Source organism: Microtus pennsylvanicus, chromosome 10 (assembly GCF_037038515.1).
Source record: "Microtus pennsylvanicus isolate mMicPen1 chromosome 10, mMicPen1.hap1, whole genome shotgun sequence".
In the NCBI taxonomy this organism is placed as follows: domain Eukaryota; kingdom Metazoa; phylum Chordata; class Mammalia; order Rodentia; family Cricetidae; genus Microtus; species Microtus pennsylvanicus.
Window position 1 is genome coordinate 108,921,423 of NC_134588.1, and position 278,342 is coordinate 109,199,764.

The 278,342-nt window shown below is 47.6% G+C and overlaps 3 protein-coding genes and 1 non-coding gene across 17 annotated transcripts; 1 reads left to right on the plus strand and 3 right to left on the minus strand.

Annotated features, from left to right (window-relative positions):
• Nucleotides 1–34,943: 34,943 nt before the first annotated feature.
• On the minus strand, nt 34,944–190,822 carry Rps6kc1 (ribosomal protein S6 kinase C1). 7 transcript variants are annotated; one of them, XM_075989456.1, is made up of 15 exons: nt 190,215–190,822; nt 172,001–172,036; nt 166,753–166,873; nt 151,532–151,647; nt 149,928–150,021; nt 141,606–141,965; nt 112,454–112,569; nt 100,644–100,736; nt 76,956–77,003; nt 75,598–75,730; nt 62,499–64,031; nt 62,138–62,227; nt 47,250–47,332; nt 46,225–46,320; nt 34,944–35,716 (listed from the first exon to the last, which is right to left on the minus strand). In XM_075989456.1, the coding sequence occupies exons 1-15, from the start codon at nt 190,317–190,319 to the stop codon at nt 35,606–35,608; spliced, it is 3,135 nt and encodes a 1,044-aa protein (XP_075845571.1). In that variant the 5' UTR covers nt 190,320–190,822; the 3' UTR covers nt 34,944–35,605. The 7 variants fall into 7 exon arrangements, with proteins under 7 accessions (XP_075845571.1, XP_075845572.1, XP_075845576.1 ...); XM_075989457.1 differs by having other exon boundaries at nt 141,606–141,908; nt 190,215–190,417; XM_075989461.1 differs by lacking the exon at nt 190,215–190,822 and adding an exon at nt 189,823–190,194 and having other exon boundaries at nt 141,606–141,908.
• On the minus strand, nt 182,876–183,009 carry LOC142859229 (small nucleolar RNA SNORA70). Its single transcript, XR_012912144.1, has one exon. It is a non-coding gene; the product is annotated as a small nucleolar RNA SNORA70 (small nucleolar RNA).
• An 11,239-nt stretch (nt 190,823–202,061) lies between the features above and the next one.
• Nucleotides 202,062–223,532, plus strand: Angel2 (angel homolog 2). Of its 6 annotated transcripts, none has more exons than XM_075989468.1 (10): nt 202,063–202,299; nt 204,927–205,252; nt 206,730–206,976; nt 209,509–209,765; nt 212,550–212,619; nt 214,861–215,282; nt 216,124–216,250; nt 216,650–216,707; nt 220,083–220,246; nt 221,421–222,396. In XM_075989468.1, exons 3-10 carry the CDS (start codon nt 206,970–206,972, stop codon nt 221,570–221,572), a joined length of 1,257 nt encoding a protein of 418 aa, XP_075845583.1. In that variant the 5' UTR covers nt 202,063–202,299; nt 204,927–205,252; nt 206,730–206,969; the 3' UTR covers nt 221,573–222,396. The 6 variants fall into 6 exon arrangements, with proteins under 6 accessions (XP_075845578.1, XP_075845579.1, XP_075845583.1 ...); XM_075989469.1 differs by lacking the exon at nt 202,063–202,299 and adding an exon at nt 202,363–202,421; XM_075989463.1 differs by lacking the exon at nt 206,730–206,976 and having other exon boundaries at nt 202,062–202,299; nt 221,421–223,532.
• Nucleotides 223,533–224,436: 904 nt separating this feature from the next.
• On the minus strand, nt 224,437–258,791 carry Vash2 (vasohibin 2). 3 transcript variants are annotated; one of them, XM_075989470.1, is made up of 8 exons: nt 258,661–258,791; nt 257,708–258,110; nt 249,169–249,257; nt 244,529–244,585; nt 243,791–243,865; nt 236,729–237,110; nt 235,055–235,170; nt 224,437–226,909 (listed from the first exon to the last, which is right to left on the minus strand). In XM_075989470.1, exons 2-8 carry the CDS (start codon nt 257,981–257,983, stop codon nt 226,837–226,839), a joined length of 1,068 nt encoding a protein of 355 aa, XP_075845585.1. In that variant the 5' UTR covers nt 257,984–258,110; nt 258,661–258,791; the 3' UTR covers nt 224,437–226,836. The 3 variants fall into 3 exon arrangements, with proteins under 3 accessions (XP_075845585.1, XP_075845586.1, XP_075845587.1); XM_075989471.1 differs by lacking the exon at nt 258,661–258,791 and adding an exon at nt 258,229–258,578; XM_075989472.1 differs by lacking the exon at nt 258,661–258,791 and adding an exon at nt 258,372–258,500.
• Between the last annotated feature and the right edge of the window lie 19,551 nt (nt 258,792–278,342).

Below are 278,342 nucleotides of genomic sequence, written 5' to 3' on the forward strand. Positions count from 1 at the left end.
AATTGTGGTGACCAAAGTTCAAAAACCCAGAACCCACATAAATGCCAAGTGGGGGTGGCAGCCCTCTTGTAAGACCACTATTGAGGTGGGGATAAGGATGCCCCAGAGTAAGCTGGCTATCCCCAAATGGTCATACTAGTGATCTCTGTGTTCAACTGAGAGACCCTGCTTCAATGAATAAGGTAGAAAAAAAGCAAGGAAGCCTCCTTATGTCAGCCTTGGGACCTCCATATCCACACACACACACACACACACACACACACACACACGTTCTATTGCACCTGCACATACACATATGCCCATGTACACAACACACCCATGCATATATATATATGCACACCACATACATATTTATGGAGGAGAGGAGAAAAACACATCAGACAGCATCTTAAGTTCCAGGACAGGAATTCCTGGAACAGGACACAGGATGCTGTTATAAAAGAAAACCCTAAGAACTCTTCAAAGTCAAGAGTTCCCCAAATGCTCCCCAAGCCTCAGAAAACTTCAGTTTACTGGGTAGGGGTTGGATTAACCACCCCAAAATATACTGATATTTTCACTTCTGCTGTGAGTGAACACAACCTGATTTGGACACCAGGTCTTCACTGATGTGATCAAGTGTTGGTGTCTTAGGAACTGCCCATAATCTGTGTCTAGGGTTACTTACAAAGAGAAGCCTTGTGAAAACAGAGACACCCAGAGCAGCCCACAGGACCACAGAGGCAGAACATGGCTTGAAGAGGCAGCGCTACCACCAGACACTGGGACAGAGAAGACAGGCAACTCACCAGAGTGTTGGAAAGAGGGCAGAAAGAGCTGACAGCTTGATTTGAACTTCCAGAGTCCAGGGCTGAGCAGAAGAGTGAGTGTCATTGTCCAATGGTGTGGGACAATTCTGTATTTTGTCAATTATATTTTAAATAAACACTGATTGGCCAGTAGCCAGGCAGGAAGTATAGGCAGGACAACCAGACAGGAAGTAGGGCAGGGCAATGAGAATAGGAGAATTCTGGAAAGAAGAAAGCCCATTCCTCTGCAGTCCTGCCCAGACATAGAAGAAGGAAGATGTGACTGCCTCACTGAAAAAGGTACCAAGCCATGTGGCTAACATAGATAAGAATAATGGGTTAATGTAAGTTATAAGAGTTAATAAGAAGCCTGAACTAATGAGCCAATCAGCTTATGATTAATGTAGACCTCTGTGTGATTTCTTTGGGACTTAACAACTGCGGGAACCGAGCAGGACAGAAACCTCAGACAACACCTTTTGGTCAGCACTCTGGCAGGCCAACAGGAGTGAATTCAAATGGGGTACATGATACATCAGTGTGTAGCTACAGAACAGATACCATGCAACACACATACACACACCATACACACATACACTGTACACATACACACCACACACACATACCACACATACACACACCACACACACATACCACACATACACACACCACACACACATACACACACTGCACACATACACTGTACACACACACTGCACACATACACACCACCACATATACCACACACACACTGCACACATACACACCACACACACACCACACATACACACACCACACACACATACACACACTGCACACATACACTGTACACACACACTGCACACATACACACCACCACATATACCACACACACACTGCACACATACACACCACACACACACCACACATACACACACCACACACACATACACACACTGCACACATACACTGTACACACACACTGCACACATACACTGTACACACACACTGCACACATACACACCACCACATATACCACACACACACTGCACACATACACACCACACACACACCACACATACACACACCACACACACATACACACACTGCACACATACACTGTACACACACACTGCACACATACACACCACCACATATACCACACACACACTGCACACCACACACACTGCATACTGTACATCACACACTCACTGCACACACCACACACACAGACACACTGCATGCACACACTACACATATACTGCACACACACACACACACTGCACACTGAACAACACAAACAGGTGGAGGTGGGAGGAAATGAAGAGAAGGAAATGTCTAAAGAGAGGTAGAAGCTTCTCTGGCCTGTGAGGTGACCAGAGGTGACCACTTCAGAAAGGCAGTGGGTTCTAGGGACAAATGAAAGCACTTTGCTCCTGCTGTGATGAGACACTGTGACCAAAAGCAACTCACAGAAGGAAGGGTTTACCTGGGCTTGCAGTTCCGGAGTGTTAGAAGTATTGTGGCTGGGAAGCATGGAGTAAGCAGCAGGCACGGCAGCTGGAAAGCTGAACAGAAAGTTGAGCGCTCACTCCTCAGCTGGAGCACCAGAAGACAGGCTTTTCACCCTCAAAGCCCACCGCAGGGACACATTTCCTCCAGCAAGGCCGCACCACCTAAACCTTATAGACAGCACCACCAAGTGGGGCCGATATCAGATGCCTGAGACTATGTGGGTCATTTCTCACTCGAACTACAACAAACACCATTCTAGAGTGTTAGTCTGCAGCACACGCACTGCGAGAGGAGATCCATGTGTCTCAGAAAGTGTTCTTCTGGGAAGTCCAAAACTACCTGCCTTGAAGGAACCAGCACAGTCCATGGATCTCTGGCCTAAATGAGCTTTGCAAATACATCTATCTTCCATCTACATGACTGTTGGGTTCTGGAGCTGGCTTGCCCATCAAGAAAATAACATTTAAAAGAGAACAGCTAAACAATTAATAATTTGAAGTCAAGCCGCTTACATCTTCCTCCTACTGGGGAAAGGAAAGATCTCTCTGAAACTTCGGAATAGAAATCTCCCCTGGAAGGAAGGATGGTGAAGGGTTTCTGTGGGGGGAAGGGAGGGGAATCGGAACACCTTAACTTTTAGTGTGCAGTGCGCCTGTTAAATAGACCCACTAATGGTGTTATTGCGGCTAAAACCAGTGACTTGAAAATGTTGTGTACATTATTACTGTCATTATCCCCCAACTGTAAGAATGCTATGTTAAAACTAACTCAAAACACCTCGGGAAAGGTAATTGCTACTAATGGATCTGAAGTGTGCAAAATTGGACGTCATTACCCCCCCTCCCTAGAGGGCCGGGGGTGCTGCTGGAGATGATAGGCGGGAGGCTCGCTCATCTTTCAATCAGGCTGCGGTTTGAGCAGAGGGCCGGGTGGCTTCCACACTGCAGCAGGGATACTTTGGGGTCTCAGCACCCCGTGCTCACTCTTCCTTCTCCCTCAAGTTCAGGCTACTATGAAGGAAGTGCCTGGGGCAGAGGGCTCCCTCCAGCTGCCTTTCCCACATCAGTTCCTACCAAACGAGTTAAGGCTGGCTGTCCCTGAAATTCAAGAAAGTGACCCAGAATCAGAGGCTTATGAAAGACAAGTGGGTCACCTCACGCAGTCCTGTGAGCAGACACCTAAGCCCCCTGAGAAGGGGGACTTGGCCTGTTCCCCGGGGAGTTGGACTCCTCCCAGCCTGTCTTGGTGCAGGGTCTGCACTCGTGACGCCGGCTCTCTTTGGCTGGCTACACTGCTCCTGGCTATGTTGAACCCCGTCTCCTCACCTGACACAACCCAAAGATCCTTTCCCTAATTCCAGCCAATAGGATTTTTTAAGTCCTTGGTCCTTGATTGTTTTCCAAAATTTCAAAATGAATTCCCCACACACAGAGAGAGCAAAAATACCTTAACATGAGAGCATCTCTCCCCTGTCCACATCGCCATTATATGGTACAACATACATGTACTGCTCAGCACATACATACTACACAACACACATATACTGAACATCACACGCACTGCACACCACACATGCACCCGAACATCTCACACAGATTGCACACTGCAGATACACCTACACATCACGCATACCTTTGTACATCACACACATACTGCACAACACAAACACACACACACACTGCACACCACACACACTGCACATCATGAAAGATAATGCTGACTAGGAATTTCATTTCCTTTTGCACTGCAAGTCCAACACTTAGGCAACTTTCCCTGCTCCTCCTAGACACAAAATAGGAGAGGAAGGAGGAGGAGGAGGAGGAGGAGGAGGAGGAGGAGGAGGAGGAGGAGGAGGAGGAGGAGGAGGAGAAGGAGAAGGAGAAGGAGAAGAAGAAGAAGAAGAAGAAGAAGAAGAAGAAGAAGAAGAAGAAGAAGAAGACCATGACCTAACCTAAGCCAGTTCTGAGGGAAAGAATACAGACTACATTCCAAACTGTGACTTTAGAAAAGTCTAAGCCATGGGTGGTAGCACCCACCTGGAACCCAGCAGCAGTGCCTGAGTGAGCAAGGGCAGAGTTCCGGGTCAGCCCAACCTACAGAGGTCTTGTCTTGAGGAGAAATCGTCCTCCCCATGTGCACAATGTGAGAAGGGGCATACTGCTTCTGCGGAGACATCGTCCGAGGCTCTGAATGCAGAACAAGCAAGGGATGGAGAAGGAGGCACCTGAGTGGTCAGTGACCCCCTAGATGAGGCTGCAGCCTGGCAGAGGGCAATAGAGAGGAAAGCAGCCCTGGCCCAGACCTGGCAGGGGACACCCTGTCCAGGAAGGCCAGGACTCTTGAGATGGACCATCTGCACATGCTGTTTGTGTTTGCAAGACAGGGCTTTACCGTGGAGACCAGACTGGTCTAGATCTCCCTACCTAGCACGGCCAGAATGGAATCTGACCCCCCTGCTGCCTCCACACCTTGTGAGCGCTAGGCTGGAAGGCATGCAATGCCCAACCACTCAGATTTTTGAAACACACTCTTACAGGAAACCTCAGTGTAGAGCCTGCAATTTAATCTTTTCTTTATCAATATCTTTATTTCTTTGCTTATTCAAGCCTTACTTATTTAGTTTCAGTTACTGTGAAAAGTGTTAATGTTAGAACATGGTTTGCCAACAAACAAACAAAAAAAGATATAACTGCTAGCAAACAGGCAAACAAACCATCAGGATCACAGAAAGCCAGTTGAACACAGAGGTCTGTCTAAGGTCAAGTCTGGACCAATTTTCATAGGAAGAAAGAATAAGTACAGTATGATAGGGTGCCATTTCCAGTAGGTGCCTGGGGATGTGTGAGGATAGTTGGAAGTACACGAGGCATCTGGGGATGGGGGAATGAAAATGTGTGAAGATAGTTGGAAGTACGCGAGGCATCTGGGGATGGGGGAATGAAATGTGATGGGCATGAGCAGAGAGCACACTTAGGCTTGAAGTAGGTCAGCAGTGTAGGGGCAGTGGGCAACCCCCGGGCTGAATTAGGAGGAGATCAGCAGCGTAGGGGTGGCGGGCAGCCCAAGCTGAAGTAGAAGCATGACTCGGTTGGACCTCAAAAAAGCATTGAGATCCGGTATGCTTTTTGCTTGTTCAGTGTTTTTAGACATTTTACTAAGCATATATTAATGTTAAGATAATGGGGTTCATTATGACATTTTCACACCTGTGCATAAAGTACTTTGGTCATGGCCATCATTACTCTCGGGCCGACATTCTGGGGTGCTCCCCTTTCTCTTCCCAAATAGTGCTCCTTTTACTTTTACAACTCAAAAAACAAAAATCTGGATTTCACAGATGAGTGACAATGGGTGGCATTGTGTGTCTGGCTTGTTTTGCTTACCGTGACGTCTCCAGTTTCGCCCATTTTCCTGTGATCAGGATCATTTTATTCTTCACAACTGAACAGAATGCTATTTTGTATATGTATCCCATTCCGTTTACCCACCCGTCTGCCAATGGCAACCTGGCTGATTCCAGAGCATGACTGGAACAGATATAAGTGAGCATTGGAATCTTATTCCCAGGGAAATTCAAGCAGAGATGGAAGACAGTTCGGATCTGTTTATAAAGGGAATCAGGAACAGCCACAAGGAGGGGACTCCGTGGAAACTGGCTAGACCACCACTGTGTCAGCCCACTGTGCCGATGCAGGAGGATGGGTGAGTGAGACTCGATCAGGTTCATAAGGGTTCTGAGAGAAGCCTGAGGGATGCTCTGCCAGGCGTGGTTTGAGAAGGGGGCCTAGCATGGCTCCGAGTGGAAGGCAGAGACGGGCAGGCTCTGGTCTGAACTGTCTTCTGTCTCTGCTTCATCGCAGCCATGGGATCTTGTGCGATGCTTTTGCCTCTTCTCATCCTTCTTCATCACCAAGATGACGGGGATAGAAGACATGTGACGCTCCTATGAGCTCTCCCATCTTTCCCGCTGTTGTTGACATGGGGAAAATTCTACAGCAGGTAACTAACTATCCAGCTACCAACTCAAGCGTTCTGATAACTCAGATATGACCTGTGACTGTTCGTTATATCAGCTTGGTGGGATTTAAAATCATCAAGTCACAAACCCCTGGACATGCCTGTGAGCTGCTGAGATAGCAAGACCCACCCTAAGCCTGGACTACACCACACCATGTGCTAGGGCCCCCTGGACTGAGTTAAAGAGAGGAGGCAAGGCGAAAATCAGCATTCCCAGGTCTGCGTCCTGACTGTGGGTGCCATGTGAGCAGCTGCCTCAAGCTCCTGCCACCCAGACCCCACCGTGAGCTACTGCAGCCTTGAATTGTGAGCCAAAATGAACAGAAGGATCCTGTGCCAATGAGCAGCCAGCTTCAAGTCTCTGGTGATGGGCCTGAAACGTCATGTAGCTGGGAAACGTGATGTCCCAGCATCCAACAGGGCCTCTAATTGTACTTCAATGTAATGATAATACCTGAGGCTCAGTGGCTTCCCAGACATAAAATGGTTTTTGGTTTTGTTTGTTTTTGGTTCCTTTGGGGCGGAGGGGGGTTCAGAACAGAGTTTCTCTATAGTTGGAGCCTGTCCTGGAACTTGCTCTCGTAGACCAGACTGGCCTCAAAGTCTCAGAGATCCTCCTGCCTCTGCCTCCCAAGTGCTGGGATTAAAGACGTGTACCACCATCAGTCCAGCTATAAAATGTTTATATAACCTGTCACTGCTTATTTACTAGACAGGTATAGAAAAAATAAGATGGAAACAGTTTTTATTCTTTTGAAGGAAATTCATGTTTTTCTTCATGCTTTTAAACTCAACAACATCCTCCAAATCTGGTGTGACCCTTGGTTTGCTACCCACTGCAGACGCTGTAACACTGTAAGGTTCTCAACCTGTGGGTCATGACCCCTTTGGCAAACCTCTGTCTTCAAAAATATTTACATTATGAATCACAAAAGTAGCAAAATTCCAATTACGAAGTAGTAATGAAAATAACTTTATGCTGTACACACAGGAATGAGAACATCAGGGAGCCAGGAAAGGCATGAAAACTGGGGAAGACAGAGGCAGCAGTGGGTAGTGCGCACCCCGCAAAGCACCAGTTCTCAATGGCCACTGTATGTGCCTGACATGTTTTCCACAGAGAAGCCAGCCTTGGGCTTGGGCTGAGAGTGGCTAAGTGTGAAGATTCTTTTGGTCTTTCTGAAATTTCTCAAAAAAAAAAAAAACTGAAGAAGAAAGTTGATGTAAGGTGGGTTCAAAAAGAAAAAAATGTTTTGAGCTGGAAAGATTGCTCAGTAGTTTAAAATGTATTCTTTTCCCAGTGCCTACTGTAACTTCAGCCACAGGGGATCTAACCCTTCTTTTGACCTGTATGAGAACCTGCACACATGTGCACACATACACACACATATACATATACATACACACACAAACACATACAATCAAAAGTAACCTTTAAATTCTGTTTTAATCGTACATAGAGGAACAGAAGAGCGCTGCTGCCACCCCTATATGGGACATGCCAAAGGAGCCAGAACTCATCACTTCCAGCTTCCTAAGCACCTACTGGTATTTGGTGACTTCTGAAGGATCCACCGCCATGAAGAAAGCATTTCAAACCCGAGTCCTTCCCACGGGAGAGACAGCCTGTAGTGATACTCAGAGCCCAGGCTAACTGGTCACCGCATGGTCTCAGAGGCTCAGGGATAGAAAATGGAAGTCAGGGTCCCCGTGCTCCTCACAAATGCAGGTACACACCCTACACTGGACGTCGCTGGAGGACACTGCTACCACCATTTCCAAACACGGGAAGCACCAGCATTTAATGCAGTGCCCACTGCTTTGTTCAATGAAGGAATTCCTGAGCTCCCCATTAGCCTAAATGCTGCCTTGGAATCTTTGACCAGTGGCGGAATTCCTGGCCATCCACTGCTGACCTAGTAGAGGGGCACAAAAATGTTGAAAGCTTCTTGCTACCCCCTTTCACAATCAGCTAAAACCCTCACACTCTCCCTTTAAGGGAAGCACTTCACACCTGACAATAAAGGCAGACAATAAATTCTGCCTGAAACATAAAGCCTTATAATGGATGCTCTTGACTCACTATTTGCCAATACTGTTGGCACATCGTTCATAATGGGGCTTTGCTCTAATTACTGTGTTTGTTTGGAGTATGTTTTAAGATTTTTTTTAAATTCAGGAAGGCACATTGTCATCAGTGTGTCCAGGTCTCCTTCTGGAGCACACAAAGCATCTACTTCCTGAGCACTGGTGCTGTGAGGGGGGGCAGAGACCTCATCATGGCGAGGCTCTAACTGCATGTCACGTACAAAAGAACACTCACTTTTTATGCGTTCGTCACTCACCATGGTTCTACAGCTTGGATCTGGAGCCCAGCCGTGTGCTAAAGGCTAGGTCCTCAGTATGGCACCATTGGCTGGTGAGCAAACCTTCAGGAATAGGGGCTTTATAGAAAGAAATTAAAGTCATTAGAAAGAGATATTGGGACCCTGGTCACTCCCTTCTCTCTCTAAAATCACTATGAAGTGAAGGGTCTTCCTCCACCATGCCTTAATGTCCTGTGTGGTGACAGCCCAAAGCAAAGGGGCCAAGAAACCCTGGACAGTGCAGTGCAGCTGTCACTGTGAGCCAAATGAGCTCTTTCTCCTCTGGCACTGAGTCACAGCCATACAAAGTCAAGACTCGGCAATCCCAAAATCATGTCTTCAGATCAGGCTGCCACCACATCCACACAGACTGGATGGCTGAGGTCACATCCACGGGGCAACAGCTGCCCATGTAGGAAGAAACTTGTTTATATAAAGACACTGACACCTCGGGACCACTTGTTGCACGGCATGCCTTAGCTTATCCTGACTAACAAATAATGAGCGAGCCCGTCTGTTCTGAAAGAATACCTGTTCCAAAGGCAAAGGCTGCAAAGGGTCTGTGTGGTCAGCAAAACATGAACTGCTCCAAAATACACACCTTCCATATCACAGAACATTCTATGCTGAGCAAGGGGGTATTGTCAAAGAACACTTGGTAGCTGATGGAAATGCCGACATATTTGGTGAACAATGAGATGCAAAACTCGCCACACATAAGATCTCAACTTCCACAAACTCCATAGTATTAAAAGAGACTAGGAGAAAACAACGTCAGAACATTACCAGTGGGTACCTCTAAATGGTCATTTTTATTTTTTCTTTGAAGATTTCTATATTTTTTTTCAAATTCTTGTTTTTCTGTTGGCTTAGTGGCTGCAACTGAATCTAATGATATATTAACACGGTCTGCTCCCCCACAGTCCTGAAGTCGCACCCTCGCTCAGACAGGGGCCTGAAGGGATTTCTGGCCCTGCTAGCACTGGCTCAGAGGCAGCCACCAAATGTAGGTTTTAACTAAGTCTCTATCATGCTATTTACCAATAAAATCTCAGGAGGTCAAGGGTCATTAGTGTTCAGTGTGTAGTGTTTCTATGGAGGGGATTTACTATTAATTAATAAGATTATTATAATATCATTTATAACCTAGATGTTAAATCATTTCTACAACCTTTTGGTAACACCAAGTTGTGCTCCAGTTATCTCCTTTAAAGTCCCGAGGAGAAGAAGATCCTATGTTCAAGGTCTGCTTGAACAAGCTACTTGAGCAATGGGGATGTGACTCCATTTTCCAGCACTTTTTGAGCACGTGTGAAGCCTGAGTCACACCCCCAGTGCGGAAAACAGTGGGGAGAAAGTCTTTGTGTTAGAAAAGCCAATGTAGAACTCTTATCCGCCGTTTCCAGCAGCTCACCATGGGCTGGTCCCAACTCACCCTCCACCTCCACCTCTTCTCCTGCTGCCGCTGCTCCTCATCTTGCACCTTCTCCAGACCCTCCCCCTCCCCCTCACTGGGCAGTGCACCCTCACACTGTTTTTAAATAGATGCGGACTGAAGATCACTCCTAAGATTGGTAGATGTGTTTTACTTTAATACTTGGTCAAAACCTGGTTGGCATCACTGAGCGAAGAACCTTCTAATCTCCAGGAAAAAAAAGACAAATATTAACTAAGAATCAAGGATCATGGTTAGAAAACATTCTCTGGGTGCTTTAGTGTGTTACTTTCTTTTCCTGTTTCTGTGATAAAAATCCTCTGACACAACAACTCAAGAGAGACAAGAAGCATGTAATGACAGCAAGGAAGACATGGCACTGGGCAGCGAAGGCATGAAGTCAGGGGTAGGGAAGGCATGGCACTGGGCAGGGAAGACATGGCACTGGGCAGGGAAGACACGGCACTGGGCAGGGAAGACACGGAGGTAGAGGCAGGAGGCTGTCTGGTCGCATAGCCTGCATCCTCAGGGAGCAGAGAGTCAACAGGAAGTGGGACTTCGCTCTAAAGCCTCAAGACACACCCCCAGGAACCCACTTCCTACAGTAAGGCTCCATCTCCTTAAGATTCTACAATCATCCCAAATAGCATTACCAACTGGAGACCCAGTGTTTAAACATGTGCGACTGTGGGGGACATACCACATTCAAACCACAGTATTCCATCTTTATCAATTAGTTTGATAATCAAAAGTGTCAAATATATGGGTTAAAATTTGATTGTGTGAAGATGCAAAATGTACAAACATAAGGAAGAACATCTTTCTCTTCTCAGACAGGGTCTCCCTATGTAGCCCAGGTGCCTCACACCTGATGACCCCTCTCAGTCCAAGAGAGTCAGGACAACATTAGTGCATTCATCTCCATGCTAGGATAAGGGTCTCTTAACAGCCGTCCCTAGACTCTCACATGGCAACACCAACGGAACTTTTTTTATGTCAAAAATCTAGTTCTCTCAGCACCCCAATCTCGCAGAAATATTCTAGGGCTACCCCAGTCTCCTCCTGATGCCTCAAGGCTGCTGTGTCTACAGGTGTTGGTCCTCAGGCAGCGGAAGACATCTCGGAAGGACATTATCAGGTCCCACCAAATAAAAACACTCTCATGAATACAAAGACTACATGCCTTCATGCCACACTTCCATTCTGGCAAAGATCTGTAACTCTGGTTCCCTGGCACTCTTCAGAAGCAAATGCTAAGAACTGAAAGGGCTCTCTGAGAATGTCAGCTCACACCACAGACAAAGACCTGGGCAGCTTTTGGCCCGGACCTCCAGCTTATGGCCTAGATCCCAGGGACTCGTTGACCGCTGTGCTCGTGACCTCGCTGTCTCCTCATCCTACACTTCACATTAGCCTTTCCCTTTCAGAATCTTTGTTAAGATAAGATACTAAAAAATCAAAACAGAAAAGAAATGTTAAAAAAGATACTTAAAAATCCCTTCCTCTGATAGCATTTGTCAATAAGCCCGAGACTAAACCTCATTTAACTGAGGGATTGGAAATGCTTCAGGCAAGCTGACTGCTATCACATGCCCCTCTTGGGGTTGAGACTGAAACATTCTGACTGATCACAATAAGTACCTAGGGGCTTCTGATATCCATGTCACAATCACTCATCACGATTTCTCAGGTCACAAATGCTTCTGGAGCCACTCACTCAAGAATGATTGAAGTTCCACTACAAAGCAAAAGTCACAGGAAACGGGTAGCCAGTGAGTCTGAGACCGAAGCTAAATCACAGGGAGAATCATGTCATTTGGAGGAGTAAACAAATCTAAAAATGATTGATTGGTGACTAAGTGGTGAGAGACCCCAGGAGACTGGAAATGTTCTGTTGTGGTCTTTGTGTTTTGGCTTCTGCACCTGTTTCTCTCATGCTTATGACAAAACCCAGATTTCCTAACCAATGATGGTCATGTATCACTTTTCCTAGGGAGACATAGAGATCTCTTCACCCCATAGGGGGCACAGATAGATCAAAGAAAGAATTTTGTCCAAACCCAGCTTGGTGAACCAATGAGTTTCCTGGAGTTGTTCACAGGAGCATGGCTGACTCAGAAGCTGCCCCATCACCAGGACACCTCACCACCACCGTGTCTGACGCACTGCAGCTACCCCACTCCAGAATCTCATCCTCAGTAGTTTACCTCATACATGGTCTTGGAAAAGATCCTGTGAAGACCTGGTGAGTCCCATGAGCCTCGTGGCCTCCCCGCTTCCCTCACAGCAGTGTTACTAGACCCCTGATTCACAGGGAGTCTCCTAAGGGTTGCTCTGCTTCAAGACACTGCTGGTCACACTGGTCCCGGGGGAAACAGCTGCACTTCCTGTCATAAGCCAATGACCATGGCCTTGCCTCTTCCAAGAGCCATCTTGGGTCCCCATAACCAAACCAGCAGAGACTCTCTGACTTTTTTTTTTTTTTTGGTTTTGTATTTATTTATTTATTTATTTATTTATTGCTAAGTCTTTCCTGGATCCTCAGCGCAGATCTCTCTCAGGCCTTTCCTGTGTCTTCTCACCACTGTGAATGAAGTGTGGAATGGTAATCCTGGTTGGTTTCCTTCCAACCCTGCTATGGTTCACTGCTTGGCAACCGTGTCCCCCTTACAGACAAACAGCAAAAGGGAACTGTGAAAGATCAATTCCAACATGGCATGATGTCACGCCTTCCCACTTTCCACAGTTTCTCTGAGATGTTTCTATGATCTTGAGGAATCACATCTCCTAGTGAAAAGCCAATCATGCCCTTCTTGGTCCCACTGGATTATAACCAATTTCCCCCGAAAGAGATTTCTAAGGATGTCTTCAAAATGTGCCGTTTGCTAAGAAAATACTCAAGTCTTGGGTCTTCTGAGTTGAGGGATACTTTAAACTTTTTCTTCTTCAAACAAAACAGTTTTTCCTGGCAGACATGCACGTGGCTCAGACATGATCAAGGACTGAAAAGCTCTGGTTTTCTCCTCCAAAATGACTCCATGAACGGCATCTGCTCCTCGCAAAGAGAAGCTCCCACGTCGCCGTCTTTATAATGGGGTAGGGAGAGAGGGGGAAGGCAGGGGTAATTTTTTCCCAATATGTTTGTCGTTATTATAGGTTATATATACAGAAGGAAAGTTAATTAAGCTTTTTTTAAAAATCCATCACACATCAATGGCTGCATTTTAATGAGCACAAAAAGTTGAGGTGTTTACTACCAATTAAAGTGGTTTTTAAATAAGCATTAATTAACACAGAAATTCAGAAGAAAGTTATACCTTGTCAAAGAAAGGCCAGTGCAGGCTCTGCCCGCTTCTGCTCCCATTCGCATTCAGATGGTAATTACCACCAACCCTATATTTTCCATAATAATGAGGAGATGCTGTCCTGTCTATCAAACAACAACACACATACAAAAGTGGTGGAATCAGAGATGCTCAAGCTGAAGTAAACTTTTCAAAGGCTCTCCTTCTGGGTCTCCCCTCATCCGTGTCAGAGGTACTCAAAGAAGAGCTTGCTGAGTTGAAGGGGTGAGTCTCTTTCTTTTATTCTCTGTTTTCAGGAAGCGTGGCAGCGGAGTCCTCATTGGTCAGGAATGAGCTGCTTAAGTCTACATCAGCAAATCAGAACAAGACCCCAGTGCCCTTCCAGAGGCTGCAGGCCTCCTTTTGTTTCTTTCTAATTGTGAGCTTGGAAAGAGCTGTCTCTCCTGGATGACGAGGAAGAGGCATTAGTTCTTTTTCTCTTTGCAGTCAAAACAAGTTCAGGGAGCATTTGTTTGGGCTCACAGTTCAGGGGGACAGTCCATCATAGTGGGAAGCACATGGCACTGGAGCATGAACCAGCGGTCACATGGCCTCCACAGTCAGGAAGCAGAGGGAGACGAACGCTGGTCCTCAGCTCACTTTTTCTTTATTCAGGCTGAGGCTCCCACCCACGGAATGCCAACACCCGCATGCCTGGTGTACCTTCCCATCTCAAGCAAACCAACCTAGACAAGCCTGCACAGGCACCTTCAGAGGTTTGTTCTCTAGGGGGATTTAAGAGCCTGTCAGGTTGACAGGCGACACTAACCTAGAATGAAAAGATGGCCGTCAACTAGCAGCCTGAAGGATGGTCTCGCCCTGGGAGGGGACTGTGAAGATGCTCTAAGTGGCAGGGTAGAAGGAAGCCCTGCAGCACTTTAGAACAAACTCCAGACTGACCTCCACCTCCTAAGTTGGAAGCTGGCATCTTAAATGATGACCTTTTCTAACCAGGTTCACAAGGATGACACATCAGCATCATGGTTCCCGAGTAAACACTGAAAGAGCCACACCCCCTGGCCAAATCGCTCTGACCCACAGGGCACAAAATTTTAGTGAGGTCGGACAAAGGAGGTCAAGAGATCAGCATATACTATGTTCCAATCTGACATGTTATCACTATTCTAATATAAATATGCCAAGAGAATAAAGGGTTCTCACCACTAAAATGTCCATGTGACCTAACATGTATGTTGATTAGCTAGATTTTGGTTGCTCTGCGGTGGACACTTCAGAACATCTTGTGGCACGCAGTGAATGCACTCAACTTTATCCGTCAATCAAGAGCTTTAAAAGTGAGTCACTAAAAACCTTGACACAGAAGAACCAGGCACACACCTACAACCCCAGCACTTAGGAGTTAGAGGCAGGAGGAGCATTGCTTGTTTGAGGCCAGCACCCACTGAATTCTAGGCCAGCCAGGGCTATATAACAAGTCAGCCCTCCACCCTCCCTAAACAAATAACTCACTCTTGACCCAAAAGGAAGGAAAGTTTTTACATCTGCCAAACAAAGCTGGCAGGTATTTGGGTATTATCAATAGCCTCCTTTGTCTCTTTGGGCCCCATTTCAGTGTAGATTCCTCTTGAACATTGTTGGCTTACATGGAGGGATCTTTCCTGTACAGTAAAGCACCTCCTGCTATGGCCATTTTAGTTGTTCAAGTTCTTACCAAGCAACAAACTCTTAAGAGCCAAAGTTTTTAATCATGATCAACCATTAAATAAGAAAAGACCAACTGCAGGGATCCACACAAAAAATATTTAAATGATCAGGTTGGCTGCATTGATGTAGGGTTAATTGCTTGGGGTGGGGTGTTGAAGAGAACACCAGCATTTTCCAAAGAGGGTTGGTTTCTCCCTAGGGTATAAAGCAAAAATATACAGGATGCTTCCAGAACGCATATGTATAGAGGGGGAGGAGAGTCTACTCTTTGGTTCAGCCTAAGTGCTAAACCTGCAATAGGCATAAATAAAGAGTTGGTTGAGAGGTCAGATGTAGTGGTCCATACCTGTAATTCCAGCACTTAAGAGGCTGAGGTGGGAAAACTGAGAGTTCCAAGCCAGCGATGGATGAAGATGTGCTTTAGTTGCTAGATTACACTTAGGATCCTGGCACCCATGTGGTAGCTTTCAAAGTTCTACACGGCAGCTGTCGGGGCAGTCTATTCAGAAGGGTCTTTCTTCCTTCCTTCCTTTCTTTCTTTCTTTCTTTCTTTCTTTCTTTCTTTCTTTCTTTCTTTCTTTCTTTCTTTCTGAGACAGGGTTTCTCTTTATGTAACCCCAGCTGTCCTAGAACTTGCATTTATAGGCCAGGCTGGCCACAAACTCACAGAGATCTGCCTACCTCTGCCTCCCGAGTGCTGGGATTAAAGGCATATGCTACCACCTGACTTGGAAGGGTTTAAAGAGTTTGTTTAGGGCCCGTGAGATGGCTCGGTGGGTAAAGGCATCTATTACCAAGACTGGAGACTTGAGTATGACCCCAGGACTGACATGGTGAAGCACAGAACAGATGCCTGCCAGTTGTCCTGACTCCCACATGTGGGCTATGGGGTAAACACACAATCACATATACTCAATAAATCTGTCACGGGAATAAATGCTTTAAGTAAAAAAAAAATCAAATAAATATGTTTAAACAGTCTTGCTCTGGCCAAGGGTAGTGGCACTGACAAGGGTAGTGACTCCAGCACTCTGGACAGAGCAGGAGGGTTGTGAGTTCAAGGTTAGCCTGGGCTACGTGGCAAGACCTGGTCTTTAAGAAATAGACAATGAGGCCACAATTGTAAGTAAATCATCCCATTTTCCTTGGGTTAAATGTTTCTAGGAGTATCCTGGGGTTGCTGCTGTAGGCGTGGAAAAGGTAGAATTTGGCCATCTGTTGTGGATCAGTGGGAGGTGGGTTGCCTGGGACTCATCTGTCACAGTGTCTAGTAGAGGAGTGGGACACAAGCCACAGTTGGGTGTTTAGGGTGTGAATGACCACCAGGCTTGCTCCCCTGACAAGCCCACAGGCTCATTCTCCCTTGCGTCTACTGACGGCCCCTAACTTGGGCCAACCGATTTGACATTTACCCTTGTCAGAAGGAGACCTAGCAGGAAACTGAGACTGGGCCAGCCCGAACCTCTCAAAATCAAACAAAACCCAAGAATACAACCCTATCTGGGAAGCCACAGGCTAGACTGACGGCAGTACGAAAGATCTCTGCACCTACGTCAGAGGCACACAGTGTAGAGCACAGATACCCCACCTCCCAGGCTGCCTCATGTCACCCCACTTTACACGGCCACCTCCCCCACACTCACTTGAGCCCAATCTGAGTATACAGTTAGTTCTGGTTCTTTTTGGAAAAGGGTGTTTCCTCCACGGAGTAGGCATGCCTCCTTGGTCATGTCTGGCAAAGTGAAAATTCCCTTTCTTAATCTCTCAGTTATGTTACACCCATTGTCTTGCTTTTTAAAATGGAAAGAACTCTCCCTTACGCGTGTCCCATCCTGCCAGTTGTGGGAACAGGAGAGATTGTGCCTTTCCACTCAATCTGGACAATGGAATGAGTTTCATTTTTATTTATGGGCTTCATAAATCCGTTTCACTTGCTGCTTTTCACGCCCCACTTCCACGCTGTTGTGTTGGGATTTCCCTCCCTGCCAGGCAATTAAACCAGAAACTCATGGAAGATTTTTTTTCTTTACAAAATTCTTTTAAATTCAAAATATACATAAATCATCTCCATTTCGGGTCCAATCTATTTAAGGGATGGAGCTTTGAACCCTTTGGACATCTAACCTGTCATGTTAATTCTGCCATCAGCAAGCTTGCATTCGAGAGCCACAGGTTTGTTCAGAATTCCAGGGCGGAAAGAACTTTTCAATTTTAGATGTTTCCAGACCCGGGGCCGGGGATGTGAGAAGACGGTTGGGTGGCCTTGCGGCTGAGGGGCTCAGAGGGCCATGAGGAGCTCACAGAGCATTGTGGTCTGAGCTCAGAGCTGGGCCAAGAAACCCCAGAACAGGAGCAGTATTGGCACCATGCTGCCCCCCAGAGATAAAGCTAGACAGACGAATAATCCAACCGCCAGACAGACCACACCAGGCAGCCCTCACCAGTGAGACTCAGCCTCTCTCAGGACTTTGTGGCTCCACCAGAAGTTTCTGTTTCTCCAAAAAGAAGACTCTTCCACCTGACAAGCTGCACCCAGTAGGATTCCATAGTGCTGGGCACTCGCAGTAAAACTCAGTGACTGGGTTCACACACGGCTCTGTCTTATACAACCATCAAGGGAAGAGAGTCAACTTTAGGAAATGTGGTGGTTTGAGAGAGGTACGTCCCCCATAGTCTCTGGCATTTGAATCCTTGGTCCCCAGTTGGTGGCTTTGTTTGGGATGGTTTAGGACTGCGGTTCTCAACCTGGAGGTTGTGACCCCCTTGAGAGTTGACCACTGCTTTCACGGGGTCACCTAAGACTGTTTAAAACACGCAGATATTGACATTACAATTGATAACAGTACCAAAACTATCATGATGAAGTAGCAACAAAAATAATGTTATGGTTGGGGTCAGCACAGCATGAGGAACTGTATTAAAGGGTCACAGCATTGGGAAGATGGGAACGGGTGTGGCCTAGGGTGGGAACTGGTGTGGTCTTGCCAGCGAAGAGAGCAAGAGCCTCTCACCATTTCCATTCTCTCTGCCTCATGCCTTTCTCCCTTCATGCCCGAGAGCCTCATCAAATGAGCTCTCACTTCCTGCTCACGCCATCAAGTCTTATCCGTCTGGGACGCTAAGCCAAACAAACCCCTCTGTAAGTAGCCTCGGTTGTAGTATTTATCACGACCACAGAAAAGTAGCGAACACAGACAGGAACATAGTCAACTGAAATTTGATATCTGTGATGGCCCAGATACAATTTGAATTTTATTTTTGGCATGGTCTCATGCCATCCATTCTCACACTTGCTATGAAGCCAAGGATGACTTTGAACTTTTGGTTCACCTACCTTGGGTCTCATGTGTCCTGGGATTGCAGGCATGAGCCACTATGCCTGGCCTGAAATTTATTTTTGTTTGATGCTTTCTTTGATTGGATCACTTCATCCATCCGTCTTTCCTTGCCCCACCCCACTTTACTTGGGCTTGGACCTTGGTACCTTATGCATGCTAGGTAGGTATTCTTATGGTCAGATTTTAAAACTCCTCCCCCCCTCCCCCCTCCCCCCTCCTCTTCTCCCTCTTTCTCCCTCTTCTCCTCTTCCTCTTTATCTCCCTCCTCTCCTTCGTTGTGCTGGGATTTAAAGCTAGAGGACCACACACCCTAGCAAGTACTCCACCAACAGTGGAATGTCCAGCCTGCTCTCCCTTGATGGGCCAAGTGACTACTGACTCATGGGCGTATACACGGCATGTTCCAATGTACCAGTTAGTCTGCTCAGCCCCTTCAGCTCTGCCTCCACGGGATCCTCTGGTACCTAGTGCGCAGCAGAAGGCTCCTCATGTTTGTTAGACTTTTTCCCCTAGGATTCTCCAAACGGGAGACAAGCCGGCTGCTTTCTCTGTCAAGCCACAAATTAGAGGGCTGACCTCGGCACTCGGGTTTACTAGTGGAAGTTCGGGTCCTCCCTCTTTGCGGCCTGCGGAGATGAGCGAGTGAGCGAGTGAGCATCTGTAGGTGTGTGTGGAGCGCTGCTGACACGGCTGACACAAGTGTTTTGGTCCAGCTGGCAGGAATCTCCCTGGAGTGGAGATGGGTGGACCAGCGTGTGATGAGGATGTCACAGATGGTTAGGATCAGCCACCTCCCTCCGCTTCACAGTCACTTACCCAGTAGGGAGGGCACGGAGCTAGCAGGACTACCCCTCCGGGGCATTGCCACTTATGATTCTACCAAAACCAGGAAACTTGTATTTTGATTTGAACTTTTACTACCATGGATGTATCCACCCTCCCCACGCCCCCCCAAAACTGAGTGATAGTGATTCAAATTCCGGAGGCCAAGATGAAATCCAGAGCCCCAAATGTGCCAGCCGCAGCAGGATATGATGCCATAGAACTTTTTGCCTCAGCTGCCAGCCAGTCCCTCCATTTGCAATGCTGTGGAACATCTCAGGAAGCGCTTAATTCCACCTCAGGGACACTATGTGCGCAGCAAACAAGAGAAATAGTAGGTAGCATAGCACTGCCTAGCTCCCACTAGATCCCACAATGCACTGAGGTAAAATTCCTCAAAGAACAAAATCATGTTGGAAAGCACATCCCTGTCCTGAATAACACTGAATGGAGATGGGCTTGGACCCACGTGGAGACCCGCGGCCATTTCATAAAATTGTGTGGGTTGCACACTGGACAGGAGCCTCGCTGAAGAGGCGCCTTTCACATCACAGACACTACAGATGTTTCTGTTTACTGGGCAGTAGCGGCAAAGGTCTTGAGGAAAGGCTGGCTGCCTTTTTCTAAATTGCACAAATACTCCAATAAAAGAGACAGTCCTCTAGAAATGGGAAAGGGACAAGGTAGCCAGTACCTACTTTATATATACATATACACATGTACACACACATGCATGCACATACATCATACGCACATGCACCCACACATTCACACATGAACACACATGCATACTCACAAATACTCACATACATGTGTAAGTATACAAACATATATCATATATACATGCACACCCACACATACACCTATGTGTAAGTAACCCAGAAGTTCTTATAAATGTTCCTCAATGTGACAATTACCCCGTGAAAGTGCCTTCCTGGACACTAGTATCTTTCCATCCCATGGGTCTAAGCCACGGGCTTCTCTTCACCAACAACATGCTGAAGAACCCAGGCTCCTTTTCCTGGACTTCCCTATGTTGATGCTATGGACTGCACGCACGCACGCACGCACACACACACACACACACACACACACACACACACACACACACACACAGTCGTATTCTTTGCCGCCGGAAGAGAGGCCGGAAGAATGCACGCTTTACGTTGGCATATATAGTGGGTGGGTAACAGCACTTGATTCTGTGTTGTCTGCTGTGATGTCCCCACTCAGTCTGGTCAACTAGACAGGCTATTCCGGAAGACAGAACATTGCATGTTGCAGCTGCTCTGCTGAGTTGCCGTCACCTTGAGGGCTTTGCCCAGGGACAAACTAGGCAACTCTGATGATTGGAAGACTTGGAATTTTCATCTGTATGTTTAAGTATGAAACATAAATCTAAACTGAAAAAAATAGAGAAGCAATACATGGGAGGCTGGCAAGATGGCTCCATGTACCCACTTGTTATCAAGCCAAACAACCTGAATTAGATCCCTGGGACTCACATGATCTCCACACATATGCCATGGCATACACACACATACACACATATGATAGACAGATGATAGATACATAGATAGACAGATAAACAGACAGATAGATGATACATAGAGAGTAAGGTAGATAGGTAGGTAGATAAATGACAGACAGGTAAAATGTTTTGGGGAGCTAGAGTCAGGAGGATGAGAAGTTCAAGGTTACCCTCAGCTATACAGCAAGTTTGAGGCCAGCCTGAGCTATATGAGACCCTATCTTTAAAAAATACACAAACAGATAAATAGCAAAGATTAAAAACACATCACAAATTTATTTAGACATGTCCCATTCAAATTAAGTGCTGCTTAAGTCTTAACCAACTCTACAACTTCAGACTCCCTTTCTCCTGGTCCCTGAAGTTGAGAGCATGGGTAATCCGAACTTCCTGCATTAACATCACCATTTTCTCTCACACACCACCATCTGTTCCTCCTGGTCTATCCTGAGTCATTTACACACAGCAAACACTGCTTTTAGTTCAGTGGCCGGGATCCATGTCTGAAGGCTTGCTCTCTTTCTCATGGGTGGAAAAGTCATGCCTCTTTTATAAAGACAGAATCCCTCGAGGCTTGCTCATATCCCAAAGGTCTTTTAACGCTTTCTCGATGGGCATGAAGTGCCAGGTTCGAGTGATGGTGTACCCACACCTCCCATGCCTCCTGTGGTCACAGATCTAGACAGCAACTGAATTTGTTCATGTCCAGCTGATATCTTTCTCTGCTCCCCAGTTGTCTACAGTACATTTTCCACTTGGTTCCTTAGGACGAGACCATGGGAACTATAGTGTACTGTTTGGGTCCTCCCAGAACTTATGTGAACCCTAGCCCAGTGTGTGATGGTACCTTTGGAGGTAACTAGGAATGGATGAGCCCTAAACAAGAGGACTAGGGACTCGCAGGGATCACAGGAGAACATGCTTCCACTTTCTGGCTCCCAAGTCAGGACAGAGGACAGCCCTTGGCTGACCCAACCATCCTCCCCCTGATCTCAGACTTCCAACCTCTAAAACGAGAAAATCAATGTCTAGTCTTCATAAGTAATCAACTTGTGGCTCCCCGTTCCAAAAGCACAACAAAGAGAATGAAGGATCCCTGAAGTCCCTCCCAATCACTGTGCCTTTTCTACTTAGCTAGAAATCAGGTTCACTTGACATACAACCTTTCTTTCCTTCTGTTTTTCAAATATTTCCGCTCACATTTTCCCCTCTCCACCAAATGATGGTAATGAGAAACTCATCCCAGTAAAACATCTGCTCTTTCCCTTCTCCTCAAAGCATTCTTCATCCTTTCCTTACTGTCTCCTGGTCAGAATTCCCAGGGTGCAATGTGCCCTGACCATGGTCAACATTCCCAGGGTGCAATGTGCCCCATCCACGGGGAATCTCACAGTTTACTTTCAGGAGTGTTTTCTTGGGTTCGACTGGGTCACACTCCCTGTCTCCCCTCCCCGTTCTCTTTTTGATCTAAAAACAGTAGAGGCCATCTTTGCTCAGCTCAGTATCAGGTGTTTTCTTTCCATTATTATCACCATCAATTGCTATTTCTATAAAGATATGTCTTGCTTTTGTTCACTCTTTGGTCATTCTAGTGCAATTTTCATTTCTGGAGTTTTTATTTATAATTCTTTCCTGAATTGGCCTCTTATTTCCAAGTATTTTAATTATGGTCTTATGACTGGGACGATGGTGTAGCAATTAAGAGCACTGGCTGCTCCTCCAAAGAGCCAGGATTCAACTCCCAGCACCCGCATGTCAACTCACAACCAGCTATAACTCAGTTCCTGGGCACTATACACTCAAACACACACACACACACACACACACACACACAGAGAGAGCCATAATACATAACTATTTAATCATGGTTTCGTGTCTTGTGTAATTTTCTCAGTGTCAGTTAGTTTTAATTTGGGACACATCTTTCTAGAATATGTTCATTGTGTATTCGACCGTTATTCTACTTCCAATTATTTTTTCTTTTCTTTTTTCTCTTTGTGTGTGTGTATGTGTCTGTGAGAGAGAGAGACAGAGAGAGAGAGACAGAGAGAGAGACAGAGACAGAGAGAAAGACAGAGAGAGAGACAGAGAGAGAGAGCCTAAGCTGGCCTCATGCTCTTCCTGCCTCAGCTTGCTGAGAGTGAGGAGTATAGCTCACCATCCTCTTCCTTCTGAATCCCTTCCTGTGAGCTTGCCCTCCTCCTGATCTGTGGGGATAAATCAGGCTTTCTGGCTCCCTCTTCTGTTGTCTGAGTGAAGCGTGGAAACATGTCTGACATCTGCTTCCTGAGACTGCCCTGAGCCTGCTCCTTGTCTCTAGCTCACTTCCGTTTTCTCCTCAGCAGTTTTCCCTTGGCATGGGGCCTTGAACTAGACAGCAGCTCGAAGGCCAGCTGCTGCCGTCCCTATCCTAAACTCTGTGCACTTACAAGTGGTAGAACGGATGCCTTCCTCCACAAGCAGCTGCTGGCCCCAAGTGACCTGTGAAGACCCCTGCTCCATGGGCTGCAGGCAGAAGCTATGTCACATTGCCTTTCTCTCCCTTACACCATAATCTCTTGGCTCTGGGTTTCATTTTCAGCTGCTGGCGTCTGGGGTTCTGTGTGGTCACTGATGTGGAGAACATTGTCTGTGAGTTCCTCTACATGATGGTGGAGCTCGGAGCTCAAGCTAGTCTCTGCTGCCTCTTGGCTTCTGCCTCAGCTGGCCTTAGGCCACAGCTTTGTAAATAGCCCTTTTACAGCAGTGTGTTGGGAGGGAGGTCTGTGGAGGGGTCATGTGTGAAGCTCTGCTATCAGATGTCATCTGAAGAGTACCTGAGAGAAACTTCAAAAGAGACTTTACCTTTGCCCACAGTTTCAGAGGCTTTGGTCCGATAATGCTTTTGTACCCTGTAAAGATTTGTCACTCACATTGGTTTAATAAAATGCTGATTGACCAGTAGCCAGGCAGGAAATACAGGTGGGATGAACAGACTAGGAGAATTCTGGGAAGAGGAAGGCTCAGTCTGCAGTCACCAGCCAGATGCAGAGGAAGCAAGATGAAAATGCCACATGTCTAAACATAGACAAGAATTATAGGTTAACTTAAGTTGTAAAAGCTACTTAATAATAAGCCTGAGCTAATAGGCCAAACCATTTAAAATTAATATAAGCCTCTGTATGTTTCTTTAGAACCAAACGGTTGTGAGACTAGGCAGGACGGAAACATCCACTGTGGTTGGTTGGTTTCTCAGCTCATGGTGAGGGAAGAACATCACGACGGAAAGCTGCTCATAGCTTCACAGCCAGGAAGCAGAGAGAGGCAAGGGACAGGGCAAGTCTGAGCTGCCCTTCAAAGGTATACATGACCATATCGGTGCACTCCATCCCACCAGCCTCCTACTCTCCATCACGCTCAGTCATACCACCAAATTATAAATCCATCCATCATGTCAGAGCTCCAATGACCCAATCACCTCCTAGTAGCTGGATCCATCAGCAGGGAACCAAGCCTTCAACACTTGCAACTCAGAGGTACTTCAGACGACGTGTTACTGAATGAGGTAGAGTTGCAACACTGCAGTCTCTGCCCAACATACCTGTGCTCGGGACTCCACCGACCTCGTTCTCAGAGCCAGCTCCCGTGTGCTTTTGCCACACAAATGAGAATGGACCCTCTTCTCAGGACTTTCATGTCTCCATCTGCTAAACAGAGCACTTCCCTGGCTATAAAAATGTGTGAATGGTACGCAGGCTGTGGGGGTGAGGTCGCAGAGACATGTGTCACCTGTCCACCATGGTCTGCATCCTTGAAGGCAGAGCTATGCACCTCCCCCCATGCTGTCCCTCCCTTCACACCCTGGACAGCAAGTGTCTTGACACATTCTGAGCCCTGGAGGGTCACACCTTGAAAGGAGCACTGAAAACCCTATGATGTGATCATTAATTAAAAAGGCCCCTGAGCCTCATCAACGGTGACAAGGGTTAATGTGCCCATGGTTGAGGGCTACCCTCAAAAAAGACCCTTCACGTAGAAGAAATGGCCTTCACTTCAAACGTCAACCAGTGGAAGACATGGAAGGGCTGCGTGTTTAAAATGCATTTTTTATTATTCAGCCTTCAGCAGAAATGTCACCTTTCTAAGGCAAGCTGTTACCATGCGCTCCCCGTGCCAAACGGGCGCCTCTGAGGAGCAGGATTTGATCTCAGCATTTCTAGTGATTTGTGTTTCTCTTTCAAGGAGCTCCATGCCTCAAGGCACCTGCGAGACTCACAGCGCAAGAAGGTAAGTTTGCAGGAGAAGCCAGCTCTGAAACATAAAACAGGGGCTGTGCTGAACAGGCCAGGAGCTCCATCAAAGCCAGAGCCCACAGTCCCCTGCCCAGTAATCCGGGACCCCTCGGCGCAGCGCATTGTTTTCTGGTGAGCACCATAGTTGAAACCATATTCTCAAAGAAACTGCGCTTTGTCACAAGGCCCCATCCGCAGGCGCGGCCACATGACAGGCCCAGAAGCAGCCAGCACAACTGCCGGTGACGCTTGCCAACAAGCCAGATGCTGCCACACATTGGCATCTGGGTCCTGGAACAGCAAGCATGTTCTCAGCCTGGCTAGGGATTCTGACCCCAGCCTCGGAAGGAGACAAAAACCGGGAAGAAAGAGCGGGAAGGAGGAGGGAGGTCGGCCAACACATGGTCTCTGGGTCATTTCCCTAGCTTGGCCTTAGAGCCTCACCTGACAAAAGGCTCCTTGGAAAAGGACCGCAGGAGATGCTGTGGGAGGGGGAGGTAGAGATGGGAGCTGCTCTGGCACCTGGGAAGTGGGGATGGCTGACGCTACAGGAGACAGCTGCAGCGGGCAGCCTTCTCTCCCTCAGCCACGATAGCCCGCGGTGGGGCTAAGCTTTGGGACATGGCTCCAGTCTGCAGCAGAGGGATGGAGTAGCCATATCCACGGCTGTGGATCCTGCTCTCTGGGTGCCAAGGCTCCCCAGTGCCAGCAAGGCCGGCGAAATGATGGGAGCAGGAGCCAGACCCCACACCGTCCAGAGCCTTGCAACTAGCGAAGGTGCATTTCCTCGTGGTGGCTCCTGATTGCACGAAGGCCTCCACCCTGGGTGGTCACATAGATGGAGGCTGGGCTCATGGGAGGGTGGGAAGTAAACAAAATAAAAACAAAGTTGCATTTCTTTCCCCAAAATAACAAATTCTACCCAGCATATCCCCCCACCCCCCATTCCATTTCTGTGCCTGAGCCCTAGCAGCAAGCCTGTGTTCGGAAGAGCTCTGCCGGTAGCTGCAGAGCCAAATACGGTCCCAGGAGCACCTCTCTGGGGCTGGGCACCACAGCCTCTACCCAGACCTACCTGGTACTCCTCTGGCCATCAGGTGTGGGGCACTTCGAGGACCTCTGGTCATCGCTGGTAAAACTGCAAAGCACGTCCTCCCTGTGGTGTCCTAGGCAACCATGTCGTTTAGAAAGGCCAGTGCTACTATATCACAGCTGAGTCGGCACAACACAGACATGCGAAGTGACTGCTCACACTGACAGCCCTCCTGACTGCTGTTTGTAGTTTTGTTTTTACAGCGCAAAGTCTCATGTAATAGAGACTGACCTGGAGCTTCTGCTCCTCCCTGCACAGCCTTCCCCAAATCTCTCCTTTTGTAAACAAAATTATCTGAATATTTTACAGATGTTTGTCGAAAGTCAAATATATATAGTAAGTAATCTCAGATAATATATTCTTAATACCTTATAAAATATCCTTTTGCTAAACTTTTGAAATTGGATCTTCTATATTCCCCCCACTTTTATAGTTAAATCCACAACCTTGGGACTGGAGAAACAACTTATTCCTAAAGTGCTCATTGTTCAAGCACGAGGACTTGAGTTTGTATCCTCAGACCCATGCTAGCTCAGTGTGGTGGCACAGGCCTGCCGTCCCAGCTCTGGAGGCAGGTAAGGAGGTCCCTGGGGCTTACCGACCTAACTGATAAGTGAGAGACTGTCACACAGCCTAAGGTAGATAAGTCCATGAGACAGCTCCGTGGGGAAAGCGCTTTCTGAGCAACTCCTGCACCTGAGTTCCAGCCCAGAACCAAAGTAAAAGTAGAGAGCAAAAACCAATTCCAGAGATGTCCTCTGACCTCCACACGTGAACATGCACATCCTCCTCTGACCTCCACACGTGAACATGCACATCCTCCTCTGACCTCCACACATGAACATGCACATCCTCCTCTGACCTCCACACGTGAACATGCACATCCTCCTCTGACCTCCACACGTGAACATGCACATCCTCCTCTGACCTCCACACGTGAACATGCACATCCTCCTCTGACCTCCACACGTGAACATGCACATCCTCCTCTGACCTCCACACGTGAACATCCTCCTCTGACCTCCACACGTGAACATGCACAAGACTCCTCTGACCTCCTCACATGCACATCCTCCTCTGACCTCACATGCACATCCTCCTCTGACCTCCACACGTGAACATGCACATCCTCCTCTGACCTCCACACGTGAACATGCACATCCTCCTCTGACCTCCACACGTGAACATGCACATCCTCCTCTGACCTCCACACGTGAACATGCACATCCTCCTCTGACCTCCACACGTGAACATGCACATCCTCCTCTGACCTCCACACGTGAACATGCACATCCTCCTCTGACCTCCACACGTGAACATGCACATCCTCCTCTGACCTCCACACGTGAACATGCACATCCTCCTCTGACCTCCACACGTGAACATGCACATCCTCCTCTGACCTCCACACGTGAACATGCACATCCTCCTCTGACCTCCACACGTGAACATGCACATCCTCCTCTGACCTCCACACGTGAACATCCTCCTCTGACCTCCACACGTGAACATGCACAAGACTCCTCTGACCTCCTCACATGCACATCCTCCTCTGACCTCACATGCACATCCTCCTCTGACCTCCACACGTGAACATGCACATCCTCCTCTGACCTCCACACGTGAACATGCACATCCTCCTCTGACCTCCTCACATGCACATCCTCCTCTGACCTCCTCACATGCACAGCCTCCTCTGATCTCCTCACATGCACATCCTCCTCTGACCTCCACACGTGAACATGCACATCCTCCTCTGACCTCCACACGTGAACATGCACATCCTCCTCTGACCTCCACACGTGAACATGCACATCCTCCTCTGACCTCCACACGTGAACATGCACATCCTCCTCTGACCTCCACACGTGAACATGCACATCCTCCTCTGACCTCCACACGTGAACATGCACATCCTCCTCTGACCTCCACACGTGAACATGCACATCCTCCTCTGACCTCCACACGTGAACATGCACATCCTCCTCTGACCTCCACACGTGAACATCCTCCTCTGACCTCCACACGTGAACATGCACAAGACTCCTCTGACCTCCTCACATGCACATCCTCCTCTGACCTCACATGCACATCCTCCTCTGACCTCCACACGTGAACATGCACATCCTCCTCTGACCTCCACACGTGAACATGCACATCCTCCTCTGACCTCCACACGTGAACATGCACATCCTCCTCTGACCTCCACACGTGAACATGCACACGCCTCTTCTGACCTCCTCACATGCACACGCCTCCTCTGACCTCCTCACATGCACATCCTCCCCTGACCTCCACATGTGAACATGCACATCCTCCTCTGACCTCCACACGTGAACATGCACATCCTCTCCTGACCTCCACATGTGAACATGCACATCCTCCTCTGACCTCCACACGTGAACATGCACATCCTCCTCTGACCTCCTCACATGCACATCCTCCCCTGACCTCCACATGTGAACATGCACACGCCTCCTCTGACCTCCACACGTGAACATGCACACGCCTCCTCTGACCTCCTCACATGCACATCCTCCCCTGACCTCCACATGTGAACATGCACATCCTCCTCTGACCTCCACACGTGAACATGCACATCCTCCTCTGACCTCCACACGTGAACATGCACATCCTCCTCTGACCTCCTCACATGCACATCTTCCTCTGACCTGCACACATGGTACATACACACACCCACACACATGATAATAAATAAAACAAAATAAACAGATAGAGGGAGACTGAGGTCACCCAACATCAACCTATGGCCTCTACATGTATGTGCACACACATGATGTATACCTGCACACACCTCTGTGCACACATACACACACACAAATAAAAAAGCACACACCTCACAGTCGTGCTGGGAGATTCAATGCCCCCTTGCAAAATGTGAAATGAGCCAACCCAGGAAGTGTCCCCAGCTGAGGCCTACAGAGATGGACAGCAGCCATGGGACGCTCAGAAGCCAGTGAGACTTTGGAGCCTTTGTGCTGTCTTGAGCTGAACTTCAGCTGCAGCACCCCAAGAAGGAAGAGGAAATCCAATCATCCTAGAGATCAGAACTCAAGACCTCTGACAGCTGTGCCATCAACTACAATGACCTGTGGAAGCAGGAACTGTGTGTCAAAGCAACTGCGGTGAAGTGGCCGATCTCTCTGGGGATACAGACCACGTGCGTGCCCCTACACGTGTTCCCTACCACGTGCTCCTCCGTGAAGTGGCCGATCTCTCTGGGGGATACAGACCACGTGCGTGCCCCTACACGTGTTCCCTACCACGTGCTCCTCCGTGAAGTGGCTGATCTCTCTGGGGATACAGACCACGTGCGTGCCCCTACACGTGTTCCCTACCACGTGCTTCTCGGTGAAGTGGCCGATCTCTCTGGTGATACAGACCACGTGCGTGCCCCTACACGTGTTCCCTACCACGTGCTCCTCCATGAAGTAGTTGATCTCTCTGGGGACGCAGACCATGTGCTCCTACCACATGCTTTCCACCACGTGCTCCTCGTAGAGACATATGCCACCAGGGCCCAGCTTGGCTTCCTCTTTATCCAGCTGCCTACTTATCTCCTATCAATCACCCTTTTCCTTTGATATGAGCACTGTCTGGACCAACTCCATGGAAATGTCACAATGCCTTCAAAATTAGGTGTACCCAGGGTAAGGAACTCACACCCATTCGAGGCCAAGGCAAGAGACTTTCCTGGAAGGGCACTGCCATAGGTCAGCAGGATGGGGATGGAGACTGGAACCTGCTTTTGTAACTATGCCCCAGACTGTCTCCCTAAAGCTTTGTATGTAGAAGCAATTTCAAATTCAGAGAAGTGTTGCAAGAAGAAAATTCACTATCAACCCAGAATGGAGGGCATTTTGAGAACCAGTGAGTTATGTCAAAGGTCTGAGACAAACAGAAAGGAAATCAAGAACAAAGGTCAGGATATTATTGAACAAAAAGCAAACTGACAACCTAAGAACAAAATGCTGAGGCCAGGCTGGACCCATGGATTGGGTCCAGGGCTCTGAATGATGGAGCATCGTTATCAACCACAAATACGCTTGCTTGGTTTTCTTAAAGCCCCCCAGAGTGATAGATACTACAGAGACACTAGGCCCAGGTTTAAAAAAAAAAAGCAATTACTTGGGAAGGAAGTTCTAGATTTGAGAGGATTACAGCTCCCTCTGCATTCTTCCCTGGCTCAGGATTCTGCCTCCAGCCAAATTTCTGCAGTGGACCCTACCTACACCCTGCCTCTTGTCTCCTTCCCTTCAACTACCCTCTGTTCTAACCCTAAAGTCATCTCTCCACACCAGCTGTTACCCACACCAGCTACTGATTGCCCTGCAACCTAGTGTGTGACATCCCATGTCCCAGCATGGCCTTTAACCCAGCTCCATTCACCTTGCCTTCTGTAGTACACAACAGATTCTCTCTCTCTCTCTCTCTCTCTCTCTCTCTCTCTCTCTCTCTGTGTGTGTGTGTGTGTGTGTGTGTGTGTGTGTGTCTGCATGTGTGTGTGTGCATGTGTGTGTGTGTACAAGTAAATGTATGTCACATTAGTACAGTTCCCACAGAGTCCAAAAGAGAATTCCAGGTCCGCTAGAGCTGGGGTTACAGATGGATGGCTGTGAGCCACGGATGTAGAAGGAATCAAACTCGGGAGCTCTCAAGAGCAGAAGCCAAGCACTTTCAGCCACGAGCCACCTCTGCAGCCCATCTGGTCACAGTCTTTACAGTTGTGTTGCCACCAAGAGACGTGCTACTGAGTAGGGTATGGCAGCCACCCAAGCCTCTAGGAATAAAAGAAAAATAACTACAAGAAAACAGTTAAGCACCAATTCAGGGTTTTTATTAACCTTGCCTTTAAAATGTGGGATAATCTTCCTAGTTCATGGAGGGACACAAAAACCCGCCATGCTCATACACAGGGCAGAGCTTGCTCCCTTCTCCCTCAGCAGCAAGGACCCACAGCAGTGCTATCTGATTGAGGCTGAAGGCCAATGAGAGAGAGACACAGCCAGGACACCACGCTAAGATACTCTACTGGATACCACAGTCCTTGAGGAAATAGCTTGAGATGCCAGGCTCGATCACTTACAGCATTTACAAAACAGAAACCAAGTCCTTGAAAGATGTGTGTGAGTCCCGGCAGAATGGCAAGAGGGGCATCTCAGCACCACAGCATGGGCAACTTGCAGGGCCAGGCATGCGGTGTGGGGGCTCTCCTGTAGTGCTACTGGACACCTACCTGGAACACACACAAGGCATGAGAGATTACCCATGCTTGGTTCCCACTGGCCCTGAAGTAAGTGCAGATGGGAAAAGGCTGAGGGAAAACCCAACCAAGTTGGAGCGATTTTAAACATGTTTGAATAAATCTGGGGAGAAGGCTCAGGGGGCAGAGGGCTTATCACTCAAGAGTAAGGACCTGCATCCAGGCCCCCAGAACGCATGGGAAGCCAGGCACAGTGGCGTGCAGTTGTATCCCAGGGACCCTGTGGGAGGAGGAAGACAGACTCCCGGAAGCTTGCAAGCCAGCTAGCCCAGTGTACATAGTGAATAACAGACCTGTCTCGGACAAGGTAGGAGGCGAGGAACATCCTTAACTTCCACACACCACACACATACACATGCACATACATGTGCACATACAATATATAAACTAAACAAGGCAGCCTGAACGGATTACCAAAATCCCGGAAAACCCCTACGAAGAGCAGGGGCCACCGGAGGGAAGTGCCAGTCAAAGGAACAGGATCACCACCAAGAACGGTTCATATCCCAGGCTGCCGAAAAGATGGAATGTACTCATGCTTAGACACAGTTAGTACTCGTGTAAATGCAGGTTCATAAGTTCCACAATGGACACACATCCAAACATCACATCGTAGTCAATAAACACATGATTACCTTTCAATTCAAATAAAACTAAAGGAGTTTCATTATTATTAAGAAGTAAGTTAGAAAAAAATCTGTCTTAAGTAATACAAGCTCATGCCACAGTGTCAGCAAACTTTGACCATGGCCAACACTCAGATGGCATTCTCTTTGCTTTTTGGGAAGCATCAGTCACCTACCTGTGGGGTGAAGTCGGGGATCTTCATATCATAGTGTGAGCCACTGACAACCTGTCTGACGAAGTCCTCTACAAGAGCAAAGTCAACCCTGGGGATTCCAAGTCAAAACACAAAGTCACGGGGAGAGGGATACTTGGGAATCCACACATCCAAGCTCAGAACACCACTCACAAGAGCCCAAAGGTAAAACAGTGTCAGGTGAACAGACAGACAGTTAAAGTCAAACGTGGTAAGCCCATGATGGAGCGCTATAAACAGACGGACAGTCGGCCAGGCTAGGGAGGACAGGCCGCCGATCACAGCCAGGTCAAGAAGACGGCTCCCCTTAGGGCTGAGTTTCACTCACCAGGTGAGTCACTTCACCAAAAGTGATATATTCGCGATGGGGCATGAGATGGCCTTTAAATGGAGACAGACGCGATCCACAGCATGGATGGGCCTTGGAAATGACACACTAAGTCAACAGACACACAAAAACACACAGCCTATGATTCCACTTACATGAAATACCTACCAGAGCCCAAGCCACGAAGACCAGCAGCTGGGGAGACAAACAGGAAGTTGTGGAACAGACATGTTCTGGCTCAGTTCTGGAGAGAGAGTGGTGACAGCTGCAGGAGGATTTGCGTGTACTAAATGTCACTTCTGCATCGATGCCCAAAGTGGCTGAAGTAGGGGTAGGGAGACGGCTCAGTGGGCAAGGTGCCTGCTACACAAACATGAGGTTCCCGGATTCCACATGAAAACACAGGCAACATGGACCTGAATTCCCAGCACTGGGAAGGAGGAGTTAGGATCCCTGAGGCTCACTCACCTCACTCACAGACAGTCCAGATAAAACTCAGTGAGAGATACTGCCTCAAAAAATACAGCAGGGAGAAATGGAAGAAGGCACCATGCTGGATAGTTCTATGTCAACTTGACACAAGATAAAGTCATCTGAGAAAATGCCTCCATAAGCTCAGGCTGTGGCCAAGCCTGTAGGGCATTTTCTTAATTAGTGCCCATCCCACTGTGTGGTGCCACCCCTGGGCTGGTGGTCCTGGGTTCTATAAGAAAGCAAACTGAGCAAGCCATGATGAGCAAGCCAGTAAGCAGCTCCCCTCCATGGCCTCTGCATCAGCTCCTGCCTCCAGGTTCCTACCCTGTTTGAGTTCCTGTCCTGACTCCTTCAGTGATGAACAGTGATGGGGAAATATAAGTCAAATAAACTTTCCTCCCCAATTTACCTTTTGGTCATGGTGCCTCATCGCAGAAATAGAAATCCTAACCAAGACAGACACCAAGTGTCGACTTCTGACCTTCATACACGTGCACACATACATATGAACACACACACACCCATGCACACATTCAAAATGATTGAAATGGCAAATCTTACTTTTACTCTAGTTTTTAAAAAATGGATTTGAAAAAAAAATTGGTAATTTCTCGAACGGTTTTGACCCATATTCCAAGCCTCTTTGAGCCAACAAGGCATGAGCTGCAACCGAAGTCTGTCTCATGCAGCTGGATTTCAGGCATGTACACGGCATGGCATGAAGGATGGGCTTCACACACAGACATTGAGTCCATTTTATCTCTAAAATAATTTGTGTCCAACATGAATGGTGTGTTTACACTGAGTGCAAGCCCCAACCAAGCATGCAGAAAGAGAAGCCACAGCTGTGGACGTGTGTCCACCAACCGACCTGGCACCCATCCGTTTGGGTTACTGTCCTCCGAGCCCAGGGGTCCAGGTCACATGGAAGGTTGTGAAGTCCTGATTTTATGTCATAGGGCACTTCTGGAAGGAAGTTCTGCCCTGGCTGGCTCTGAGTGCTTACAGACTTCCTACCAACCCACACAGGAAGTCCTTCTGTGTCTCACCTGCGTGAGTTCCTGTCATGAGGCCAGGGGGTGGCGAGCCAAACCCAGCTCCAGGGACTGATGTCATCTTGACTGAGGTCTGATCTTGGTGACCTGCTATATCCCAACCTGGTATTGTGACAGCCCTTCAGCTGGGTTTCAGATTATAAAGGGACCGAAAAGGGGAAAGGGGAGTCAAATAATAGAAAAAGGGAAAATGCTTGCACATTTCCTGTGTTCAACAAACATTTCTGCTTCTGTTTATCTTGATGGGAGACCTGGAAGTCAGCAGATGGATGCTGAGATGCTCCTGGGGCCGGGGTGGCCTCTCACACAGACTCTAAAAGCACATGCTTTAGAACGGAAGGAAAAATTCAGGGGCTGGAGCTCGGGACACTGCTTGCCTAACATGCAGGCACAAGGTTCTGATACAACAAACAAACAAAACACAATGACAACAGAAAATTCCAGTCATTTCTGGTGGCCTCTCACTTGGAAGCAGTGCCTTGTCCCACAAGAAGTTTGACAGGCACTAGCACTTAAGGCATCTCTAAGTTTTGGCAAACAGCATGGTGGCAGCGGCGCTACCTCAGCAAGATGACGTGGCATCACTAGACATGAGACAGGTGAGCGTCAGGAGCTCAGCTCAGCATCACCTCGCTGGGCTGTGACACAAGATGTGTATACACGACAGACTATGGGTCCAGGTACGCCAGCCCAGAGGAAAACAAACACCCTCGGCCACAGCAGCAGCAACTGTCCACCTTCCACAAGAGCAGGAACAGAAAAGAAGGACTCTTCAAAATGAACCTTTAAATCTTAAGCTATTAATAAAGACGCCATCCGAGTTTTAACCACATTTATTGGACATCATGATTTCTTGTTACACTGGCAGCTTGGGGGATGAACACCCCTCCCTTTTGTGTTAACAGAAGTGGGAAAACAGAGCCCAAGAGAATGAGCAGAGGATGCAGGACATGGAGCCAGGGGAGACGGACAGGAGTCAGGCGTGTTCCCAGGAGCCCTCAGAGTTAGCAGCATCAACCAGCAGGTTCAAAGCTGGCAAGAGTGTTTTTCCTCAGTTCCCCTGGCCCTGTCAGCACTGGGCATTCCTCCTCACGTTGTCAGCACCCTGGTGACACTGTCCACAGAGCAGATTAGTGTGTTACTCAGCAAATCCTGACTCAGTCGTGTAAACCAGTCCTGTTCAGCAGAAGCACCATCAGCTGTCACCACAAGGCCCCCCAGTCACGTAAATGCCCCTTCTACACTTACAACTTCCCAGCAGAGGTGTTTTGCACAGGTGTCTGCCACACACCTGAAACCCTGAAGTCACATTACGTCACATCTGGGGGAAGGTGAGAGCAGAGCCGCTGCTGGCAAGGTTCACTGGTCTCATGTCAGACAGGGGTAAGGGGGTCTGTCAGCCCACTGCCCAAGGCTCTGGCACAGCAGCTGAAGTCCTATCACGAGGGGTCTGTCCTGTGATGAGCACTCCACATGACATTCATCTTGTCAGTTCTGCCCAGTCTACTGGAGTGAAGAATGGGTGAGATTTGATGTCTTCAACACCGGCCACTCCAGCACCCAGACGCTCCAGAGGGTTGAACTGCAAGAGCTGAAACAGAAGCCTCTGTGAGTGACAGGAACACAGAAGCAATGAGAGAAAAGGGGGCTGTGAAGGGAAGGACTTCAGGACCGGCTATCTGGCTGTGGTCTGGCGGAGCATCCCACCTGAGTGACAAGCTGGTCATCAGCTTTCCCTTATCCTCAAAGAGGGTAACAGGATCAAGAGATGTAGCTGCTTTCTCCAGGACTCAGGAGTCTGGGAGCCCCACTGTCTTCCAGTTCCTTAACGCTACACCACCAGGACATACGCTCAAATCTGAACAAGCAAAGCTATGTCCCCAAACCACTTCCTCTGAACTGGCTGGTACATTTGATGAAGTAATTTGATCCAGTGAATGAAATAGGTTATGACTTATTCAGAATTAGGAATTATGTATAAAATAAGAAAATAATGTCATAGGCAGTCAGATTTTTAAGAGTAAAAACAAAAAGCAATGAAGGCCCTGGGCATGCTGGGAGCGTGTACCTGAGACATGCCTGCATCCTCACATTCTGTGTCAACAGCTTCGCTAAGGGACAATTTATAAACCATACAGACATCTACTGCAAGTCCACGTCAACAGACTTGGGCATGGTCCAGTCCAGTTCCACGCCCCCCTGAAAAGGGGTGCTCCGTGACATCTGTTCCCCACAACCTCAGCCCACAGCAGCCTCTGCTCTGAGCCTGCCCTTCCCAGGCAGCTATGGGGTGCAATACTAAGTGAGCCTTTGCGCTCTCCTTCCCCAGCACAGCGCCTGTGGGACTGAACCATCCGTGGGTAAGCACTGGTTTTTCTCCTGATTGATAGTCCACAATGCCTCTACCACTGTTAATCTACTCGTTGGCTAGTGGGCTCCAAGTTCCCAGTTCCGGCTGTACTGAACGACACTGTTGTTAAGAGTCATGTGTGTTGCTCAGGAAGTCAAGCGTTTCCAGCTGAGTTTATTCCTTGGGTCAGAACTGCTCAGTCACACAGCAGGCTTGTATATAACTTATTAAGAAACTGCCAAACTGTCCCAATGTGGCCATACCTGTCTACAGTCCCATCAGCAAGGAGCGAGAACCCTGGGTTTTCTGCCTCCGTACCCTCTGGCCTTGAGTGAAAGCAGCTCTAGAGGGCCCATGCCTCTCGTGGTGGCTTTAATTGTACTCCCTGGGACTAATGACACCGATCACGGCTGTATGCCCTGATAACCATCCAGATAGCCTCTCGGCTGAAACAGCTCACCTTCCACCCATTTCCACACCAAGCTGTCTGTCTTGCTTGGGTGACAAGAGTCCTGTCTGTATTCATCCTGAACACAAGCACAGACAGCGGTTTGCAAACATCTTCCCCAGCCTGTGGCTTTCCACTTTCTCCACACATCTCTGAAGTGCTCACATTTTTAATGTTAATGAAGTCGACTTTATCAGTGTTTCTTTTATGGCTCATGCTTTGGTGTTCTAAGAGCTCTGCCGTAGCCCAAGGCCATGTGCGGTTTCTCGTGTTTCCTCTGCAGGTTCGACAGTTCTAGCTCGTCCACAGAGTCCTGGGAGTTACTGTGAGTTAGTCTCTATGCGGGACGCAGTAAGGGTGGGGCTCAGCTGAGCACTGAGTCCCACGCATGTGTACAAAGCCCACGGCTGTCCTGATGACTGCAGTACAGGGTGAGCTAGTTCACAGCAGCGTTCTTTAAGAGTGCTCCAAACGCCAGGCATCTCCGCCTCTGTACGCTGCAGCTGGACAGTCTCCCGACCCCACTCACCTTTTCAAGCTGTGATTCCCCTTCTTCCTCTCTCACTGGTTCCTGTTGCTTCTGTTTATTTGTATAGTTCTGTATTCATTCATTTTTTTAAGTAGGGACCCATTCTAGAGCCCTGACTGGCCTTGAACTCATGGCAATCCTCCTGCCTTAGCTTGCCAATTGTTGGGATCATAAGCATGATCTTTCCAGTTCTTTTCAGTGTCTGACTCCAATGTCAGGGCTCCTCCTTGTGTAAATGCAGGTGTAATAACGGTACTGGTCCTCCACAAGCCCTGGGATGGGTTTCTACTTCCATATACAACAATACTGTGTTGTGATTCTTCTTAGGACTTCTTTGACCTGTAAGTTACTCAGAAGTAAGTATGGGGTTTAATCCCCAAGTATTTGTAGATTTAGCTAACTCTTTTGGGGTTCGGAGTGCTTTTTGTTTTGAGCTGTTTTTTGTTTTGGAAGCAGAATCTCCCGAAGTCCAGGCTGGCCTATAACTTGCTGTAAAGCCAAGGATGACCTTGAAACTTTGGCCTGCCTGTTGTCTGTTATTGATTGATAATTCCTCTGCTGTCGTCAGAGTATGCTGTTAGATTCAGCCTTTCTAACGGTGGAGGTATGGGTGCAAAGCACACAGTCACCCGAGGCTGCTTTCAATGGGCCTGGTGAGCATCTGCAGACACTGCGTGTGGTAAGCGTGTTCCCTCTGCCATCACTGCAGAGCCTCCATCTGTATCCTGTACATGTACATACATGTCCATGTACAGAGGACGTCCATGCATCCCCTACAGCCTGCTGGTGTCCAGAACTACCTAGATCAAATATGGAGGACTCCATTTGTTTTGCTGAACTATTTTTCCCTTCAATTCAGCCTTTTTTGGGCTATTACCAGGTGCACTTCCTGTGCTGACCTGTCCTCCCGAGATGCTGTCTGTCGTGCGCAGGCCCCTGCTCTAATGTCCATTTGCTAACCTTTCGTACCCTCCAGCTCCCAGGGTGACTGTGCAGTTGGCCTGTCCTTAACCTTTTCCTTTAGCCCATTTGTATTTGAACTCAAAGTTGTCCTGTCTACTTTTCCAGGTACTTCAGTGACTTGTACAGTGTGTACAGACACTCACTTAGGAAGTTCCCAGGGTTCCTTTAGCAGTTGCTGTAGAGATCACACAACTTAATTTATTATAATCTACTTCAGAATAGCACTAACTCAGTAACAGGCAGAATTTTCTCCCTCCATGGCCCAATCCTGCCCACCTACTATTGCTAGGTACAGTCACCATTTGGTGTCCATGGGGTCCTGGTTCCAGAGTCTGCATGAATACCAAGATACATGGTTCTCAAGTCTGCGACAGTGCTCGAACAAGTCTATAAGTGGTGTAGGACAATTGTCTATATTCTGTCAATTATGTTTTGAATAAACGCTGATTGGCCAGTAGCCAGGCAGGAAGTATGGAGGGGGGAACAACCAGACAGGAAGTAGAGGCGGGTCAGTGAGAACAGAATTCTGGGAAGGAGAAAGCCCATTCCTCCCCAGTCCTGCCCAGACACAGAAGAAGGAAGATGTGACCTACCCCACTGAAAAAGGTACGAGCCATGTGGCTAACATATACTAGAATAATGGGCTAATATAAGTTGTAAGAGTTAATAAGAAGCCTGAGCTAATGGGCCAATCAGTTTATGATTAATGTAGACTTCTGTGTGATTTCTTTGGGGCTAAATGGCTGTGGGACCTGGTGGGAGGACAGAAACTCAGACAACATATAAGCATGTCTCCCACACTCCAAATCATCTCAGATGACTTTAACACACAACACAAAGTGACAATGTACAAATAGCTTCTGCACTGTGTAGAGAGAGGTGACGGGAAAAACACGTACACACAACACACAATCCTTTCTAGCTTTTCTTTTTTTTCTAAAGCAGGGTCTCATACTGTGACTCAGATTGGCCTGGAATGCCTCAGTATGTAGCCCAAACTAGCCCTGAACTAATGGTAGTTCTCCTGTCTCAGTCTTCCACATGTTGAGATTACAGGTATGAGATGCCAAGCCCTGACAGCCTACACACACACACACACACACACATACACGATCTGTTGTTTGAATTTGGGATTGAAAAATAGACTTACACCAAGAGCTACATTTATATCGTATCTATACATGTCATAAACTCAATACCACCATCTCATAATTATCACTACATGTGTATTTTTTAAAACAGGTGGGAGATCTAAATGAAAAAATATACTTAAGAGACTTTTTATGAACTTCTCTCAACAACTGCACTGTTCACAGCGTGCTCAGACCTGAGCACCCAACCGGCCACCATGCCCTCCACCCCGAAAGAGTCCCTAGCTCTTGCACATGTGCATCCATGGCTGGGAGCTACTCAGTCATTCTTTATCTGGGAGTGTCTTTATTTTACCATTTATGAAAAGTAACTTTTCTGAATTATAGGCTGACTGATTCTTCCCTTCAATACTATGAATGCTATCCTAGTATCTCTGGTTCCCGTTGTTTTCAACAAGAAGCAAAGCATCAGATGGGCCTTTCTCTTGCTGGCTTTACATTTTTCCTGTTTTTGCTTTTCAACAATCTGGCATCAGTGTGCCTGCATGTGGCTCTCATTTTTCTACGCAGTGTCCACTAAGTTTCTTCTGTGTCACTCCTGAAACAAGGGCTATTTTCACCCATTATTCTTCAAGTATTTCTGCTTCTTTTCCCAACTTCCTCTTCTTCTGGAACTCTCATTGTATGTACATTGGTGCATTTGAAAGAAAAATATTGCCTCATAGACCTCTCTGGACCTGTTCATTATTCTTCATACATTGGAGCATGTTTTCAGAGTAGGCCATTTCTTCCGACCCATCCTCCTGCTTATATTTTAGACATGTCAGCGTGGTCTTCCGGGGATTCCTCAGACATGTCAGCGTGGTCTTCCGGGGATTCCTCAGACATGCCAGCGTAGTCTTCCGGGGATTCCTCAGACATGTCAGCGTGGTCTTCCGGGGATTCCTCAGACATGTCAGCGTAGTCTTCCGGGGATTCCTCAGACATGTCAGTGTGTTCTTCCGGGGCTTTCTTAGATGTGTCAGCATGGTCTTCCGGGGATTCCTCAGACATGTCAGCGTGGTCTTCCGGGGATTCCTCAGACATGCCAGCGTAGTCTTCCGGGGATTCCTCAGACATGTCAGCGTGGTCTTCCGGGGATTTCTCAGACATGTCAGCGTGGTCTTCCGGGGATTCCTCAGACATGTCAGCGTGGTCTTCCGGGGATTCCTCAGACATGTCAGCGTAGTCTTCCGGGGATTCCTCAGACATGTCAGTGTGTTCTTCCGGGGCTTTCTTAGATGTGTCAGCATGGTCTTCTGGGGATTCCTAAGACATATCAACGTGGTCTTCCGGGGCTTTCTCAGACATGTCAGCGTGTTCTTCCGGGGCTTTCTTAGACGTGTCAGCGTGGTCTTCCTGGGATTCCTTAGACGTGTCAGTGTGGTCTTCCGGAGATTTCTCAGACGTGTCAGCGTGGTCTTCCGGGGCTTTCTTAGACGTGTCAGTGTGGTCTTCCTGGGATTCCTTAGACGTGTCAGCGTGGTCTTCCTGGGATTTCTTAGACGTGTCAGCATGGTCTTCCTGGGATTTCTTAGACGTGTCAGCATGGTCTTCCAGGGATTTCTTAGACATGTCAGCGTGGTCTTCCTGGGATTTCTTAGACGTGTCAGCATGGTCTTCCTGGGATTCCTTAGACGTGTCAGCGTGGTCTTCCTGGGATTTCTTAGACGTGTCAGCATGGTCTTCCAGGGATTTCTTAGACGTGTCAGCATGGTCTTCCGGGGCTTTCTCAGACGTGTCAGCGTAGTCTTCTGGGGATTCCTTGGACGTGTCAGCGTGGTCTTCTGGGGCTTTTTTGGATCTGTCAGTGTGGTCTTCTGGGAATTTCTCGGACATGTCAGCGTGGTTTTCTGGGGATTCCTAAGACATATCAACGTGGTCTTCCGGGGCTTTCTCAGACATGTCAGCGTGTTCTTCTGGGGCTTTCTCAGACGCGTCAGCATGGTCTTCCTGGAATTTCTCAGACGTGTCAGTGTGGTCTTCCAAGGATTCCTTGGATGTGTTAGCGTGGTCTTCTGGGGCTTTTTTGGATCTGTCAGTGTGGTTTTCTGGGGATTCCTCAGACATCTCAGCGTGGTCTTCCGGGGATTTCTCAGATATGTCAGCGTGGTCTTCCAGGGATTTCTCAGATATGTCAGTGTGGTCTTCCAGGGATTTCTCACTTCATTCAGTGAACTTAGTGTAATATTTCAACCTGGTTTTCCTCAACTTTTAATTTTGTAACTTATTTTATTGTTATGACACCTTCCCTTAATTCTTTAAACACAGCCTATTTTGATTCTCTGAAAATATTATAGTAACTGGTGGGTATTTTGTTAAGCCCAGATCTGGGGTCACCCTGAGACAATTTCCATAAAATGGTACTCTCTGCACAAGTCCCACCACCTATGCCTCCACTACAGTCATGTGACATTTCCCTGAAAACAGAATGTTTCTACATGGTGTGTCTCCATAAACATTACATGGCTGTGGTCTGTGTCCCCATGAACATTATCACAGCTGTGGTCTGTGTCCCCATAAACATTATCATGGCTGTGGTCTGTGTCCCCATGAACATTATCACAGCTATGGTCTGTGTCCCCATGAACATTATCACAGCTGTGGTCTGTGTCCCCATGAACATTATCATGGCTGTGGTCTGTGTCCCCATGAACATTATCACAGCTGTGGTCTGTGTCCCATGAACATTATCGTGGCTGTGGTCTATGTTCTATGAACATTACATGGCTGTGGTCTGTATTACCATGAACATTACATGGCTGTGGTCTGTGTCCCTATGAATATTATACGGCTGTGGTCTGTAACCCATGAACATTATCATGGCTGTGATCTGTGTCCCATGAACATTACACGGCTGTGGTCTGTGTCCCATGAACATTACATGGCTGTGATCTGTGTCCCATGAACATTACACGGCTGTGGTCTGTGTCCCATGAACATTACATGGTTGTGATCTGTGTCCCATGAACATTACACGGCTGTGGTCTGTGTCCTTGTCTGGTACCCACTTCACTCAGTTCTGAAGTCCACAGCCTTCCCTCTCCCCTGCACTGTGAAGCGCTGCTGATGTCTCTGGTTGGTTGGCTTTGCTCTTTCAGCTGGGCTTCCCATGTCTCTATAGCTTAGCTGTCCACCAGGGACTCAGTAAAGGCTGTGTCCAAACACTCAGCCAGTCAAGCCTCCATCTCTTTCCACAGGCAGGAGAAGCCATTCACAGTTCAGGCCCAAACAGTCTATGCTGGCCTACGGAAAGTTCCTATCCATTCCTGATGCTCAGAGCTTGTCCCTATAGCCTGGTCCCATGAGGAAAGGAAGGAGAAACAGGTGGATACTGTAAAGACGATGAGGCAAGACACCTTTGCCCTATGTTCAGCTGATTTCCCGGTCACTGTACCCTTTAGTCCGTTTCAGGGGCACTAAAATGACTTCCCCACTCCTGTCTGGTGCTGGAGCACTGGGGAGGGGGACTTGCCAGCATCATTGCCTACCAAAGGCCACTATCCAACTTTAGCCAAGAGTCCACTTTCTTCTTTATTTTTAATTTTTGCTCATTATTTATTAATTTAACTATCTATAAAATAAACAGCACCTGGTGTGCTGTTCATAAATAAGCAACAACTGTGTGTGCTAGTCCCCGGCTTTAGAACCCTTTATGAATGTGTACAGCAACTGTGTGTGCTAGTCCCTGGCTTTAGAACCCTTTATGAATGTGTACAGCAACTGTGTGCTAGTCCCTGGCTTTAGAACCCTTTCTGAATGTGTGCAGCAACTGTGTGTGCTAGTCCCTGGCTTTAGAACCCTTTATGAATGTGTACAGCAACTGTGTGTGCTAGTCCCTGGCTTTAGAACCCTTTCTGAATGTGTGCAGCAACTGTGTGTGCTAGTCCCTGGCTTTAGAACTCTTTATGACAGTTTCGTGCATTTGTGTGACTAATTTTGGTTCATTTCTAGTCCACAACTTCTAAGCCTTTCCCCTGCAAAACCAGCAGTTGCCAGATTCCTGCATCAGCAGCCCCATAATGCAAGCATGTGCCCCATCAAATTACAGAAGTCATGAGCCTCAACCCTGCCCTTCTACAATAATTAAGACTTGAGATTGCACTTGTCGCAGGCCAGCCATTAGCCTAACTGGGTAACATGGGTGGACTTAGGCACTCAGCCCACTGTAACTCTGCCGGCAACGGCCCTTTGTTCCTTTTGTATGGAAACTACTAACCTGCTTAATAAGATCACACAGGTATTAGGTTGCCAAGCAGGGTTTGAATTCAAGCACATTGACTCCAGAACCTATAGCACAACATGGCATCACAGTCCCTGATGTGTGATTAGAGTCTGAGAAGCCATTCCTTCACTTGGATGTGACCAGCCACATACTTCTACACTAGTACCTGGGATGTGGATACACCTCTAACCCCAGCACTGAGGAGGCAGAGACAGTAGGATTATTTAAGTTCAAAGTCAGCCTGCTCTTAAAGTTTTGGGCCAGCCAGAGCTACATGATAAGACCCATTTCAAAAGTAAAAAAATAAAAAAAATACTAATATTTTTACCTGAAGTTATTTTGTCTAGCATTCTAAATCATCCTAGTACTGTGTGTGTGTGTGTGTGTGTGTGTGTGTGTGTGTGTGTGTGAGTGCGTGTGTTTCGGGGCAGAGGGAGGGTTCAAGACAGGGTTTCTCCATGTAACCCTGGCTGTCCTGGAACTCCCTCTGTAAACCAGACTGGCCTCAAACTCACAGAGATCCACCTGCCTCTGTCTCCCAAATGCTGGGATTAAAGGTGTGTGCCACCACCACCCAGCTCTAGTACTGTTTATTAAAGCTAATTGTTCACAAAACTTTCATATTAGAAGTTCCTGAAATGTGAGTTTTTAGATTGATTTATTTTACGAGTGTTTTGCCTACATGTATGTATGTATACCACATGCATGCCAGTTGTCCACAGAGGTCAGAAAAGGGTGTTGGATCCCATGGAACTGCAATTATGGGTGGCCATGTGGGTGCTGGGAACTTAACTCAGGTTCTCTGAAAGAGCAGCCAGTGCTCGAAGTCCTCAGTCAACTCTCCAGCTTGCCAAGATGTGTTTTAAAGGCTATTATTATGAACATAATGGGAATACAGACCCATTTCAAAGACAGCTCACACCTGCCGACTGAAATACACCAGTAGTTTAATGAGTGAGCGTCAACTCTTCCTGTTCCTGGAGCACACGCACTACCTCAGGGGGAGCTAAACAGGCAAGCCTTTCTCTGTAACTGGATTTCCACCTACTCACTCTAAAACACGGCTTCAAATGTGAAATTCCTGAAGCTCGTATTCTAGCGTTTGCTAGCATCCGTTCACAGCTCGGTCCCCTGGCTACTTCCCCATGTGGAGCCTCGCCCATCAAACTGTGCTCAAGGTCCAGCAAAAGTCACACACAGTCCGGGACAGCGTCTCCAATACTTCCCCAGCACCTACTAGAACCTCTTTATCTTGATTTCAGAACTCTGAGGTAGTTTCTGCCTGTCTGAGCCCCTCCTCGCCCTGCCTGTGGACAGTTATTTGGTCTTCCCCACAGCTTCAGCACTATGCCTCGCCTACAGTACTGCCAAATGGGATCAAAATCACTCCTTCGGGGAGCACGAGGGGTTTTTCTCTTCATATGCCTTTTCTCTTTTTTTATTTCCACTGATTTCAAAACATCCATATTCATTGAATAACTTTAGTTCACTTAATTTGCCATTTCAAATCACTTGCTGTAAGACTCTCATGGGAGCGTAAGCACCTCAGAGCTGAGAGCCTCACAACAGAACACAACACAGTGCCTCCCCATCAGACTCTCGGCCTCAGGACAGAGGCCAAAGTGAGGAATCTTCTCCTGAACACGCGCTCTCAGACACCCTGAAATCCTAAACCTCCTGAGCACACACGGGCCCTCGAAGTGTTTCAGACTTCAGAACATTTGGGATGCTGAGTTTTTTTCATCAGGACTGCCTAGCCATAACACTGTAGACACTACAGAACCCCACAGCCTGGAAAGCTCTGGTCACTATGGCTTGTGTTGTTCAACACAGTTATTAAATGCAGGAGAATTAGCAGGAACAGCTCACTGGAGCCCAGATCTCTGAAATACTGCACCTAAATTCTCAACAGTCTCTCTTCACCACCACCAGAAGTAAGTATGTATATATCACACATTCTAAGTGACACAGGGCTCCAGGCCCGTCTGGGGAGGAAGGCCTTAGCGCTGACTTGACAACACTTCCCCTCCCTCTCCCTGTGCGAATGAGAATTAGAGAGTGGACCAACACTCAAACAGCTACACAGCACAATGGGGAACGGCAGCCCAGACAAGCCCAAAGTAATCTACTCTCACAATGGGGAACGGCAGCCCAGACAAGCCCAAAGTAATCTACTCTCACAATGGGGAACGGCAGCCCATACAAGCCCAAAGTAATCTACTCTCACATCCCATAAATAGACGGAACAGACTCAATATAAGCCCCAACTTAATACAAAAATCAGTTCCAACAGTTTCAGCCCTTCCTCTGGTCCTACGAATGTACCATGTTCACTCTGAATGTAACAGTACGTGAGTCTCTCCCACCCCCAAATAACTCCCTCATGGCTTTACTGCAGTGGGCTCCGCTGATCTGCAAGCCCGAGGTACTGACCCCGGGGGTCGATTCAATTACCTGTTGAATGAGTGAGCGAGCCTCCTCAGAAACGCAGTCTGGCATGTTCAAAGTGGTGTGGGTATTTATTCCTGCGGGATGGCACTCCACCAGCGTCTGAAACAGCCAATCAGTTACATTTCTTATCCCAAGTCACATCACACCCTGCTATACCACGGGGCACTCAGACAGCAGCTACAGAGAGCTGACACCATCTAACGTGGAGGCACAGCCGTCAACACGGCGTCACCGAGACAGATTAGGAAGGAGCTGACAGTCGCCATGCCCCCGTCACAGGCTGTGCCACCGTCCCTTCTCCTCCCCAACCAGAAAGCTGAAACAACACACAGGCTCCACAGGGGGACTTGACAGCTTTGAAGGAACTAATGTTCTGGGAAATCTTTCCAGGGTGGAGTTTGTCCACCACCACCTTAACGCGTGGACAGTTACATTTTACAGTTTGCCTACGAATGCCAGCTCCTGTGTACTCCACGGTGATCAACAAAGTGGGACCACGCAACTACTCCTGGTTCCTCCGAGGAGGCAACAGGCACAAGACTCAGCTAAGGTCTATTAACCTCAAGCGTCAAGCTTAAAAGTTCCTAATAGGAGCGAGTGCACGCTGTCCCCATCTTAGAATAGAGAGAGGAATGTGCGGTGTAGGAGGAAAGACACTACCTTTAATGTCAACATTAGCTTTTTAAGACTGAATGTCCCCTGGATTCAGACAAGAACCTGAAAGAATCTAGAGGATTCTAACACATGCCGGTGACGACCCCACAGATGTGGTTCTGCTAATGCTGTCTCGCTAGGCGGGCGGGGGAGGAGCCGAGCCTCTCGCTGGGTAGCTATGGTATGGCAGAGGATTGCCATCAACTGTTCAATGTTACAGGGCTTTTTTAAAAATCAGTATCTTGATACATTCCTCTGCCTGCTTCTGACATTGAAGTTTTCCTCAGCCCTGGCTACAGGAAAGGCTAATGCGCTTGACTTGGAGTCAGGGCGGCAGCTGGATGCATGCACTAGGTGTCTAGGTCACTGCATACCTTGCCAGTGAGAAGTTCGAAGAGGACAGCGCCCAGGCTCCACCAATCACAAGCTTCCGTTTCTTCTGTGACTGCTCCAACCTCTAAACACACCAAAAAAGGTTGATATTAAAATTCCAGAGGTCAATTAAACTTTCAAAATTAACATGTATTAGCAAGGTGACCTTGTTAATGCTGAGAGAGCAAATACTAAACACTCATGGGCTTTCAAATCCCTGAAAGTCCCTTCTCTCTTTGCTCACCTACTGGGGTTGCATTTTTTTCCCGACATAGTCATACATTAAACGGAGACATTTGTTCTCTGGTTGACGGAGGGACACCTTCAAGACACTGTGCTTAAGGTTTCCTGAACCAACCAGATCAGCACTTGTTCCCTCTTTCAGATTCGAGGGAGCACAGCTGATTTCCCCGGTCAAACCATCTTTTGTTTTAGAAATAAAGACTCCCTGTGACCAGACGGCACTTTAAAAATTACCTAGGCCAGCATAAAAACCCCGTTAGAAACCAGGGGCACACGTCACCCAATGTCACGTAAGAGCGGATGACCCGCCTCTCCCTTCATCTCTCAGCTTCTTTCACTGAAGAAGGAGCCTGTGAAATGCGAGCCCACTCATTCTGAAGTACAAAAGAAATACTGCTTAAAGCCATAAGCGAAAATGCTAGGGGCTTAGAATGGCCAGAAACCACAGTTCTACCTGTTCGCTCCTGGAGGAACTCTGAAGTATCATCTTTCAGGTCGCTACACAATGAGCACCGATTCTGAGGCTACAGCCACTAAATCCTGCCCGAGACCTTGTTCATTCTTCCATAATGATAGCTCATCAGTCCCAAGGCCTTGCTAGGATCTGCCCTCTGACACCATCCCAACAAAAGCAGCTTGACTACAGGGAGCCTACGACTCAAGACAAAATATGCAGAAGTTTCTAGAGGGTCGGTGAGAACTTGAAAAGTAAGTGAAGCAAGCATAGGAACCCTGGTTTTAACCAACACTCTGCAGAGCCCTTGAGGGAGCCCTACACGACTCTCAGGACATCGAGCAAGGGCTGCGTGACACTATCCCTCAGGCAAAGTACCAGATTTGGGCCATTTCAGCAGTCTCTTGTTGCTTCTTTGGGGCTGCAAACAGTCTAAGCATAACTAGGCCCGTGCCACAGACCTTCCCAGCCTGTCTCTGCCTACAGGGCTTCACACCAACCACAACCTCTATTCTCTGATGAGCTGACCTCAGCTATGCAGCAGAAAAGAAACACACTAGTTCTTGCCAACTGTTTTCCAAGTAACTGAAAGACCACAATCCATCTAGCAGTGTGTGTAAACTGTAAAGAGCGTGTGCATTGCAGGACCGTGTTGAGTGACATCTTTACATAGGACCGAAGTACAGAATTCTGATTAAAGAGTGATAGAATTGACAAATATTTTAGTGACCTGCCTCTGGGGTGGCGAGATTTCCAGTACTCATCAATGACATAAACATCTCATTGGCCCGATCTCAAGAGCGGAGTGAGATGGTGAGAAGCAGGCAGGTGTGCAGGACAGTGCTTGGCGTAGGGAGGGCCTGGGTGCTCCCTCCCAGTTTCTACAAACTTGACATTCCCTGTTAGAAGGCTGGACTAGATACTGGAGGCCTGGCGTGAGTCTCAGATCTCTTCTGGAATGGGTGAGTTTGATCTGACTCAGCCTACCCACTTCCCTTCCTGCCCCCAACTGTTTACCTCTCAGACACAACAAGCTCCACCCTCTAAAGGCTCCCAGGCCTTACACTAGTTTTCAGTACTGTGACAGTACTATATCTGATATCACTCAAGGGAGGAACAACTTGCTTTGGCTCGTGGTTTGTAGTCTCAGTCTAGGCTGGCCAGCTTCCTTGATTATGGCTCCAAAATGAAGCAAGCTGGGGGGGAGGGGGCATGGCAAAGCAAAGCTCTCACCTCATGGAGACCACCTCGCCATCACAGGCCTTCAGCAACTCACTTTCTCTCCAAACAATATCATCAACTCAGCACCCATCGGCGGGTCACTCACTGGCAAGACCATCCAACCCAGCCGCTTCCCCACAGCCCAGCAGCTAGCAACCACACCTTAGCACAGCCTCAGAGAACATTCCAGATTCAGATCGTAAGGGGCCTAAAGGGACTGCCGGCCCCCTGAGAACCTGTGGGCAAGAATATAAAGGCCACTGCATTGTTTGGGCTTCTGACCAGAGGGACTGGTGCACGAGGACCACTGTGTGCAGCTTGCAACACTCGGAAATGACTTTGCATCAAGCAGGGGCTGATTGATGTGGCATTGGCATCGTGAGCCACTGTGCCTGGTTTCCTAGGTGACTCTAATCTACAACAAAGAGTTCTGCACATAGGTAAGATACAAAGAAGGACTTTCTAGCAGCTGGAGGCTCAAATGTTAGAACAAGTGAACTAAGTTCTCACTGAACTCCTGTTTCACGGGCTTTAAACAAAGTATCTCTCCTAATTATCAGAATGAATGACGTTGGTGGCCTTTTTAATACCCTTGAAAAACAATTATTCCCAGATTAAGGTTTTAAGATATAAGATGGAATTATACTGCTAAAAAGAAACTGAGGTTTTTGTGGTTGTCAAACCCACCGCTCTAAAACTGCTTTTCTTGCAAAATCTTAAAAATATTAAAACTCTAATACAAAGCAAGGGCAGTGACTTCACAGACAGCTACAAGACAGTTCATACATTCACTGCAAGAACAGAACGGTCCCCCCCCACCCCCCCACCCCCACCCCCCCGCTCAGATGGCTCAGCAGGTAAGAGGAAAGCCGGATGTGGTGGCTGATGCTCACAACCCCAGCACTCCCGGATGAGATGGAAGACTGGCCTATCAGCCAGGGGCTCCCGTGAGAGCAGCACTGGATCCAAGGCCTCCACACTGCAGTACTCTCCCAGACCCCAAAACAAGACTAACCAAGGTTCTAATGTAGAGAATTAAGGAAATGCCACAGAAAGCTGGAGCAAATTTTAAGTGCAGGTGACAGGGAAGCCAGGACACCTTTTAGACCTAAGTCCATTTGAAAATCCTCTGAAGCATGTTGAAGGCCATCCTACCGACTTCAAAATGGCTTTATTAGACACCCCAAAGGGTTGACTTCCCATTTGCCCCCGCACCACCACTCCATCCTGTCTCTGCAACTTCTAGGCTGGGTGATGTCCTTGTTTGCCACAAGTACAGTGGTCTCCCAGCACTGAGCAAAATGGCCAGCAAAAACTAACTTCCCATAAAAACATGACAGGACAGGGGCCCCTAAGAATCAGAGGTTTTGTCTGTGCGTCACGGAGACAAAGGACGGGGCTCTGGCTCTGAGACCGAGCGCTGCTCTAAGATGAGGAACCCGGTTTCTTCCACCCCTTCCAGCTCTAGTGACATTAATTCCATCTTCCAGAAACGAGCTTTCTACAGTGCTCATGAGCTGTTCTCATAGTTCCTCCCCCTCCATTAGCTTAGATGCCACCGTTGACAAGCGTGCTCCAGTCTCTGTCTCTGCCCACGTAATGCCCTCCCACCTCCCCTCAGAACTCACTGGTGGCCTGGGCAATGAAGGTGCACATCTCACAGTGTGAAGACAGAGTGGCTGGGATTATATTTCAGCTCTTCAGGAAAAAAAAATTATGACAGCATCTAGCATGTCCAAACAGTTAATAAACTCTAGAATTTCATTTAGTACAACCCATTCTAGTTCATACCTTCAGTATAGAATCTTAATTCCTACTAAAGATTCAAGCATCACATTCCCTGGGGTACAAACATGGATAGAACAGCAAAGACTACAGGACCAGAAGCCAGATGCCCCCTTGTCTTACTAGTGCTGACTGTATCCACAACTCTCAACAAGTCAGGATAGTTTTCAGAAAAATAATATGGTCTGTAGTGGTTTTAAAAAAAAATGCCCCCCAAAGGGAGTGGCACTATTAGGAGGTGTGGCCTTGTTGGAGGAAATGTGTCACCGTGGGGGCGGACTTTGAGATCTTTTTTGTTCAAAGTTCAATCAGTGTAACTGTCAGCCAACTTCCTGTTGCCTGCAAGATGTAGTAGCACCCCCAGCTCCAGCACCATGTCTGCCTGCACTCCACCATGTTCCTCATCATGACGATAACGGACTGGCCCTCTGAAACTGTAAGCAAGCCACCCCAATTAAACGTTCTCTGTATGAGAGTTGCCATGGTCATGGAGTCTCTTCACAGCAAAAGAAACCCTGACTAAGATATGGTCTCAGCAATGCGACCACCCAAGGCTGAAACACAGAACGAGAGCTGCTTAGCTGTGGTGGCATTTCATTTGCATTTTAATAAATAAAACTTGCCTGAGGTCAGAAAAACAAATTAGCCTTCTCCCAGCCCAAAATGACTGTTTGACCTGAGTCCAGAGGTGTATACAGTGAGCAGCTCCTGAGACATAAAGCAACAGAAGCGGAAAGTGTGGACATACTTCTGAGCCCCTGCTAGTGGCAGGCCTATGATCCCAGAACTCAGAGGCCAGAGCCGAGGAGCACCAGTCTGTTTACAAAGAGAGACCCTAGGGCTGGAGCGACGGTTCAGTGGTTAAGAGCATTGGCTGCTCTTCCCAAGGTCTGGGAGACTCTGCCCCCACCCACCCCTAAAAAGAACTGGTCTCCAGCCACAGCACAGCGGCACAGAGGCCAAGCCCAGCGCACATTCGCAGGCCTGAGGAAATGTGCAGACACTGGGGACAGAGCTGCCGGCCCAACATGCAGAGTCAGTACCACCTACACACCTACAGGACCAGGCCTGTGACTCCAGGCTACGCAGTCTGAACTCAATTTAGCAAAAGCTCAAGTCAAAAATAAAACCAAAGACAGAGCTAAAACTCTGCTGGGAGCCATACTTGAAAACTGAGAAAACAAGAAAATCAGGTTACCCTCACTCAGGCTTTGAATGAAAGCCACCTTCCGACAACGCTTCACACAGATGCGGCCACTGTTAATTTCTTAAATATGCCTCCTAGATCGAGGCATGACAGCTCAACCTGTAATTCCAACCCTTGTAGTTCGAAGCAGGATGATTCGCAGGTTTGAAGCAAGTCTAGGCTACACAGTGAGTCCCAAGTCGTCTTGGCCTACAGTATGAGACTGTCTCAAAAACCAAACACTCACACAGCACCACAACAACCAAGGGCATGGAGAAGGGTCACATATCTATAGATATATGAATATGCTAGATTGTTCTTAGCCACACTCTTAAAAATATGTAAAATTCTTAGAGACTTTACTTCTTTTCTTTCCCGGGGTAAAAACAAAACTTGATATATATAATAAAAAAAACTTTTTAAATGATATTTCCATTAAACCAACATTCACACATCAAACAACGTCTCACAGGTAATGTCACAAACATCTATCAGACAGATGGATCAATTTTAAAGCCACAGGCTCACACACTGCACTCAACGACAGCGTACTCTCTGGGAAAGGGAGAATATAGCTGTCTGATGCTACAGGATACTCTCTGGGAAAGGGAGAATATAGCTGTCTGATACTACAAGATACTCTCTGGGAAAGGGAGAATACAGCTGTCTGATACTACAGGATGCTCTCTGGGAAAGGGAGAATACAGCTGCCTGATACTACAGGATACTCTCTGGGAAAGGGAGAATACAGCTGCCTGATACTACAGGATACTCTCTGGGAAAGGGAGAATACAGCTGCCTGATACTACAGGATACTCTCTGGGAAAGGGAGAATACAGCTGCCTGATACTACAGGATACTCTCTGGGAAAGGGAGAATACAGCTGTCTGATACTACAGGATGCTCTCTGGGAAAGGGAGAATACAGCTGTCTGATGCTACAGGATGCTCTCTGGGAAAGGGAGAATATAGCTGTCTGATGCTACAGGATGCTCTCTGGGAAAGGGAGAATATAGCTGTCTGATACTACAGGATGCTCTCTGGGAAAGGGAGAATATAGCTGTCTGATGCTACAGGATACTCTCTGGGAAAGGGAGAATATAGCTGTCTGATGCTACAGGATACTCTCTGGGAAAGGGAGAATATAGCTGTCTGATGCTACAGGATGCTCTCTGGGAAAGGGAGAATATAGCTGTCTGATACTACAGATTACTCTCTGGGAAAGGGAGAATATAGCTGTCTGATGCTACAGGATGCTCTCTGGGAAAGGGAGAATACAGCTGTCTGATGCTACAGGATGCTCTCTGGGAAAGGGAGAATACAGCTGTCTGATGCTACAGGATGCTCTCTGGGAAAGGGAGAATATAGCTGTCTGATGCTACAGGATGCTCTCTGGGAAAGGGAGAATACAGCTGTCTGATGCTACAGGATGCTCTTTTTTGCAAATTGTCAAAAACTATCTAAGTGTCTGACTTGGTGTGTGTGCTGAGTGTGTGCATACCAGTGCTGACTACACAATCTGAGTGTCTGACTTTTCATGTGTGCATGTGTGTACATGCCAAAATTGACCACACTGCATGCCTGCCCTTGTCTATAAACCTGCATACATGGCTACATGCATGGTGGCTACAGTGTGTGTGTGTGTGTGTGTGTGTGTGTGTGTGTGTCACATGTATATGTCTGCATGTGTGCAGGTACAGGTTGGACATCAGTCTTCCTTGTGGGCTCTCCACTTACTTTCTGAGACAGATCCTCAACGTACCCAAGATGGATAGTTGGGTCAGCTTGGCCAGCCGGGTGGCCAGTGCTCTCCAGGAACCCGTCTCTTCCCACACCCAGTGGTAGGGTGAAAGAAATGTTCCACTGCACCCAGCTTTTTATGTGGGTGCTGGCAGTCCAAACTCAAGCCTTGTCTGTACAGCAGGAACATTCCCAACTGAACCATCATCTCCACAGCACCAAACAACTGGGTAGTCTTTGGGGTCCTAAAACTCCCTCTTGGAAAAACAACCAAGAAAAACACATTATTTTTTAGGATCCGCGAGAAACAATATAAAAATAAAGGCAAAATTTCATTAACTTAATATTAAGTACCGTGCACACACTTATAACAGTGGGGCAGAGGGAAGCTCGCATATCTAAATTCTTCTAAGATTTTTAAGTATGTTGTAAAATTTAAAATAGTCAGGATTTCGTTAAGTTCTAACAAGAGAGCCGGGCATAAGCAGTGCACTTGGATAGTAAAGAAAGGTGGTTAATCAAGCCATCTGTCACTAGTGACATGTGAACCAAGGGAGCGAGCATCCTCTCCTGCTGCAGCATCCCTCAGCTAGCACTGGGAAGCATTAGTCCCACGCTCCCACACAGACAAGCTCTCCCCGCAGCATCTGCTGCTAATTGAAAGGGACTAGAATTACAAAATCCTAGTCAATTTCTCTCACAGCTCTGGCTGTGTGTAAAGATTTTCTATGCAGGGGCGAAGCATTAGTCTTCCACTACAGCTGACGACCAAAGAGCAGAGGGAAAGACGCAAGGAAACATTTTTGTGTGCATCCTTGTAAGGACTCGGCCGTAGGAAGAGGTTAGCGAAGCGTGTCTTGAGTTAGCTCAGTGCATTTTCATTCTATAAATACGACCAGTTGCCTATGAAGATCTATTAACAGCCTAGTTAGTCAATTGTCTATGTCCTCTGTTGGAGCAGTTTCCTTTGATATAACTTCAAAAGTAACTGTCAATATTATACCAATTATGTCTTTATTTCTGGCTCCCAGGCATAGTTCCTGGGACACAGGAGGCATTTAATAAATGTTTGTTGAATACATATTCCAATTGCATCCTATAGCACTGTTCATTCGTGGCATTCAAAGTACCACAAATATCCAAGAATGTTTGTTTTAAGTGCCGTGATCTATCTCAAGTCCTCCGCAATTTTACCCCGTGTTGACTACGAAGTTTAATGGCAGGTGGGACAAAGGTTAGAGCCGTAGGAAATGGAGTCAAGCAATTGCTAACTACAGGACTGTGAGCTAGTTGATAGTGGCTTCAACTGGGGAGCGGAGGGACACCTACCTAAAGCTCCCTCGCAGAGCACAGTGGCTGCCTCTGGGGGGCAGTTTTCTCTGCCACAGGTGGCACGGGTCTGTGACAGGAAAAGGCTGGCCAACACCAGGCAGAAAGAAGATGGAGAAGTCCAGGTTTCCTGGCCCCGCCCAGTGTGAGGACCCAGCCCCTGGAGCTGAGAAAGCTGCGGCTAGCAGACTGGCTCTCTGGGGACCACGGCTCCCAGTGTTTTGTTTAGGGTTTTATCTAAGTTTGGGGTACTACTCTAGATAAAGGAAAATATTTTCATTTGGGAGTCAAGGGTTAAGACAGAGCCTTACCCAAGTCTAGCTGACCAGGAACTCAAGACCCTCCCATCTCTACCTTCCACGCAGCGGGGCCACTGGGGCTAACAGGTCCAATTTAGAGCCAAACTTTTTAAGTTCTCACAACTAAGACAAAAACTTACAAATGCAGGCAGAGCAGTAAGAGTAAAGCTTAGTTGCACTGAAATGAGTGTGGCCAAGAGCATCCTGGACTTAGCTGCACTGAAATGGGTGTGCCCAAGAGCATCCTGGACTTAGCTGCACTGAAATGGGTGTGGCCAAGAGCATCCTGGACTTAGCTGCACTGAAATGGGTGTGCCCAAGAGCATCCTGGGCTTAGCTGCACTGAAATGGGTGTGCCCAAGAGCATCCTGGACTTAGCTGCACTGAAATGAGTGTACCTAGGAGCACCCTGGGCTTAGCTGCACTGAAATGGGTCTGCCTAGGAGCACCCTGAGCTATACCCTCTATTCCAGTCTTCAATGTCACATTTCATTACAGCTTTAGGTGGTCCCTCTCATACCTATAAACTAAATTACCACAGCTTAGCAGCTATTCACAGGGACCCCAGGGTCAACGGCAATTCATCTGGTCAGGTGAGGTTAGCCTACCTAAGTGATCACAACCGCAGATCTTAATCTGCAGACAGACAGACAGACAGGCAGGCAGGCAGGCAGGCAGGCAGGCAGGCAGGCAGGCAGGCAGGCACATCCACCTCCCCCACCCCCCATACAGTGAAAGGAACATTTCGCTCCTCTGTCATATTCCAGAAGCTGTGTTTCCCAAGCTCTCCAGCACTGCTCCGTTGCTTGTGCGCAAGGCACATCCGGCACACAGGGCATAAGAACAGTCTGAAAACGTTCAGGTGTCCCCAGAGTCAGGGCTCTAACCTGGAGTGTTATCCACCAAGACTGTGGCCGTGCCTCCCTCTTTCCTCCCAGGGAACAGGGCGCAGCCCTCCTCCACCTCACACAGCCCTCTCTGAACTCACCTGGGGACTCCAGCCCCTTCCTGCCTCCTCTCCTAATTCAGCTGGAGTCAGGTTTCTGCCCCCGCCCCCAGGGGCTCCTGCGGGGTGGCGAGCAGGATAGGACCAAGGCCTCACTAGCTGGCTCAGGCTAGGCTTCTCCCACTTGACTGGCAACCACGTCCTAAACTTTCCTGAATTATCCCTGAATTATCCACACAACTTGAATCAAAATACTTTTTGATTTTGCTTGATTCAGCACTCTGGGGCCAAAAATTACTTCTTTAAGGAGTTTATAGGTATCGGTACAAGTCATTTTCTTGGGAAATGAAATAAGGAACGGGTAAGTGCCATGTGGCTTCTGGGTGACTGATTATGATAATTCCTAGTGCTACACAGTCTTGCTTCCTCCCTCAGCCCACATTCCTAACAGGAGAAACCAACGGCATGCTCCCTTTTCCACTGACGATCTCACAGCATCCACTCTGAACGGCCATCAGGCGTCACAGTGCTCCTCGACCAAAGCCATCACAGGTGACGGATGAGAAGGCTGAGAGAAGCAGAGTGACAGACACTGCTTTCTCCTCGCTGCTCTGGGCAGGGCTAGTCAGGCCAAGGGCGGCACACTCTGCTGTAAGCGGAGCTTCTGCAGCCCCATCCTCCTTGCCGCCATTAACTTTTGAAAACCTTAGCATTTCCAACATTATCTGAATGGAGTATTTATGAAGAACTACTTGGAAGGAATAAGCCTTCGATGTGGCGTGGAGACTGTATAGGAAAGAAAAATAATAGTTTCAATGAAAGTAGTTGCTCAAAGGCTGCAGAACTTAATGGCTAAGATTCAGCACTCTAGGCCAGCAAGGCTGGTCCGTGGGTACAGAGCTTGCTGCACAGATATGAAGACCTCAGTTCAAAACTACAAACCCACTAAAAGTGCAGGTGGCCTCAAGCCCACCTGCACTCACTGTCCTCTCCGTGGCAGCAGATGGGCTTCTTCACCTGGACAGAAACAACTTCTGACCTGAGCCCCTTTCACTCCGGCATACGGTGGAGAATGAGCGAGAAATTCCCACTCTTTCCTCTCCTTGGAAGAACAGCCTGGCTTCACAGCGAGAACTCGAGGCAAAGGATGGAAAACACCTGCTGAGCTGTCCAGAAAACAAAACATCCACATGCCAGGACCTACTGATCAAGTGTTACATCTCAGCTCAGCACACCTCAGCCACAACTCAGCCTTGCCTTCCGTTACTTTCTTCAGCAGAGGAAGAAAGCCTCCGGGACCACAATCACATTCCCCGCCTATGTCCTCACTACTTCTGAATAGACAGCTTTAGTTGTTGCCTTGTCCCTGTCTGCTAAAGTCACTCTAGGACCCTTACAGTTAAATAAACTCACTTCTTTAAATAATTGTGATTGCTGCTGAGAATCATGCATTCAAAAGTGTCTGGCTTCTTCCTCTAAATGAAAATGTTTTCAATGAAGCTCTCATTTCCACTGTAAATAGTTTATACAAAGACCCTATAGGTAAGCAAAAATATACACTTTTTAAAAAAAGTAAAAATATATACTTTAAAAGTCTTCCAAGCAAAATAATTCTTTTAACTCTGCTGGTAGGTGGGTTTTCACACTAGATGAGCTTGAACTCTAACTGAATTTTGTGTAAGAAGGGAGGGTGTCATGTGGCCGACACAGGTGATTCATTCCTATCAACAAATCTACTTACTACTACGCTCGAGTGCTGAAGGTCCTAGATAACCTGCCCAAGGTCATGTAGCTAGTGAATGCCGGCTCTGGGACCAGCGATGCTCAGTGACACCACAGGCATCCGGTGGTCTCCACATCTGGGACCAGTGATGCTCAGGGCACCTGAACCTACATCACAAGCATCACCTGAAGCTACACCACAGGTATCTGGTGGTCTCCATACTTTCACACCTTCCCTGGGCTGATTCTCCTATCAAACTCCTGGCTATACTGCTGAGTGCCACACTTGGCAAGAAAGAGACAGCAGGGAAACATGTCATAGAGAAGGTCAAAGGGACTCCTCCCCTGAATATATTCCTGGTCTAACTGCAGGGGGCTGGGGGAGCGTGGGAAGGAAGCACGCGACTGTCATGCTCTACACTGAAGTCTGCAGTCGCTTTGCAGCGTGACTTCTGTGTGTTCCATTTTTGCTGTCAGCTGTGAGCTGTCCTCAAGTGTGAAATCGCCTGACCACGGAAGCGAAGCTGTCATTTGACATCTGGGAGCGTGGAGAGGGGCTGCAGTGAAAAATACGCTGGGGCTTCTTCAACCCATGCACACGCTCACTATAAATTCTCCAGGACCATAAGGATTCTGCAAGAAATATCAATGTAGATTTCAAGTATTTAAAATTAAAGCCTCACAGCCAGGCGGTGGTGGCACCCACGTTTAATCCCAGCACTCGGCAGAAGCAGGCAGATCTCTGTGAGTCTGAGGTCAGCCTGGTCTACAAGAGTTCCAGGACGGGCTCCAAAGCTACAGAGAAACACTGTCTCAAATAAATAAATAAAAACCTAAAGCCTCCTACTGGGGTGGAAAATAAGAGCGAGGGTCACACACGGACCTGTCTGAGGGACAACGGGAATGTGGGAAGGACAGTAGCTTAGTGACTACACGTGACTAACCCTGCTCACTCACACGCTCAGTTTTCAGCCAGCCTTTGTATCTCACGGGGTAAGAGTGTACCTTCTATTTCCTGCTGCCTTTGATGGTGAGCGTCGAGACTGCTAAGAAAACACTAGCTGCAGCCCGTACCATCGTATTTGATTTTCCTATTACACTAAAAGTGCCGTAACGAAAATTATTCTGTGCTACCAAGTGAAGAAATGTTTCAAATCCTTGGGCCAAAAGCTTGGAGAAGTTGTGGTTTCTGTAACATTAGAAATAAAATCAGAGTTGGTACAACCAAGCGGCCTGCAGAGAGGTGTGCAGCACCCTGGTTTCTCTCCCGGTGCTCCCAGGAGCTCCTGAAGGAGGGGGTGCCCTGAAGGAGGGGGTGCCTGGAGGGGGACCGTGCTGCGGCCCTGTCTACCTGGCGCACCACTGCTCTGCTTTCTTCTCTTTCTGCCCTGGCACGAAAGGAATCATTTACCATAAGTGGTGTCTGTTTGTAAGACCTTGCTGGATACCCGAAGGAGCAAGACGCCTCTGAACACAGGGCTGGGTCTGGTGCATGAATTCGTATTCTCAAGACCCTCTCGATGGAGCGCAGCTGCAGCCATTTAAGGGCCGGCGTTTTCAGAGACGGAGACAGAGACAGCTCCGCGGTTTTTGTCTTTGTGTTGTTGGATCTGTTTTCTTTAACATAAGAGGGCAATTTATTTTTTAAGTTCTTAGTTTTATTGAGAAAACTTGCGAGCCCTGAACTGCCTCAGTGGTGCGCATGGCTGGAGGGCTGTGACTTTAAATCTAAGCTCACAAAGTTGGCAGAAGCAATTCTTAAATAACAGAAGGTGGTCATTTGTGTTTCAAAATTTATCTATCTTGCTTTCCCCTCGATTAGACCAAAACATGTTGATTCCCAGGTTTCTGGTCTAAACTTATTTATAGAACAGAATAATGGCCCCCCTGCTAGTCTGGCATTTGCTCAAGTTTCTGTCCATGTAAATCGAATCTGTTACTGGAAATTTTTCTCAAAATATCAAGGCACAATCCACAAGATAAAAGGATACGCTGATGAGATAAAGCACAGGCAAGTGGGTGATGGTTTTCGAATAAACAGGTGCTAAGGATTCCCGGGATGGGGAGGAGCAGGTAAGCTGTATAAGCAGAGAGCAGGCAAAGCTCCTCCTTGCCCTCTGACCTTTACTTTCTGCTGGACGGTCAGCACACACTGAAACACTGGCCCACTACCAGTGAGAGGGAAGCCGATCTGCTCACAGGCAGCACTGCTGGTGGCTCTAAGTGGGCTCTGCACCTCACTCGCCTGCCTCTCCGGGCTTGAGGTTGTGTTAGCGGGAAGGACGCTCCGGTCTGTTTCTCCTTGTTGTAACATTGATCTGTCCAAGGGCTGGAGGGACTCCCCTGCTGCTCATGCTCTGAGCAGCTAAGCAGCTGGAAGGTGCAATTCTTTCATGCAAACAATTACAACAAAGCCTCTGTTTGGACTACAGTTTGGCTGGATTTTCCCCCCAAACACTGTGAAGGACAACAGCCTGGAAGAGGACTGCAGGGGAAAGAATCCATTAATGGTGCACTGCCACCTGCTGGCCAAATTGAGGAGTGGCACTCCCGGAGAGACGAAGTTAGGACTTGGAAACCGGTAAACACAGGCAGTCAGTACCTGAGACCAAGAGTGTATACGGAATAGTTTCATCCCGACATATAGACGCTCTCAGATGCCAAAGCGAGCTGGCCTTGATGTGCTCGAGTGGCAAAATAGCCCAACAGCCACTTTTCGGAAGGGAAGCCCCAGCTGCACAGGCAGAAACAGCGTCCGGAACAGGAACACCACAGCGTTCAGCTCTAACACACAGCACTGGACCCCACTTCAGCATGGGGCACACTGCACTCACAGGGCCTCCCTGTCCTCAGGTGGTTCTAACATGCCCAGAATCCAGTGTAATTAATAAACATGATCGTGCTAGCGGGCACCAAATTAGGACCCGGTGCCTAGGAACTCGGGGTCAAGGGATTTCACTACATTTCTCCTGACTCCAGAAACTACAACAGCGTCAGTTCCCGAGCAGCTGTTTGGGTACGAAGTCTGAGGATTTGTATTATGAGTCGAAAACTTGCCTGTCCTCAGCCCAGCCACTCTTAACAACGAAGGTTCCCTAACAGTGATCAGCTCTTGCATTCCTCATGATCATTTCCCACAAAGCTGAGCCCAACAAGGGAACAGCAACCCGGTGGTAAGCTAACACAAGCTAAACCTAGTGCATGCTGTCTGCTCCATCGGCTGCGACACTTGGCGGCCAGCGGGCGGGTAATGACTAAACTCCTCCTAGAGAGACGCATGCTTGGGACAGGAGAGAAAGCTGTGGACTTGGACAGAGCCCGCTTGCTCTGACAAGAGAGTAACTCAAATCCGATCTATAAGCTCAGCTTTGGCTGCCTCCAGAGGCCCTAATGGCCACAGCAATACATCTGTAATGTTCAAAAATAAAGATCAGGCAGGAAGGGCAAGAGAGACTTCAGTCAAGTACATGGGCCCTTTTAAAGTAGGGGAGTGTGTTTATTATGGTCTCAAATATAGAATGTCTTAAAACATGTTCTCAACTTCCAGGACAGTTCATCCCTGAAGGCATACTGCATCAAAAGAACTCATTTTATCCACTGTTAGCCTTGGGAATTTCACTGACATCTTAAGAAAACTTAATAAAGCTCACCCATGTGAAGAGGCTCAGGGGACCTACGGCCTTGCTTCAGATGCTTCAAAGAATGCAATGAGTTTCCGAAGATACACAAATGCTTTTAACGAGGGCAGTAAGTGTGCACATGTGTGCATGTGTACACACACACACACACACACACCTCTGGGCCACAGACAGCTCAATCCCTTACGTTTCTTCTTTGGAGGGCTGAAGGATGAATGAGCAGACCCAACACATACGTCAACTGCCAGTGCAAAACACAACTTGTACAGAGAAGGAAGAGCCACCGAGCCACCTTTTCAAGTGAAGCGTTTGAGGAGATTGCTCTAACCTGGGGCACAGTACATTCTCGCTATGGCATCGCTGTCACAGGAATCTTCAACCTCACTCCACCTGCTAAAATACGTTAGCTGAATGTGTCCTAAAAACAAAACGACAGGAGAAATCAAAACATTTTTCTCTTCCATTTTCTGCAGAAGCGAACTGTAATTACTCCTTTTGTAGCTAAAAACAGTATCATTAAGAATAATGGCATCATTAAGTACTAGAAGCTATTACTGGGGGTGAATTTGCCGCACTGATAATGAAGCTCTAGACAGGAAATGAAGATACTAATTACAAGATAAAACGCCTACTCAGTTAATTGGAAGCAACAGCGAATAAAAAGAAATGCATTTGCGCAAGTTCCTGACCTCCATCATTCAATAAGATGTTGTTTGGGTTCAGATCACGGCACACAATCCCCTCCCTGTGCAAGGCGTCAAGGGCTACCACCATTTCAGCTGCCCATCTCTGAATGCAGCCCTCTGGGATGAAGAACCTGGAGCTCACTGCTAATTTCTTATCAAGGTCCTCAAAAATCTGGTGGATTTCCTTCTCTCCTCCCAGGGCTAGCACACTTTGCTCCTTGGTCTCAGAGTCTCTCTGAAACAGACAGCGTGGTTCCTCTTTAGCCTGCTCTGTGAACAGTAACACTTCCTCCACTGTGACACTGTCTGTGTATGCACCTGAGCGTGGACTAGAGATGTGGACCGGGCTTTCTCCCGTGTCATGTGCAGTGACCACTGCCTCCACTTGTCCCAGCCCTTCAGACTCGGGATATGAACTGGTTAACAGAAACTGGTCTCCTGAGCTACTGCGATCAGCAGCAGCTGTGAACAACACCCCGAGATCTGCCTGAACATGGTGCTTTGGGGTCACACCACAGGCCAGGGACCTAGTGGGATCACTCAGTTCCTCTTGGCCTTCTTTCCCCAGGCCATGGCACTGTTCAGAACTCAGCCTGAGGCATAAAACATCCGGGGCTTCCATCAGTTTACTTTCCAGCCTGCCCGCACCGGCCTGTGAAAACTTAGTGGGGTCCATTGCTAAAGCCTCTCTGGTTGGCTGCGGTTCACCAGGCAGGTTTACCAGAAGGTCAGGCCTTCCTTCCTCAGCACCACAGACATCCTCAAGAGCAGCTTCTTTGAATGAAATGACCGGGACGGAGTCATCTGAGCCCCTGCTGATGGAGTCCTGAGCTTCAGTCTCCCCCTTGCTTTCTCTGTCTCCATCTGCAAGGGTAAAGAGTGCTTTCAAAGGTTCTGGCTTCAGACCGTGCAACTTCTCACCAAAATCCAGTCCCAGGAGTTCACTTGTACTGTCCTTACTGTCAATCCTAAAGAACTCCATAGGGCTGTTTTTCGACATGGTGAGGGACTGGGACGTCTGAGGGGAACAAGCTGCTCCTGGATCCTCATCACCAGGGAAGAACTTGAGCTGAGTGCTAGGGCTCACACTATCAACAGCAAGGGGTGCTGGGAAACTCAAAGCAGCCCGGGTATCCGCACTCTTCCCTTCGGGCTGCATGACAGACTCCTCATTCAAAGACCCCAGGTCGATCTTTTCCTGCCCGTACTCATTGCACAGCGTCAGGTAGCCAGCTGTGCACTCCTCCTCGGAGCTGGACCCTGAGTCAGGCCATTTGGGAGAGCTGTCCTGGCCGTCGTCTTCCTGATTGCTGTCCTCTTGAGAACTCGGGGTGAGACTCGCCTTCAGCGGCAGGACCTTCAGCATGCCCCCCATGTCGCTCCCTCTGGACTCGAAGCTGCTGCTGTCCTGGGGACTGGCACTTGGCTGCTGCAGGCAGACACGGTGCGGCAAGCACGGTTTCGTTTCCTTAGTGTCGAAGCTTTCCTGAGAACTTCTGTTTAGAAATTTACTGACGTAGGACCAGAGCTTGCCACCTGTGAACAAGTGCAACAGCAAGAATTAAGATCGACACTGGTCCATACTTAAGCCACGGGAAAAAAGATAAGTATTAATAATTAACCAAAAATAAGTTCATTAATATCAAAGATCCAACATGTCAGAGAAGTTAGTGCAATAAAACGTGACACTCTTCTCTAGAGCTCACTGCTGCTAAGTACTGCTGCTAAGTTCTACTGTGAGTACTGCTGCTAAGTTCTACTGTGAGTACTGCTGCTAAGTTCTACTGTGAGTACTGCTGCTAAGTTCTACTGTGAGTACTGCTGCTAAGTTCTACTGCGAGTACTGCTCCTAAGTTCTACTGCGAGTACTGCTGCTTAGTTCTACTGCGAGTACTGCTGCTAAGTTCTACTGTGAGTACTGCTGCTAAGTTCTACTGTGAGTACTGCTGCTAAGTTCTACTGTGAGTACTGCTGCTAAGTTCTACTGTGAGTACTACTGCTAAGTACTACTGCAAGTACGATACAAGCGCATCTCCTGGTGCCAATTACTTTTTAAAAATTTCAACCTATTTCTTCCTATAAAGGGAATTAGTTATAATCCCCACAAAGTTAAAATCTTTAAGTTAAGCATTATTTAGTCTTCTGCTTAGGTCAAAACTTGTCAATTAAAGACTTTTTTTAAAAGACAATTTGCTACTTAAAACTGTCCACTTTAGTATACAGCGATCAACAGCATCACTCCATTCTGAGGATGCCCAGTCCAGAACTGGAAGGGGATCTGACAGCTGGTATATAATTATGCCTTCATAAGTGACATGTTTATTTTACCATCTTCTGCCCCTGGTACATGTCATGTGTTTTGTATGAACAAATACAACTGGGGGAAATTATCTGGGCAACTCTTCATAAGGTGAGCCCCTGAGAAAAGAATACCCTGGCAGTGTGTTCCCATACACACCTCTGGACCCAGAGCCCACTGACATCGCAGAAGTGAGACCACAGACATCAAATGGACATGAAATAACCCAATATGTCCCAACAATGCTGACTAGGTAGTTTCTTACTATAGATTTCTTCTTATTTTAAGCATTAAAAACTCAAAATTAGAGAGGTTGCCTAACTAGAATCTATATTTTAAAAAAATCACAGAAACCATAATGGATTAAACGTTTAATAATTAAAAATCATACCAAAAGAAAAGTTCACTAACCCTGGCGCCAACATCTCAACGGGTGGAGTTACAAATGCGCCCTCAGTGAGGACAGAGACGGCTCCCAAAACTGGGAAGTAAAGGGGTCAGGACAAGCGGTGGGCTCAGCTGCTGCCAAGTCAGAGAACAGCTTCTGCAGCCGCCCTGCCTGCAAGCACTCCACAATGCACATGTCCATATGCACAACAAATACAATTCTTAAAAAGAAGGGGTTAAAATGAGCCTCCCTACTTAGACGAATAGGGTGAACTTTCAGATCGGTTTTCATCAGCAGTTGGGCATCATATACCAAGGCAGCTAGATCAAAATAAATAATCATGAGCAACTGATAAAGTCATTAAACCCGTCCAGGAAGCTTCTACCTCACGGTTCCCTTCAAGGACTTCAGAAAGCCGCAAACCACCCTGCCCTGCGCCCCACAAGGAGGGCAGTGCAGGCTGTGACTGCCAGTGTCAGTCCCAAAGCCTCACTTCTCTTTCTCTCTGCCCCATGCAGTAAGTTACCCCCACTGTGAGGACAGCACAGGCAGTCTCCTGCACGTCCCTGTCCTCTGTAGAGTGCGTTCAGGACTTCCGAGCTCCCTGTATACACACTAACATTTAAGGGTCCACCCTGACTTTCAACTGACTGCCGCAATCTTTTGACAACAGTAACCACTGTGTGAGGCTGTGAAGGTGGAGCCTGGATTTCACTGGAGAGCCTAAGATGTTGGAGATGCCAGAGCTGTGGACTACCTGCCAAGGAGAGCTGCGGACCAGGTGTGGAACCAGCTCAGACAGAAGTGTGCTGCAGTCAACAGAGCTGAAAGGAGTTGGAGATCTGAGGAGCCCTTTGACATCAGCTATGGAGACGTGGAGTTTGGAGTTTGCCCAGCTGGTTTTCAGTCTTAGTATGGGGCTTCCTCACTGGGCCTCCTTTCCTCCCTTTCGGAATGGTGACATAAATTCACTACCATTTTATTTTGGAAGTATGTGATTTGCTTTTTTATTTTGACTTTACAGGGAATTACAGTTAAGAGATTGCATGAATTCCAAAAGAGACTTGGGACTTTCAAACAATGTTGAGATCCTGAAAGACTATCGGGACTTTTGAAGTTAGACCAACTGCGTTTTTGCATGATGATATGGCTACAAGCCTATGGGGAGCAGGAATTGGAATGTGGTGGTTTGAATAAGAATGGCCCTCATAGGTGTATGAATTTGAATGCTTAGTCATCAGGGAATAGAACTGTTTAAAAGGATTAGAAGGATCAAGAGGTGTGGCCTTGTGGGAAAAAGTGTGTCACTGGGGGTGGCTTTGAAGTATCTATCATAAGTCGCACTAGGCCAGCAGGCCAGCGGTCAGCCTCCCGCCCGCCCTCCCCTCCCAGCTGGATCAGGATGTAACTCTCAGTTGCAGCTACAGCACCACGCGTGACATCATGCTCTAAACCATGATGACAATGACTAACCTCTGAAACCGTAACTGCTTTCTTTTATTAGAACGCCCATGGTCATGGTGTCTGTTGACAGCAACAAGCAGTGACTAAAACACTAAGGATTTAATGTTTTACCAGCCTCTGCGGCGGCTTCAGCAGGCACAAGCCGCGTGCCGCTCCTTCCCTCTCACACTGCAGCACTCTGCCATTTTACCGCTGTCTCCTCTCAGGACAGCAAGACCTTCACAGCTGCAGGAAAGAATTCTACCTAGCATGTAAAACACATTTCATAAGTAGTTATTAAACTGAGCTATAAATATATGGCATCTTTATAAGGTTTTTAAGAAGCTTTCGTTGAAAATGTCTGTAAATACAAATTGTATTATGTATAAGGACTCAAGCGCTCTTCCTATGATACAACATATGGCTTTACTGCAAAATTCTTAGCAGATGCCCAAGAGTAAGAAAAGCAGAAGGCACAAAACCCAGCGCAATCTCTGCTCCCACCAGAAACAGACACTACTGCCCACTCCTTTATTCTCAAGCTTTCACTCATGACTAACATGGCGTCGTACAAACGTTTTCACGGGAAAATGAGTTTAAATGGCACAGCACGGCCACATGGCAGGTTTATAAAACAGCTAAACACGCCTTTGCTACTGAATATTCTCCAGTATAGTCTCCAGTCTTTTACTGTATAAACTATTTAAAATAGTAAACCACTGGCCATCTCTAGACACGTCATCAAGCCAGGCCCCCAGAAGTGAGAGTCATCAAGAAAGAGACAGATCCTCTATAGCCAGGCTGGCCTGGGGTTGGCAGGTAGATGAGAAGACCCTGGATCTCAATCCCCTGCCTCTAGCTGGGGCACAGGTCCTGAGATCACCACCAGGTATGTGACAGTGAGCTGAGGAGTGTGGGTATCTCTAAGGTTCACGTGCTGGCTGCTGCATTGCCCTACCAGAATGCCCTCTGCAGGCAAGGAACAACACAGCAGCTCTGTCAGCAAGCTGCCTGTACTAGACATTAGCAATTAGTCATTTTATTAATCATCATACCATCCTGTTTAATTTCCACTGTTTTCACCATTGGGTAACAATCTTAAATGTGACTGTTGGTGTTTTTGGAACCTTCTAGGCTCACACAAGTTCCCTGACATGAATTATAAAAACCGGGTTTCCAGGCAGGAAAGGGGCTGTCCTGGCGCCTCTAGCTTTACTCTCGGCAGCCGGCATGGAGCAGAGTTCGATACAGACCACATGCTCTCCCGCACCGCTAACCATGAATCACACAACCAGGACAAATCATTCCTGCAACACTGAGCATGGTCTGCTTTCTTCAGAATCAAGACCCACCCTAACAAATGTACATCCCCAAATATCAACATCATCATGACAACAACATTACCTAAAAACTGTAGGTCATTAAATCTCTAACATAAGTAGAGAATACCCGAAATATTGATCATTCTAGCACATCAAGCATAAGTGATATTTTCTAGACCCCTTTGAAGCATAGGAAGTTGCAATTATTGAACCATCTTAAGCTATAAAATAGTAACTCATAACATTTAATTAAACCCCTCTGTCTTTCATTTTAATTTTGGTTTTCTACAAGACTGCACAGTAAATATGTGAACTTGCCTGAGTGGAATTAGAACTTGGATTTAGCACAGATGATATTCCTAGAGCAATGGGAAAAGTCACCTTTGACCTAGAAATTCCCACTTCAAGACATCTGCCCTACAAATAATTATTAAAAACAAAATAAAAATGCACAAAGATACATACATGCAAGTAACTGAACAGTTCACAATGCAAGTAGGAGAGAAAGAGTTGCATCATGGGACATGTGAAGTACCAATCTGCAGCCATGCATGCTCGCCACATGCCTACCCTAAGAGACATGCATGCTCGCCACATGCCTACCCTAAGAGACATGCATGCTCACCACATGCCTACCCTAAGAGACATGCATGCTGCCACATGCCTACCCTAAGAGACATGCATGCTGCCACACGCCTACCCTAAGAGACATGCATGCTCACCACATGCCTACCCTAAGAGACATGCATGCTGCCACACGCCTCTACCCTGAGACATGCATGCTTACCACATGCCTCTACCTTGAGACATGCATGCTCGCCACATGCCTCCACCCTGAGACATGCATGCTGCCACACGCCTCCACCCTGAGACATGCATGCTGCCACACGCCTCTACCCTGAGACATGCATGCTCGCCACATGCCTCCACCCTGAGACATGCATGCTCGCCACATGCCTCCACCCTGAGACATGCATGCTGCCACATGCCTCCACCCTGAGACATGCATGCTGCCACATGCCTCTACCCTGAGACATGCATGCTGCCACACGCCTCTACCCTGAGACATGCATGCTGCCACACGCCTCTACCCTGAGACATGCATGCTCGTCACACGCCTCCACCCTGAGACATGCATGCTGCCACACGCCTCCACCCTGAGACATGCATGCTGCCATGCGTCTGCCACCCTAAGTACTGTACATATGTAGCAATTTAATCTTCTGTAGGTCCTACTAAGTGCATAGTCACCTTGTCTCTATTTTGCAAACAAAGAAACTGAGGCACAGAGGCTAAGCAGTGTGCCCAAGGTCACAGAACTGGTGACGGGGACAGAACTCACACTCATTGACTAGTCCTTGCTCTGTATTCCAGACTGGCTTTGAATTTATAATCCTCCTGCCTCAATCTGGGATTATGGGTACCACTACACCCAGAGAACTTTCTTGGAAAGAGAGACAGAGACAGAGTCAAGCCAGTCCATCCATCTCACTATGCACTCTACCTAGCCCTGGCCTGGAACTCACTGTGTAGACCAGTCTGCCTTGGACTCACAGGTATGTGCCTGACTCTGCCTCTTGAGTCTGGGATGCCAAGTGTGTGCCACCACACAGTGTACATAACCTTTTATAGCACAGCTCTCTTTACACTCAGAAAGGTGTCTCGTGTACATTGCTAAGATGACAAGCAGACCAGAGGCAACCTTAAGACCTGTTTACATTAAAACACAAAAACAGAAATACCGGGCACAGTGGCTCAGGCCTGTTATCTCAGCACGATGGAGCTGGGGCACAGAAGGAGACTGTGCCCATAGGAGAAAAGAAGCATCTGCTTCTAGGGCCAGGGCTGAGCATCTGCGCAAACAGGAAGGCTCTCTTCACGTCTACAGAGCATTGAGTCTAGAGTCCGTGTGCTAATAATTTGAAACTCAGATAATAGAAAGAGGTCTGGTGGAGAAGTTCCTTCACGGTCTGCTCTGCTCTCATAGCCTGGGCTTCTATCCTGCTCATCTCTTTTTTTTTATATTTTTTTTATTTTTTTTAATTTATTTATTTATTAAGGATTTCTGCCTCCTCCCCGCAACCGCCTCCCATTTCCCTCCCCCTCCCCCGATCAAGTCACCCTCCCTCATCTGCTCGAAGAGCAATCAGGGTTCCCTGACCTGTGGGAAGCCCAAGGACCGCCCACCTCTATCCAGGTCTCATAAGGTGAGCATCCAAACTGCCTAGGCTCCCCCAAAGCCAGTACGTGCAGTAGGATCAAAAACCCACTGCGCCTGCTCATCTCTTTTTCCCTGAGACCCTTCCACACACTGAGCATTCCGCTGGTCACCAGGCTTCCATCTCAGGGACGCTAACACTTACAGCCTTGACTGAACTGTTTCCCCCCACCTCGCTCCCTCAAGTAAAGTTAAGGAGAGCATTAAAAAGAAGTGAATATTTGAAGCCTGTCTTCTAAGCTTGCTCTTGGACACAGGACTGTAAGTAAGCTAGGCAAGTCTCTACCACTAAGACACCTGTGTCTCTTGCGGCCCTCCTGACAACGCTTCCGTTGTAGCCACTTCTGTCTTGGTATTAATAAGCATCCCCAGAATTGGGAACTGGCTCAGTCAGAAAAGTGCTTGCCGGGCGATCTCGGGAGCCCTCATAGAAGCTGGGGGTTAGGTGGCGGTATGCTTGCTACCCCAGCACTTGGAGGATCCCTGGGGCTTGCGGGCTAGCCAGACCAGCCTCCCTGGCAAACTCCAAGTAAGAGACCCTGGCTCAACAGCACAATGTGGACAGCTCTCTACAGCTGACATACATGCATACACACTATCACCAATTCCTATGTCCAAAACTGAAGCTCTGGTTTTTCTGACTCCATCTACTTTCCCTACAACTTGCTAAAGGCCCTTTTCAATGTTTTGAGCCAATGACCCCGGGAATCTTGTCAGTCAGTTCTACCTTTGAAATGCAAACAACAGAAAGTGAGTATGGGTACAGATGCTAACAACATCCTAACACCAGCACACAGCAGCACACAGTCAGCACACAGCAGCACACAGCAGCACACAGCAGCACACAGTCAGCACACAGTCAGCACACAGCAGCACACAGCAGCACACACCAGCACACACCAGCACACAGCAGCACACACCAGCACACAGCAGCACACACCAGCACACACCAGCACACAGCAGCACACACCAGCACACACACCAGCACACAGCAGCACACAGCAGCACACAGCAGCACATAGCAGCACACACCTGCACACACCAGCACACACACCAGCACACACCAGCACACACCAGCACACACCAGCACACAGCAGCACACACCTGCACACACCAGCACACACAGCAGCACACACCAGCACACACCAGTACACACCAGCACACAGCAGCACACACACCAGCACACACCAGCACACAGCAGCACACACCAGCACACAGCAGCACACATCAGCACACACCAGCACACACACCAGCACACACAGCAGCACACAGCAGCACACACACCAGCACACAGTAGCACACACAGCAGCACACATCAGCACACACCAGCACACATCAGCACACACCAGCACACAGCAGCACACACCAGCACACAGTAGCACACACACCAGCACACAGCAGCACACAGCAACACACACCAGCACACAGTAGCACACACACCAGCACACAGTAGCACACACAGCAGCACACATCAGCACACACCAGCACACAGCAGCACACACACCAGCACACACCAGCACACAGTAGTACACAGCAACACACACCAGCACACAGTAGCACACACCAGCACACAGCAGCACACACCAGCACACAGTAGCACACACAGCAGCACACATCAGCACACACCAGCACACAGCAGCACACAACAGCACAATCAGCACACACCAGCACACACCAGCACTGCTGTGGTCTGGACATGGCCGAAGTGGGCCTCCCACAGATCACAGGCTATAACTTAGGTCCCAGTGTGGGGCTGCTAAGAGATGGAGACCTTTGAGAGTGCTGCCAGCAGGAGCTCACCTTTGGGGAAGGAATGACTGCAGTACTCAAGGGACCCTAGGCTCACATTCCCACCTTGTCTCGTAAAGGAGCCCAGCACTGTGCTGCCTTTCCCTGGGAGGTCACAAGGACCAAACAGACTCTAGCCCCATGGTCCCGAACACTTCTTGCTAAGATGCCTAAGGCGTCTGCTCAGGGCAACAGAATGGGCTAATGTGAGCACCAAGCACCATAATTCGGTATAGTTTGCTGCAAACCCTGCAAGTTGTTCTTGTACCTTTTTTCTGTTTGGTCACCAAGTACCGTTTTCCACAAAGTAGCCACAGTGGCCCTTATGCTGACTCCTCTGCTTAGCATCACCAACTATGGCTCCTGTTGCTCAGTCAGGTTCTCACAAACAGGAAAAGCAGCCCGTGAGACACCATGGGCCCTGCTTTCCAGCTTCCCCCGACTCAGCTCAGCCACCCTCGTCTGGCTGCTGCTCAGCCACCAAGCACACTCCTGGCTCCAGGCTTATGCGATTTTCTCTTGCCAAGGCATTCTTCCCCACAAACACACACTGTTCCTTCTCTCTCATCAAATGCCCCTTTCTCAGTATGGTGAGCGCCAGTGAGAACAACTCCCCCATCCCTTGGCGTTCTGCTCTCCCAGTTTCTTCCATCTGTGTGTCTTCTCCTGTGTGTTTGCTATTTTCCCCTTGTGAAACACCATGTGGGCTCCATGCAGGCAGATTCTTCTGTGCTGTTCAGTGCTGTGTTAGAACTACATCTGTGCCCCCAGAAAGCTCTCAAGAAGCTTCTAGCTGCAGTAAAAACAGAGAGTGGGAGACTACACACATTCCAGATAGTTCTGTAAGGTCTGGGCAGCCAAGTCTGTATATCATAAATACTTTAAGTTCAGCAGAACTATTTAAACTGACAACGTGACATTTTATAATTATTTCTTTGGGGGTGGGGGTTGCCACGATGCATGTGGAAGGGGAGGACAACCTGCAGGAGTTGGTTCTCTCCTTCTACCGTGTGGAACTGTGCACAACATCTTCATCCATGGAGGTACCACAAAAATGACCACAGTGGGTAAAAGAACACACACAGCTAGCAACCAGTTCACTCTACTGCCTGATCCAAACCTGGGAAGACCACACCGTCATCTTTCGCCAGGGCTCCACATCAGCCCTTGCTCTGTTCTCAGCTCACTACAGCCCAGCTGTGCAGACCGGTTTGTGTCAACCTAAACATACGGGGTGGAGGGGTGGGGTCAAATAAGTAATTGCCTACATCAGATTGAGCTGTACGTAAGTCTATGGGGGCATTTATTTGATTAATTATTAATTTGGGAGAGCCCATCCCATTGTGGGTGGTGCCATGCCTGGGCTAGTGGTCCTGGGCTCTATAAGAAAGCAGGCTGAGCAAGTCAGTAAGTAGCACTCTCCTGTGACTTCCGTGCTGCCGAGTTCCTGCCCTGACATGATGCATGTAATCATAACATGTGAACGAACAAACCCTTTCTGCCCCTCGTTTCTTCTGTTAAAGCAATAGAGAGCAAACTATGATACCACCTCCACACAACAGGGAGCGACCTTTTTAGTTTGTTTGTTTGAAATTGGGTCTCATGACACCTGGGCTGCATCAGGAGTGACCTTCTCCTACTTCTGGGATGACTGGAGTGTGAGTCGGGCCTCAGCCTGCAGGACCAGACTCCGCCCACTTCTCCACAGCCCTCAGCATCACTGCTCTTCTGCACCTACAACCACAACCCAGCCACGGTCTCCTTTCTCGTTCAGCAAACACTCTGTTGTCACGCTGCCCACATGCAAATGGTAAGGGCTTTGTGACTCCGCACTCTCCCAATGTCCCCATTTCAGAGCAGGCTCCTTGAGTCCATGAGCAGTCCCTTCACTGGGATCCATTAGGTCACCCTGTGTTAAGGATCAGAGTGGAGGGCCCACTTGTATCTAGAACTTCGTTGCTTTTTGCTTCCTCCTGTCTGACTCCACAGCGGCAGTTCGGGTTCTGAGAGGGCAGGCTCTTGCCCTGATTTCTTCTTCGCTGGGAACCCAGCTCCCTGTGCAGCACACACGCAATCGGTCTGTTCGGACAGACGGACTGAGGGTGACTATTGCACTGACAGATGTCCACAAAGCTGAGTCACAGACACTGGAAAAGGAGAGACGTTCCTTCTAGGTTTACAAGTCCATGACAGTCTTCAATCATGTTTCCATTTGGTCACCACCAAAGGCAGGAGACCTGACATCAGCACGCTGTAACCCTGGCACACCACATTAAACCAACATCAGCTACAGTCTCAGTTCTGAAAGGGAGGAGGGAAGATGGCAGAAGGAAAACAAGTGTAGCATGGGGAACCAAGAGGAGGGAGGCTTAGCTGCGTACAGTGGCGGTAAGCGAGGGTCGGAGCTTCACCGCAGATAATCTCCAGCATGAATAATCCACACCGGGTAATAGAATATTGGCCATAATTACATTCATCCTACTGACCTTGTTCTAAATTATTATGGATTATTACTACGCGAGTTATTTTGTTCCACACCAGAGGTGGCTGTATTCTGCTATCAGATGACACGACCTCTAATTCAATAATGTCTGTAATGTACTGGTATCCTCAGATAAAAGCTGTCTATAATGTCTGAACAAAGGTGAATTAGTTAGCCAATTCACACACGCAATTAACTCTCTTAATACCTGTGAGACCGTGGAGCCCCTCTGAATTTCCCATTAAATACTGCATACGGAGGTCTCCCCTCCATCTGTAGTTATCTTGTGTGGACTTCATGATAACAATATTAGTACTTTATTGCCCCCATCAAAAATCTTGCATTAGTTATCATGAGAGACCTCCTTCCAGAAAGCAGTACCTCTTTTTTTCTGAGAAAAGGGTATTAAATTCAAATGTTATACCTATTAGTAAAATAAAGTTTTGTATTCCCAATATAAAAGTAAGGATGCCTTCATGAAATATGGAAAATAATTTAAATTTTCTTCATTATTTTAAGAACAGTTGTTTACATACCAAAAGGCATTATACGTTATGTGACTTTATATTTGCATGCTGTAGTCACCTAAATAAAGGAATATTTATTTAAATTCAAGTATTAACAGTAAAAACCAAATCAACATAGAGCCTTCTACCACCGGTTCCCTAGGAGGTGGCTGAGGGCAGAGCCCGCGCTCGGCTTTGTACTCGCGTGAGGTGCCAATGGCTGTGTTCACGGGGCTCAGATCAGAAAAGCGAGGCAATGTCGAATGTTAAGCAAACACCCTTGCCTTCCCTGTAAAGGAAGCAATTAATTAATTCTGCAGGGGATGCTTTTTAGTCCTCTAACGTAAGTGCAGCTTTTTAGTGCAGACAAGGGAACAGAACTCAGTCTCTAAATAAGCCCAGCTCACTCAGCAGGCGTTCACATCAAAGTTCCCATCGTGTTGGGGAATTCCAGAGCAAAGGGCACGCGTTAGGACTGTCCCACGTTCAGGTGGAGCTGGCTGGTCACCTGGGTCTTCCTCTTCACTGAAAACTCACAGCAAGGAGGTTGAGCAGGAGTGGGGAGACAGGTCCCCCATCTCCAGGCTTATGAACCCACACCAGAGCACAGGGCAGGTGACGCTCCACCCAGGCCACAGTGGGACCGGCCAACCCACCTTCGGCATGCTGTAGCACGAGGAACACGGACTCCTCCGAGATGATGTACTTGTGCAGACACACCATGTTGGGCACGCAGCGGGGGATGATGGTCTTCCTGTGCCTGCTGCACTCGCTGCTCTTCCTCAGACCCTGACAGAGAACAAAAAGGTCAGTTGTACCCGCGGTTGCCTTTGGAGCCTGCTGTGCTCAGTGTTTATCAACCACGCTAATCTATCCGAGTTACTCGGGCTTCAGAGAAACCACTCATCTGCTGCTCTGTGCCCCTCAGTCCCCGGAGGCTCTGCTGATGGCATCTGGCGTGAATCCAGACAACAGAAGATGCCACAAAGCTGCCATTAAAATCAATTACGTGGGTCAGTGTTTTTATTAGCGATGCTCTCAAACTAAGTCATCAGGATGACATACAGTTATTTCTCTGCGACCTCTAAGTTTGATTTTCCTTACGTACGTCTTTAAGGCAGCAACCAGTTCTAGTCACATTCTCCACACAACAGATGCGTCCTGGATGAAGCAGCAACTTTTAAATTCTATTCCAAACACAAGCGACTAATGTCCACAAGGATGGGAGATTTTTCTGGTGTTACACCCTGGTTTTAAAACCTGGGTAAACACCATTGGGTGTGGTGGCATGGAATGTTCACAAAAAGAGGCAGGCTTCACACATGTCAACGTGACCATCTGTCATGCCTGACCAGAAAAACAGGGGGATGCCCAAGACAAGCAGCCTCCCTTTTGGGTGCTAGGGGAGTGTTCAGTCGGGACATATTTTGAATACATACTATCACAACCCATTCCAAAAACAATTTCGAAAGTTACTCATTCTGGCCAAGGAACAAGCCAAGGACAGTTACCCCTTCCCACAACCCAAGGAGACCCAGTGCGACCCTCACGAGTCCCAAGGAACACATCTGAACACTCCTGGTCCTCAGATGCATTCACATCACACATTTTTTAACGCAAAACTTCCCAAATAGAAACTATAGCATGTTCATCAACTATGTAAGACAGAAATATAGATCACCATCAACATAAAACACTCAAATGCCATGAGAAAACATTACTTTTTCTTTGAAAATCATGGTTTTTTTTAAGTTTTTAAAAAATCTTTTTCTTTTCTCTCTCTCTCTCTCTCTCTCTCTCTCTCTCTCTCTCTCTCTCTCTTTCTTTCTTTTAAGACAGGGTCTCACTGTATAACCCTGGCTGTCCTGGAACTCAGTCTGTAGACCAGGCTGGCCTCAAACTCACAGAGCTCCACCTGCCTCTGCTTCCCAAGTGCTGGGATTAAAGGCGCATGACACCACCGCCCGGCTGAAAGTCATTTTTTAAATTCACTAAATATGTGCGTTGTACTTACTTTTAAAATGAACGTCTGTTCTGTCCTTGTGTCCATTACAAGTAAAACCTGCATAGAGCACAGAGCGGTTGTAACAAAACATAATAAAGCATCGACTCTTTGAGAAGCTAAGAGTTCCCAAAAAAATTCTAAGTTCTGAATAGACTTTTTAAAAATCTTAACTCATAGGACCCGAACAGCCAGGTCCAAAATAAATTTTATTACAATTTCCTTTTCTAAAAATGCTATAGCACAGAAACATTACCTTTTCCTGGATTTATCTTTAAAATATACTCCTTGAAAGTCCAGGCCATCACTAGGCACGGTGCACACGCAGCAGGTGCGGCTGGAAACTGGCGGCAGATGGAAGGCCAGAACAAGGCTAGCTGGCAGTTCTAGGTCAGCCTTGAAAGCAGGGGAAACCCCAAACCAAGGTGGAGTAGTAGGTTAGGGAGCAGACAGTCACAGGTTTTCTCACATGGTAAATAGGATGTAATTTATTAAAACTGATGAAGTTCAACTTCTAAAATCTCTTAGCAACCCTCTGTAAAGTGATCTCAATAACTGAGACTTGAGCGCCATCTCAGGCGTCCTTTGGGTACTGCTTCTACACTCTGGACAGGAGCTTAGCTCCCCAATCCAAGTCAGCAGCAAGTCCTGCATCCTGCTGACTCTATCCTCAACCTTTGCCCTGCCCTGTCTCCTTCCACTAAAGCCCCCAATGGAACCAGAACCAGCTCTGCCCAGCTGGCAGCAAAGGCCTCCCGAGAAACCCCCTGCTCCCCTCTGCACAGCTGTGGTCAATTCTCAAAACACTTTCTTTGTAAGTGCAGTTCAGCTGTATCCTGTCAGCAATCTGAAAGAAGAGACCCAACTCCATAAAGACCTCAGGACCATCTCACACACTGCCCCCTTGAATGACCATCCCTGCCACCCTGGGACAAGAAAACGGGGACAAATCCTACCACAATCGTGGTTTATTTCTGCTAAATACTACGGCAGAGATAGGCCACAAAGGCCAATTAGCAAATATCCGAGGTCCATGAGAGTCCACTGCCACCTTTGCAGGTCCACGAGAGTCCACTACCACCTTTGCAGGTCCACGAGAGTCCACTACCACCTTTGCAGGTCCACGAGAGTCCACTACCACCTTTGCAGGTCCACGAGAGTCCACTACCATCTTTGCAGGTCCACGAGAGTCCACTACCATTTCAGCCAGCCAACAACCACAGCCTCGAGTTGGGGAGAACTAACACTATAGAAATCAGCAAACACTGCAAATGGGACTTTTCCCCAGCAGCCCCCACTGGAAGAGGCACAGCAGGCAAAAGTTGCCTCTTCAGCTTGGAAACAAGAGTGGTGAGGAGACAGAGCTGCAGGTGAGGGGGTGAGGTCGGGTGGCAAGCTCCATCTTAGACACAGGCATTACAGAAGGCTGTGACATCTTCTGCGACCACAGTGTCCCCTGAGTGCCTGAACTGCACTATTTAAGTCAACCTGTGTTACAACAATGTTTTCCACACAGACACCTCCAGATGTCCAACAGAGTTCCCAAACTCAAGCTCCAAGTCTCTCAATTCTCCAACTACAGAATCAGCAGCCAAGTCAACAAGCCAACTGCACCTCCTGAGTCCTTTGAACCACCTCCTGCTCCTTCACCTACCTCATTTCAAGCATTTACAGTGTCGGCCATGGGTAATCAGTGTTAATCCCCTCAACAACCACTCCACACATCGCCGACATTATGGCTCTGGGTGTGAGGCTATGATGAAAGATGATAATGGCGGCCACCATATGTGAGCATCTCAGAGACGATCTTACAAAAGTGCATCCGGGGTCACGGTTGCTATCATTATTATTTCAGCTTCTCTCTGGAATGATCTCCCAGCCACTTATCAAACAACTACTCATCTTTCCACATTCAGCTCAAATGTCTCTCTCTCTCTCTCTCTCTCTAATACTAATGGCTCTTCCTTTGTCCTCCCATTTCATGTGATACCAACTTCAATTATAACATCTCAAACTCTTCAGTTTGGCTCTGTCTATTTGTCATCTCTTTATGAGTGTGTCACAGTGGGGTGCATCCCCAGAAATGCTCACACCCCATGCCACACTCTGTGCGTGGACTGTGCTGTGGTAGAAAGGACTTCACAGATCACCCGGGTCATCTGGGTGGGTTCTATCTAATCACATCAACTTCTGAAAGTGGAGACTACATCCTGACAAGAAGAATGGGAAGGACAGAGTGACGTGGTAGAGAGGGGCGGCCTGACCAAGATGTAGGCCCACCCACAAAGGCAAGACCCAAAGGGGCACATCTAGTGGCTCAGAGACAGTCTGAGGGGAGCAGCAAGGGGACAGCTCATTCCAGCAACTGCAGGGGCAGCAGCCTGTTAGCCGAGTGCACATGGGGCAGGTCCTCCACAGACTGCAGGAGAGCAGTGTCACCAGCCACGTGAGGCCTGGCCAGGCCTCTGACTTACACAACTTTAATATGTTTATGTTTACTGTCTCCAGACAGCTGAATCTGCCATGATTGGCCATGGTGGCCATAGGTAGAAATGATGTTTCCCCATAAGCACACAGCTAGCAGGTTTAAGTCTAAGATCATAGAAGGCAGACAGCAAGGTGGGAATGGAACTTCAAAAGCGGCCAGGAACAGGGACTCCCCACAAAGACCCAACCTCAACACAGGAGAACAACTCCATTGGAATTTTCCTTCACGTCACACACAACACTGGGCCTCAGAGAGCTCAATCATGGGACACTCTCAACATCCGAAACAAGTGTGCATTTCTCATCAACAGATGCTGACGCGGAGAAAACGACTGTGCCATGTTAACTGACCTGCTCCAAATGAGCTACCAAAGGAAGAAGGGGATCTGTACTGGGACAGTGAGCTCCAAATGAGCTACCAAAGGAAGAAGGGGATCTGTACTGGGACAGTGAGCTCCAAATGAGCTACCAAAGGAAGAAGGGGATCTGTACTGGAACAGTGAGCTCCGAATGAGCTACCAAAGGAAGAAGGGGGATCTGTGCTGGAACAGTGAGCTCCGGATGAGCTACCAAAGAAAGAAGGGGGATCTGTACTGCAACAATGGGCTCCGAATGAGCTACCAAAGAAAGAAGGCAAATCTGTACTGGAACAGTGGGCTCCGAATGAGCTACCAAAGAAAGAAGGGGGATCTGTACTGGAACAGTGAGCTCCGAATGAGCTACCAAAGGAAGAAGGGGATCTGTACTGGGACAGTGAGCTCCGAATGAGCTACCAAAGGAAGAAGGGGATCTGTACTGCAACAGTGAGCTCCGAATGAGCTACAAAAGGAAGAAGGGGATCTGTACTGCAACAGTGAGCTCCGAATGAGCTACAAAAGGAAGAAGGGGGATCTGTGCTGGAACAGTGAGCTCCGGATGAGCGCGCTCTCTCTCTCTCTCTCCTGAACTACTCTGCATTTGTGCAGACAATCTGCTGTTTACATCTGAATTCAGAACCTGTACATCTTCCAAGCCTGTACATCTGTACACACTTGGAATACTACAGGTAGGCATGAAGGCAGCAAGAAAAAAAAGACATTACAAGGAGAGAGCAGCTCAGATGTGAGACAGAACGACAAGGTGGTAGGTAGCCATCCATCCACTAAACAGGAACCACCATGAAAGACTGAGGAAAAAAATCCTGGAGAAGGCATCAGGAAGCCATCGGTCACTGTCACGAACTACTCAAGACAGAAGCCAGCTGGCTCCACATCAATCAGATGAAAGAGAAATGGGGTTGACAGAGCTGGACCTTTCTGAAGTAAAGATGCCAGGAGGAAACACTGAAAGAAAGGGGATGTTGGACCCTCAGTTCAGACAAAGGTTTGTCTTTTGTTACTTACACAGGGAGAGACCTATCCTTTCTTAACTGCCAGCAGGGCTGCTGAAACAGTCTACAGAAAAAAAAAAAAAATGACCCTCCAAGGAATGGAAATAAACTCAGAGCCCTTGAGTCCTAAAGGTGAGAACGCAGTGGCCCCGCCCACTGGAAGGCTGGCGGACACTTGTGGGCTCTGGGGAGGCATCTGTGCTCCTAGCATCTCATCTGGGTTTACATCTACTCACAACTCTACGTCACTCGCCGGAGAGCCAATCGTGTTTGCATGAGATGGAGAACACCCTCTGGGGGAAAGGTAAGACCAGAGAATGTCATTTTCTTACTGGAAGTCCCTGGCAGGCAGAGAGAATACACCTGCAGGGTTGGGGGTGGGGCTCCTCTCTTTGCTAGGCCCATTGTCATCAAGCAGGTCCCACGAAAGGACAAATGAAGATGGGCACACGTGGCGGGAACGCGGCAGGGTGAGGCAGCCTTTCTTCTCCTCTCGAGTTTGCCTGTGACTCAACAGCGTTCACATTGAGGTAATAAACACAAGAACATATGTGATTTTTTTTAAATGTGCCCTTTGACTGTCAATTTCTCCCAAACAGGTGTTGCCTAAATGATTATAAATTGGCCTCTGGGTACACCTCTTCAGCTGAGCCATACAGGGCTGGTGATAATATAATTAGACCTGAAAACATCAGGCTGGTGAGTGCTCTCCATCTGTTTGGTGATAATGTTTAGTTAACAACAGTCTTTAAAAGAAGCACCTTCAACTTCCATTCTTAAAGTTATTTATAGCACCATTCTTAACACACCAGCACTCCCGCTAACAAGAGCTTTAGCCACTTGGAAATTATTAGCCATACGGCTGTACTCAAAGAGAAACGGCTTCATTTAACATCTGCATCTCCACGTTTACACGCTGCAGCCTCACTCAAGTCGAGTCCTTAATGAACAGTGGTATGGCATCAATATCATAGCCGCGCACACAAAGATCATAAGGAGCCAGACATGTTTTTAATGCCAACAGTAGGCCAATCTGTAACGAAGCTGTCAGCATAAAGGACAAAATAACAGCATCTTTAACCCTCAAACTGAATTCGTTCATTTGTAGACTCAAACGCAATTTAAAACTGCGCATGGGTTTGCTCACCTTCATAAAGACAAAAATCTAATTTGTACTAATTTGATACAATTGTCTTTCCAATAAAAGGCTCCTAAAACCATCTTTTATTTCATGATAAAACAGCTACTATTACTAACATTGTCATGAAATAATTACCTTGGACGGCATATCTTATTGAAAGAACACAATTAACATATTTCTCTCTTTCATTTTTCACACTTACATATCAGCACTATATTAACATATGGCCTAACAGAAAGGATTACTCCATCTTTGCCCACAGTAATACAAACCATGACTTGGGGGGGAGGCAACTTAGGTTCCTGACTAACCTCATCTGTGCTTCAATGCCACCAGGACCATGACCCTCATCCACTCTTCCTTCATAGCAGAAGGGAAAGTCCCAAGTGGTTACAGGTCTGCAGCTCTGCAAGACAGAGTAGGGAGACATGCCAGCTACCCACACCGCACCTCTAACCAGAGTAGGGAGCTATGTCAGCTACCCACACCGCACCTCTAACCAGAGTAGGGAGCTATGTCAGCTACCCACACCGCACCTCTAACCAGAGTAGGGAGACATGCCAGCTACCCACACCGCACCTCTAACCAGAGTAGGGAGACATGCCAGCTACCCACACCGCACCTCTAACCAGAGTAGGGAGACATGTCAGCTACCCACACCGCACCTCTAACCAGAGTAGGGAGACATGCCAGCTACCCACACCGCACCTCTAACCAGAGTAGGGAGACATGCCAGCTACCCACACCGCACCTCTAACCAGAGTAGGGAGACATGTCAGCTACCCACACCGCACCTCTAACCAGAGTAGGGAGATATGTCAGCTACCCACACCGCACCTCTGCAAAGACAGGGTGGAGCCCACGGTATCAAGGGATGATTCTATTTTAATGATATGAAGAAGACTAAGTGTGAAGAGAAGAAAAGAGATCACACACACACACACACACACACCAATTTCAGTGGAAGGGTAATACAAGCTCTCAGGGTGGGACTGCTGCCTATTGCCTGAATCTTTTTATTTAATTTAAAAGTTAACATCAGATTCTGCAAGTCTGAAGAATTAACCAAATAATCTGGAAGGAAATTCTTGCCTCCATATTGGTGGTAATGTGTAGGACTCCAAGTTTACGATAGCCTCGGGAGAGCCACACTGGACAAACACAGCCTGGCCCTGAACTGCATCACCGCAGCACTTACGCTGTTGGCTGGATGAGAGCCGAGTAAGCATTTAGCAAGCTACACCACTGGGACACCCTTCTCTCTCCCTCTTCTCCCCACCCCATCCCCTAGGAAAGGAAGAAAGAACAATAAAGAACCTACAGAAAACATACAAACCACTTATCTCATAGTTCAGGTGAGAAAGACGTCACTACATGCTACACTCTCTTGAAAACAGGTCACACTGGACTGGACTACAATTAGGCAACTTTTTAGGTAATTTGTGTTGGCCACATGAAAAGGTCACCCCCTGCAGAATCGGCTGGGCACAGCAAACCTCCAGCACTGAAACTTGGCTGTCCTCAGTAACATGACGGTGGTTTCATGCTCTCCATATTCTGACCTAAACACACCTCAGTTTGCATTCTTCCAATTGCATGTTCCCACACTGACCGTTAACCCCAGAGAAAAGGGCAGGTATCAGACTCTTTTGACGCCAACCCTCTCTCACAAGCACCACAGAGTCAAGCCATGATGTTTCTAGTCCACTGTCCACAACGCTGACAGCGAGAGCCAAGCCACTGCACTCATCCAGAAATTACAACCGGGAGAGCATGCCGGGAAGATGCTTCCCCTGGAGAGCACGCCCAGAAGATGCTTCCCCGGGAGAGCATGCCGGGAAGATGCTTCCCCGGGAGAGCACGCCGGGAAGATGCTTCCCCGGTGGACCAGCCGCCATCTGCCTTTGGCTTCCCAGAAGTTCTCTGATGAGAACGGAAGTCTGAAAAGTAAATGTGACCTGGGTCCTCAACTCCAAGACACTCCTGCCTCCTACTCTCAAGAAGCTGTTTCAGCGCAAATGCATCAGACTTCTGGAATTTACTCACAATATTTTTAAGTATCTTTAGATGGAACCAAAGTTTTCTTTGGGCTTGTCTTCCTTCCGACCTGACATATCACTATGAAGCGAACATATAACTCACAGAGCCTGTGGACATGAGTCACAAGTCACCTGCTTCTTGAGACAAAACTGAGTGGTCTTGAGGCAGGTTGAATTCTTCAATACTGTATTTAATCCAGAAATATCTTCCAAAGTAGAGAACAGCTGATCAAATCTACCAGAACTGTGTGAAGTTAGCATTCAAGAACTACATATTTTAGCAAGTAAAATTCCAAGTCCCTTAATTTAAAGTGTACAAACATCTGTGTGTTCTATTTCAGTCTACCTAATCACCTAGCTACTGCCTCGACTCCTGCCAAAGTCAAACTGGGACAAAAGAGAAGGAGCTGTTAGGAGGCACAAGCAGTGAGAAATTAAACTGGTAAACAACTGATTTCTAAGAAAACAACTAATTTCATTTTCTTCAAATGCCCAGGCAGCTGCAAAGGTTTTCGTATGCTAATTTTTTAATTAGAAGGTATTTAGGCAGTGGAAGCTTTCATATGCACTTCTGTTTCTTCATCAAACGTGAACTCCCCAACTTAGCATCAGTATAGCTGGTGGCGGCCTGAAGGTTTACCATCTGCTGCTCCCCAAAGTCACGGTGGCCACCTTCAGAACATATGCATCAAAGCCCAGAGATAAGAGACTGAAGAAATACTGCCTAAGTCAGCATAAGGGAGATGATGAAGCCAGAGGCAGGCAATGGGCAAGTTACCAGAAAACACTGAACACTGGGAGGAAGCAATCACACACAGAACAGCATCCAAGGTCACAGGCATTCCACCAGCCAAACCAAGGGCAAGAGAAACACCACAGCCGAGGGGAGGCGATGGCTTTTCTTTACAACAGAAGGCTGATCATACTGAAAATCAACCTTACTCAAAATAAGTCTGCTCTGAGTAGGCTGAAATCTAAGGGTTAAGTTGTTTGCTCAGCCTATGAATAAGGACAGTAAAAGCAAGCGGTTTGCACAGACACAAATAGTGCATGCTAGCAAGGGCTTCTCTCCCAGGCACTACAAGTCCAAACATGTCTCAAGGAAGATACACTCCGGAACAAGTTAAACCAAGTACCAAATACAAACCCTGACGTATGACAACTGAAAGCAGCCCTCCAGGCACAGTGGCACATGGTGGCACATGCCTGACAATGTCGTACTGGATGTGAGCGCCCCAGCGAAACCATTCTGACTTGTGAATGTTTAGGTACCTGATCATCACCATGATTTTTTTATTATTAATTGTAATAAATAGCTAAAGATAAAGCAAATGCTTCCAGAGTAGCTTATCTTCCAAGAAATGCTGACACTCGTGAGGAATCATAATGTTACAATATTGGAAGGAAAGAATCTTGGTGCTTGGAAAACAACTTGCAAACACTTAGGAAACTAAGGCCGGTGGATTGCAAAATCAAGGCCAATCTAGATTCAAGAGAGAGAGCGAGAGAAGAAAAGAGAGAGAGAAAGGGAGGGAGAGAGGAAGGGAGGAAGAAAGAGGCAGACAAACAGACATTATTACTTAGGGGGATAATCACATTTAACTGCCATAGATAATGGTGTTTGCTCAACTGTTTAACACTGAATCTCTCAAAAATGTATTCACCTTAACAGAAATTTATCAATTTAATATTTTCTTGGTTTTCATTTTTAACTATAGTTAAAAAAATATACAATATAATTTTTAGAAAAAAATTATCAAAAGCAAAACAATTAAAAATAAAATGAAGCCAGGTGTAGAGCACACCTTTAATCCTAGCCCTCAGGAGGCAGAGGCAGGAGGGTCTCTGTGAGTTTGAGGCCAGCCTCATCTATAGAGTGACTTCCAGGACAATGAGAGCTACATAGTGAGACTCTGTCACCAAATAAAAGATGATGATGATGATGATGATATTAATGTAAAATGACATCAATAGCATCTTCTAAACAGAGTCTCAAAATGATAATTGGTGACTCAGTTTGTGTTAATGCTAATTTTTTTAAATTTGTATTTATTTTTTGTGCATGGGTGTTTTGCCTGTATGGAGGCCAGAAAAGTGCACTGCAGGCTTGCCTAGAAGCTGATCTGTTTGGTGTTTTGCCATGAGTATCAGGTCCCCTGTAACTGGAGTTACAGACAGCTATGAGCTGCCATGTGGGTGCTGGGAACTGAACCTAGGTCCTCTGGAAGAGCAGTCAGTGCTCTTAACCCCTGAGCCATCTTCCAGCTCCTAGAAGCTGGTGTTAAGGAAGTATTTTTTCAACTGCGGCTCCCTCCTCTCCAGTGACTCTAGTTTGTGTCAAGGTGACACAAAGCCAGCCAGCACATACAGTCATAAAAAGATGTTAAGTGGACGTCACGAAAGCAGAAAGCTCTGCTCTGCAAAGACCATGTGAGCACAAACCACTGCCCGAGAGCCAAATTCAGACAGACTCTGCAAACTCAGAACTAAGAAGCAGAAGCCTAACTTTAAAGTAGGCCAAACAGGAGTGAAGCTGGGGCCTGCCACCTTGAAGCCAAACAAACACAGACAGGAACTGTCTTCTCACTCACATCTGGAGCTAGAAAAATGACCTAGCAAAGGTCACCTGCAGAGCAGGGCTCAGAGGCTGGAGATGGCAGTGGGTGGGGCTGACAACAAGTAATTGTATAATACAGAACAATTGATAAAGAAGATTGGGGTATGCTCAGCTGTTGCTGAGTTGTGAACCAAACACTTCAGGTGGGGTGTACCCTGCTCACTGCACACAGCTCCCACGTACTGAAATACTACACTCTGTCCCATAAATACATGTACAATCATTGTATGTCCGTTAAAATTTTCCTGGGATGGAGCTGGGTGGTAAGGCATCTGCAGAGCATGGAAGAAGCCCTGGGTTCAACACCAAAGGCTGAGGAAACACAGAGCACGTGACCCTCCTGCACAGCTGGTGGAAATGAGGACCTCCTCTGGAAGACAGCTGGGCGGTTTCTTGCAAAATTAAGTCTTCCCTCTCCATGTTATTGACAGAGGTTTCTGTCTCTCCTGGTCCTGCAGCCATTCAGTCCCAAAGAAACACACAGAGGCTTACGTTAATTATAAACTGGTTGGCCTAGTAGCTCAGGCTTTCTTATTAACTAATTTTTATATCTTAAATTAGCCCATTATTCTTGTCTGTGTTAGCCACATGGCTTGGTACCTTTTATCAGCGAGGCATTGTCATCTTGCTTCCTCTGCGGCTGGGTGACAACTGCAGACTCACTCTTTCCTCTTCCCAGAATTCTCCTGTTCTCGTCATCCCACCTCCACTTCCTGACTGGTCACCCTACTTACACTTCCTGCCTGGCTACTAGCCAATCAGCATTTTATTAAAATACAAATAACAAATCTTTACAGGGTACCAGACCATTGTCCCACAGCAATTTATAATTCAGCCATTATGTTCCTGCTTTCTGCCAAAGGAACTGAAAATACACCCACATAGAAAATGCCCAAAAAAGGGACAGCAGCTTTCTTCATAACCACCGGAACGTAGAAACAACCAAGACGTCCTTCGCAGCCTAGAGAGTAAACAAACTACAGTACATTCCCATAAGACTGACGAGAGCAGGTCGCGAAGAGATGAGGAAACCTCCATACACGTAAAAAAGTAAAGGAAGGCAAACCTCCAGAGGTGCACACTGTGAGTCCAGCCGAGACACTCTGGAAAGGCAATACCATGGAGACAGGAAAAGGACCAGCAGTACCACGGAGCAGGGAGAGGGTGGAGGGGGGGCCAGAGGAGCAGGGTAATACAACACCTGTGTGACACCACAGTGCTGTGAGCACAAGACATCATACACCTGTACAAAGATACACTGTAGGTAATAGCAAAAACGGGCCTTAATATGAATGAAGATATTTAAAATTAAATTTTTTAGGGGCTGGAGACATGGCTCGGTAGTTAAAAGCACTTGCTATCCTTCCGGAAGACTGGAACTGGGTTCCCAGAACCTTCATTAGGCAGCTCAGAACTGCCTGCAACTCCAGCTCCAGAAGGTCCTCCACCTTCTTTTAGCTCTGCAGGCCCTGCACACACACATGGCCCCGCACAGACACTCATGTATACATCATTTTTAAAAACACAGTAGTTTTACTTTTTAAAAGTAAAATTAAAATTCCACTCCATTAGCACAGATCTGTGATCAAGCAGCCTCGGAGCCAGACCAGGCCCGGCTAACGCCACCAGGCAGCATACATGACAGGCGAACACACAGCGGAGCAGCTCAGACGGTCACAGCGCAGTGTTTGCCTGTTGGGAACATGGTCTGATCAGCTGGCCACCTACGGCTGACTGGAGCTAGGCTGCTGTGACTGGCTGAGACTCAGTAACTTGTGACAGAAACGTATGTGATAGTTTGGACTTTGAACACTTCCCAAAGGCCCATGTGTTAGAAGTGCAGCTCCAAGTGCTGTCGGAGATAGTGGAACTTTCAGTATAGGGGACAGGACCCACGGTAAGGACGTGAGGGCATGAGTCTCCATCCTTGGATACCAGGCCCTAGTCCCTTAGCCCTGTCCTGGTAGGCAGTCCACCTCATGTCTTAGATTCAGCTTGGGCTTTTCTTCTCAGCTCCTCTCTGTACTTGAGTTCTGGTTTCTGTCTGCATGAAGGGCAACGCAGGCCATTTCCGTCTCCACAAGTCAAGCAGCAAAGCCAAGAGCTCATGGGCGGAGACCTCTGAAACCATGAGCCAAAATCAGTCATTCCTCCTTTAAAACTGATTACCTCAGGAATTCTAGCAAATCCCAGGAGGCTACATACACTATACAGCTAGTCTTTCAGTTAATTTATGCTCGCAGGTTGTCACTCCCAGGGGCCACACAGCAGAAGCCATGATGATGGGAATCTCTCTGCTTCCAGGATCAGACTGTTACCAGCGGAAGCCATGATGACGGGGATCTCTGTTTCCTCTCCCTAGATCAATACCAGCAGAAGCCATGATGACAAGAATCTCTCTAATTCCTCTCACTTTTGCTGCAATCCTAAAACTACTCTAAAAAATGGTATTTATATGTTTTCTTTGTTTTATAAGTCATTTGACCAAATCCCCAAGTCTGAAGCAAATAACTAAATGTCTCCCACCCTAAAACAAGACAAATGTAGGTTGTTCTGCAGTATATCACCCAAGCAGTAACTATTTCAAGCACAAAAACCCACTTAAAGTCTCTCCACTCCCAGACATCAATGGCTGGCCCTCAGAGGCACCTCTAGTGTGGGGGTGAGCCTCTATGAACAATACTGCCATCCCTGAGCCGGCTTTGTGCAGTTCTTCAAATCCTAGGCCTACATCCCTCCTTCTGCACACCCGCTTCCATGGGCTGTGGTGTGACATCAGGCTCCTAAGGAGACAGCTGAAGAGAGGGTAAACAGTACCGCCCTGGGTCTACAGGCCCGGTTCAGGCCGGGCCATTCAATTCCATACTGAGTTATTTATCCCGTTTCTCTGGTTGAATTCTGAAGTCTCCTCGTAGTTAAGCAGTTAAGTTCAGATTAAATCAACCCCTTCAAATCACAGTCTGCTATCACATTTCACTTCAGGGTCTTGTTTGCATCCGCTGAGCAAACCTAACTCTCTCTACAGACTCTCCCTGCCAGTGCCCTCCACAGACACGCCTGAACCCAGGTGAGACTCCTAGAAGCTAGAATGAGCTCCAGAAAGCAGCGGTCTGTCACATACGGATGGGAAACAGCAAGTGCGGGCCAGTCAGATGCTCACTCACGAGGACACGGCAGCAACTCCCTGCCTGTCGATACATGCCTGGGAAGTAGGCTGCCTGGGAAGTAGGCTGCCTGGGAAGAAGCCTGACTCCCTTTCCAAAGCAAAATGCCTCAAAAGCAAGGAAGTTTTAAAAACTATTTTAAATTTTTTAATGAGTTTATACTTTTATGGAAGATGAGGCCAAAGTTTGGTACTGGCTAAAATGTAGCATTTTGATATAATCCAGAAAATGTACTTAGTATAAGAATGCAATGTGTTCATTGTCCTCCCAACAGTAAAACCCTTACAAAACACAAAGGTATGACACTCACTGTCAAATTGGCGATTTTGTTGACGACAACCTAACAGCTGCCAAGAATCCACAGGTGTGCTCTGTGGGAGCTGTGACAATGGCGGCGGTGGGGGGGTGCGCTGACAGAGGCTGCAGGTGTACGCAGCCTCAACATCGCTGGAAGTCATCTAGCACATTGACTGTCTCTTCCTGTTGCCTACAGACTTACTCAATGAGTATGCTTGGTCATTTGAGGAGTCTAAAGCATGTTGGAGGAGGCACAGAAAACATCAAAATCTACCGTGCAGAGCTGGGCAGAGTGGCTCCTGCCTATAACCCACACATAAGAGGAGGACGTGCCTTGAGCTCCCGACCAGCCTGAGCTAAGAGTGAGCCAGGTATGTGGTGCACACCTATCATCCCAGCACTGGGGAGGCAGAAACAGATGGATGTCTGAGCTAAAGGCTGGCCTGGTCTATGTAGCGAGTTCTAGGACAACCAAGGCTACTGTTTTCAAAGAAAAGGAAATAAATAAAACTAGTGAATAGGGTGAGCCAGTTTTATAGCATAAATTAAGGCCTAAAAGAGGACAAGCAAGAGAAGCAGAGAAAACTGGAGAGGAAAGACAGGGAAGGTAAGAAGACGGGGGGGGGGGGGCATGGGCACACGCTGCACACACACGCTGCACACACACTGCACACACGCACTGCACACACGTGCTGCACACACACACTGCACACACGATGCACACACAATGCACACACGCGATGCACACACGTGCTGCACACACGCACTGCACACACGCACTGCACACACACACTGCACACACGTGCTGCACACACGTGCTGCACACACGCACTGCACACACACACACTGCACACACGCGCTGCACACACGTGCTGCACACACGCACTGCACACACACGATGCACACACGCGCTGCACACACACACTGCACACGCACTGCACACACACGATGCACACACGCGCTGCACACACACACTGCACACACGCGCTGCACACGCACTGCACACACGCACTGCACACACGCGCTGCACACACGTGCTGCACACACGCACTGCACACACGCACTGCACACACACACGATGCACACACACACGATGCACACACGTGCTGCACACACACACTGCACATACACGATGCACACACACACTGCACACACATGATGCACACACACACTGCATATACACGATGCACACACACACTGCACACACATGATGCACACACACGATGCACACACACACTGCACACACACACTGCACACACGCGCTGCACACGCACTGCACACACACACTGCACACACTGCACACACGCACTGCACACACGCACTGCACACACGCGCTGCACACACGTGCTGCACACACGCGCTGCACACGCACTGCACACACGCACTGCACACACGCACTGCACACACGCGCTGCACACACGTGCTGCACACACGCACTGCACACACACACTGCACACACGCGCTGCACACGCACTGCACACACGCACTGCACACACGCGCTGCACACACGTGCTGCACACACGCACTGCACACACGCACTGCACACACACGATGCACACACACACTGCACACACACACTGCACACACGCGCTGCACACGCACTGCACACACGCACTGCACACACGCACTGCACACACGCGCTGCACACACGTGCTGCACACACGCACTGCACACACACACTGCACACACGCGCTGCACACGCACTGCACACACGCACTGCACACACGCGCTGCACACACGTGCTGCACACACGCACTGCACACACGCACTGCACACACGCACTGCACACACACACTGCACACACGTGCTGCACACACGCACTGCACACACGCACTGCACACACGCACTGCACACACACACGATGCACACACGTGCTGCACACACACACTGCACATACACGATGCACACACACACTGCACACACACTGCACACACACACGATGCACACACACGATGCACACACACGATGCACACACACACTGCACACACATGATGCACACACACACTGCATATACACGATGCACACACACTGCACACACATGATGCACACACACGATGCACACACACACTGCACACACACTGCACACACACGATGCACACACACTGCACACACGTGCTGCACACACACACTGCACACACACACTGCGCACACACACTGCACACACGCGCTGCACACACGCGCTGCACACACGCACTGCACACTCTGCATTCAGACTGTCAGGCAGCAGGACCAGAACACAGCACGCTGAGGTGGTGATGGCTCAGCAGGAGAAGAACCACGAGAAGGGAGAGAGGAGAGAGAGGCTATGCCATGAGGGGCCGAGGAGGCTCAACCAGGATGTCTGCCGTCTGTGTGAAGATTACACAAGGAGCCGTCAGTTTTAGGAGCTTGCTTTTCCAAAGCATCAGCTTCATACCTGATTGCAGAATCCGTGTGAGGAGGGGAGGAAAGCCACACAAATGACAGCACATTTTAAGATGGGATTAAAAAAATGGGTACATCAAAATTGGACATGATTCTGTCTATCTGAATTTCAATCTGAAACACAGATAAAGGAAAGGCTAGATATGATTGCTAGTATCTGGAGGGAACAGGCTGACATCACTTTACCACCAACTAACTTGAAAAACAGTTTTAAGACAGTGGTTCTCAACCTGTGGGTCACACAAAACCGGGGGGGGGGGGTGTTATGCAGATATCCTGCATAACAGATATTTACATTATAATTAATAACAGTATCAAAATTACGGTTATGAAGTAGCAACAAAAATCACCTCAAGGTTAGGGTCAACACAACGTAAGGAGCTATATTAAAGGACTGCAGCACACGGACCCTTTGGGATCCACTCCTTTAAAGATCTGCAGCAGTGACAGCGGACAACAGGAAAGGGCAGGCAACACTTGGAGGCAGAAAGGAACACTGAGTGTCTGCGGGCAGAAACGCCACAAGCACCGCAGAAATAACAGGAGCCCACCACAGGAAGGTGGAAGACAGTCTGCACACTCCCCGCCAGGCAGCTGCTGCCTTCCGCCACATGGCAGGAAACTAAGGTTCGTCCTCTGCCGATGGCTACTGAGATGGATGTTGAGATGAGCTGAAGCAGACACAAGGCAGGCCCTGAACATGGCAGTGCTGAGACACTGTGGCTCAGACAAGTGGCCAGGACATTGGGGCCTCCTTTCCCCTGGGGACCCCTAGAATACTGTTGTTCTTACACCAACCCCCTACACAAGAGCCAGCAGTGTTCATATTTTTAAATAAATTTATTTGTTTGTTTGTTTTACATCCTGATCAGTTTCTCTTCCCTCCTCTTCTTGCAGTTCCTCTCTCCCAACCCCTCTCTCTTCCCACCCCCCAATCCACTCCTCCTCTGTTTCTGTTTAGGAAAGGGCAGGTCTCCCTGGAGCACCAACAAAACATGGCGTATCAAGTTGCAGTAAAGACTAAGCACCTCCCATGTATTATTAAGGCTGGGCAAGGCCAACCAGTGTGAGGAGTAGGGTCCCAAAAGGCAATAAAAGAGCAGCCCTGTTCTCACCGTTAGGAGTCCCACAAGAGGACCAAGCTACACAGCTGTAACATATGCAGAGTGCCTGGGTCAGTCCCATGCAGGCTCCCTGGTTGTCGGTTCAATCTCTCTGAGTCCCTACCAGCCAAGGTGAATTGATTTTGTGAGTTTTCTTGTGCCCTTGACCCCTCTTGATCCTCCAGTCCTTTCTCCCCCTCTTCTGCAGGATTCCCCACACTCTGCCTGGTATTAGGCTGTGGGTCTGTATCTGTTTCCATCAGTTGCTGGATGAAGCCTCTCTGAAGACAGCTGGACTAGGCACCAATCTGGTCACAGGAGATGGCCAGTGCAGGCTACGCACCTGCTGTTGCTAGGAGTCTTAGCTGGGGTCATCCTTGTAGATTCCTGGAAGATTCCCTTGCACCACGTTTTTACCTGACCCCGAAATGTGTCCCCTTCCAGTAATCTCTTTCAATACTCTCCCCCTCCACACCCCCACAACTTAATCAGCTCATGTTCCCATCCCCACTCACCACCAGTCCACTCATGAAGTCTCTTCTATTTCCCCTTCCCAGGGAGATCCAGGTGTCCCCCGCATGAATCTCTGGAGTGTAATGAGATCACGACTTAACTGTTCAGTTAATAATAACTAAATCCTTTTCATCACTATGGGGATTTTCTACTTCTGTAGCTTTAAAAATGGTGTTACTCACAAACTGACTTATATTCATTAGGCACAATTACTTGTATAAAATTTTACTGAGAATGTAATAAAAAAGGTTGATAGAAAATATGAACATCGGGGCTGGAGAGATGGCTCAGAGGTTGAGAGCACTGCCTGCTCTTCCAAAGGTCCTGAGTTCAGTTCCCAGCAACCACATGGTGGCTCACAACCATCTGTAATGGGGTCTGGTGCCCTCTTCTGGCCTGCGGGCATACACACAGACAGAATAGTGTATACATAATAAATAAATAAATATTTTCAAAAAAAAGAAAATATGAACATCACCCAATATGGTAGATTTTTGGATTTTTGTTTGTTTCCATTTCATATACTTTAGAACAATTTGACAAAACTATACAAAAATGCAGTTTCCAACCATGCTGGCCCAGACACACAACTGGGCCACTGTGAGCAGCCTCCTCCACAGCAGTCCTTGATGCAACACACAAACATGCCCTGACACAGCATCTCGCCACAGGCCATTGCTTACGCTGAGGCCTGCTCTTTTGCCGTCACTGAGTTTTAGAAACTCTTTGCATGCTCTGGATAACAGTCTTTGTATGTTCTGGACTATAACAGTCTTTGTATGCTCTGGATAACAGTCTTTGTGTGCTCTGGACTGTAACAGTCTTTGTATGCTCTGGACTGTAACAGTCTTTGTGTGCTCTGGACTGTAACAGTCTGTATATTCTGGACTGTAACAGTCTTTGTGTGCTCTGGACTGTAACAGTCTTTGTATGTTCTGGATTGTAACGGTCTTTGTATGTTCTGGACTGTAACAGTCTTTGTGTGCTCTGGACTGTAACAGTCTTTGTATGTTCTGGACTATAACAGTCTTTGTATGTTCTGGATTGTAACGTTCTTTGTATGTTCTAGATAACAGTCTTTGTATGTTCTGGATTGTAACGTTCTTTGTATGTTCTAGATAACAGTCTTTGTATGTTCTGGATTGTAACAGTCTTTTTATGTTCTGGACTGTAACAGTCTTTGTGTGCTCTGGACTGTAACAGTCTTTGTATGCTCTGGACTGTAACAGTCTTTGTATGCTCTGGACTGTAACGGTCTTTGTATGTTCTGGACTGTAACAGTCTTTGTATGCTCTGGACTGTAACAGTCTTTGTATGTTCTGGATTGTAACGTTCTTTGTATGTTCTGGATTGTAACAGTCTTTTTATGTTCTGGACTGTAACAGTCTTTGTATGCTCTGGACTGTAACAGTCTTTGTATGCTCTGGACTGTAACAGTCTTTGTGTGCTCTGGACTGTAACAGTCTTTGTGTGTTCTGGACTGTAACAGTCTTTGTGTGCTCTGGACTGTAACAGTCTTTGTATGTTCTGGATTGTAACGTTCTTTGTATGTTCTAGATAACAGTCTTTGTATGTTCTGGATTGTAACAGTCTTTGTATGCTCTGGATTGTAACACTCTTTGCATGTTCTGAACTATAACAGTCTTTGTATTTCTAGATAAGTCTTTGTATGTTCTGGATTGTAACAGTCTTTGTAAGTTCTGTATAACAGTCTTGTATGCTCTGGATTGTAACAATCTTTGTATGTTCTAGATAAATGTCTTGTATGCTCTGGATTGTAACAGTCTTTGTATGTTCTAGATAACAGTCTTTGTATGTTCTAGATAAGAGTTTTTGTATGTTCTGGATTGTAACAGTCTTTGCATGTTCTGGATACAGTATTGGTGAGCCATCTTTTGAAGTATTTTCTCAGTCTATTAGGCATGTCTGACATCCCATCATAGCATCTTTCACAGTTACAAAGTCCAGCTTGTAACCATCTTGACGGCTAGACTTCCTAAGTCTGGAACTCAGAAAGGGTCGTTCTAAATTCTACCTTTCTCTTTCAATATTGCTCTGGCTATTTTGGGTCTTTTTTCCCTTCATATAAATTCTGGAATCAGATCACTTATGTCCATAAAATTACCTGTTGAGATTTTGAATCAGACTACACTGAATCCACAGTTCACGCTGAAAAGAACTGACTTGCTCTTGACAAGGGTCTTCTTACCCATGCCTGAGGCTCTCAATTTTTCAATTCTTTGATTTTTTTCATCACGATTAAATAGTCTTCCTTATATAGATAGTGTGCACACTTTCTTAAATCTATACATCAGAATTTAATTTGGGGCACTAATGAAAATTCTAGTGAATGTTTGGAGGTTAGAGGGAGGGTGGGCTCAAAAAGGATCTCATTATGTAACACAAGCTATCCTCAACTCAGAATCCTAGGTGTTGAAATCACAGGTATGCACCACCACATCTGGCTGAGGCTTGGTGATCAAACCCAGGGCCTTGTGCCTACTAGACAAGCCCTCTACCATTGAGTTATGTCCTCACCACTTGAGACTATTTTTTATTTCAGATTCTAGTTGATCACATAGGAGAAAGCAACTGATTATGTTGTATTAGGTTTGTGTCCTCCAGCCTTGATGCAACCATTAGTCCTAAGAGTTTGTCAGTTCTTTCAGATTACACGGGAACCTTCCTTCCCAATCTGCACACCACTAGTGCCCTTTTATATATTTGAAAGGTTTTATAGAGGACTGTCTCAATGAATTCTGTAAATGTTATACTGAATTCCGCTCCAGTTGGGCCTGCTGCTTGTTATTTGGGTGGTTAGTAAGTAGGGACTCAATCTCCTTAGCAGACAGATGTGCACTTCCCCGGATGGTCTATTCCTTCTCTGCGAGTTAATAGCTTTGTCTCTTAGGAAGGTAGTGGTAAAATCGTACGGTGATTAAATTCATCATATCTGAGCTTTTTGCTGCACAAGGTGGAGTGCTGAGCCTCCCTGGATTCTCACACCGAGCTATTTCTTCCTTAATTATCCTCTCTACAGGCCCAGTAATCTCACTGACAGTCGGAGAACTGGCCTTTAGTTTGGTTAATTTTCTTATTGATCTCTTGTTTTCAATTCCATTGATTCTAGCTTTTTTTGGTTTTGAATTTTTTTAGCTCACAGGAAGTTGCGATACATCTCGAAGTGTCCTGTTTACTCTTCACCTACCGTCTAAGAGGAGAACCTATACAGCATCCACACGACTGCAAGATCAGGAATTTGACAAAGGTCTTAACTGCTGATGAGGCTATGACCCTGCAGGCAAGCCGTGCAGCAATGAACTTCTCCAGAAACTCTCAGCTCTTGATCTCAGCCAAACAGCCAAGCCAGGCCTCCAGTGAACTGTATGTGCGCTGTGCACTGGGACACACAGAGCATGCTTACACCTCCCACGCTTACAGCACAAGGCGCGGCACCTACACAGAGATGAAGGGAGCCCACCCTTGGCGCCCACCAGTTCTCTCGTTTTTCTTCTGCCACCACACAAGGAAAACATCTGTAAGCGCATCTGGGAGCAGAAGGAAATCTTCAAAGCTCTCTAGTACGAAGTCCACTAAATGCTTGGCTCTGACCACAGCATATCTCCACTGACACACCCACCGTTGCCTGGATACCTCTACTGACAAGAAGCTCATAAGGTCTCAGATCTAGTCCATCTTTGGTTAAGACACCAGTCCCTGAAAGGTATTTCTATCTGGGCACTGGTGGTGCACACATTTAATCCCAGCACTCAGGAGGCAGAGCAGACTGCCTGGTTCCAAGATATCCTGGTCTACAGAGGAAGTTCCAGGACAGCCAGAGCTACGCAAAGAAACCCTGTGATGATGATGATGATGATGATGATGATGATGATGGAGGAGGAGGAAGAGGAGGAGGAGGAGGAGGGGACGGGGAGGGGGAGGGGGAGAAAGAAGAAGAGGAAGAGGAAGAAGAAGAAGGTAGAGGAGGAGGAGGAGAAGGAGTAAGAGGAGGACTAGAGAAGGAGAAGGGGAGGAGGGGGAGGAGGGAAGGAGGAAGATGAGGAGGACAAGGAGGAGGAGGAGAACAAGGACAACGAGGAGGAGGAAGAGGAAGAGGACAAGGAGGAGAAGGGGGAGGAGGATGAGGAGGACAAGGAGGAGGATGAAGAGAGGAGGAGGACGAGGAGGAGGAGGACGAGGAGGACAAGGAGGAGGATGAAGAGGAGGAGGAGGACGAGGAGGAGGAGGACGAGGAGGTTTAAATAAGCATGACAGAGCTTCAGTCCTCAGAGACCTGAAGTCTACACATGATTTGGTCATGTGAAAATGCCCTCTCTCCACATCTGGCCTTCCTTCCTCAGCCTGACCATTTCTGCAGCAGAATGGAGGCCTGTTTATCTGTGCTCTAAGAGTCCTGATGCTTCAATTCCTTGTTGCATAAAGGGTTTTATGATCCCAACTAAGAAACAGAAGATCACTAGATGATTACTTCCTTCTGTCTGAACACTAAGGCAGCAAACAGCCACTGAATGACTGTCCGTCCCTCTCAGTAGACACTCACTGTGGAAAGGTTCTAGGGAGCAGCCCCACATTACACCAGTAGGTGTCGCTCTACAATGTATTTTAAATTCTTTTCAATTCCCTCATTCAACAGCTGCACGGAGGGCATGCTGGGTGTGCTGGGCATGATTGTAGGCACAAAGACGTGGTAAGAAATGGAACAGCACGACACTGATCTTGTGACGACCACACTGTCGGCAATAATAAAAATACTTCATTTTCTTTCTAGACGGAGGTTAATGAAATTTATTTCCTAATGAAGTTCAATACAAAACTGAACTTCCTAAGTTAATAAACAACACAAGCAAACACAAAAATGAAACAGAATTAGAGAAACTGATGTCCCGACCAGCACTGTCATACCTTGTAGGTGTTTCCTAGATCTGAATTTATTCAACATCTTTCTCCCAAACCCCAAGTTTCTAAGACACGTATTTAAGGTATTCCTTAGTACAACAGAAAATCCACCTGCTCATATTTTAGCAGCAGAGATGCTGTTGTGAGCTACAACTGCCTGCAAAGCTGACTGGTCCCCAGACACAGAGCTCCTTCTCACCACTTAGAAAACGGCATCTGAGAGACACTGGCTGACAGAGACAGACAGCGATGGGCTGTGCCTCAACTACGGCAAAGGGATTCCTCCACTGCCAACGGTCCGCTTCCTTTCATCTATGGGGCTCCTAGCAATTACCAGAACTTAGTGTGACTTGAGGCTCGCCACAGTCATAAGATACAACTCTAAGAGGCATTGAGACAGCACAGGAAGATGGCATGTTGCGCCAAACCACAACACCTGAATCTACTAAATTACTGTCTGATTCAGTCTACTCTCAAACAGAATGTTCTCCATGATGCAAAGGCCACAGAAACAGCCACAGAGTATCACAGGCTCTGTAACAACACAAAAAGTCCTACTGCATAGAGCTCTTTAAGCTCAGATTCATTGGCACTGGTTTATCTGGGACAATGATGTTTACTTTATGAGTTCTGACTCGATGTTCTTTCTGGGACACTTCAAACTGTGAGCGCCTGCCCAAGCTCCTCGAGCTGCACTGTGGATTGCTCAAAGGCACCATGGACTCACAAGAACGCTTCAGAAGACAAGTAGCATTGGGTGACCCAAAACGAACAACACTAAGGTGTTTTTGGAACAATGTCGAGTGGTCAAGAGGTCAAGACTCATTTATGTTAACATTAAGTGGCATTTTCCTTAAAGTTATAATGACAGAATAATCTAGTATTTCCAAAGCATGAAAATTGGCGGGCTTAGTGTTGATAAACATTTGGCAATATTGATATGTCACCAAGCTTTGTGTCGCATGTGTGCATATGTGCGTGCCTCTGTGTGTGTGTGTGTGTGTGCCTGTGTGTGTGTGTGTGTGTGTGTGTGTGTGTGTGTGTGTGTGTGTGTATGAAGGGGCTCAATATACTGGGAAAGCAGTTTCTGGAGTCAACCAAGTTCCTCCAAGTTGGCTAGGGGATTTCTGGGCAAGTTCCTCCATGTCTTTGTATCACTTTCCTATCCAGATGCAGATAATGGGATTGTAAGAGGGATTCCATAAACCACTTTATGTAAATTCCTACTATGGGGGTGGGCACACAGTGGCGCTCACAAAGGACAGCCACCAGGAATTCTATGCTTCCTTCTGACCATTAGGATACTGTACTGATTAATGTTTAACAGCTGCAAATTCACAAATCTAACGGCACAAAGCGCACTATTCTACCACCACGCTTCGGAAATTAAAACCCCTTACTCAACAGAACGCCAGCAAATGCACACCTTCTCCTTGGCACAGTGTACTCTGCATGACCTTACGTGAATGCTGAAGCAAAGCTCCCCTGCTGCTCGGGCATTTTAAAGTGCAGATGCATTTGAGTCATTTTCCTTTTGTTTCATATCCTTAAGATCCAAAGCTTCAAAGACAGAATGTCAGCATGCAGCCGATTTATGACTGAACTCTTGAAGAGACACTGAAGAATTACCTTGTCAATCACCCCAAGGACTCTGAAGGCCTTCAGCTCCTCGGCAGGGCTCCTTAGGTTCCAAGGGGGCCTTGAACTTAGTGATCCTGGAGGCTAATGGGAGATATCAAAGATTACACATCAATCAGGGAGGTACTTGAAGGAAGACTGCCTATTGAAGCAAACGTCAGGCCAAAGAAACTAAATTTATCATAAATCAGAGAAGGGAAGATAAAAGGAGAAAGTTACTGTTTGTCTGTAATATAAAATAAAAAATAAAAATAAAGAAAATCAAAAAGAAAAAGCAAGACAAAAGCGCAAGTAAATAAGCCATAACATTGAAAACAGGTTTTCAAACAGAAATATTAATGAGCTGCTACTGTTTTTAGAGATATCATGAAAATGTCTAACAATCGAGTAAGTGGGCCAGAGTCAACGACAACCTTGCATTTGCCTCAGACAGACCAGAAGTAATTTAGAAGAAGACAACAAAGAAAAAAATTAACAGATTCACTTGGAACAGAAGAGGCATAAGGTGTTATTTTACCTAAAAACTTTAGTCCTGTAGTGCTTCTTTATAAAATGAAGTAAGTGCTTAGATCTTTAAATAGATACCATATGTTTTAAGAAGAATCAGCATATTCAAGTTCAACCAAAAAAATTCGCCAAACAATGGTGGAAAAAAATAAATGCTCCATCAATATAACCAGCAATTATTAGAACAAAGGTTGGGGTGGTTTATGAGGGAAAAAACTTTTCTTCAAATATTTGAATATCTATGATGTGGGAAACAGTCTATTAGCTACAAAAAAGATCAATGAACATGAGAAAAGGCTGTTTGAGTATACAGTTAAAAACAGTATTAACTTCCAAACTCCAGTCAGCTTTCCGCTGGCAGTAAGAAAAGACATTAGAAGAGAAAGACTCAGGACACCTCCAGTGGGCACTTACGTCCAGAAGAACCCTGTAATTATTCTCACAGTAAAACTGTGATTTCCCAAGGATGTCAGGGGACGTAGGGCTTGTCACACGGGGCAGAGGCCTTATGGACAAACTAGATAAGAACAGAGGAATAGAGAAGGGACAGCGAAATACTCAAGCATGAAGAGGGAATTACCAAGACAACCGCTCTGGACATTGAGGTCCCTGGGAAGACCGGCATGGCCAGACAGAGCTCCTAAGAAGAACTGCACCCTAGTCACCTTTTGTGGGGGGGGAGGGTGCTGCAGCAGCAGAAGAGAGGGGAGAAAACGCCTGGGGGAACTGGGTATCAGTTATAATGGGGAAACTACCAGCTGGGAAACTGTCTAAGGAAAGCGTTTTTTACTGCCTTCAGCTTGTTTCCTTATCTCTAGGTGTAGCAAGCAAAGACTGAACCTAGATCACCTGGAATGGAGATGTTGGAATATGGGAGGGGGTGTTTGGTTTGGATTGGATTTTGTAGACAGGCTGGCCTTGAGTTTGCTTTGTAGCCATGATTATTTCTAACTCTGGAGCCTCATGCCTCTACCTCTCACACGCTGGGATTACAGGTGAGTACTACATTTGGCTAAGGCTGTGTGTGTGTACACATTGGTGTACATGTGTGTGCACTTGCATGTGGAGGTCAGAGGTCAACACTGGAATCCATCTTACTGTTGGAGGCAGGGGTCTCTCACTAATCGAGTGCCTAGACTGGCTGATCAGCACACTCCATGGATCTGCTGTCCTGTGCCCACCTCCCCTGTGCTAAGATTATGAGCATACAGTGCCATGCTCAACTTTTTACATGGGTGCTGGGATCCAGCGTCCTCACGTTCTATCAACTGAGCCCTCCTCAGCCTCAACTTTTATGTTTTAGAGATACTTTAACTTGAGAAAGTATTTCCACTGTGCTAGATAACAATAATCTTTTTAGATGATATGATCTAAATTTCTTAAATGTCTCAACAAACATTATTTGATATCCCATTTCATTAGGAACTAAAGTAGATGTCAGAAAATAAATGCATGCTGCCTTCTGAAAATCTAAGGAGAATGTTTGCGCATACAAATGTGTATCATGATGGTAGTGTTAAACGTGGAACTATTAGTCTCTTCTTTGTGGTTTACAGCGGATCACCTCATCTCTATCCTCCCATCCCCACAGACTGAGGTGCTCACAGGGAAAGTTGCTCTAATAATAGCTATTTTACTCCTGCATAAGGGCAAACGTGCAATAGTGAATTGTTTCCATCAGAGAGAGACAGTGGGATCCTAGAGAGACCTCAGCTCCCTGCCCTGCTGCTAACAATCCTCCTACCATACAGCACATAGACAAAAACACTCTCTCTCTCTCTCTCTCTCTCTCTCACACACACACACACACACATACACACACACACACCATGTTGCATTACCAAGAAAAAGTAATTTTGCTTGTAATTGTAGCAAAAGAGATACCAAAGGAAAGTGATGTGTCATCCATTGCATAGCCCAACATGGCAGCCTGTCTTCTGTTCATGTCTCAGTCACTGCTCACTGGTCTCTCAGTTTTCAAAGAACACAGTTTACTTCACCTCTTACAACAGCAAAGGAAGAACTCCAGAAACCTCTACTACACCACTCCATGCTGTGGTTTGAACTGTGGATGCTACCTAATGCCCTTAGGCTGATGGCTCAGTCCCAGTTCAGCAGTGTTCAGAAGTGAGGGGAGGCAGCTGAGTCCTGAGGGCTCTGACGTCACAAATAAATCCACCTATGGATTCGTAGCTTTAAAAGGGTGCTGGTTGGTACAGGTGATGGTGGCCCACACCTTTAATACCAGCACTTGAGAGGCAGAGGCAGGTGAATCTCCGTGAGTTCAAGGCCAGCCAGGTCTACAGAGGGAGTTCCAGAACAGCCAGAACTGTTACACAGAGAAACTCTGTCTAGAAAAAACAAACAAACTAGGGTGCTGTGTTAAAGAGATCTAGGGAGTGGACCTAAGTGGAGAAAGGGAGGTACATCACTGGAGACCTGCCTCCCACACCTATGTCTACCAGAGGCCCTCAATCAGGACAGGACTTTGCCATAGGCCAGCAACAACAGAGCCAAGTGACCATAAACTAAAACCTCCAAAATGAGCCAAAATAAACCCTTCCATCTCATTCCAGCAATTAAAACTAAGACTGTACAAATCAGTAAGAGACATAAGTAGTCTGCTCCAGTGAGAGAAGCATTCGAAGTGGAGGACAGGGAAACAAAAGTCCAGACTTAGTGTCAGCGTCCACAGCCCTGGAATGGCAAGAGGAAACATGTGACTCTCCTTTTCTAAGCTGAGAGAGCAGGTGTTCTGTGTGCAAAAGGAGCCATAAGACAGAGCTGGGTGCTGATGGGAACAGCAAAGGCAATAGGCATAAAACTTCTCTCTATTCTTTAAATCACTTTGCAAGATTATGATCAGAGACAGAACACAAGAATTATGAAATAATAATAAGTCACATGGCAAAATATAGACAGGAATTATGGGTTAATTTAGGTTTTAAGAGCTAGTTAGTAAAAAGCCTGAGCTAATAGGCCAAACAAATAAAAAGCCCCTGTGTATTTCTTTGGGACTGAACAGCTGTTGGACCAGGCAAGACAGAAACTTCCATATACAACCCTGTCCCAAAATGAATGAAATAATAAACTCTATTAACAACAGTGGTAATAGCAGCACACTGTGTCAAAGGAGCAGGGAACGATTACCTAGGCAACAAAGCTGATGCCTGTCATGTAAAAAGTAAATGTTTCTCTTATATGTAAGGGGTACTATAGCAGATGATGTCGTGATGGAATAGTTAGGGCCATCTATACCCGGACTAAACACAGATAAGAAGGTTTGATGACCCAACAGAGATGGCAAGATCGCACAGCTCACTGGCCAAGGAACCAGGTGTCTGGGACACAGAGCTCCTGTGGAGCTCACAGCCAGTGCCCCTTATTTGTGGTCAGCACACAGCTAAAATCTGCTTGCTATTTCTGTTCTATAAGGCTAACTGAAGACTGCATGGCTTCTCCTAGAATTTTGTGTTTTGTTAGGTTGCTGGTTGACCTGCCCACAGTCTTGAACTCAGTGTTCTCAGTTTGTAGTCTCCACCTACCTGTAGGCACAGGATTCCTCAGACTACAGTGTTTCTGCACATCATCTGAGAGTTATCAGACTACAGTGTTTCTGCACATCGTCTGAGAGTTATCAGACTACAGTGTTTCTACACATCGTCTGAGAGTTATCAGACTACAGTGTTTCTACACATCGTCTGAGAGTTATCAGACTACAGTGTTTCTATACATCGTCTGAGGGCCATCAGACTACAGTGTTTCTACACATCGTCTGAGAGTTATCAGACTACAGTGTTTCTGCACATCATCTGAGAGTTATCAGACTACAGTGTTTCTACACATCGTCTGAGGGCCATCAGACTACAGTGTTTCTACACATCGTCTGAGGGCCATCAGACTACAGTGTTTCTACACATCGTCTGAGAGTTATCAGACTACAGTGTTTCTGCACATCATCTGAGAGTTATCAGACTACAGTGTTTCTGCACATCGTCTGAGAGTTATCAGACTACAGTGTTTCTATACATCGTCTGAGAGTTATCAGACTACAGTGTTTCTACACATCGTCTGAGAGTTATCAGACTACAGTGTTTCTGCACATCATCTGAGAGTTATCAGACTACAGTGTTTCTACACATCGTCTGAGGGCATTCAGACTACAGTGTTTCTACACATCGACTGAGGGCCATCAGACTACAGTGTTTCTACACATCGTCTGAGAGTTATCAGACTACAGTGTTTCTGCACATCGTCTGAGAGTTATCAGACTACAGTGTTTCTACACATCGTCTGAGAGTTATCAGACTACAGTGTTTCTGCACATCGTCTGAGAGTTATCAGACTACAGTGTTTCTGCACATCGTCTGAGAGTTATCAGACTACAGTGTTTCTGCACATCGTCTGAGAGTTATCAGACTACAGTGTTTCTACACATCGTCTGAGAGTTATCAGACTACAGTGTTTCTGCACATCGTCTGAGGGCCATCAGACTACAGTGTTTCTGCACATCGTCTGAGGGCCATCAGACTACAGTGTTTCTACACATCGTCTGAGAGTTATCAGACTACAGTGTTTCTGCACATCGTCTGAGAGTTATCAGACTACAGTGTTTCTGCACATCGTCTGAGAGTTATCAGACTACAGTGTTTCTGCACATCGTCTGAGAGTTATCAGACTACAGTGTTTCTACACATCGTCTGAGAGTTATCAGACTACAGTGTTTCTGCACATCGTCTGAGAGTTATCAGACTACAGTGTTTCTACACATCGTCTGAGAGTTATCAGACTACAGTGTTTCTGCATATCATCTGAGAGTTATCAGACTACAGTGTTTCTATACATCGTCTGAGAGTTATCAGACTACAGTGTTTCTGCACATCGTCTGAGAGTTATCAGACTACAGTGTTTCTACACATCGTCTGAGGGACATCAGACTACAGTGTTTCTACACATCGTCTGAGAGTTATCAGACTACAGTGTTTCTACACATCGTCTGAGGGCCATCAGACTACAGTGTTTCTACACATCGTCTGAGGGCCATCAGACTACAGTGTTTCTACACATCGTCTGAGAGTTATCAGACTACAGTGTTTCTGCACATCGTCTGAGGGCCATCAGACTACAGTGTTTCTACACATCGTCTGAGAGTTGACTACAGTGTTTCTGCACATCGTCTGAGAGTTATCAGACTACAGTGTTTCTATACATAATCTGAGAGTTATCAGACTACAGTGTTTCTACACATCGTCTGAGAGTTATCAGACTACAGTGTTTCTGCACATCGTCTGAGAGTTATCAGACTACAGTGTTTCTGCACATCGTCTGAGAGTTATCAGACTACAGTGTTTCTGCCATCGTCTGAGGGCCATCAGACTACAGTGTTTCTATACATCGTCTGAGAGTTATGAGACTACAGTGTTTCTATACATCGTCTGAGAGTTATCAGACTACAGTGTTTCTGCACATCGTCTGAGAGTTATCAGACTACAGTGTTTCTGCACATCATCTGAGAGTTATCAGACTACAGTGTTTCTGCACATCATCTGAGAGTTATCAGACTACAGTGTTTCTGCACATCATCTGAGAGTTATCAGACTACAGTGTTTCTGCACATCGTCTGAGAGTTATCAGACTACACTGTTTCTGCACATCGTCTGAGAGTTATCAGACTACAGTGTTTCTGCACATCGTCTGAGAGTTATCAGACTACAGTGTTTCTATACATCGTCTGAGAGTTATCAGACTACAGTGTTTCTGCACATCATCTGAGAGTTATCAGACTACAGTGTTTCTATACATCGTCTGAGAGTTATCAGACTACAGTGTTTCTACACATCGTCTGAGGGCCATCAGACTACAGTGTTTCTATACATCGTCTGAGAGTTATCAGACTACAGTGTTTCTATACATCGTCTGAGAGTTATCAGACTACAGTGTTTCTGCACATCGTCTGAGGGCCATCAGACTACAGTGTTTCTACACATCGTCTGAGAGTTATCAGACTACAGTGTTTCTATACATCGTCTGAGAGTTATCAGACTACAGTGTTTCTACACATCGTCTGATAGTTATCAGACTACAGTGTTTCTATACATCGTCTGAGAGTTATCAGACTACAGTGTTTCTGCACATCGTCTGAGAGTTATCAGACTACAGTGTTTCTACACATCGTCTGAGAGTTATCAGACTACAGTGTTTCTGCACATCGTCTGAGGGCCATCAGACTACAGTGTTTCTACACATCGTCTGAGAGTTATCAGACTACAGTGTTTCTGTACATCGTCTGAGGGTTATCAGACTACAGTGTTTCTATACATCGTCTGAGGGCCATCAGACTACAGTGTTTCTACACATCGTCTGAGAGTTATCAGACTACAGTGTTTCTGCACATCGTCTGAGAGTTATCAGACTACAGTGTTTCTATACATCGTCTGAGAGTTATCAGACTACAGTGTTTCTGCACATCGTCTGAGGGCCATCAGACTACAGTGTTTCTATACATCGTCTGAGGGCCATCAGACTACAGTGTTTCTACACATCGTCTGAGAGTTATCAGACTACAGTGTTTCTACACATCGTCTGAGGGCCATCAGACTACAGTGTTTCTACACATCGTCTGAGAGTTATCAGACTACAGTGTTTCTACACATCGTCTGAGAGTTATCAGACTACAGTGTTTCTGCACATCGTCTGAGAGTTATCAGACTACAGTGTTTCTGCACATCGTCTGAGAGTTATCAGACTACAGTGTTTCTGCACATCGTCTGAGAGTTATCAGACTACAGTGTTTCTATACATCATCTGAGAGTTATCAGACTACAGTGTTTCTGCACATCATCTGAGAGTTATCAGACTACAGTGTTTCTATACATCGTCTGAGAGTTATCAGACTACAGTGTTTCTATACATCGTCTGAGAGTTATCAGACTACAGTGTTTCTGCACATCATCTGAGAGTTATCAGACTACAGTGTTTCTATACATCGTCTGAGAGTTATCAGACTACAGTGTTTCTACACATCGTCTGAGGGCCATCAGACTACAGTGTTTCTATACATCGTCTGAGAGTTATCAGACTACAGTGTTTCTATACATCGTCTGAGAGTTATCAGACTACAGTGTTTCTACACATCGTCTGAGGGCCATCAGACTACAGTGTTTCTACACATCGTCTCAGAGTTATCAGACTACAGTGTTTCTGCACATCGTCTGAGAGTTATCAGACTACAGTGTTTCTGCACATCATCTGAGAGTTATCAGACTATAGTGTTTCTGCACATCGTCTGAGAGTTATCAGACTACAGTGTTTCTGCACATCGTCTGAGAGTTATCAGACTACAGTGTTTCTGCACATCGTCTGAGAGTTATCAGACTACAGTGTTTCTGCACATCGTCTGAGAGTTATCAGACTACAGTGTTTCTATACATCGTCTGAGAGTTATCAGACTACAGTGTTTCTGCACATCATCTGAGAGTTATCAGACTACAGTGTTTCTATACATCGTCTGTGAGTTATCAGACTACAGTGTTTCTGCACATCGTCTGAGAGTTATCAGACTACAGTGTTTCTATACATCGTCTGAGAGTTATCAGACTACAGTGTTTCTACACATCGTCTGAGGGCCATCAGACTCAATGTTTTTATACATCGTCTGAGAGTTATCAGACTACAGTGTTTCTACACATCGTCTGAGGGCCATCAGACTACAGTGTTTCTATACATCGTCTGAGAGTTATCAGACTACAGTGTTTCTATACATCGTCTGAGAGTTATCAGACTACAGTGTTTCTATACATCGTCTGAGAGTTATCAGACTACAGTGTTTCTGCACATCGTCTGAGGGCCATCAGACTACAGTGTTTCTACACATCGTCTGAGAGTTATCAGACTACAGTGTTTCTGCACATCGTCTGAGAGTTATCAGACTACAGTGTTTCTGCACATCGTCTGAGAGTTATCAGACTACAGTGTTTCTGCACATCGTCTGAGGGCTACCAAAGTGAAAAATCAGATACAGGAGGGCACCTAAGACTCTGGACCTCCTACAAAGCCCCCTGGAGGGACTGCTGATGCTGGCTTACCAGCCCTACTCAGAATGGAGCTAGCTGCAACTCAAAATATCCTGGTGGTAGACAATGGTATTGGGGAAAATAAGTAACAAACAAAAGGAAAGAAAAGGTATCAAGAATCCAGACTCTGGCTAGGTACTTAAGATCCCTGCAGGAGCGAAGACAGGAGGCCAGCTAGGGTTATGCAGCAAGACCCTGTCTCAAAAAAATACCAGATAAATAAATAAATATCCAATAAATATATATCCAAACCCAGAACATCAATACCCAGCACACGGAGTCCCTGAGCACAAGCCCTCTCCCTTCAGTGGCTAGCACACCTGACCTTTAACCACTTTTTGCTCAGTCCCACGCCTGCACCCTCTCACTGAGTTTAACATCTTCCCTTGACACCCGGCACATCAGCCAACAGACCAGCAAAGACACAGCTGTGCTCAGAACACTATCCATGGCGACATTCACTCGCTCCTAGTAACTGCAAGATAAAATGGTATTTACATGCTTTAGGTCCTCTGTTTAGATGACTTACTGAACATTCACTAAACTTAATTGATTTTAAATTTTCTTTAGGCAAAAATGTTATCTTAAATCTTTCACAATTTGGAAAAATAAAAATAAAAGCAATCTGTCTCTGCAGTCAAGATTCTACCAGAAGCCCATCTCTCCAGTTTTCTTGGAGCCTTTTAGGTATAATGAACGAGACAAGGCTGGGAAAGTGTTCTATTGGTCTCCTTTCCTACATTTGTTTGCAAAGAATATGATTACAATATGATATGATTTCCACATTTTCCACCTAAGAGGGAGGGGACAGCCACTGCCCCAGAGGGAAAGGTGGAGACCAACAATGTTAAAGCCTTTTATCTACTGAGACAGCTACAAAGAGATGTTTGCACAAGGATTCACCAGAAGTCACATCTGCTCTGCACAGCACCTAAGGAAAAGGGCCGAGTTGCTCACACCAATCCTCATCATGCTGACTGAAATTCAGGCCCAAAGACAGTCAAAGGAGAGAAACAACGGGTTCAGCAAGCTAATCTCAAGAAAATCTCAAGCCTACTCCTGAGCAGTGTGCAGACAGGATTCACAAAAAACACACAAGCGGGAAATGAAAAGCAAATGTTTAGCATGAAGAAAGATAGCATGTCTGCGCTCCCCTCCAGTTGCCCTCATGCAGAAACAAACAGTAACTCCCCATCAGATCAGAGCCAGCAGTCAAACCTTTCACCCCTCGGGACAATTCCCACCACTGTCAGTTCTGGACACTCTCAGAGCTTTGCCTCCTGAGCTGCACAGCTGGCTTCAGTCCAGCTGTAAGGTTTGCACGAAGAGCAGCTGTGTCATGCTCTGTGACGCTCCCACGTGTGTCTGCAGGGATGCTACACATTAAGTCTTAAAAGACGCTGAATGAATGAGCAGCCTGGTGTAGTCAGCTCTCCTCCTTAGACCTCAGCTTATTTCCACTACAAGTTATGCTAAAAGTGAGATTCTGACTCATCCACAGAGTGGTTGATTCTCCAAATCAAGAGCTACACAGGAGGCCTTGTGTTTATTTGTTATGACTCCACATGTGTTATATGCATGTACAGAATGTTATAAACCATTAGAGTCAGTATGGGCTAATAAAGTAATAATTTTGGTAATAAATCTTACAAAAGGACTCCATGGATAGTTGGTAGGATACTGATCAGGGATGCACAGGAAGGACAGAAGCCATAGGACGGATGCTTTCATCAGTGTCCCCAAAACAAAATGAAGAAGGAAGACATTTGCTCTGCGGGGAACAAAAGCTCTGCACCCACAATCAGGAACAGCCACAGCAACTGCCCAGCAAAGGAGCATGAGCAACCCCCATTTCCAGATTCAGAAGCAGACACAGGGAAGTGTCTATGCCAACCATGTGCAGGACCAGCGAGATGGCTCAGCGGGTGAAGGACATGCTACCAACTTTACAACCTGGATTTAATCCCTAGGACCAACACAGGGAAAACCTAGTCCCACTATATGGGTTCACACGCACACATACACACACACACGCACACATACACACACACACGCACACATACACACACACACGCACACATACACACACACATACTAAAAACCACAATTTTTAAAGAATTTTGTTGTCTCTTTCATGACTGCAAGTCACAGAACATACCAAGACTACCTGCTTTTTGGATCAATTAAGGAAATAAACACTCATTTACAGAAAATCTTAGTAAAAAATTAAAACAAAAAAAGTTACTTCTGGAAACTGGTCAAAGGCAGACAGACCTGACATAAAGGCAATAAGCAACAATGTTTCTAGAGCCTTACACCATGCAGACAGGGCTGAGGTGGCCCTAAACAGACTACAACATCCCTACATCATTGGGCCTCGGCAGCTCCAGGCAGCCTCCAGCAAATCCTTGCACGACTCTCCCCGGAACAGTTTCACCATCACTGATAAGCTGCACAGGCGTGCAGAGAACTGTGGCTTCAGAGGCTCCAGAGCAGGGCGGTGGACAGTAGACCACGGCGTCTCGTGATGGTGAGATCAGGACGATAGAAGTGTGATGGTTTCATCCGCACTGTCAGTCTTACTTGGAATCACCTAGGAGACGCACCTCTGGGCATCTCTGTGACTGAGGACGGAAGGTCTGCCCTGCGTGTGAGTGGCACCACACCATGGGCTCAGGTCCAGAACGGAAGAAGAAGAAGAAAATAAGCAAGCCTGCAGAGGCCACACTCACCCCTCTGCTTCCTGCTCCACCTAGATGTGAGCAGGCTCTGAGCTCCATGCCTCCCACCATGACCACATAGAGAACAAGCTGCTCACACCATGAGCCAGAATCAGTCTTCCTTAAATTCTTATCCTTATCCACCCAGGCAGAGACAGGTACTGGGGCAGGGGGGCAGGGGGAGGCCTTCTTACTCTACCTTGTGGCTTCCTTTCTGACAAGTTAAGAAAATTACAGAAAAAAATCTAAAGACCAAAATGCTCGATATTCTAGTTAAAAATAAAGCTGAAAGGAAAGAAAAAGAAAGAAAGAAAGGAAGAAAGAAAGAAAGAAAGAAAGAAAGAAAGAAAGAAAGAAAGGAGGGAGGAAGGAAGGAGAGGGGGGAGGGAGGGAGGGAGGGAGGGAGGGAGGGAGGGAGGGAGGGAGGGAGGGAGGGACGGAGGGACGGAGGGACGGAGGGAGGGAGACTAAGGAACATAAAGAGAAGAGAAGCCTGGCATACCTGCAGTCCAGCATCCAGCTGAGGTGTGGCGCGGAGGCTGGAGATGCTCTCTGCACGCATGAGGTACTCTGCTGTCCTTCTCTTCACAGCCTCCCGGCGCGTGGGGCTCGACTCTCCTGAATGGACAAAGCACAGGTCTGGCCTTGGAAGAGGGAAACAGGCATTTTTTTTTTTTTCCCCATCTAGCAATTTACTTCTTTTTACCCAAACCACTGCTTCTTCACATCTGTAACTGTTGGGAGTCAAACTTGGAAATGGTTTCAACCTTACGCCTCAAGGGTTTCATTTGCCCTGAGCTGACAGGCTACTATCTGAATGTGCACTGAAACTCGGTACGTTAGGGAGAGCCAGGTATACATGGAACTGTGTAGAAAGTTCTGAGGGTGAGAGGAGCCCCAGTTCAGGCAGCACTGAATTTCCAACTCAAAACTAGGAGCGAACATAATGCCTGGTCAGTGAGCAGTGACGTGGGACTGACAGACCGCAGAACAAACAAACATCCAGCCTCATCCAAGAATAAAACCACTCCGGGTAATTCGGAACTAAACTACACGGAGTTGTGCAGGCTGCATGGCTGTTTCATTAGCAATGAGCTGCTGCTCTTCTTCCACAGGAGAGCGGGACATGGGCTGCTTCTTCTCCAGAGCGGGCTGACGTGTGACATTCAGAGACGGACAAGTGAAACCTAACGCTTGTATGTGCGTGTTTCAGGCTGACTGTTTGGGACTAGATAACCATGACTGGGGACGTCCCTGGGGAAGGCTGAGTCTCCCTCTCTCAGCAGTCATCGTGGCGGTCCCCTCACCCACGCTGGAATGACAGCCATGCAGTCACTGTGCAGATCTTGTTTAGGTGACCACATCATTGAGATTTCATAGGTGCAGCTAACTTCCCTGTACGATATAGAAGACATTTTCTCACAGTAGAATTCCTGGTCCTCTGGCTAAATCATTGTGCCCCCTTTTCCACAATGTTCCTTCAGTGCCAGATACACGCACACGCGGGTGCGCACACACACATCATATACACCAAAAAAAACGCACATAATAACCCACGTGCTTTAGACATGGTGCCGCCCACAATGGTGCTGCTCTCTAGTCCTGCGCACCAGGCCGCAGCTGGGTTCACTGCTTTGGACTGTGATGCCCACCACCCATTCGTCCCTTACATTCTAGGTAACCTTCAGCAAGCGCTCACTTAAACCTCTGTTTAGCATTTTGCTTCGCCCGGGGCTCCACCCCATTTGTTAAACTGCAAACTTGGCCTCTATGTGAAGTTCGAAGCGTGTCTCGCACACTTGCTCAAGAGTCACGCTGAGTTACGGAATACACGGCTATGGACACATACAGTTCCGATCATACTTTGTTAATGAATCACTGGCTTTTTGTTGCTGTTGTTTTTTAACTTTTGGCTTTTCTGTCACTTTCGAGACAGTCTCCATAGTAACAGAGAAACAAGGACTGAAAGCCGTGCTGAAATGGACCCCTGCTGCTGATGGTGGGCCACTTCCATGGAAACTGAAGCACGGGAGAGAAACGGGAGGCTTCAGAATGTACCCTTCTAGGGCCACGGTGACTGACACACGGCAGCCACAGATGAAGACTGGCTCTTGCAGAGAGCGGCCGCCCAGCGCCTATGGACCAGAACACAAAGATAAAGCTGCGGATCTCCTGCACAGCTCTCAGTCATCACGCTGCTCACAAATGTGACTTTAGACAGATTTTAATTGAGTAAAAAATAATGGCTCTGATGGAGCAAAAATTTTCACTGGGCTTTGGCATACAAAGAAAGACTCCCACTACTCAAGACTGATGGCTAATCCTAGCTGGAAAACGGACTGGGTTGACTTTTTAAATACTCAGGAAATTGATAAGCAGATTCCTGGATGTCTGTGAAGATATTCCCAGAGATGACTAACATGTGGGGCGGGGAGCTAAGGCAGGGAAGAGCACCCAGAACAGGCTTGGGGTGAGGGAGCTTGTTTGTACAGCCCCAGCCTTCCTAAGCAGGGGTGTTCCCACTTCCCCTGCCCATGAACACCAGCCTCTTGACCCCCCAGCCTCAGTGTGAACTCCCAGCAACTTGCCAGGGAGCTTTCAGGCAAAGTCACTGGTCCCTCTTGTCCCAAGTCACCCAGCTCACTGGGCTGAGTCTCCAGCCTGAAGACAATCATTGTGTCTACTCAGACTCTACCGCCATAAGCCATCAACAAAGCCTTATCACAATCTCATCAGCAGCCACTGGCTTTCGAGGGCTTCCAGGGGTCATATAAATACAATCACTGTCCTGCCAAAAACCTCTAGTGTTGCATAAAAGTCAAATACAAAAGGAAAACTTAAAGCTTGCATTTCTCTGGACACCAACTCTGATGTTTTACATACGACATGCTCTCTGTATGCTACATTATGGGAATAATAAGTTATGTTAAAAAGCCATGACCACTGGGCCTGTCACTGAACCACACTCCACTTATAAGAAAGGTATTTCTTCTCTTTTATGAGGAAAAACAAAAGCTCAGGATGAGAAACCTTGTTCTCAGTTACAGAGGTAATGTGAGATTCTGCACCTAAGCCAATCCTGTTCCAATCGGGGGTTAGGTATTCTCCAAATGCCTAATGTTGACGCTTGGCCTCGGCTGCTGGGCGCAGCCACTGCGACAGCTCACTCCTGAGGCTCTAACCTCACCAGTGCGCAGAGCACCGGAGGGATTCTCCATGTGACTGCACTGTGAGGGCGGAGGTGACAAACTCAGAAACAGCGTCTCATTGGAGGAAGCAGGTCACTGGGCTGGTGTTCTTGAGAGCTCTTCTTGTCCTGGTCCCTCTGCTCCTTCTGCTCCCTAGCTGACTGAGGTGAGCAGCTCTGCCAATGCTCCCAAGTCACTGATCTTCCAGCCTCAGGCACAAAGCAATGGGTCTGGTTGACCTTGGACTGTAACCTCTGAAACTCCAAGCCAAGTGGTCCCTCTACAGTACGTGGCACAGAAGGAGGTAAAGGAAGAGAACGTGAAATTGATTGTCCTGTTTAAGTAGAACAAGAAGAAAACAAAAGACGAGAAATAAGGAGGCATGGACATGCACAGAGAGTAAGCAACAAAGAAGGAGGAAAATAAACCTGAGAAGGTGCACAGGACCACAGTAGGGTGGAGTCAGAGAACACCCAGGCTCACACACAAACCCCCAACCTCACAGTGAAAAGAACACAGAAGAATATAGAAGGATCTAGTTCAAAAGCTACATAATTAGGCAAAAACAAAAACCAAAAGGAAAAAAAGAAAATCTACATTTTGATGCAATTCTGAAAAAAAAAAAATGTCATAACCACACCAATATGAGAAAAATGGTTCTTGCAGGAGAGAAGAGAAAACATCTTTCACGCATCTTGGTTACCCCAGAATTTACTTGGAAATCAAAATCTTTTCTCATTTATCTACCAAAGAGCATATTCTAAGTCAGGCAGGAAACAAAACCCAGTTTTGCAACCCAGCTCTTCCTCGCCCCTCTCCGTAATCCGCTGACTGCAGAACTGGCCAGCTCGGGCTTCTCGGAAGACAGGTGTCGGGAATGTGTACCTTGCCAGCATCGTCACTCGAGACTTTCCTAAGCACACCCTAGAGCTGAGTTCTCCTTCTCTGCCCCAACAGGGCCCACAAGAGAGGCCGCAAGCTTCCCTGGGCTTCATCACTTTGGCAAGGACATCAGGCCAATCTCTGTACACGCAATGAGTTTTGTTTATTGCTTTTTCTTTACTTTTTCTTTTGTTTTTGTTTTACAATTGGGTCACATAAAAGAACGCTCCTGTTTGAGACGGCCTTGGTGGCTGCAGCTTTTAAGTGATGATTGGCTTATTTAATGATGCTTTGCTCTTCTCAGGTATAGCCTACCACTTCTGCCCTCTGTTAAGTGTTCTGGAAACAAAAGGCAACCTTGAGAGAAGGAATGATTTACGCATCTGCACGTCTTGCAGGAGGTGAAGCCATCAGCACTCAGAGTGTAACGAGAGCCGGTCAATTGGGAATCTGCTTTGTGTTTGTATGGAGCCAACCCCTGTCAATATTGTTCTCAAAACCAGTTGTTAGGTAACCCTAGAAGTAAAAAGTCACCAAGAACAGATAAAGCGAAAGTCCTAACAATGCTTCCACGGCAGTCACAGTTTTCCAGGCTGCTGCTGCACTGGAAGCCAGCACCCAGGTCCCGTGCTAACGGCCACCTGTGGAGACACTCCAACTCAGCTATTTCCTTCTGCTCTGTGTCTTTTTTTTTTTTTTTTTTGCAATTTTAAAAGGCAATAACCAAAGGATTTTCATCTCTTTCTTTCAAAACATCATTACTGGCCATGTGTGGTAGCGACACCCTTAATCCCAGCACCCCAGAAACTAGGTGGGTGTCCCAGAGTTCAAGAGGCCAGTTTGGTTTGGTTTTGGAACACATCTCAAAAACCATGGTGGCCTAAGATCTTCCTCCCAAGTGTGCACCACCACACCCAGCTCTTGCTTTGTTTTGATTTTAGAACAGAGTGAGTCTTGTGAGCCAGTCTGGCCTCACGCCTCAGCCTCCTGAGTACTGGAATCTTCCTGCAGAAGCCTCCTGAGAGCTAACACTATGGGCATGTGTCACAGACCTGACTAAAGGCTGGCTCTTCAGCTGGGTCTGCTATATGGATTTGTTTCAGTGCTAAGACTGAACCCAGGACCCTGAGTGTGTCCCACACATGCTACACAAGGCGCCAGCACTGAGCAGGACCCTGAGTGTGTCCCACACACGCTACACAAGGCCCCAGCACTGAGCAAGACCCTGAGTGTGTCCCACACACGCTACACAAGGCCCCAACACTAAGCAAGACCCTGAGTGTGTCCCACACACGCTACACAAGGCCCCAGCACTGAGCAAGACCCTGAGTGTGTCCCACACATGCTACACAAGGCGCCAGCACTGAGCAGGACCCTGAGTGTGTCACATACACGCTACACAAGGCCCCAGCACTGAGCAGGACCCTGAGTGTGTCCCACACACGCTACACAAGGCCCCAACACTAAGCAAGACCCTGAGTGTGTCCCACACATGCTACACAAGGCCCCAGCACTGAGCAGGACCCTGAGTGTGTCCCACACATGCTACACAAGGCCCCAGCACTGAGCTATATCCTCACCACTGATAAGAAACTCTGATAAGACTCCTAAATTTCTAATGTTCTTATATTTTCAAGTCAAATGGGGCTTTTTAAAGAACCGGGAGAAACAAAAAAAATTAACTGGCCAAGCACGAGGCACACACCTCTGGTCTTAGCACTCAGGAGGCTGAGGCAGGAGAATTAGGAGTTTAATATCTACAGCACAAGAAAAGAGAGACCAGAGACAGAGACAGACCAAGTAAGACAGGTGGCTAACAGGTGACTCTGACAAGAGAGAGAGAAAGAATACTCAAAAGGAAGGCAGCAGCTGGTAAGACAACCTGCCAACAAGTCTGATGACCTGAGTTTGACCTCGAGACCCACAAGGTGGAAAGAGAAAACCAACTCCAGCAAGGTGCTCTCTGACCTCCACAGGAGTGCCCACTGACCCCCACACACAGAGAATTAAGTTGTCCGCTAAAATGCTTTACAATATGGACTAAAGATACAAGAAAAATCGGAGTGAAAATCACATAAATTAATAACTGACCTTCTGGTAAATATGGAAAGATCCCTAACTTTCAGAAAGCCCTCTGTTCATTCTTTTATCAACCTAATAGAACTGGCAACCCATAAAAGAATCAACCGCACATTATGTAAATGGCAGAAGCCAGAAGAGGGCATCAGATCCCTGGACCAGAAGTTACAGAGCTTTATGAGCCACCATATGAGTCCTAGGAACTGAACCTGGGTCCTCTGGAGGACAGCAAATGCTCTTAGCAACTGAGTCATCTCTCCAGACCCAACAACTGTTTCCTTTTCTTTCTTTCTCTCTTTCTTTCTTTCTTTCTTTCTTTTTCTTTTTTTTTTTTTGTTGTTGTTGCTGCTGCTGGGGTTTTTTTAAGACAGGGTTACTCTGTGTAGCCCTGTCTTGGAGCTCACTCTGTAGACCAGGTTGGCCTCAAACTCACAGAGATCCACCTAACTCTGCCTCCTGAGTGCTAGGATTAAAGGAGTGGGCCACCACAGCCTGACAGCTGTTTTCTCGATATCATATTCATTTCATTATTTTTCCTTTGAAATCAGTTAAAATGAGCAACTGGTTGTAAGTACTTTGTTTTCTATCCCACAAGTTTCACAGGCTCCCTTAACACAATCTTACTTAGTTACACTTATTCATTTACTGTGTGCCATGGTACACAAGCGGAAGTCAGGGGTCAGAACGTCTCTCGGTTCACCATGTCGGTATGGGTACTGGACTCACACCATTGGGCTTGTCGGAAATGCCTCACTGAGCTCAGCCGCCTCACCAGTTCTACCGCACCCCTTCTTACGAACCGAACTGACCTAGTACCCATTAGAACCAGCGCACAGAACTTCACCCGCTGTGAGCTACTTCAGCATGAAGCTGAACCTCTCTCAGCTCAGGCTGAGCAGCACCCTGGCCTGGCCTTCCCGCCCCTACAGAAGTGAGGCCTGGACACTATGCTAGCAACATCCCAGCAACACTGTCACCTCGGTGCTATCCCAGAGCACTACAGGCAGAAGACACTTCAATAAAACATCGCTAAGTGAATGCATAGATGAATGACTGCATCAGCATTCCAAGGTCTGACAAACAACACAGTGGCCTCCCCCTTATCCACAGGACTAATGTCAGGACATCCAGTGGACACCCAAGGTCTCCAAAAGAGCTAAGTCTACATAAAGTTACTGCAATACCAAAAAGTCAATCTAGCAATCACAACAAGCTGAGTGACCGATGGTCAGGCAGGTACACGGCACACACGTGCTAGACAGGAGGGTGGCTTGTGTCCCAGGCAGGTACCCGGCACACACGTGCTAGACAGGAGGGTGGCTTGTGTCCCAGGCAGGTACACGGCACACACGTGCTGGAAGAGATGATAGCTTGTGTCCCAGGCAGGTACACGGCACACACGTGCTAGACAGGAGGGTGGCTTGTGTCCCAGGCAGGTACCCGGCACACACGTGCTAGACAAGAGGGTGGCTTGTGTCCCAGGCAGGTACCCGGCACACACGTGCTAGACAGGAGGGTGGCTTGTGTCCCAGGCAGGTACACGGCACACACGTGCTGGAAGAGATGATAGCTTGTGTCCCAGGCAGGTACACGGCACACACGTGCTAGACAAGAGGGTGGCTTGTGTCCCAGGCAGGTACACGGCACACACGTGCTGGAAGAGAGGATGGCTTGTGTCCCAGGCAGGTACACGGCACACACGTGCTGGAAGAGAGGGTGGCTTGTGTCCCAGGCAGGTACACGGCACACACGTGCTGGAAGAGAGGGTGGCTTGTGTCCCAGGCAGGTACACGAGACTGCAGGACTTAGAAAGGCACACATTTATAACAGCTAATCATGACTTTCTCCAACTTTCTCCTTATTTTCCAACTGGAGCTGGGGAGGAGGGCTGTACTGTGACAGCTAGAGGAGACTCTGTCAGCCCTGCCTATGCCTGCATGCCTTTCTCCTCAAAAACCACAAACGAGTAAGCTGGGGACTGGTGTAACCAAAGTCCCTTCAGTTTAAGTAGCTAAAATGTACCCAGAGGAACCTAGACGAACACAGTCCCCAAACAGCAGATTACACTAAAAAGGGAAATGACATTTTGACATAATTTTGTTTGAAATTGTCAAAACAAATCAACAAGAAACACAGGCACTCTAAGTAATTACATACCACGAGTGGGTAGGATAAAGTCTACCAACTCCTCTCGTCCTGGACAGCTACAGTGGTACAAGACACCTTTCTTAGTGGCCTGTAAAAGCACAGGAGGCATGCCCCGTGACCTGACAATTTGTCCAATGACACTCACTTCTGATTGCTCACTGCAGCATGCTAACTGTTGAGAAAAGGCAGGTTCACACTTCAACGAGACCGGGGAGACTGAACTGGGCAACTTAGACACAGCAACGTCTAATGATGAAAACAAACAAGCTGCGAGTTACAGGTCACAGTTCTTAATGCAAGAAATCACAAACTAACGTTTAAGACTTTCTCACAGAGCCTAACAGCCTGTCACTGCTAAAATGACAGTAGTTTTCCACTTGGGGTTTTGTGTTTATTTTTTATTTAATTTGACTTACATTATTCCTGGATATTTATACTTCTCCCAGTCTGAATCAAGGATTTCTTTAGTAGTCCCAGGGATTAACCCAGTTCTCTGAAGTGACCGTCTGTAAACTGTATGGCTGAAGACAGGAAAGCGTGCTGGGCTGATGACAGAGGTCGCCTGCTCAGCCCTGGGGACTTCTCTGTCCCTGGCTGGCGCTGCACAGCAGCTGTGCCGCACACAGACTCACATGAATGAAAATATTTAGATGGGAAGCCACCCACTTAGTTTATTTTCCATATGACTTTCCTGTAATTATTTTGTAAACTGTTCACACAACAATACATAAAAACATCTGCAAAAACAGGTAATTAATGTGTCAAGCCACACTAATGCATTTTTTATGGTGTCCATGATTCGTCAACTGTAATTATAACTCTTTTTTAAGCAGATGATGATGTGTTTGTTGCAATGTGCAAGTGGTGATTTCAGATGCTCTGCGTACTGCTCATACAGTCTGAATATAAAACTCCATGGCTACTGTGCACATCAGCGCTTTACCTTGCTTTCTGCTCGAGTACGAAAGCTCTGCTCTTTTTCCAAGCTATAATTTCCAGCAAATATTTTTGTCATTAGAACGTGAAACTCTCAGCATAAAAGTTGACATGAAAATAGTGGAAGATTCAAGGAGTGTACACTGGTAAACATCTTGACTTTCCTCCTCTGGCTGTGACCCTGTAGAAACTCCACCACTGTAGCCCAAAGGAGACAGCCAGCAAAGCCACCCTATGGCCAACAGTTTGGAGGTTGTCCTCTTCTGAGTGACACAGTGGCCCTTGGGCCCACCCTGTGCACTTGAGCTGACCAAAGAGCCAAGTGCTTCCCAAACCCGCTGTGCCCGTGCCAGCTGAGGCTTAGTGGATCCACAGGGACCATACCACACTCCTCACTGCTGTCGCCATAACTGATCCCGATGGCCCGGAGCATGTGAAGCTGTTTCCACAGGCGACAAAATCTAAAATTACAAAAGAAACACAATTCTCTACAAATATTCCCAGCCCCTTCTCCCCAGAGAAACAAAATGACAACAATAAAAACAGCTGGGTGTGGGGGCTCACCCCTGGGAGTTCACCACCAGCCTGGACTACACTGCAAATCCCAGGCCAGCCTAAGCTGTATAAGACCCTGTCTAAAAACAAGGGCGGGCCAGTGAGATGGCTCAGTAGGTAAAGGCACTCGCCGCCAAACCTGATGACCTGAGTTCAATCCCTGGGACCCACAGGAGCAGAGAACTTACTCCCCAAGTTTGCCCTCTAATCTCCATGTTCACACCATGGCATATAAATATACAAGTGTGTGTGTGCGCGCATGCATGCATATGTATGTGCGCACATGTTCACACAAAAACACAAAATAAATTAATATGTATACATTTTCAAAAGAAATAAAAACCCAAAGGGGACAAACAAGGCAGGAGCACAGCACAGTGGCTCAGTGCCGTGGCGATCAGGAATGCTCACAAGGCTCTGTCTGTTAGAGACATAAAGAATCGATGTCTGAAATGAATCTTTGCTCCTATGCCCGCGAATGGATTATTTCTGCAACATTGCTTCTCCTGAACATGAGAAACCACACTGGGCCACAGGAATCCATCAACATGCTGTTTCCACAAAGATCAGAAATGTCATAGCCAAGCAAACGACAGCTGCCCAGCTGCCAGGTCTGTTAGAGGGACTTACTGCAGGAGTCTGAAGAAATAAGGCAGAGTCCAGTTCCAGGGTTGCAGGAGGCACAAGATCAAGGTGCAAAAGGGAGCAAGGCAGTATATGGGAAGGCTAGACCTCCGCGACTTAACAAGCTAGAATATAAATGTAACAACACATGTAACTAATGCACTTCAACAGCTGGACTCTCACCCCATCAAATGATGGGGGGCCAATGACATCCGGGGGGTATTTAAACTCCTCTGGTACTCTCAAACTCACTCCTGCCTGCTGGCTGCTGGCACAGTCTTGAGGATTCGGCTCACTGCTGCCTTCCTCACGTGTCAGCTCCTCTCGTCAGACACCTGCCTACTCACACAGAGGACAGAACGATTGTCATACGCAGACATACGTTCAGAGAATGTCTTATGTACTAGGCACGCCTTAGAAGACAAGGATGGACAAACAGACCACTTGCCTTAAGGGCCCTGCAGACAGGACAAACAGACCCCCTCAGGACTGACAGCACAGGAATCCACCATGAATACAACCAAAGGGTGCAGACCTCAAAGAGAGTTCAGGAGAGGGGTTCTCGTCTGAGCAGAACTGAGCAAGCCTTGCTGTAGGAAGACCACTAGAGCTGAGCAGGAGTCAACCAGCTGAGGGGCACAATGGCATAGCCCAAGCACAGCCACATGGAAGCCCAGCACGCAAAGACCTCAGTGCTTCCCAGGAACTGCAAATCTCTGTGGCTGAAGCTGAGCAAGTGACAGGGCCTGACTCCAGATAAGTCTGGGGAGGGAGCTAGAAGCCCACTGCACAGCCTTGGCCACAGCAACCGGATGTGTCCTAAAATCAATAAGTCCATCTTTAATAGCTCACTCAGAAGGCCTGGTATAAGGCTCAGTAGATAAACCACTTGCTGGACAAACACAGAGACAGAATACAAATCCCCACATAAACTTCGAGTGCGTGTGGTAAATCGCCTATATCTCAGCACTGAAGAGCTAAGCCAGAGGATCCTGGGGCAAGAAGGCCCGCTAGACAAGCCTGCCCATGCACTCCGGGTTCCAGAGGAGACCCTGCCTCTGCACATAAAATGGAAGGAGACTGAGGACATCAGCGTCTGGTCTGCACACACACACACACACATACATGCAAACATGTGCAAGCATTCACACAGATCGCCCAGGTTGTAAGAAGAGGAGAATGGGTTATAATCTATAAGAACAGAAGTTGTTAAAAATAATTCTAAAGTTGTTATTGAAGAGAGGACAGGCTTCCAGAATATCGGGGGTGGGGTCAACTTGGCAGAAGCTCTCCCCAGAGAAAACAATGCAGAATGACCTAAAGCATCATCTCTAGACACTGACGGGACACACGAGAACTAAGGTGTGTGTGCGCTGCAGTAAGAGAGAAGGTCTGCGGTGTCTAACATGGAGCCACTTCCACCTGCTCCCACCTAACGCAATGGACAGTAGCTGTGAGGACACAGCCACCTGTGTCTCCAGTGAAACTTCAAGGTCGTGAGGATGCTGAAACCAACATGGAGGAGCAAGACAACCATGGTACGCCCCCCCCCCCCCCGCCCACCTCAATATCCCTGGGATCTTAAAAGTTGCACACTGGTCCCGGGCCACAGAGAGCCCAGGATCTACTCATCCTCACAAATGGGCAGTCCTTCACAAGCACACACACATGCGTGCATGCACACGCGCACACACACACACACACACACAGACACACACACGCACACACACACACACGCACACACACACACATACACACGCTCGCGCGCGCGCACACACACAGAACACTTTCCGTTCTGATAGTGTAGCTCTCATCTCTGATTCCCTTTGGACCTTCTGTAATTCCTGCTTCTGCCTAGCTTTCCTCACACAGTGAACATCTGTAATAAATCCCTGTGTGATGATCCCCCCACCTATGTCCCTGCCCTGGGGGACTTCACTTTTTTCTTAAGTCCATTTCCCTGCTTCTTTGAATGAATGCTATTTTACCGGCACTTAGCCACTGTGAACTTTTCCTTGTTGGGTTTTGGATATATTTTTAATTCTTCAGTCTATTTTAAGACTACAAGCCGTTATACACCTATACACCTTCACTCCTTCTCAGCTTCCTGCCCCATGCCCATGGTTGAATTAGTCAGGCTGCCTGTCTCTCTGCTGCAGATGCTCCTCTCAGCTCTGTACAACATCCATGAAAGAGGCTTCCTGCTCCCTCAGTGGTGACTTCCCCATAAGTATGCATTGCTCAGAGTGTTGAGTACCCCAGGGTACAGTCTGCCATCACTGCAGTGACCGCCTCTCCAAACAAGGCACACAGGACTCAGCATTGGTTTTCCCAGTGGTTCAACTGTGCCTCTTCAGCTCAGAATTCTGAGCCGCAGCCTAGGGAAGCACAGGTCCAGAATCAAAGAACTCATGAGCCGAGCCTCTTTCGGGTCCCACTTCTCAGGAACCATGCATGGGCTTCCACTAATGTGCGATATTTTGCTTCAGGAAGATAGATAGATAGATAGATAGATAGATAGATAGATAGATGGATGGATGGATGGATGGATGGATGGATGGATGGATGGACGGATGGATGGATGGATGGACGGACGGACGGACGGACGGACGGACGGACGGACGGACGGACAGGTAGGTAGGTAGGTAGATAGGTAGATAGATAGGTAGATGGATGGATAGATAGACAGACAGACAGACAGGTAGATAGGTAGGTAGGTAGGTAGATAGATAGATAGATAGATAGATAGATAGATAGATAGATAGATAGATAAGATAGATAGATTAGATAGGTAGATTAGATAGGTAGGTAGATAGATAGATAGATAGATAGATAGATAGATAGATAGATAGATAGAACGGCAGGCAGGCAGGCAGAGAGAGAGTCCCTGTTACACATGTTAGCCAGCAGTAGAAACTGGGGAGAGGGAAGCACACACTCCACCCACACACATACTGCAGGTGTACGCACACAGTGTGCACTATACTTAATGTGACAACTGAAAGAAACTTCAAGACTGCATGTGACTTAGGTTGCGTTACTATTGTCTAATGCTATTGTAGCTCGATACTCGTCACGTAATCCTGAGATTAGCGAGGAGTCCAAGAAGCCTGTAGATGAAGTCCATTTCCTTAAAGTGAAGCGGGAGCTGGCAGAGCAGTGGGTCAGCTGAGGAACTAGAAATCTCCGCTGTCACTGAGGTAACGGAGATGGCTCTTGGGGCAGAAGCGGGGTGAAAGAGCCACGCTCGCAGGACATGAGGTAACAAACTGACGCTGGAGACCGAGGGCCCAGTTCAAATCAGGAGCACTGAGTTCTTGAGCCAGTCCTCCAGTCCAGAATGAGATTTCCCCCATGTCTGCTGCAGAGACCGCCAGGACAGGGAACTGGCTGCCTTCTCTGCTGGACTGCACTACACTCGGTCCCTTCATGACGAGATCACGCCATTCAAAAGGACATCACCACAGCCTGGCCTGGCCTGCCTGCAGCTCCTCAGCATGTTTTCCAGTCACGCTTCCTGACATGGTAAGAAAAACCTTTATCCATGTGCAGGCCAGGCCACTACTCTCCCTCAAGTAGGGATTCAAGGAAACCCAAGTTAGGGTTCTTTATCTCTGTTCTCCACTCTCTCTCCTTGGTCTTGTCCTTCGCTGTCCCCCACAGAGCGTTTCCTCTTCCGGGGGAAGAGCTGTCACTGCTCTAAACTCATTCAAGACAATTTTTACACCAACATTTTACTGACCTTGTGATCTTCCCCACCTAAGGGACAATAAAAATAACGGTTTAATTGTCACTGAATAGTTCTATCACATCCCGTTCGGTTGCAGCTCAGTGGCAGACACCCCGCCTACCTAATGTGTAACGCTAGGGATTCAACCTTAGAGGGCACGAAGATATATTTAATTTTAACAATCATGTGAAACAGCAAATTGCTTGACAAAAACAACAAGGTCGGCAGAAGGAGCAGTGCGTCCTCTTTACAGCTGTCGAGTGGAGTCACTAGTAAACCTTCCCTCCACAGCTCTTCTCAGATCCATCACATGTAGAGAGACCCCCTGTTCTGGTCATGTAAGTCACAGGATAAAGGCCATCATGTTGAAATTTTACCTTGGAATGCATCGCATATATACATACAAAAAATAAAAATATGCACAGACAAATCACAGGTAAATAGTAGCATCAAATATACAACATGAATCCCAACTGATAACGCTGAACACTCAGACTTGGAGAACACATGCAGATACCCAACTCCTCTCCCCACAAAACCTCTCAAAACATAAAACATAGATCCATATACAACCCAGATGCTCAGAATATCTGCAAATAGTGAAATAAGCCAAGGCCAACAGAGCTTCCGGGACCCCTGCCACAGTCCTATGGAGTGGAGACACACAGGAGAAAAACTTATGTGATTCCTTGAAGAAAAATACATAAAGGGCACTAGGCCATCAGAAAAACCCAGAAAGGCTGTCCTACCAACGCCAACATGGCTACACATGAAGCGGGATTTGGGAGCTAGAGAAGTCTACAGAGAAGGCTTCCAGGTGAACAGAACCTCAAATGGGGTTCTCCCAGGCAGTGGTGGCGCACGTTTTTAATCCCAGAACTTGGGAGGCAGAGACAGGCAGGTATGTGTGAGTTCAAGATCAGCCTGGTCTACAGAGAAAGTTCCAGGACAGCCAGTGCTACACAGAGAAACCTTGTCTCAAAAACAAAACAAAACAAAACAAAAAAAAAAAACAACCTGGGAAGCTGCAACCGTGCTGAAAAGGGGTATCTTAGTCTATGTCCTGTGGCTGCAGTGAACGCCATGACCAAGAGCACCTCAGAGAGGAAAGGGTTTTTATTCAGCCTATACTTCAGAGTCGGGGCCCATTATCAGGTAAAGCCAGGGCAGGAACTGGAAGCAGGAACCAAAGCAGAGACCCTGAGGAGCACTGCTTGCTGGCTTGCTCTCCGCAGCCCACTTCCCTACACTACCCAGGACCACTGGCCCAGAGGTAGCAGCCCCTCTCATACAAATCCTCAAACAGGAAAATGCCAACCTGACGGAGGCAGTTCCTCAGCTGAGGCTCTCTCTGCCAACAACTCCAGCTTCTATCAACCTGACGGAGGCAGTTCCTCAGCTGAGGCTCTCTCTGCCAACAACTCCAGCTTCTGTCAAGTTGACAGAAACTAACCAGTGCGCAACGAGCTCGGGAAGAGGTGAGGGAAAGAAGGATGCCATCAAGGATTCTGCAGAAGCTAACTAATCACAGAGAAACAAGATGCTGGCCCCTAGGGCAAAGCCAGGGGAAGCAGACCTCCACCACAAGCCCCATCCCTGCAAGGACCCGGAAGGAAAGAGCAGACACTACCCTTGCATGAAGAGAGCTGAACAGCAAGTGTCCCAGGAGCAGCTGGGAGGGGGCCTGGGGACACTTGAGGACGCTGTCAAGTGCTGCACAGTACAGTTTTCAGTTCCTAAGGGACTTTTCTGTGTGCGGAAATACAGAGCCATGGCCTTACATACTTTTCTGAACATATAATCACACTTCAAATTTTTCAAAAGAGTTACCTATTCTCTAGGTAATTATAGTCTAAGAACTCATAAGAGAAAAAACATAAACAACTAATACAGGCTCAGAGAGTAAAGGTGCTTGCTCCCAATCCTGACACCCTGAGTTTTACCCCAAAACCCACATGGTAGGAGAGAACCAACTCTAGCACAGGTAATTAAAAATAAAAGAAACAACCTTTTAACACAGGCAGCTGAAGAAATAATAATACATAACAACAACTACCAGGAGGGTACACACAGGGTGCGTGTGCCCCTGGAGGGTGAGCAGAGGGTGTGTGTCCCCCTGGAGTGTGAGAGAGGGTGTGTGTCCCCCTGGAGTGTGAGAGAGGGTGTGTGTCCCCCTGGAGTGTGAGAGAGGGTGTGTGTCCCCCTGGAGGGTGAGAGAGGGTGTGTGTCCCCTGGAGTGTGAGAGAGGGTGTGTATCCCCCTGGAGTGTGAGAGAGGGTGCATGTCCCCCTGGAGTGTGAGAGAGGGTGTGTGTCCCCGGAGGATGAGAGAGGGTGTGTGTCCCCCTGGAGTGTGAGAGAGGGTGTGTGTCCCCCTGGAGTGTGAGAGAGGGTGTGTGTCCCCCTGGAGTGTGAGAGAGGGTGTGTGTCCCCCTGGAGTGTGAGAGAGGGTGTGTGTCCCCCTGGAGTGTGAGAGAGGGTGTGTGTCCCCCTGGAATGTGAGCAGAAGGTGTGTGTCCCCAGGAGGATGAGAGAGGGTGTGTGTCCCCCTGGAGTGTGAGAGAGGGTGTGTGTCCCCCTGGAGTGTGAGAGAGGGTGTGTGTCCCCCTGGAGTGTGAGAGAGGGTGTGTGTCCCCCTGGAGTGTGAGAGAGGGTGCATGTCCCCCTGGAGTGTGAGAGAGGGTGTGTGTCCCCCTGGAGTGTGAGAGAGGGTGTGTGTCCCCCGGAGGAAGAGAGAGGGTGTGTGTCCCCCTGGAGTGTGAGAGAGGGTGTGTGTCTGATGTGGGAGTGTCATATATCAATCTGTTGATTTCATTAGCTAAGCAATAAAGAAACTGCTAGGCCCATTGGATAGGCCCACCCTTAGGTGGGTGGAGTAAACAGAACAGAATGCCGGGAGGAAGAGGAAGTGAGGTCAGACTCCACAGCTCTGCTCTCCGGAGCAGACGTAGGAGAGACGCCATGCTGCCTGCTCCAGGGAAGACGCACGCTATGAAGCTCCGACCCAGGTCAGACATGCTGAATCTTTCCCGGTAAGACCGGTGCTCACAGATTATTAGAGATGGGTTGATTGGGATATTAGAATTAGCCACTAAGGGCCAGAGCTAAGGGCCAAGCAGTGATGAAAAGAATACAGTGTCTGTGTAATTATTTCGGGGCATAAGCTAGCCGAGCCGGGCAGGCGGCTGGGGTGTTTGGGGACACAACCCTGCCGCCGCCCATATTACTACAAATGACGCCCAGACGTGTGGCTAACTAAACCCACTTAAAAAACCTGAGAAGGCTTAAAAATAAGGGAGAGAGCATTTAACACAGATTTTTGCTGTTTGTTGGTGGCGTGCTGTAGAGAGATTTCCTGATTCGGCAACAACAGCAGAAAAAACGCTGTGTCATTTCAAAGCGTGGCCTCCTGGGGCTGTGCCGCCAGTGCAAACTCTGGCTTTATGTTTGTGTTCCCGCTTGGGATCAGAAGGAGAGTGCTCTGAGACCTTGACGATGACTCAGAGCTCCCCGCCTGCTCCTGGGCAGAAGGCAGAATCAGGCTTAGGCAGGCGGAAGAGCATGGCGGATTCCTGCCGCCATACAGGGACGTGTTTTCAGACTGCACAGTGCTCTGCGTGTCAGATTTGGATGTAACTTGGATGAAAAGAATTTCTGTGCTGCTGGCAGGGACCTTACAGCCAGTACCTCAGCCATGAGGCTGGAAAGCTAAGGATCCAGCCGTCAAAGCCACGGCTTTAGTCCTACTGATATTGCTTGGTACATTAAAGACTCATGTGGTCAGAAAAACAGAGATACGGTAAAGAGAACGTCAAAGACAAAGAAAAATTTTAAATGATTTATAGTGTTAAAATATATGCAGACTAAAAGTTAAAATTCTTAAAGTAAACCTCTGTGACTTCAAGGTGTGGTAGCACACGCCTTTAATCCCAGTGCCTAGAAGGCAGAGACGAACAGATCTCTGTGAGTTCAAGGTGTGGTAGCACACGCCTTTAATCCCAATGCCTGGGAGGCAGAGACAGGCGGATCTCTGAGAGTTCAAAGACAGCCTGGTCTACAGGGTTATTCCAGGTCAAAGATATATGCTCAAAAAGCAAAAAGTTAACTTAGGAATGTCACAGCTTAGATTCTTAAGCGCCTAGTGATTTAAAGGCGCAAATCAAAAGTGCTCCTGGATAGTAAAAAATTGCAGATTCACAATAGGACAGATTCAGACCACTGAATGAGTCACACTGTTGGATGAATGTACGTAGGCTTGGGACAGAGAAGAAAAAGAATATAGAGAATAAAGTTAATGGTTTAAAAAAAAAAGGTAAAGTCTTTAAAGAGACAGAATAAAGTAAAGTGATAGAGTAAAAATAAGCCGCGTAAAGATGAAAAATTCACAGAGAGTCTGGATTCTTTGTATTATTGTGTTTTCTTTAAAATTTTTGACTGTGAAGGAGCTAAGTACAGAGAGACATTTCATTACATGGGCTGCCAAGCTAAACCAGAATGGATATAAGGGTATTACGATTTCAGAATTTGGGTCTAAGGATATGATGCTTTGGAGAGAGTCTTCTTTTGTTTTCACAGAGGATGAGACCCTGTTCATTTCTTCTATTCCGATTTGGTATGATGGACCACGCCCTCCTGAAGGGTTGCAGTGAACATCTTCAGAAAATTGCTTTGCTCAACTGCCAACTGAGATGAAACTAGCACACAGGTTATACCATGAAAGACCTAATTAACGACGCCCCCATTCAGCAGGAAGCAGTTTGGAGAGAAAAAACTGCGCCCATGTTCCCAAATATGGTTTATAAATGTTCTTTTACATTTAAAGGGGGAAATGATATAGGTATGAATAATTTGCATTGGTATGGATTTTAAGGTCAATTTTGTTATATGTATATGTATTTCTGATCTTGAATAAGGTGTTGTGATTGTGTAGTTCATTTTTAAAATGTATAATTGGGAAATATAGGTTGTTAATGGGTAATCATCGATAATAGTAAAGCTTGTAGTCATGTTAGTTAGATTTTCTAGATATATAGAGTATACATTTCAGTTAGATAGACATTCTTCATATCTTTCAAAGACTACAGAATAGGACATTTAATATTTTAATAACTTAGGACTTTTCATGACAATGAGACATGTCTGCTCCTGGCGGCACCAATCTACTTCGAGAGGAAGATGGGCATCGAAGAGGATCCTTATGGAATTTAATAGCCATTTGGGCAAGAAACTGCTCTTGCCTGGACTGTTGCATAAAATGGACACAGAGAACCCGCAGAGAGAGGACTACTGAACTTGCCTAAGGTGAGATGATCTTTCGGGGTTCCTGATTCATGAAAGAGTCTACGAGACATTCTGCAGGACACAACAGATAGTGACTGAACTGACTTTGAATTTTCCTGCTTTATGGAAATGTCTGCTGGATACCATGGGCCTGAAGGCTGAAGATGAATGCCCCAACGGTACAGAGGAACTTTGGGTGACTGTCCAGGCAGCAAGATGTCTCTGTCATTTCTAGAGTTTTAAAAGTTGCTTTTTTCTTGTTTGCTTATGTAGTATTGTATCTTTCTGGAGTCTTTGATGGAGTTAAAAATAGTTAGTTATAGTTATAGTTTTCCTTAGTTATGATAAAGATTATTGTAATTTTTATTTGATAACTGTTTTGTTATATGTAATTTTGCTATGTTAAGGTTAAAGCCTTCCTTTTTTTGTTTAAACAGAAAAAGGGGAAGTGATGTGGGAGTGTCATATATCAATCTGTTGATTTCATTAGCTAAGCAATAAAGAAACTGCTAGGCCCATTGGATAGGCCCACCCTTAGGTGGGTGGAGTAAACAGAACAGAATGCCGGGAGGAAGAGGAAGTGAGGTCAGACTCCACAGCTCTGCTCTCCGGAGCAGACGTAGGAGAGACACCATGCTGCCTGCTCCAGGGAAGACGCACGCTATGAAGCTCCGACCCAGGTCAGACATGCTGAATCTTTCCCGGTAAGACCGGTGCTCACAGATTATTAGAGATGGGTTGATTGGGATATTAGAATTAGCCACTAAGGGCCAGAGCTAAGGGCCAAGCAGTGATGAAAAGAATACAGTGTCTGTGTAATTATTTCAGGGCATAAGCTAGCCGAGCCAGGCAGGCGGCTGGGGTGTTTGGGGACGCAACCCTGCCGCCGCCCATATTACTACACATGTCCCCCTGGAGTGTGAGAGAGGGTGTGTGTCCCCCTGGAGTGTGAGAGAGGGTGTGTGTCCCCGGAGGATGAGAGAGGGTGTGTGTCCCCCTGGAGTGTGAGAGAGGGTGTGTGTCCCCCTGGAGTGTGAGAGAGGGTGTGTGTCCCCCGGAGGATGAGAGAGGGTGTGTGTCCCCCTGGACTGTGAGAGAGGGTGTGTGTCCCCCTGGAGTGTGAGAGAGGGTGTGTGTCTCCCGGAGGATGAGAGAGGGTGCCATGTCAGTTGGTTTTTCTTCCCCTGCTGCTAGCCCACTCTTCCCACATTCGATAGTTCTATTATCCAGCAGGAGGTGTCCAACAACCAAGGACAAGTCTACCCCAGCACACCAGGATGACTGTCCCTTACCAAGTTAGGAAAACAAGTGAGGGCACATGACCACACCAGGCCAGTAAATCTGGGCATTTATTTAAACCATGAAGGAAGATACCCTCTTCCCCCATGGTCACCAGGATCCACCCTGAACAAGAAACACGGTGAGTGCAGTGTATGCAGAGAAGGCAATGCAAAGGATGCAGCCAGCTCATCTTTCCTCAGACGCCACACAGCCAGGCACGCCTCCGGACTAACATTCCTTTCTATGGGAACGGCTTGGGTCGCTAAGGGTGGCGTCACCCGTAACTGAAAAGTCCTGTCTAACACAAGGTCTGAGAGCAGTAGCTGAGGCACAGAGGGTCCCCTGAGAGGCGAAGCTTCATGTGGGAGCACGGAGAGCAGGATCAGGTATTCTACAAACCTACAAAGTCCTCTGAGCTCACTGCCTCCCAGTGCCTTTGCTGGCTCCCTGCCACCCCTGCCTGAGCAGAGGGAAAATGGCAGACTGGTGGTGCGAAGGCAGAGGAGGGGAGCGGCATCCACCTGCTTCAGATCTTCGCGATTTCAGTCTTAATTCAGCGCTTTCAAATTCTTCTAGGCAGCTGCAAGCCCCTAAGACCTGAAAAACTCAATTAAGGCAATTTACTGAATTATAGGGAAGAGTACAATCTTTATTTTAGAGTTTAAAAGAAACTACAGAATTTCACATTAGAAAATACCTAAATTTGTTTAATAATACCATTTCCTGAAAATATCTCTTTCCCAATCATATTAAAAGATGAACAAAAGAAAAAGAAAAACCACAGCGTGACTGACATCACAGCACGAATCTCTGTAGCAAGGATTTAGGCTTAGCACAGCCAACAGAAGGGAATGAGCGCGAGGAGCGTGTCAGTGGAGCAACTGAGTGGAAGTGACAGCTATTGGTTTCCAAGGCATGATGGAAAAAAGTGAGACCCAGGAGGGGCTCTGCAGCATCTGCACAGATGAACCTCTGGGAAGGTGAGACGCTCCCCAAGCCCAGGGGGCCCAAGATCAACTGCCTTCTAAAAACTCCGTGTCAAGGGTATTATCTTAAGGTGTGTGGCTTTTGTTTAACTCTGTGAAGCTGTGATTTTTTGCCTGTGTTAAACACCGGTGTCTAATAAAGAGCTGAATGATCAAGAGCAAGGCAGGAGCAAGGACAGGTGAGGCTGATGGGCTGAGAGAGTAAACAGAAGGAGAAAGAAGGAAGGGGACGATGAGAACACGGAGAAGAGGGTGTCAGGGCAGCCACCCAGCTACACAGCAAGACACAAGAGTGAAAGGAAGATTAAAGAAGAGAAAGATAAAAGCCCTGAGGCAAAAGGGAGCCTGGATAATTTAAGAAAAGTTGGCAAGAAACAAGCCAAGCTAAGGCCAGGCATTTATAAAAAAGAATACGCCTTTGTTTTATTTGGGAGCTAGAAGGTGGGCCCCCCAAAAGAGCAAAAAGCAAAAGAGAAAAAGAGTCAACACTGCCAGCTCACAAGGTTGAGCCAGAGCGTGACACACATGAGTAACAGGAAGAGCTGCTTTGTCACAAATAGAGCACCATTTTCACACGTGTGCGTGTGCAACAGTCCACAGTCACACGTGTGCGTGTGCTGACGCCCAACAGTCCACAGTCACATGTGTGTGTGCTGACGCCCAACAGTCCACAGTCACACGTGTGCGTGTGCTGACGCCCAACAGTCCACAGTCACACGTGTATGTGTGTGTGTGCTGACGCCCAACAGTCACACGTGTGCGTGTGCTGACGCCCAACAGTCCATAGTCACACGTGTATGTGCTGACGCCCAACAGTCCACAGTCACACGTGTATGTGTGTGTGTGCTGACGCCCAACAGTCCACAGTCACACGTGTGCGTGTGCTGACGCCCAACAGTCCACAGTCACACGTGTGTGTGTGCTGACGCCCAACAGTCCACAGTCACACGTGTGCGTGTGCTGACGCCCAACAGTCCACAGTCACACGTGTGCGTGTGCTGACGCCCAACAGTCCACAGTCACACGTGTGTGTGTGCTGATGCCCAACAGTCCACAGTCACACGTGTATGTGCTGACGCCCAACAGTCACACGTGTGCGTGTGCTGACGCCCAACAGTCACACGTGTGCGTGTGCTGACACCCAACAGTCCACAGTCACACATGTGTGTGCTGACGCCCAACAGTCCACAGTCACACGTGTGTGTGTGCTGACACCCAACAGTCACACGTGTGCGTGTGCTGACGCCCAACAGTCCACAGTCACACATGTGTGTGCTGACGCCCAACAGTCCACAGTCACACGTGTGCGTGTGCTGACGCCCAACAGTCACAGTCACACGTGTGCGTGTGCTGACGCCCAACAGTCCACAGTCACACGTGTGCGTGTGCTGACGCCCAACAGTCCACAGTCACACGTGTGCGTGTGCTGACGCCCAACAGTCCACAGTCACACGTGTGCGTGTGCTGACGCCCAACAGTCCACAGTCACACGTGTGCGTGTGCTGACGCCCAACAGTCCACAGTCACACGTGTGCGTGTGCTGACGCCCAACAGTCCACAGTCACACGTGCATGTGCTGACGCCCAACAGTCCATAGTCACACGTGTGCGTGTGCTGACGCCCAACAGTCCACAGTCACACGTGTATGTGCTGACGCCCAACAGTCCACAGTCACACGTGTGCGTGTGCTGACGCCCAACAGTCCACAGTCACACGTGTGCGTGTGCTGACGCCCAACAGTCCATAGTCACACGTGTGTGTGTGCTGATGCCCAACAGTCCATAGTCACACGTGTATGTGTGTGTGTGCTGACGCCCAACAGTCCACAGTCACGTGTGTGTGCGTGTGCTGACGCCCAACAGTCCACAGTCACACATGTGCGTGTGCTGACGCCCAACAGTCCATAGTCACACGTGTGTGTGTGCTGACGCCCAACAGTCCACAGTCACACATGTGTGTGTGCTGACGCCCAACAGTCCACAGTCACACATGTGTGTGTGCTGACGCCCAACAGTCCACAGTCACACGTGTGTGTGTGCTGATGCCCAACAGTCCATAGTCACACATGTGTGTGCTGATGCCCAACAGTCCATAGTCACACGTGTATGTGCGTGTGCTGACGCCCAACAGTCCACAGTCACACATGTGTGTGCTGATGCCCAACAGTCCATAGTCACACGTGTGCGTGTGCTGACGCCCAACAGTCCATAGTCACACGTGTGCGTGTGCTGACGCCCAACAGTCCATAGTCACACGTGTATGTGTGTGTGCTGACGCCCAACAGTCCACAGTCACACGTGTGCGTGTGCTGATGCCCAACAGTCCATAGTCACACGTGTATGTGTGCTTATGTCCAACAGTCCACAGTCACGTGTGTGTGCGTGTGCTGACGCCCAACAGTCCACGGCAAAACAACCGAGGGAGCAAGCCAGTCAACAAGATGCTGGACAGATCAACACAGAGAGCCAACTGAACCTGCACTCACCAACAATGAACACACACACACACACACACACACACACACACACGTGATCCCATTCATAAGAAGAGCATCCCAAAGCAAATCCCAAAGCAAGAAGTTTCCAGGAACTCCAGGCAGAAATAAAAGCCTCCTCACTAAAAACAGTAAAACCCTGCCTGCAGAAAGCAGAGGAACTGAGACAGTGGGATTCCTCCCAGTCCAGAATGAAGCTGACCTATACTGTCAAGAGAGGACAGCCCAGAATCACTTACAGAACCCTAAGTAATTCCTACCAAAACCAAAACTGTCTGTTATAGAAATACAAAATACCTATGCTTATAAGGGGTTACAAGGTGACCCAGAGTCAAAATTATACTGGAAAAGAAAGTTTGTAAGGGGCTGGAGAGATGGTTCAGTGGTTAAGAGCACTGATTGCACATACAGCCAGAGGCAACAGTGTATATGTGCAATCCCAAAACACCACGGGAAAACAGTGGGAGCAAGAGCATCCCTGTCACCAGGTGCCCAACCACCCTAGCTTCTGCAGCAGTGAACGAGAGACCCCTTCCCAAACAAGACACATGCATGGGCAAAAACACACCAGCCTCTTACATGTTCTGAAGTGAACGGCAGGAAAAATGAACTAGAAAACGCATCCGTTATATGATGTTAACAGCACTAATGGGAAAGACAAGTAACTCGGGTTAAAATTGCATTCTCCATGTCTAAGATCCAATGACAACAGAGTGCCTTGCCTCCCTCCATCAGACCCACACTGTCCTGCCTGTCCTGTCTGTCTGTCCACTTTAAAACAAACATGGTAACCCACGGGTTTCCAGATGTGTGAGCAACTCTCATCAAAGGGAAGAACCAATGACCGCAGCTGCTTCATATAGCACCTGAGCATGGCTGACAGTGTAGCCCCATCAGCAAGGCCCAGGCATGTCTTAGAACCAGCCACTTGACACATAGCTTCATTTAGAGCCTGCCTGGTGACTCAACAGTGGCCCAAAGTACATATGAGTTCATGGTTTCTTCTAGGAAGAGAGGCAGCATTGGGGAGAGACAAATGGTACAGCATGGGGCACAGTCATAGTCTAACTGGGGTGGTGTGCACTGTGGGAAAGGCTGGGCATTGCTATTACAGCTTTTGCCAGAATGAAAACTGCAGAAAGTGACTTGAGTCTCTAAGCTAAGTCGTAACATTAGAACCAGTCGCACTGGTGACAGACATCAACAGAATTTCCAAAGACAAAATACATATCAACAATAGCTCTGGAGATCTTTTCATGATAAATTTTCATAATGTGTACTGGAGATATCAAAGGAAAGGGAATATGGAGAAGGAGAGAGGGAACAACTGTGGCATTGCCACCAAGTCCCTGAAAAACAGGTGTAGCTGGACAGAAAACTCATCACGAGATGGTCACCATGTCACCATGTACCACACACACGTGACTCTGCACGAGATGTACACCGTGTCACCACACACACGTGACTCATCACGAGATGTGCACCGTGTCACCACACACACGTGACTCATCACGAGATATACACCGTGTCACCACACACCACAGACACATGCAGCAGAAAGAGCCATCACAATCATGACGTAATTCACTCTGCCCATGCATGGCACACACATGTAAACATTGCTTGTGGGATGATTACCTGGAAGCTTGAAGGAACGAGGAACAGGAGGTGGAAAAGGAAGGGATGTGCAGTCAAGTTCAGCATGCACCGAACTTGAGCCTCCACATCATGATGTTCATAGACCGGGAGGCAAGGGGCTGAGGGATGCCACTGTCACACGGTCCTATGCAACATCACAGCCAGGAAACAAGGTTTATATGTGGAAAAGCCTAGACTGAACCCCGGCTCAACATCACTGTCCCAACCAATGCAGCACGACTCCACTAGGCCTCGGCCTCCTCACCTCAAGTAAGAGCTTGAGGTCACCTCAGGAGGAGTCAACGTGCCAGTCTGGCAATCACAAGACATCAGTTAAAGGCAGCAAGACCAGCTCTGTGGCTCCCAGGGGACCATGGGAAAGTATAGGAATAATGCTTGACATCTGGCAGATTTTGAAATGTCAAATTATTGTTGCTAAGTAAGAGCCAAGATTTAGGGTCATTGCATTAACTATCTGCATCCTCTAAATTTCAGTGTCCCTAGACAACACCCAGTATGACTAGCTAGAATTTGGCTTTGGCTCTCCTGAAAATTAAAAATGGCATAAGAAAAACACTGATACTGTGAGAGGTATTTAACATAGGACAGGCTGCCGCCGCCGCTGCTGCTTGAACAACCCATGAATGCCAATGGTTTGCCATGCTGTGTTATCCTAACTCTCCCAACAAGGTCACTCTGAGGACGCAGGGGACACGGAAGGATGGTTTGGAATGGACTACCCATTCTCCACACAGGTTCAAGCTCATTCCCGCAACCTTGACTTTCAGACTTTCTCTTTTAAATCCATAGCAACCTGAGTCTAGAAAACAGTACTTCCTTCCTTTTGCAAACCATCTCCAGGAAAGTCAGGGTCACAGAGGGCAAAGGCCCCCGTAGCAGGAAGTGCTTACTGCTGACGGGCAGGTCTGCACCACAATGCTTGTATTAGTCTCCAGCGTGAAGATGCTAGTTGGTAAAAATAAATAAATAAAAAGCATTTCCAACAGCTCTACGACGACCTGCAGGCTCCCAGCCTGTGAGAACCACAGACAAAACCTGCAGGCTTCTTCATAGAAGACCCCCTGGATTACCAGAGGCCCAGAAACAACCACCACAAAGCATGTAGACCCAAACCAGTCATGAGAACAACTGCCTAGAAAGAGCTAGGCAGTAGGTTCTTTATTTGTAGATTCACTGACTCTGGAAACATCCAGTAACAGTTTGTCACACCAGAATAAACCTTCCCCAAGGAGGGGTCTTTCCTGAGCATGAATGTCAAACCAAGTACAAGCTAGAGCCCCAAGGACAAGGCCCTGTGGCGGTGAGCACTGCACCTCTGCAGAGTCCTGGGACTGCGCTCGCTGCTCTGACGTCTTTACACATTGCCACGTGCAAAACTGCATGGTCTGAAGCACATATTCCTTATAAAGAATCAGAATTCCAGAGACGGAAGCTGAGTGAGAAAACAAAAAACTAGAAGGCAGTAGCTGAGGTTCCTGCAGCTTGTCTGAATAAAGTCATCCACAGTGAGAAAACTCTGTGATGCTAAGGGCAGTGGGTCAACTGCTCTCTTTCAGGATGGCGGGTTAACAATGAAACCTTATCAGGAGCAGACGGGACACTGTGGTTTCGGACACACGTGCACAGAAAGACAAACGGCTTAGACAGCTAACTGGACTTTAGACAGACGCTCAGTGCACTTCGCAGCGAGTCTGATATACAACCCCACTCTAACTGGCTGAGCAAATAACAACTGAATGTGTCTTTGTCGCTTGCTGATCTGCATTTCTACGTTGTGAGGCAATGATTTTTATTTTTCTGGTGCCATCAAGTGGCAACATTATGAAGTGTCCCTATTAAGACAAATATCTTTTAGACAGAAAGATGTCACAATGCTGTGGCTCACCTATGCTAATTAAATACCCACAATGCTCCAGCAAGCGGTATATTACATCTGAAAAAAGGAGACATATCCGAGCAGATAGATATTGTACAACTCATCCCTCTGTGAACCCCAATTCAAGATGGCAGTTAGGGAAAAGAACAGACCCTTTAGACAAAATACTGCACACATAAACTCCAACGAGACTATGTAAAGCCTTAAAAAAAATTAGGTCCAAAATCATCCTCTAATCAAAAAATGAAAACAAATTACTTCAGAGTTGGTTTCTCAATCTGAAATGTCAAAACTGAAAGCTAAAATCAAATTGTAAGAGCTGAAATTCCACAGGTAGTCGGCCACCGAAACCCGTCACAGTCAGACAAACGTGGCCAGAACATCAGCACAGCGGCCACTGCCAGCCAAAAAGAAGCAGAGTCCACTCCTTTCGTTTCCACACACACAGATGTCTGGTAGCTTCATGAGCCCAACTGTACAGCCTGAACCTCCAGGTAAAGATAAGATGGCATGGGGAAACAGGCGCCTGTCTCTACATTCCTAAGACTCCGCTAGCACAACAGCAGAAGAATGAACTCAGGCAAAGCCCTGCCGGAGAGCAGGCAGCTGAGGGGAACAGGAAGAGCAACCCCATCTTAGAAACTGGCAACACGTAGCTCATGACCCCCTATGAAAGAGGAGAATCAGTCAAAATGAAGTTAGCAAACACACACATACTCCACGGCCCGGTAAAAAGTCTCCAGATGAGGTTGGAGGGATTGGCGCAGCAGCGAACAGCACATGTTGCTCTTCCAGAGGAGTTAAGGCGGCTCACAGACAACTGTAACTTCAGCTCCAGAGAATCACTTGCTTCTGTGGCCAAAATACATTCACATGCACATGCCTGACCCCCCACACAACTACAAACAAAACTAAAAAGCGATCTTCGTCACTGTGCAGAGTCATAAGGGACAACTGGAGAAAAAAAAAACAATCTCCAGACGTACGTTAGGGTACTGAGGAATGAGGTAACCAGCAGGGTAGAAATGAGGGTTAAAGCAGAGAATCAAGCTGGAGAGATGGCTCAGTGGTTAAGAGCACCGACTGCTCTTCCAGAGGTCCTGATTCAGTTCCCAGCATCCACACGGCAGCTCACAACTGTCTGTAATTCCATTCCAGGGGACCTGATGTCCTTTTCCCAGGGCATCAAGCTCCCATGTGGTACATACTGACAGACAGACAGGCAAGCACTCATACACATAAAATAAAATCTAAATAAGGTTTTTAAGAAGAAATTCAGTCAAAATGCTTGCTAAGAAGCAGTGTGAAAACACATACACACACTCCAGAAGAGGGCAGAAGGTTCTAGATAACACGACCCAGGTGCACTGAAGAATCACAGATCAGCAGCAGGAATGGCTTTCTAGACACTGAATAGAGTCGTGTCAGCCTCACTAACTACGGGGCACTTCATTCTGTGTCTGGGATGGAAAAAAAGCACAAAAATAAAGGGCGGTTCTTTAAACAAAAACAAGTAAGCTCTACTTAGAGACTCTAAACTATGCTCAGCTCCATACATTCCTGTCACTGCACTAACAAGGTGAAGGTGAGTCACCTCAGCTAACAAAGGGCAGAGCGGGGGGCAAACCAAAAGCCTCCCCTGCTCCACTGTCATGGTGCACTGAGAGTGAACTCACGGACAGTCCCCAGGACGGCTCTGTGAACACTACGGCCCAGGCAGGAGGATGACTGCCACTCACAGCACACGTGGGTGCCGCTCTTTGCGATCATCCATTTCATAGACTGCTGTGTCGAGCACCTGCAGTGACGTCACTGATGGGGGTTTCTCGTTTCCATCCCTGAACACGAGAGACACAGGGTGCTCGAGCACAGTACAGACATTTCTCACTTCCTCTGCACATAAGCTGTCCCAGGACCTGACTATGGGCAAACCGTACCTTGGACACCTTCCAGGAGCAGGTCAACGCCCTTCCTGTAAAAGTCAGAAGCAGCTTCATAGTCGTCTTCTTCCTCCTTCTTCACGGCCAGCTTGATAAGCTCCCCTGCCTTCTCCAGATAATCTCTCCGGCCGAGCCTCGGCTTTAAGCTGCTAGGGAAGAGGCTGCGGCTTTCCCGGTCTTCTGCTTTGCTCGGTTCACTGTCAGAAGCAACAGCTCCTGCTGCCGAAGAATCCGCAGACAGACTCAGACCAAAAGCTTTACTGGGAGAGCCCTGACGGGAAGCCATTCCATCATCTACCTCTGCAAGAGAGTCCACATCAACAGTAAGGGACAGGAGGTCACTGTCACTGGAGAAGCCTGGAATGAGGAACACAGGAGTCAACATGAGACTAGCAGTAGCCACAGGGGCACAGATCACAGAGACTGCCCATCCTCCCATAACCAGCTCAGCAGGGGCAGTGTGGCCTACTGGTGGCTGGCAGGTTCTAGCAGACTGTCTCAGCTTGGGTCATCTGATGCTACACCATAACTCAGCGCCATCCATGTTCTCCTGGCCTCTGAAGGCACCACGCACACACGTGGTACACATTAATACATGCAGGCAAACACCCATACACATAAGATAAAATAAATCTCTTAAAACAAAACACTAAAATGATTACACATTGTTGTATCTTATGAAAAATAACTACATTTGTCAAAACAAAAGTACGTATTGGGTGAAGTGGCAATCTTTCCTATTTTTAAAGTCTCAGGGTCTGAGAAGAGAATATGAGGGCTTCCTGACCCTTGGCTCCTGTCGGTCATCACAAGGTTGTGGCTGGAGGAGGGAGATAAAGGGAAAGTGTCTATTGTTTTCCCTTTTGTTATTACGTAGAGGGGCCTATGTGGAGGACGGAGGACACATCTGTGGAGTCAGGTCTTTCCTTCCACCACATCAGACCCAGGGACCGGACTTAGGTCACCAGGCTTGGCAGCAAACACTCTGACTGCTGAGCCATTGCGTTGTACCCATTTTCCTATATAACACTAAACTCTACTACAGTGCTGCTGCCTTCAGGATGGCTGCAATGTGCAATACATAAAATCTGAACAGTGACATTTGTAGGGTTCACTACATTTAAATCCATTGGTCTGTCTTGAATAATCTATTATCTATACTGTTTATAGCCTAACAAATCAATTATTTTAAAAATGTCAGTTCCCTGGGTATCACAGACTTTCCAGACATCAGCCTCTCATTTCGTTACTGGGGTATAAAAATCACTCTGGGAGACGGTCAGATTCAAAGTGGCAAAGTGACACAGAAGTCCTAACTCGTGGAGGAAAACTCTGTTTCGTCGGCAACAAATACTATGGGCTGCTCTCATTGAAAAGTCAGCTCATTTCAAGAAAAAACTGTACCAAAGGCACACGGGCAATGACATCTGCTTATCCGCTACCGGCTTAGGGAAAATGGCTCCCGAGCTCAGCTCCACTGCTCACGACTGCCTTCCCCGTCACAGGCCTGGTGACTTAGCGGAGTGCTGTGTGTGCTTCCCAACATGCTAGACTGGGATGTGACAGTGGACACACCTCTCATGGTTGTCTCCAGAGCATCCTAACCATGAGTGTGTGTGACAGCGAGTCTTAGTCCTCTGTCACCACCTCCAACAGTTTGATCCTCATTGCTTTTGTGCGTGACATTCAGTGCAAAGGTCAGTGCAGTAAAAATGTCTCAGGTGACTGTATTATTAACAAGGTTTTAGCTTTACGGGTCCTTAGAGACCTCAGGAACACACACAGGGCTCAACCACCCATCGAGCTGCTGATTCTGAGACAAGGCTCATGAACACATGGACATCGAGCTGCAGATTCTGAGACAAGGCTCATGAACACATGGACATCGAGCTGCAGATTCTGAGACAAGGCTCATGAACACATGGACATCGAGCTGCAGATTCTGAGACAAGGCTCATGAACACATGGACATCGAGCTGCAGATTCTGAGACAAGGCTCATGAACACATGGACATCGAGCTGCAGATTCTGAGACAAGGCTCATGAACACATGGACATCGAGCTGCAGATTCTGAGGCAAGGCTCATGAACACACGGACATCGAGCTGCAGATTCTGAGACAAGGCTCATGAACACATGGACATCGAGCTGCAGATTCTGAGACAAGGCTCATGAACACATGGACATCGAGCTGCAGATTCTGAGACAAGGCTCATGAACACATGGCCTGAAGCAGTTTCGGCATAGCCAGAGAGCTGCACTGCTGTCTGCTGGCTTTGATTTGGCAGGGCTTGGTTTGGTTTGGCTTCTTGATGATTCTGGGGACCAAACCTGTATCACAGGCCTCTGACCACTGAACTACATCTTCAGATCAGCACTACCACTGACCATGAGATGTCCAAATTCATAAAACGGCATTTTAAAAGGAAGCTGTCGCCACTGGAGGCAGTGCTAAGAGCGAGAGCTGCAGGTGGATCAGACTGCAAACACCTGTCTAGGAAGAGCCTCAAGTCCTGCAGCTCCACGATCTGCTGTAGTCGTGACTCTACGCTGGCCACCCTGGACAGAGGAGCGTAGACAGAAGGCTTAGGTTGTGGACACTAAACTTCAATTGCGTGGAATGTCACATCAAAAACTAATATATTCTTTCTGATTTTTCAATCATTTAATAACATTTAAAAAAATTCTTAGTTCACAGGCCAAAGGAAAACAGCTGGGGGCCAGTTCATCGCCTATGATGGCCTCAATGGCTCACTTTCTACCAAACAAAGTAAAAGGAAGAACAGGTGAGGAGAGGCTGAGCTCCACGTTCAGATCAGCCTTACACACGGCCCTGGTGCCGTGTCAATATAGCATTGCTTTCATTTGTTCTTATTTTTTTCTTTCAAATTCTTAGGGTCCCTATTAAGTACTTGTTCCCAAAAAGGAACAGATTTCATTAAACCCACAGCTTCAAATGGATGTCACTGGACCGTAACATCAGGTCAGTTCTTGAACAGCATTTCATAGTCAAAATCTTCCTACAGCACCCAAAATTATTCACCCACTATTCTTAAAATTATATTAATTTTATGAGTAATTTAAAAATACTTCATGTGTATTAACGCAAACTTATTTCCTTAAATGTTGTCATTGTCTAACTACTGTATTGAAACTACTAGAAATTCAACTGAGGAAGAGTCTATGTATCCAGACAATGAAGGAGAGAAGGACTGGGAGTTCCTGTGTGTTCTCCAGCGCCTCTCGACTTGAGCAGCGCCCCATCATCCATCACAGCCTCCTCATGGAACCTCCACTTCCTCCACCTCACGGCTGTTTCATGCTGCACCTGACTTCCCTTTCCCAACAGGACCAGAAGGTAAGCAGGTGATTACGTATGCTCAGTTTCTTGGCTTTTGACAACAAAAATCTAAGAACATAGTTTCACTTCCTCCTGCTTTTTACAACTTTATTCTCCAGCAAATATAATCCAAATAATGCATACATGTGCATACATATAGATTTACAGGAAGACAGACTGCGTAAATACACACATGTATATATGCACATGATGTGCAGCTGTATAGGACAGAGATGTAAATACACATGCATATGTGCACACATATAGATGTACAGACATGACATGTAAATACACATCTGTATATGTGTACACATAAAGGCACAGATATGCTGTATAAAACACAAGTGCACACATGTGCACACATACAGATATATAGACATGACATGTAAAAGTCAATACCTACTTTATTTACCTGAGTACATCTGCTGAAATAGTCTTGCTCAGCAACTCAATATGGCCCTACAATTCAGTCTGTTTTAGATAAAACTGCATCTGAGCATCACATGAAATGGAGACTACAGCCCAGAAAGGGAGTGAATAAGTGTGCCACAGGGAGTGACGAGCACATTACAGGCTGTGAGTCTTGCTGAGGAGGAGGAGCAGTGGGTGGGGCAGGCAGCGCGGGTACTTGACACAACACACAGAAGAGCTGCCAGAGTTAAACCAGCCTAAAGCCAACCCGCCCTCACAGGGACCCTCAGGACATCCCCAGAGGAGCACCCTTCCACGGGCCCCTACTCCTCTTTTGGAAGTGATACAAGGGGAAGTCAAAGGTTCCATGAAAGTCTCCTGCCTCCGGGTGTGGATCACAGAGATTCCAGTCTCGGTGCTATTAGAGGGCCCCGGGTGACTTGTTAAAAAAGCAGCTACAGACACAAGGGGTGTGCTTAGCATCCCAGTCCACCTGCCTGCCCTCACCTCTGGGCTTTGAACTGCTCAGAGTCAGGCAGTGTAGCGAAATCTGCCTAGGACACCATCTCTAAAAGACGGGCCTGGGGGAAAGGTTGAGCTGCCACACACAGGAGCTTTATACTACGAGCCATCAGAACCCTGCATTTGAAGACCATCTGCACAAAGAGAGCGGCCTCCTTTGACAACAGGTGGCCTCTCGTGGGTGACTATCTATAAAACACGTGGCCTCGTTACTATTAGCTCATCACCTCTACTCAACTCTGTGGTTCAAACATTGCCACAGTCAACCAAAGGAAGTCTCTACTTGTCCCAGCAGCAATCACTCCTGCTACATGCATGAAAAAAGCACCCAGCCCAGAATCTAGATTACCAGGAGGCAGAGGACACAGGAACCTGACAGTACCAGATCTTATTCCCTGAGAAGCAAGCCCTTCTTAGAGGAGAGCCTCGTGAGGCCCCACCCCTAGCTGGGGAGCTGATGGCAGCTAATGGCCGCAGGGAGAGCAGCCATTTTCTTCAGCAGCCATAGAAAGACACCCATGCTCCAGTTAACAGCCAACACCCACACTCATCAGCAACCCTAACTAAACTCAGGGGGTCACTCAAATTAAATAGGGAAAAGCAGGAGGGAGATTAGTTAGGGAGAAAAAGGGGTCCAGAAAGAGTGGGCAAGTGTGTGAGACGGTGTAGGGTATATTATATGCATATATGAAATTGTTGATGAATACATTTTTTAAAAGAAAGAAAAGAAACTGGCCCTTCTAAATATGCCTATGAGAAAATCCCTAAATCCAGAGCCTTGTGCTAGTCACGATTCTGGCACTCAACAGCTAGAACCAAGGAGCAGCAAGTCGCTGACAGTCCCAAGGTCAATAGCAAGCCTGCGCTTTACCTTCCCAAAGACACTGCTGTGGATATCTTGGGAATAGAACAGGCCTCAAAAGCCGGTGCTGACCCCAGTACAGCCCAGCAGAAACACGGCTAAGCTCTGCCCAGCTCCCTTTTGGCTCAAGGGCCTGTTGTTCCACCACCCATCCTTCTGTGGATTCCAGGTTCCAACTCAGTCATCCTACACACGCATGTGTGTGAGTGTACATTTACGTCACATCCATCAGCTCCCTCCAAGGCCAGAATAGGGCGTGAAATCCCCTAGCGCCAACCGGGAACTGGACTCAGTGGCGCCACCTCCCCAGACACGCCCTGAGCTTGCTCCACTGCGGACGGACGAATGTGCTCATCCCTTCACAGCAGGCCAGCGTCCTGGGAACTAGAAACGCCTGGCAGATACGGCCTGACTGCTGCCCTTCTGATGTCTAACTGAAAAGGAAAACATTTGTATAACATCTGTTGTCCCTTCTAATCCACAACCCACGTGACCCACCCTGCCACGAAGTTCCATATACCCAGTGTTCCCCTCAACAGCCCTGGAGGGCGCTCTAGTCTTCAAGCGACATGCACACAGTGACACTCTCACTCACCTGTGTGTTTACCTTTGTTTATTTGTTGGGTTTTGGTTGGTTTGGTTTCTTGAGAAAGGAACTCTGCTAACAACCTTAAACTCACTGTGTAGGTGAGTCTGACTCAATTCCTGACTCTCCTGCCTCCATCTCTGAAGTGCTGGGACCACAGGTGTGCACCACCAGCCCTCACTCGACTGTGCTTATTTTAAGGAAAAGTCCCTATTTGTTTTAAGATTTCCCGCTGAAGCAAATTTAATTAGCCGTGGGAAATGAGCGAGGGTGAGTGAACAACACTTGAGAACAAAAGCGTAACTCCTTCAAGCTGAGGGTTCTCACTCCTCTAGAACACAGGATGGAGGAGAGGAAGCCCAGCCCTAAGATTTGAATTCCCATGGTGCCACCTTGTGGACATTTGTAGAATAAAAAAATCTATTTCAGTGCAAACTGCTTTTAGTTGGACAGACTTTAGGTCAATCCTAACAGACTTTTGTTATCAGTTAACTGGCCAACTTAAGGATATTCATATTTAAAGTGACTGCCTTGAAGCACAGACATTAAATTCACTAAATAGAAATAAACACAAAAAGTTAAAAAACAAAGGGTATTTTCATGTATGTGTATCATGCATGTTTGTGTGTGTGAGCATGGACACAGATGACACAGCACACCCCAGGCTAGCTGTCCCACATCTCCTGGCTCCACCTCCCACCTCTCTGTAGGAGTGGGGGGACTGCACACGCGTCCAGCAGCGCCTGAACTCAGATCCTCACACTCAGCAAGCAACCCACCACAGAGGCCTTAGCCAGCCTTATAAAAGAGACTTTTTAAATCCAACTTAAAAAAAACTATGCACCTTCCCAGTAATCCTCTAATGTTAAAAAACAAAAACAAAAAAAAACACTATCCAAAATGTAGCTGGTTAGCAGCAAAGCCACCTGCATCCCTCAAGCAGGCCAGCAGAGGAGAGAAGCGCTCCCTCCAAGAGGCTGGGCTCCCGTGCCCACCACCGTCTCAGTAATTCTAATAAAGCACACAAGTTTCAAATAGAAAAGAGGTGTTCGTCAACAGTGAGCCCTCCTCTTATCATCAGGGATGGGGTCTAACTGCTCTGCGCAGGGGAGAGAGAAGAGCTAGTGTCACGTAGGCAGGAAAGTGGTGAGAGCACATGCTCTTACGGCTCAGGTCCTAGCTCACAACTGTCCAGGACTCCAGCTCCAGGGGACCTGACACCCTCCTCTGATTTCCGAAGACATCAAACACACACGTGGGTGCACAGACACATATGCACTTAAAACACTTACACACATAAAATAAGAAACAATCTTTTTTAAAAATTAAGAAAAATGTACATTTTGTATGAAACCAACTCATTTGATGTTCTTGTTTTACACTCGGGCCGCTGCCATCCAGTTCCGTTTTACGCAATCTGAAAGAGGACTCTTTCGTCCACTGTACTGCAGTAATCATAAAACGAAAAGAAAGTCCATATATTTGTGTTTCCATGCCCTTTTGAACTAAACTAGAACTCATCAATCATGCATTTAAAAGGCAAACAACAACTATCATAATAATCACTTAGCATATCTGTCTGGGACGTGAACAAGCGCTCCCTCTCAGAGGCTTGTATCCTCGCTCCTTGGTGGATCTGTGACCAAGTGCAACCAACAGAGCTAGGACCCAGTAGGAGATACCATGAGGACATCACCTTCAGAGGACATAAATGTAGTTCTCGTGGGACCTGATGAACAAGACTGGCCCTCCTCAGTCTGGATTCCTATCTTGGCAAGTGTTGGATTTTAAGTGTGAAATGTCCCCACGGGCTCATGTGTCCGAATTAGTTCCCTGTCGGTGGTGTCACTTTTGAAAGTTAGGGGTGTAGCTGGGAGAAGCAGGCTGATGGAGGGCTCTGCGGGCATCTTTCAGCAGAAATCATCAGCCAGGCTTCGACTCCTCTGGAGGGAGAGGATGCCACCATCTGCGCACCTTCCACACCCTTCAACATTTAAACACCACCCCCAAAAAATCGTTTCCAAACACAAGACTCCTCTGCTTCTGTCCTGGTCCATCACCAAAATCAGACAGGTCTCCAAACCACTCCCACCCAGGACAATGTCCATGTGAAATGGGCTCTGGGTAGCCTTTCTGCCTCCCCTGGACCCCCACAGGCAATGAAGAATTACTATGAACACCACCCACTCTATACTCCCCTCACCCCTGTGACTCTCAAGTCAAAGCTAAAGCTAAAGAAGGGAAGCACCCATCGCCTTTGGGGCTTAATTCTTCCCGGGTGACAAGCCTCATTTAAAGTTGGCCTTGCAATAGGCTAAGAGTCAGGTACAGCTGGGTAGGCTCCGGCAGGCACTCACACAGCAAGGCCCACTGTCTGTGCATGGAATGTCTTACTGAGGTCTGACTCCCTCGTTATGTCATCAGAGCAAAGCTGCCGGGCAAGTGTGAGACATCACCAAGCCAGCCCAGCACTGCTGTGTGGATGTCGGCTAAAGGAAGGCCCTCCACCTCTCAGAGACAGCTGTTGTTCCAATGCAATGTGACCCACATCCTCTGCAACCGAAGCCTCTAAGTCAACACAAGAGTAAAGTGTCTTACCTTCCGCACCACACTCAGGAAAGGTGTCAGGCAGGGAGTCTGGGTGCTCGTCAACAGGACCAATTAGTGCAGAGCCGTCATTAATCACCCCACCCTGGAAGGGCAGAGCAGTCATGCATCCTTGTCAACCAGAGCACAGAAAGATGGGCAATGAACAAAGAAGCACTCACAAGGCTGTGGTAGCTACCCATGGGTTTACCCTTCGCAGAGCGTCAGGAGAGCACACCGGTCTTGCTCCCCTGTAAAGATGCGGCCCAGCCACACTCGGGGGGAGCTAAGGACACAAGGGCAAATGACTTCCACAGGCTCTCTGCAAACCTAAGCTCCTCTAAAGATAATCTGTTCCTTTTTTAATTCATATTTTTTAATAATACTACCATGCTTAATGTAACTATTTTTAGACAGGGTCTCACTGTCTAGCCCTTGCTGGCCTGAAACCCACTATGTAGGCCAGGTTGGCCTAGAATTCAGAAGCCTGCCTGTGCTTCTTGAATGCTGGAATCAAAGATATGTACTTCCATACCCAACTATATTGTGAGAGCACATTGTTTAAAATCTGCCCCCGATTTTAAGAAAATGTACCAATACAAAAAAAAATGAGAGAGAGAGAGAAAAAAAACCCACAAAACCCAGCAGCTGGTCAACTCACAGTGTTCTTAGGGCCTGATCATCTAACCAGTGTGGGGCTCATCAGAAAGTCACTGGATTTTATCAAATCACAAATGCACAGCACCTCAGATATCTGAGAAGATACTTGTATGGAAAGCAATCCGTGCACACCATAAAGAAATTAAGGTTATCTTTAATAAAGAGACTTACTTTATTTTATTTTATGGGTAGATTTGTGTGCCTGAATGCATGTATGTGCGCCCAGGTGTACGGCGCCTACAGAGCCAGTAGGTGTAAGATCCCCTGGAACTGGAGTTACAGGCAGCTGTGCATACCTCATGTGAGTGCTAAGAGCCAAACCCAGGTCCTCTGCAGGAACAGTGAGAGCTCCTGACTGCTGAACAAGGCGTGGCATTCCTGCCACCAAACCCAGCACAGGAGGATCACAGGAGCTACTGGGTTACGGTGTGGAAGCCTGTTTCAGAATTAACTAAAACTGAATCTCCACGCGATCACTTCTTTAATCATGTACCTAAGTTTACAAATTCAGGCCATGGAGCTATTGCTTCTCTGTTCACACTCAGATGGCAGTCACCACACTGGTACAGCAGGGACGCCATGATGGGACTTTATGGACTGAACATCTAATCACAGACAAGGAGGCAGATAATCCTTAAACAATCGCATCACTGAAATACTAACTCCTTTGGTGCTTTAACGTCCGGCTTGCCGTCTTTTGTGCCAACACTCCAATCGATCCATCAAATGACAGGGGAATGCAGATCTTCTCTCCTCCCACCAGACAGAAGACTAGGGATGCTCTCTGGGTCACAGGGTGATGGAGGAAGCCCAGCCGAAGACAACAGAGGCTGCGCTGGAACCTCTGCTTCCCAGTAAAGAACAGAACTTCAGAGCGAGGGAGCTTTCCCCCTGAATCTCCACACACCAAAGGCAAAAGCGTGTCACAGCACACACTTCCCAGAAAAACTACGAACCTTGAAGAAGTCCTCGAGCTGCTTACTGTTGTACAAGGCAGGAATGTTGGCGGAGAACTGGAGCAAGTCTTCGGCACACTGGCGTCTCTCCTCAATAACAGTCTTGTCAAATCGCCCTACAAGTCAATGAGAGTCAACACTTAGGACAGAACGATGGCTTGGTTTTGTGACCGCTTGGGCCCAGGGAGCGAAGCTACCACAGGCCAGGCTGCACATCTGCAGAGCTCAGCACGCAATCATCAGAGCCACTCACGGCTTACAATGTTTTTGATGAAGGAGCCGCACTGTCAACTGATAAGTAGGCTGTATCCAAACCCGGGTCCTGCCCACATAAGAAACTCACGATGTAAGAACATGGCAATCTGAAACTAAAGTTGAGAGAGGATTTTAAAGAATTCAAATGGCTTCCTCTAGTCATTTAATGCTGCAATCACTCATACAATTTTCCCTTCGACTCTTTTTTGTTTACACAGGAGGCTGAAGAGAGGAAATTATGAGAACATCTATATTAGCAGTGGGGTCAAAAACCTCAGCTTGAAGCAGAAAGCTTTTATGCTAAATTCTGTATGTGCTGCTGGTGACGCTCATGAAGGCCTGCTCGTGAGAAAACAGGTGCCGAGAACAGGTGTGCTCCACTCCACAAGGAAGGCACAGTGGCTCAAACACAAGCTCTAACAACACGTACAATGTGGACGCGCATAGGAGACTTTCCAGTGTGATAGCTCTGCACGGCTTTCCCACACGATCACCTGTTGACATGTCGCGTGCCCTGCACAGGCTGCCTTGCAATGCTTTAAAACTAACCAGCTCAAAAGGGCAGTGTCCTCGCAGCCTGAAACATTCTAAGTGGTTTTGCAAAACACTAACAAAATCCTGAGACAAAAGGCGCTCCTAGGTCCCAGGGCACTAAAATCCCCTCACTCGAGTCTCCTGCCTGTGCAAACTATCTATGTAATTTTTAAAAGTTATTGTACTGGGTGGAGGAGGAGCTAGGCGTGGCTCAAATACAAGCTCCTGCACTCCCCGCTTTAAGGTGTCCTGTGGAAAAAGTGACTCACAGACCGTTAAATTTCCCGTGGCCACAGCAAGCCTGCAACAACACTACACAGATCATCATGGGGTCAAATCTTCACAAAGTTTCAGTGACTAGCACACAAAGATGCTAGCAAATCTGTGTGAGCTGTTGCTCATTAGCAAAGACAGAAAAACCCTCTGTAAAATCTGTCTTAAGGTGGAACATTCTTATAGAAGACCCTAACAGGGTACATTGAAAGACAGACAGACCAAGCCATAACTCACAGACTGTAGATTCAACAATGCTATAGAACCTTCAAGAATGTCCTTTCCCTGCCCTCCAGAGCCTTAGACCTAGTAAGGCCAGTGGCAGTCAGCTGCAGGGTCCTACCATCTGGAATTCTGGAATACTACAGAACCAGTCAACAGTCACTATCCAAATAAAAAGTTTCCTAGGCTCTTACTGGCCTAGAACTCATTACAAAGACCAGGCTGGCTCTGCCCTAAACAAGATCTGCCTGCCTCTACCTCCAGAATGCTGAGACTAAAGGCCACTATGTCCAGCCTCTCACTCTCTCCCTTTTCAAAATGTCCCTGACTTCCCCTGACATGTGTCAGCCAAGACTGCATTGTTCCCTGTCGGCCTGGACTTGGGTCTGACCAACAGAACAGCAACATAAGATGCACGATTGCTTGCCTGAAATCCATGAATGGCAGCTGCAAACACCCTCTCCCTGCTTCTCGCCCAGGGCCCTTCCTGCTGTCAAGAAAGACGGTGATGTGGAAGGCATAACTTCTGGGCACTGTGGCACTTCCATCCCAGACTGCAACCAGACTTCCAAACGTGTTTTAAAAACAAACAAAAACAAAAAACCTGGCCTTTTCTACCTTGTACGGAACTGTGCCACATGTAATCGTACCGAGGATGACCCACGGCACGAAATCTGTCACTTGTGCTTGGTTCATATGCAACAAATAAACCAACTTCCCAAAGACAAGAACACTCCCCATCCATTGTATAAATAAAACGTCAAAAATAAAACGTCAGACATCCCAATAAGTACAAACATCCAAGATAAAATAATAAATAATGGATGGAGGGGGGAGGACCTTGGACTTTCCACAGGGCAGGGAACCCTGACTGCTCTTCGGACTGGAGAGGGAGGGGGAGAGGAGTGAGGGGAGGAGGAGAAGAGTGGGAGGAGGGGGAGGGAAATGGGAGGCTGGGAGGAGGCGGGAATTTTTTTTTCTTTCAATAAAAAAAAATAATAAAGTATTCAATATTGAGAAAAATTCCATAGTCAAACAGGTGAAATATCCATGATTCCTTCTAAGTAAGTATGGACCTACACTTGCAATTACAAGCCAAAATGTCTCTCTTAAAGAATACTGATTCGGCAGAGAATGGCTGAGTGGGTAAAGCGTTTGCCGTGTGTCTTAACTAGACTCATATTGCTGTGATCAGTGCCATGACCAAGTAACTGGAGGAGGGAAGGTTTATTTGGCTTACAATTCCACATCACAGTCCTTCCTCAAAACAAGTCAAGGCAGGAGCCTGGAGGCAGGAGCCTGGAGGCAGGAGCGGATGAAGGGACCATGGAGGATGCTTTCTGGCTTGTTCCTCACACTTTGCTCAGCCTGCTTTCTCATACAGCTCAGGACCATCTACCCAGGGGTGGCACCACTCTCCAGAGGCTGGGCCCACCATAATCAACCACAGGCATTTTCTCAATGAAGGTTCCCACTTCCCAGATGGCTCTAACTTGTGTCAGGTTAACTAGGACACTGTGCAAGCATGAGGACTTGGTTCTAATCCCCATTGACCACAGCAAAGCCGAGCACAGCAGCATGAGGTTCGAATCCCATTCTGGGTAAGGGCGCAGGGCCCCCTGCATGCCTGCTGGACAGCCAGTCTAGATGAAGCAGCAAGCTCCAGGTTCAGTGAGAAACCCATTTCCAAAAGTAAGGTGGACTGTGATTGAAAAAGACATCAGCTGGGTGGTGATGGTACATACCCTTAATCCCAGCACTCGAGAGGCAGAAGCAGGAAGATCTCTGTAAGTTCAAGACCAACCTGGTCTACAGAGCTAGTTCCAGGACAGCTAGGGCTATTACATAGAGAAACCCTGTCTCAAAAAAACAAACAAATATAGATAGATAGAAAAAAAAAAAAAAATATATATATATATATATATATATATATAGAGAGAGAGAGAGAGAGAGAGAGAGAGAGAGAGAGAGAGAGAGAGATCTGACATGGACTTCAGCCTTCACACACATACATGCATGCATACACATGAACACAGACACACAAACACAGTTAAGAGTGAATAATATTACTGCAAGCATCTATGGTTTTGGAATAGAAGCAGAAATAGTGCTGGGTTTTTTTATGTTTTAACCACACAACCACTGCACACCATCTTCAAATACATGAAGCACATGCTGAAAAGTCAACATAGGACTTATTAGTAAGCAAATGATGCCTTAAAGATCTCATCTTTCAAATACATTTAAGGATGGGAGGCGTGGTTAGAGAGACAGCTCCCTGGTTAGGAACACTTGTTGCTCTTGCAGAGGACCCAGGTTTGATTCCCAACCACTTGCCACCGTCCATAACTACAATTCCAGGCCACTGCAGTCCCTTCTTCTGCCCTCCAGGACACCAGACACACATGTGATGTACACAGACTCACATCTCACACTCATACATATAAAATAATTTTTTAAAAGACGAGGGGTGTCTCTAATGCTAATGACCAGCTCACCCCCATCGAGCCAGAGGAAAGTGCTAAAACAGCAGATAAATCTGCCCCAAGTTCGCCTTTGCTTTACTTCTGCTGACCTAATGTATTTCTAGTCCACTAGATCTGGATAAGAGGAGATGAAGTAAATGTTTTCAGAATACCACAAAAAATAAAAGCATATGTAAAAAAAGATTTGATTACATTGAGCCATCTCATCAGAGTCAATGAAAGTACATGCTCACTTCTTTGTTTCCAAAAGAGCTTGGAATATTTTTTTAATTTATTTATTTATTAAAGATTTCTGTCTCTTCCCCACCACCGCCTCCCATTTCCCTCCCCCTCCCCCAATCAAGTCCCCCTCCCTCGTCAGCCCAAAGAGCAATCAGGGTTCCCAGCCCTGTGGGAAGTCCAAGGACCACCCACCTCCATCCAGGTCTAGTAAGGTGAGCATCCAAACTGTCCCACAAAGCCAGTACGTGCAGTAGGATCAAAAACCCATTGCCATTGTTCTTGAGTTCTCAGTAGTCCTCATTGTCCACTATGTTCAGCGAGTCCGGTTTTATCCCAGGCTTTTTCAGGTCCAGGCCAGCTGGCCTTGGTGAGTTCCCGATAGAACATCCCCATTGTCTCAGTGTGTGGGTGCACCCCTCGCGGTCCTGAGTTCCTTGCTCGGGCTCTCTCTCCTTCTGCTCCTGATTTGGACCTTGAGATTTCAGTCCGGTGCTCCAATGTGGGTCTCTGTCTCCTTTCATCGCCTGATGAAGGTTAATATTCAGGAGGATGCCTATATGTTTGTCTTTGGATTCACCTTCTTATTTAGCTTCTCTAGGATCACTAATTATAGGCTCCATGTCCTTTTTATATGGCTAGAAACCAAATAAGAGTGAGTACATCCCATGTTCTTCTTTTTGGATCTGGCTTACCTCACTCAGGATAGTGTTTTCTATTTCCATCCATTTGCATGCAAAACTCAAGAAGTTCTTGTTTTTTACTGCTGAGTACTACTCTAATATGTATATATTCCATACTTTCTTCATCCATTCTTCCATTGAAGGGCATCTAGGTTGTTTCCAGCTCTGGCTATTACAAACAATGCTGCTATGAACATAGTTGAGCATATACTTTTGTTGTATGATAAGGCCTCTCGTGGGTATATTCCCAAGAGTGGTATTGCTGGGTCCAGGGGTAGGTTGATCCCGAGTTTCCTGAGAAACTGCCACACTGCTTTCCAAAGTGGTTGCACAAGTTTGCATTCCCACCAGCAATGGATGAGTGTACCCCTTTCTCCACAACCTCTCCAGCAAAGGCTATTATTGGTGGTTTTGATTTTAGCCATTTTGACAGGTGTAAGTTGTCTTGATTTGCATTTCCCTGATCGTTAAGGAAGTTGAGCATGACCTTAAGTGTCTTTTGGCCTTTGAACTTCTGTTGAGAATTCTCTGTTCAGCTCAGGTATTTTTTTTTAATTGTACTGTGGGCTGGGGAGATATCTCAGTGAATAAAGCGCTTCTTGCACAAACATAAAGACCTAAACTCAAACCCCCAGCCCCATATAAAGAACAAGGCACGGCAGCACCCTTCTGCAGTCAGCAGAGGCAGAGACAGGAGGGTCTCTGGAGACTCACTGACAGTCATCTAGCCAATCAGTGAGCTCCAGTAAAGCAAGAGGAGAAGGGAGAGAGAGAAGATACCTGCGGTCCACCTCTGGCTCAACACACACATGTTCCGGCACACAAACCCGTGCATACATGAAAACATCACACATATAACAAAATATGCAGAATGGACACAAAGATACAAAAGAATATTATTATAATACCTACTGACCCTAGCAGATATAGCAAAATGTCTCCCTTCCTTTGTGATAGAGTCCACTACGCAGCTCTGGCTGGCCTGGAATTTGCTATGTTCACAGAGATCCCCTATCTTTGCCTCCCAAGTGCTGGGGTTACAGGTGTGTGCCACCACACTCAGCTTTTTACGTAGCACCACTCAAGTGTGACCCTGGGGGCAGAGATGCTCACAACCCTGCACATGGGTAGCCCCTAGAGTACTCTTGTTTCCCTGGAAATGCAGCCGCATGAAGAAGCAATGTAGTTGCTTCTCTACAGCCGCTTCGGGGTTCTACTACAGTGCTGATGTTAGCTGCCCGTGAGCAGGACAGAAAGACTGCCAGCAAAGACATAAAATAGAAGCCAGTTTTTCCTAGGAATGTTCATCAGTCATAATACCACAAACCACATACACTTTGTACATTCAAAGTAAGTTACTCTCCACCAAAAAACCATCCAGTAACACATTCCTTACTAACCACCAAGCCGGGCAGCCTAGGAAAGGAGCCACTGTCTATCACTTACAAGTATCCTTTGGGATTTTGTTTTTCCAGTTTTTTTAAACGGGATCTACTTATAGCCTAGACCAGACTAGAACTCACGGCAATCCTCCTGCCTCACCCTCCTGAGTGCTGAAATTATAGGTGTGTGCAAACAAACCCATTTTATTTTTTTTACTATAACTTAGAACAACTCAAAGAGCCATTTACAATTGTTTATTTCTTTTTTAATTTTATTTACCTTAGGTGTATACACACACACCAGAAGAAGCACCAGACCTCATGGGCTGCAGTTACAGATGGCTGTCAGCTGCTATGTTAGTACTGGGAATTGAACTCTGGACCTCAGGAGAAACAGCAGCCTTAACTCAGCTCTTAACTGCTGAGCCATCTCTCCAGACCCTACAAGTTTTGAAAATATAATGCTTAACCAGGCACAGAAGCCCACTCCTTACTCAGTGGAGTAAGTACTCAGGGGCTGGGAAAAAAAGCTGCCAAAAGGGTGAAGTCAGTCTGGGCTGGGCTACAAAGTGAGTTCTAGGCTAGACTAAGCCAGAGAGAGAGAATGAGAACTAATTAACCACAAGAACAATGGCAATGGGTTTTGATCCTACTGCATGTACTGGCTTTGGGGGAGCCTAGGCAGTTTGGATGCTCACCTTACTAGACCTGGATGGAGGTGGGCGGTCCTTGGACTTCCCACAGGGCAGGGAACCCTGATTGCTCTTTGGGCTGACGAGGGAGGGGGACTTGATCGGGGGAGGGGGAGGGAAATGGGAGACGATGGCGGGAGGAGGCAGAAATCTTTAATAAATAAACAAATTTTAAAAAAACAAAAAAACAAAACAAAATACAAAAGGCCAATACCAGTGGTCCACGTGAGTCCTGGCAACCTGAAACTGACCCTCTTCCAGTGTGAACCAGCAAAAGCTTGATGCTAATGCCTGGTGGCAAAACTTCCTTCTCAGTTCAGATGGAGAGCAAGCGTGGCGGAAGAGTGCAGAGTTAACAGCTGGGTCCCTGCCTCCCAGCACCTGGGCAGAGCATGCTGACTGCGCCTGGCACTGGGACTGGGCTGGCTAAGTCTGGGCTTCTATCAAGAGCTTTGAGAAAAGCCCAAGAAAGGAAAGTTTGTCCTGAATAGCATGCCGCAAGGAATGGGAGGGTCTCAGATTCTACAAAATCTTCCTAACTCTGAGTCTGTTAGTTCCGGTGAAACAGGAAGCATGTGGCCAAGCTCAGGCTGTGACCTGCAAGGAGGCGGGTGGCACTCAGGGTCACCAGGATCATTTTTCCTTTTTCTTTGGTTTTGCGATGCTCGAGTTGGAACCCAGGGCCTCCCACACAGTAGGCAAGTGCTACCCTGAGCTACATACCAGTCTAGGTTTGTCATTTTTGTGGCTTGAACAATAAACATGTTTTAGGCTGTGTCCCAGGACTCAGAAGGCTGAGGCAGGAGGAATGTGAGTTCAAGGCTAGCCTGGGCCACACAGTGAGCTCCAGGATAGCCTAGCCTACAGCATAAGCTCTTGTTTCAAAAGTAAATAAGTAAATACATACTAAAATCACATGACAGGGAAGAGGTATAGCTCAGGCAAAGCTACTGAGTCGTAACTATGGGTCAAAAAGGACACATGAAGGACAGAGGAGGAAGCATGCACAGGGGTGGCCCACTTCACACAGGGGTGGCCCACTTCACAACACTGCACCAAAGTCCCTTTCATGGTATGCTATTGCACTGTGGCCATCAGGGAAACACAGGAAGTTCCGTTAAAATATGACAATATAGCCGGGCAGTGGTAGCACGCGCCTTTAATCCCAGGACTCGGGAGGCAGAGACAGGTGGAGCCCTGTGAGTTCGAGGTCAGCCTGGTCTATAGACTGAGTTCCAGGACAGGCTCCAAAGCCACAGAGACACCCTGTTTAAACCTGGTCTATAGATTGAGTTCCAGGACAGGCTCCACAGCTACAGAGAAACCCTGTCTAAACCTGGTCTATAGATTGAGTTCCAGGACAGGCTCCAAAGCTACAGAGAAACCCTGTCTAAAAAAACCAAAACAAAAATTACAAAAAAGACACTATTTGTAAGTTATTATGAAGTAACGGTGGGGAGGAAGCTGTGCACAGAGACACAGGAAGGGCTAAGAGGGCTAAGAATGAGCAGCCCTGGAAATGGCACACAAGTGCCCACTGCCCCATCTTGTAGGTTCCCTTCTCTAAAGCTGAAATTTCTGTAAATTAAAAAAAAAATGGAAAAAAAATAAAAGGAGTCTTACTTGATATCACTGAACATAATGTGCATTTGAAAATATTAGTAAAATATTATTTACAAAAAGTTTCAGTTAAATAGAAAGTGCTGATTGGTTGTCCTTGAAACCAGGAAGAGAGAGAGCAACTCATCCCACAGGCAACAGACTGGAAGTCTAAAAGTCTCCACAGAAACGGAGTGCAGTGTGAGAGGAGACACAGGAGGGGAGGGCAGGGAACCCAGCAACAGGTTACAGCTAATGTCAGGACACGCTGAACACACTACAGAAGCCCAGTGAGAAGCTCCACTGGGCAGTAATTCTCTGAGACCACTCTGCAAAGCCAGACGGGGTTGTAAACGCCTATAATCCTAGCACTGGGGAGATGGAGGCAGAAGATCGAGTATTCAAGGACATCCTCAGCTACACAGCAAATTTAAACCCATCCTGAACTGCCTGGGCTCCTGCAACTGCATGGGTAATAGGTACCGGGCAGTAATGTGGCTGATGCTGTCTGACCACCCTGGAGCATTCTCTTCTCTGTGGCCCCGGCACAGAAGATGCATCACTGACATTCTGCAGATTTAGTGCTCGTTCTTCCTGCTGAGTCTACCTACTCAAAAAGACAGAGAGCTAGCCAGCAGTCCTCGCCACACTGCCACAGCTGTGGCCTGCAGGGCTCACTAGAGTTAGCAAGTGCTACAAATGAGCTGCACCGTTTACTAAGAGAGACAAATTACTCATTTATTAAGATTAATAAGGAGGTGTGGAGATAGACAAAGACAATCCATTAACAACAGGCACTAAACTGAGAGCATCCGCTGAGAAGCCACGCTGACACAGTGACAACTTCATGACTTAGAAAGTCAAACTGTGTCTTCAACATCAAAGTCTAGGGGGCTGGAGAGCTGGCTCAGTGGTTATAAGCACATACAGTCCTCGCAGAGGAACAGAGTTCCATTTCCAACACCCACATTGGGTGCCTCACAACTTCCTGTAACTTGAGTTCCAGGGACCTTAGGCACAGCACTCACGTGCACAGACCCAGACAGAGACACATGCACATACACATAACTTAAAATAAGTCTGAAAGTGCTTTAAAAATTCACAGTATGGAAAATACAAGGTGAGGATACTAACAGCCCTCCTGACTCTCAGAAGCTGTCAACGTAGGCAGGCGCTCTTCACACGAGGCGGGAGGGTCTACTCACCAAACACAGCGTTGTTCAATATTTGCTTTAACCCAAAAATGCAGCTCAGGCAGGCCATGGTGCTGCACACCTTTAATCCCAGCACTCGGAAGGCAGAAGCAGAAAGATCTGTCAGTCTGAGACCACCCTAATCAACATAGCAAGTTTCAAGCCAGCAAGAGCCACACGATGACACCTTGCCTCAAAAATCAATTAACTTTAGATGAGAGAAAAGTGAGTACATAATCTATGTATATGCACATACATGCATATCTCACACACCCTTCTAATTCCAGCGCATTTCCTACAGCTTCAGACTGGGCACACCCACGACGTGTGGTGGTGTGAATGAGAATGGCCCCCATAGGCTCATGGATTTGAAGGCTTGGTCTCCAGGGAGTGGCACTATTTCAAAGGATTAGGAGGTGTGGCCTTTAAATTAAAGGAAGTGTGTCACTGGGGTTTGAGGTTTCAAAAGCTCACGCCAAACCCAGGGTCTCTCTTTCTGCTGCCTGTGATCTGCTTCTCCAGCACCATGTCTGCCTGTGATCTGCAGTGCTTCCCACCAAGATGATAATGGACTAAATCTCTGAAAATGGAAGTCAGTCCAATTAAATGCTTTTATTTTTTTTATAAGAGTTGCTGTGGTCAATGGTGTCTCTTCACATCCACAGAACGCTGACTAAGACAATACACACTCATTCTCCAAGTGTGGTCCAAGGCATCCTGAGGGCCAGTCAACATGGTTAATCACTTCTATGATGACACCACAGCATTAGCAGCATCTTTCTGTGCTGACAGTTGCACTAATGGTCTACACACAATGGTAGCAAAACCGTGGCCCCCTCAGCAGGACACCACAACAGCACCACACCCACTAATAATTATTTCGCTGCTTTCTGCCAATTTCTCATAAAAACTGTCATGGCAGTTTCACTGAGGAAATAACATCAACGAAACAGTAACAAGTATTAAACTTATTGAATCCTGACCTTAGGGAACTCTTATGAAAATTCTGTGAAACAAACTGTGAGAAGAGACAGAGAGAGTCCAACACCCCCAGGAAGACCACCGACGGCATTGCTGTTGGTGAGAAAATTCTAGCCAAGAGACAGCTTGTGCTTGCCAGCTTCCCAGGACTTAAAAATCTCCTTTTTAGAGATCTCTGGCCATATAAACATTTGCTGCCATCATCTAACTAAACCAGGAACTATCTTTAAGATCTGCAAAACATGGGCATGACAATATTACTTTTCTTAAGATTGCGTGTAAGTCTGAGCACCTCATGAGTGCCCAGTGGCCTCGGAGGTCAGGAAGGGGAGCAGAACTGAACTGACAGATAGCAGTGAGCTGCCTTGTGGGTGCTGGGAACCAAACCAGGATTCTATGAAAGAGCAGCCTGTATTCTTGACTGCTGCGCCATCTCCCCAGGCCTAGCAAAGTGCTTTTAAATGGGCAAAGGGCATTGCAAAGTCAAAGACAACCGAGAACTGTAACTGAGCACTCTAAACTTCAAATTCTATGGTGCAGTTAGCCTGCAAGGGTTAATCACTAGCAGAGTTCTGGTCTACCAAAGAGCGTGTCCACTCTCTCCAATAGCACTCCCCTTCAAAAGAGCATCTGTGCCTGGGTTTCCTCAAGGACCTTGAGCACAGACAGCACGTCTAGTCACAGAACTTCAGTCTGGCTCAAATCCAGCTGTCTTCTTTTTCCTTTTATTCCCTTTTCTTCTCTTTCTTTTTTTATTGCTACTGTGGTAAATAGTAATAGCTATAATCAACATCAACAACAGTCATTTCTGGCCTTCAATAATCTTTAAGAAGACAAAGAGAATTTCTGGGGCCCCTTTGTGTGCACTTCCCATGCAGACGGGGAAATGAGTTAACATGAAAATTCACTGAAGAGATGGCTAGGAAAAAGCATGCTTCCACCCTGGCAAGCACAGCAGTTTACCCCTCCTGTGGCTATCCAGTTCCTCCACCGGCAAACCCCGATCCCATTCTCGGGGACATCACCGTTTACAAAGAGCAGAGGGTGGGGGGCGGCTCTGGTTCTAGAATAAGTTCTGGGGTGGCTTTAGAGGAGGACAGTTAAGGGTCCTCCCTCTGCTGACTTCACTCTTGCTTTGTTTTTTCCTTGTTTCTGAGACAAGCCTTGACTTGTAGCTCAGGGTGACTTTACACCCATGATCCTCCTGCCTCGGCATCCTGGGTACTGGGTTATAGATGTGCACCACCATATCCAGCCTGGTGGCTTCATAAACTTATTTGCACCTTCAGCTACACTCAGGAGTGGGCCAGAGGTGTATTGTCTTGCGTTTCCCATGCAGGACAAAGCAACGTGAAGAGAGGCTGCCACTCACTTCCTCCACAGCAGGACACTGAGCTTCTTCAAGGACAGAGCTTGTTTGGATACCCATTCCCAATGCCTGTTTTGTTTTGTTTTTTAATGTTTCTCGAATTAAAGGTGCCACACCATTTTCAGAGGAGCTACCATTGGAATAAAATCCATCCAAGAAGACACTTTGACTAACGGATCTGGGGCACCTGCCCATGCTCTGGACACAGTGACAGCACAAGAGAGACCACAAAGTAGCAGCAGCAGCAGCAATAGCAGCAAAGAGCAGCCCACATTGTAAACAGAAAGGAGTCAAAGAAACAAATGAACTAGGAATGTTGGGCTGGGCCCCCGGGCCAGCAAACAGCTAAAAGGGAACAGCGAACAGCCTAAGGACTAAACCCGAGCTCCAGAGAGGCCTGGCTCAGAGCAGGGCTTCCTCTCCAGGTGCGGCCCTCATCTGTTACTTCTCTCATTGCTGTCATGAAACACCTAAAGGAAGCAATCCAAGGGCAGGTTTATCTGGCTCATGGTTTGAAGAGACACAATCCATCATGGCAGAGACGGTGTGGTGGTGAGAGTCTCATCATCCAGGAAGGATCTGGAAGCAGGGCAGGGCTCTAAACCTCAAGGCCTACCCTACACAGACCCACGTCCTCCGTCCAGGCCCCATCTCCAAAGGCCCCACAGTACAGCATCATCAATTGATGAATAAATGTTGAGTCCCTGGAACAGGGACTGGAACTCGGCATCTGCTCCCAATCTCCAGCTGGAAAGCGTGCAAATGTCTCAAGGAAGTGTGGAGATGGTGATGGGCGGTCCTACAACAGCCTGAAGAAATTCATCTGTGAAATTCTGCACAGAGCAGGGGCCATAAGCAACAGCCATTCCGAATGTTCCCCAGGACAGGAAGAGCACTGGAAAGGTTCAACCATGTCACGTCCATTGATCACCTCTTCAGGGACATATTTGTGTCTTTGGTTGGCAGCAACCCCACTCCAGGCAACAAAATCCACTAAGTAGTTCTTACTACATGACAAACTACAGTGGCAGGCAGTTCCCATCTCAGGGGACTCTGAGGGTCAGGACCTGTACGCAGGTGCAGCTGGGTGGCTCTAGCGCAGGGTCCCACCCTGTCAACCAGGGCTGCAGTCACCGCAAGGTTAAACTCTCAGTGGAGAATCTGTTCCACGTTCACCCACAGTCTGGGTCCATTTCATATGTGCCTGATGCTGGAGGTCCCATTGCTCATATGTAGGCCTCATGAGAGGTTCCCAGTATCTTTATCAGAAAGTTGGTATCTCTCAGAGCAAGGGAAGAGAATGGGGATGGGGGATGAAGGGAGGAGAAAGAGAAAGTTAGGAAAAAGGAGGGGAGCAGAAAAAAGCAGAGAGAGAGGAAGATAGAAAGAGGAAAGTGGGGAGAAACAGAAAAGATAGGAAGGGGAGAGGGGAGGGAGGAAGAGAGAAAAAGGAGGAGGAGGAGAGGAGAAGCAGGAGAGAGGGAAGTGAAACAGCATCAAGGGAGAAGCCACAGACCTCTATCGCCAAATCTCCGAAACAAGGAGCACCTCTGCTACAGGTCACAATGACCAACCGTGACACAGTATCAGCCAGGCTGGCATAAGCACACTGTTGACCGGATGTAAGCTGTCCCCATGGGCTCTATATGTGACACTGCTCTCCAGCTGGGAGTACTTCCATGGGTGGCTGTGGAACCTTTAAAAAGTGGGGCCTAGTAGGCAGACATGGGTCACTGGAGACAAGCCTTGAGGGTCATGGCTGAGGTTCCTTACAGTCCTCCCTCTATACGTCCTCATCAGTACCGTGTGAGATATCACCACTGTAAGCTCCTGCTAACACGGACCCACTGCAGACACCGTGATGAACTGTGTCCCCTGAACTATGAGCTAAAACAAATTCTTCCCCATAACCTGTTTCATCATGTGTTTATCATAGAAAAAAGGAAAGTAACTCAGAAAATTAAAACTGGGAGTGGAGCTGTATTCTGTGTGACTTACAGGCCAAGAAAACCGGGGGATATGGAGTTGTGAGCCAGAGGAGTCTAAAACCCTAGTGATTGCTACCAGCCGGGCTCAGAAGACCAGAATGCTCAGAAAAATGCAGGCACGGAAGGCCAGGTCAGGAGGCACACAGAGGAAAGAGAAAGAATTCTATCAGGAATTCACCTGGAAACTTCTACTCTGGAAAAGACCCAGGCTGCTTCTGCCTATGTCCTGAAAACCAAATGAAGCAAAATCAAAAACTAATAATGTATTTGGTAGAGCTCTCAAGGCAACCCGGCAGCCAGGCTGTGGCGTGATCTCTTTGACTGCAGTTAGCCGTGTTTATGTGGGGAAGGGTGGAGAAAGAGGTGAAAACGATGCACTTACGGCTGCAAGCAGGGCTGACATGGTACAATAACTGCAAGTCAAGACACTCTACAACCACAGAGACTTTACTCTGGGGCTGGGACACGGCAAAGGCACGCGGAGGGCAGGAGTCAGGTCATGGTACTGGCTGGTTTTGTGTGTCAACTTGACACATGCTAGAATCATCAGAAGGAGCCACAGCCAAGGAAATGCTTCCTTGAGATCCAGCTGTAAGGCATTTTCTCATTTAGTGATCAATGTGGGAGGGCCCAGACCTTGGTGGGAGGTGCCATCCCTGGGTTCCATAAGAAGGTAGGCTGAGCAAGTAAGTCATCGGAAGCAAGCCAATAAGTAGCTCCCCTCCACGGCCTCTGCATCATTTCCCGCCTCCAGGTTCCTGCCCTGTTTGAGTTCCTGTCCTGACTCCTTCAGTGGTGAACAGCAAGGCTGAAGTGTAAGCATCATAAACCCCTTCCTCCCCAGCTTGCTCTTTGGTCGAGGTGTTTCATCACAGCAATGAGAACCCTAACTAAGACACCATCCAGGGCCACACATGTGAATGATACATCTTTTCTTAGCTTCCCAGTGTCTCTGCCTGGCCAGAGATGCAGCTACCCCGTGTCTGGGAAGAGGAACTGTATGTTATATGGACTATACTAGGGCATGTGAGAAGAGCGTCAAGGGCTTGCTGAACCGGATGAATCATCACCGCGGGTGAGAGGGCTGGGCACAGACCACCATTAGCTAATCATCACATTAATCACAGCTTTAGCTGAGCTGTACATCAGCGGCAGAAAACGTGTCGAGCAAGTATGAGGCTCTAGATCCAACTCCCAGTCCGACAGGTGGGGGTGAGGGTGGAGGACATGAGTGGACAGGGCAGGGGTCACAAAGGAGAAGACAAACTCCCAGTCTGACGGGTGGAGTGAGGGTGGATGACGGAGCAGCGGTCACAAAGGAGAAGAGCACTAGAAGAGCACTTACCAAACACTATCCCTTTAGCAAATGGAGGAAACAGCTCTGAGTGTCGGAATAAGTTTCTGTGAATTTGCCATAATTCTTTGTGCAGTTTCTTAAAGTCACTGTATCTCTTCCATACAATTATCTGAAAAGAAAACAAATTAAATGCATATTTTAAAGCATAAGCATTCTGTCTCTGGGCCACAAATAATATTTCCTTTAAATATTCTAAATCACCATGCATAGCAAACATGCACAAGGCAGCCTACAAGGTTAAGGTCTGAGGTGAACTAGCATCTGCTTAAACCTAAAGCCGTGCTTCTTCCCAATATCGTTAACTTCAGGTTCCTAAGTCCTGTTTCCTAAAAACCCTTTAATTCATTCTAGAAAAGTATTCAACCTGGTACAAAAATGGTCCATGCTACATAAAATATATTCTCTCCAAAAACTAGTTACTATTGGCCTGGGAATGAAGTAGGTAGACAACACTATCTCAAATACCATGTGTACAAGGCAGGAAACGACTTAGGTGGTTTATGTTTTAATCCTTTTCTCAGATTTGCTCATTTATTTTATGTGCAGGCATATGAGCCTGCATGAGTTAAAGTGTGCTGCATGCATGCAGGAGACCTCAGAGGCCAGAAGTGGACTGGAGTCCTTGGAACTGGAGTTACAGGTGCCTGTGAGACATGTAGGTGCTGGAACTAACCAGGTCCTCAACAGGAGCAGGAAATCCTTTTAACCTCCAAGTCATTTGCAGCCCCCAACTTAGTAAAATTTTAAACAAAAAGGATGTAACACTTGTTCCCTTCCCTCACCCCACAAAAAAAAAAAAAAAAAAAAAAGACTAACTGTGAAGGGGAAAGGCCTGCGAGGGAAGATGCATTCTCACATTCTGTAATTCTTCATGAATCATAAACAAAATCAACATTAACCATAATATAGTTAAAACTCACATATCACAAAATAAAGTAACAGTCCTCTAGATTAGACAGCATGGAGAAGCAATTTGCTGTCATTAGCGTAAAGTATTTGGCTCTACTTAAATTAAATTAGAAAAACACACTTTATAAGAAGGAAATATTGGATGCACAGCCTTGATTGTCACTGTCAGCTCTGAGCCCCACAGAGTAAAGAAAACCTAAGTTGTAAATTCCTTCTCTCCCATAGAGTTGAAGTCTATGTGTTCTCATGTACATGCAGAGTAGAGACGACAATGGCCAAACTCCAGGCCACAAAAGCCATTAGACCAGATTTTCAAGTCTTGCCAAATTTTGTCCTATTATTTGAAGTTAGCCTTGAAGAGGGTGCTCCTTGGTGTTCATGATTCTAATTGCCTTGGTGGCTCTATAGACCACAACATGAATCAGACAAGTGGCTTTGGCCCCATGCTTCACTTTTACTCATTTACCCCACAAAAGCGGTCCCCGAAACCAGCATCCCTACCCTGTGCTGAGCACCATATTGTCCTAGAGTATGAGATGGGAAGCCAGGTCCCACCTCCAGGGTTCACAATCAAGCCAAAAACAAGCCAGCCTGGATGACTTCACAAAGGGCTTGTCGGATGCTGAGAAGCTGCACGAAAGTGGTATAGAAGGGCTCCCTGCCCAGCCTGGATGCTGAGCAAGGCTAGAGTGAGTGGCATCTGGAGGAGAGGTCACCGGAGCCAAAAAGCATGGAGAGGTAGAGGGGAGACTGTGGACCAAGTTTCTAACGAGAGGGCAATGCCAAAGATAGAGAGCCCTAGAATCTTGGAGTCAGTGACTGAGTAGAGGTGGTAGTCTCCTGAGAGGAGAGCAAGAAAGAGCTGGTACTTGAAGCCTGTCAGAGGCCAGCTGTGCACATCTGGCTCACATGCTTGTGAGCTGTTCAACAGGACACACAGATTTGAGGTCTAAGAGTAAAATACACTGCTCCAGAGCCATCAGCAGGTAATGGGCAGCCAGTCAGCAGCCGCTTCTCAGTGTCTATGATGGGACAAAGAGTCCAACAAGGGACAGCAGACACCAAAGGACCAGGTAGGAGCAAGGATGAGTGAAACAGAAGCCTGGCTATGCTGAGGTAGTCCGCAGTGCCAGCGAACAGGAGAAACGTTGGCCACCCAGAACCAACAGTTCTAGCACAAGTAAGGGCAAGAACATCGACCTCCTCCAACCAATCCTTGCAGAGTCAGGGACTCGGGACAGGACCAGAGAAGACAGCACACGGCCGCAACGGTCACAGCTTGTGCTCTCAGCAGCTTCCTGAGAAAAAGTGTTAGTTTTACATCTCAAAATGTGCCAAACTGAGCTGGACATGATGGTTTGCACCTAAGATCCCAGCACTCAGAAGGCTAAACAGGCCAGCTTGGGCTACACAGTGAGTTTCAGGCCAATCTGCAAGGTCCCATCTCAGAAAACCAAAATCATAATTAAATATGGATCCATAAGTACACAGGTAACTCAAAGTATGCTGGTGCCACACTGCCAAGAGCTCAGGGAGGAGTGGGTAATAAGCCTCTGCACGCAGCGTCTTCTGCAGGGCCGGGGCCCGTAAGAACCATTACAAGATGAGCGTGAGAGTTTCAGAAAACGAGAGATTATGAAGCAATCACATTTGCAGATAAAACATCTAGTCAAGATCATTTTCAAATAAAGGGTGGCAACTTGGGGAAAACTTTCACAATTAAATAACCAGATTATATAAAGCCATATAAATCTTGCCAGAGCTTCGTTCATCACCACATGGTGTGTTCTACACCAGGCTCCAGAGCCAAAGCGCTGACAGCGGAATGCCCCAGCCACCTTCTCCTCTCCTTACTCCTTTCTTGAAATCTGAAGTTCCCAGAAACCCTCAAGTGGAAGTGGGAACAAACTCACTTCCAACAGAGCAGAGGGACTGGCGTGTGCTAGGACAGGAACTGATTTCTCTGCTAAGGCCTGGCGGGTCACAAAACAATGGAAGCAAGCGTGGGTTCCGTGTGTGTGCATGTCACTCTGAAGAAACTTCACGAGTCAAGCATTTGATGACCATATATAGATTTAAAATTTGTTAAAAGCTCAATTTTTCATTAAAGCATTCCCTTTAGCATTTCAACATACGACAATCATTTCCTTTTCAGATCCTTAAACTCAGTGACGCCAAAACACTTGTTTCCTGTGTTTATGACATCACCTAATAACTTTCTCATTTCCGCTCTCACTCAGTACTAAAACTTGCTGGGTCACCTTTGCTTACAACAAATATGACTGTCACACTATTTGCCTATGCATCTTCTTTCCCTTTTTTTTTTTTTTTGAGTTTTTGTGTTTTTATTCACGTGTCTGTACACACACAAGTGGAAGCCAGGGTCGACATTAGGCGTCATCTGTACTCAGTCGCTGTTCACCCCAGGATCTGCCCATCTCTGCTCCCAGCACGGAGACTACAAGCACACATCACTGTACCCAGGAAAAGATGTGAGCTCTTAAGATCAAACTCAGGTGCTCCTGCTTGCACAGAAAGCGCCTCATGAACTGAATCATTGCCCCAACCGCTCAACTTCTCCTTAGACGTGTAGAGGGCATTTGAAAAGGAAAGCTGCCTCCATAACACCAAGTGACTCACTCCCTGTGCACATTCTCTTAGCATTCTTAGGAAAAGAGCAGCTCTGGAGGGTCGGATGAGCTCTACAAAAGGACAGAAACATTTCTCCATTATAGGCAGCTTGCTTAAACTAAGCAGGTGTTTATTAGCTCCCAAGAGCTTTGGGGAGGCCTGAGCATATTCTAAAGCAGAAACTAAATCCGTGAGCTCGCAGGTTTAAGAACATGGACAGAAAGGACCTGAAGCCTGAACAATAAACTCTTCTAAGTGAGAACCAACATTTAAACACAACAAATGAGAACCTAGAGGCACGGTTAGAATTCTGGGTTATTCTATGGCTGAAGAAGTCAGCTACAAAGAAGACTAAGTTTGTTGTATCATTTCTAATGTAAGAGCATGCAGCTATCTAACTGAAGGACACTTACAAGAGCCTGCTGATGGGTGCTCACCAGCAGCTGGTATTAGGAGTTTCCCCCAAAAAGGACTAAGGAAATGGCAGAGAGTGCGTTCATGGACAAGTTGGTTCAGGATTCTCCCTGGAAAGGGGGACATCAAGGTACAACCACAGCACAGCAATCAGATGTCATGGTCACAAGTGACAACCATTCCCAAGGCTGACAGAGCTGTAAACTCTCTAAAGCCAAACCTACAAGCAGCGGCAGTAATTATTCAGAGGGCGAGTTCTAAAGAATGCTCCGTGCTAGCAACTGGCATGCAAAAAGAACAGTCATGAGATATGCATAGGTCCTTCTCATCTGAAATAATAGTATTCTAGTTGTCTCCCTACTAGGGAGACAATGAAGATGTCTCTACGCTCAAGAGGGAAACACTGTGAAATCCTTTTAAGGTGCCTTTTACTGTGATTTTGAGTCATGAGACAAAAACTACCAACTCAGATAAATCATGAGTCTGATGAACTTGGGCCAACCAATGTGAAACAATCGACTCAAATGTACGAATCAAGCCAGGTGCCTCTGAGCAGCAGCAGTGCCTGCAGCTAGGCAGAAGTCCACACTCCATCTAGAGACACCCGAATCCAACACCGCCGTAGAATAAAAACTGCTAAGTTTACAGCATCTGTTTAAACACGTGGCTGGGGTAGGAGTCCTTCTACACAGGGCTTCTAGTTCAAAACTGAGCAGAATAAAGAAGATTAACATGCACTGAGGGAGGCAGCCACTTGATCAGCGTTCCTAAACCAAGCCCCAAGCGCAGAGAAATGCTAGTGAGAACCCCACCCTTCTAAACAAAACATGCCAGGCCAGCATCATCCTGGGGAGATGACAGAACTCAAGAAAAACCTATATGAAAAACTACGCAAAATGGTCAAAAATAGACAGGGATACCTGTGGCAGTCATGGAGTCAGCATGCCAAGCCAACACGGAAGTGTGCGGAGCCCCTAACCTATTACTAAAGCTTTAAAATCGACACTAGTCACCAACACTTGCGCTTTAATGAACAGGCATCATGACTGAAACGGTCGGCAAAGTCCTTGACTAGGGCTGGAGTCAGCTGAGGGCTGGAGAAAAAGCTCGCTAGCACCTCCAAGTCTCACTCCCACCTGCCTACTCAGCAGGATGAAGTGTAACCACAGCTACTGTCATGTAGCCAGAGAAACCATCATACAAATCCAAACACTCATACAGGTAACCCTGGCAGTTTCTTCAACAAGGATAAGAGGAATGTTCACAAGGAAAAGCATGCTACCTCCTGGACGTCTTCTGGATTTCTTCGTGAAACAACCTGAAACCAAACAGACAGAAATAGCTTGTTATCAAAGATTTCACAGCTCTGTAATTACTTTCAACAGTATTTGCATAAAACCCCATCTGTGGAGAAGAAAATGAATGCCATATCACTTACTAAAAACTCAGTCAATATGGTAATTTCACTCTGCGATATGAAAAGCTCACGAGAAGAGCAGAGAACATTGCATCGCATTCCCAGGAGAACACCATGCATCAGTCGTGGACTGCTAAGATTCCAGCAGGCCATCTGTGGCCACTCAGACCCCAGAAAAATTCAAGCATGAAGAACAACGGACTTGGGCACATGTACATTGATCTCTCCACATTTTCTCCTTGTGGTACAAGGGACTGAACCCAGACTCGTGCAAACAGGCAAACAACACCAGTGAGCCCTCACCTCAGCCTCTGTGTGGCATTTCTTAAACTGTATATGAATCTGGTTAACACAATAATGTCTCAAAGTAAGAAAGAAAGAAAAAGAGAGACAGAGAGAGACAGACACTGGACGCCTAATGAGGGGTGACACTGGACACCTAATGTGAGCGGTGACACTGGACACCTAATGTGGGGGTGACACTGGACACCTAATGTGGGGGTGACAATGGACACCTAAAGTGGGGGTGACAATGGACACCTAATGTGAGCGGTGACATTGGACGCCTAATGAGGGATGACACTGGACACCTAATGTGGGGGTGACAATGAACACCTAATGTGAGCGGTGACAATGGACACCTAATGTGAGGGTGACACTGGACACCTAATGTGGGGGTGACACTGGACGCCTAATGTGGGGGTGAAACTGGACGCCTAATGAGGGGTGACAATGGACACCTAATGTGGGGGTGACAATGGACGCCTAATGTGGGGGTGACAATGGACACCTAATGTGGGGGTGACAATGGACACCTAATGTGGGGGTGACACTGGACACCTAATGTGGGGGTGACACTGGACACCTAATGTGGGGGTGACACTGGACACCTAATGTGGGGGTGACACTGGACACCTAATGTGAGGGTGACACTGGACACCTAATGTGAGGGTGACACTGGACTCCTAATGAGGGGTGACACTGGACACCTAATGTGAGGGTGACAATGAACACCTAATGTGAGGGTGACACTGGACGCCTAATGAGGGGTGACACTGGACACCTAATGTGTGGGTGACAATGGACACCTAATGTGGGGCTGACACTGGACGCCTAATGAGGGGTGACACTGGACACCTAATGTGAGGGTGACAATGGACACCTAATGTGGGGGTGACACTGGACACCTAATGTGAGGGTGACAATGGACACCTAATGTGGGGGTGACACTGGACGCCTAATGTGGGGGTGACACTGGACGCCTAATGAGGGGTGACACTGGACACCTAATGAGGGGTGACAATGGACACCTAATGTGGGGGTGACACTGGACACCTAATGTGGGGGTGACACTGGACACCTAATGAGCGGTGACACTGGACACCTAATGTGGGGGTGACAATGGACACCTAATGTGAGGGTGACACTGGACACCTAATGTGGGGGTGACACTGGACACCTAATGTGAGCGGTGACACTGGACACCTAATGTGGGGGTGACAATGGACACCTAATGTGAGGGTGACAATGGACACCTAATGTGAGGGTGACAATGGACACCTAATGTGAGGGTGACAATGGACACCTAATGTGGGGGTGACACTGGACACCTAATGTGGGGGTGACACTGGACGCCTAATGAGGGGTGACACTGGACACCTAATGTGAGGGTGACACTGGACACCTAATGTGGGGGTGACACTGGACACCTAATGTGAGGGTGACACTGGACACCTAATGTGGGGGTGACAATGGACACCTAATGTGGGGGTGACACTGGACACCTAATGTAGGATGACAATGGACACCTAATGTAAGGGTGACACTGGACACCTAATGTGGGGGTGACAATGGACACCTAATGTGAGGGTGACAATGGACACCTAATGTGAGGGTGACACTGGACACCTAATGTGAGGGTGACAATGGACACCTAATGTGAGGGTGACAATGGACACCTAATGTGAGGTGACACTGGACACCTAATGTGGGGGTGACACTGGACACCTAATGTGAGGGTGACAATGGACACCTAATGTGGGGGTGACACTGGACGCCTAATGAGGGGTGACACTGGACACCTAATGTGGGGGTGACACTGGACACCTAATGTGAGGGTGACAATGGACACCTAATGTGGGGGTGACACTGGACACCTAATGTGAGGGTGACAATGGACACCTAATGTGAGGGTGACAATGGACACCTAATGTGGGGGTGACAATGGACACCTAATGTGGGGGTGACACTGGACACCTAATGTGGGGGTGACACTGGACACCTAATGTGAGGGTGACACTGGACACCTAATGTGAGGGTGACACTGGACACCTAATGTGAGGGTGACACTGGACACCTAATGTGGGGGTGACAATGGACACCTAATGTGACGGTGACAATGGACACCTAATGTGAGGGTGACAATGGACACCTTATGTGAGGGTGACAATGGACACCTAATGTGAGGGTGACAATGGACACCTAATGTGGGGGTGACACTGGACACCTAATGTGGGGGTGACACTGGACACCTAATGTGAGGGTGATACTGGACACCTAATGTGAGGGTGACAATGGACACCTAATGTGAGGGTGACAATGGACACCTAATGTGGGGGTGACACTGGACACCTAATGTGGGGGTGACAATGGACACCTAATGTGAGGGGTGACACAGGACACCTAATGTGGGGATGACACTGGACACCTAATGTGAGGGTGACAATGGACACCTAATGTGAGGGTGACAATGGACACCTAATGTGGGGATGACAATGGACACCTAATGTGAGGGTGACAATGGACACCTAATGTGAGGGTGACAATGGACACCTAATGTGGGGGTGACACTGGACACCTAATGTGGGGGTGACAATGGACACCTAATGTGGGGGTGACAATGGACACCTAATGTGAGGGGTGACACTGGACACCTAATGTGAGGGTGACACTGGACACCTAATGTAGGGGTGACACTGGACACCTAATGTGAGGGTGACAATGGACACCTAATGTGAGGGTGACAATGGACACCTAATGTGAGGGTGACAATGGACACCTAATGTGGGGTGACACTGGACACCTAATGTGGGGTGACAATGGACACCTAATGTGGGGTGACACTGGACACCTAATGTGGGGGTGACACTGGACACCTAATGTGAGGGGTGACACAGCACACCTAACGTGGGGGTGAAACTGGACGCCTAATGTGAGGGTGACACTGGACACCTAATGTGGGGGTGACACTGGACACCTAATGTGAGGGTGACAATGGACACCTAATGTGAGGGTGACAATGGACACCTAATGTGAGGGTGACACTGGACACCTAATGTGGGGGTGACACTGGACACCTAATGTGAGGGTGACAATGGACGCCTAATGTGGGGGTGACAAAGGACACCAAATGTGAGGGTGACACTGGACACCTAATGTTGGGGTGACAATGAACATCTAATGTGAGGGGTGACAATGGACACCTAATGTGAGGGTGACACTGGACACCTAATGTGACGGTGACAATGGACACCTAATGTGGGGGTGACCCAGGACACCTAACGTTGGGGTGACACTGGACACCTAATGAGGGGTGACACTGGACACCTAATGTGAGGGGTGACAATGGACACCTAATGTGGGGGTGACACTGGACACCTAATGTGGGGGTGAAACTGGACGCCTAATGAGGGGTGACACTGGACACCTAATGTGAGGGTGACAATGGACACCTAATGTGGGGGTGACACTGGACACCTAATGTGAGGGTGACACTGGACACCTAATGTGAGGGTGACACTGGACACCTAATGTGAGGGTGACACTGGACACCTAATGTGGGGGTGACAATGGACACCTAATGTGAGGGTGACACTGGACACCTAATGTGAGGGTGACACTGGACACCTAATGTGGGGGTGACAATGGACACCTAATGTGAGGGTGACACTGGACACCTAATGTGAGGGTGACACTGGACACCTAATGTGAGGGTGACACTGGACACCTAATGTGAGGGTGACAATGGACACCTTATGTGAGGGTGACAATGGACACCTAATGTGAGGGTGACACTGGACACCTAATGTGAGGGTGACAATGGACACCTAATGTGGGGGTGACACAGGACACCTAACGTGGGGGTGACACTGGACTCCTAATGTGAGGGGTGACACTGGACTCCTAATGTGAGGGGTGACACTGGACTCCTAATGTGAGGGGTGACACTGGACACCTAACGTGGGGGTGACACTGGACACCTAATGTGAGGGGTGACAATGGACACCTAATGATGAAGAAGGAAGCAAAATTAACAAAATTTAAGTGCAAGGGTGACTATTCTTTCAATAACCCATGACGAGGGCTAGGGCTGAATGTAGCATCGGTGTCTGCTTCATGAATGTGAGGGCCTAGGTTTACTAGTTCCCAGCAGCAGGAAATCACCTTAAACACTGAGCAAAAAGAAACAGCCAATCCCTCAGGCTTCTCTGATTACATAAGTCAAAAAGCCTGAAACAATAGCAAAACTTCATAAAGGAAAAAAAAATAGCATTATAAGAAGGGAAAATTCTTGTATTGATTTAGATTATAGATCATCTATCTACTTAAATGTCAAATTAATGAACTTAAGGCTACAATGGTGTATTTTGAAAAAAAACACAAGCACATTAAAATGGTTGCTTATGAGTAGGAGAAAGAAAAAGGTTTTAATAATCAATTACAACATATCAAAAACTGGAAATGAAGATCAATTTATTACACCAGGCAGGAGGCAGTGGCAGAGGCAGGAAGATCTCTGTGAGTTCAGGGCTTAGTCCACATGATGTCAACTTCCAGGCAAGCTAGGACTACATAGTGAAATTCAGTATAAAAAAAACAAAAATCATCACTTGTGACTTAAGTCCAAAAGAAAAACAAAACAATATCTTGGACTTAAAGTTAAACCTTAACTCAAATTATCCATCTGATCTCTTACATTAATTGGGTAGAAAACCCACGGGCCTGGTCTGGCCACCACCGATGCCAATAGCTCAGCAAGAACTCCCTCAGTGCTGCAGAGACAGATGGCTCAGTAGCTGAGAGCCCAGGCTGCTCTTCCAGAGAACACAGGTTTGACTCCCAGCACCCACAGGGTGGCTTGCAACTGCCTGAAACATCCATTTCAGGGGATGCAACGCCCTCTTCTGGCCTCCAAGGGTACCAAACACCCATCCACATAATAATACAAATAAAACTTTTAAAAAGAACACCAGCACTCACAATGTGGGTTCCCTTTCTCCCTGACCGGGGAATTTAACCACCTGGCCAGCTGCTTCTGGGAAAATCAGGGCAGAGTTTCCCATACTCTACTACTCAATTCTCCAACTCTCAGAAAACAGAAATTTGGTCAAACAGTATCAATTTTCATTTACTTGGGGCTGCTCCAGCTGAACTTTCTGTGATGATACAAGGACATACACCTACCCCACTCTCAACACGACAGCCACAGACTGTGGCTGACAGGCACGTGGCTGACAGGCCTGTGGCCGACACGCACATGTTGACAGGCCTGTGGCTGAAAAGCACTTCAACCATAGAAATTTTAACTTTATTTCATTTAAACTGACTTAAATTTAACTGAAAGTAGCTTCATGCAGGTAATAATTGCCATATCCAACAAGACAGACTTAGACTGAAAGGCTTAAACAGGCAAACACCAGCTCCCAGTACTTCCCACACATAATCTTTCCACATAAATGTGATTAATATTTCATGGGATTAAATGATATAGGTTCCCCTACTAGTTTTTCTTATATTTTTTAAATTAGCCAATATGTCAAAGTCATGAATAATCAACCCACCAAAAATTGTCAATACAGAATTACTCACAGGAAAGTTTTTCAAATATATCTTACATTTGATAACTTACATCTTTCTAAAAAATTGAGATATTCCCTGAATTTGTACATATACTGAAGCATCTTATTCAAATCATCTTTCCTAACTCATGCAAATGATAGCTTGTGACAGAAGTTGTTTCTTAGTCTGGTGTCTATACTACACGGTCACATCTGGGAACTTCTAGACTTTTCAGGAGTACTGCTCAAAGAAATCAAATACATTCCAGGACAGGAACCAAAAAAGCTACGGAGAAACCCTGTCTCGAAAATCAAAAAAAATAAATAAAGAAATCAAGAAATCAAATACATTAGCTACCTCCCCCTGATATCCAGAGCATGCAAAGCATCTTATCAAAAGCCAATACGATATGACTGCTACACACTGGGCTACAATGGTGAGGCCGCTTCAGAACCACGGCCCAGTGGGCACAGTGGCTCGTGGCCGGAGGAGGGCTTTGAGGGAAGAAGCGAACATTTCCCAACTTATTTCCAAGTCTCAGAGAACGCAATGTGACAAGCAGCAGGCTGGGCAGTATTTGTCCTGGACCCTTCCAGTGAAACTGGCCCTCACTGGACACAGTAGCATCCTAGGGACTGCCGGGAACACGGCCCAGTGATTCAAGTCTACAAGTCTTCCCAGCAGAAGCAGCTCGTGGCTGTTACAGGAAAGACAGAAAGTCAACGCTGAAGGACTCATAACCAAATGAAGGCCTTCACTTCACTCCCGCCATTACAAAAGACACTACAACTACGTTTCACCCTCCAAACGGTTCCCAATAAAGGGAGAAAGACATATAGACAGAAATCAGAAAAGTAAATGGAAAGCTATTTGTGGGGCACTTGCCTGGCGTGCAGGAGTCCCGAGGCCGTGCACAGGGGAGAAAAGCGGCAACTGTGGAGTCTTAGTCTCGTTCCCCACAGCTTAACAAAGCTCAGAGAGGTCAGAGCAAGTACACAGGGCCCCCTTCCTGATTCTCCTTCCTCTTCTGGGCTTTTGCTTCCCTCTCCTCTTCCTCCTCCCACTCAGCAGGTGAACACTGAGCCTCAGTCCTGGACCCAGCTTTGAGCCCCTCTTCATTGTTGGTAGAGGCTATACCTGTGCTGACTCAGCTCGAGCCCTCTGCCAAGGAGGGAAGACACCTGACTGTGTGTGTATTTGCAAAGCATTCTGTAGATGATCTATGATTCCTTCCACAGTCTTCAAGTGAGGCTAGAGTGAGTTACTGCGCACTCAGCTTTTCAGACAACAAAATAAATAAGTTCACGGTAGTCACCTTCAGGTTTGAACTTAGAAGCTCGACTGATCCTCTCTGTGGTATTCTCAGCAATAACTCTCCTCTGTCCACAAAGCCCTGTCACCATCAGGTTTTATTATTACATTTATTCATCCATCACACCCTAGTGCCTACTGTGCTGCCAAGCCCTGGGGACGAGGGAGCACACATGGTGTATCTCCTATGCCACCTGCATAAAAATGCTGTCACTTCCCAGGTCCATGGCCAAGATCAATCACTGCCATCCCCGTAAGGATTCTGTACCTATATTACCCTCCTGTACCCTGGAGCTGGAGAGACCTCAACAGTTAAGAACACTTGCTTCTCTTGTTTGTACAGGACCCAACCAACTTCAGTTCCCAGCACACACATCAAGTGATTATAACCACTTATAACTCCAGCTCCAGGAGAGACATCCTCTTCTGACCTCCAAGAAGAAGAGCAGGAAAAGGAGCAGGAAGTGAGCAGGAAGATGAGCAGGAAGTGAGCAGGAAGATGGGCAGGAAGTGAGCAGGAAGATGGGCAGGAAGTGAGCAGGAAGATGGGCAGGAAGATGGGCAGGAAGTGAGCAGGAAGATGGGCAGGAAGAGAAGCAGGAAGTGAGCAGGAAGATGAGCAGAAAGTGAGCAGGAAGATGGGCAGGAAGTGAGCAGGAAGATGGGCGGAAAGTGAGCAGGAAGATGGGCAGGAAGTGAGCAGGAAGATGGGCAGGAAGTGAGCAGGAAGATGGGCAGGAAGTGAGCAGGAAGATGGGCAGGAAGTGAGCAGGAAGATGGGCAGAAAGTGAGCAGGAAGATGGGCAAGAAGATGAGCAGAAAGTGAGCAGGAAGATGGGCAGGAAGTGAGCAGGAAGATGGGCAGGAAGTGAGCAGGAAGATGGGCAAGAAGATGAGCAGAAAGTGAGCAGGAAGATGGGCAGGAAGTGAGCAGGAAGATGGGCAGGAAGTGAGCAGGAAGATGGGCAGGAAGTGAGCAGGAAGATGAGCAGGAGTGAGCAGGAAGATGAGCAGGAAGTGAGCAGGAAGATGGGCAGGAAGATGGGCAAGAAGATGAGCAGAAAGTGAGCAGGAAGATGGGCAGGAAGTGAGCAGGAAGATGGGCAGGAAGTGAGCAGGAAGATGAGCAGGAAGATGAGCAGGAGTGAGCAGGAAGATGAGCAGGAAGTGAGCAGGAAGATGGGCAGGAAGTGAGCAGGAAGATGAGCAGGAGTGAGCAGGAAGATGGGCAGGAAGTGAGCAGGAAGATGGGCAGGAAGTGAGCAGGAAGATGGGCAGGAAGTGAGCAGGAAGTGAGCAGGAAGATGGGCAGGAAGTGAGCAGAAAGATGGGCAGGAAGATGAGCAGGAAGTGAGCAGGAAGATGGGCAGGAAGTGAGCAGGAAGGAGCTCTGAACTAAAAACAAAGGGATTGAACAATGGCTCCAGTCCTGACCATAAACTGGTTAAAGTTGGGGATAGGGTGAGGCTGAGTTTTCTGCCAAAACTAAACCAAACAAAGGACCATCTAAAATTATCCTAAGTCCACCAAGACACTTACCAGTGTCTATGAGGACAGAAACTGGAAGTATAACTCCCTATCCATTGCCTGTCAGCTTGAGGAACTCCTCTAGACTTCTAGGGACCTTAACCTAAGCAACTAGGATGTGTGGCTTTGATGCAGAAAGAACTTCGAAACTAATCAGTTTATGAGTAGAGCTGGAGTTTAATAGGCATATTTTATTATAGACTCTAAAAGAAAGAGAAATCCTCAGAAGGAGAGACCGGCACACCCAGGAGCACCGCGTGGGCTTCTCAGAGAGTCACAGAAAGTAAAGGTGTGGCCCCTCGAGGAGACCACAGTTCCTTGTTTTCACTACAGTCACCCATGGATTTTGACAGGACCTGAAGTTGCTATCTTTACAGGTGCCCTGACACCAAAAGAACTTGCTTGGTGAAACAGCTGCTAAGTAAAGACCTAGCTTACAGGGACACAAAAGGGTGGGTTATCTCACCGTAAACCGTGATAACATTTGAGATTCTTGAGCAAAGTTTAGGTCAAGGAATGAGGCTCTGCCAGGGTTATACACACCCAAGCCTTAAGCCTGGACCACTGTTATGCGGAACTTAACCTCTGTCAACTGTCCTAGAATTCTGGCTTCTTAGCTGGCCAGAGATTTCAGTCAGACTCATGTAAGACAGTCTTTCGCCTTCCTGCTTCGTCCAGGCTTATCCTGACACAATGGCCATACTCTACAGTGTGGCCAACCTCAGGCCATAATGGTCAACAGAGCACACCACCAGTCAGAGTGCTAACCCTATTTTACCTACTTCTTTTTTTTTTTTTTGTTTTTTCGAGACCAGGCTGGCCTCGAACTCCCAGAGATCTGCCTGCCTCTGCCTCCCAAGTGCTGGAATTAAAGGAGTGCGCCACCACCGCCCGGCTTACCTATTTCTTAATAAATACTATAACATTCCTTAAAAGTCAAGTCACGAGTACTTTTAGGGTGGCTGGATGCTTGGCTTGGGTGTGAGGTGTCCCCATAAACTCCTATGTTTGAGCACTGGGCCCCTAGGTGGTGCTGTGATTTGGGAAGGCTGTGGAACCCGAAACAAGCTAGCGGAGGCACAGCAGCAGGGTCAGGGCAGCAGGGTCAGGGCAGCAGGGTCAGGCCTTCAAGATTATGCTTGCACCTGCTTCTAGGCAAGTTGGTTCCTGTCTACAGAGTTGCAAAGGAACTCTACCTCATTCCTACAGCACCCCAGAGCAGGCTTGCCACGGCTTCCCTGCCAGTGAGCACGGCTTCCCTGCCACAGTGAGCACAGTTTCCTTGCCACAGTGAGCCAGGCAAGCTTTCTTCCCCTAGGTTGTTCCTGTCAGCTGTTTTGTCAGGACAATGAGAGAACTAGCTAACACACCCTGCGTGAGTGAGGAGCGGAGATGAGGTAAAGCCTCAACACCATGTGTACACACTACAAACACGTACATGTGCACACACACTGTTTCAACTAATTATCATCCTAACATTTAAAATGACCTCTCAGGCATATATGAAGGAGTTCCCTTTTCTTGATTAAGCAGCTACTATAAAGTAAAACTATAAAAATTATTCAACTCTCACTACTGTATTTCCTAAGCCATCAGAAACCAGTCACAGAAGGATCATCAGTCTTAAGATCTAACTCTGCTGTGCACACACACATACACACACGTGTGTGTGTGTTGTGTGTGTGTGTGTGTGTGTGTGTGTGTGTGTGTGTGTGTGTAAGACTAAAGGAGAGGCAACAACACAGTGTAAGATCTCCTGAGCACAGGGCCCATCCCCTGTCCTGGGTGTGTATGATCCCACAGCAGTCTGAGCAGAGAAAATCTGTAGCCCTGAGCTCTCCAAGGCAGCAGAACTGGACTGGGTAATACCCCATTTCTTTGAGGTCGAGGTCATCCAGCAGCCAGGAAATGAGACCATGGCCCTGTTAGACCTCAGTCATGTGGCCTCGGCTCTGCAGCTTGATATAGGTAGACACAATAACTTGGCCAATGAGAACCCTGGGACTTTCCAAAGGCAACCTTCACATAAAGCCTAAAGCCTAGACCAGGAAGACCACGTGAAGGGACTGATTCCAAGGACTCTTTGACAACTCAGACGAGCAAGAGGATACATACACTGCTAAGGTCACCGCTGTCTGCAGACACTGCACAGCAGGCTCCACAGGAAAGGGGCCCAGAGAGCTGACTTGGCTGGGCACTGAGCAACCCACTGTACCCAAGTCCTGTCACGGCTCCTGCACCATTAGGACTCAGCTAAGAAGCTAAAGGAACAAAGTACTATGTTAAATGTAACATGAAATGCAAAGTAAAGATAATAAAACATGACAGAGAGGGCCATGTCCTTTTCAACTTTTCACAGACATAAATCTTGAACAGTGGTGCAGGGATGGCAGGCTACACAAAAGGAATGCTGTGTGACTGAGCGTGACTCCCTGCGGTGACCCAGTACACCAAATGGCACGTTCATCAATATAACACATGCAACCTTGGCCTTCAGACATTAACTTGCAGGAAACCCATAATTTCATATAGATATATTGCCATCTTTAAACTGCACCTCGCACACACAAAACCGTGACTCTGGCAGGATGATTAAGCACTTCAAAGCATTCGGCTCATATATATAATTGTCTTCTTACCAAATTCAACCTCCAGTTTGCCGTAGCACCTGCATCTCAGCTCCTCGATCCCTAGCACCCTGCAGACATGCAGGTGGCACAGGCTGGCAAGGAGATGTGGACCAGCTATCACCTGCCAACCCAGTAGTCTGGCCCCCAGAGGCAGCAGCTGCACATAACATCACCAGACACTTACATTGTCTAGTTCTCTGACCAGTGAGCTCCCAGATAAGACAGACACATCAAGGGGACAAATTCCAGGCTTCCCACTTTCTGGTGAGTTTTCAGGAAAGGTTCAAAGCACTATGGACTGGATGTCTCTGTCCCCCTAAAACTCCTATGCTGACACTTTAATCCTCGGATCACAACATCTAGATAGAAGGCCTCTGGGAAGTAATTAGGAACTAGCATCCTCACAAGAAGAATATAAATGATCCTCAGTCATGAATCCAAGAAGAAGGCAGCCATCTCAAACTAAGACACTGAACCGCTGCAACTTGACCATGGGCTATCCAGCATCCAAAACTATGATTTAAATGTTGCTTAAGCCACACAGCCAATAGTGTCTTGTTACAAAACCCGGTGAATACAAATTGACTAAGACAGGAATTGGAGGGTCGTGAGATTGCTCAGTAGATAAAGGCGTTGCCAAACTTGACAACCTAAGTTCAAATCCTGAGACTCACATGGTAGAAGGAGAGAACCAACTCCTGCAAGTTGCCTTCTGACCTCCACGCTAACACACACAATAAATAAGTGTAACCAAAGACAGGAATAGCGGTCTTCTACACTATTAAAAATAATTCCAACTCTCGAGAGCCTAACAATAACACACAAACGGTAAATACTCAGATGTTCACCCAGGTTGTTTCTCTCCTATCAGACTTTACCAGTTCCAGCACCAACTACAGCAAACTAGTTCCCAGTCAAGGTTCAAAGAAAATAAAAATTCAGGAGCTGGGGAGATGGCTCAGAGGTTAAGAGCACTGGCTACTCTTTCAGGGGACCCAAGTTCAATTCTCAGCACCCACATGGCAGCTCACAACTGTCTGCAACTCCAGTTCCAGGAGATCCAACCCCCTCACACAAACATAAATGCAAGCAAAACACCAATGTACATGAAAGAAAAGAAAACTTCTGAACGTTAAGAAAATTTCTAGCTTAAAACAAACCTGAGTATCTGAGATATCAATAAACAAATTTCTAAAGATCCACTTACTAAAATGTTGACATATAAGAGTTTTAGACCAAATAGTATTAATAGTGCAAAGGGAAGGGTAGAATAAAACCAGACCCTGAACTGAACAGAAGAATTTGAGAGCCATAGTTTTCAAACATTTAAGTGTTCGTCATTGACAACACACAGGAAGGTCTATGTGGGACACGCCAACAGCTAAGGAAATATTCTATATGGGCTTCAGCAGCAGCCTGCAGTGCTCGTCACCAGCCTAACTGCATTCAAATGCAAACTCCATCCCTGTTTACTAGGGACACTGAACAAGTAACTTCTCTAAGCCTCAACTCCCCCATCAGAAATGTGAAGAAAACAGAGGTACTCACTTGCTGGGCACTTTTTATTTGTTTGTTTATATCAAATGCCTAATTCACAGTAAGCATCATCCAAGTATCTACTGTCATCATTCAATAAACATTAGCCACATGAAATGAGAATAGACGTAGGCTCAGCTTGAAATTCCAGATTATGTCTGAGATTGAAAACCTCGCTGGGCAGCACTGGCACACGCCTTTAATATTAGTACTCAGAAGGTAGAGGCAGGCAGATCTCCGTGAGTTCGAGGCCAGCCTGGTCTACAGAGAGTATTCTAGGACAACCAAGGCTATACAATGAAACCCTGTCTTGAAAAACCAAAAAGAGAGAGAGAAAGAGAGACTGAAAGCCTCAAAGCACTGCCCAAACTAAAGAGCTGAACAAGCAGGGATGCTCACATGGGGATGTTTACATGGGGATGCGCACATGGGGATGTTTACACGGGGATGTTCCAGAAGACTCGTTATTTTTAACTCATCAATTCTTCTAAAATTGATCTCTGTTCTCAACGTTAATCCTATATCAAAAAATCTAAGTAGACTAAAAATCCAAAAAAAAATCTAAGTAGGCATTTTTGAAGAATTTTGGCAAGCTGCTTTTCAATTTCATATAAAACTGCAAGCAATCTAAATAACAAAAATACAAATTTTGAAAGAAAGTACTTACATGACCTGTTTTCAAGATTTAGTACAAAGACATAGTAAAAAATAATAAATTTTAAATGTATGTGATAGCAAGAGAAAAAAAAAAACACATACCAACAGTGCACACGAGTGTTCACAGGATCTGCATCCCAAACAGCCCCAAACTGAAGGAACCCAAATGTCCGTCAATAGGCAAACAGATAAAAATACTGCAACCACACAGTGATGGAGGAAGGTCATCTGTCTATGTGTTATTCTCATTGGTTAATAAAGAAACTGCCTTGGCTTTTTGATAGGGCAGGATTTAGATAGGTGGAGTAGACAGAACAGAATGCTGGGAGAAAGAAAGCATAGTTGGACAGACACCATGGAGCCAGCCGCCAGGTCAGACATGCTGAATCTTTCCCAGTAAGCCACCACTTTGTGGTGCTACAAAGATTATTAGAAATGGGTTAATCAAGATGTGAGAGTTAGCCCATAACAGGCTAGAAATAATGGGCCACGCGGTGTTTAAAAGAATACAGTTTCCGTGTTATTATTTCCGGAGCTAAGCTAGCCGTTTGGGAGCGCGGGCAGGACTAAAAGCAGGCCTGCTCACCTCCTCACTACAACACAGTAGGCACTGCTCGGAACCAGCTAAGCAGCCACACAGTGGGCATTGATCAGAACCAGCTAAGCAACCACACAGTGGGCATTGATCAGAACCAGCTAAGCGGTCCTTCAGATACGAGCCTACATAAGGTCAAAAAAGCTTCCGACCACTATGTATGACTGCTCTGGAAACTTCTGTAATTCTTACGTTCTAGTAAAATACTTCTAGTTACTCTGAAAACAAAAACTAAAAAGAAGTAATAGGGGCATCTGTTGCTTTGCCTCTAAATAACTACGAAGTTATCGTAAGCCTGCCAGGTTCTAGAAAATTAAAAATAGAAAGAGAAAGGTACTAAAGAGATTGAATATAAAAGAAAGAGTTCCTTTGTTGTCCAAAATGGAATGATTCTAATTCACTCCTGATGATCAAAAACTGTTCCTCAAGCTCTGAATCGGGAGCAGCGAGCCGGCGGAAGCTCGTCTAACTTGTATCCTGAGGCTTTCTCAGGGGAGCACTATTACCTGATTAGCTCTCCTGAGGAAAGTTGTTTTTCTTCTTACGTTCCAAAAAACCAATAAACATTTTACTTGATTCCTAATGTTAGGCATAATTGTTTTTTAAATGCACCTCCATGTTGATCCTTAATTTAAAAAACAAAATCCGAACACATACAAAACCCAGGCTGTGGGACCACTGAGAAGGCTCAGAGAATAAGCCCAGGCTCACCCTCCAGAGCCCAAGTGGTGATGGGACAAGCAAGTCCCACAAGCTACTCTCTGACCTCCACATGCATGTCAGCGGCCACACTCACACAGACACATGCACACACACAAACAAATAATGTTAAAGACAAAACAAAAACCTCGGGCTGTGGGCATAGCTCAGTGGCACAGGTTCTCACTTCTGTGAGACCCCAGGTTTGATCCCCAGTTCTAAAAACAACCACAAAAAAAAAAACTGCTAACACTGTAAAAAGCACAGTCTGGAACGTAAGCAGTAAATGAGGACACTTATAGAGAGAAAAGAGTCAATGTCAACAGTCTTCAAGTTCAGTGAACACGGCAACAGGCAGTATGCGCAGCACGGGCGTGTGAGTGTTTCTAAGGCCATGTGCTACATCACCTAATTTATGATGGGATATTTTATGTCTGCCTGCAGGCCAGCAGGGAGCACCAGATCTCATTACAGGTGGCTGCGAGACACCATGTAGTTGCTGGGAATTGAACTCAGGACCTCTAGAAGAGCAGTCAGTGCTCTTAACCTCTGAGCCATCTCCCCAGCCCATATACTGAGATACTTTAAATCTGCATTTGACAGCCTTCTGTTTTGGAAAGTAATAATACAATTATCACACTCAGGGCTTTCATCATACTCCCAGGCCTTCATAGGCTCTGTCCCTTTCTTCCATCTCCATCATCCTCTCCTTTCATGACTCCTCCCACCCTGCCCCACCAGGGTCATAGCACTCTGTCTTCTAAGCACCACAGCTCTTTCCTAGGGCCTGCGGCACTACACACCTTCCTGTACTACTGTATCTAGTTAAGCACAACAAACTCCACTCTACCGTAAGTAGAAAAGGGAAACCCGAGCACTCCCTTGCATACCTTCTAGAGCCAAGTGCCTGGAACTGCACACCCCAATACACATGGTGCCCAGGATAAAGAGGAAAGCAATCTGAGCTGGAACGATGACTCGGTGGTAAGAGCACTCACTGCTTCTGCAGAGGACCAAGGTGCAAGTCCCAGCACCAACATGGTGGCTCACTATGATCTATACCTCCAGTTCCTGGAGATTCAATTACTTCTTACGGACTCTCTGTCTGCACTCAACACACATGTAGCAACATATTTATGTGCAGGCAAAACATTCATATGCATAAAATAAAAATACATAAAACATAAAAAGAAAAAAGAAGAGGGCAAACAGCCTGGGGCCAATGCAATGACCAGTGCTTTTGTTGAAATGAAACCACTTCCAGGGTGAGAAACCTACGGTCTGTCTAGTAAGAGGCAAAGGCCTGTAGGCCAACAGATGCAATGCTGGTGTTCTGATTCTATAAGCTTTGTATCAGGAAATCAAAGGTATCCGTGACTAAAAAGGCCTCAAGAATGACATAGGAAGGGCTGGAGAGATGGCTCAGAGGTTAAGAGCATTGCCTGCTCTTCCAAAGGTCCATAGTTCAATTCCCAGCAACCACATGGTGGCTCACAACCATCTGTAATGAGGTATGGTGCCCTCTTCTGGCCTGTAGGCATACAAGCAGACAGAATACTGTATACATAATAAATAAATAAATATTTTTAAAAAAAAAGAATGACATAGGAAAAAGCCCCTCATGTTGTTATATTTCTCAGAAAAACTACAGCTCACACCCACCCATACAACAATCTGACCTACAAAAAGGGAAGGCAAACTTCTTCCTATTCTTCATGAAGTTGGTCTTCTTGCTATCTTGACAGACTTGCTCAAGCCAGCATCTTACATCTGTCTGACTCTGCACCATTTCCAAATGCCACCAGCCACTTGCAAGTCCCAAGCTCAGCTTAGCCCAGTCTAGTCTCGGGTTCTCGGGAACCTCTTCCTGTATGCCTTCTAAACTGATACTGCGATGCTGCTCTCTTGTTACTCCTTCACCCACACCTGTCTTCCTCAAGAATCAACCCTAGCAACTGAGCTAATTCCTGACACTGTCTTCATCTTGGAGTTAGGCAGAACTGGTTCCACAGACCAAAGCGCTACTGCTTTGCCACAGAAACTTTAGCAAACTTCTAAACTTCCTTGAATCTGTTTCCTCATCATGAAGTTGAACATTACGCTGGGGGATGGGTACACAATGCCCAGCACACACCAGCATTGCACACATAAGTGCTCATTTCGTGTCATTAGTACTCTCCCTCGCTGCTGAGGGAAATGAGCAGGTTTCAAAATTCAAGCTAAGCAACAAAACTTAAGAAAATCAGTGCTAAATTTGGAACAGTGAACTGATGTAAACAACCTCAAAATTTTTAACAGTTATTTATTTGCAGGAGGTGGGGAGGGGACACCTTTGGCTGTCAGAGGACAGTCTGCAGGGGTCAGTTCCCGCCTTCCACCGTGTAGATCCCTGGAACTGAACACAGGTCTTCGGGCTTGACAGCAAGCACCTCTATCTACTGAGGACAGCCCAGTCTGCCCTCATGTCACTCAAGTCACAGGTAAGATCACTTAAGTACACATGCATCTCCTTCAGAAAAGGCTCAGAAAAACTCCAACAAAGGCGAGGTCCGAGACGGGTGAACTAATGGTGAATCCTTCGCCAGCAGCCTACCTGCCTCACAGCAAACCCGCCACTAAATGAGAACTGAAAAGCAGGCAGCGCTTCGGTTACATAAGCCAGACAAAACACCCACTAGCGTTTTTAACTGTGTGTTTTCTCTCTGGAACAAGCCAGCCCGCCCCTGCAAATTTCATTCTAAGAGAAAGTCCACGTGGGACAGAGACTAGGTCATCCATTTAAAGTCATCCGCCAGTATTCCACCCCAGAACGGAAAGCAGAGCCTGCCATCCCATATCTACCCACCACCCTCCTACCCCTCCACCCGCCCCCCATCACCACCACCCCTGTCTACCTGGAGTCCACTCTCCTGCCTGGGATCCCCATCATCTCCATCCTGGGGTCACTATCTTCTGCCTGGGGTCCCCATCATCTCCATCCTGGAGTCCTGACTCCTGCCGAGAGTTCTCAGCATCTCAATCCTGGAATCTCCATCTTCGAGTCCATTCTCCTGCCTGGGATCCCCATCATCTCCAACCTTGAGTCTCTTCTGCCTGGAGTCCCTGTCTCCTGTCTGGGGTTCCTAGTATCTCCATCCTAGGGTCCCGTCTCTGCCTGCAGTTCCTGTCTACTACCTAGCGCCTCCTGTCTGAGTCTCCATCCCCGCGAGTCCTCACTACCACCGGCCGCACCCAGCCGCAGTCCGAAGCCCGCGCCCCGCCCCGGTGTCCCTATCCAGGCACTCACCCGGGCGGTAACCTTATAGACTGTGTAGCCCCGGGGGTGTCGCTGGGGCTCGGTGACAGTGTAGAAGCGGGCCAGGTCGGCACTGTGACCCCAAGGAGAGGTCATCCTCCCTCCGCCCCTGACTCCGCCAGCTGGGGACCATCGGGACGCCCCAGCCACAGCGGACCCAAACTTGCACACAGCACCGCGGCGAGGGGGCGGTGGCTCCTGGGGCCTGCCGCGAGGATCTGCTTCCGGTTTCCCACATACACTTCCGGATCAGCCTCCTCCGCGTTCGGGAAAGTAGACGGGTAGGATTCTCTCCGAGCTCTGTGACCTCGGTTGCCCTGCGAGCGCCGGTCCCAGTCTCTGTGGACGCCCAAGGCGTCCCTACTAAATCTCCTCGTGCACTAGCTTGGATGTCTTCTAGAATTTGCGAGCTGGTGAGAGAGGTTGGAGCCTCCCGCCCTGTGCTCAAGCTTCAGTGGAGTACTGGGTGATGGAAGCAGAAGCTCCCAAGTCACGCATCTCCTTTCCTCCCCTGCTCAAGTTGCCTTCCCGTACCCACAGCAACATCTCAGCGCTCTGACAGATACGTCCCCTGTTTCTTCAGATGGAGCCTCTTGTCTGCAGCCTGTCTTTGCCAGACCAGGCTGCATGCACAGCGAGCCTCAACCACACATAAAGGTTCACCCTTGTGAACCAGGAGGACTCCTGCGTGTTTGAGACGAACATGAGTAAAATAGTGAGTTTCGAGTCAGCCTGAGCTAAATGAGGAGACCCTGTCTCAAAACAACAAAATCCGGGAAGCAGAGGCAGGCGGATCTCTGTGAGTTCGAGACCAGCCTGGTCTACAAGAGCTAGTTCCAGGACAGGCTCCAAAGCCACAGAGAAACCCTGTCTCGAAAAACTAAAAAAAAAAAAAAAAATCCACTCAGCCACAGGTTTCAGGGTAGTCTGATATACGTAGCAAGACTCTCAAAAGTTTGGCTGGTTGGTTGACTTTTCAAGACAGGGTTTCTCTGTGTAGCCTTATCTGTCCTGGAGTTCCCTCTATAGACCAGGCTGCCCTCGAACTCACAGAGATCCACCTGTCTCTGCCTCCTGAGTGCTGGGATGAAAGGTGTGTGCTGCCACCACTCTGCCACACCAAGTTTTTGTAACTGCTGAGTTATCTCTATACCTTCTTAAAACTGCTTGTCACTTATTCATTATCCCTGAACTCACCACCTACTCTGGGCCAGGTGTTATGCTAATTAAGCTTTGGAATTACAAAGGATCATCCTTCTCTATACAACATGTCATATGTAAACAAAATACATCGTTGCATCGTGATGAATATAACAGACACATACCCTGGAATCGTACAGAAGCACAGCTTTGGAATCCAGAGGGGTTGCCTAAGGCTTTCTGTCTAGGGAAACTGGCTGATGTAGGAAAGACAGATGGCAGCTGGCAAGAAAGGAGCAAAGAGCATCCTTTTGCCTTTTCCCCTCGCCTTTCCCCTTTCTTCGCATCAATTGCATGAATGCTGTGTCACCTATCTTTTCCTTTCTCCTGGTCAGTCTGGCCGATACTTCGAACATGCTCCAAATAAACTTTCTAATAACCCCATCATACCCAGGACTTTCAGCTTTAGACGTTTTTGCCAATTTTACATTTTCATAGCTCTTACCTAGTATATGAGTTCACATTACCTTTTTTTTTCTTTTATACTGAGATGACTCCCTTCCAGTCTTTTTTGATGTTGTCTCCTTCCAGGAGCCTTTAATGTTTTGTTTGTCGGGATTTTTGCCTCTGGTCTTTTGTCAGCTCTGGCAGACTCACGAATCTGCGTTTTCGTTCACATGTCTCTGGTAGGTCTCAGACTCTACCCTGAAAGCATTTCAGATCAAAGCCCAAGCTTTCCTTCACACCCTGTTCCTGTTTCCCAGGTAGCTTTACCTTCTACGTCTTATATTGCTCAGCTATTGGGAATCATCCTCAGGAATTTTCTTCATTGCCTCCAAGGTTGTTTGGTTTACCAAATGCTGCTAGTCAAAGTAGAACAGAAAAAGATATGCCAGGATTGGGGAGGTAACTCAGCTGTTAAGACCACTCACTACTTTTTTTTTTTTTTTTGGTTTTTCGAGACAGGGTTTCTCTGGTTTTGGAGCCTGTCCTGGAACTAGCTCTTGTAGACCAGGCTGGCCTCGAACTCACAGAGATCTGCCTGCCTCTGCCTCCCGAGTGCTGGGATTAAAGGCGTGCGCCACCACCGCCCGGCCCACTCACTACTTTTATAGAGGACCTAGGTTTGGTTACCATTTTTAACCTAAGGAAGACATTGTGAAGAGGATACATGACCGCAAGAGACATCCGCCTGCTCTGCCTCCCTAGTGTTGAGATTAAAGGCATGTGCCACCACACTTGGCTTGGGTATGAAGTTTTTAAAAAGTCTCTTCTTGCCCTTTTAGCACCATGGTGGTCAGCAGGAAAGGAGCAAGAAAGAAGGTAATTGAGCCATTTGTAAAGTGAGATTGGTGTGGTGTGGAAGCTCCAGCTGTGTCTAGCATTAAAAACATTAGAAAATATTAGTCACGAGGACTCAGGGAAGCAAAACTGCAGCGATGGTCTCCAGGGTCCTGGGTTTGGAGTAAAGAATGGCAACGTTGCATTTAGAAAATTCAGGCTAATTACTGAGGATGCGCAGGACAAAAACTGACTAACTTCAATGTCACGTATCCTATGTGGGACAAAATATGTGTCCCATGACAAGATGGCTCAATAAGTAAAAGTGTTTGCTACCAGCAGTGCTAGGGAGGCAGGGGCAGGTGGGTCATTGCGTAATGGCACTTGCCAGCAAGCCTGATTACCTCAGTTCAATCCCAGGGATATCATTCATAGATAGATAGATAGATAGATAGATAGATAGATAGATAGATAGATAGATAGATAGATAGATAGATAGATAAACAGGTTGGAGAGACAGCGCAGTGATCAGGTGGGGTTTGTTTCTCAGCACCCACATAGTGGCTCATGGCCATCTTTAACTCCAGTTCCAACAAATCTGACATCCTCTTCTGACCTCTGCATGTACAAGACATACATGATACACATACATACAAGCAAAACCTCACAGGTGAATCTAAAATTTTAAGTAATTTTAAAATAAAATAACTTCCTAGAGATATTTAGAAAACCCCACAGAAAAAAATAGAAGCACATGTTAAAGATAAAAAGTAACATAGTTTCAATGTTAACAAAAAGCAACTTGGTTTGAATGATAACAAAAGTAACATGGTTTTGGTTTCAACCATAATGAAAGGTAACATGGCTTCAAGGTATAAAGCACTGAGGTGTTCACACTTTTGTACCTAAAAATGGGTGTTGTAAAAAATAATGGGTGTTGTGCTAGTATGCAATAATTATTTTGAATTATTGATTAAAACAATTTTTTCCTGTTCTTTAAGGAAAAATCTCCCATATTCCAGCTACAGAATCATAGATATATATTTACAGCATTAATATGTAATTACAGGCTATAAAATTTCTTTTGTCTTTTTGTTCTTATAAAAAAGCTGGAGATGCATAATGTAAGGAAAAGCTGAAAGCTAACTACAAAAAAGAATTTAAGGTGTTGCTCAACTCAGCCTACCCAATGACACGTGTTCTGCACTTCGTTTTCCACCTCCAAATCCGAGAAGTATTTCCAGATAGCCTAACACCTCTTAGTAAAAAATAGCCCATGTTGTCATGGTGATGTAGTTCTCCCACCCAACTTTACAGTCTGGCCCAGCTCTGTTAGAGGTAAGGTCTCACTATATTGCTAGTTTGACCACAACTATCTATAAATCCCAGGCTGGCCCAGATTTGCAATCCTCCTGCCTCTAAGTGTGTGCCACTATGACCTCAAATTCACTAGCAGAAAATGACCTTGAACTCTTGACCCTCCTACTGCCACCTCCCAGACGCTGGAATTGCAGGTGTGTGCAAACACACCCCATTTAAAACTTGACCCTTGGGGCTGGAGAGATGGCTCAGAGGTTAAGAGCATTGCCTGCTCTTCCAAAGGTCCTGAGTTCAATTTCCGGCAACCACATGGTGGCTCACAACCATCTGTAATGAGGTCTGGTGCCCTCTTCTGGCTTGCAGACATACACACAGACAGAATATTGTATACATAACAAATAAATATTTAAAAAAAAAACTTGACCCTTCAGAGCTTCCCATTCACTATGTGGTTTAGAATAAGAAGTGTATATATTCGGCCCTTGTTCTTGTTTTCTAGTACACAGTATGATCTATGATAAGAAAGCTGAGCACGGTTGATTTTAGTACCTTTCTCTGGTACACAGGTGCTGAAACATGGCATCTCTTACATGCTAAATATCTTCTTTCTGTGATGACAGCTTGTCTGGAGGCTTGGGGTGGGAAGCCTAAGTAGCCTGGGAAAACAATCACGTGATTAGAGGGTTAGCAATTTTAGTCCACCCTTGAACCTCAGATAAGGTCAATGATGAAATCAATCATGTTTAAGGAAGTCTGCCTTCTGGAAAATATTCTCTCTCTCTCTCTCTCTCTCTCTCTCTCTCTCTCTCTCTCTCTCTTTTTTTTTTTTTTTTTTTTTTTTTTTTTTTTGGTTTTTCGAGACAGGGTTTCTCTGTGGTTTTGAAGCCTGTCCTGGAACTAGCTCTTGTAGACCAGGCTGGTCTCGAACTCACAAAGATCCGCCTGTCTCTGACTCCCAAGTGCTGGGATTAAAGGCCTGCGCCACCATCGCCCGGCTGGAAAATATTCTCTGAAGGTGAGGGCCTAGGCAAAGTCTAACCCCTCCTAAGGTCCCAAAAATAGACTTCCTTTTGATGCTACCAAAGCCCCCCACTCGGGGAACCAATGACCCCATTGAGAGTACTTACTATGGGGTTACTGACTACTGCATGAGATCCCTAAAGCAGCTACTGCAGGGATGAAAGCTTTCTAATCAAAGGCCACAGAAGTGCTGCTCCCCTCCCCCTCTCTCTGACATTCTCTAGCCTTGCCCTGAAGCAGAATTGCTGCCTCTCACCACACTTACTCTGGAAGTCAGCAGTCACAAGCCCAGCCTGCAAGGCTGAACAAAGACGGTGGGTGTTTGTCTCAGAGAATAGTAGTGTACAACAGCTCCATAAACAAAAACAAAACCCAAAGAAAAGGGAGGACTGGTTGAAGAGCTTCAGGACCGGTGCCTACAGGTAGGCCTTTAGAAGGGCATGTAGAAGCCAGTATTTCCATACTGAATAAGAAATTAATCTTCTTGGCTGGGCAGGGGTGGCGCACACCTTTAATCCCAGCACTCAGGAGACAGAGGCAGGTGGATCTCTGTGAGTTCAAGGCCACCCTGGACTACAAGAGTTAGTTCCAGGACAGCTAGGGCTGTGGCGGAGAAACCATGTCTCGAAAATCCAAAAAAAACCTCTTTCAAGCTGCCGGTGTTGATCTATGGACTGCAGCAGTACAATGGGCTGTGCTCTCGCAGGGATGGTGAGATGCTCTGGGGTGTATTGATACCTCCAATTTCATTCTCTTCTCAATGTTGGTCTTCATATCACCTCAAGGCTTAGACTTGTCAAGGAACAAGTCTCATGAGGGCAATAGTCTTGAAAGGAGACACTGTACAGAACTGGAAGGCAGAAAGAAAGATGTGTTCATTGTGATGCTTCTGTAGATGGCCGGATTGTTTCTCATAGGGAAATCCTGGGTCATCTGTCACTCCTAAGGAACTGCTGTTGTAAGCAGCTCATCAACAATTAAAGTTCATGAAGCCTTGTTAGGAATATGGAAAAGGAAGGAAGCCACAGGACTGCCCCTTCAGTCTGGGAAGATCTGAATGAGTCTGCACATGCAAAAATGACTTGAAATTTATGTACAGACACTTGTAGGAATCCATCTTCAGTTGACTGAATGTTGTTAAGATAGCCCTTCTCCAAAGCAGGGGTGGAATGTTCTTCTTTCACCACACATTTTATAAACATCTCCTTTTTTTTTTTTTTTGAGACAGGGCCTTACTATGTAGACCAGACTGGCTTTGAATTCACCGTGATCTGCCCACCTCTGCCTTCCAAGGGATGAGATCAAATACATGCACCATCATTGTTATTCTTTTTTAAAAAAAAATGTTGCAAGATCCCTGCGGCAGTAGGCAGCAGAAATGCTGTAGGTCCCAAATGGTGGTAGCGGACCATGTGGTGGCAGGCAGTGGGCTCTGGGAGCAGCCAGTTCCAGACAGAAATGGCTGCTCGTCCCAGAGCGGCAGGCCATGTGGCAGCAGACAGCGGGCCCTGGGAGCAGCCAGTCCCAGGCAGAGAGGCTGCTGGTCCCAGAGCAGTGGTGGCGGGCCATGTGGCAGCAGGCAGTGGGCCCCAGGCAGAGACGGCTGCTGGTCCCCGAGCAATGGCTGGTTCCAGGCAGGGAGACACATGGCAGGCGGACAGAAGACAGAAACATGGATAGACACGACATGCAGGGTGAGGTTGAATGTTTATTCAGGGGGTTATGGAGGAGGAAGGGTGAAGGGGGGGACAGAGAGAGAGGGAGAAAGAAGAGGAAAAAGAGACAGAGAAGGGGGAAGCAGAGAAGTGGGGAGAGAGGGAGAAGCAAAGCTGCCTCTCCGAGAGGAAGATGGAAAAGAGGACGAGCTCAGGCCAGAAGCTGAAGATCAGCCTGCCTCAGCGGATGGGGAGGGGAATGGGTGTGACTTGTCTCTTAAAGGGACCAAAACCATAACAATCATGCCCAGCCTAGACTGTGTATACATATATATGCATATGAATTATGACTGGAGTGTGTGTGTGTTAGGAGTTAGGTGTGGAGACACAAACTGTAATCCTAACATTAGGGAGGAGGCAAGATGTAAATAGCAAGTTCAAGGCCAGCCTAGACTACAGAGTGAGTTCTGAACTGAGGGGCAAAGCCTTTGCTCAAGAAACAAAGGGAAGAAAGGATGGCAGGAAAGAGGAAGGAAGTACATTCTGTAGGAACTAGAAACGAAATCACTGTGTATACCCTCCTACGACCTAGTGGGTGAGCTACTAATGTGGAGAGCAAGCTGATAATGCATCAGGAACATGCATTTTTATCCGGTATCTTTAGTAACTGCACCTTTGGGAATGTAGAAAGAGACAGCAAAAATATGGGCAATGTTCCTAAAAGCATTGATGAAATAACAAAACAGAAGCCAGGAAGAGCACAAACACATAAGAACAAAGCCAAGGGTTAATAAGTTATTGTGTTGGGGATATTATATGTTAAAAATAAGCCAGCAAAAGCAACACTAAAACTTGCATTATTTATTTTATTTTTGGTTTTTCCAGACAGGTTTTCTATGTGTATCTTTGGAGCCTATCCTAGAACTTGCTCTATAGACCAGGCTGACCTCAGACTCACAGACATCTGCCTGCCTGCGTCTGCCTCCCGAGTGCTAGTATTAAAGGCATGCATCACCACCATCCAGCTAAAAAATTTTATTATCTTTAATTATATGTGTGTGTGTGTCTATGTGTGGTTACCCACATGTATGCTGTGAATACCCTTGGAAACATGGGCATTGGATCCCCTGGCGCTGGAATTACAGACAGTTGTGAGCTGCCTGATATAAATGCTGGGAACTGAACTCAGGTCCTCTGTAAGAACAAAGAGAATCCTTCTCAACAGAGGCTGCTCGTTTGTTTCCCGACCGCCCAGACACCCAACAGCAGATAATCACACAGAAACTAGGTTAATTACAACACTGTTTGGCCAATAGCTTATGCATATTTCTAACTAACTCTTACATCTTAAATCAACCCATTTCTATTAATCTGTGAATCACCATGAGGTTATGGTCTACCAGTAAGGTTCTGACTGGCTGTTGGCATCTTTCTTCTTCGGCAGCTACATGACATCTCTTTGACTCCACCTACTTTCTCTCTATATTCCTCTTCGGGTTTCCTGCCTGGCTTTACTCTACTATGCCATTGGCCGAAACAGCTTCTTTAATAACCAATGGTAATAAAACATATTCATAGCATACAGAGGGGAATCTCACATCGCATGCTTAACTGCAGAACCATCTCTCCAGCCCCTAATTTATTCTATGTTATCTTTTGAGGTGCTAGGGGTTGAGCCCAGGACCTTGAATGTCCTAGCCAAGTATCCTACCACTGAACTACATCCCTCATTCTAGTGTGGCCGAGAGTGCAAAGGAAGTTGTAGGAAGATACAGGATGTCACATCATTTTTATAGCTTTAAAATGTATAAAGTCATCATACTTTAAAGACTTACACCTCTAGAATATCCACTGATACACATGGATGGGAAAAGCAACAGGGCACTGGTTAAAATTGCAGAACTAACTTGTCCCTGGGGAAGCCAGGTGCTTCAACAATATTTGTGACATTTTTTCTTGAGAGTAGGGCTAATTAAATGAGTGAATAGATCTTAACTACAAGTGCAATTAGAAGCCACTCGATTCTGTCAGGATGGAGCCACACTATCCAAGAAGATGATCTGCGCTGGTCAGCAAACCACAAGTGTTGTGTTCCAGCTGTGGCCCTGCCCTCTACAACTAAGGAAGACTTCATACACTTGGGGCAAAGTAGATTGGTCCTTCCCAATGGACTTTCCTGTCACACCTGACTTGGCCTGGCCCCTCTCCTGCTCAGAAACTTGAGAGCTACTTTCCAGGTAATTCTAAGTTCTCTGCTATGGCTCAAAATTCAGACTTTAAATACTACTTTCCTTTCTGCTATATTTTGATAGCTATTTCTTGAATTATTTGTTTGTTTGTTGTTTTAAATAGGATCTCGTGTATCCCAGGCTGGCCTTGAACTCCCTATGTAGTTTTGGGCACCCAATCCTCCTGTGTCCATTGCATGAATGCTTGGATTACAGGCATGCACTACCACATCCAATTCATGTGGCAATGGGCATCAAATTCAGAGCACTGTGTGTGCTAGGCAAGCAGCTGGCTGACTCGACTGCATCCCTGGCCCCTTCTTCTCTAGTCATAGAGTCCTCCGAGGGGTTCTCTGGACTGCTGCCATACTCTGAAAGGTTCTCCACTACTGATGCGGTCCTCGGGAGGGACACTGAATTCATTCCTGTTCCACTTTCTGCTCCAGATCAGCCTGACAACTCCAGGGCCACAGACACTGATGTTAGCCACTTGGATTTTCAGGTTTCAGAGAGTATCCAGGCTCCGAAATACTTCATTTCCTTTCAGGCAAAAGACTAGATGAACTGGATTTCATTCATGTTCATTCCTGTGCCAAGTCCAGTAAAGTCAAGTTTGTGAATTTGTTTAAAAAAGCGTTTGAGGATGTGCTATGTGCATATAATATATTCACCAGATGCATCCCCTCTCTTCCCTCCCCTCCAATTTCTCCACATTCCCTTCTGATTTCCTGCGCCTTTTTCTTTCAAACCCTCCGAGTCCACTTAGTGCCGCATGCGTGCGAGCAGGGCCATGTACTGCAGCATGACGGATGCATCCCTGAAGAAAACTCACTTTTCCCTCCTCCAACAGCCATCAGCGGCCAGTGGCTCCCTAGCTAGGAGGGAGACTTCACGACATCTTCTCCCAATCCCTGCTAGAATTTTGTCTGCCCTGATTCTGCGCAGCGCTTGTGCATGCTGTCACAACCACTGCCGAGTACAGACTGTACACAGTACAACTGCCCTGTGGATCTGAAAAAGTTTCCTTGTAGCCGTCACCACCTCTGCCTCTCACAACCTTTCTGCTCCCTCCTGCCAGCCTGGTCTATAGAGTGAGTTCCAAGACAGCCAGGGCTATATAGAGAAACCCCATCTCTAAAACAAAAACAAAAGAATGCATCTTAATGTCATTTGTGTATTTCAAAGTGATACATTTTTTTTCTTTGTTTTAAAATTTATTTAACTTTTATTTTATGTGCATTGGTGTGAAGGTGTCAGGATTCCTGGAACAGACAGTTGTGAGCTGCCACATGGGTGCTGGGAATTGAACCCCATCCTTTGGACGAGCAACCGGGGCTCTCAACCACTGAGTCACCTCTCCAGCCCCAGTACTTGTTTCTTTACACAACAAGCCAGAGGAGCTGGGGTGTACTGGAGGAGAGACTCCGGTGAATGGCAGGTGTCCCATAAGTCTGGTCCAGTTAATAATCTATTTGATGATATTTTGTCTGCCATGTGTTGCTATAGTCAGCAGAGTACTAGGTTGAATAAATTTGAAAATAATGAGTCATAACCCTTCTCACAAGCTACTTACAATGTCATTATGGAACAAGGCATATGCGAAACTACAGGTCAAATGTAATAAACTGGATTTCATTTTAAAAAATGAATTTCAAACTACAAAATTGTGACTACCTTAGAAAATAGGGTAGTATAAAACAGAAGCAATCAGCCCTCATGTGCAGATTCTGCATTTGCGAACTGCCTAGCCCTAAAACCTATCTCTAATACACAAGCCGATCCTTCCAGTGTTTTCACAGTAACCAACTTTAGTTGCCTAGTGTGCTGTGTTCCTAGCTGAGGCTGCGTAAGGCACACGCTGCCCTCGAGTTTCCAGGTTGTAAGAAAGCAACGTTTTTACAGCCTACTTAATCCACACTTGACTGGTTTTGCTGTTTTTTTAAAAACGGTCCCCAAGCACACTGCTGTAAGATTCTGAAGGGACAAAGGAAATGATGTGATATATAGAGAAAATATGTATACTAAATAACCTTCGTTTAGGCATGGATTGGAATGCGATTGGACCTGGGTTTAAAGTTAGTGAAGTAACAAGAAACATGCAAAAACAAGATTTCATATTAGCTGATGAAAACGTGATCAGAAGCCAAGTGTGGCAGTACATGCCTGTAATCCCAGCACTGACATCGATGTGAGGTGAGTTTGAGGCCAGTATTTATCACCTAGCAAGATTTTTTTTTCAGAATGTATGCGTGTGCGCGCACGCATGTGTGAAATCAGACACTCAACTTTCATCGTAATTCACTAATTCAGCATTCCTGGCATGTTTATACAATTTAACTACTTCAGAGAAAGAGAATCAGCTACACTGTGAAAGTAAAGTAGTTCTCAAAATTAACAGAAGGGGGGAAAAAAGAAACAAAAACCCCGAACTTCCCCAAGAAAATACTAAGCAGCTCTACTAAAACAACCTCCGCAAGCAGCGACCCTAGCTCCCGGTGCCCTCTGCTTTTGGCATCGCTCTCCTTCCTGTGTCTTCCTATGTTTTCCAAGAATCTCCGACTCCTACGCTAGATCTCACAGACACGGATAATCAACACAACGTAAGTACAAGTGAGTTCCCTTGTAACATCCTAAATTAAACTGTAAGCCCCACCTGCCCAAAGACAGGGAACTTCAGGGATTCTGGGAGTTGTAGTTCTTAAAAAAAAACAAAGTCTCATGAGAAAGTACGGTGGCCTATGAGTTTTGACAGTAAAAGCACCCCCCCCCCCCCCCGGTAACTCAGCTGGAAAGTTTCAGGGAGTGATCCTGACCAAGGTCCATCGTGGACAGTATTTAAACTTTAGTAAAAACGTCTTTTAAATATGGCCCGAAAATGGTGGGATAAGTTTTATTCCTGCGAATCGCAGAATCAACACTATTTAGATGTATTCCCACAAAATTAATTTATAAAAATCTGAAGTCCAAAGTTCTATGGAAACCCACAGAACAGTATTTCCTCAACATCTATCTGCCTTTTGGATCTGCCCGAGCACGTGAAAAATACACCAAGTCTCCATCAGCGCCAGCTCAGAGGTGTTCATAGAGACGCCCGGCACTAGCGTTCTGCTCCTTTAAGAGGCGGTCCGGAGTTTTGCCCTATGCGGAAACGGCTTCCCGCGCACACTCTGCGCATGCACGGAGTCGCGCGGTCAAAGGACTTGTCCCAGAAGGCAAGATGGCAACCCAGCCTACGGAGAGACGCTCCTCCCAGCATGCCTAGCGGCCGTGCCGGAGCCGAGGCGGAGTGATGGAGATCCGGCGGGACCCTGCGAGTGGCCGGTTCTGAGGCGCAGCCGTGGGCCTGAGCGTTGGACGCTCGCCGAGAGCTGAAATGGAGACGTGGCGCTGTGTGCGGAGGGGCTACGGCCGCTGTGTGGCGGGGCGAGGCCGGTCAGTCGTGGCGGGAGGGAAGAGGAAGGGGCGGGCGGCCCGGGGCGGGGCGCGGGAGGGAGGGAGGAAGGCGGAGGAAGAGGGTCCGCGGCGGGGACGCGCCTGGCGGCGCCGAGGGAGAGGTAACGCGCGGGCGGCTGGCCGGGCTGGCGGCGGCCTCCGGGGTCCGGCTGGCCTCGCGCGGCCCCCACGCTCGCCGCCACCCGCACGCGAGGCTCGGCCTGGAGGGAGGCCGCGCTCCCCGGGGTGGCTGGGCCAGCGTCCTCTGCTCACAAACTTCGGTCAGGCGGAGGCCAACTTTGCTGGGCACCCTCAAGTTCTCACTCCATCCTGAGTATTTTTCTCGAAGTTCATTCATTGAGAGTCGGGCGCGATGGCTCACTCCTGTAATCTCAACACCCAGGAGGCTGAGGCAGGAGGATAGCTGTGAATTTGAGGGTGGCCGGGATTAGACTGAAACTCCGCCTCTCACCCACCCCCCCAAAAAAACTTGGAATTTTAAAGCGCCACAGTACATACTGCTTCTATTAATATCACCCCAAATAGTGCCCGCCGAATCTTAGATTTGATGCCCTGGTTGTGTTTTTCTCTAATAAACTTTGAAGACTTAGATGTTAAGATTCCAGGGGTTTGTGTAACCTTTCAAACCGTCTGGTGTGCCACGCGTGGGAAATAGCACGGCATCATTACATAAGCCGTTGGGATCCGCCAACTCCGTTATGCCTGGTTCCTCCTGGCAGTTGTGAGTGCCAGCTGTGTGCCAGGCATCGAGCTAGGTAGTCCGTTGGCTAGAGACGGGGCTTAAGGTGAATGGAGCGGTTCTGGCCTTCAGAAAGGATAGTGGTGTAGTAACTGCCAACCCAGAGTGTCAAGTGCAGGGCGCAGTGTATTCTCATACCAAGACAGGAAACAACAGTGCCAACACCGGGAAGGTTGCAGCAGAAGTAAGGATTAGAGTTCAGGACCAGCTTGTCCTGTCTCAGAAGAAAAAAAAATTGTTTTTGCTTCTTGGGTTTTTTTTTTTTTTTTGCAAGAGACAACAGGGTTTCTCTGTAACCCTGGCTGCCCTGGAACTCTTTCTGTAGACCAGGTTGGTCTTGAACTCAGAGATCCACCTGCCTCTGCCTCTTGAGTGCTGGGATTGAAGGTGTGTGTTGCCATGCCTGGCTCAAAAAAGTTCTTTTTGAATTTTAAAAATAAAAAGGTCCAGGTGCTGAGATCCCTACGAATGACTTTGATAGTCAGTGGCCATGTTGTGATAGATAGTGCCCATGATGTGCCTTTAAATATTTATAGTCAGTTTGGTTTAGAGAGCAGTTCGAGATATGTTTCAAATATATACTTATCAAAGCTAAATAGTTTCAAATGAAAGCTAGCATTGATAAGGAAATGCAACTTCTGCAGACTCCCACTAGCTATAGTAGATGTTGACACAGGAACTCAAGGGAATGGAGTCCTCTGAGTCCCCAGCCAGAGGATGCAGCGAGAAGTCAAGTTCAGTGCTTTTTGAGAACTTGAGAGCAGCATGTCTGTTAAACAGCAGCTTGGTGAACTGGGAAGATGGCTCAGTTGGTTAAGTGCTTGCTGTCCGGCACAAGGACCAGAGTTGGAACCCCTAGCAGCCATGTAAACACTGGGAGTGGTGTCACCTGTTCATAACCCCAGTGTTGGGGAGGCAGGAGCAGGAGGCTCCCAGAGCTTGCTAATCTGCTACTCTAGACCACTCAACAGTTCCAGCTCCCAAGTTCAAGGAGAGATCTTGTCTCAGAATCCAAGGTCAAGAACAATAAAGACACCTGCCGGGAACCTCTGGCTGTGCACACTTGCAACTTCACACACAGGAAACAGTCTTATTGTACTCTGCTGAAACTGCTGCCACCGAGTTTGGGTATAGATGCATTCCTGGTAAATAGATAGTCCTTATGCTCCTTAATTTTCCCCTGGGCTGTGTGATTAAGAACGAGGAAGGAACGGAAAAGTGCTTTCTCCTCCCATTGGTTAGTAAGGGAAGTAAGTAGCTTTATCAAGTCAGAACCCTTTCACGGATTTTAGATTTTAGCTTTACCAGTATTTGGGAAGAATTTAACTTTGGTATAAAAGTGCTGTTCCAAAACATGTTTTTACTCTAAACATGAGTACTTTCCTCTTCATTCTTACATGCACTTTTGTCTCTGTGACGGCGGCAGGGATAGTTGTGAGCTGCCGTGTAGGTGCTGGGAATTGAATCCAGGTCTTCTGGAAGAGCAGCTATCTCTCTAGCCCAAAGTTTGGTTTGTTTTGTTTGGTTGTTTTTTTAAGTTTTGTTTTCGGTTTTTGGGTTTTGGTTTTTTTTTTTTGTTTAGTTGTTTGTTTTGTTTTGTTTTGAGACAGGGCTTCTCTGTGTAGCCCTGGCTGTCCTGGAACTCACTCTGTAGACCAGGCTAGCCTCAAGCTCAGAAATCCACAAGTCTTTGCCTCCTCAGTGCTGGGATTAAAGGTGTGTGTCATTACTCATTGGCCATTCATCACAGATTTAGAAGTAAATTTAAATATGAGATGACATCTTACGTGTAGAAAATAGATTTGGATTTTATGTACTATAGCTGAACAAAAAGTGGTACCTCAAGGAGTGTCTTTATTTCTTCCAGGTACTCCATGTTTCCCCATCCACTGAAGAGTTGGGGTCGAGACTGGAGCACACCGTGGGAGGATCTGCAGAGGTATTGCTGGAACAGACACATTTCCAGTTGTCTGCGGTGGCCTGGACACTACTCCCGTGCGCCTTACCCATACTTGAGCAGCAGGCATTTCGCACTAAACTGCAGACCACCTCTTCTGGTTGACTCTGGGACTCAGTTTCAGTTCTATAATTGGAGACCTGACCATCTGCACAACACATCCTTGTTCCATCTCTCCAGTTACGTCATGAGCTCTGACAGAGATGAGCCCTCATCCAAACGAAGAAAATGCCATGGTAAAGGAGATGTTTATCTTGGTAAAGGGACAGACAGAATGATAGGCTAAGTTGGAGCCATCATATCTAACCCTGAAGCCGTCTTCCATATCTTAGAGATGTGCTTATTTTTAGCCAGAAGTGACTGTGTTAGGGACAGTGTCTTTATCTTCAGCTGTGTCTCTTTCTGTGCATGTAGAAAAGGACTCTGACTGTATCAGTATATATAGGAGTAGATTTGTATAGTTTATGTCGGTACTCAAGTAAGTAGGCTATATAAGAATATAAAAGTAGAAAATGACTCTACTGATTGAATAACAGTAGAAAACAGAAGTAGATAAAGACACAAAATCTAAGAACAGTTTTCACGTCCAGCAGTTTTTAAAGTCTTGGATGACTTAGAGATTAAATTGGCAGTGGAAGTCGCTGATCTAAAAATATTTAATTTTGTGTTTTCATTTTAATAGTAACTATATAATGTAAAAGATTTTTTATTAGAAATAATTGTAAGTAGAATGTTACAGGATAAGATTTTAGCTTGTTAAATCTGTATTTCCCTATTTAGAGTCTCTAAATAAGTTACATACATATTTTCTTTCTTTTTTTTTCAGTGCTAGGGATTGAACCCAGCACCTTGTACTTGATCTGCCACTGAGCTGAATGCCCAGTCCTAGAGAGACTCAAGAGAGAGTCAGAATTATTACCTTTGAGAAATTGAGCCATATCTTAGTCAACTTTGTGGAACTCTTCTTTTTCTCGTGCTGTTTTACTCCTAGACAGCTCGTGTACTCCCACCCCACTCTCACCCCAGTGTGTAGTGAGGTGTATAAGAGCTCGGATTGCCTTTCTTATTGAACTTTAGAGGAGGCTGCGTGGGAGCCTGGTGTAGGGAGCTGAAGCGAGGTGGAAGAACTGAAAGGGAGCTCCTGAGCCCTTAGGGTTCAGGCTCCTTGTTCTTCGTTACCAGAAAGTTCTCTGGGGAATTCACCTAGTCCCAAGGCAGAAATGATTAATTGCTACAGTTACAAAGAGCTAGTTCAAATAAACACACATATAAGTAGACGCTAAGTCCTTGGCCATGGAAATCTGTGTGTGTAATAGGTCACTGTAAGTGGTCCTATGTAGACGTTGGAACCAGGTCCTCAGAAGGACCCACTTGTACATCTGTGTGTTTGCTGCTCATCAGGCCAACTGCAACCTTTGGTAATTCCGTGCGCTCCCAGATGGCATCCTGACATGCAGCGTAAGCGTGGTAAAGTCAGGAAGTGCGCCCTGTCACCTAAAACTCCTTGGCTTTCTAGTGTAATAAACGACACCTATTTTGAATGTCCGCTCAGGTCAAAATGAGGTATGTTGACATGCCTACCATACTATTGGCTTCATAGTGACTACTCAGAAACTTGTGGTGGTGGTGTTTCCCAGAAATGGATGGGGAGTTAAATTTATAACTGATAATCTCTGATTGCTATCTGACTTTTTATCTGTCCATTCTTCCTAGGTGTTGAGAATAAGGAAAAGGCTCTTCATTAAGCCATATATGTGACTTCCGATATTTCACTAATACTTTACAATCAAGAGAACAGCATTACTAATTTGCCTATCACTTTAAAGTATTTGAAGGATTTGTGAGACACAATTATGACTTTTTAATTAGGCGCCCCACTACCTGCTCATGCCCAGTACTTACTTTCTTTGACTCATCTCTCTTCTCTGCTGTGATCACCTTGTTCCTCCTGACATGGAAGGTATATAAGCTTTTGCAGTGTGAATTTGTTGTAACTATGTGATGGCCAGCGACTGTTGACTGTCAGTGGTTTGGAGGAAGTCCTCCATGGAACCTAGCATTTGAACACACTTGCAGCTGTTTAGTAAAACAAAATGTGGTCAGGATGAACTGTGTTTCCCCCTCAGCAAAGATTTAGTTTTCTTGGGACAGGAAAAGCAATGCCAAGGGCTCCTTAACCTATAGAAGTTCAAAAGCCACAACATTAATCAAGTATCCACTGGTCCTGGTTATTTAAGAACCATTACAAAGTCGTTAATAATCATGATATATTTTTATGTACACTCTGTACATATAAGAAACAGTGAATGAGTGTTCTAAACATTCATTTTTTTTATATTTCATCACAGTAGTGACAGAGGATGGTGCTGTAGTGGGGGTGAAAGCTTACACATCGCGAGATGGAGCCCTTCCATCTTATGAAGACTTAAGTCTGTGCCATGGGACACCCCCAGTTTGTGATTGGGGTCCTGTAACTGTCAGTGTATCTGTGGAGCTAATACGGTTTCCCTTAATCTTAAGCCTTTGGGATGGGATTCTCCATGTTCAGTGCAGGATAGGGAAGAATTAACTTCTTTTGCTCATCCAGGCATGAGGCTGCTTTGGGAAGAATTCTCAATTGTCAAAAGATTTTTCTCTATTTTGATTTTGTTTCTTTCCACCTTTTTCTAAGCCCTTCCCTTAGCATCTTCATACCATGAGCTTCCTCGTCCCATCCAGTTCTCACTCATTATGCCTATTATCCTCTGTCTGTCAAATGCTAATCCCTCCATGCAGCAGGTGGATACCTAGATTCGAGGAGAGTAACCTGCTGTAATGAACTCCCATAACGTACTGTATTGGCAGCTGATAGAGTATGGGTATTCTGACTGTGAACACCTTGTCATTGTAGAAGACTATTTTAAAACAGTATTTTCTTTTCACTCTGTGTGTAAGTTAACTGTTCCCATGTATTTCCTTTTTGGTTTGGTTTTGGAGACATTGACTCACACTGTAGCTCAGGTTGGCCTTAACTCTTGACAGTCCTTTTGCTTTGTCCTCCTGAGTGTTGGAATTACAGGAGGAAAGCCTCATGCTCAGGCAGCTCCAGTTAGAATTTTAGGCTTTGTAATCCAATGACATGAAAACCCACATGCAGGATAGAGGAAGCCAGTCTGTGGGTCTGTGGTCAAGCTGTCCTTTACCCTCAGCATGCTTGGCCAGCCACCTCCATCTGTTAGGTTTTCTCCTCGTTGTTGAGTTTGTAGGCTAACTAAATGTTCCTGTTTTTCTCATGGCTTCCATGACACTAAACACGTCCTCACTGATGTGACATAGACATGGGATCAAAGATAAACGTACTTACTCATTTTTTTTTTGGCACTAGGCAGTGAACCCACTTGTCAGATAAGTGCTCAACCACCAAGTAATTCCCAGCCCTTGTTTGTTTGTTTGTTTGTTTTATCTCCTTGAGCATAGTATGTTGGCCAGGCTAACCCTGAACTTTTGATCCTCCTATTTCAGCTTTTCAAGTGCTGGTACTGAGTGCAGGTCTGGATATGAGTACATACATTCCACACACATGTACCCTGTGTGCCCCTGGGCCTGAATAGGAGCTTGTGGGTGTATACATTTACTCATATGCACCCTCAGAAAATGATAATTTCTCAGTTGAGAAATATCTGTAATTACAGAATCTTTTCTTTTTTTTTTTTCCTTCGAGACAGGGTTTCTCTGTAGTTTTGGAGCCTGTCCTGGAACTAGCTCTTGTAGCCCAGGCTGGCCTCTAACTCACAGAGATCCACCTACCTCTGACTCCTGAGTGCTGGGATTAAAGGCCTATGCCACCACCACCTGGCAGAATCTTGTATTTTCTTTTCCACTTTGATTGCTTTTTCAGAGAATACTGTCTTTGGTGGTTGTATGCAAGGCTGATTAAGCAGCCTCTGCCGTTCGTCTAGCACATTCTGTAATGCCATGCTGACTTTTGTTGTGGTATCCCTAGATGACAAGGATCCCTGTATGTAACAGCTCATTTTGTTCATTCTGTCCACACTGCCCCACTTCCACATTTTAGACACTAAACGCCGTTCCCACAGTTGTCACTCTATACAACCCTCCATTCATGAGTAGACCGGAATTCTGAACTAAAGAACTGATGATCTGGGTATGGAATGAAACGTGCTGGGAGGTCATCTCTGGAAAGCATCTCTGGAGGAATCTCTCATTGCAATAGAGAATGCTGAGCATGACTGATGGAAGCCTTCTTAACCAGAGACAAATGAGGAAGTGCAGCCTCCAGGAAGATATGCTAGCCTCAGCCAGCACATGGGTTTGATGCCTGGGCAGCCCACCTGAGCACAGCCCACCTGAGCACAGCCCCCGTGGGGACTGTCGTGTTGCTCTCTCCAAGGGGAAGCGTACTCATTAGCTGTGAGAGAGTTTTTGTGTACATGAAACTGTCTGGTCTCCTTTTGATTGATTCTTTTATATTTTGTCCGATATATTTTAACAGGAACAATAAAAAGGAATTGGGAGTATTTATGTAGCCATAATAAAGAAAAAATGAAGGACGGAGGAGACAAGAATGCCGACTCCACGTGTGAGGACAGTGAAGGAAAGTTCGACTTTTCAGTGATGTCTTACAATATCCTCTCCCAAGACTTACTGGAGGATAACTCGCACCTCTACAGACACTGCCGGCGTCCAGTGTTACACTGGAGCTTCCGGTTCCCCAATATCCTGAAAGAAATCAAACATTTTGATGCCGATGTAAGTGTGAAGCCGTGTCAGAGCTTCTGTTCCGAGGACAGTGGTCGATTGTGCATTCCTGAGCAGAGTCTTAGTGAGGGGGAGCCCTTGTTAGCGGTCACTGATAGAATTAGTCATCTAGCTCTTTTTTCTTGATGTCTGCATGTCTGCCTGCAGGCCAGAAGAAGGCACCAGATCTCATTACAGATGTTTGTGAGCCGCCATGTGGGTGTTGGGAATTGAACTCGGGACCTCTAGAAGAGCAGCCAGTACTCTTAACCGCTGAGCTGTCTCTCCAGCCCCTCACCTAGCTTTTTATTATTATTATTATAAAATATAAGATCATTTTATTTTCCTGTCTTTGATTTTTATAATTCTATCAAATTTTCTGTGTTGATCTTTTTTTTAATTATTTATTTATTATGTGTACAATATTCTGTCTGTGTGTCTACCTGCAGGCCAGAAGAGGGCATACAGATCACATTTCAGATGGTTATGAGCCACCATGTGGTTGCTGGGAATTGAACTCAGGACCTTTGGAAGAGCAGGCAATGCTCTTAACCACTGAGCTATCTTTCCAGCCCCCTGTGTTGATCTTTTCAAAATAATAATGTACTTTGTACAAATTTTTATGTCTTAAAAAAATCTTTATCTATGTCTACTTATTGTAACGTTTGAAAGTGAAAACTATGGAACACTTCCCATATTACTTAAAACAGTACCATGCTAAAATCTTTAATTTTCTTAAGTTGGACAGGGTAAGAGGTTTCATTATGACATTTACATATGTGTATAAAATATACGTTGAAGAATTTACATTTTCATGGAATCCCCACATAGTTCTTAAACACAGTGAAGTTTGAAAATGAGTAAATGAATACATCTGAAGTACACATTTATATTAGAGAAGTTTGACAGTAACACAGTAGTTTAGGATAGCTGAGTTTAAGTTGTGACATAAAAATTAAAAATGGTCCAAGAAAGCTTCTCTTAAAACTTTAGGGAGGATTAACACCCAGGTGGCACCTCGAGGCTGCACGCTTTTCAAGCAGAAGATGAACTCGAAGCTCCTGTGGTTGATGCTGACCTGGTGCTGCAGGGTTCTTGAGGATGCTGATGTTTCATTAACTAAGGCCATGTCAACATGCAACCATATGCACCTTTGAAACTGGTTTGGGTCCACTTCTCATTTTCCCATGCCTAAAAAGCTTTTCACTACGATCTCAGTCAACTTCAGAAGAAATTTTAATTGAATTTAACTTCATCAAAATAAGGCTTCACCTAACTTTTCATCAAAATGAAAGCTTCACCTAGCTTTTCAAAAGAGCTGAAAGTTTTTAAGTATGGTCAACTTGGAGAACCAGATAAAGCATTTTCAGAAAAAATATTGGTCTTGAAATTTCAATAATTTGTGCAAAAATTCATCTACATGATAAAAAATTTTCTAGTAGCCTAGGATGACCTTGAACTGGTTTTCCTGTCCACCTATCAAGTGCCAAGTGCAGCTAAAGAGGCAGGGTTATTTTGTTTTGTTTTGGGCAGGAGGGTTGCTGGAATGAAACCAACCTTAGGAAAGGACCCACAGGGCTGGAGAGATGGCTTAGTGGTTAAGAACACTGGCTCTTCTTCCAGAGGACCTGGTTTCAACTCCCAGCACCTACATGGCAACATACAGCCATCTGTATCTCAAGTTCGAGGGAATCTGACATCCTCTTCTGGCCTCTGTGGGCACCGCAGAAACATGGTGCTCAGAAATTCAGGCAAAGTGCCGGGCGGTGGTGGCGCACGCCTGTAATCCCAGCACTTGGGAGGCAGAGACAGGCGGATCTCTGTGAGTTCGAGGCCAGCCTGGTCTACCAAGGGAGTTCCAGGACAGGCTCCAAAGCTACAGAGAAACCCTATCTCGAAAAACCAAAAAAAAAAAAAAAAAAAAAAAAAAAAAAAAAAAAAAAGAAATTCAGGCAAAGCATTTATAGCTAAAGTAAAAACAAAATCTCAACAAAAAAAATTTTTTTTAAAAAAAGTATGTCAGCCAGATATGGTATCATATGTCTGTAACCTAGCACATGGCTGAGACAGAAGGACCACTCTGAGTTCAAGGCTGCTCTGGGTTAGATAGTGACACCCAAGAGCTTAGTCATGATGAACATGGAAAGTCAGGAAAAATAGCCTCACATATATACAATACAAAACAGTTCTTTCAGGAAATAGACCGTTTTGAATGATAAGAATGCTATCCCATATGAGTGTAGGCCATGGTTTTGAGATAATTAGATGTTTAGAAACATATTTCTTGTGATATAGAGTATTTGAGAGCAATGCTTTTTTTTTCTTTCTTTTTTTCCCCTGTTTTTTTTAAGGCAGGGTTTCTAGTATCTTTGGAACCTGTCCTGGAACTAGTGCTTGTAGACCAGCCTGGCCTCCAAGTCATAGAGGCCTGCCTCTGCCTCCTGAGTTTTGGGATTAAAGGCATGCACCCAGCAATAATTTTTTTTCAAAAAATTAAATAAAAAAACCGGGGCAGTGGTGACGTATACCTTTTATTCAAAGCATGTGGGTGGCAGAGGCAAGCAGATATCATAGTTCAAGGCCAGCCTGGTCTACAGGGTGAGTTCCAGGACAGCCCGGGCTATACAAAGAAACCTTTTCTTGAAAAAACAAACAAAATTAAAATAAGGAAGAACGTTAATTTATCCTAAAAATAAGAAAAGGTACATATGTCACTTTGATTTCTACGCTGTCAGATTTAAATAGAATTTATATTTGCATCTGTGTGTTTTAATTTAAACCACTGTTTTCTTCAAGGTGCTTTGTCTGCAGGAAGTTCAAGAAGATCATTATGGAACAGAAATCAGGCCAAGTCTGGAATCACTGGGTACAATGGACCTTTATTTACTTTTCCAGTCTTATTCTTTCAGAGTTTCATATTATTAAAATGTAATTTTAAACAGAAGATGCTATATTTGGTTATAGCTTTTATTCATTCATATGTTTATTTATGTGTATTTGTCTTTCGAGACAGGGTTTCTTTATGTAACAGCTCTTGTTATCCAGGAACTCACTTTGTAGACCAGGCTGACCTCCAACTCTGAGATCCACCTACCTCTACCTCCTGAATGCTCGCATTAAAGGTGTGTGCCTCCACTGACCAGCTTTTTTTCTTTTTTTTTTTTTAACTTTTTAAGATTTATTTATTTTTATGTATGTAAGTTTTGCCTACATTCTTGATCCATGGAGATTAGAAAGGGGTGTCAGATGTCCTAGAACTGTAGTTGCAGGTGGTTGTAAGCTACCATATGGGTACGGTAAACCAAACCTGGGACCTTTGGAAAAGCAGTAAGGGCTCTTAACCACTGAGCCATCTCCCTAGCTCTAGGGATAACTTTTAAATTTATTATTTTATGTATGTGGAAATTTTGCCTGCATGTATGTCTTTGTACCATGTGTGAGACCCAAGCCTGTGGAGACCAGAAAAGGGCATTGTGTCCGATGGAATTACAAGCAGTCGTGAGCCACCATGTGGGTTCTAGAGCTAAACACAGGTTCTCTTTAAGAACAGCCAGTGTTCTTAACTGTTGAGCCATCTCCAGTCCCTTTGGGATAACTTAGTTTTGAAAATGTGATAGCTATTCCCAAATGTCAAGCAAATATTGCGGCATTTCTGCTGGAAATTTCACATTGATCTGATCTTAGAAGGGAAATGTTCCCAGGAGGGCACTGTCAGGGACCAGGCCTCCTACTTCACCAATAGAAGACTTTATTATGGCCTAGCAGATAAAAGATAAAGTCTTGTCTCATGAAGAAGCTTCTAGAATTTGATTTATAGATAAGAAATATGAAAAATGTGCCCACATGGCATTCATTTAGCAGGCACTTTCTGAGTGCCTGCCTATACTTCAGGCTGTTCTAGCAAGTGGACACAAGGCTGGTCTCAGCAGCCGGCCTCCTCCTTAGTGGGATGTGTGTAAGTGAACAGCAAACAAGGAATGCAGAATGACTGGACAATGTGAAGTCTGAACAAAGATTTGGAGTGGGTGAGAGTCAAGCTGTACCTAGAGCATCCTAGCCAGCAGAGCTAGCACAGGAAAGGCTCCGATGTTGACACGGATTCGGGCAATATGGTCCACAGAGAGTGGATGGGGAAAAGGGACAAAAGGATCAGAATAAATTACTGTAAGGCTTTACTGTACTTGTTATGACTGAGTTGGAGGGTTACGTCTGCTAATAAAGAAACCTAGGCGTGCTGGTTTTGAGACAAGGCCTTGCTATATGACTCAGGGTGGTTCAGACTCATAATTCACCTGCCTGCTTCCACATGCTTGCATTACAAGTGTGGGAGCCTGCTCCCTGCTTGGAGTTAGACATAAGGTGTGTGGTGTGGTGGCCTCGTTGTAATTCCAGCACTAAGGATGCTGAGGCATTAAGATGAGGAGTTCAAGGCCATTTGGAGCTATATGGTAAATTCCAGGATAACCTGAGATCCATAGTGGGTCCCTGTCTCTGCAGACCCGTGGGCTGAGAACTTAGATCCACGGTAGAGTGCCTGCCTAGCATGTGTGGGGCCCAACACCTCTAATACCACCAAAAGAGAAAGAAGAAAAGAAATAAGATATTACAGAATTTATTTTCTTAAGTGGTGCAGTTAATATTATACAATATTCTTTCTGCGTGTATGCCTGAAGGCCAGAAGAGGGCACCAGATCTTATTCACAGATGGTTGTGAGCCACCATGTGGTTGTTGGGAATTGAACTCAGGACCTTTGGAAGAACAGGCAATGCTCTTAACTACTGAGCCATCTCTCCAGCCCCTGTTTTTTAAGTTTGTTTGTTTTGTTGTTATTTTTCGAGACAGGGTTTATGGGTGTCACTTTGAAGCCTGTCCTGGCACTTGCTCTGTAGACCAGGCTGACCTTGAACTCACAGAGATCCGCCTGCCTCTGCCTCCCAAGTGCTGGGATTAAAGGCGTGCGCCACTACTACTTGGCTCCTAAACTTTGGTTTTAATGTGTACTAGCATCCTGTCTTATAGAATATGCTTTGTCAAACATTGCTTTAAAATATTAAGAGGAATGTGTTTTGATATACAGTCTCTCTTTTCTAAATTCATTCCTTCTAGGTTATCACTGTGAATATAAGATGAAGACAGGAAGGAAACCTGATGGCTGTGCCATTTGCTTCAAACATGCCAAATTTTCACTCCTATCCGTGAACCCAGTGGAATTCTGCCGTCGTGACATTCCTCTGTTGGACAGAGACAACATTGGATTAGTGTTACTCCTGCAGCCCAAGATGCCACGTGCTGCCTCTCCCTCCATCTGTGTAGCTAACACTCATCTGCTGTATAACCCACGGCGAGGTGATATTAAGCTGACTCAATTGGCAATGCTGCTCGCAGAGATTTCCAGTGTGGCCCATCGGAAAGACGGCAGCTTCTGTCCCATCATCATGTGTGGTGACTTTAACTCTGTTCCTGGTTCTCCACTCTATAGTTTCATAAAGGAAGGAAAATTGAATTATGAAGGACTTGCAATTGGAAAGGCAAGTGCTTGCTTCATCTGGTAGGAAGTAGGCTTCTGCCTATCAGAATGAGGGGAAGGGTCATTGTTGGAGTAAAGACGGTCATTATGTGGCTGTGTGAAAACCACCGGGCAATCCAGTAGATGACTGTGCTAAGATAGTATGGTTTCCTACAGTTACGAACATGTGGCTCTGTTCACTTGGTTTGGTTTTGTCTTTCCACTTCTGGAAGCATTCTGTTTGAAGGAATTAGCTGGTAGACAGGCAAAGATAACTTGAAAACCCCTTTCACGGGGATAAGAGGAGTTCTGCATGCTGGACATGAGCAATATAGTTATTCAGTAGTCATTGTGTGAGCTTTCCTTTACATACGAATGCCTTTTCTTACATAATGTGGAAATATATTTTTATTCAACTTTGAGTTATTTTTACTTGGCGATGGATGATATTTCCATGCTTCATTCTGCTTGTTTTAGATCATTTGGTTTTCAGTATTTTAACCAAAGTAAATCTTCCACCAGCAGAATTTTCAAGGATAGTTTTAAATTTGGTTTGATCATAGCATTTGACACAATAGAAACTATATTACAGGTAGCAGAAAGGGTAAGGGAGTGTTATGGGAACGCTGTAGATAGGTACATGTTCAAATGAGGAGCACCTGCAGGTGAGAAGCCTGTCATTTCCATGTAAATGACGGGTGCTCTGAACTGTATTTGGATGGCGTTTGTAATCACAGGTCATCATTTATATAAAATGAAGGATATGCTTATCATTTCTGATTACTTTTATTAAGATATAAAGCTTTAATACATTAATTAGTTAAAGTCTATTCATGTAAGATGCCTGCTGAAATTCTGTGCAGGTATCTGGCCAGGAACAGTCATCTCGGGGACAGAGAATCTTATCTATTCCAATTTGGCCCCCAGACCTGGGCATCTCCCAGAGCTGTGTGTATGAGACCCAGCAGGTTCCCAGAGCAGGAAAGACAGGTGAGTGTTTACAGTACATTCGGGCCGGCTTCCGGGTGACCATCTTCCCTGTGAAGACAGAGGCTCAAATTTCAAAGTTTCAGAATCTTAGGCATGAATGCTCATATATATAAATATAAATAGCTATTTGCTTGTCTTTTGATTAGTGCACTATAGATTTCCTTTTTAAGAGTTAAATTCCAGTGTTATTTGTTCATGAATAACTTGTGTGTTGCCTTAGAATTTTCTTCATTTCCACCCCCACCCCACCCCCGATTCTGTAGACCATGGGATCAAACATGGAACCAGACATTTAAACTAGACATACCGTGAATCTGGATCTAGAGAAGGCAGTGATAGGACAAACTAGAACAAACCAGTGTGCACACTTAATTGACATGCTTCCCCCTGCTCTTTCAGACAGCGGTCTGATGGAGGCCCCGCTGGAGAAGGCAGAGGTTGGAGTGTCAGCTGAAAAGTGAGTCACGCAAAAAAATTACCTCAGGAAACACTTGGGTACAAAATGAAGTTGATGCTGTTCGTGCTGCAAAGGCTTCTGTGTTTAAGACAGATACTCATGAATTCCAGATCTGACTGCTGTTTTGTAACCGAGAACCAGGCATCCCAGTTCCATTTCCCTCCATGGGTTGTAAGGATTCAGGGAGCCAAAGCTTGGAAAGTGGATCTCATGCTTGGCATGCTTGGGCAGTGTCTGGACACAGCACATGCGCCTGGACTGGCATGGGCTGGCCCAGGACCTCTGAAGTTTCCAGTAAAGTGTCTTCCTGATTTCAGTGGGTCATTAGTCTTATCTTACTAACTAGATCTCAGTTCACAGACAAAACGACCCAAACAGCATGCTGTGGAGGTCATTGTCATTTTCTCTTGGACTGGTGGAAAACATCAGAAGAGAGAAGAAGCCTGTATCATTTTAAAAAGAGCCATGAATGTTTGGGCTGATTGAGAAGTGGGTCTATGTTAATATATCAAGACAGACTTACATCTTGTCTCTCCAAGATTCTTAAGATGTTTATCTTAGATTGTAACCAAGATACTTTCAGCATGTAAATGTAGGGACCACATTAGCATATCTCCTTCAGTTTATTCTCATTCTTTTCACTTTTACTTTGTATGTGTTGTTAGAGGGGAAACATGTCTCTTCTTATGTATTTATTTTTTATTTTATATACATAGGTAGATGTTTTGCCTGCATGTATGTCTGTATGCAAGAATCAGATCCCCAGGAACAGGAGTTACAGACAGCTGTGAACTGCCCTTTGGGTCCTCTGGGATTTGAACCCAGGTCCTCTGGAAGAGCAGCCAGTGTTCTTAATCGCTGAGCTATCTCTCCAGCTCTGAGAAAACATTTTCTTATAAGAAATAACCTAGTAAGGAAAGAAGCAGTTTTTAAAAAATGACTTCAACATTTTAAATATATCAAAAACTAAGTGGCATAACAATTTATGGTTTTGAGTAATTAGATCTCTTACAAGGTTTTGCTGTGTAGCCTAGGCTAGCCTTGAGCTTTTGCCCTCCTTAGCCTCCAGGGAACTACAGTTATGCTCAGTGCTGCTATGTCCATCCCCGAACTCTGGCATTCTGTGGGGTCAGTGTGCTTACACACAGCATTCGTCTCTAACCTGAACACTGCAAGGTCGGAGCTTGAAGGACTTCTTAACATGCTTTTGTGTCTCATCGTGTAGCTCAGGCTAGCTCCAGCTTCCCACGTGTGGGATAATAGACATGCCTCACCTTTCACATTAGTGCTTGTGACTGTCAGTCCTTAGACATTAAAAGTTGGAAGTTAGGGGCTTGGGGTTTTATTTGCTCTTTTTGTTTTGTTTTTTGAAATAGAGTTTCTCTTGTGTAGCCCTCACACTTGCTCTGTAAGCCATATTGGTGTCAGACTCAGAGATCCTCCTGCCTACTGGGATTAAAGGCATGAGCCACCACTGCCCGGCTAAGTAGGGATTTTTTTGTTTTGTTTTGTTTTTTTGTTATTGTTTTTTGAGACACAGTTTCCCTATAGTTTTGAAGCCTGTCCTGGAACTAGCTTTTGTAGACCATGCTGGCTTTGAACTCATAGAGATCTGCCTCTTCTGCTTCTGCCTCTTGAGTGCTGGTATTAAAGGTGTGCACCACCACCGCCCAGCCAGGTAGGGTACTTTTAAGGAGTTAACCTGTGTTTATTGATTTAGAAGCTTACTAAAATCAAGGGCCACATTTTTTTTTTTATTGATAAAAGAAGAATAAAGAAAAAAAAACAAATTTCCACCTCCTCCCAGCCTCCCCTTTCCCTCCCCCTCCTCCCACTCTTCTCCCCCTCCTCCCACTCTTCTCCCCCTCCTCCCACCCCTCTCCCCTTCCCCCCACTCCTCTCCCCTTCCCTCTCCAGTCCAAAGAGCAGTCAGGGTTCCCTGCCCTGTGGTAAGTCCTAGGTCCTCCCCCCTCCGTCCATATCTAGGAAGGTGAACATCCAAACTGGCTAGGCTCCCACCAAGCCAGCAGATTGCGTAGGATCAAAACTGCGTGCCATTGTCCTTGGCGTCTCATCAGCCCTCATTGTTCGTCATGATCAGAGAGTTCAGTTTTATCCCATGCTTTTTTTGGTAATAGTCCAGCTGGCCTTGGTGAGCTCCCAGTAGATCAGCTCCACTGTCTCAGTGGGTGGGCGCACCCCTCGTGGTCCCGACTTCTTTGCTCATGTTCTCCCTCCTTCTGCTCCTCATTGGGACCTTGGGAGCTCAGTCCAGTGCTCCAGTGTGGCCACATTTTTTTTTTAAATATTCATGTACATTGGTATTTGGCCTGCATTTGTGCTGTGAGAGGCTGTTAGGTCCCCTGGGACCAGAGTTACAGACAGTTGTGAGCTGTTATGTGGGTGCTGGGAATTGAACCCAGGTCCTTTGGAAGAGCAGGCAGTGCTTTTAACTGCTGAGCTACATTTTTATATGTCCCTTAGCACCTACAATGATGTGTAGAATTTAATAGATGTTTGGTAAATGTTTGTTGAGTGAACTTAAGAACGTTCTAAATTTTTTTTTACTTTGCCTTTATAGCATAAATAGCTCTTAAAATTCATGACATTAGAAAATGATCTTTAGCTCTTTTGTCTGAGACATGACATGTCTTTGCAGCAGTAAATGTGAGCCACTCTGGCAGTGTCCTGAGGGCAGCAGAAGCATGTCAGGCCTGTGGCTTCTTTGCCAGCAGAGATCCAGAAGGTCCTGAATAGCCCTGCATACCACAGCCCACTTAGAGCGTCCTTAAAACCACAACCAAAACGTGCATGCTGTTTAGGAGTGTATGCTCATTATTTAAATGGAGGTTCTCAAACATGTATAATTCTAAGATCTAATTAACACATTGATTCTTTACCTCTTACCCCATTTGGCGTCATTTGCTGGGTTTTAGTTGCCATTGGCTTACATTCCTGTGTCAGCAAAGGAGCCTGGCGTAGGATCTGGTTTGTTGAGTGATGCCCGCCTCACACCTGTCATAGCACTCAGGAGGCTGAGGAGGAAGTGTCGTGAGATGACCAGCCTGGCTGTGGAGTAAGAGTGAGGCCAGCCTGAGCTGCAGAAGAGCCAGGCACATGGCTTACACATATTAGACCAGTACTTTAGCAACTGAGACAGGATTGCCACAAATTTGAGGCCAGCCTAAGGTATAAAGCAAGTTCCACTCAAGCCTGGGCTATAACGTAGCCTTGTCTGAAAAACAAAATAAAAAGACTAAATAGTAATAAAAAGTATCCAGGTTTAGTCCAGGAATGGAGTAGAAAAGTAATTTAGGTGAGAATTTTTCCTATGAAAATTCTGATGGCTACTGAGCCCTTTTCTCTTCTCTGTAGCGTGTCTTCACATCTCCAGCACCACTTCAGCTTGTCATCTGTTTACTCTCACTACCTTCCTGACAGCGGGCTTCCAGAGGTGACCACCTGCCATTCCCAGAGCGCCATAACTGTTGACTATATTTTCTACTCTGCAGAAAAGGAGGACGCTGCTCGGGGTCCAGGTGAGGAATAATGGAGCCCCAACTCCTAGAATGCAGTCGGGGAGAATCTTAGTTCTCCTCGGCACAGAGGTGAAGGTCTGGATGTAGAGGGAGATGGGAAAACCACTGATGCGGCGGTACATGTCCTGACCGCCTACAGAGCACAAGGCAATAAAGCACCCCACGGCAGATTCTTACAGAGTGCATCCTCAGGGGGTCCTTCGGTGCCAGTCAGAGTCAGTTCTAAATCCAAGCCATCTGCTCTTCACAATAAATCCTGCCTTCCTGTGGCAGCACTGAGTCAATAGTCATGCTGCCTTCCCTGCAAGGCCAGGCTGTGCTGGTCACTGTTTTCAGTCCATGTCCAGTGCAGCTCAGCAGGAAGTCAGGCTGAATACGCCAACTGAGGGACTTAAAACAGAGCAGACATGAAGATAATTGAAAATCTGAAAACACTCAGGGAAACATCTGGAGTCCTAGACAAGGCAGACTCCCCACCCCCTTTTCTGATGCTGCTTCTCCCTGGTTAGTTCCTCCTGGGCATTCCTTCTCAGTGACCTCAGTCCTAACTGAACCAACTACCCAGTGTTGCTGCTCTCAGTACGGTCTGGAAGCTGCCATGCCTACAGAGCTCACTAGGTGGCAGGAGAGTGCCAGGATCAGCAGCAGGTTATTTTCCACTTGAGGGGAGAATGAGTGGGCTCAAAGCATGTATGTCACTTTATCCTGCAGTCACCTTGGCAGCTTGGCTCTAGGCAGTTTAAGTGGTTTGGTGGATCATTCTTAAGTGGTTCTCAATATCAAATGCCTTTGTTTTTCAAGACACAGCTTCTCTGTATAGCCCTGGCTCTCCTAGAACTCTCTGTAGACCAGGCCGGCGTAAACTCCTGCCTGCCTCTGCCCCCTGAGTTCTGGGACTAAAGGAGTGCACCACCACCACCCAGTGCACATTCTTAACATTTTATTGTATTAATCTTTCAAAGGTGTAAATTTCATAAATTGGAATAGAAAAATTACCTGGCATAAATAGCATGAGTCTGCGGATTTAGGATTATTAGTTATAACTTCACAAAACTTTATACTCTAAAATCTTCCATATGTTTTCTGCTAAACTTCAGGTTCTTTCTCACTGTTTAAAACAAACAACCTTGCCTGCTTAATGACAGCTTCACTAAATATGTGCTTCTTCAACTAGGAGCTGACGTTGCTTTGGTTGGTGGCTTGAAACTTCTAGCTAGACTGTCGCTTCTTACAGAGCAAGACCTGTGGACCGTGAATGGGCTTCCCAATGAACACAACTCCTCAGACCACCTGCCTCTGCTGGCTAAGTTCAGGCTGGAGCTCTGACTCAGTGCTCACTCACACAGCTTCCTGTCTTCTCAAAGACTATGAAGATACTGTTTGCATGATACTCATTTTTGTGCTGTGGAGTTCTGAACTTGCTTGAGCAGATTGGAAGGAACACGTTTACAACAGCTTTTTAATGGAATATTTTTCTGACAACTGATGTCTAAACACTTTATTGTAAAAGATAGAAATAACTTTTAAGTCCTTGTGAAGTTAACAGCATTTTTAAAATGTTCCTCTCCTTGGCCCTCCAGCTATGAACTTAGTACATCCGGTGGACCTCTGGGACTAGCAGAGCTCAGGCGTTGCCTCTCATGGAGGTCTGGTTTCACTGGGAGAAGTCTATGCTTGCTGAGAGCTAATCAGTTCTTAGGAGTCACTGGTCATTCAGTCACAGGTGTCCAACCACAGTAGCTCCTCCAGGGCTTGATGTGCTCTTGAGTTGAACAAATGCTGACCCACTTCACTCCATCCTGAGCTGTGTGTGGGACATACCTACACTTTGTAGGGGAAATACTTGAGGAATATAGGTCATTCTCATAAGAGGGCAAAGCTCTTAGCCAGCATGGTGGTACGTACCTTACATCTTAGCATTTGGGAGGTGGAGGCAGGATTAGCATTTAAAACCAACTTTAGCAACATAGCAAATTTGAGACCTGGGCTACATGAAACCCTGTCTTAAAAAAACAAAAGCTGGATTCGTGGTGTCCCACGCTTTTAATCCCAGCACTCAGGAGGCAGAGGCAGGCAAATCTAGTTCAAGCCCAGCCTGGTCTACAGACTGCGTTCCAGGACAGCCAGGACCACACAGAAAAACCAGTATCAAAAAAAAAAAAAAGAGGTCCAAGTGCTTTATCTAAGCCCACTCCTGTCCTGTACAGGGGTTGCCCCAAGAAGAGCAGATGAGCCAGGAGCAGCCATGCACGTGTGTAGTGCTAGCATCCAGGAGACAGGCAGGAGCACTGCATGTTCAGAGTCAGCTGGGCTACACAGCAAGACCCTGGCTCAAAGATAGACAAGAAGGCGGCAAACCCTGGCTTGTAACTGTGTCCTCCTGTACTTCCCTTTCTGTTTGGTGACAGTAGAAGACCCTTGGGTCAGGAGTGACATTTTGTCGACCCATTTTATATAAATTTTAGAAAATCAGTCTTTGGAAGGAAGCGGCAGCTCTACTCCTATTGTTCATCTCTAGTGTGCAGAAGCCAGAGCGTAGGGAAGCACGGCTTAGGCCGGGAGTTGCACACTCCACGCTTCCGCAGTGTTGAGCCTTCTGGTGCAGTGGTGCAGCGGTGTGCCACGGTGCTTACCCTGGGTGAAGCCTCACAGCCGGTCTGACAAGGCCTGTTAGCTCTCCCTGTGCAAGTGTCGGTTAAACCTTTCAATGTAAGCAGAAATTCCCTCTGCTTTCTAAGATAGTAGAATTAGATTACAGGCATTTTTACTAAGTCCTTATAGTGCAGTAAATTACAAGTGTTTTCTACAGCAATTTTTATTAATAGAATGTTTTAAATTAGACAGTAAGTCTTTGCAATTTAAATTTTTAAGTTATTTATTACAATTATTTTCGTCTACTAGATGGCTGCCTCAGAGGTATAGAGACTGTAAAGACATGTCCACTGAGAACTGTAGTGACAAAGGGTCTCACCTGGATAACATAATGCCAAGGGTCTGGTTAGAAGATCTATTCATTATCAGATTGTAGTGGTAATTGTCCCTTTTTAATACGGGGGTTGAGTGAATTAGTGTAAACATCATTGTTGGCAAACTGACATTCCTGAAAACCTCTGCAAAACGTTTTTATATCCTGATGAATATGTTATGAGTTTAGGCCCATTTCATGTACTTCACTTTGATACAATTAACCCATAAACTGCTGTTAGCGTATCAGTGTTCGTCTGTGGCCCAGACACTTTTCACAAGCTTTTTGAGCTCCAATAAAAATTATCTATTTTCTCTACTCTTCTGACAGAAAAGCTGGCAGCTCCTCTGGTGGGCCTTATGTTTACCTGCCAAGCACAATCTGATCTGGCTGACTGCAGAAGTCAGATCTCAGTCTAAAGTATGTACTATTGATGTGTGTGTGCACAATCTGATCATATCTCAGTCTAAAATGCATGTTTGTGTACGCATGTGTGTGTATGCGCACAGTCTGATCTGGCTGGCTGCAGAAGTCAGAACTCAGTTTCAAGTGTGTACTAGTGTGTGTGTGTGTGTGTGTGTGTGTGTGTGTGTGTGTGTGTGTGTGCACGTGTGTGTGTGCGTGTGCGCGCTCGTCTAGAGACCAGAGGTGAGTCTTGGGTGTTATTCCTCGGGAGCTGTCCACCTTCTATTTTTAAGACAGGGTCTCTCACTGACCTGGAACATGCCAAAGTAGGGTAAGCTGACTGACCAGCAAGGCCAAGATCCCCCTGTCTCTGCCTCCCTCGTGTGGGATTACATGTGGATACCTACCTGGCTTCTCATGTGGTCCTGGGCTCACACTCAGGTCTTCCTCTAACTGAGCCATCTCCCCAGCCTCCTGCTGGCCAAGGTTTAAATGCAAAGGGAAACTGTAAAGTGATGGTAGTCTGGTTCTGCTGTACCTTTGCCATCAAGACAATAGGAATGGTCAAGTCCTTTCTACTTTGTATCTATAAACTGTAATAAATTATTATATTTGCACATCTCTGTTGGGCTTTGTGGTAAACGTCACCCTGAACTGTCCCTGTACCCATCGCAGCCTGTGTCAGTCAGGATGAAGGTAAGAGGCAAGTGATTGAAAACACCCAGACAGAGTAATGTTCAACAGAGCCCCCGAAAGAGGAGCTTGAGAAATGTAAATTAATTCAGTAGGACAAAACAGCAACAAAACACCCAAAGACCTGTTTCCAGAATGGTTTTTACTACAGTTCCATGCTGTGTCGCACACGTGATGAGAGAAACGCAAGCCTGAAGCATGCTCTCCTGGCGCTCCTTAGATACCGTCAGTCTCCGTGCACTTAGAAAAATACCCAGACAGCCACGGCTCTTCTGCAATATAACAAGGTCTAAGAATAAACAAGAATCTCAATTGTGTGTCAAAAAAACTATACAAGGTTGTACATTAAAGTCCAGCATACAAAAACCTTGTAGAGTAAGCTGAAGGTTGCAAAAGCCCTTACCCATGTCTGCTGAGGATACCCCATGAAATAGGTGACTCAAGGAAAGGGATATGCACAAGATGCCAGTGTACGGAAAACACCCGGGGTCACCTTTCACAGTCAGCAGCGGGGCAGCCTGAGGCTTGTCGCTCAGCTCTGCGCATCTTGCCACAGGATAAACTTGCTCCAGTCACCTCGCACTGTTCCTCTCTGCCTTCTGAAACACGCTGGGTTCGTTTTTATTAAACTGTTGCATTAAAATTTAGGTGTTTCATGTCTTCTGTTTTTAGAAGTTGATGTAACTACAGTCAGTAAAATTGAATGGCAAAGAGCACTTAAAACGTTTCTGTGACTAATCTTGCTTTGGAAAATGAATCTAAAAATCAAAGTGGTTGTGGAAAAGATGAGATGGCAGAGTGTCGCACCCAGGGACAGCTGGGTGCTGTTCTTTGTCTTGCCAAGGATTAAGGTTGTCCCACTGTCTGGCGTTCTTGTGAGCGATCCTTGAACAAGGCAGCTGCAGGCACTTGGCCTCGTCGCTGAATTCTGATCAGTCCGGGTATCATATGGAGCAGTTTTGGGGGGATAAACAGCTGAGCAAAAAGTGAAAGCACTCTCGGGCTCCTCAGGACACTCAGATACAGGCGGCCTTGAGTCTGAGACTCGACAGGTGTGAGGGACTATGGAGGACAGTAAGTGGTGCTTCCTTGGGCCCCAAGGTCAGAGCAGGGCCTCCCAGTGCTCTCCCAGGCCCAGTAACTTATCTTGAACTCTGCTAACAGGATTCTTGAAGAAAGCGATTAAGTTCAGAATTTGAAGCTTACACTGTTTTAGTTTCCTGGTTCTGGTCTCTAGAGGACACTGAACTTTTCCAAGAAAACAATACTGGCTTGAGGGTGCAGCGAGTTTTTATGCCCAGGGCTCTTGCCTCCCTTGTAGCTCTAGGTTTTCCTGCTGAAGACTCAGCGAATGGTCGGTTAGCAGGTCTGTCAGTCACAGCCAGAGGAGCGTATGCTGAGAGCTCTCGGAATGAGCTGGGCTTTCTGCATGGTGGCTGCACACGTGACCTAAAGCTGGCTTCCAGACGCCTTCAGAAGTCGCACTGCAGTGGCCACAGGCAGGCTTGCTCTGCTTCAGGACCTGAGCTCAGTGCTGGGCTGGACCTTTTCTTTTAAGACAGGCCTGCTTCTTGAGTTCATGGTTTTCCCCAGCACCTCCTTATGCCATGAAGTGGATGATGGAAATAGTCCGTCATCACATTTGCCTTAATGTAAGACAGCAGAGAGCATATCAACAGTGGCGAGACCCTCAGAACCAAGGCTGACCAGGGTCTGTCTTGAGCACCTTTCTGCCTGAGGACATCTCGGCACTGCTGGATTTTGGTGAGTGCATGTCCTCTTGTGCTTTTTGCTGGATTTGGGAAAGCTTAAATGTTAGCAACAGACATGGACTGGCTTTCTTGTTTTGAAAGAGGGAAGCCTGCTGTCAGCAGATGCTCTAAGTGACTCCAAGATCCTTATGTGTTGTCCCTTATTGCCAGAATTGCAGTGCTTTTTGCTAAAGCATTTGCATATGACACCTTAAATCTCATCTCGTGTGTGTACCAGAAAAAACAAAAACAAAAAAAACAACAAACCCTCCAAACCATCCAGATCCCTATAAGAAACACTAGGAAAACAATACAAATAGAATATAAAAAACTCATTAAGATTGCATATCTGGTGCCAAAATGTTGAGGTAATATCAACTGTTTAAAAAACCCACCATCTTTGCTTGTTATTGCTGAGAAGACGGTAACACTGGCTGGGTTACAGAGAGTGGAGAGAACTCCAAAGTTGACCACAGCTGAGGCATAATGTCCAAAGCAAGCGGAACAGTCGGCAAATGGAAAAATAGAAAACTCCAATGTTGTCCTTGAGATCCTGAGGGAGACAGTCAACCAAAGGGCCTGTCCATCACTTAGCCAGTCATGCCTGTTGCCCACATTATTTTTCAAGGCTCACCATGTCCACCCACTCAGATTCTGTTCCCAGGGAAGTCGTTCAAGATGAAAGCTGCACTGGTTCCTCATGGATAAGCAGGTCCCAAAGCTGCTGCGGAAAGTGCAGAAAAGAGCACCATAGAAGCCTTGCCAGCCTGGCCTGGCTAGATCCGGATCTGATAGCCCACTTCATTCAGGGTACCAAGGTCAGCCACCTTCTTCTCAGGTAGAGCAGGCCTAAGGATAAAGGCAGAAGGACGATGGGGCAGGACCGACAGAGAGGATTGAAACTTTTCAAGGGCCTGATATTCGCCTGTTCCCCACACCCACACTCCTCCAGCCTTGGCCCCTAGTTCTTGTACTTGGTGGATTCTGAGAGGTTTTGAGGAGTGAGAAATTTTAAAAATCTGGTATCAAATGAGCTTTTTAAGCTTGAATTTAATCACACTAGCTTCTTAAAATTTATATATATATATACAACTTGCCAATACACATGGCAAAATTAACCAGGCTCTACTTTTTTTTCACTCTGTTTCCCAGGGTAGCCTTGACCTTTCCCTCCCGCTGTCTGGGTCTGCTGTGTCTGGGATGGTAGGTGCCCAGTGCCATGCCTGGAGCGTAGAGCCACATACATGACTAAGTCAAAGTTCTTTGGCAGTAGTGAGCCTGGGTCGCAAGGGGACTTGGGTTTTGATGGACATTCCCAGTCCTTGAGAGATGCTTCTACTCTGGGCTTGAATGTGGAAAATCAAAGTGCATCGCCACCGTGGTGGCCCACGCCTTTAATCTCAGCACTTGGGAAGCAGACAGATGGATCTCTGAGTTTGAGGCCAGTCTAGTCTACAGAGTAAGTTTCAGAACAGCCAGGGTAAAAATAAAGGATTCAAAGGTGTATCTTTCAGAATTCACCTGAAACCACCCGCCATGGCAGAAAATCACTCAGTGACAAAGCATCTTTGCCAGGAAACCCCTAAAGCACCCGGCAGTAAAACCCCTCGACACACTGAGTGTCAGGGAAATCATTCAGGGGACTGGCGGCTTTCCAGGGTGACACTGTATGCAAGCATTCTGACAGCTTCCATTTTCTGATGAGCCCCTTGTCACCTTGGGTTGATGGGTCCTAGACTATAAGTGGGGATTTAGGATGTTACTTCAGGTTTCTTCCGCTTCCCTAAGAGCATCAAAGAGGCTGACAAAGGGCACAGTGGACCTTGACCTGAAGTGCTAAAACGTGAAAATTCAAGGATAAGAAAGTCCTTAAGCCTTTGAAAGATCTTCTTCTAGCAAGTCGTTTCCTCTTGACAAGAAAGTAGTCCAGCTCACCCAACTAAAACTGAGCAGTGGACTCCATCAGTCAGACTCTCTCTGAGAAGGGCTTGACTATCCTAAGTCATTCATCTCTGTCAGGTGAACGCCACCAAACCCGCCCCTACTCCCCTTTCACTTCGTATTTGAGATGAAGTTTCCATGAGTTACCAGGCAGTCCCTGAATGTGGAATCCTCCTGCTTTTGCCTCTCAAGTAGCCACTAAGAGATTCCAACATCTTGACCGATGATCATTCTCTCTGAAACAACTTCACGGTGGGCGGTCAAGAACCCTCCTGACTTTCTACCTGACCCGACTAAATCACCTGTGTCACAAGTGTCCACACATTTCTTTATGTCTCTTCTCATGGTTCCAGAGACACCCACAATGATAAACACAGAAGAAATGGAAACACATGTGCAGATTTCACCCAACTGTGACGAGCTCCTGGCCTTCAGGGTCCAGTCACGCCCTAGAGATCAACTAACTTTAAACAGAACCACTGCCTACGAGCCTCCAGGAGTGGCTTCCAGGATCTACCTTAGGACCCTTCGTGGGCTCCTAACTAAAAGGAACAATGTTGCTCAAGAAAGAGAAAGGGAAAAAAAGAAACATGGCAGAAAAAAAAAAGGAGGACGACCAGGTAAAAAGGAATCACGGGGACAGAAAGGTTTGCTCTGGTCTTTGGGGAAGCTGATCTTTAGTGAAGACAAGATTGGTCTTTTTTTTCCCCTGGAGGTGTTTGTGTACAGTGTGCGCTGGATGTGGAGGCCAGCTGCCGACCTGGTGTGCTCCTCGATTACTTCTCCCCTTATTAGGAATCTGAACTCAGGACTCACGCTTGTGCGGCAGACACTCAGCCATATCTATAGCCCTTTTTCTTTTCTAGAGATTTCCGCGATATATAGTCTAGGCTGGTCTTGAACTTGAGGACACAAGTGATCTTCTTGGCTCCCATCACTCAAGAGCCTGGGACAACTGGTGAATCACATCAGGCTCCCCTGACTTCTACCTTGCTCTTCTAGAGCTGGCCCACTCACAAGTCACTGTGGACACCTCAGAATGGAGCCTGAAGGGACTGAGCCCCCAGAGTTGGGAACAGGTTGGTTTGAGATGACAGGGGCTTTGAAACAGAGCCCAATTTCCACCCCCAGTTCTCTTTAAGAACCCCTGGAGGGGTGGAGTTGAGAGGGAAACTTGACCTTTCTGTGTAGAAGGTGCTTCCAACATTTGGAGGGGAAATACCAGCAAGATGGCTCAGGAGGAAAAGGCACTACACATGACAACCTAAATTCTACACATAGGACCCACACGGTGGAAGGTACGAACCCAAAAGTTGTTCTCTGCCCTTCACATGTATATATGTCTGACAAATAAATGTAATGAGAAGAAGACCGAAACACTCAGAGGGGAGCAGAGAGGAAGAACCCGCTGGGGGAGGGGACTGCTGTCTCCCCGTAGAAACTTGATCTTAATTGAGGTTGGTGAAGTCACTGTTATCCTCCCAGCTCAACCCAGCGACACAGACACTCCTCCAGGGATTATTTAGGCAAGTGCAAAGACAAAAAGGAATGCAGAGCTAGAAGTGGCTCCAGCTGTGAGAGGAGTGGCGTGAGCCACCAAAACTATCTACGGGCCCCAGCTGACCCCAGCTGACGGGCCTCTTGCCCGTTGTGGTTACTTTCCCCTGTGAGCATGCAGTGTATGTAGAAATGACTCGCTGGCCTTAGGTAAAGCTGAAATAATAGCACTGCAGTCAGTCAGGAGCCTTCCTGATGCCCACCAGTTCAGTGAGAGCCCAGGGTCTGTGAAGTCACTGGGGTATAGTCAAACCTGTCCCTTCAAAAATAGCTAGCTGGACCAAGCCTGCATGGAGAAAGCTATGGGCAGGAGAAAAGTTCCTCTTTGGACATATGTCTGGAAGCCAGGGGTGCTGGTCTAGCCTGTGGCTATAGCAGACGCACAAGTGAGCACCAGGAGGGTGGGCTCAGAGTTTCCACGGTTCCCTTCCTCTCCAGTCTTTGGCTTCTGTCCTCCCCCACCCTTCTCCTGCATGGCAGCACCAGCCCTTCCCCAATCCTGCCCCTCAGAAGTCAGGTCTGAGAGGACCTGGGGAAAGGCTCTCCCTCCTCACTCACCTCCATCCAGAGCTGCCCTGTCAAGGCTCCTTCCAGCCTCCAAATGCAGACAAGAGCCAAGTGGCCAGGATCTCTGATGCCGAGAAGAGCCATGACCTTATGAGACCTATGCCTGTGAAACTGTCCTCAGGCACCCACAGGTGCAGGGCTCTCCATGACCGTGCTGCTCCAAGGCCACCTGGCCTAGCTGTGGATCCCTCCCAATCGTACCCCACTGGGAAGCATTAATGAAGGGCTCCTGGGAACCTGCTCAGCCTGGGAGGCAAGGTCATGGCTATGGGTGTGATATAGGGGCCTTGGGAGCTGGGTACAGCCACCCCACCTTTTCTTTGATACGTTTATAATATATTGGCCTGCGACTGCCTCCCGAGGGCTGATGGGGGGGGCATTGGTAGGATGATAATGGAAAACACCTGGGGACTCGTTCCCTCATGGTCGTTCCATTCTCAGGCCACTGTAGTGTGACAGGAGGGGTAAGGTCAAGCGGGGCCCTGGCACCCAGTGGCTTCACACTCACAGCCGTAGCTGTCTAACTGCTGTCTTCCTCGGGTGCAGGTGAAGGCGCCGGCGTGGCTGCTTGCCTTGGCTGCATGACAAAGTAGTAGAGATTTGGGTCTGGAGCAAGGAAAGTCGGAGTGAATCAGTGGGCACCCCAAGGCCCAATTAAATGAGGCCTGAGCTTGAGGCCAGCTAAGGTAGGCTCCCAGGACTAGACAAGTCTGGGGTATACACCAGTGGCCCCTCAGAACTGGACAAGTCTGGGGTGTACACAAATGACTCACCAGAACTGGACAAGTCTGGGGTGTATACCAGTGGCCTCCCAGGACTTGATAAGCCTGGGGTGTACACCAGTGGCCCCCCAGAACTGGACAAGTCTGCGGTGTGTACCAGTGACTAGACTTCAACCCTTTTATCGTGGTGGGTTGATTGTTAATGTGAACCCTTTGCCTGGGTTCATCAAGTACAGGAGGTGGGTCGCTGCTGAATGGCTCTGGGGTGCTCCCTGCACCCCGGCCTCCAGCAACAGAATTGAGTACTTGTCAGAGGAAAAATTTAGATGCCTGTCCCAAAGCTGCTGGTTCAGAAGCTCCAGGAGAGGGTGGCTCCCCCATTCCGCTTTGGGACAAGATCCCTCTGAGAACCACGACCTGCCTGTCAGTGATGTCTTCAGCCTAGACCCTGTCCAGTCTGTGCCCATGGCTTTCTCTCTCACTGTCACCCGACAGCACAGCTTCCTTTGCCCAGCACAAGGCCACCAGAGGCACAAACCGAATCCATATCCTCCCTACCTCTGAGCCCTCACTGATGCATCCCATCACTCTGACCCTGGCTCCCCCAAAACCCTGCTTCCTGAGTTCATCACTTTATTTTGAACCTTCACCTCTTCCTTCTGGTTATTTCCACCTTGTCTCCAAAGATAGTGTGGTTCTCTTCAATTCTGCAAGGAAAAAACCCAGAGGGAATACGATATTCAAAGAATCCTTGCTAATTCCCCTCTCCTCTCACAGGAAGGAAAGCTCCTTCACTGGGCTAGGAATCTGGTCCCTGGATCTCAGCTCAGGGTTCATTCTGCGTACCCCCAATCACACTGTTCTCCAAAGACCCTGAGTCCACAGTGTTTCCAGTCCCCTCCCCAGCCCCCAACCTCCTCAGGATCTGCTCTTCCCTGGACCTCACTGTCCACCCTGTTTTTGAGTTTACATTTTTGCCGCTGGACCTCGGTTTCCCCGAAGCTCTCAATACTAGGACTAAATCAAGCTGTGGGGTATGAAGGGAGGAGACTAGCAAAAGAGAACCCCACTTCCTGACCTGGGGGACCACTCCCTGTTCCTTTTTATCCTCACTCCCAGGCCCATTCTGATGCACCAGGAGGAGGTCAGTGGATTTGTTCCCAGAATAGGGCAGGGAAGAGGTGGTCACCCCACCCTGTCACCAGTGAAAAGAGCTACAGCGCACACCCCTGAGCAAGACTGTCCCCGTATCCACCCTTCCTCATCTCCTGTCCAACTCTCCTTTCCTGTCCTTCCCCCGTATCCACCCCTTCCTCATCTCCTGTCCAACTCTCCTTTCCTGTCCTTCCCCCGTATCCACCCTTCCTCATCTCCTGTCCAACTCTCCTTCCCCGTCCTTCCCCCATATCCACCCCTTCCACATCTCCTGTCCAACTCTCCTTCCCCATCCTTCCCCCGTATCCACCCCTTCCTCATCTCCTGTCCAACTCTCCTTCCCCATCCTTCCCCCGTATCCATCCTTCCTCATCTCCTGTCCAACTCTCCTTTCCTGTCCTTCCCCCGTATCCACCCTTCCTCATCTCCTGTCCAACTCTCCTTCCCCGTCCTTCCCCCGTATCCATCCTTCCTCATCTCCTGTCCAACTCTCCTTCCCCGTCCTTCCCCCGTATCCATCCTTCCTCATCTCCTGTCCAACTCTCCTTTCCTGTCCTTCCCCCGTATCCACCCTTCCTCATCTCCTGTCCAACTCTCCTTCCCCGTCCTTCCCCCCGTATCCATCCTTCCTCATCTCCTGTCCAACTCTCCTTCCCCGTCCTTCCCCCGTATCCACCCCTTCCTCATCTCCTGTCCAACTCTCCTTTCCCGTCCTTCCCAGAGCTACTCATTCCCTTTTCTCTCATTTTGCTTTCCTGCTCCAGGTCACTTCTGCGTAGATGTCTCCCAAGTTTGTTTTTGTTTTTTTCAAGCTGGGTTTCTTCCTGTAGCTCCGGCTGTCCTGGAACTAGTTCTGTAGACCAGGCTGACGTCAGAGATCCCCTCTTCTTCTACCTCTGTCTCCCAAGTACTGGGATTAAAGGTCGCGTGTGCTACTGCCTGGCTAGACGCCTCCAATTTTAAATCTGTCCTCATGCCCTATTATCAGTATTTTTTTTTAAAACACTCACTCCAGAAGCCTGAGAAGCACTTCAGAACCCACAGTCTCAACAGTTGCCTCTGTCTTCCACATCAAACGGTCACCATCAGACCTTTGACCTCATCCTGATTGCCACCCTGATCTGTCCCTAGGCAGTTAATGTCCCACACCCCTGACCTCACTAAGTTCCTGTAGATCTAGGTGCAACAACCCAACCAGAACCATTGACCCACAAGTGCTGAGGTGCCAATGGCTGCCCTTCTGTGCAGAGACCCATTGACCAGCAGGAGGTGCTTTTCCTGTGTACTGGTTCAGGCTCTGGAGGGAAGAGCGCCCCCTGTGGGCAGCTCAACCCCTGCTGCTCATGGGGAGCTCCAAAGGAATTAATGGCTGTTTCCTTATGGACAGAGAGAGCAATAGATCAGATGGCAGGACTTTCCCTTCTGCTGCTGGACCCATCACTGACCCCTCAGGAGGGTTTCTCTGCTCACAGTTCCGAGAGTGCAGTGTAGCAGAAATGGATGACTGAGTCAGAGAGAAAGAGCTTAGGTCAGTGAGGATGGTGTCAAGGTCAGAGGTCAGCATGGTGAGGATGGTGTCAAGGTCAGAGGTCAGCATGGTGAGGATGGTGTCAAGGTCAGAGGTCAGCATGGTGAGAGGTTGGTGTCAAGGTCAGAGGCCGGCATGGTGAGCATGGTGTCAAGGTCAGAGGTCAGCATGGTGAGAGGTTGGTGTCAAGGTCAGAGGCCGGCATGGTGAGCATGGTGTCAAGGTCAGAGGTCGGCATGGTGAGAGGATGGTGTCAAGGTCAGAGGTCGGCATGGTGAGCATGGTGTCAAGGTCAGAGGCTGGCAAGGGAAAGACTAGGGTCATCAGGAGACCACAGCTGAAAGGTGAGAAGCCATTTGGCTCTCTGTAAGAATGGGCCTATGCTGGAGCACCCTGATGTTAGCCTCTCTCTCTGGAGCACCCCAATGTCAGCCTCCCTCACTCTAGAGGCCCTGGACTCCCCGTTCCCAGGCCACCTGTCACTTAAGCAAGCCTCTGCTAGCCATCCATGCGAAATCTGGGGCGGACAGCGGGACGAAGCACAGGAGCCTTCTTTGGAACTGGAAACCCTGCTCTGTCTCGTCACTCAAACACAACCATCCCTTGCTCCTGCCACCTCCTTAGCCCAGGGGGTTGTGTTGGCTTCCTACTGACCAGCCACAGGACTTAGGACTAAGATAGCAAACTCCAGCATTCCCCGCAGAGCCTGTGAAATGGACCTGCTGGCCAGAATGTCCTTCTGGGAAAGCAGTTTACCACTAACAGGCCACACCCACCACGTGATCTAGCCAGAACCCTTCAGCGATGCCGGGAGACCGGTGAGGAAACCGTCTTAGCCTCTTACGTGTGCAAACCGTAACTCCCTCAGGACCAGGGTCTGCTTGGCTAAATGGCTACTGTGTGACTAAGCAGGGACTCAACCAAGACTCCTAACCCCTGACCCCAGCGTGCAAGTGGCTGCAGTGACAACCCGCTGCCATTATTTCAGCAAATAGCGAATTTTTAGTGTGCCGTGGCCTGAGGGCTTGCTAGCAGGTCAGCACCGGGGACTCTGGGGACTCTGAGCAGCTCAACTGGCATGTTTTAGGTGAGTCATTTGACCTCAGAAGGAGCTGCAGCATTACCAGCCTAGCGTAGAGTCAGCCAGGGAAGAGGAGCCTGGAAGCTCTCCTGCACCACAAGGTTCACAGTGCCCACACCCTGCTGGGCACAGAGGAATGCAGGTCTGTACTGACAGACTCAAACAGCCAGGATGGTCACAAGAAATGCCACGGTGGTAAGCTTCTACGTAGCTAAGCTTATGCCAGATCTACGCTCCCTGGTTCTGTTTCCAGGGTCCTTCCCCTCTGGCTGTATTTTCAGCTCATTCTCAGCTGATTGCCGCCCTGGAGCTGGCATGCACCATAGCACCTTGCCCAGCATGACCTCTGAACTGGGACAGTCCTCTCCGAGGGGACTCGGCTTATCCCCACAGGTCTAGAGACCCCTGCAAATGTGTGTGCCAGGGAAGGGAAAAGCACTCACGACTTGTCTCGCCTGCCGAGCCTCCTTGGGGGACTTGCTTGCCTCCTTCGGGGAGACAGGGATTTTCCCCGGCTTCTCACTTGAGTTGGAGAGTGGGCACTGGCAGGTTTCAGGATCTGAAGAAGATAGGAGTTAGTGTTAGTTGGCCACACTGGATCCTAAGGACCCCCACCTCTCACCTTCCAACAGCACAACACCCTGACCCCAGCCTATCCAGGATGGACGTTCCTCACATTCTACCCTGGAAAAAGAAAAGGGGACTGGAGAGCAACAAGGACCGCCACTTCATTCCGTTCTCTGTGGAGGGAGGGAACCAAGCCCAGCCCCTCAGCCTCCTGGAGCTGTCTGCTTAGAAGACTCTCACCCTGGAAGGCAAAGTCTCCTCCATGGCACCCGGAAACCAGCTTCTGCTGACTCCCCCTTCCCACGTTCAGGCACAGAATGGTCTTTAATTTACCAGTATCACCATTCCAGCTCCTCAAGACTGAAGGTAAACACACCTGACTCAGAATAGCCACTTTCTCCTAGTGACCCACAGGCCCTGGAGGGACAGGGACAAGCGGGTGTACTGTCACTAGGAGTGATACTGAGTGTCAGGGACCCAAGCTCAGCACAGTGAATGCCCCTCTTGACCACTCTGACACCAGCTTAGAACCTGATGTCCAAGACCCAGCAACGCAGGCCAAACAGACCCAGCGTGACTCTGAAACAGACCATAAGCAGGGTGACCATCTCAGCCTGAGAAGTCCCTCTGTTCCAGGCACAGCACCTGAGCAACAGCTGGCCTCTTATTTTTGGATGTTAGTTCACAGAAGGAATTAAGGGGAGAGACACCACTTAGTTTGTAACGTCTAAGGTGGTTTCAGCTCTCACTTATGAAACAAATTTGCCCCTTAGGGATATTTTTGGGAATTGGTTATAGGGCCGCAAAGGGACACCAAAATCCATAAGTATTCAAGTCCCTTATGTTTGCTTCCTCCTGTGAACGTTGATCTCAATTTGAATGACCTGTAATGCCTAAGACATAATAGTTGTTCAACTATGTGCTATTTAGGGAATAATAATAATAATAAACTATATATATTCAGCACAGCTGCAACTTTTTTTCATATTATCCTCAACCCAGAGTTGGTTGAAACTGAGGGTGTAGAATTCACAGGCACAGGAGCAGGACGCGTCACAGGCACACAGTCTAACTGTCCGATCAAAAGAGGATGCAGAGGGCTTGTTTTTACAGAGTGGCCACTCAGCAAGAAAACCTTCCTGCCATTTAGCAAAAGCAAGAGATACTGTGCTTGTTAAATCCCGAGTCTCAGCTTGATGGGATTTAGGAATCTCCCAGGGGAAGCCACTCTCTGACCATGTCTGTGAGGACGTTTCTAGGCTGGATGAATTGAGGTGGGAACCACACACTGCAGATAGCGCCATTCCATGGGCTGACACCAAAGTGAATAAAACGGAAGATGTGACCTGAGCCCCAGCTGTGGCCGCAGTTGCTTCAGGTTCCTACGGCTCTAGTGTCTCCCATGATGGAGAGTACCCTCGAACCGTGAACGGAAATAAACGCTCCTTCCCCCTTTCCCGTATTTCGGGGTCAGGCATTTTGTCCCATGTGTACATGGGTACAGACGGGAAGAACGCTCACACACACCACACACTGGTCCCGGTGCTCACCTTCATCCGCATGTCCCTGGCGTACTTCTCCAGCTCCTTCCGTATGTCGGCCCTCAGCATCTTTGAGACATTGAGGACCAGCTGCTTCCACTCAATGGGCTGGAAGCTGTGAGGCTCATGGGGGACATACAGCCCAATCTTGACTTTCTTGACCGTGTGTAGGTATTTCTTGTAGGAGTCTTCAAAGTCGAAGACAAGGTCGCTCAGAGTCCGAAAGGTCAGGGGCTTGTCCATCAGCTCAGCCCTTCGGCTCATGCCCAGTGAGCCGTAGTAACCGTTGCAATAAATCCCCAGCACGACATGGTGAAAGTAGTTCCCTGAGAAATAGGTTTTAAAGCTGATGGGGAAGCGCTCGATGGAAGGCTGCCCGTTGGTTAAATATCTAGACAAGTGGAGTCAAGGAAGAGGCAGGGGCCTGAAGATTTCAGAGAGTGCCAGGTGGTGGTGGCGCACGCCTTTAATCTCAGTACTCGGGAGGCAGAGACAGTGGCTCTCTGTGAGTTCAAGGCCAGCATCGTCTACAGAGCGAGTTCTATAGACGATGATTTTTAGAGAGCATGGCTTCCCAGGATGAGACACTTATTCCTGGGGCCAGTGAGTCCTTCCCATCTCAGTCTCTAACTAACCTTTCCAGAATTCTCTGCGAGGGATTCTCTGGGTACTCAATGAATATGGAATAGAGAAAAGTTGCCGTCCTCAGTAGTTACATGCAAAACAAACTAACCAGGCCCCCTTTTCCTTGCCTGGCTTCCCACAGGCCCGTGGAGCTATTCAAGATGTTTCTATTTACTTGTTTGTAGGTGTGTACACATGCGTGTGTGCATGTGAATACAGGCATACTTAACCATGAGAGTACATGCTGAGGCCAGAGCTGCACACGGGATGTCTTTCCTCAGTTGGTCTCCACCTTATTTTTGGAGGCAGATCGCTCACTAAACCTGAAGCTCACCATTTCACTTGTCAGGCTGGCCAGCAAATCCCAAGATTCTCCTGTCTCAGCCTTCTAGTGTTGGGGATCAAGGCACGCATTACCACCGTTCGTTCTCATGTGATTCAGGAGATCTGAACTCGGGTCTTCATGCTTATGTAGCCATTTCCTGAGCAGGTTTCCCCAGCCAAGTGTGTTTTTAAACAAATCAGGCCGGGCAGTGGTAGTGACGCACACAGATAATCCCATGACCTGGGAAGCAAAGGCGGGCCAACTTCCATGAGCTCGAGGCCAGCCTGGTCTACAGAGGGAGCTCCAGGACAGCCAGGGCTACACAGAGAAACCCTGTGTGAAAAGCCAAACAAACACAGTAAGATTGTGTGAAGTAGGCAGGATCTGAGGGCCTCTGTGGTGGGCCAGGCAAGAAAGGAAAACCGGGATCCCAGAGACAGCAATGGAAAGCCAAGGCTGGCTGGTAACTGGAGAGTGGGGGACAGAAAGGAGTTGGAAGGAGTCACATTTGTGACACTTAGCCACTCCCATCACACCTGGCATACCTGTGCCAGCAGCCTGTGCTACCATGTAGAAAACTGTTACCCGCGGTCCCAAGTCCCATCTTAGTCCCAACTCACATGGCACATCTTGGCTCTCCCAGCTCACTGGCCTGTAGTGACTTAGTGACAGCCTCTTACCATGACTTTAGGTGTGTGTGTGTGTGTGTGTCAGAAGTCCCCTTTGGTGTTCCTCTGCTGTCCTTACTTTTCGAGACAGGATATCCTGTCCTGGAACTCAATCACTAAGGTAAACTGCTTGGCCAGTGAGACCTGGGGATCCTCCTGCCTCTGCCTCCCCAGAACTGGGATCACAAGTGCAGGCCTCAACACCTGGGGTTTGTTTTAACACTGGTCCTGGGCGAGCAAACTCAGCGAGCACTTACCAGCAGAGCTGTCTTCTCCAGCCACTACAGTGTTGGCTTTGACCAATAATTGCAGAGGAGTAGCTTGAATTAACACCCTACTCCTGGCCCTGGATGGCTAAGCAAGAGGTGTCCCACTTCCAAGCCCCTCTAGAAATTCCACACCATTCCTGGTTAGATCTCACAGCCCTCGATCCAACTCTCCTAGAAACTCTTTTGGTCATTCTTCTTGGTAGAATGCCCAGGGGACCGGAATGCTTCTAAGGTGAATGACATGGTACTGCGTGATGGTGAGGTCAGGTGTAGGCACAGTTCTCTGTCCTCATTCTGCAGACAGCTGACATGCCTCCGCAGGAAAAGGCACCTGCCACCAAGCCAGACGACCCGAGATTCATCTCCAGAGTGCAATACGATGAAAAGAAAGAACTGACCCTACAAGTTGTCCTCTGACCTCCACACACGTGCATGACCTCCACACACGTGCATGACCTCCACACATGTGCATGACCTCCACACACGTGCATGACCTCCACACACGTGCATGACCTCCACACACGTGCATGACCTCCACACACGTGCACGTCGCATGTACTGCATGCAGCGCCTCCCCTCCAGATAAATATTTTTAAAAGAATCTGTCTTAATCACATGTTCCCTGACGTGATGTCATATCTCAGCCCAACTGGGTAAACCTGTCTTCTACTGCAGAGATGTCCACGTCTCAATTCTTAGGACTGTTTTGGTCCCTGAGCAAAGTCCTAATGTCACTTGGCCCTTGATCACCGACCCTCTGTGTCATCTCAGTGTCCTTGTATGGCCATCAGGAGGCCCTGGACATTTCTGAAGGATACATCTTGAAGCCATAACGGAGGTACACAGGAGCCAGGTACGGTGACACACACCTTTAATCCCAGGTTTGAGAGGTAGAGACAGACAGCTCTGAGCTAGAGGCCATCTAGGGCTACTTAGTAAAACCCTGTCCAGAAAACACAGTGGAAACCAGTCCCTAGCGCATATATTCTTCCTTAAGAAGCCGAGTATTTAGACAGCATGGTGGTTTGAAAGAGAATGGACCCCAGGCTCATGTATTTGGTTGATCCCCAGTTGGTGAAGCTGTTTGGGAAGGACTAGGGGGTGTGAGACCTGACCAGCGAGCAGCACAATCCCCCCAGCGAGGCTCGGCACAGGAGCCATTTCTCCAAACATCTGCCAAATTCAAAAAGAACCTGGAACCTAAGATCCATGTGTCTGGCACACATCGGAAAGTGAGGACACACGTTAGTTAGCAAGGTACAAAGTGGCCGTCCAGGAAGGGATCCTGAACTTCAGGCTGAAGTGAAAAGACTTAACACACATGCTGAGAGAGCTTAGCTTGTAAAGCACTTGTTCAAAACCCAGAACCCAGGTTTGTAACCCCTGGCGGGGAAGTAGAAACAGGTAGATCTGTGGGGCTTACTGGCCAGCCAGCGTAGCTAACTTGATGAGTTCAGGGCCACCGGGAGACCCTGCCTCCATAGATAAATAACTAATATAAAGAGGTGGGTGGTGCCTGAGCCACCACAGCCGAAGCTGTCCCCTGGCCTCCACATGCACATTCACCCCACACACTGGAGAGAAAGGAAGGACAAGTGGCCTCAAGTCACCAAACCTACCAGCTTCCCGGTTGTCAAGGAGACCTTTTTTCCCAGGACAGTGGGGAACTCTGGGAGACACTGACCATGACCTGAATCACTCTTCCCGTCCCGAGGGGAAAGCGGGACAGTGGAATGCTGACACAGAGCAAAGACAGAACTGTTTTAACTGCGGATGGAGGTCTGTGCCAAGAGTCCAGTTTCCCCGAGGATAGCGTGACAGGCAGCCTCCCACACTCGCCACCTGCCTTGCTCGGCTCTGAAATGCCACAAAGGTAAGAACAAAGCAAAACCAAGAGCACTGCCTGGCGGGGTCCTAGATCTATTCTCTGCAAGCCCCGGGGCTTCTGGGTAATTCCAGGGACAATGATGCTCAGATGTGTGCAAAGGACAAGGTGGCCTACATACCCAGCACACTCAGCAGGTGTCAGAGCAGCTGAGCTATGCTCCTCAGCGTCTGGCCTGTGTCCTCTGCCGGCCTCCACCAGCAAGGTGTTCCGCTTACAACCGTGGCCCAGTCCTGCTAGTCCTGTTGCCCCCTAAGCCTGACATCCTGCTAGACTCTCTGTGCCTTCCCTTTACATGACGAGCAGGGAGATCTGGGAGAGGCTTCTGAAAGACCCAACTTCTCATTTTCCAAATGCTAACTAAGGCACAGATGGACAGCCGTACGTCAGGTCAGACCCCTGTGTGCCCTGCAAGTGGTCGAGAGGCACAGAAGCTCCCTGTCCCGTAGAAACATGCAGTGGCGGGTGCGGAGCCCATGCTTTCATACCCAGCAATATACACACAAAAGACATACACATGACAACACAAGACCCTGTGAGAACCTGGGGACAGAGGTCTAGCTCGGGTAAAGTGCCGGGCTAGTCTGTGCAAGGCTCTGAGTTTGGTCTCCAGCAAAGAGCAAAAACAAAACAAAAAGGCACAAGGAGTCGAAGAGATGGTTTAGTTGTTAAAGTACTTGCTGTACAGTCCGGTGGTGGTGGCGCACGCCTTTAATCCCAGCACTTGGGAGATAGAGGCAGGCGGTCTCTGTGAGTTCAAGGCCAGCCTGGTCTACAGAGCAAGTTCTAGGAGAGTAGACAGAGAAATCCTATCTTGTCAACGTGTAAGTGCGAGGACCCGAGTTCAGATCTCCACTCTGTGTAAGAGTCAGGTGTGGTGGTGTGTGTCAGGCTATAACCCCAGAACTGGGACACAAGGCCAGAGGGTCCCAGGGGCTTGCTCAGCCAATCTAGCCAAACAGAGCACTCCAGGTTTGCGGGAGACCCTGTCTCAGAAAGTCAGGTAGATTGTTGGTGGGGGTGGGGGGTGTCTCAGTGGGTTAAAACAGAGGACCTGAGTTCAAATCCTAAGAACATACACAGAGCAGGCAGGGCCCATCGCATCTGGAACCCCATCAGTCCCACTATGAGGTGGGGTGGTGGGTAGGAAAATCCCTGGGAGCCTAAGGGCCAGATAACTTGCTGTACACTGCAATGGACCTAGAAGAGACTCTGTCTCAAATGAAGTGGAAGGTGAGGACGGATACCCGAGGCTGTCCTCTGACTGCCACACTCAAGCTGTGGCATCTGCATACCCACACTTACACACCTTACACACGCACACACACACACACGCATGCACACACACAGGTGGAAAGTGATAAAAAGGTGTCCAATGCTAAGCTCTGAATCCAAACATACATAGTGTGTGCACTGAATACCAGCGCACAAACATGCATACACCACACGTCTGAGTCCAAACAAACTAGCCCATCCTCCTGTCCCCATCTAATTCTGAAGCATGCCTTCACTGGCCGCTGTCTCCTTTCCGGTTCCCAGCCAACCTCTGAGTTTCCTGAAGTCTCTAAATTGTGTCAGGTTAACAATGTGCAAAGGACAAGGTGACCTATATACCCCAGCATATTATTGTCAACCTGACACAATTTAGAATCACCCAGAATGAGGGAGCCTCAACACGAGTTGCCTCCATCAGACTAGCCTGTGGCCATGTCTGTGAGGAACTGTTTTGATTGATGATTGACGCGGAGGGCCCAGCCCACTCTGGTCTGTATCATCTCTAGGCAGGTAGGTCTCGGCTGCTTAAGGAAGTAGCATTCCTCCATGGTTTCTGCCCTGACCTCCCTCAATGATGGACTCGGATCAGGAAGCATTAACAGAAATAAATCCTTTCTTTCCTAAGTTGCTTTGGTCACGGCATTGAACACAGCCTCCTTCGTTGGTCCTTGTGTCCATCTAGATAAAAGAATTTTGAGCTTCATCCTCGATCACTTTTTCCTCCTCCCGTCTCCCCAACATTCACACCACCCAAACTGTGTTTCGAGCATCCCTCCACCCCCTCAAAAACCCAACCCTCCAAATATTCCATCCCCAACAGCCCAGATTCCATGTTTCAAATCCAATCAGTCCACATTTGACCTCATGTCCTACAGTTGGGGCCTTCCTTTTAAGTCCTTCCCCTGGGCCGTGGCATCGTCATGCAGGACAGAAATGGAGGGATCCACAGAGCTATGGCCTAGACACCTGCAGGCCCCTCCCTCCAGCCTCCCCTGCTTCTGTCCTAGTGCAGGCCTGCACAGATACAGTACACTCCCGTCACTCGATGCTTCACACGCGTCTTCTCCGTCTGTGGCCTCATGGGAAGCCTGTATTAGCTGATTCCCTGTCAGCTCCTATGTCTGGCTGGTTTCCCGTCCTGTACACTCTATCTCCTGGCAGCTCTGGAAACTACCTCGCCCAACCCGGTCCTGCAGCCAAGGTCATGGTCCAAGTCTCACCATTCCCTCCTGCAAGACCAAAAAGAGCTCTGTCGGTCCAGTCCAGCTGCCTCCACTGTCCCGTCTTTCTGGAAGCTACTCTAAATGGAACACCCAGGCATGAGACCACATCAGTCTTCAGCTTCAGAAGATTGAAAGCCACTTAGCGCTGCACTCAAGAAGCCAACAGCCTTCACCTGGGGGCGAATATTAACCCGACACCTGGCCACGGTCCTCTCGGCCAACTACCCCACGGGCTCCAGCAGTTCCCTGGCTCTCATCTGGTTCTGTTCAGTTACCACCACCATCAGTCAGGGTCATCACAGAGTTTCTGGATGAAATTCCACCCACGGGAAAAGAGCCAAGACTGTGGTGCAAATGATGATGCACAAGAGACCAGCACGAGACCCTGCGCCCACTGGGTTCCCGCGACACACCGCCAGCACCTGCTCTTTTCTGCAGTCCGCTCTCACACTTCCCGTGGTGATGGGTTTGGATATTGGCCCTCTAGGCCTTGCTTTAACTCCACTTCGGTGTTTAACTCTTACGACAGTGTCAGGAGAGAGCAGGAGAGAGCCGCACACGTACAATCTGAACCTGAATTCTCCTTGTGACCACTGAATCTACAGTCACTGGCCCGACTGCTCCACAGAGAACAGGTAGGATAAACGCCGGCCCAAGGAGCCAAGCATCAATTTTATTCAACTCCAGCCAGGTCAACTGAGGGAAGTACCACGGGTGTCTGACCTTTTTCTATAAGGACACCAAAGACACAACTAGCCCCAGAACAGGGTCACAGAGTGACCACACAAAGCTTAAAGGATACATGCCCAGAATGACTGCCTCAAGGCATTTGATAGGCAAGGATTCTCGGGTCATCTCTTTCGCCGTTTCCATTAACCTGTGGGACAGAACACAACAGATGATCTCAGGACTTAGGCATTTATGCAGTGATGGTCCGTCAGTTCATCAGTCTGTCGGTATGCCTGTCTCCTCACTCTAGGCACCATGCAGAAATCTAAATAGAAAAGGAACAACTCAATTCCCCGGGAAGACCCCTAAACACACGTGCACTTGACAGAACTAAGATCCTCAAGTCCACAGGCTCCTCCCAGTTACCTCAGAGAGGGCCGTGTTATACCTCACAACATCCTCCCAGTCTGGAGGCCAGGCCTTAAAGGACAAGTAAGACAGGCCTCATGAGTGAGTTTTCAGGCCTCTGCCATCCTGAAAGTCAGTCTGGTCTGTGTGTTTTGAGTTAGGGTCTCACTATGTAGCCCTGCTGGCCCAGAACTTGGTATGCCCAGGCCAGTCTCAAACCCAGAGATCCACTTGCCTCCCACGTGCTGGGATTAAAGATGTGGGTAGCATACCTAGCCTGAGAGTCAGTCCTGATCACCCAAATTAGCTGCCAAGAGCAGCTAGTCCTCAGCTCCACCCACAGTCTGGCCCCGGGACACCTCCACCTTCACCCTCTGCAGACCAGAATCCTGAGCCCTAGGAGACAGGACGGAGGTTGGGAGACCTCTGGTGGCTCTCCCACAGGAGGGAACGCAGCACTTACCCGCTCAGAGGTCTCATTTTCCTGATTTCAAAGAACTGGGTCCCTGTGTGATTGTATCTGTGTGAAACATGTAAAGGCAAAGTGACGAACGTTCCAAAGCCCTGGTCACCCAGCGGAGAGCCACACTGACTCCCATTTCTCAAGGGGATAAGGGAGTAGTCGCTTTTCTAGCCAGTGGCCAGGGGACCAACAAGCCTGTTACTTCTCACCATGTAGCCCTGGAAACCTAATTTCTTCTCCTTTTCTTCTTCCCCTTTTTATTTTAAAGATTTATTTATTTATTTTATGTATATGAGTGCTCTATCTGCATATCTTTATGCCAGAAGAGGGCATCAGATCCTACTACAGATGGTTGTGAGCCACCATGTGGTTGTTGGGAATTGGACTCAGGACCCTCTGGAAGAGAAGCCAGTGCTCTTTCTGCTGACCATGTCTCCAGCCAAAAATCTAATTTCTAACTGAGCCTAGATGCACTTTTGATAGTACCTCATTTTAGTCTGCCCTGCGTCCCAGTTACTTGACACATGTCTAAGTCATAAGCTAGACTAGAAGCCCTTGAGAGTTGGGATCATTCTTTTATCATCTTTGGATCACCCATAACGCCTAGAAGAAGCTCAACATACACAGGTTTAGCAAACGTTATTAAATGGGAATAAGTAAATGAACTGATTGATGAGTGGGCAGCTCAGCGGATAAACAAGTGAAGGATAGAAAGGAAAGAGAAAGTAGACGCACAGAAGGACAAATGAAAGGTGAGATGGATAGAAGAGGAGGACAATGGATGGACAGAAGGATAGGTGGATGATGGAAGAAAGGTAAACGGGTGAATAGGGAGACAGATGGGAGAATGAGTGGAAAGATGAATGGATGATGGGTGGATGGATGGGTGGATGGATGGAAGGATAGATGGATGGATGCGTGGATGGAGAGATGGGTAGGTGGATGGATGGATGGGTGAGTGGATGGAGAGATGGATGGATGGGTGAGTGGATGGACAGATGGGTAGGTGGATGGATGGATGGATGATGGATGGATGGATGGAAAGTTGGGTGGATATATGGATGGAAGGCTGGATGGATATATGGATGGAAGGCTGGATGGATACATGGATGGAAGGCTGGATAGATATATGGATGAAAGGCTGGCTGGCTGGATGGGTGAGTGGATGGATAGGTGGGTGGGTGGTGGATGGATGGATGGATGGATATATGGGTGGATGGATAGGTGGATAGGTGGACAAAAGGATGTATATATGGTATACGTATGTATGTATGGGATGACTGATGTATCAGTGTATGGAAGAAAAGACGGAAGAGTGGATGAATGGCAGCACAAATAACTCAGGAACCAACACTTGACACCACTAATCTAAACAGATGGCAACTGCTTTCCACATCCCGATTCTGACCGACTGCCCAGTTCTCCAGAGCTACACCACCAAGTACCCCCTCATGTCTTGCTTTCTGAGACATAATTTTGAATTTTTTTTTTTGAGTTTAACTTAATTTATATGTTTTACTCATTTGCTTCAAACAAAAACCTGTGTGTAAACTGTGTGCTGGGGGGATGCGGACGAAGAGCGACTTTGCTCTCCCAGAGCTGCTGTAACCAGTGGGCTGTGTAGGACTCACTCACTATGTGTCCCAGTGACACAAGCGGCTTGGAGGGTGGTCACACCTCACACTGCCTGTGGCTCAATAGGCAGGCAGGAAGTACAGGCAGGGTGACCACACTAGGAGAATTCTGGGAAGAGGAAAGGCAGAGATGCATTCGTTAGCCAGATGCAAAGGAGCAAGATAAGAATGCCTTACTGAGGAAAGGCACCAAGTCACATGGCTAAACACAGATACGAATTATGGGTTAATTTAAGTTATCACAGCTAGTTATTAATAAGCCTGAGCAACAGGCAAAACAGTTTATAATTAATATAAGCCCCGTGTGTTTATTTGTGACTGAATGGCTGTGGGACTGAGCAGGACAGAAACTTCTGTCTACAGGATTGGAAACAACACTGTCAGGACCAGGGGTGATATGAACTAGTACACCTTAGGAGCGGCTGACCTGGGCCATGTTCATAACAGTATAGGCTGGCCTGGCATTTCTAAAATAGGATATTAAAAATTCTTAGGGTAAAAGAAAAAACAAGGGGCTCTTATTGTGAAGTGGTACTTTTTTACTCTATCAAAGATTTTGCTCCAACAGTGCTCAAACAAATGTTCCCAGTACATTTAAAGTAGAATTCAGTTTCTAAAAAGTAAGATTAATCCATAATTAAGTAATAGAAAATTGTCTGGTCATCTTCTCTAAGTTCCTTGTGGTTGGTAGCTGAGCTTCTGGAAGTTTCTCTCTAGCCTTTCCTGTGCCTTTGCATAGAGCTCCTGGGCAGGCTTCCCATGTCTCGCAAAGCCACGGGCTCCCTTTCCAAACACACACAAAGGCCAGCACAGCCACTCACTGTTCCAGGAGAAGGCAGGGCTGGGTTCGTCAAAACACCACTGACATCCGAGCACATGTATAGTTAGGTATGTGTTGTGGAATATTCCTTTACACTGTGTGAAGATATTTCACTGTGATTGGTTTAATAAAAAGCCAAATGGCCAATAGTTAGGCAGAATTTGGGGGGCAGAGAGAGCATAGGGAAGAAGGGTGGAGTGGCAAGTAGACACCAGGACTCAGAGGAAGCAGGATGGGCAGGAGAGAGTATAGTTAGTATAGCCATGAGGCAGAAAGTAAATAAAAATCAGTTAATTTAAGTTATAAGAGCTAGTTAGAAACAAACTTAAACTCTTGGCCAAGCTTTCATCATGAATAAGAAGTCTCCTTATCATTATTTGGGAGCTGGCTGGCAGGACAGAAAAATCCACCTACAGCTATGGCCCTAGGCAGTCCCCAGATCCTGCCACCTATGTCAAGGTCAAGCAGTCATGGTGTGGGATGTCCTTCTGTATGCTGTGAATAAGTGTTGCTTTTATTGGTTGAAGAACAAAGGTGCTTTAGCCTATGGCAGAGCAGAATGTAGCTGGGCAGGAAATCCAACGAGAGATACAGGGAGAAAGAAGGAGAGAGACACCAGAAGGAGAGAGACACTGGAGGAGTGAGATGCATTACTGGTAAGCCACGGGTCACCTGGTGATATATATATTAACAGAAATGGGTTAATTTAAATGTAAGAGCTAACCAGTAATAAGCTGAGCCATCGGCCAAACAATTATAATTAATATTAAGCCTCTGAATGAGTATTTTCTAAGTGGCTGTGGGACTGGCAGGTGGGGCAGAAAAGACTCCAGCTACACAGTCAGGCACCCAAGGAACTAGACGCCAGGTCAGAAATAGAAGGGTTTCTCTTCTTCCTCCCTTGATCATGGCCCCAAAGGCCTGATGACCTGGTCTCCTGTTCTCCCTTGTACTTTCCACTGTCTACTCTGTGGTCAGTAATCTTGGGTAATGGCCATCATTAATGGGTCAGAGGAAAAGCAAAAAGACGACCCTTCGAGAGCAATGATGAGGACAAAGCCAGGATATGTGTGACAACTTTTCTATCAGTGGGAGAAAATGATATGCAAAACACATGCAAATTTGTCCCTCGTGATGCAGCTCAGCCAGGCTCATCCTCCTTGGGAAGGCCTCGTCCTAGATAGAAGTGAGAGCTGCTCTAACTGCAGGTCACCTGGAGCGTTCGGTGATGAAGTAAGTGACCACTGAAAAAGGCCTGAGTCCATGCCCCTCAACCACCACTGGCAATCCATGTAGGGTCTTAGTTTGGAGGTCAGCAGCAACACCCAATAACCTTGGTAGGGTCTGGGGCTGCCAGTCTCTCTCTCCTGAGGAGGAGTCAGGACTCCATGAGAAAGGTGCCGCATAGGAAGGTGATGACCTATGAAGCAGAAACAGGGATGCTAATCAAGTAATCTACTGGGGTGCACTGCAGCCCTGGAAGGTATCGTGTCTGAGCCCTTCAGGAGAGGCACAATCATTCTCGTCTGTGGCAGAGGCTTCCTGCTTCCTCAAGTCCTCTCAGCCTCAGGGTTAGGGAGGAGCAAGCAGAAAGCAAGCTGACATGCCAGGGACCTCTCCGCAGAGTCAACCAGAAAGCACACTGAAGCCGGCTCCCCATCTAACTCCTGTGCCTAATAAAATACCAGAAGTGATCCTTAAATTTGTATCGACATACAAAAATCCGTATCAATGTAAAATACTTAAGACTAGTAGTTGCTTTTTAGTTTAAAAGTAGATTCAATGATCTTACCCTTTTTATCCTGTCATTTCTGGGGGGAAAAGGAGAAGGAAAGGTAGGAAAAGAAGGGAACAAAGACAAGAAGTGGAAAAAACAGAAGGAATGGAAAGAAGAGGGGATGCCAGGGAAGGCAGAGGAAAAGACAGGGAAGCAGAAAAGGAGAAGTCACGAGCTCACCGTGGATCAACCTTACCGCCGTTGGAGGGACAAGCCCTGATCATTCTGATCGCTGCATGATGTACTCTGCTGGCCTGAGTGCTGCAAGCTCTCTCCCAAGGGTGCCCTTCCAACGTCTTCCAGCCTACCAGAGCTCTGGCAAAGCAGCTGGTGACAGACATGCCACTAAGCTTGTGATCACCATGCCCATCCCTTGTCTGGGGTGCTCAGCCCCTGGCTGAAAGGATACTGTAGTGTCTTCATGTAATTCTGGATGGCCTGGAGCCAGTCTGGGATCGTCATGGACAGCCTGTAGTTTGGGACCTGGGGAATTGAAGGCTACAGAGAGAAAGAGAGGGGAGCTCCTGTTATTGAGTCGCTTGGGGCACAGCTCCTAGAGCAGGGTATGGGGCTGGACTCAAGGGAGAGCTGCCCCTGTGAGCACAGATCTGGTGTCGTCACCAGCAGCCATGGCCCGTCCTCCACGGCATCTCCCTCCTAAGATACCTGTCCACCATTGAAGGGCCCTCTAGGCCCCCTCCAAACATACGCCACAGTGAACAGAGTTGCCTTCTCTATGGGGACATTGCCTTCTCGAGGCCAGGGACCACGTCCTGTGGAATATCCCAGAGACTGACCTAGGAAACTCATTCTTAGATTTTTAGCACGTGGTCCCTTCTGCAGCCTGGCTAACAGTGACCCCATTATACGTGCTCCCCTCTTAAGCATCGTGGACACAGGACATGAGACAAATGGCTCCCACGATAAATAACTGCAGAAGAATGGGTACCAGCCATGTGTACCATTTCTCCACACTACACACCTCCCATGCCCACTGCTTCCCTCCCTGAGCCTTTACCCCAAGGACAAGATTAAGGAAGGTCCTCGGCTTGCCGACTCTCCCCAGGTAAGTGCTGTGCCCCTGCCTCATGAGGCACCCTCATGGCAGCCCAGTCGACTCTCCTCCCCCAAGTGTCTACAGTCAGCACTAAACCCAACCACTCCCGACACCAGGACACCAGCCAGACAGGAACACATTACGCTTGTTTATCTCCACTGACTCCTCGTCGTCTCCACGTCTGTGGTGGGCTTTGTCATTGGTGACTAAGGAACTTGGTCCCTATGAATGCAGGATTAAGGGAGGAGTCTCCTCTAGGCATTAGCTTCTTCAAAGATGTAGAACTGGTGAAAGGAAAGATTAGTCTCATCCTCGGAGAAAACAGGGCCAGCTTTGCAAGTGGAAGGGGAAGCTGCTAGTGAAACAGCTGATAGAATGGGGCCAGCCTAGCTGGGCCGCAGAGCCGGGCACAGTGAGAGATGGGCACAGAGCGTTAGGCATGCATGGGGTAGCCCACGCCGAGCATGGGATAGCCCACCCTGAGCATGGAGTGGCCCACGCCGAGCATGGGATAGCCCACCCTGAGCATGGGGTAGCCCACCCTGAGCATGGGATAGCCCACGCTGAGCATGGGATAGCTCACGCTGAGCATGGGGTGGCCCACCCTGAGCATGGGATAGCCTACCCTGAGCGTGGGGTGGCCCACGCCGAGCATGGGATGGCCCACCCTGAGCATGGGATGGCCCACCCTGAGCATGGGGTAACCCAATAGCCCACCCTGAGCATGGGGTGGCCCACGCCGAGCATGGGGTAGCCCACTCTTCCCCCACTTGTGCGCCGTTTCCGCAGACATTCCCTGTTGATCATTACCTCTCTGTGCCTCTACTCAACCTTGGCTCTGAGGCATCCTAAATCCACAGAAACTGTCCCCTCAGCTGGAAGGGAAGCAGCCACACTTGGTATATCTCAGCCAAGGGACTGTGTGTGAGCATGAGCCCGGCCCTGTGGACACGCACACACACACAGACCAACTGTGAACATGAGCCCGGCCCTGTGGACACACACACACACAGACCAACTGTGAACATGAGCCCGGCCCTGTGGACACGCACACACACACAGACCAACTGTGAACATGAGCCCGGCCCTGTGGACACGCACACACACAGACCAACTGTGAACATGAGCCCGGCCCTGTGGACACGCACACACACCGACCAACTGTGAGCATGAGCCCGGCCCTGTGGACACGCACACACACAGACCAACTGTGAACATGATCCCGGCCCTGTGGACACACACACACACAGACCAACTGTGAGCATGAGCCCGGCCCTGTGAACACACACGCACAGACCAACTGTGAACATGAGCCCGGCCCTGTGGACACACACGCACACCGACCAACTGTGAGCATGAGCCCGGCCCTGTGGACACGCACACACACAGACCAACTGTGAACATGATCCCGGCCCTGTGGACACACACGCACACAGACCAACTGTGAACATGAGCCCGGCCCTGTGGACACACACGCACACACACAGGCCAACTGTGAACATGAGCCCGGCCCTGTGGACACGCACACACACAGGCCCGACTGTTCTACAAGCCACATTTTCTCTCCAACTTCAACTCAAACTCCCTGTCTGGGAGAGTCACTTTGGAGAGAAAAGGTTCCAATTTGAACATTTGTTCCCATGACTCGATTTGACACCCCCCACATCAAACACACTCACACATAAACAGTTTTTCACACACAAACTCACACGTGAATTCTCTGTCCAACCAACATTAGCAAGTGTTGAGAGTTCCTTGTTTTTTCACAGTGACTCCCACACGTCTACCAAGCCTACATAACAACAAACCAGAGGTTTCAAAGAGGTGGGAAGAGAAGGGAGGCTGATGAACAGACCCCACCCCCACCCAGCAACTCCATGTTGGAAGTGCTAGGCCAGGTCCAGCGCAGGAAGGGAGACAGATCCCCGTCCAGACACGTCAGGATGTGAGGGACGTGAGAGATCAAGTCCCCACACGGGTAGCCTGTGACTTGGCTCAGGGTCCATTTTGGGAGCTGACCACAGAGTTATTTCCACCTTTCCCCCACCCCATGGAGTCCATAGATCAGGGTGTGAAGCAGGACTCCAAAGGCAGCTGGGCCTCAGAATAGCAGCCAACGGCGCCCAAGGGATTTAGGAAAACAGCTGCAGTCACCTCAGCGGGCTGCGGCCACATTTGCTCCCAAGGAGGACAAATGCAAGCGTCCCCCACGTGGGCTGGAGCAGGGCTGTGGTCAGGAGAGCCAAGATACTCTGTGGAGAATACCTTCAGCGGCTACTCACACCCTGAAGTCAGGTGAGTTGCCTGGGGCTCAGCCTGGGGCAACTTGGAGCAGCACCTTAGGCAGTCAGTGCTCCGCTGGATTGAGTATAAACCAGAAGGGCCCCTGAGGTATAACGATGAATGCACACAACGCTCTCTCTCCTGCCAGCTGGAGGCCTTGGTCCAGGACAGGACCCCTACAGCCTCCGCTTGCAGGCAGGTAAAATAACAACACTGCCTCATCTACCCTGGGAGTTTATACAAAGGCAGCAGGGACCAGGCTATACATGGTACACACAGGGGGAGCTGTGCCATTATCCATCAGGAACATGTTCTCTGGAACTGGATTAAAGAGGCTCAGAATGAGCACGGATCCTAGTTCCTAGGCATACAGCCCTGAGGTTTTGCTTCCTGAGGATGTCTTTCTACTCAATAGGTGATAAGAACATCACCTCCATTGTCAGGTTCCACATGCTGACGAGGAGGTGATGCCCTTAACTCATGGAGACTTCATAAAGTGACAGAGAACACTAGGCTCTAAGAAAAAGTGGGGCCCAGCTCAGTGCCTGTGGATGGGTAGAACGGATAAACAAAGCTCCATCCTGACACAGGGAGATGCTAATCGGCTTTCAAAGGTAGGCATGTGTTGGGGACACACCAAAATGCAGGTGGACCCTTGAAGCAAGCCAACCTCAGAACAGCCAACACTAGGCCACGGTGACAGCTCAGCAGGACGTCTGCCTTTGCCACCAACCCTGAGTCTTGTCCCCAAAACCACACAGTGGGAAACGACCCATACCTGTCTGACAGCTCTAAAGGTAAATTTTATGTAATTCTTCATGCGTGAAGTTCCTAGAGTGGTCGGCTTCATAGATGAAGTTGGGAGTAAGCATTGGGCGGGCGTTATTGGGTGTGGCTAAGTTCGAAAGGGAAGTGAAAGGCTTTGGAGATGCAGGCGGTGATGGAACCATGACCACGTGCGTGTTCTTTATGTCACAGAACTTTCTATCATCCGGACAAAGTACCTGAGATGACCAGCGTATAGAGAACAAAGGTTTCAGAGGTTTCAGGTCACAGTCACTTGTACCTATAGCTTTTGGACCTATAGCACACCCTCAGAGGGAGCATGTGGTGGAGAAGGTCCGGTCACCTGGGGAAGGCTCAGGGGTTGTTGTCTTCATGGCTGTCCCAGCAGTGGCTATGCTGCCAGAGCCGCCGCTGAGGGAATTCTGTCCCCTCAGGAACCTCCTCTTTCAAAGCCACGAAGGGAACATAACTAAACCTCTGTCCCTTTAAAGAACTCAAGACTCGAAGAGTTGAGGTGGACTTCTGCTCCTCAGAGTCCGGACAGCAGGAAGTGTACCTCCTCTCCAGAAGCCCTCCTGCTTCTCCTCGACCCTCCTTAAAACCCTTCTCCGCCTGGCCCCTTCCTACCACCTCCTGTCAGCTAGCTGCTGACCCAACCTCCTGACCACAGGGGAATTTCACTTAATCTAACACATCTTTGCATCATTAAACAAATATTCCAGAGCGTAAACAAAAGTAACCCACCTTAAACTAATATTCAACAGTAGGGGGTCATTGTCCCAATTCTAGGGCACACTCCCTAATGACCTAAATCCTTTCTATGAGGCCTCACCTGGTAACAGCAGCCCAGGCTGGGGGCTAAGCCTTCGACAGGTGGCCCTTTGGGACAGTCAGAATCCAAACTTCAAGGTAGGTAATGTATCATGGATTTCACCACAATAAACAAATAAGGTCACAAAAAGTGGTCTACTAAGGGAGAAATGCAAACAGTGCCCCCCCCCGGAAAGGCTAAGTTTGCTAATGACATAAACTAAAGCCCTGTGAAATGTCATCCTCCATCTTTCCCTGCTGGTCACCTCACTCTGAAAGGCAGCCCAGGGCTGGTGAGGAAGCCCAGGGAAGTTTGAAGGATGTGGAGAAAGAGGCTGTGGGGTAAGCAGGGAAGAATAAGGAGAGCGACAGAGAAGACTCTGGCGGTCTGCCTCTCCTCTTCCTTCTCGCCAAACAAGAACACTGACAGACGGCAAGAGGGAGAACGGCAGGTGGGCACAGGTGTGTAACTGGCAGGACCGTGAAGAAGGGAAGGGGAAGCCAGGCCTGGAGCCAGGGACGAGTAGCATGAAGGAGACAGAATGCCAGGATGGCCCCGAGCTCCTGCATCAAAGGGTACAGTCTGGGATCTGGGCAGAGGTCCTGGGTCACGCCTAGGGAAGATCCAGACGGTTCTGAATCTAGGCCATAGAACGGAGGGCACACCCTGAGAACACAGGGTGCAGGGGCAGAGCCTGCAGGAGTCTCCAGTGCCTGCTCACACTTTAGAGCTCACCCTCTAATGTGAATTCTTTCCAAATTTAGAATCACCACGAAAATGACACACACACACAGAGGCCGCAAGAAACCAAGTCGCTTTTCTGACTGAGCCGCCCTGGGGTCTGGTCTCAGCAGTGGGCTCTGGGTACCAGGACGCATGAGAGCCAGACGGAGAAGGGCCAGTTGCTCCGTGGTACCTGTCACTCTCTGTCACTCTCTGTCCATTCTGTGTAACTCCAATGACTCCATCTTTTCTTAAATTACCTCAGCAAAAGCCTGGATTGGACCTAGTCAGGTGTTCACTTGGGCTCAGCAGCCACAGGTGGAGAAGGAGGGAGTCACAGTGGAGAGAGGCTCTCAAGTGAAAACTGCCCGCCCCATCCTCTCCCACCCCCGCTCCATGGGGAGATACCCGGGCCTTCAGGTGGACGTTACAGTCCCTAACAGAACGTCCTGTAGCTGAAGGGCGAGATACTATCTTGCCTCAGTTCACAGTCTATGGATAAAGTAGTCAGTCTTGCCCAACTTCAGCACCATCCCACCACCCACCTCTGGTGCAAATGCCCTACAGTACAGCATTGCTTGGCTAAGGAGGAAAAGTTGGCCCCGGGAAGGACTGCCAAGCTCTGGCGTTGGAGAGGAATGGCTTCTGATAGAGCAGCTTGAGATTTCCATGGCTGTGCCTGGGTAAGAACTAGGGTTTGGAGGACATTGAAGGCAGGAACCAGGGCTGAGGATGGAGAACCAGCTATTAGACTAGAGTTCCAGGAGCCAAGGGCCAGCCTCAAATAGTGAATCTGAGACTAATTTAGGCTATGTAAGACTCTCAAAAAAACAAATAGGCAATGTAGTAAAGTGAAATCTTACGTTCTTATTCAAGTTTAAAGACCCATTTGTCACCAGGGGTGGTGGGACATGCCTATAAGCCCAGATACAACCAAGACCCTGTCAAAGAACAGGGAGGAGGCTGATGAGACGGCTGGGGTGAAGAACACTGGGCTCAGTTGCCAGCACCCATATGTCAGCTCACAACTCTAACTCCAGTTCTAGGGGATCAAATCTCTTCTTCTGACCTGTGAGGGCACTCATGTACATGGTGCACAGACATACGTGCAGGCGAAACACCCATACACAGAAAATCAAACTTTAAAAGTTAAAACAATAGCCAGGTGGTGGTGGTGCATGCCTTTAATCCCAGCACTTAGGAGGTAGAGGCAGGCAGATCTCTGTAAGTTTGAGGCCAGCCTGGACTACAGAGCGAGTGCCAGGACAGCCAGGGCTACACAGAGAAACCCTGTCTCCAAAAAAAAAAGGGCAGGAGGATCTCTGAGTTAAAGGCCAGTCTGGTCTACAGAGCAAGTTCCAGGCCAACCAAGGGTTCAGAGTGAGACCTTGTCTCAAAAAAAAATGAAAAGCAAACAAATAAATAGCAACAACAACAAATCTAACGCAGCCCACAGCCTACACTGGGCAAGGCGTGTCCTGACTTAGCAGCAACTGTCACCAGGCTCTCATATAAAATACAAGATTATTCTTCTTTTCTTTCTTGAAACAGGGTCCCAATACACATTCCAGCCTGGCCTTGAACCTATTGTGGGGCCCAAGATGACCTAGAACTTATAATTCTCTTGCATCTCCCCTCTAGGTACTGAGACTACAGGAAGGAATTCACCACCATGCCTAACTGGAACATTCTTTTATGAAAAGAAAGCACTCCGCTATAATACTGGAAGCATGACCTCAGCAACACTTAGCATACTGCATCTCGTATGTGTTCATGCCGAGGACCGCCTGGTGGATAATGAGCCAAGGTTCCAGAAAGAGCAGACTGGCGCTGGCAAGAAGAGGATGAAGAGGAAGATGAGGGAGGAGGAGGAGGAGGGAGGAGGAGAAAGGGAAGGAAGAGGAAGCCACGGAGAACAGAGGCAGGGGGTCGCTGTCTTGTACTAATCCCCCGTCAGGAGGACTTGAATGAGACATCTTCAGCAACACAAAGATCCAATGCTTGTTCACAGAGAGGGGCTCCCACACGTGGAACTGGGGGGACGATGAAGGCACAATGAGGGAGGTGAGGGAATCAGAAAGCCAGCCCAGACAGTGCCATTCAGCCCTCTCCCTCTGGCCAACTCTTCCATGTTTAAGGACTCTGGTGGATCATGACGAGGAGAGAAAGACGAACTCAAGAGCCTGGGCTGTCTGTGTTCAAGAGCAGGAATAGTTCCTGCTGATGCTTGGGTATCAGTTTCTCACCAGACAAGCTGCGATTTGGACAGAATAAATTCCCTGCCTAGCAGAGTAATAAAACACAGTGGAGCAGGGAGCGGGAAGCAGAGAGCCTCCTCCACTTCCCCAAGGGTGCACACAGCCTTCTGGTCTGCAGACTTGCATGCTCAGCTCTGCGCAGTCTAGGACCTGACTACCGCATGGCTCTGGGTCTCAGGCAGTGATTCCTGCATCTTCTCAGGATCCTTCTCAGCAAACAGGGTCCCTAGGGTCTGGGCAGCCATCTCCATAGTGGCACACCGGGCTTTCACCTAGCTTGCATTTTGCTATTTTATATAACAGGACACTCCCACCAGGGGACATCCTCCCTCTGTAACCATATCCTTGGTCACCGAGTTCAATTGCTGGCTGGCTGGCTGCTCTCCAGAGTAAAAAGAGAGCTTCACTCTGCCTCTTCCTTTACCCGGGGAGACTAATTCATCCTGTGTACTGGAAAGTCCCTTTTAAGCCACAGCCAAACGGTTCCCGTTTCTCCCCTTGGTGCCAGATAAACTGGGAAGAGACAGTTCACTGTTTCTGCAAGCTCCAGAGGTAAAGTCACTGTCATTAATAGAGAGAAAGAGAGAGAGAGAGAGGAAAAGAAGGAGAGGAGAGGAAAAGAAAAGAATCGGTAAAAGTCTAGAAATGATTCACGCTGAGGAGTCTGAGTCTGGCTGGTTGGTTACACGTTCACTCACGGCTCCATAAACCATTTGCTAGGGGGACAGGGGAAGAGCAAAAGACACCACGGAGGACAGGCGGAGTGGACTTGGGGTTCTATGCTTTCTTGGAGTGGCTTGGAGTTGACTTGGTGACACTAGCTTTTGATGAAGAAGATGTTACAGGGGCTAGGTACATAGTGGATTTTGGCTTAGCCTAACCTTACATGGTCAAGTCAGCAAGTCTGCTGCCTGCCCCTTCTGGACTCAGTCGCTGGACTTGAGGTTGCTTTTTCCAGCTATGTCCTGACTGAGTTGGTCCCATCCCACCCATCCGGACCATCCCACCTTCTTCCAGCCGCGCCACTGACCTTTGCCAGGAAGGCAGCATTTCTGATAGCGCCCACCATCTCTCCCCCTTTGGGGTGGACCTTGGCGACATGCAGCCACATTCGCTCCCAGGTGTGGCTGTCGATCGGAAAGCCACTCTTGTTCACGTGGAACAGCACCCCACCGTCTTTGTCCTCCTCCTCCGAGCCCCCGCTGGTGGCGAGGCTTACTGGCCGCGCGTGGCTGCTCCGGGACCGGGTGCCTTTGGCGCTTTTGGGGTGGGGGCAGCGATGAGTGTCCGCGGCGGAGCCGGTCATGGTGAGGGGCACGCGGCGGGGGACTTGGGCGCGCCGGAGATCAGAGCCCCGTGGGGTTGGCCTTCATCTCTCACGGCTGCAGGACAGCGCTAGGGAAACTGCCGGGCTTCCCACTCACTGGCCGGGCCTGAAAGCAGTGGAAACAGCACACACTGCGACTCAGACAGGCTCCCGCCCATCCCCAGCCTCTCTGCCCCAGACCCACCCCCTTAGGACTAACGCGAGCCTCTAGCCCGGCGGATTACCTAGCAAGGCGGCTGGAAGGGCGCCACGAAGACTCACACCCAGCTGCACCCGGGGATGGGGAGGCATGCAAGGAGCACAGGGTGCAGAGAGGACAGGGTGGGAAGAAGCAAGACAGCTGTGTAGCAAGAAGACACGGGGGTACCCTCCAGGCTCCACTCATTCCCGGGTCCCCAGATGTGATGGATCACCACCGACCCACAGCCTGCAGGCACGTGAGCACCCAGGGCTGGCGCGAGGGCGCCGCAGCAGCTTCTGCTTGCTAAGGAGGCCTGGCGTCTTCCCGGAAGACCCCCAAACCCTGGCGCGCGAGGGGCGGCTCCAGCCGGGGTTCCCGGGCAAGCGCAGCGCCGCCCCCTTCCCTCGGGTTCCGCGCGGGCACCGTGAGTGGCAGCTGCGGGTGGTCAGGGCGCGCGCGGGGCACTGGGACCCACCTCGAGCCAGCCGGCCTCATTGCTGCAGAGGGCTGCTGAAGCTGTGGAGAATGTTGGCTCATTCCATCGCCCATTCTCGAATGTTATTCTGTGACATATAACCGAGTCACCCGGGCAGCCGCCGATGTTCTGGAGGCTTCCATTGGACACCGCAACAAAGAGGGGCGGGTCCCGGACTCGGGACTTTACAACCCGGAGCTGTGCAACTCTGTGATTGGCTCCAGGTCCCCAGACGGGAGGGGATCGGAGTAAGGGAAGGTGGGCTGCCACGCGAAATCCGATGCTGCGTGTTCCCGCGGAGCTTGAGTGACTCTCCAGGAACTGAGGTCCAGTTTCGCTGGGGCGGAGGTGCAGCAGCGATGGCCCCTAGATGGAACTAGGAGGTAGAGCGGGTCTTTGCGTTAGAGCCGTGTTCTAGTGACCCGGCCCTACAAAGTGGCTCAGGAAATGCTCCACATCAATACTTGTCGCAATCCTCCATTGCAAGTTTTTCTCCAGATTAACAAGTGCTTACAGCCTTCCATCTTCTGTTAAGCAGTCATGGATAACAAGGGCCCTCAATCCAAGCTGCCGTGAGACACACGAGGCTAGTCAGGTCCCTCTGACACAGCTATTGGTTTGTGGAGGAATGCTTGAAGCCAAGGAGTGGCCCTCCCACATTCCCCACTAAAACATTACCTTTTTCTTTTCCTCCTCCTCTCCCCCCCGCCCCCATTTTTCCCCGAGACAAGGTTCCACAGCCCCCAACCTGGCCTCAAACTTGCTAGGTTGAGAAGGATGACCTTGAACTCCTGGTCCTGTCTCCACCTTTCAATAGAAGAATTACAAGGGCCTTACACGTCCCGTTCACGTATGCTGGGAATTGTACCCAAGGTTATGCTAGGCAAGTAAGTACTTTACCAAATGAACTACCTCTCTCTTTCTCTCTCTCTCTCTCTCTCTCTCTCTCTCTCTCTCTCTCTCTCTCTGTGTGTGTGTGCGTGTGTGTGTGTGTGTGCGTGCACGTGTGTGCACATGTGTGGAGATCAGAGGACAATGTGCTGGTGTCCATTACTCGCCTTACACCATATAGCTTTCAGGAATCGAACTCAGGTCCTCAGACTTGGTGGAAGCCAGCACCCATTGAATCATTTCATCAGCCAAAATACCTTTTCCTTAATGATAGTGTCTTATTCCTTCTTCCCTTCTTCGTTCCCACCCCCCCCCCCCATTCCGGATCTTCTTCCTTTTTGAGAAAGACCAATAAAGGGAAGTGGGAAAAGCCACAGACCACTGACCCTGAGGCTCAGCAAGTCTAGTTTGCCCCTTGCTGAGCTGTGTAACCCTGGATACAGTTTGTCTGCTCTGGACCTTCACGTCTCTTTCTGAAGGGAAGAAAACCTGAGCCTTCCTCCCTAAGTTCCGGCTGTCAGGTTTTGTGACTGCAAACTGCTGTCTCCTGAACACGTAGGAGCCTGGCTGTCATAGTCTGGCTCTGAATTGGAGGACAACAGCCTAGCTTCAAACAGGTGAGTCAGCTGTGCCAACCATGGAAAGAAACAAACCTCCTGCTGGACACTATCGGGAAGGGCCCTGCGCAGGGGTCCATTTCTGACGGGGCTTGGAATGGAAACCTCAAGAGGCAGGCAGGGTGGGAGCCAGGATAAGCAGAGGACCAGAGAGGGTGTTGGGGACTGCAGACCACCAGACCCTGAATTTCCTGTAAATGATTTGTTTTCCTCTGCTCCGAGCAGCCTGCAGCTGCTCTGAGCATGAGACCCTGATGGTGGGGGAGTGGTTTCTGGTGGCTTGCAGCTGAAAGATCCCAAGAGCTGGAGCATGGCTAGCCCTATACAAGCTGACAATAAAGGGGGCATTCTTGTTTCAAGGATGACCTATGTCTCTGTCTGTGTGTCTTTGTGTGTTTAAATCTCCAGGCCCTTGCCCAAGACTCGCTAACCACCTCATAGTACAGGCACCTCACTACAGGCTTAGTACTGTAGTACACGCAGTACAGATGGGTGATATATGTGGAGGCCCCAGCGAGATGGGGGGGACTGGGGATCCCTGAGAGATTGCCCTTGGGAACAGAATGGTGAGGGTGAATTGAAAATGGGCATATGCGTTTTGACCCCCAGGCTCTTGCCTGGTAGTGGCTGCTGGTGGTGCAGGTGCCATAGCAGGAGGTACTGCAGAGACTGGGAACTAGAGGTTCTCTGAGGGACGCCTTCCAGAAGGCAGGAAATTAATAAAAGTAATAAAGAGAAGGCGGGAGGGTGAATTGGAGGTCCTGGAAAGATGGAATGTGCACAGATGTATGTTATTGTGGGGTTTATTTTTGGTTTTTTGAATTATTGTGTTTTCTTTTTTGACTGGAGATGAGTGCAGACCCCCTGAAGGTCACCATGAAGGGCCCCCAAAGATACTTTGTCCAATAAACAACAGGAAGTAGCTGGAACAGAACTACACCCAAATTCCCTACTGGAGGTTGTGGGGCTGAGGGGGACGCTGTGGGCTGTGGCTGTGACAAGCACTGAGGTGACCACTGGGGCAGCAGAGGAAGGCAGCGGCTTGGTTCAGAGTCCTGCTCCACTCCCCCAAACTGTTTCCAACCTGAAGTGGCTCTGGCCAGAAGGTGGCTGGAGCCGAGCTCTGCTAGGGAGGCTGCGGATGGCTGTGAGTGCTCGCAGAGAGGCCCAGAAGGTGGTACCAGGAGCCATGACAGTTCCGGCTCTGTGCACCCAAGAGTTTGTGGCACAAATGGCGGGCTTTCTCCCAGAGGCGATGGGAGGAGCATAACCCCAGACCAGTGGGTGACCGGCCTGGTGGAGCCACGTTGGGATCACCGTGGCCTGTAGTGGCTGCTATTGTCACCACTGTGGTCCAGTGGCAGATTATATTGGTGCCACACCTATGCCAGTCCTAATTATATAGAAAAGGGGGATATGTTGGGGACTGCTGACAATAAAGGGGGCATTCTTGTTTCAAGCATGGCCCGTGTCTCTGTCTGTGTCTGTGTGTCTTTGTATGTTTAGATCTCCAGGCCCTTGCCCGGCTCACGAACACAAACCATCTTCTAGTCAGGCCCCACACTACAGAGTACTGTAGTACACATAGTAGCACGGATGGTACAAGAGGGTACCTGGGTTCCAGACCTGCCAGGACAGAGCCCTGGCATGGGATTATGCAGTCAGCACCGAGCGCAGCAATGCCAGTCTATGTGGACAAAGGCAGCGGGTCATACTGGAACTATGTCATCCAGCCATGGGCAGCAAGCACACCGGGGAAAGAATGGGACACAGAAGGACAAAGGGAGGTCAGAGAGTCTCATTCCTAATGAAGAGGATGCCCACCTCGGAGAGTGATCTGTCTTCTCATCTCAACATTAGTCCCTTTCTCCCCTGCCACTGCCCTGGCTCCCAGTGCAGAAGAGACCTTCAGGACAAGCACGTGTGTGGATCAGGATTTGGCCTGCCAGCCCCTTAGAGAAAACAACTGACTCCCAAGGCGAACAAGCTGGTTGACCAACAAAAGAATGGCAAAGACCAGATGTGCCGCCATTATGGCTACTTCTGCTGTCCACACACAGGCCAAGTCCAACCAGCACCCATCTTGTGCAGCCGGAGCCAGAATCCTGATTTAACCCCAGACACCAGAAGAGGTGTGTGCTTTCCCTTCCTGCTCTGAGATGCCCCACAGCTCCTGGACAGTGGAGGGGAGAGCATTTGCTGACAGTCCCCAGGATTCCGGTTGCTGATTGCTTCTTCCCACAGATGGAAGGAGCAGCGTGGCCTGAGAAGACAGGCACAAGATTTAGCAACTTTTCTAATGAGGTCGATGCAGGCTCCTGAGTGAACTTGCTGTCCCAGGGGCCCAAGACCTCTTCACTGAGAGCTGTGCTGAGCAGTGAGAGAGTGGGCAAGAGCCAGAGTCCCAATATCCCACTTAAAGGACGTCCTCAATGACCCAGCTTCCTTTCGTTAGACCTGCTGTGGGTTTGGATGGGAAATGTCCCGCCATAGGCTCCTGTGTTTGAATGCTTGATTTCCAGCTGATGGCACTTCAAACCTTTAGGAGCTGGAGCCTTGCTTGAAGTGGGTTATTGAAATTAGAAACTGAGGTTTTATAGCCTGTGCCCACTTCTGATCTGCTCTCGTTTCTTGTTCGTCCTAGATCTGAGGTGAGGGTCCCAGGTGCACACTCCTGCCACCATGGAGCCACCCATCACCATGATGGACTGTGTCCCCTCAAACTGTGAGAAAAATAAACGCTTTCTCTCTTAAGTCGCAGCCATGAGAAGAGCACCTAATACAGACGCCTTTCTCCTGAAGACAGCACTATGGCTCAGCAATTAGGACCAGCAAATTACATCTAGGGACCCAAGTCTGTTGTTTTTCATTCAATACAGTGGCTGCCCCTTAAGCAACTGCTGTCCCAACTGCAATTTCAACTCTGTGGCTACAGCAGTGTTTTGGCCACACTGTTCCCAGCCAGGTGGGAATTCTGTTCCCTCAGGCACCGCCTCTTTCACAGATGCTAAAGGAAACTATCTGAATCTCTACCCTTCTATAGAACTCAGTATTCAAAGGTTGAGGTGAAATCCTCCTAGCTCAGAGAGGCTGAGTAGCAAACAGCTAACCTCCTCTCCTTGCTTGTGTCTCCCGGAACAAGGAGCCGTCCTTGTGCTCAGCCCCTACTACAGAACCCTCTCCACTTAGTTCCTCCCCACCACTTCCTGTCAGCTAGTTGCTGACTCAAGCCTCAAAGGTAACACGTCTTTGTATCATTAACAAAAGCAGCAGAAGCGAATGTAACACACCTTTACACAGTTGAAGTAATATTCCACAACACAGCCATAAAGTATGAGAAAACCCATCCAAAGAACCTAGTATGTGTGAGCTGGGCCTCATTCTGAGTCCGAGACACTAGACGCACAGATTTGGAGACATCTGTGCCTAGCATGTCTCATTGTCTGTTAGTCGCGACTGAGAAATGACTGCAGTTACCCAGCAAAAAGAATAAACATTTGGGATAAGTCACGGGCGCAGCTTAGAGGAGTGGGAGGAGGTGCCTGGCACACAGGAAGAACTGGAGGAGTTCTCCCCCTGGTCGCATGGAGGGAATTGCACACAGTTGTGGGCTGAAGTGTGTGTGCCTTTGCAATGAATCTGTGTGCTGATGTTCTAACCTTCAGAACCTCAGAATGTGAGCTCTGGAAATACTGTCACTGAGATGTAATTAGTTATGATGAACTCATACCAAAGAGGTTGGGATCCTACTCAAATATGGATGATAGACTTGTGAAGAGAAAATTTAGATGCAGAGGCAGGTGGGTACATGAGGAAAGCATGGTGTGAGGATTGGAGCTACATACCCAGGAATTGAAGCCAGGAGAACAGTGTGGTGCAGACTGGCCTCAGCGCCTTAAGAAGGAGCGGGCCTCGCTTAGACCTGGATCCCTGACTCTTTCCAGCCTCCAACAGGGCAGGTGGTCAACCTATGTAGCCCACGCTGAATTCACTGCTGGTCACCCAGTGTAGACCACACCGAGTTCACTGCTGGTCACCCGGTGTAGACCACGCCGAGTTCACTGCTGGTCACCCAGTGTAGACCACGCTGAGTTCACTGCTGGTCACCCAGTGTAGACCACACCGAGTTCACTGCTGGTCACCCAGTGTAGACCACGCTGAGTTCACTGCTGGCCAAGTGGTGTAGACCACGCTGAGTTCACTGCTGGTCCACCTGTGTAGACCATGCCGAGTTCACTGCTGGTCAAGTGGTGTAGACCACGCTGAGTTCACTGCTGGTCAAGTGGTGTAGACCACGCTGAGTTCACTGCTGGTCACCAGGTGTAGACCACGCTGAGTTCACTGCTGGTCAAGTGGTGTAGACCACGCTGAATTCACTGCTGGTCACCAGGTGTAGACCACGCTGAGTTCACTGCTGGTCAAGTGGTGTAGACCACGCTGAATTCACTGCTGGTCACCAGGTGTAGACCACGCTGAGTTCACTGCTGGTCCACCTGTGTAGACCATGCCGAGTTCACTGCTGGTCACCCGGTGTAGACCACACCGAGTTCACTGCTGGTCAAGTGGTGTAGACCACGCTGAGTTCACTGCTGGTCAAGTGGTATAGACCACGCTGAGTTCACTGCTGGTCACCAGGTGTAGACCACGCTGAGTTCACTGCTGGTCAACCTGCGTAGACCACGCCGAGTTCACTGCTGGTCACCCGGTGTAGACCACGCTGAATTCACTGCTGGTCCACCTGTGTAGACCACACTGAGTTCACTGCTGCTCTGACAAGCTACAGGGCTCTGGGCTGCTGGAACTCAGCTATGCTCTGGGCACTGGCTGATGAGAGAGGTAATCGCTGTGCTGAACTAGAGAGACAACTTTTCCATACAATATCAACACTAATATTGTGTAAATCATGAGATTCGGCAAGACTGGTCTAAGACAATAGGAGGAAACACCAGGCTGAGAGGTCCACCCGTATTTCTGTGTTTTCCTTTGACCTTTCAAACTCGCCTTCCTCTGGGTGTTACCTGTATTTTGTGACTTTCTGGCTTGAATGTGAACTGTCCCTGTCAGGCTCATGTTAAGGCACCATCCCCTGGACGGTGTAGTACTACATAGGGACAAACTAGAAACTCAAAAAGAGAAGTAGTCCACTGGAGGTGTGCCCTCGGGGACATGCTGTGCCCTGGTCCAGCCCTCTCTCCTTCCTGGCTGTCCCCTCTGCGAGTCCCTCCTTAGGCCGTGAAGTACTGTTTTGCAAGGCTCAGAAACAGTAGAGCAAGAGATGGTGGATTGACATCTCAGAAGCTGTGAGGCAAAGTAGTCCCACCCTCTTTAAAAGCTAAGCCGTGGTTTGAGCCACACAAATGACCACGGATTCATACGGTGCTTCTCTAAAGAAACGGAATCAATAGGATGTATGTACACACGCGTGCGCGCGCACGCACACACACTCACATACACGCACACATGCACATGCGTGTACACACACCACAGACATGTATACACACAAACACGTGCATGCACACACACACCATGGACTTGTACGTGTGCGCGCGCACACACACACACTCACGCACAGAGTGAACCTGTGTTAAAATAGCAACAGCAGCTGAATGACACCTGAGAGGCTGAGAGTTTGGAAGTTTCCTGGTTCTTTAGGCTGGGACCCTTGGCAGTCCCCATCTGGAGAGCCACTGGTCCTCAGTCTGCTACAAAAGTCTGGAAACATTGGTTCTGATGTCAATGAAGGAAGTGACATCAACAGACTGTGGAGGCCTGAAAGAAAATGGTCCCCCAAAGGGCACTATTAGGAGGTGTGGCCTCAGTGGAGGAAGTGTGTCACTGTGGGGCGGGTTTTAGGGTCTCTTTTGCTCAAGCTTCCCTCAGTGTGACTGTCAGCTGACTTCCTGTTGCCTCTGGGTCAAAAGATGTAGGACTCTCAGCTCCAGCACCACATCTGCCCGCACGCCGTCACACTCCCTGTCATGATGATAACGGACTGAACCTCTGAAACAGTAAGCAAGCCCCCAATTAAATGTTTCCTTTATAAGAGTTGCCATGGTCATGGTGTCTCTTCACAGCAATGGCACAGGGTAAATCAACTCCTAGGAAGAGGAAAAGCCAAAGAGAAAAAGGTGCCATTTTCCCCGCAACCTGCCCTTTCTAGTTGGCTGCTACCAGAAGGTGCTGCCCACCGACACGTTGGGTCTTCCCTCGGCTGTCAAGGCCGTCAGAGCAGTTCTCCAGGAGAGGCTCCCTCTCCACCCTCCCATCATTCTAATTTGTGGGATCAAAACTAATCGTGATATTGATTTTCCTGCCTCAGTCTGTGAAGTAGCCTTTCTGTTGTTTTCAGCACAGGCTTTGAATCCAGAGGGGCTGCATCCCAGACCCTCCTCCTCTGTCTTGGTGTGTGGTACATGTGTGTGAGGGTGTGTTTGCCTGTGGACCCCGTGCAAAGGCCAAAGAAGAATTTTCACAAGGTTTCTCTGCTCCCACCACAGGATCCCAGGGCTCAAACTCAGACCATTGGGCTTAGCTACAAGCACCTTAACCTGAGCCATTTCTCTAGCCCCCAACTTATTTTTTGAGGGTCTCTCACCAAACTTGGAACCCACTGTTTCACCTAGGCTGATGAGCCCCTGCAACCCCCTTGTCTCCGCCCCCACTAGCCTAGCACTGGGGCTACAGGCCTGCACAGCCACAAGATTTCATTACTTTGTCTTATTTTTTTGAAGAAGGGCTCTGTTGCGTAGATTAGACTGCATGCCTTGGCCTCCCTGGGATTGAAGGCAGGTGCCACCATATCTGGCTCACAATGTTTTCACACAGCTCCTGGACATCTGACCCTGGTCCTCTGCTTCCACAGCAAGCATTTTATCCACTTTACCAACAAGACCACCTCTATGATCTCCATGGCACCCTGCCCATCTCTCTCTCTCTCTCTCTCTCTCTCTCTCTCTCTCTCTCTCTCTCTCTCTCTCTCTTTGAGACAAGGTTTAGCCCCTGGCTGTCCCGGAACTTGCTTTGCAGACCTCAAACCCAGAGATCTGCCTTCCTCTGCCTCTCAAGTGCTGGGCTTAAAAGTGAGCACTTGCCACCACCCAGTGTTCGCCCCTTTTTTCTTTTTATCATCAAGAGAAAAAAATGGATTTAAAGAATAATCACAGGTAACTCCAGGCTATCTGTCAAAGAGCTGTGTTGCTCAGCACACATGAGGCCTTGTGTTCAAGGCTCAGCAGTGAAAAACAAACTCAAAACTAACCCACTGTGTACTTCTCTAACTTTTCCCTCATGTGGGGGCTACCGGAGGAGGGGGAGCATTGAAGAGTCAGCAACTAAAACCTGAAACCAGAATAAGGACAGGTACCTGGGGCCCTGGCACTGGTCCTTCCTAGGGTCCAGCATCATAAGGTTCTTTGAGGACATTTGGCTAGAAAGAGCATACACGTAAGACTTTCTTGGATGACAGTTCCTGTTTGTGCAGGGAAGAGGGTCACCCACTGTTAGAGGACAGCCTTCTCTTACAATGGCCGTCTGTGAGGAGCCCGCTGGCCTCTCCCGACTCTGTGCTAGTAGGCTCCGTGCCCACTTGCAGGAAGACAGAGAATTCTGAGCCACTCTGGGCTATGTAGAAAGAACCAGCATCAAAAAGAAAAAATTCACAGAACACCACTAGCCTCTTAAACATTCACCTGCCCCAGTTCACCTCAGACGAGCTCAGAACGCTTCCCCAGCCTGAAGGCAGATAGAATCATCCTCCACAAAGTCTGTTCAGAGTAAGCTCAGGCGACTATGAATGTTTCCTCTTTTGAAAACTGGTCCAGCAGCACCCACCTCACACAAGTTCTCAAACGTCCCAAGTAGCCGGGCGACGGTGGCGCACGCCTTTAATCCCAGCACTAGGGAGGCAGAGGCAGGTGGATCGAAGCCAGCCTGGTCTACGAGAGCTAGTTCCAGGACAGGAACCAAAAAGCTACGGAGAAACCCTGTCTCGAAAAAAACAAAAAAAGCCCAACTAGATGCTGCACCAGGGAGCAGTTGGTGTGTGAGGAATTGTCTCACGCTCAGCCTTAGCTCCAAGATGCTGAGGGCACACCCTTCTCATGTCCATCTGTCTCATCGTTAAGACTTCATGCCGTCCATGTCCTTGACCATCAGTTTTACTGTCGTGTGCTTGAGAGAGGATTTTAAAGATGTTCTTAATGGACAAGTGGTTACGAGTATTGGCTGTTCTTCCAGAGGACCTACGCTTCATCCTCAGCCCTTACAGCTCACAGTGGTCTATAATTCCAGTTCCAGGGGTTCTGACACCCTTATCTGGCCTCCATGGGACCAGGCACAAAAGTGGTACACAGGCTTACGTGTAGGCAAAACACTCACACACATAAAAAATGTTAAAAATGTTTTTGGTGTCTAGTTATTGTACACACTATGGGTTCTCTAAAGACTTTCTCAGTGTGTTGCATACCGTGACCAAGCCCACCACATCCCCCTTCTTTCCTGCTACCTTCCTAGTGGTTCCCCTTCTCCCCCACCATATCCCACCCTCTTTCCTGCCACCTTCCCCAGGCTCCCTATTCTCCCCCAGACTAATCCGCTTCCACTCCTTTCATCACATAGAAGACGGCTTTTATGTATCTATATGAAATCCAGGATCCACAAGCGAGAGAAAGACATTGGCCATTCTGATTCTGAGCTACTCTGTGAACGAGGATGGTCTCCAGTGCACCCATTTTCCCGCAAGTGACATAATTTCAGTCTTCTGTATAGCAGACTAAACCTCCGTGTGTGCATCCCCCGGATTCCCTTTACCCATTCTTCCGTCGGCAGGCGCCTCACCTGGCTCCATGTCTTGGCTGTACTGCTGTAGTAAAAAGGATGCAGTGCTCTGTGGCTGACTTTAGGTCCTACAGGTAAGGGGAGGACAAGTTCTGAAAGGCATGTGTGCAGCCAGGGCTGGAGGGTGGAGAAAGACCAGGCATTAAGTGACAACAGTGGCCTCACCCTGTAAGATGGGAACCAAACAGCCGCTACCCACAGGGACGGGAGGTGCACCTAGTGCGCTTGCACCTATGTGCTGACATTCCATGACACATCGTGTGTAAAAACTCCAGTGGTTCCGTTTCTACTGGGTCTAACAAGGGTCCAAACAGCCTTCACCACAGTCTGGGGTTGGAGTGGGCGGGGGGGGGGGGGGGGTTGTTCACTGAACACTCCTCATCCTCTTATCTTCCCTGGATCCTTTTTCTCCTGGAGCCTTCATCAGTGTATCAGTGTGGGCTTTTTTTTTTTTTTCCGAGACAGGGTTTCTCCGTAGCTTTTAGTTCTTGTCCTGGAACTAGCTCTTGTAGACCAGGCTGGCCTCAAACTCACAGAGATCCGCCTGCCTCTGCCTCCCTAGTGCTGGGATTAAAGGCGTGCGCCACCACCGCCCGGCCAGTGTGGGCTTTTTGGTTTAGTTTTTTATTTTGTTTTTGGTTGCTAGTGTTTTCTCTTTCTTTCTTTCTTTCTTTCTTTCTTTCTTTCTTTCTTTCTTTCTTTCGTAAACTAAAACAGCATGTTTGTGTTCCAGAACCATGAGTCAAGTATGCTGCTTGCCAGTTGTGAGTGAGAGGTCTCCTGGGGTTGGCACTCTCTTGGCAGAGCCAGAGGGAGCTCACCAGCTATGACAGAAAAGGTGGGGGCAAGTCAGGAATGTCCACATCTTGTCTGAGAGCAGCTTGGGGGAGTAGGGATGAGGTACCTAGGACTGGACAGGAGGAAAGTAAATGGGTAGAGGGTCAGTTGTGGTGGAGCAAGGCAGGCTAGGAGCAACCTAGCAAGGCAGAGGAAGGGCAGTAGCAGGAGACATTGAGGCAGGAGCAGCTCAGGAAACTGAGCAAATCAAGAGCTGTGTCTGTAAAATCAGGGCTGTGTGGAGCTGAAGGCCCAAGACCCAAGGGAGGCTGCATTCTGAGCCGAATTAAAACTAAAACCTCTGCGCAGATCACGGAGGCGTTGGATGTGACTTGAAGCCAGTTGTCTTCAACGGCATTTTCTGAGCAGGTAATGAAGATGCCCTGAGCATGAAAACAGGGTTTCCTGGGCGGGTAGGGTGCTCAGCTCTGTCACTAAGGAGTTGCCCAATCTTGGTCTTGCCCTCTCCCCTCTCAGGGGTTTGGACTATGAAATGGATCAGGTCCCTAGACTTGGGATTTACAACAGAACCATCTGACGTAGTGGGGAATAAAAAGTCCCACCAACATCCAGGCTGGAGTTACACACTCCTTAAAGTTAAATTGGGGACTCCGAGGTCTAGAGGACTCAATCAGCCCTGTGTGTTAAGGTACAAGTTGGGACCTTGGCAGGCCAGGTGAGAAACGCAAAGGCTGCAGAGAGAGCTTGAGTGTGGAGTTTATTGAGAAGAAGGTACTGGAAGGAGAGAGGGGAAGGAAGGAAGGGAGACACAGAGAGAGGGGGAGGGAAGGGAGAGAAGACAGAAGGAGAGAGGGAGGGAGTAGAGGAAGAGGGGGCTGAGACCTGTTTGCCTTGGTCTCTCTATTGGGGGGGGGGAGAGATCTGGAGTGGGCAGAGGCTGTCTCTTAAAGGGACCTTTGCACTTGCATACAGTCTGGGAACACTACTTGTCATATGCAGAGAGGTGCCAAGTTCCCAAGCAGCAGGACCAAGGTGTGCCTGGATACTAACATAGTGGCCCATAGAGTTTTAGGGAAATAATAGGGGTTACTAGAGACTGTTCTCGGGATAGACAAGGCAGGGACCAGACAACATCCTTAGGGTAATAACATTAAACGCATTAGAACTCTCAAGTGGCCACCAGTTTGCTGCCAATCCCAGCCAGCTGTTTTCCTGGTTTACTGATTCCATGGATGTTTCCTGAGCACTTACTATGTGCCTGGTTCTGTACTAGGTACTAAGGATCCAGCAGCACATAGATGAGTCACCAGCACTCAATTGCTGGGACAAACCTAGAACCAAGAGGCTAAAGAGGAGGGAGGAAGGGGCTGCAGTCAGGAAAAGAGATGAGTAAGGACCCGCTCACCCCGAGACCCCCACACTGATATGTCCAACCTCCTAAAGTGGTGAAGGATCTGTTCTTCCTGAATCCACACTGTGGTCCTCTAATGTTGGATTTAGTAAATAATCCTAGGACCAGAAGAATTCTGCCTCCTGATTCTAACCAAACCCACAGTGTGTCTTCCCAGTGCAAGGGTAGCTGCTACCCAGTTACTGGCGTGTTTGGGGAACTAACGGTGTGAAGATCAAACGTCTTCTTCTGCTGGGGAGCTCCAGGGCAGGACCTTGAGCACAGCACAGGCGGGTTCCCCCACAGCCCATATCGGCCTAACAGTTCCTCCTCCAGGCAGGTGGCTCTTGAGGTCAGTTTGCAGTGCAGAGCCAGGGAAAGGTGCCCAGGAGGGTAGAGGGGCCCCTTGGTCTGCTGGGCTTCCGCCTCCCTATTTCAGGAACTCGGTGCTAGAGGCAGTTATCCGGCCATCCTGTCCGGGACACCACCCCTGCTCCATGACCTTCTCTGGTTACTTCTCTCCTCTTTCTGTTCTCTCTCCATGGCGTCTGCCTGCTATTGAGACCTCCTGTGTTGGAGAAAGGTTGATTGTTTGGTCTCTGAGGCCTTAGATGGAGGATGCCCTTGGGATCCTGAGATGAGAGCTGTCAGAGAAAGGGGATGTGGGCAGAGAGCATTCCTGAAGGAAAGAAGGGGGTACCTCTTCTTGTGAGACTCCAGACTAAGAGAGACTGCAGGGCTCCCAGCCCCTACCTGAGCAGCAGTAGCCACATTGCTTAGGAACTGCCTAGAAATGCAGATGGTCAGTCCTGGTGCAGACCTCAGCCCAGAAAGTTAGTCAGCTGACCAAAGACACAAAGCAAAAGTGTTGGGTGCACCCAGCACCCACCTCAAAGACAGACCTCACCCCGGGTGCAGATAGAAAAGTATTTCTTACTGCCACCTAGTGTCCAAGAAGGAAGGGCAGTTCCACCTCTGACTGCTGGGATGTGAGTAAGGGGCAAGACAAGGATTAGGTTCTGCAAGGGAAATCCACAGCCGCCAGCTTAGGCTCACGGGTCCGCCAAGAGCGTCGTTTTTAAGACTTGAACTAGAGTCCAACCAAATCCCAAAGCTGTTTCCAGAAGGACAGAACAACCTGTGTTTCTATCTCAGGAGCCAGGTACGGCTGGCTGGAAGAGGCCCCCGTGACGCTCCCACACAGTCAGGCTCTAAAATGCTGCCTCTGTCCTCTCTGGGAACCCCCTGGCCTCTGCCGGGACGTGGGGCCCCTGGGGCAGGGAATAGGTAGGATTGGTGTGGAAGGAGGGAAAGTGAGATGGCCCCTCAGGGCACAGTCCCGTCCCACCTCCTAGTCAGACACTCTGGGCTCAAGAAGAGGGGAGGACCCAGAGACAGAGGGAAAGCCTGCTCCCTCATCTTCTGCCCTCTGTGCTCAGGACCCACATGCCATGGTGATGCCCTTTATTTCCTACCTCAGCAGCAGTGACATCATCGCCTGTCACCAGGTGCCTTTCCATGGTTGGCTATGTGACATGTGCATCCTCTAAGGGCGCACCAGGCACAGCTCACTCTCTTGCCTCTTCTTACCTCTGTCTCTCTTCTTCCTCTTGTTTCTCCCGTGTCTGTCTGTCCGTCTGCCTCTCTCATGTCCTCACCCTGACATGGCCTTTCACTCTTTCACTCCCTGCCCCCCAAACCTCTTGCTCTACTCTGCTGCACACGGCGTTTTCCTAGTGACATTCCTCTGCAGGACCCGCTGAAGGGTACCGCGTCACCTTTCTAAGCCAGTCTTCAGGGAGCTGACGCGAGGTTTAGAGAAGAGGTGTGTGGGACTACGCGGTCAGGGTTCAGATGTGGCCACACTCATGGCTAAGCCACTGTTGCCTCAGCTCCAGGGGTCTCTCAGTGGCCTCATGAGTTGCCAGAACTGTGTGAGATCTCTTCCTAGAGAAGGCACCCCTCTCCCACCCCTCACTATCACCAGGGTTTCAGCCTTTCCTTTCTCCCAGCATGAATTTCCTGCGGAAATTTTAATTTGGGGAGTGGGGTGGGTCCGCTGTTTCAGTAGTCTGACAGCTGAAGGGAGAGGATACCAGTGTCTCTTAGACTGTTCCTTGTCTGGATGGTTATGGGATAGATGGGGTCCCCAAAGCAGCACGGAGCAGCTCAGCTCAGCTTTGCTTTCCAGTCCAGCTGAGCCTGGGAGACTAGGCTACAGATATCCCATGGTATTCTGAGTCCATCACGTGGACAAATCGCGAAAGACTAAGGGCGTTCTAAACACACTCTTTACAGTGGGCATGGGAACAAGCACAAGAAGAGATTCAATACGGATCTGTCTTCAAAGGTGAAAGAAACATAATTTTCAGGAATCTGAGTTAGGAGTAGGTAGACATGGTTCGCTGGGCTTTTCCTTTCCAAAGATCCCAAGGGCTAAATTAGAGACTCATTAGTGTGACTTGCTGTCGTCATCATGGTAACTGGAAGGTCACAGAGTCCACCTCTTTCCGCTTGGTTACTCACTGACTCAGACCCCTGCTGCAAGGCTAGAGGACAGGGTGGCTGCAGAAGAGGGACAGCCTTCAGGGCAACTTGGACAGCTGTCCAAAACGACAGCTCAGGTCACCTTCCTTCTTGAGGGTCTGCACAGGCCCAGCCCTGCGGAACAATCTGAGCAGGCATCTTCTGGATCCCGGGAGACAGGAAAGCCAGTGGCAGATCACAGCCAAGTGTCTGAGAACGGGCCCAGATCCAGAGGGACCTGGCGTCAGTCCAGCTCCTACTTGAAGCTGTCCCTGTGGGTCACTAGGATAGATTGGTGCCTGATGCTGTCGCTACTGGCCTGAAGTTGGGATTACTGTCAGCCACTAGCTGCACGAGAGTGACCTAACTTGCCCTCCCTCAGGAACTCTCAAAACTGTGTCTGATGCCATGCCTTTCTGACTTTATGTCTGTGGCAAAGTGGGGCCCCAGGTCACTCATTCTGTCCAGTGGTTACAATCAGTGAAGATCCAAAAGAAAAAAATTGAGATAGGGTCTCATGTACCCCAGCCTCCAACTCACAACTCCAGTCAAGGATAACCTTGAACTCTGACCTTTCTGCCTGCACCTACTAAATGATAGGTAAGATCACAGCTCCGCCCCGTTTACGTGATGCTGCAGATCAGACCCAGGGTTTCCCACATGCTCAGCAAGCACGCTACCAGCTGAGCTACATCGCCAACCTTCCAAAGGTTTTCCCTTTCCTTTTATAAGAGGCATCAGGGAATTACATGTTCCTTAACGAAGGGCACGGCGATACCAGAAACCGCTCTAGATCTACACACCAGTGTTCAGTTGGTTTGTTAGGCTTGGGAACTGAGAAGCAGTGAAGAGAAACCCTGTCAAGATTTGGTTCCTCAGGTCACTCCCAGCTCTACGTCAGGAGCATATCTGAACCTGAGGAGGTAAAGGAACCCACAAGACCCCACAACTGCTTCCCAGACTGTTATCCAACCTCCTGGGTGGTTCAAGACACTCTACAAGAGGCAGGCTAATTCCTACAGCGGGACTCCAAAGTTTTAGCTGTGACTTGCCTCAATGTATGGTCCTGTAGCCTCTCCTTTCTCTCTTTATCTCAATATACTTCTCTCTCCTCAAACAGTTCATAAAAACGCCCAGTAGAGGCCGGGTTTTCACATTGCTGAAGTGACAATGGCTCCCCAGGCTCCTCCGACAGAGCTTTTCTGCCTTGGAGAAGTGGTACCCAGTAGCAGGCCTGACAGACTTCAGACCAATGAGTCTGACTTGCCATCTCCTACTGGATGGCTGGGCTTTCTATCTGAGGTTTATTGCTGTGGTCAACACTGACAACCCAGATCACATCTGAAGCTGTGTTCTGCTTTTCCCATCTCACTGAGATGGAAGGGTGAGAAAAGGTCTTTACTGTGTTTTGTTTGACTTTAAGAAATGTCTCAGATGCAAGTTCACTGAGGGACACTGAGATGAATTGTTGGGAGTAAAGCGCTTATTAGAAATGTTATTAGTGTCATGTCAGGGGCTCCGTGGAGAACCAGGGCCCTCGAGGCAGACGAGTGGGGAGTGTCTCTTCTACCTTTTGGACTATGGGGAGGTTTCATAGTGCAAGCATTTCTCCTGACCTCAAGAGCAATTGTGCTTCTTCTGCCCAGGTCCCCTGGCCACCGAGTCTTCTGAATCTGTTCTGTGTGCTCTGGTAACCCCTGGTCCTGCATGCACAGGCATGTGGAAATGGCTAGATACCTGGTCAGTTTATTAGCAGCTGCTGAACACAAGATCAGATTCAGATACCACAGCACCACATTCTCCCAGATCAGCCAGTTTGCTTCTCACGTGTGGTTATTGGCAAGTTCTTATTAGGGCTGATTTGCCACAAGAACCATAGTGGGTCAGAGTCAATGAGAGGCAATTGTATGCCTTCTGCTCAAAACTAATCCTCACAAGTTAGTGACTATTAATAAAAAAGGTGAAAACTGAGAGGGTTTAAATTCCAAGATTTTTCCAGATTAATCTCCCCAAAGAATCAGGTTTTAAGACTTTAGGCTTCCAGAGGCTGTGTTCTTTATACATCTTATGGAATGCCTGGGCATGCTTAAGGAGCAGCTGAAGCAGTAAGATAACAAACGTACAACGTCATGACGCTGCTCTGTAACTCCCAGCATCGAGTGGTACACTCCTGTGTAGGGTCCGCTTCACAACACAAGATGCTAGAGATTAATCCTGGGGCTCCACGTCCAGCATCTGAGGCTTGTGAGGGAATCATCTGGTCTCTAGAGGATTGATGTAGGCCCTTCAATTCCAGTTTGGCTACCTTCAGCACACAAAGTCTCTCTCTTGAGATGGCTCCCCTTCCTACACATATCTTTCCTTAGGGTATATGCCATGATTTTGGCACCTCCAACATTCTACGATTTCCTTTGCTACTTGGGTTTCACCCTAATTTCACAAATGGTCTCTCATGACCTTCTTGCAGGGATTACAACTCTGCCGCACATTGCCTGGCCTTTGCAGCTCTCTGGAACCATGGGGCAACATTTGTGATCCTCTTAATCTTGAGTCTTTCGTGCTGTGGGGAGGGGACAATGGTAACAAGGGGACGATGTAGCCAAGTTCTATTGCCATCTTGGGATGGAGCCTGGTTCACTTGGGACTTCTTGAAGTCTCTGTGTGTGCTTCCTCTGGAGGAGACCCTTTCCTAGACCGTTGCTTTCCAGAAGTAGGGAACCCTTCCTACACTTGAAGCTTAGCTCTTCTAAAATGAATTTGTATATTGACAAGTTGGAGCCGTAGATGAGGTGTTTCCCTCGAGGCCTGTTTACCCCAGTGCAGGGCAGGTTTATTTTTAACAACAGCAGTCTTTCTTAGCACCCCTATTGGTTGCAACTTTAAACTTTCTTTCTTCCTCACAAAAAAATGCATTTTTTTTTACATTTATGTTTTGCCCAGTATTTGGCTTCACTCCACTGAAAGTCTGGATAAGAGCAATAAGCAGGAGTCATTCTAGAGTCTAACTGTCCTATCTGGAAATTTCCTCTGCCAAAAATTAATTCATTATATCTTGATTTAGCCTATGGTGGTCATTCAAACCACCACACTGAGTTTACTTAGAACAATGGTTTTCTTTGGATTTGATCCCAGCACCGTAAAATAAACTATTATGAATTCCTTGTTGGGAAATTTACAGATCTCAGTTTCTTTGGAGTTTGTTACTGGATTATTATTCTTTTATGGTATCATGTTTCCTTGATTTGTTTTTAGTTTTTATTTTAAATAAACATTAAGTTTCTGAGATAGGGTCTCATGTAGCCCGGGCTGGCCTCAAACTTACCACAAAGCTGAAGATGACCAGGAAACTTGATCTTCCTGCCTCTCAAATGCTGGGCAGGCAGGCATGACCTGTCTCACACACACACACACACACACACACACACACACACACACACACAGCTCAGTCTTTACTTTCAAGTCTTTGCTGCATATGTATAAGAAACCACACCTCTTCCAGATTAATTTTTTAATTTTGTGTTTGAGCATCCATGTGTATATACACAGACATGCTGGATCATACATGCTACAGATCACGTGTGGCAGTAAAAAGACAGCTTGGGTGAGTCAGTTCTCTCCTCTGACCATGGATCCTGGGGATCGGTCTCAGGGTGTCAGGCTTGGAGGCAGGGCCACCTTACTGACTGGGCCATGTCTCTGGCCCCTCCTCCAGGCTGTACTGACTACCTTTGGGAGAGAATTTACCGATTAGCCTGGCCATGGACTCTGAGACACAGACATTTGCCATGGACTTACCTGCTCCACGCATCTGCTCCCTCTTGTCTTCTGTCCTGAAAAGCCAGGCTAGGTGTACGGAGCTTCCTGTTTGCTCTCCCTAGTCTGGGTGCCTTCTAACGCTGTCAAGTTGAGTGACTCTCTGCCTGAGATACTTGAGGCTCTGTCCATGTGGACATGCCTGGGAAGCCAGCCTCACTGATCAAGGGTATGGCATACATAGGAATGTCCACAGGCGAGGCATCCCAAGTGGCTCTGGGTCATCCTTCTCTGCTGCTAGCCTTTCCAACATTCAGCTCTCCCAACCGCCTCATTATTCTGGCTGGGCCAGCCAGGAAGCACAGCTTTCTGCACAGCTGATGAAGTGAGAGTTGGCTCTGTGCCCTCGGATGGAGCTGTTCTGCACTGTGATGCACCGCTATGGCTGCGGGTGATGTGGTTAAAGTGAACTCGTCTTACCTTCTCAGTGTGTCTTTCTGCTCGAGCTGACTGAAACCTCCCCGCTGGACTTCCGGGTCCCCAACAAAAGTGCCGTCCATGAAGAGTGTGAGAAATGACACTTTTGAGAAAAATGCTCTGCTGTCTTGCTGATATCACCCTCTCTTAAGTTTTTTTTAGACTTGTTTTTATTATCTTAAATTCTGTGCATGTGTGGGGCATATACATGTGTGCAGTTGCCATGGAGGGCACAAGAGGGTGTTGGATCCCTGGGACGGTTGGGAGCGGCCTGATGCGGGTGTTAGAAACAGCACTTGGGTCCTCGGCAATGGCCGCACGCAGCCTCAGTGCTGAGCGCTTTCCCAGTTTACTCTTACGTGATTTCTTTAAAAAAATATTTATTTATTTATTTA

What these genes read in the sequence shown, in the direction of transcription:
- Vash2 (XM_075989470.1), bottom strand. Translation starts at nt 257,983, where the DNA reads ATGACCGGCTCCGCCGCGGACACTCATCGCTGCCCCCACCCCAAAAGC. An exon ending in ATGCTGCCTTCCTGGCAAAG is followed by an intron (nt 249,258 to 257,707) that starts GTCAGTGGCGCG and finishes TTCTCTCTGTAG; the next exon opens with CCTTCAATTCCCCAGGTCCC. An exon ending in AAAATGAGACCTCTGAGCGG is followed by an intron (nt 243,866 to 244,528) that starts GTAAGTGCTGCG and finishes TCTGTCCCACAG; the next exon opens with GTTAATGGAAACGGCGAAAG.
- Rps6kc1 (XM_075989456.1), bottom strand. Translation starts at nt 190,319, where the DNA reads ATGACCTCTCCTTGGGGTCACAGTGCCGACCTGGCCCGCTTCTACACT. An exon ending in TGCTAAAGGGATAGTGTTTG is followed by an intron (nt 151,648 to 166,752) that starts GTAAGTGCTCTT and finishes ATTGACTTGTAG; the next exon opens with GGCGATTTGACAAGACTGTT. An exon ending in CTCGCTCACTCATTCAACAG is followed by an intron (nt 35,717 to 46,224) that starts GTAATTGAATCG and finishes CTTCTGTTTCAG; the next exon opens with CTCTTGCAGTTCAACCCTCT.
- Angel2 (XM_075989463.1), top strand. Translation starts at nt 202,241, where the DNA reads ATGGAGACGTGGCGCTGTGTGCGGAGGGGCTACGGCCGCTGTGTGGCG. An exon ending in CAAACGAAGAAAATGCCATG is followed by an intron (nt 205,253 to 209,508) that starts GTAAAGGAGATG and finishes ATATTTTAACAG; the next exon opens with GAACAATAAAAAGGAATTGG. An exon ending in AAGGACTTGCAATTGGAAAG is followed by an intron (nt 215,283 to 216,123) that starts GCAAGTGCTTGC and finishes AATTCTGTGCAG; the next exon opens with GTATCTGGCCAGGAACAGTC.